This window comes from Meles meles, chromosome 14, assembly GCF_922984935.1.
Source record: "Meles meles chromosome 14, mMelMel3.1 paternal haplotype, whole genome shotgun sequence".
Classification (NCBI taxonomy): Eukaryota; Metazoa; Chordata; class Mammalia; order Carnivora; family Mustelidae; genus Meles; species Meles meles.
Window position 1 is genome coordinate 53,930,351 of NC_060079.1, and position 288,358 is coordinate 54,218,708.

The 288,358-nt window shown below is 40.2% G+C and overlaps 1 protein-coding gene, 1 non-coding gene and 1 pseudogene across 6 annotated transcripts; 2 read left to right on the plus strand and 1 right to left on the minus strand.

Moving 5' to 3' along the window:
• Nucleotides 1–9,331: 9,331 nt before the first annotated feature.
• On the plus strand, nucleotides 9,332–216,365 carry LMO7 (LIM domain 7). 5 transcript variants are annotated; one of them, XM_046028238.1, is made up of 32 exons: nucleotides 9,332–9,644; nucleotides 9,785–9,855; nucleotides 85,745–85,815; nucleotides 99,114–99,183; nucleotides 119,459–119,565; nucleotides 156,477–156,507; nucleotides 157,293–157,406; nucleotides 161,139–161,337; nucleotides 165,128–165,380; nucleotides 166,311–166,589; nucleotides 167,948–168,667; nucleotides 169,667–169,696; nucleotides 177,045–177,162; nucleotides 179,235–179,377; nucleotides 180,675–181,107; nucleotides 182,794–183,102; nucleotides 192,707–192,821; nucleotides 193,880–194,041; nucleotides 194,822–195,009; nucleotides 195,990–196,050; nucleotides 197,736–197,792; nucleotides 199,882–199,907; nucleotides 200,190–200,294; nucleotides 200,898–200,990; nucleotides 201,360–201,697; nucleotides 202,532–202,597; nucleotides 204,828–204,880; nucleotides 207,116–207,329; nucleotides 210,766–211,047; nucleotides 212,889–212,997; nucleotides 214,105–214,207; nucleotides 215,574–216,365. In XM_046028238.1, the coding sequence occupies exons 2-32, from the start codon at nucleotides 9,796–9,798 to the stop codon at nucleotides 215,594–215,596; spliced, it is 4,932 nt and encodes a 1,643-aa protein (XP_045884194.1). In that variant the 5' UTR covers nucleotides 9,332–9,644; nucleotides 9,785–9,795; the 3' UTR covers nucleotides 215,597–216,365. The 5 variants fall into 5 exon arrangements, with proteins under 5 accessions (XP_045884194.1, XP_045884195.1, XP_045884196.1 ...); XM_046028239.1 differs by having other exon boundaries at nucleotides 9,335–9,644; nucleotides 194,903–195,009; XM_046028240.1 differs by lacking the exons at nucleotides 166,311–166,589; nucleotides 167,948–168,667 and having other exon boundaries at nucleotides 9,343–9,644.
• Nucleotides 142,363–142,469, plus strand: LOC123925349. Its single transcript, XR_006814956.1, has one exon. It is a non-coding gene; the product is annotated as a U6 spliceosomal RNA (small nuclear RNA).
• Nucleotides 216,366–280,641: 64,276 nt separating the features above from the next.
• Nucleotides 280,642–280,807, minus strand: LOC123925412 (annotated as a pseudogene).
• Between the last annotated feature and the right edge of the window lie 7,551 nt (nucleotides 280,808–288,358).

The window sequence follows — 288,358 nt, forward strand, 5'->3', positions numbered from 1 at the left end:
TGCTCAGTGGGGAGCCTGCTTCTCCATCTGCTCCTCTCCCCCACCACCTCCGTATGTGCTTTTCTAATAAATAAATAAAATCTTAAAGAAGAGAGAAAAGGAAAGAAAAGAAAAGAAATCTGTCATCTTACCACTAGTAGTGGTAAACCCAGGAGTACAACCTTGTCTCTTGTTTCTCGGGCCCGTCTATTTTGTAGTTTTTGAATCCTTTCCTTTTTGAAGGTAATATATTATCAATACCTAGCCAGTAAGAAAGGCTTATTAAAAGGATTGTTAAGGTCCTTATTTTCTATAATTCTATAATGATTTCTATAATCAAGGTCCTTATTTTCTATAATTATATAAAAATAAGTTTCCTATAACGGATGAGCTGTTTCCTCTGTCGGTCCATTTCAAAATGTAAACAACAATGGTTATTATAAAGTGTTAATAATACAATAAACACTGTGCTTATTTTTTTCCCCCTGCCTTTTTAGCAGAACAATTTGAACAGATAGTATGGTTGTTGCTCTATTTTAGTAAACTCAATGAGAAGTCAGGTAGAATTTCTCTTCCAAACCGTTAAAAACAAAAAGAAAAAAAGAAATATGTTTTAGAGAAGTCTGGACTTGACTATTTTTGTCTGTGATTTTTATTACTAAAGACATCCTTTTAGGGAAAAATACAGAGTTTATTTTATTCATTTCACTGAGCTTCAGAAAGAGAAATTTAGTAAACACACATTCTCTCCTTCTTTCCCAGAAGCCCCAATAGTTTATTTTAGAGCTAATTCTAGGGTAAGTCCTTTTGATCTCACTGCTATCACTTAGAGAATTATAGTGCGGTTTTGCAATTCTGGCTAGAACGCAAATGCAGGATCTTAATGGCAACAGCAACAAAAAAAGTCCTACATTTAATGTTAAATAATTTGAGTTTAATGATAAGAAACTGTTCCACATGTTAAAAAAAAAAAAAAGCCAAACTCTAAACTCTTAAGATCTTTACCGTAGGAAGAAAATAACTAACCGTTCTTCTTATTATGGGTTGGTCCCATGTTTTGAAAGTTATAATCTCAGTTGATCTCTTAATGGGATGTCTGTGAACACAAGAGGAAGATTGATAAGAACCAACGGCTTCTCATCTATTCCTTCTCAGTTAACCATCCAGCAGGTTCAGAAGACAAATTTAGGACCCTTGTCTTCATCCCCTGGGCAAAGTACTCATCACTATCCTAAGGCAGTTCTAAAAGCCTCCAAGGTTTGTCTGTGTTTTAGGGAAGTGATAAAATATGGATTCACCTAGATTTTTCCACTTCAATATCCCTCTCTCTTATCTTCATTTCTGAATCTGTAACATGTTAGCTTCTATTGAGTTGAATCTGCTTGCCTGAATGTCATTATGTTAGTACTGGCAATATCATAATCCTTTAATTACTAACACTATTAGATACATTTTTGTGGGTAAAGATGGGATAATTATGACTTTATCATTATAAAAGTATGTATTTTTTGTTTACCTGAATTTTATTTTTTCCAGCTTTATTGAGATATATTTGCCATACATTATGTAAGTTTAAAGTGTACAACATGATGATTTAATACACATAGGGTTGTGAAATGATTGCCACAATAAGATTAGTTAACACCTCCATCACCTCACATTTTTTCTTTTTATTCTGGGTGATAACACTTAAGATTTACTCTCTTAGTAACTTTCAAGTGTATAATATAATATTGTTAACTAGAGTCACAATACTGTACATTAAAACCCTAGAACTTATTCATCTTACACCTGGGAGTTTGTACCTTTTAACCAACATCTGCTAATTTTATGCTTTACTTCCCACCCGTCCCTACCCCCAGCCCTTGGCAACCACCATTCTATTCTCTGAGTTTGGCTTTTTTAGATTCCACATATAGGTAAGAATATACAGTATCTGTCTTTCTCTGTCTGACTTATTTCACTTAGCATAAAGCCTTCAAGTTCCATCCATGTCGTCCCAAAAGGCAGGATTTCCTTTTTTTTTTAAATGGCTGAATATTCCATCTTGTATGTACGTGTATGTGTGTGTACGCATGTGTGTATGTGTGTGTATAATTTCTTCATCTGTCAATGGATACTTAGGTTGTTTCCATGTTTTGGCCACTGTGGAATAATGCTGATATCTCTGAATGAACATGGGGTTGCAGATATCTCTGAGATAGTGATTTTGTTTCCTTTGGATGTACACCCAGAAGTGGAATTGCTGGAGCATATGATAGTTTTATTTTTAATTTTCTGAGGAAACTCCATACTAATTTTCACAATGGATGCATCAACTTGCCTGCCCCCCCCCCCCCCCCCCGCCGTGTATAAGTATCCTCCTTTCCCCACATCCTTGCAAATACTTGTTACTTTTGGTCTTTTTATTTTCTAGCCATTCTTACAGGTATGAGATGAAATCTCACCGTGCTTTTGATCTGCATTTTCCCGACAGTGTTGAGCATCTTTTCACGTACCTGTTGGCCATTTGTATGTCTTTTTTGGAAAAGTATCTTTTCAGGTCCTATGCTCATTTTCAAATCAGATTTTTTTTCTTTTTTGCTATTGAGTTATATGGATTCCTTATATACATTGGATATTAACCCCTTATCATATAGATGGTTGCAAATATTTTCTCCTTTATGTAGTTTGCCTTCTCATTTTGTTGATTCTTTTGTAGTACAGAGCTTTTTAATTTGATGTAGTTCCACATCTTTATTTCTGTTTTTGTTGCTTGTGCTTTTTTGGTGTCATATCCAAAAAATTATTGCCAAGACTAATGTCAAGGAGTTTTCCCCCTCTGTTTTCATTTAGTAGTTTTACAGTTCAGGTATTATAATTAATCAATTTCTGCTTAACTTTTATAAATGATGAAAAATAGGGGTCCAATTTCATTCTTTTGTACATGCCTATCCAGTTTTTCTAACACCAATTATTGAAGAGAATATCCTTTCCCAATGTATAGTCTTGATAGGGACTGCACTGAACCCACAGATGGCTTTGAGTACTATGGACATTTTAACAATATTAAGTCTTCCAATCTACGAACATGAATATCTTTCCACTTACTTGTGTCTTTGATTTCTTTCATCAGTCTTGTAATTTTCAGAGTACAGATCTTTCACCTTCTTGGTTAAATTTATTATTTAGATATCTTATTTTTTGAAGATATAAATGGTATTGTACTTTCTTTTTTCAGATAGCTTGTTGTTAGTGTACAGAAAAGCAACTATTTCTGTATTCTGGGGCAATTTTACTGAAGTCATTTATTAATTTTTTGGTGGAGTCTTTAGACTTTTCTCTATATAAGATCATATCATCTGCAAACAATTTTTATTATATTTAATATCTATTTTTTATCTACCCTCCAGGAGTGAATCTTCCCATTAATAAAAGTATTATAGAAGCATGAGAAATATATATACAATCCAGATGTTGGCTATCTTTGAACTCATAAGGATTGGTACATTTTGAACCATAACCAGCCACAGTTTAAATTCAGTTCTTTTATTAGAAGAATTTCCATGTGCCTGTCTCTTCTTGCAGATGTTTTCAGTCATCAGATCCTTTTCCTCTTATAATCTTTGCCCAGACCTCATTGAGTCCAGTTTTTCCTTGCCCCTTCCCCTTTATGACTCAGAATAGCCTTTGTCTTCTAATTCACCCCAACTCTTCTCTACGCCACCCATGTGTTGCAAGAAACTTGGGCTTGGGTTATGCTTCTAGGGTGCCAAAGCATTAACCGACAAAGCCAATCTCTTCCTGAAGAGCAGTGGTTCTCAACTAGGGTGATTTGCCCCTCTCCCCAGGAGACATTTGGCAATACCTGGAGACATTTTTGGTGGCTGAATTTTCAGGGATGCTGCTAGTACCTAGTGGTACTACTTCTCATGCTAGGATAGGTTAGGTATCTCTTCTTTATGTCATCATAGCCCCTTTCATGAGGTATTGTATTTATTTTTCTCATTCGCGAAATGAGGCAACACCTCACACAATGCACAGGACAATTCCCCTAATAAAGAATTATCTAGCCTGGGCTATTAATTTTACTTCTGTTTAGGTACTCTGATGTAAAGAAATTTTTGTATTAGCTGCAGTAATCAACAGTATTTTCTACTCTGCTACTATCAATGTTTTACTAGTTCTGTGCATTAAGAGTTATTATATGTGTGTGTACGTATACACACACACACACACACACACACACACACACACATATATATATTTATGACCACATACTCCCATCAATAAACAGTTGTTAAATACCAGATATTCCTAAATTGCTCATGGCCGAATGAGAAAAATAAATACAATACCTCATGAAAGGTGCTATGATGACATGAAGAAGAGATATCTAACCTATCCTAGCATGATCAGCAAAGATGTTTTGAAGGATACTGAGAAGCAAGAGACCTGAAATGAGCCTGGAAGAATAAGTAGGAGAAAGCCAGGCAAGGAGAGAGGGAAGCACATTTCTCACAAAGGGAGAAACACGGGTAAGGCATGTGGTTAGTGGTGTGGGCAGGAGCAAATCCTGGAAACCATTAAGTGACCCTTAAAAACAACTGACAAGTGTCTGGGTGGCGTAGTCAGTTGAGCGTTGAACTCTTGGTTTCAGTTCAGGTTGTGATCTTAGAGACCTGAGACTGAGCCCCATGTTGGGCTCCTAGCTCAGTGTGGAGTCTGCTTAAGAGTCTTTCTCCTTCTCTTCTGGCCCTCCTCCCTCAAAATAAATAAATCTTCAAAAAAAAAAAAAAAAGGCAATTGGGAGTCACTGAGGAGTAATGGAAGGTAGGATATTTTGGCTTCATGATAAGATTTACATTTTAGAAAGGTCATATGATTTCTGAAGTCTAGCTGAGAGCAGATGAAGGCCTGACCTAAGATAATAGAAATGGAGATGGAGAAGAGGGCCAACTGGAGAGTTACTAAAGAAATAGATGGACAGGACTGGGAATGGGGTAGACACGAGTGAAAGACAAGACGAAATTTTAGTCACAGTACCATTTCTCAAGTCAGGGAGGACTGGAGGAGGTTGAAGTTTGTGGGATGAGATAGCCAAGAAAGATATTTGGCCATATCTTTGTGCCATACATATTTTCTCATTTATGAAAGTAATATATCTTTTGTAAAAAACTTGTAAAAGAGAAGCACAATATCTCCATTTGGAAATAGTTGACATTAAAATTTGGGAAATTTTTTCTAATTTGTTTTATGTGGCAAAATACACATTTTAAAAATGCAATCACATATTAGGGTGCTTTATACATTGTTTTTTATCCATTCCAGTATATATTTTTAAACATCTCCCTAGGTCTTGAGTTGCCTTTTACTTTTTTAATGACTGAGTGATAACCACTCTATGGAAGAAATGTAATTTACTCCACTGTACCTGTTGTCACTTTAGATTGCTTTGGGGTTTTCATTTTTTTAAAGATTGTATTTATTTATTTGAGAGAGAGAAAGAGAGAGAGAGAGGGAGAAACAGGCTCCCTGCTGGCAGGGAGCCCAATTCAGGGCTCAATCCGAGGACCCCAAGATCATGACCTGAGCTGAAGGCAGATGCTTAATGGACTTTGACACACAGAGTTCACAAGTAGGCAGAGAGGCAAGCAGACAGAGAGGGGTAAGCAACCTCCCTGAGCAGAGAACCTGATGCGGGACTCGAGTCCAGGACCCTGAGATCATGACCTGAGCCGAAGGCAGAGGCTTAACCCACTGAGCCACCCAGGCGCCCCTGGAATTTTCATTTTTAACAATGCTTCATGTCATCACAAGTTTAGTCCTCCAGAAGCTGAAAGAAATGGAGTTTGATGAGCAAGATATTATTAAGGATTGAACCCCTGTGAAGCAAAGAGGGAAGAAGCAGGAAAGAGCAAGGGAGAGGGGTGCCCAGGTGGCTCAGTCATTGGGCCTCTGCCTTAGGCTCCGGTCGTGATCCCAGGGTGCTGAGATCGAGTCCCACATCGGGCTCCCTGCTCGACAGGAAGCCAGCTTCTCTCTCTCCCACTCCCCCTGCTTGTGTTCCCTCTCTCGTTCTCTCTCTGTCAAGTAAATAAATAAAATTTAAAAAAAAAGAGAGCAAGGGAGAAGTTGAACTGTGACCCAGGCTTCATGTTTATGGAAAGGACCCATCAACTGTACTCTGCTTTGGATAGAAAAGACTGGACTTTTCTAACGTACAGTCACTCAGTCACCGGATGAGAGCAGCTCTGGGAGGACCATGCGCTCAGAGGAGGCTGCACTCAGCAGCTCAGGCAGACCTCAAAAGCGCTGGCAGCTGGCGGCTGTCTGCTGACCACACTCTTTCTCCAAAGGAGGGTTTGGCTAGCGTATCTGTGTCCACCACAGCGGCTCATTTCGTGCACAGATCTTTCTTCATGTTCTTAGGATGAATGCCCAGAAGTGGAATTGCTGCAACAGAGTATGAGTGGTTAAAATTTTTAAAATATTTGTCAAATTACCTTCAAGAAAGATTGTACCACTTTCTCCCACCAACAGTTCATCACTAATGTATAAACACATGACAATTGTACTGTTTTTAAATATTGGAAGGTACTTAAAATTCTTTGGGAAAATGAACGATATTCTTTTTTTTTTTTTTAAAGATTTTATTTATTTATTTGACAGATAGAAATCACCAGTAGTCAGAGAGGGAGGCAGAGAGAGAGGAGGAAGCAGGCTCGCCGCTGAGCTGAGAGCCCGATGCGGGGCTCAATCCCAGGACCCTGAGACCACGACCTGAGCCGAAGGCAGAGGCTTTAACCCACTGAACCACCCAGGCACCCCGAAAATGAACAATATTCTTGATGATTTACTGTTGTGAATTTAACTTTAAACTCTTGTGGTAGGTTACCTTTCTCTATAGAGCTGCATAAATCTTTCCAGAAGGATAAAACACTCTAATGACTGATAGTAGAAGGCAACAATTTGGATTTGGGCTTTTGAGTTGCAAACTGCATCATTAAAGAGGCCGAAATGGCTGATGCCTGAGCCGGCTTGAAGCAGAGTTCACAATCCCCTATAGCTCTTTCCATGTGAGAATTTGAGCAAATAAACGAAATTCCCAATTATAAGGAAAAATTCATATTTGACACACTGCTGTTAGAGAGAGACTAATGAGAAATAACCATCATTCACTAAGTGCCTACTCTGTCAAGCGATGCCCTAGGCTTTCACATACACCATCCTACTTAATTCTCACGACTTCCCTCTGAAGTAGTTATTATCATCACATTTTTCAGATGAGGAAATTAAAGGTCAGTGTGTCTGGTTACCTGGTAACCTTAGTCATTCAGATTTCCATCTTTGTGCTTGTTACCATCCTGGGCTGTTACCCCCTAAGCTATTAGCCCAGTTACATAGCAGCCGGCTTTGAACAGTATAGTATATGTACATAGCAACTTGTAATAACAGTAACCCTCATGAAGCTTGGGGAATGTCTGTCCTTCTCCTGGACTAGAAGTATATGGGAGCCAGTGTCTAACAAGACAATGCTAGCCTAAAAAAAAGCAGGAATTCAGGAAACAAAACAAACAAGAGAGAAAAAAATAAGAGAGAGGCAAATCAAGAAACAGACTCTTAGCTATAGTTCTCTACTTGGTTATGAGAGGGGTGGGGAGAGAATGGGTGAAATAGGTGATGGGAATTAAGGAGAGAGCAGTTGTCCTGATGAACACAGGGTGATGTATAGAAGTGTCGAATTCTCTATACTGTACACCTGAAACTAATATAACACTGTATGTTAACTCTACTGATACTAAAATAAAAACTTAAAAAATATATTTTTAAGAGATTTTACTTATTTGTTTGACAGAGAGAGATCACAAGCAGGCAGAGAGGCAGGCAGAGAGAGAGGAGGAAGCAGGCTCCCTGCCAAGCAGAGAGCCCGATGTGGGGCTTGATCCCAGGACCCTGAGATCATGACCTGAGCTGAAGGCAGCGGCTTAATCCACTGAGCCACCCAGGCAACCCCCAAAATATTTTAGTAATAAAAAAAATACGATTAAAAAAGCAGTGTGTGGGGGTGGGGGTTGGGGAACGGTTGAAGGAGAAGGCTATTGGAGGCTAAAAAAAGACCTAACCAAATGCAATTGTGTGGTCATTGTTTGGATTCTGGTCTGAGTAAGACAGCTGTAAAAGACATTTTGGTATCAGTTGAGGAATTTGAGTCTGGATGGGATATAAACTGATACTAGATAATTCCTTAGCTTCAGTTAGCTTTAGCTAGGTGCGAAATGGAAATATTATGTAGAAAAGTGTCCCTTAAAAACCGAGATGTGTATTGTAATATCGAGGGGTGAAATGTAATATCTGTCTTTAAGGAGGAAATGAAGGGGATGAAGTAAATAGGGCAAAATGCAAATGACTGTTAAATACAGACGCTAGGTTTTAGGTATTCTTTTACTAGTCTCCTGCTCTATGCTTGTTTACTCTTATAATGAAAAACGACGTCAATCAACCGGAAAAAAGAAAATAAGAGTTTCTTTCCTTTAGGAGAGTAAGAACCGATCTTTACCTTCCTCCAAAGGTGACGCCATCAACATGTGGCCTGAATAGGACTTCAGGAGCATCACTCTAGGTCCAAGGGAGACCGAACCAAGGAACACGTTCCTTTCCGAACATTTAATTTTTGAGTGAAAAAGCCAAACCAGGAGCCCCGACCCTCCAGCCTCCTGCGCACCTGCCCAGGACCGCTGGGGACACTGAATAACCTGTCACCTTACTGTCCGACGCTCAGGGTGAGGGCGAGAGAAATGCCAGGCTCCCCGCCACTCCCACGCTTCGCCGAGAGACGGGGCTGGAGTGGCAGGTACTTTCCAGCTCACCCACCTGGAGGCGGGGTGGAGAGGGCCCGGCCTGGAGTGGGGGGAAATGAGCGGCACACGCTCAGGCCACTTCCCTCACCTGCCGCCAGGAGGGCTCGGCGGCTGCGGGGGGCGGAGAGCTTGGGGTGGGGGAAGGCCACGCACCTGGCGGCGGGGCCGCGCGCAGCCGGACAGCGGGACAGCGGGCTCCGCGGAGCCGCGCGCGCCGGGCTCAGGCCGCAGGTGAGGGCGGCGGGCCGGGCGGCTGCGCGTCACGGCGGGCCGCGCTCCTCCAAGCGGGAAGTTTCTTGGCCCGGAAAGGTGCAATTGTGTGCAGCTATTCCTGGTATGTCAGGCGGGTCCGGCGGCCGCAAGCCGAGGGGGTGCCTCTTGCCCGGGTCCCCGGGAGAGGGAAGGCGGCCAGGAGGGCAGAGACGGGAAGGATGCGGGCGCTGGGGCGCAGTCCCTCGGGGCGGAGCCGCGGTCTGGGCGGGCAGCGCGGGAGCGTGGCCTTGGCCACGGTCTCCTGGCGGTCGGTGGCATCTCCTGGCCCAGACAGTCTGCCCACAAAGGCGACTGCGGCCGGGAGACCCCGGGAGCCGCAGGGGGGCGGACGGAAGCGGCGGCTCTGCGGCCCGGGGTGGGCGGCGGCGGGGTGGGCTGGGGCGGGGCCATTCCGGGGAGGGCGGCGGCCGCAGCGCAGAGACTTTTGAAGTCCTAACAGTGGCGGGGCGGGTGCGACGCACCGCCTCTCGTCTCCGGTCCACCTCCTGCCCCTGCCCGGCCGCCTTGGGCCCAGGGCTCGTTTCGAGAGTTGAGAGGAAGCCACGTCTTCAGGTACTTGGAGGTTCGAAACTTCCCAAACTGCAGAGTGCAACAAAAGGAAAGAGAGCTCGGGCGGCAGGGCCAGACGCGCGCCGGCCCCCCCGCCCCTCCGCGCACTCATCGCGTCCTTCTCTCTCTCCCTCTTACCCTAGTCTTGGAAAGGATGGAGGAGGCCGGCGCCGACTGCGCCGTAGCTTTCGCGGAGGCCCAGAGATGGGTGGAGGTGAGTGCCTTTACTTTTTTTTCCGCACGAGTTTGCGGCCTCGAGGCCGCACCCACCGCTGGGCGCTTCACCTCCTCCCGGGACCCGCAACGGCGCGTGGCAGCCGGTTGCTTTGTAGTTTGGGGGACTTTGCAAGTCCTGCTTCTCCTATCTTTTAACGTCCAGCTGAGCCGAGTGCTGCCGTCCCTACGACGGGCTCGCTGCTTCCCCAGAGCTCCTCCGCCAGGGCAGAGGCCGGCGCTCGCCCACTTGGGTTTGGGGACCACACGTCCTCGTGCGCCAGACCACGTCAGCACCGGGTCCGAGGCGGCCCTGTGCCTAGCGAGCTGGTGCTTGGGGGGTGGTTACAGTGGGAACGCCCGACTCTTACCTGCACGGGCAGTGGATGAAGCGTGCGTTGAGTGGGAGGGCAGGTGGAGTTTAGGCACTTGAGGCGCACCCGGAGAGATGTTTTCTCCCGCGCAGCCTTTGGAGCCCGGGGAGTGGGGGTGGGGGGATGCGAGGCAGGGTTTTTACTTCTTCAGAGTCGGCACTGATGAGACTAAGATCTCCTGGGATCACTGAAGGGTTGTTGCTTTCCCAGCTGTGCCTTAGAGAGGCGATCTTCCATTTCCACCGAAATGGAGATGGTCTCTTGGCCGTTTCTTCCTCTACGCTGTAAGGTTAATTTATCTGTAAAAAGTTAACACCGGGACTTCTTTCCGTTATTCTACTGGATGGAAAAGATGACTTTTTAAATGATGCTAGGGGAGTTCTTCAGAGCAGATGTGAATCAGGAACGACGCCTTGTTAGAAAATTGTTGCCTCCACCGGCAAGGCCGTTACTTAGGGGTTATTGATGCCGCGTGCTGACTTGTTCGGGGCACTTAAAAATGCAAATTAGGTTTAAAGATTATTCCATCGGAAAAACAATATATTTAAGAATCCCAAAGCACCCAGTGTTTAAACATAATTCATTTGTCCTTAAGTGTATATATGTGGGGAAAAGGAGAATAAGATTTCAGTGTTGCATTTCTAACAGTAAATAAAGGAATGTGAAATGCGAGTCGCGTTACCCACTAGACAGTGGGAGGGGGGCGGTCAAGAAGTTCGCTATTGGTGACCTTTCTGGACTGAACTTTGAACTAGTCTGAAGGTGATTTAGAAAGGTATGGGGGGTGGGGGGAGAGATGTGAGGGGAGGGCATGGGGACTCCAGAGAAGAATAAACACTGTATTTTGAATTGAAATGAGAGTGGAAAAATTCCAGCAATGCAGTTAAGAGAAATGACTTCCCTCATTCATAAACTTTGAAAAGCCAAGGCGTCCAAAGGTAATTTTCCATTTGTAGTCTTTGTTCTGCATAATTTTAGAAAAGAGATTAAACTTGTCTTTTGCTTTTGAGTGTTGGGGACAGAGAGAGGAAGAGAAGGAAAGAAATAGGACATTTTTGGGTCACACATGTCTCCTTTGTGGAGTTTCTATCTGCATGCTGTGTATTTGCTTCAGGAAATCTATAAATATGGATGATTTCACACTTTTCTTTTTTAGTATACAGATTTTTGAAATCTAAAAATTCCTTGTTTGTTGTAGCTTGCTCGTGATTGTGCGGACTTTCTGGGAGAAGTTTGCATCTAATAAACTCGAGGGAAGTGTGTTGCAATAAAAGATACCATAATGCATGTACACGTGCTCATCTTCCCACTCTCATCCATCCCATCGAAACATGTTTTGCTCCTCTTTCGCAGATAGACGAGTTTTCTAAAGACTTTGTCATGTCATTGTAATATAGTTAATGAGATTACAATTCAAACCATTTTTTCCCTACTGCCACTGGGACCAAGGCAGTGAGTTCACTGGAGATATGTAATTAATTTACATATTCAGGTACACTTTCCACATGCTCTGGACATCCAAAGTGACAGCAGTGTTAGGTTTGTTTTATCTCCCCAGTAGCGTCCAGATTGACTTGTCTCCTTTGCCTTTACAACTAAAGCACATATTTAAAAATATTGTTCTTGCCAAAAGTAGCAGAATGGATGACCCCCTAGTTGCCACAATTGCCTCTTAACTCTGAGAACCCCTAATTTAGAGATACAATATTGATTCTGAAGTGTATTTTATAACATATTTTGGAAAGTGGGGAAGATTACGGTATAAGTCTTTCTTCTACTTGCTAATATTCTTGCTCCATTTTCCCTATCATAGTTTTCTCTACATATATTGAGGCATAAACAGGTCATTCATATTAAACATATATAACATACTATACTTTGCTGTTTTTATTCTTAGCTGCAGCTTCGACTATCCCAAGGTCAATAAACACCAATAACCTTGTAAAATTTTGAATGATGGCCAGTATCCTTGTTAGTATGTCATTTCCATTCTCTATGATTTTAAATAGCTAATGTATTATTCCCACAACCAAAGTTAAAGTTTTATTTATTTTATTTCGGGAGAAGGAGAAAGGACGAGGCAAGGGCTAGTGGTTGTTGTTCTACCAGTTAAAATTTTATGACTATTTTAAATTTTGCATAAATGGTTAGTAGTGTATGTATACTTCATGGTAGTTTAATATTTCAATTTAAAGCAAATGTAGGAATGTCACCCTTTAATGTAATTCAGTAAAATGCTATTGGATTATTATCTGGTTGGAAATCCTGTTTGGAACATTAATAATGTAGCAGAGCTGGTTTATGATTAAACACTGTTTTAAAACCAAATAATGTAATAGTTTAAAGGGAGAAGTGGAAAGGAAGCCCGATTTCAGCAAGGTCACGGAGTGAGTGATGGAGCAGAAATTGCCAGCAGGTCCCTCTAATTTTAGAATTTCTGCAGCACCTTCTAATTTTCTACACCTAACAGTTGCCTCTGTCTCTGTTTTGGGGCACTAAAAAACCTTTGTAGTGAACAGACAAAATACCAATGAGATGGAAAACCGGATCTATCACTCATTGCATTGGCTGGTCAACAGTTTCCAATCTGTGGGTTAATGTTGCTGTCTGGATTGAAGTTTAAATATAGTCGTAAATACAGTATGGTTGGAGCAGAACAGGCTAACTTCATTCCCCACCCCCTTGCTCACCTGTGCTTCCTGTTATCTCTGAGTTTGATTCTTTCCATATCACTGTCATCCTGGGGAAAGACCTAAGGATGCCAAGTTGAGCTCATTGCCAAAACTGACACCCGAATATAACTCCTTACTCAGTTACTTCCAATTAATCTGTTTCTCCACCCATCCCTAAATCTTTCTAAGTGGTTTCCCTCTTTCTCTGTAAACTCCACCCTTTCTGCTAGTGGTTTCCAACCTGTGTTCTGGTTTGAAAGGGTTTGCCTGGGAAATAGGAGTCCTCAAGGCCCACAAGCATTATCTGTGGACTAAATGAAGGTTTTATGGACTTGTGCTGTTGCTTTTCAAATGTATGTAGAATGATGAAACATTTAATTCATAAATGCATTTTTGGTAATTACGTATAATTTCAGTGAACAGATATTAAACTGGGGAATACTATGATGGTAAAAATTTATTTAAAAATTTAAATGTTAGGAAGCGATTCTTATACTAGCTGTTGTAGCTGAAATTATTTTTGCAAAATAAAATCCTGATTTTGTTAGTTCCTTCTTTTCTGAGAGTCATGAAAAGATTTTAAAGTCCACAGTCTTTGGGGCACCTGGGTGGCTTGGTGGGTTAGGCCTCTGCCTTTGGCTTGGGTCATGATCTCAGGGTCCTGGGATCGAGCCCCGCATCGGGCTCTCTGCTCAGCGGGGAGCCTGCTTCCCTCTCTCTCTCTGCCTGCCTCTCTGCCTACTTGTGATCTCTGTCTGTCAAATAAATAAAATCTTAAAAAAAATAATAAAAATAAAGTCCACAGTTTTTGCCTTCTCCTGGGTGCCGACGTGTACTTGCCTCTTTACCTAGCATTTTCTCTTCTGCTCCAGCCCTGCTCCGGAGCCCTGCCACTCTCCTCCTGCCTTCTGATTAGGGCTTGCCCTCATGGGGTCTTGCATTCAGTCATTTTGTTATCCAGAAAATGCCTATTATGTACTTACCCTGTCCCAGCCACTTGCCAGGCTTATTGATCCAAATGCCACATTCTCAGCAGCTTTGCTGGACCTTCAAAAAGAGGCATGCCCCACAAGGAGCAGACACGCAAACACACTCAGCAGCTCTGTCCAATGAGTGTTGTCAGGGAAATTTGCACAGGGCAGAGTGACAGCATTTAGGAGGCAACCCCAGTCTGCTGGGGGAGTCGACTGAGCTCAGGGTGAGGCAGCATTACCATCAAGGCTGCAGTGGGGCTAACACATTTGCCCACCTTGGGTTTATCCCTTGTTGTAAGAGCTTGAAGTTGTATACAGCACAACTCTTGGGAGTTGCTGGGAGTAGTTTATTTTTACTCAGGTAATGTTTACAGGCTGAGAAATGCACAGATTTGAAGTGTACAGTTGTAGGAATTCTGTCAAATGTTTATACCCATGTAACCAGCAACCGAATCAACATGTAGAATATTTTTATCTCTCAGCAAACTTCCCTTCCAGAAGGTCACATGAGACTCTACCTCTCGTAGGCAACCAGCCTTTTTGCTTTCCAGCATCGTAGATTTCTTAGTGCAGTTTTGAACAGCCAAGAAGTATCTTGACTGTCAGTTCATTCATTTTGACTTTATGTAGCATTTTACTATTACTTGAACACAATGTCTTTATTTGGAAAACAGGACAGGAAGCCTGGCAAGAGATGATTGTGCTCACAAAGTCCTCTTGAGAAGGAACTGATTCACACAAATAGGAATCAGGGCGGGAAGGCCATTAGAATAGCCTGACTCCAGGAGGTATAAGCACACATGTCAGGATACTTCCTGGGCTGCTGGGAGGATTCCAGGACAGTGTTCTTCTGGATCTTTCAGTGTACTCAGGCACTGAAAGCTAGAAATGGGCCTCTTCTTAAAATGGGGGGAAATACAAAACCTGTGCCTTCAATAAAATGGAGTGTCCTTGAACCAGTTAGAGAAGTAGACTCACTGGGTCAGAGGGATCAAATGGTTTATTTGGTCCTTGATATTACCAAGTTACTCTCTGAAAGTGTTGTGCTGGTTTGCAACCATTACGTAGAGGTTGAGGGCCCCAGCTTCTCCATGTTCTGGCCAGAATTGGAAATTGTCATTTGTGTTTTTTCTCTAAGTAAACAGGTGAATGATGCATGTTGTTCTCCCTCTTCTCAGATCCCTAATGATGTTAAACAATTTATCTAACAGATGATTCATTGGGCTTCTTTCCAGTGAGAAAGGATGAAGCTGAAACAAGGAGGTTCTCTCTCCTCACTATGAGGTCATGAAAATGCTCAGAGGGCCCCTGGCCTGGTAAAGTGCATCCCCAAGGGGCGCCTGGGTGGCTCAGTGGATTAAGCCGCTGCCTTCGGCTCAGGTCATGATCTCAGGGTCCTGGGATCGAGCCCCGCGTCGGGCTCTCTGCTCCGCGGGGAGCCTGCTTCCTCCTCTCTCTCTGCCTGCCTATCTGCCTACTTGTGATCTCTCTGTCAAATAAATAAATAAAAAAATCTTTAAAAAAAAAAAAAGTGCATCCCCAAGGTCATGGGCGTGGTAGGACCATTAAGGAAGTGTCTCCTGAGTTGTCTTGTTTTTCTTCTGGGCTGTTTGGAGATAGACACTCTCAACAGAATTATGAGATGAGGAGTAGAATACTTGGCCATTCTGAGGATGTTTCTTCAGCCATTTATAAAGCACAGAAGTCCTTAAAGCTTTGCTTAGCTCTAGGAAGAGCATGCTGAATGTGTGGCTGGGAGAGTGTTGCTTCATTCAATTCATTTGGTTCGTGGCCTTCTAGGCAGTGCTTTAGCATGCTTGCCGTCTGGATGTCTAGGAAGGGACTCCTTTTAAGACTAACTTTCTCGGGCGCCTGGCTGGCTCAGTGGGTTAAGCCTCTGCCTTCCGGGTCAGGTCAGGATCCCAGGGTCCTGGGTCCAAGCCCCACATTGGGCTCTCTGCTCAGCGGGGAGCCTGCTTCCCTTCCTCTCTCTCTGCCTGCCTCTCTACCTACTTGTGATCTCTGTCTGTCAAGTAAATAAATAAAATCTTAAAAAAAAAAAGACTTTCTCCTTTTACATTCTCCTTTGTTTTTAAACTGCTTGTCAACATAATAGCATTTGAGTCAAAGACAAATACTAGTTTTGAGAATGTTAGTTAAAAAAACAAGGCATCGGAGTGCCTGGGTGGCTCAGTTGGTTAGGTGTCTGCCTTCTGCTCAGGTCATGATCTCAAGGTCCTGAGATGGAGTCCCCCATCGGGCTCCTTGCGGGGCAGGGAGTCTGCTTCTCTCTCTGCCTCTGCCTCTCCCTCCTGCTCATTCTCTCTCTCTCAGATAATAAATAAAATCTTAAAAAAAGAAAAAACACCATTAATAAATTTGTCCAACCCTTTTAGTTTAGAGAAAATAGATGTTGTAGGAAAATGATTTCATCCCTTAGCATCTACAGACTGAGTTGCTTCTGTTGTTCTGTATCCTCTAGTTCCTGGCAGAAAGTTCTCAAATGCTTGTTGAAGTGGTGAATGTTTTGTATCCTGTCAAGAGATTGGCTTCTTTAGTTAACGCTTGCCCATCTCCGTAAGCCTGTTAGCTGTCAAAAGTGTATTAGAGCCTGAGGAAATGATAAATATGTGCTCTCGTGCTTACTCTTCAGTTTCTGGAGATAATTACTGGGTGTGCTTTTTTGAAAAGCACGTTCGATGTACTCAAAGCTCTTCATAAGGACAAGAGCTGTCATCTGTGCACAACTTTGCGAACCCAGGTTTAACATGCTCAGTCTGCCACTTTGCTCGAAGTAGGTAGGCATCAGCGCATTCTGTAGGTGACTCGCAACACAGAAACCGTCCCGTAAACAGCCTTTCCAAAAACTGCAAAATCTGCCCTGACGAGGTGCTTGAGGACTGGTTCTCATTTCTGTGTATACGATGATCAGTGTGGTGTTTGAGTGCATCGAGACGATGGTGCACAGCACTAGACATTATGTCTGTCCTTTGGTACAGTGGGCATTGTCATAGGAGAGAGAGAAATTTTATGTAGGTTCAAAGGGCAACACTAGTAATAACTGATCAGGCACAGTGAGACTTTGGCATCAAGTATTTTGTTTTAATCTATTTTTATTATTTCTTTATGTGTGTGTGTGTTTTTGTTTTTGTTTTTTTTACTTCTGGAATCCTTTTATTTAAGACAAATAAAAGCATTACAGCATTTACAGGGCGATGTGTGTTTTCTAGGCAATAGTTTCTTTAATATTTAAGCATTTTCCTTCCATACATATCATTAACCTTAAAAATAAAACTGCCAGTTATTTCACCAGCAAAAGATGGGTTTATTCGGGAATAAAAGGGAATTGCAATCTGGGATAAGCAAACTGCGGCCACACCATAGTGAGTCCAGAGAATAAAGGACAGGTAGCTCTTTTATAGAGGAGAGGGGAAAGCTAGAAAGGCCCTTAGAAACAAAAAGTCCATTGGAGTCCACTGGGAGTTAAAGGTATGGTGACTTTTCATTGACTGTGTTGTGGCACTCCCTTACTGGCTGGGCTCTTGCTGGGACAGGAGGCAATAAGCCTTTCCTTCTTCTAGGATAGTAAGGTAGTGTCCAGGTTCAAGGCCCATCTCTTCCTGTTGATCTGCTGTTCACCATGAGTCGTAGGGAGTAAGAGTTCTCCCTGCTGAGACTCCTGACTCCATTTTAGTGCACTTCCCTTTTATTAATTTTTGCAAAATCATTTCCATTTTAGCTAACTTTAACTCACCCCCATAGTCTCTCTCTCCTTCTCTTTCTCTTTCTCTCTTTTTTCTCCCCCCTCTCCCTCCTCTGCTCATGTATATTCCAGTCCCTAACTAAGTCTTTGAATATTTTGAAATATAGTAAAGACAGTCTTGTCCATATTCAAATATTGGAATATTTAGTTAAGATGTGGGCATATTTTCTTTCTTTCTCTTTTTTAAATTTCTTCTCAGTGTAACAGAATTCATTGTTTATGCACCGCAGCCAGTGTTCCATGCAATACGTGCTCTCCTTAATACCCACCACCAGGCTCTCCCAACCTCCCACCCCCTGCCCCTTCAGAACCCTCAGGTTGTTTTTCAGAGTCCGTAGACTCTATAAAGTCCCATGAGAGAATTTATTATTTTTTTTATTATTATGTTCAGTTAGCTACTGTATGGTACATCATTAGCTCTTGCCATAGTGTTCAACCATCATTAGTTGTGTAAAACACCCAGTGCTCATCCCAACACGTATGCTCCTCAATACCCATCACCCGGTTACCCCTGCCCCCACCTTCCTCTGCTCTGAAACCCTCAGTTTGTTTCCCAGAGTCCATAGTCTCTCATGGTTCATCTCCCTCTTGGATTTCTCCCCCTTCAGTTTTCCCTCCCTTCCCCTGTGGTCCTCCATGCTATTCCTTATGTTCCACATATGAGTGAAACCGTATGAAAATTGTCTTTCTCTGCTCGCATCAATTTTTTTAAGGTGTTGCTATAAACAAAGTTCTGCCCTATGCCAGAATAGACCGACACGGAGAGTGAGTTACCTGCTATGAAGGTTCTGCAAGAGAAGGTGAGTAACTGACAATTAGGGGGGCTAGTACTTTGTTCTACCAGTGCAAGATATGCTGCAAGTGTATTGCCTTTATAATGAAGGACTGTTCTTACCCAAGGGTGTCTTCTTTGAGGGAAAAGAGCAGTGAGAGGTCAAATCATTTGCTCAGGGAAACCCTAAAACTGGTAAGTGGTGGTGGGGCTTTGAACCCAGGTGATTTGACTCCATAGCCTGCCCTCTGAATCACTACACTCTACTGTCTCAGAGCGACACTGGTCAGTAAATTGTGGTAAAGGATTTGTAAATCAGAAGAGAAGGAATGGGCTCTCAGTCCTCATTCCATCTGACACACTAAGATTTGCTCTTTTCTGTTTATGACAAGTCCTGCACACTAGAACAGCCTCTATCATGTGATGTCAGTGCCTGGAAAGCACTTGATAACCGAAAACATTCTATAAACTGTAGAATTGCTGATAGACATTCTTGACCAATTGCAGACTTTAGATTTCTATGTTCTGCTACATCCAAGTGAATATATTGACGCTCAGCAAACCATTTAAAGTGATATAAAAGGGAAGCATCTTTATATGATGACACTGAGATGTACTTTGAGCTAGAAGAGGAGATAAATGATATCCAATTAGTTTCTTCTATATGACTAGTTGCAGAAGTATCAATTTCTTACTGACCTACATTTCAGTAGCCCAGGACATACCAGAACTTGTACAGACTGTTATTGTGCAGTGCTTTGGAATACATGTGATGTTTTCAATGAGAACACATTCTAGTTAGTGTTTCATATGTGTAAGTATGGCTGAAGCCAAGACCACAACCAAAGATTTCCTCTTCTTGACTAGGTTGAAATTTGATCTAGATGTCTGAGCTGGGAAGGAAGTATCTTCTTCTGTTACACCACCATTTCATAATATTCAAGAAAGGGCACTCATTGCCAACCTTATTATAAACTTGGATTCTGGAATTCTATCTCACTAGGGTTTAAAAATCTTCCATTCTACCTGAGGAAGAAAATAGTAAACGTTTTGCCTTTATTTCTTGAGTAGTATGTAATCAATTTGGAACTTACCATATTGTCCAAAGAAAATATTGTCAGTCCATCAAAAGCATCAGACACAGTAATACCTTTCTTCTTGAAATACTTCCCTTCAACCATCCTTTGGACTTTTCTCCAATTTTACTTGATATTTCTGATTTTTCTTTGCTGAATCTTCCCAATTATTTGATCAGTAAATATTAGAGTATCCCTGGATTCATCTTGCCCTGTCTTCCCTCATTTGTCTATAATCTCTCCCTTGTAGACATTATCAACTCCGTAGTTTATATGCCATCTGTATGCTGATAACTTCCTTATTTATATTCTTGGTCCTGATGATGTTTTTAATCTCCCTTCCCTCCCTCCCTCCCTTCCCCTGAACCCTGTGTGTGTGTGTTCCCATACACACATATGTAGACACACACACACTCAAGATTTCCAACTGTAGGTCAAATAGGCACATTCCACTTAGTTCAAAACAAAACTCTGCATTCCTCCCCCTCCCTATCACCTACCTACTCATCCCTCCAGTGTTTCCCATCTTTGTAAATGGCACCACTGTTAACCCACTTGCTCAGGTCTCCACCTTAGAAGTCATTGTTGACTCTTGTTTTTATCACACCACATCTAGTCTGTCAAGAAATTCAGTTGGCCATATCTTCAGATATATCTGGAATCTGACCACTTCGTGCCATTTCCACCATCCTTCCTGGTTCCAATGTAACAGCCAGACTCCCCTTTAAAAGTGTGAACCAGAAAGAAGACATAGGAATGGCCAACTGACTCATGAAAAGATGCTCAATGTCAGTAGTCATTAGGGACATGCAAATCAAAACCACAATGAGATATCACCTTATACAAGTCAAAATGGCTAGAATCAAAAGGAAGAAATAACTTGTTGCTGAGGATGTGGAGAAAAAGGAACATTGCTGGGAATGCACTATTGCTGGACACTGTGAAAAACAATAGGGATTCAAAATTTATTTAATTTTGTTTTAATTAAATAATTAAATTTAATAATTAATTAATTATTAATTTATTAATATTTAAATTTATTTATTTAAATTATTTTTATTATTTAAGTAAATAATTTATTAAAATAATCTAAATTTATTTAAATTAAAATTAATAATTAATTTTGTTTTAATTAAATAATTAAATTTATTTAATTAATTTAAAATTCAAAAAATTAAAAATAGAATTACCATATGGTCCAGTAATTCCACTACTATTTACCCAGAGAAAAACACTAATTGGAAAAGATGTATGCACCCCTGCATATATTGTAGCATTATTTACAATACCCAAACTATGGAGGCAGCCCAAGTGTCCATCAGTAGATGAATGGATAAAGAAGATGTGGCATGTAGACAATGGAATGTTATACAGCCATAAAAAGAATGAGATCTTGTCATTTGCAACAACATGGACGAACCTAGAAGGTATAATTCTAAGTGAAATAAACCAGAGAAAGACAAATACTATATGATTTCACTCATATGGAATTTAATAAACAAAAAATTAATAAACAAAAAAATTAATAAACAACCCCCCAAAATTAATAAACAAAAAAATTTAATTAAAAAATGAACAAAAAAAAAATAGACAAAAACCCCTCAGAGAACACACAGGCAGTGGCCAGAGGGGAGGTAGGTAGCAGATGGGTGAAACAGGTGAAGGGAGTCGAGAGTACACTTACTGTGATGAGTACTGAGTGATGCATAGAGTTGTTGAAACATTACATTGTACCCCTGAAACTAAAAAACACTGTTAATTATAATTCAGTTAAAAAAAAAGTAAATTAGAGATTGTATTTCAAACTCTGCTCCCCACCTCCCCCATGACTATTCATTACATTTTGAGTAAAATCTGAGTTTTTAAGCTATGGTCCATAGAGTCATACATGGGCGATTTCCCCCTTGCTGTCTTATCTGCTCTCACTCTCTTACCATGCTCTAGTCATACTGGCTTCCTGCTGTTCCCTGGATGTGCAAAGATTTGTATTTTAGGGGCCTGGTGTGCTGTTCCTTCTGCATGGGTATCTTCCTCTCACTTATTCAGATCTCAGTTCAAATGATACTCCCTCTTCCCTTCCTGTAAAATAATATTTGTTGTCACTCCATGCTCTCATATTTCATAGCATGTAACAGTTTTATAGGATATAGGTTTTGGTTTGGCTCTTACTCTCACCATAATAGATAAGTGTCTTATGTGTAAGCACTTACTTTGTTTTTAAGCCTCAAATAATGCCAGGTAGTTAGTAGACACTCAATAAATATTTGTTGGACAAATGAACGGATGAATGAACTAATGTCTTTGAATTCTTTATACCTGATACCTTGTTAACCCTGTGATTTGACTGCCTCTCTGGCTGTGCTTCCCCAAACAAGACAAGCTGGTTTTGTTATACCAGGTTTTTTACTTTGTCTGCTTTTCTTCAATTCAGTTCTGTATTGAGCAAGTTCAAAGGAAGTTTTTAAAAAAACAAGTTTGAAGCATGAGAAATTGACTTTGTCCAACCAATTGTAAAGATGCCTAAAGGTAAGCAAGTATCATGAGATAATAAACATCACAGAGCGTTTGAGGATGAGCTGACTTAGCTGAATATCCTGCACGGGGGACAGTATTTCGTCAGGCAACTTAGGGGCGTTGAAAAAGGTCTTGCCGCTCACTGCTCAGTGTCCTCCAGTTTGAGTGGGGACCCTGGTACTAACTGGAGACAAAGAAGCAGGATACAACTTTACCCTGTTTGGAAATAAATGAAAATAATTCAAAAAATTTGAGAACAGTAACATTTCTTTCTCTGCCCCACTCAAACATCAGAGACCTCCTTCATAGTTTCAAAGTGCTGTACTTTTTCTTTTTTGGAATTATTCTGAAATGGCACATAAAACTGAGAAGTGGAAACTTTCCAAAAAGCTTTTTTGAAGAAATGAGGGGAAAGGGGGAAGCTGAAATTCACTGTCTGTTTTGATGCAAACTTTGTCTAAATGTACTTTTAAAAAAAATCACTCCTCCAAAAAAAAAAAAAAAGAAAAAATCCTCACCAAGATGATGTCCTATGAATTAATGGATAGTATTCTTTTTATAAACATAATTTTTTTTTTAACAGATGAGAAAAGAGTGGCTCAGAGAAGTTATGTTTCTTTCCCAAGACCACACAGCCAATATTGGTAGAACCAATATTTGAAGTTAAATTTTTCTAACGGAAAAAGTCAAACTCACTTTGTTCACCTTTTCTGTTTCTCTCCTTCTGTTATGGTTGTGCCTGTGGTTTTTCCACATACACACCCTTTTGTGCTATAGCTGTTCCATGTGTCTGCTCTGTCTCTCTGTTGGACTCTTTCTCTCCCTCACTTTTTAATTTTAAGATCGGAGTTAAGTTAAAAAGCATAGGGAAGTTTTCAGACTTAATATGAAATGTGTAAATTCACACAAAGATGTGCACAACTTCCTGCTATTGGAATGTGATGGGTCTAGAGTCAGGGTATGGAGAGCAGGGGATGGGGAGAGCACTTGCGACAGTGGTTCTTTCTGGGCTTGTCCTGACAGAGAGGATACAATCACAAGACAGTGTGGGAACTAATGTGACCATGTTAGACACCAAATCTGTAGGGACTTTGGGGATCGGAAAAGTACTTGGAAACTAATAGACAAGGTCCTTCCTGAGTTTGGCCGCAAAGATGGTGGTGGAAATTAATGGGGAGGACAGTCGAGTCAGGTGGAGTGGTGCTGGCACAAGCATGGGTCCATTGGGCATTCTTATGGATAAGACAAAGAAGCTAGTAGTCTACTCGTGGAATGTACTTATTTGAAGGTAGGGAGAGTTACAAGACTAAATTGTGGCTACGGAATTAGAATTTTTCCTTGAAATGACATGTCAAGTGATGCTGGAACTCCAGGGACAGAATGGGTCAGTGGAGGGGAAAGACCACATCACACCAAGGATCACAGACTGAGCCTTGGGGTAGGTCTTCTATGAAGAAGACCGGAAGAGGAAAGGGAGGTCAGGTTCAAAAAGTGAGGCAGAAAACCCGGCATGTGTTAGAAGTCTTAAGGAAGCATTGGTTTCGTGAAAGATGGAAAGGAAGGAGTACCAACTGTGTTCAGGATTAGAAGTGAACATGGGAAAAGAAAGTGGGAGCAAGGCCAGTGAATCTGACAGGACAGTAATTTCCCACTTGTTGAAAGTATAGCCACAGAGTGGTAGTGTGGGAGCCAAATTAAGCTTCAGAAAATCCTAAAGGCTTAGCATAGTCTTAGTTTAGGGGCAGGCAGGCCATGAGAGAAGAGGTAGGAAGAGCTACAAAGAAACCAATATTCTTTCAAAAAAGCAATTTATTTGTGTTAGCAAAACCATCTCCTAACTCCAGTTTATGTTGTTGGATGTGTTAGTGATACAAACCCTTCGTGGTTAGGGGAGGTGTGCTCTAGGACTGCGGCTCTGAAGGAATCCTTGCAGTCTGCTGTGTAAAGTTGTCTTAGTATATTAAACATCATCTCAGAGTTTAATCTTCTGATTTTAATTTCCTTTAATCTTCTGGATTTAATTTCCTCTCTCCTAAACTGGGAAAATGCCTCTCCTATCCTGAGGCTTTTTAGCTGACAATAATTTGATGAAGATATTTTGTTTTTAACATTCAGAAAAAGATATCTTAATAGTTTTGACTTAATGACTCTAAGAAAATTAAAGTCATGTTAAGGGCACCCTGGGTGGTTCAAAGGGTTAAGCCTCTGCCTTTGGCTCCAGTCATGATCTCAGGGTCCTGGGATCAAGTCCTGCATCAGGCTCTCTGCTCAGCAAGGAGCCTGCTTCCTCCTCTCTCTCTCTCTCTCTGCCTACCTCTCCGCCTACTTGTGATCTCTCTCTGTCAAATAAATAAATAAAATCTCTAAAAAAATAAAAAAATCATGTTAACATGAAAACAGTAATGAGAAAGGAAAACACTTTTCTCTTTTTTTTTTAAGATTTCATTTATTTATTTTTTTGACAGACAGAGATCACAAGTAGGCGGAGAGACAGGCACAGAGAAAGAGAGGAGGAAGCAGGCTCCCCGCTCAGCAGAGAGCCTGAGGTGGGGTTCAATCCCAGGACCCTGAGATCATGACCCAAGCCAAAGGCAGAGGCTTTAGCCCACTGAGCCACCCAGGTGCCCCAACACTTCTAACTCTTAAATAGAGGTACAAAATAGTTACCATGAAAAAGTACATTTTCAAAATGCTGTGTCTTTGTTTCTTTTTTGTGTTCCAGCACAGTGTAGTGGTGAGAGTGGCGAGGTTTGGGGTAACACTGGATAGGTGTAGCTAGCACAGGGCAGATGCTGGAGAAAATGTGTCACCGTGGACAAAAGCTAAGCTTCTCTAAGCCTACATTCCCATAACCATAAAATGAGGACTGTACGGTGGTGATAGGTTTAGAAAAAAAGAAGGACCTCTGTTCTAACCTCTGATTTGTGAATATGGGTGTTTATTGAGTCCTTTTTATATTGTTCTTAAACTGTGATAAAAATCCCTTATGAGACCTTGAGGTTGGAATGAACAACCAATCAATTACCTTAAGAGTAATGAATTCTGTTTCTTTATGGTACTTCTGTCATTGTCTTCTCTCTAGGGATCCCCGGGTGCATTTTAACACTTCTTTCCTATTGACTCTGTCAGTGGATTTTTATAAATCTCAGGCTAGTCAACTTGCCTGAGACTTTGCAAGTTGAAGAATCCCACATGTATTGCATTGTTGAAAACCCTGCCATATGTTCTTGTACTCATTGCTCCTCTCCACTTAGCTTCTATTTGAAGTTCCAGATTAGAGAGTGGGGTGTATACTTTCCGTGCATTAAGTTTCTTCTTCTCATATAAATTTTTTCAAGTTCCTTGATGTTTCTGTTATCTCAATTATTCTTTATCCTTTTACTTTTCATGTTTTGTGTGTCTTTGATTCATCTTACTTAGTTTTTCTGCTGTATTCAATTTGGAAGAAGCAACTGTAAGATCTTTCCAAGAAGGACATTTTGGGATGTCTTATTAAAAATGAACCTAATGAGCTATTTTAGAAAGAGAAGCTTTTATGGCTTCCATGAATAAAGGAAATACATTCTTAGGTGTTTTATTCAAAGGATAAAGTTTATATGCCTGGTTTTAAGCCAATTTGCAAGCATTTTTAGACTCGGAAAATATAAGTCCTAAAAGGTTTAACTTGCCAAATAGCTGATACTTTTGACATTTGGCCCAAGTTCTGGTAAAAAGAACGTGGTTGACAGCCACACTGCAATTTACAGTCATCCTTTTTGTGTAAGGAAATGAATCTGCTTGGCTTCATAAATTCCAGATGAGTTTCTGGCTCCTTGATTATTACCAAGTCATTTAAAATTCAGGTTTCATTATTCAGTTAACAGCAGCCCTCTCTGTGCTTGTAATGGCCAATGTGATGTTAAAATCCTTTGCAAAACTGAAATACTATGGGGGGGGCATTGCTTTTTGGGGTGAGTCATTTTGGGGCACAAGCTTATGATGTAACCAGTGACTCAGTATTTGGCATGATCTGGGACTAAAAAGCGTCAAGCATCTCTGCTTATGGTTAGCAAATCCAGGCCATAAGGAGATCAAGGTGAGGCCCCATAAGGAAGTTCTGCTAGTTGCATGGCAAGGAGAAGTTTTTTGGAATCCCAGCTAAATATTTCTGCTGACTTTTCATTGGTCACCATTATTTGCAAGAGAGTCTGGAAAATATTTTTAGCTGGATACATTACTGCCTCTACCAATATGGGGTTTCTGTTACTAAGGGAGAACAGGCTGACAATGTTGGGCTGACAGTGAATTCTCTCCTGAATGTATTCGCTTTTCTACAGGACTTTGCTTTGTTATGATGCCAATCAAATGGCTTACTTTTGGAAGATACCATATTACAGTTTTTTCCCTCTAACTTCCTGTATTGTCTCCGTCTCTTCAAAGTTCCTTTTATGTTTTCATTTTTTTGGCTTTGGTCTCTTTTAAGCTGTAATTTTCTTTAAGCTTCTGATGATCATTGTCTACCAGTTTCTGTATATCAAGTGGCGTTACTCTCTGCCCCTCCCTACCTGAAGATCTGTTTGCCTCCAGGTCCTGATTCTTTCCTGGGGGAACTGGACTATTCTGCTGTCTATGGCATCTCTTCACATTTCCTGAAGTTGAAATTTCCTCTGTTCTGCTCAGTCAGCTACCTGTCCTGCATCTACTTTCTTTCTTCCAAAAGTTTATTCAAACTTTTCTTCTACTTTTCAGATCCCTTTTGTCCTTCTGAGTTAATACCTCAAATTTCTTGCTGTGGGAGGCAACAAAAAGAAATGTGTTACCAGTTCATTGATTGTGTTTAACCAGACAGAAGTGTGTGTGTGTGTGTGTGTGTATTTCAGCTGAATCATAGAAAAAGAGAGTGGAAAGACATAAAGAAGGAACTCCTTGCTTCATAACTGAGTTGAAAGGAGGCACCTGGAAAAATTGGGCATGGTAAGAACGAGCATCAGGGTGTTTCAGGTCACATGATCTGGGATGACATTCCCTACATTCAGACTTTTGTGTCGCTCCATCATCAAGATGCCTCAAGGGAAGGGACCCAGTGGATGGTCCAGAGCGAGAAGGACAGACGAAAATGGAGCGCACCTGGGGCGCCTGGATGGCTCGGTGGATTAAGCCGCTGCCTTCGGCTCAGGTCATGATCTCGGGGTCCTGGGATCGAGTCCCGCATCGGGCTCTCTGCTCCGCAGGGAGCCTGCTTCCTCCTCTCTCTCTGCCTGCCTCTCTGCCTACTTGTGATCTCTCTGTCAGATAAATAAATAAAATCTTTAAAAAAAAAAAAGATTACAATTATTGCCGAGACAAATTTCATACAATTAAAATAAATGCTACCCTATTTAAATTAGAAAAATCCTACCTTAGGGTAAATTTGAAGTGAGAGGGCTCACACACTGTAATGAGGCAAAATTTAAATCACAAAGGAATAGTGAATGCACTACAAGTAAAAAATGAGCAAAAGAAAGATAAGCTAAAGCCATAGAGGAGTTAGAATTTCTGTCTGTGTGGTAATGTCTGCACTAGCAGAGTCAGCTCAGGGACAGAACCCTGGCCTCACCCCAGCCTTTCACAGCCTGGCTGCTGGGCCTCGCATTTACCTGGAGCTCAGAGTGTGGTGGGGGGAGGTGCGGAGAAGGAATGGGGACTAGCATGTAATAGCTATTCAATAAATAAGAGTTTCTTTCTTAAACCTCTGAAAAATTTGTCTTTCAAAGAAAAAAAGGAAGTTAACATATATTGAGTACCTATGTGCTGGTCACTTCAAACAACTACATTCGACAGAAAAGAAAAGTGAAGATCAGATAACATGAATAACCTGCTCCAGGAAAGATAAGCTACACAGCGCGACCCTGACTTTGGTCCTCGTGTCATTTCTCCCACATCAGAATTGCTTCCAGGGATGCTCCTGCTGTGAATGTTTCCCTAAATGAGAAGAGCGCTTCACTTGTTATAACTAGTTGTCTGTCTTTGCTACAAGCTTCTTTTTTACTTTTTCCTTAGTTAATAAAACTTTAATATTTTACTTTTTCCCAGTTTTGAGATATAATTGACATATAACTTTATTAGCTGACAGTGTATAATACAATATGCATACGTACTGTGAAATGGTGATCACAGTGTCTGGTTAACATCCGCCACCACACGTAGTTAAACACACCTTTTCTTTTTCTTGGGATGAGAACTTTTAAGATCTATTCTCTTTGCTGTCAAACACACAATATGTTGTGTCAACTATAGTTATCATGAACTCTATCCTCATGCTACACCTCATGCTGCAGGCTTCTTGAGAAGACCGGCTAACCACCCAGACCATGCCTGAAGCTTGTGATGATGACTCAGGAGAAATTTCTTGAAAGAAAAAATGTGCAATGAACTCAGGGCTTTGCATGCACTGTAAGTCCTTGTGGAACGAGAACTGAGCCTTAGTGACTTAGATGTGTCACTTCTGGAGCGAGGAGATGCTGAGCAAGACAAGCCGTCAGGACGACTGGGAGCAGTCTGTAATGGCTCTGGAATTTTTTGTCTGCAGGGATCATAGTCCACATCTCTGATGACAGATACCAATAAATCGTTATCTGTTATTCTCGTGACTGTAGACCTGTAATTCTGGCATTGTTAGTCAATGGATAATTCACCACCTGACACTAGGAATATGAGGTGTTTGTTACTCAACTATAACCTTAGGTGAGATTGCGCTAATCACTTAATGTACAGCGATCTTAATTCCGTTGAATGATCATCTCGCATCTTCTTTTTTAACTCCTTTTGTTTGCATTTAGGTTTCCCACAGCTCTTCCCGAAATCTTTTCGTGTTTTCTGTCCCTTTGTAGTTTTGCTCTGTGGTTATTTTTTTGAGGCCTCAAAACTTGGTAGTGCTGATGCCTCAGTTCATTTGCTGATTTTTTTAAGTTCGTGGAATATATATATATCTCCCATATATTTTCCAAAAAATATTATATATATATTCCACATATATAACATATTCCATATATATAATATATATTCCATATATATAACATACATTCCATGTATATAATACATATTCTATATGTAACGTATAGTATTTATATTTCCATATATTATATGTATTATATATATACACCCCCACACACATATATATATAGTTACATGAAGGATTTTTTAATATGGACTCAATTTCCTGAAGTGCTCATCTTTGCTCAGGTTGTCACTTGTGTCCTCCAGTAGGTCTAATTCAGGAAAAGTTGGGAAGATTTCGTTTGTTTATTCTCTCTTTGGCTGCTGGACGCCTGCAGGCATGTGGTTATTTTTCCTTATCTCCTTGTTGCAGCTCAGGTCCAGCTTCTGGGCTGCCTCATGTGGGGGAGGCCCCGTGGTTTCTGTCCATGTGGCAGGCAGGTTCTTTTTTTTTTTTTTTTTTAAAGATTTTATTCATTTATTTGAAAGACAGAAATTACAAGTAGGCAGAGAGAGAGAGGAGGAAGCAGGCTCCCTGCTGAGCAGAGAGCCCGATGCGGGGCTCGATCCCAGGACCCTGGGATCATGACCTGAGCCGAAGGCAGAGGCTTTAACCCACTGAGCCACCCAGGCGCCCTTTTTTTTTTTTTTTTTTAAAGATTTTATTTATTAATTTTGACAGAGAGAGATCACAAGTAGGCAGAGAGGCAGGCAGAGAGAGTGAGAGGGAAGCAGGCTCCCTTCAGTGCAGAGAGCCCGACGTGGGACTCGATCCCAGGACCCTGAGATCATGACCTGAGCCGAAGGCAGCGGCTTAAACCACTGAGCCACCCAGGTGCCCTGGCAGGCAGGTTCTTGTTCTATCCTGAGACACCAGCAGGACACTTCTTTGCTCCTAGGTTTCTTCAGGCTCTTAGACCCTGGTATAGAGGGCATACACCCCAACTTGCTCTAATTCTGGGGCCATGGAAGCTGATAATTCTTGTTCCAGTAGGGATCCGGGTCTGTTTCTGTGTCACTCCTCCCTCGAAGTCACGGTGGTCACAGGCTTACCTGGGGCTCTTCTGCTGTTGGTCCTGTCGTTCACTTGTGCTGAAGGAAGATAATCCTACAACAGCTCTTTTGTTGCCCTCTGGGGCTAGATGCCTTGCATGGAACTGAATTCATGGGGGACATATGACTTGGATGTGAAGTTGGGAGAGAAGGGAAGGCAGTATTTAATATACTACCACCTCCTGGTGTACGTAAAAATGTGGTAGGCTTCCTCTCAGTGCACTATGAATATTTATTTTATTTTTTTTAAAGATTTTATTTATTGAGAGAGAGAGAGAGATCACAAGCAGACAGAGAGGCAGGCAGAGAGAGAGGGAAGCAGGCTCGCAGCTGAGCGGAGAGCCCGATGCGGGACTCGATCCCAGGACCCTGAGATCATGACCTGAGCCGAAGGCAGAGGCTTAACCCACTGAGCCACCCAGGCGCCCTGAATATTTATGTTTCAACCATCTATCCAATTCAGAATGGTTCTTCCCCTTTGAAATATGTTTATTTTTTTTTAATTTGGGGGTTTTTTAATGCCTGAAGATGTTTTTATATTTCAAAACCTAGACTGTAACATTTTATCTTAAATTATGACTTTGGAATAAATGTAGGCATTTTTTGTATATGAAGGGATTGTCCCAGTTATGGTTTCTGAAATGCCATGTTTAGCCTGTGGTTGGCAGACTATAGAATATTTAGAATTGGAGCCAGTGAGGAGAAACCCTAGCCAATAAGTTTTATTAGGTTGTAAAGTATGGATTCTTGGAAAGGTTGTAGCAGTTGTGTTGGCTATGAAAAACTTAGTTCAGTATGGGCAAACTGGCCGTGGGAGGACCTGGCTGTGAAGAATAGACTTGGGGATCCTCCTTTCTCTTCCCTTCTTGAGTCAACAGCCTACCTGTGAGCCCAACATCACTCTTTAATGTTATATTATGTGAATTTATACTATATAATTACATATAATTAATGTCCATTAATTTTATTAATAATTATTAATACTAAATAAATAATAATTCTTAGAATTAATTTAATTATATATAATAATCCATATAAGGTAGTATTACAGTATATGAATTTTGGGCCAAAATGATTGTCTTATTCTTCTGGAGTGTTGGTTCTCATCTGGGGGGTGGGTGATTTTGTCCCCCACGTGTTGTTTGGGAATATTTAGAGACATTTTTGATGGTCACAGCTGCGGTAGGGGGCGCTACTGAGTCCTAGTGGGCAGCAATCAGGGATTCTGTGAACCATCCTACAGGCCACACAGGTCGGCCCATGTATCAGAGATTTATCTGGCCCAAATGCCAGCAGTGGAGAAATTGAGCAATCCTGTTCTTGAGTCTAGACTTTTCCCCCCAATATTTTTTGGCATAATGTAATTTTAAAAAATAGAATTACACTTAGTACTTGAAAAGTTATACTTGACTGTTGTTTTGCTTATTTCTTTTCCTGTGGAGCGCCGTACGTCTGGACATTATAGAAAACCGGGCAGCACCTACGGGTGACTGAGCAGCATGATTTTCCGGATGCTGCTGGGGGAACATAATGAAGAGAGTACAGACCGCTTTCAAGGACTGATTAATGAAATGAGGCCATGCCGTGAATCTGAAAGATAAAATACAGTTTAAAACAGTAAACCATCTCTAAATAGTCTCCAGGAGTCAAAGAGTGACACTGTGTCACGTTTGGAATCCTCCTTGATTCCTTAGCTGCATCCTCCTGAATAAGCCCATGTTATTATTGATCACCCAGCAGTTCTCCTGGGCAGGTTAGTACACGTTATTAGGACAGGGAAACTCATGAATTGATGGTATACATATTATACCAAATAGGGAGATTTGATGTGATTGTGATTTGATTTGATGTGATTTGATGTGATTAATATACTACCACCTCCTGGTGTACGTAAAAATGTGGTATCACTCCACTATTCCCTTTATTTGAGAAAAACAAACCTGTTAAGACTCGTGTCTGGGGGCACCTGGTTGGTTCAGTGGGTTAAAGCCTCTGTCTTCTGCTCAGGTCATGATCCCAGGGTCCTGGAATTGAGCCCCGCATCAGGCTCTCTGCTTGGCAGGGAGCCTGCTACCCTTCCTCTCTCTCTGACTGCCTTTCTGCCTATTTGTGATCTCTGTCTGTTAAATAAATAAATAAAATCTTAAAAAAAAAAAAAAGAAAGATTCGTGTCCTGATCATTTCAATAGTTCTGGTAGGTAAATATAATTTTATATAGCAAAAAAGTAAAAATGATATCCATTCACAGAAGCTCATCCCTGGGGATGGAAATTATTACAAAGTTTTTTTGTTATTCACCAGTAAACTTGACTATTAAATATCACTTAAAAATAAGCTTTAGTGGGGGCACCTGGGTGGCTCAGTGGGTTAAAGCCTCTGCCTTCGGCTCAGATCATGATCCCAGGGTCCTGGGATCGAGCCCCACATTGGGCTCTCTGCTCTGCGGGGAGCCTGCTTCCTTCTCTCTCTGTGCCTGCCTCTCTGCCTCGTTGTGATTTCTCTCTGTCAAATAAATAAAATATTTAAAAAAAAAAAGCTTTAGTGAGCCTCAGCTTTGTCTTAATCTTTTCATTATAATTTTTATTTTGCTCTTTTAGTGCATTTTCTTTTCCTTCTATTTCACACTTCAGGTCTAGAGAGTTAAATGAATGAAACTTTGTAGCTTAGTTCAGGGTTTGTGATCAGGGTACACTAGAATCATTTTTATTCCTAGTCTTTTTCCCACATAGACAACCATTCACAGGCAAACAATATGTTGGTTTGGTCTGTAGAGTTTTGTGTTTTTACAAAGTAGGTACTGTTTTCTGTGTGCCTGTGTATGACTGTCTTATAAATTTACATATTTTAGATCCCATTTTATGTGTGTATGTATGTATTTATTTACCAAGCTTTGTGAAGACTGAACCGTGTTCACAAGTGGTGTTGAGATAAACATCCTCAAACTCGTCAACCTGTCCCACGCTACATACTTGGGAGTGAGACTGCTGTACCGTAAGATAGACACACCTTTGTTTTCACCATTAACTACTTGCCAGATTGCCTTCCAGGAAGCTTCCACAGCTACACATTCGCAGCACTGAACAAGTGTTTCTCTTCTTGTCTCCCATCATCACTGTTGAGGGTGATTTGTGTCCCTCCAAAAAAGATATGTTGAGGAGCACCTGGGTGGCTCAGTGGGTTAAAGCTTCTGCCTTTGGCTCAGGTCATGATCCCAGGGTTCTGGGATAGAGCCCCACATCAGGCTCCCTGCTCAGCGGGGAGCCTGCTTCCCCCGCCCTCTGCCTGTCTCTGCCTACATGTGATCTCTCTCTCTCTCTGTCAAATAAATAAATAAAATCTTAAAAAAAAATACGTTGTATTTGTCAGAGAGAGCGAGCGTGAGCGAGCACAAGCAGGAAGAGCCCCAGATAGAGGGAGAAGCAGGCTCCCCTCTGAGCAGGGAGCTGGATGCGATCTCAGGACCCTGGGATCTTGACCTGAGCCAAAGGCAGATGCTTAACCCACTGAGCCACTTAGGCATCTCTAGAAATTGAGTCTTTACAGTGGTAAACAAGTTAAAATGTGGTCTTCGGTTGAGCCCTAATCCAGTATGATTGCTGTCTTTACAAGAATGGTAAGTTTGAACGTGTAAGAGACAGGAGAGGGCAGATGTGAAGATGGAAGATGGAATGACGTGCCTACGAGCTGAGGACACCAAAGATTGCCAGCAAACGACCAGAAACAGGAAGAGGCAAGAAAGAATCATTCCCCCATAGGTTGCAGTAGGAGCATGGCCCTGCTTGCACCTTGATTTCTGACTTTCACACTTTAGAAGTGTGAAACAATAAATTTCTGTTTTCTTATTTGTGGTAGTTTGGTATAACAGCCCTAGTGGATGAAGACACTCCTCATCACTGATATTATCCAATTTTGTAATTTTTGCCAGTCTCACTGGTGTAAAGTGGTGTCTTAGACACGTGTGCGTGTGTGTGTTTTGGTGACACCAGCAGTCAAGATGATGATCCAGTAAAGAAACACCTGAAACATAATTCTGAGAAGTCCTTGACTGCAGTCCTTAAAGAAAATGAGATCTCTCAGATTTCGTGATCTAGACCCTTACTGAGTAGAAGAGAGGGAGAATACTAACCCACGCAGTGAATCATATTCTCTTCCAAAGCTGTCATAGTAACCCTCAAAAACTCTCTTGGGTTGTTTTAATATGCATTTCTAGAATTAAAAGTAAGATTGAGCATCTCTTCATATACCTGTTTGGGTTTCAAATATCTTCTCAAGGACCTTTACCTGTCTATTACTTCTGTTCTATGATGTCTTTTCTTGAAAAGACAGTTTTTACTTTGATGTCATATTCATCCATTCTTATTTTATGTTTAAGTATTTTGTAATTCCTTAAACCATAAAGATACTCTTCTGATACCTTTATGATTTTACATTCACACTTGGGTAGTTAAACCATGTGGATTTTATGCTTGAGGACATAGTATGGTATGAGGTAGTAGTCAAACTTTCCCAGCGCTGGTTTGTTTCTTCCAGTTTTCCCAGTAACATATGTGGGATCATCTAGTCCTTTGTTTTTGCTGCTTGCTTGAACAGGGATCAAGGTCCATATATACACAAGTTGCCTATTGTGTCTGTCTGTTGTTGTATCAATATCACTGTGTGGTTTTTTTTTTAGTTGACTTTGAGCTCTGTCAGTTATTAGGTAGTGTGAATCTCTCCTTTCTGCAGTATTTAAAAATTGATTTAGCTTATTTGTCAACTTACATTTTTTTCATACAAACTTTGGAATTAGAGAGTCCTGCAAGTAATCCAGGTAAGATTTAATTGTAATTTTCCTTATTTCTAGATCAATGTGGGGGAGAATTGGCAACTAAATAGTTTTATTGCATCTGTGAATGGGGTTCTTTATTTTTCAAGTTTTTTTAAAATAGTTTTTTAAAATAGTTTTTAAAAAAATAGTCCTTTAATATGTCTTAAAATTATTATAAATTAGTTTTATTATAATAAATAATAACATATTATAATTTATAGTTTTTAATAATTTACATATAAATTATGAATTACAGTTCTTACATATCAGGTTAAATTTAGTTTGTTGCTTCCTGGCGTGATATTTGATTCAATGACGTCTTCTAATTTAGTGTTGACATTAAATTAGTGTTGACAGATGTGACTGAGAAGTTTATCTTCAACCTGGGAACTCAATTCTCTCATTAGTTTTTTAGAGTTGATTGATTTTTCTCTGCAGATAATCAGATCATCTCCAAATAATGACAACTTTCTCTCTTTCTCTCCAGTCTTCCAGATACATGTATATTATAGAATATATCATTATATTTAAAATAGTTTATTATATTTAGTCAATAACTTAATTATATTTATTTGATAATATATTATATTTATTTAATATTTAACATATATTTATATTATTAAATATGTAGCATTGTATTTATATATATATATTTACATTGTCAGGACGCACAGCATGAGGTGGGTGGTATCTTTGACTTGTTCCTATCTTCATAGAAATGCATAAAGGATTCCTCTTTTCTACTATCCTTCATGCTCCAGTTTGGGGTATGTAGCCTTGAAAATCAGTTGAGCATCGGGCTCTCTGCTCGGCGGAGAGCCTGCTTCCCGCTCTCTGCCTGCCTCTCTGCCTATTTGTGATCTCTCTCTCTGTCAAATAAATTAAAAAAAAAAAAAATCTAAAAAAAAAAAAAAAAGAAAATCAGTTGAGCACTTTCTTCTATTTCTGGCTTTGAGAGTGTTTATCATAATCCAACATGGAACTTCATCACATTCATTTTTGGCATCTTTTAGACTTATGTGGGTTTTTTTCCCCCTCTAATTCATTTATGTGGTGAAATATACTGACAGATATTCTAATCTTAAGCTACCCTTGCTTTTTTGGAGTAAACCCTTTGTGACGATGATTTAAAAAATACTCTCTTAACTTTTTTACTTGCTATTTTTCTAAGGTCTTTCGCATTTACGTTCCTAAGGAATCAGCTCTGTATTTTTCTTTTTTGGGCTTAAGATTTGGAATCAAGATTTCATTAGCCTCATAAAAATGAATTGTGTGGCTGCTTCTCTTATTCTGTCATGTGTAAAAAACATTGAGTGCGGCTTAATTCAGGGAAGGACAGATTAAAAATCCATTTCTTCTTGCATTTGTTTCGGTATTTCATGAGATTTCAGAAATCTACCCATTCCTTTTTAGATTCTCAAATTGTGGTCGATAGTTTATAATATTCTTTTAAAAAGAACTTTATGTATTCCCTGAAAAAATGTTTATTTTATTTTATTTTTTTTAAAAGATTTTATTTATTTATTTGTCAGAGAGAGAGAGACAGAGAGAGAAAGATCACAAGTAGGCAGAGAGGTAGGCAGAGGCAGAGGGAGAAGCAGGCTCCCTGCCGAGCAAGGAGCCCGATATGGGACTCGATCCCAGGATTCTAGGATCATGACCTGAGCCGAAGGCAGCCGCTTAACCAACTGAGCCACCAGGCGTCCCTGAAAAAAATGTTTATTGAGTGTTATGGAGCACTTACTATAACTAGACAGTACAGTTGGTGGGGACACTGCAACAAACAAGTAGAAGTCCCTAGCCTCATGGGACTTAAACTTGCAAACGAGATGACATTATTAGATCTTTGTTTATTGTCCAATTTCAATCTGTCTGTTACTCATTGTAGTCCTTCCTTCAAAATCTCACCACATTATGCAGGGGCATGTGGATGTTATCGATCATTTCAGGAACGAGTTTTGGTTTTGTTCACTTCTTTTTGTCGTGTGCATATAGTCACTTCATTGTTTCTGCCCTTCCTTTAATATCAATCTTACCTTTTGATTCTTGGTCTTGACTCTTATTTTCCAACCACTTAGTTAGTTAGCTGATGGGTACAGTGTTTAAGTTACTGCCCGGGGAGACTCACTGCATCTTGCCCTTTCTCTTCTCTCAGTGTGTTTTCTTTAGCTATGTTTGGTTTCTTCAGATCCCTGCTCCGCAGTGAGGTTAGGAGCACCCTGGCCTGCGGAGACTGGAGAGTAGGTATGTGCTGTGCCATGAGTAGAAGGTACCTTCCTTCCTAAATATCACTTCCTGAGCTTGTCATGGCTTCTGCCTTTAGAAACGCATTTGGGGGAGTTTTTGAGATTTTATTTCTGAGTCTTCCTCCTGAGTAGTAGACGAGAGATGCCTTATCCCTGTCAGGGGTTTCATGTGGGGTGTAGGGCTGGCTGATCGCAGGCACTTTGACAGTAGAATTTAGAATGTCAGAAGTATGGAGTCCCCATGAGGAGAGTTAGTTAATGAAAGACTATGGCCATTTTTACAGACTTGTGTTCTCACATTTAGTCTTCTCACTGTGTGCTCTAAATCCCTTATTCTAAGAAGATTTGATTATTCTCTCCAGCAGCAATTCTTCTATGTATTATTCTGCTATTATTTTTCCTAAAGATTTTATTTATTTGAAGGAGAGAGAGACACAGGGAGAGAGGGAACACAAGCAAGGGAGTGGTAGAGGGAGAAGCAGGCTTTCCACCAAGCAAGGAGCCTGATGTGGGGCTTGATCCCAGGACCCCGGGATCATGACCTGAGCCAAAGGCAGACACTTAATGACTAAGCCATCCAGGCACCCCTTTTCTGCTTTATTTTTACCTCTAGTGTGTAAACCCATCTCTTTTAAAATAGTGATTTTTGGGGCGCCTGGGTGGCTCAGTGGATTAAGCCACTGCCTTCGGCTCAGGTCATGATCTCAGGGTCCTGGGATCGAGCCCCGCATCGGGCTCTCTGCTCCGCAGGGAGCCTGCTTCCTCCTCTCTCTCTCTGCCTGCCTCTCTGCCTGCTTGTGATCTCTCTCTGTCAAATAAATAAATAAAATCTTTAAAAAAAAAAAAAAAAAAAAAAGATTAAAATAGTGATTTTTGCTTAGCTGTTTCCTATCCACATATAGAAATATTTAAAGGGCCGAGACCTTGGGTTTTTTGTCTTTGTGTTTCCCATAGTACTGTATATACATAGTAGGTGTAAAAAAAAAAAAGTTGAGTTTATTAAACTAAATATTATCAAATGTTAATTGGAGAAAAGGTGGCTTCTAGACATTGGACAGCCAAGAATAAAATTCATATATATATATGAAAGTGCTTTGTAAACTACCAAATATGACCATGAGCAAGTTACTGAAGTTCTCTGTATTTTAGTTTTATCGTAAAATGCTTGTACAACCTTTTTATGGTGTTCAGAGGATGAGATGAAATACGTAAGATGCCATTTCAATTGGAGCAACAGAGGAATACAGAAGTTGTGGATACCAGAGCACGGGAAAGGGTGAGGTTCCAGAAAAGGTAACACAGACACCATGGGAGTGCCCAAAGGGTGCCAAACGACCAGACCCACCCTCCAGCCACTGCCACCTCCTCCGCTGGCCAATCCAGGAGGCACGGAAACTTCCCTCTGCCTGGACTGTCACATTCGGAATGTACCTGCACTCAAGCCCATGATTCCTCCCTCCCTCCCTCCCTTCCTTCTTTCCATTTGAGAGAGAGAAAGAGACTAAAAGCATGAGGTCACCTGGGGGCACAAGGGCTGGGGGAGGATTGGAGAGGGAGGGAGAAGGAGAGGGAAGGAATTTCAAGCAGACTCCCTGCTGACCTCAGAGCCAATGAGGGGGTGGATCTCAGGACCCAGAGATCATGACCTGAGCTGAAACCAAGAGTGGGACATTTAACCAACTGAGCCACCTGGGGCCCCAATTCCGGTCTCTTTCCATGGTTCAGTTTTATTTTATGTTTTAACAACTTTGTTGAGTATAATTTATATCCCATAAAATCCTGTGCTTTATTGAAGATTCTTAAGTACCTCCCCTGAAAATACTCTTGTAATAACATAGGGTTACTTTTTTTTTTTTTTAAGATTTTTAAAATTTATTTGACAGACAGAGATCACAGGTAGGCAGAGAGGCAGGCAAAGAGAGAGGGGGAAGCAGACTCCCTGCCGAGCAGAGAGCCCGATGAGATGCAGGCTCCATCCCAGGACCCCAAGATCATGACCCAAGCTGAAGGCAGAGGCATTAACCCACTGAGCCACCCAGGCGTCCCGACTAGGGTTACTTTTAGAGGTGAATAGTCTTACCTTCTTTTAAGTGGGTGTGCTCTTCTGCCTCTGGAAATTATGAATTATAAATATTTTTTATATGGAATTTATAACTTCAGATTCTTATTCTCCTACCATTTTAAATTTTCTTTTGTTTTTAAAATTCTTTTCTACTTGCCATTTTAATGTTAAGTAAAAGGTAGCAGTTTTTTTGTTTGTTTTGTTTTGCTTTTTTAGGTTTTAAAGTTACATTTATTTCAGGTGTCCAACATAGTGATTTGACAAGTCTATATGTTATGCTGGGCTCACCATCTGTCATCATACAATGCTGTTACAGTACCATTGGCTATATTCTTTATGGGGTACCTTTCATTCCCACAACTGATTCGTTTCATAACTGGAAGCCTCTGTCTCCCACTCCCTTTCACCCATTTCTCCCATTTCCACTCACCCACTCCCCTCTGCTAACCACCAGTTTGTAAGTGACACAGTTTAGCTGAATGGTTACTCATGACTCACCTTACTCACTCTTAACCGTGTGTTAAACTAAATTTTTCAAAGTTCCAGAAGTTCTTTTGTGTGGCACTCATGGAATTCTTTAGAAACTGATCATTTAACAAGCACTATATAATTTTCAGCTGTTTCCTTGCATTCTTATTTACCTTTACATTCTTGAAGTAGTAGATCATTTTCACAGTTACCTGTGAAGGCCAGCGACGAGATGATTAACGCATGGAAGAGGACTGGGTGAACAAAGTTGATTTAAGCGTCCCAAGTTCACATCTCTTACGTTGCTGTTCATACTTTTAGGCTTATTACTGTCCTGTGTGTTCTCATCTGGTCCTTTCAGAGCTCCTCTCCCCTGCGAATGGCAGATAAAATTCCATTTTACAGATAAGAAAACTGAAACCCACTTAGGGGACTTCTATATAGCTCCCAAATGGTGGATTCGAGGGGCTCTGATTTTAATCCTAATGTAATTTATCGATTGAGTATATTTTCTTATGTTGTTGTTCTAGTTCTTAATTAAAAGAAGAAATAAAGTTTGTTTTTGTTTTTATCAGAAAATAGCTTTAATTAGATTTTTTGGTTTCTATTGGTTTAATGTCTTTTTTTTTTTTTTTAAAGATTCCATTTATTTGACACAGAGAGAGAGATCACAAGTAGGCAGAGAGGCAGGCAGAGAGAGAGGGGGAGGGAAGCAGGCTCCCCGCCAAGCAGAGAGCCCCATGCGGGGCTTGATCCCAGGACCCTGGGATCACGACCTGAGCCAAAGGCAGAGGCTTTAACCCACTGAGCCACCCAGGCGTCCCAGTTTAATGTCTTTTTAAATTTTATAAAAACTAGGTACAGTTGAGAAATATCCAGTTTATCAACACATTTGGAATAAAAGCTATATGGCAAATTTAAAGTTTATATTAGATATTTAAACTCTTAAACAATCCTTGAATTACTTTTGATGATCTAACAATTCAATACAAGACAAATAAGCCCCTTGTATAATGTTCTTAAAAAAACTGCAAGTTAAAATGAGATGTAAAGTTTTTTAATTGTCAAATTTAACTCCCTAAGTATTTACTGATTTTCTGGTATGTGCCTAGAAAAAAGAAATTATCGTTGTGAGGAAACCAGCTGGTTTTTGGGAATAAAAACAAGTCCTGACCCTGCTGGTAAAGGAGTAGAACCTCTTATTAATTCTCTTTAATTACCCCCAACTCTTTTTCCCCCCCTTCTGGAAGTTGTCTGATTTTGATTAATGCTGAGAGTTTAAAGGAGTATTGGTAGCATCCTCTAGTCAAACAGTGCCTTTAAAGTGACCGGTGTGCCAAGTTTCCCATTTGCTGTCGATGCTGACAGTAACAGATAGATGACCTACATTATGGAGGGCACAAGTATATTGATTATTACTAAGGAGCTTTTGAGATAATCCTTCATGACTGTGTGTATGGTTTACTTGATCCTAGGGAATGTAATACTTTTGTTCTCGTTGCGAAATATAAGATTTAGCTATTGAAGATTTTCTCTCTGATATCTGTATTTTACTTTATCTGTTTATTTGATTTTTTGGGAAATAGCTATATATATTTTTAAAAAAAATTTTTTTTTTTTTTAATTTATTTGACAGAGAGAGAGATCACAAGTAGACAGAGAGGCAGGCAGAGAGAGAGAGAGGGAAGCAGGCTTGCCGCTGAGCAGAAAGCCCGATGCGGGACTCGATCCCAGGACCCTGAGATCATGACCTGAGCCGAAGGCAGCGGCTTAACCCACTGAGCCACCCAGGCGCCCGGGAAATAGCTATATTTTAAACTCAGATTTGTAAAATGTTTAGTCAGGCATAATTTTGATTGATTTTTATGTTACATGCTTCTTGAATATAACTTAAAGTACAGTTTTGGAATTAAATTTTGGAGCTTTAATATGTTTTGAATATCAGCCAAATGCTAATTGTAAGATTAAATGGATTTAGATTTACCTTTAATTGTCTTTATGCCAATCATTTATAAAATATCACACAGAGGGAAACAAGATAAGACACTGCATACTGTTAAAAAGTAAAAACAGCAACAGATTTAACTGCAGCAATAACAAAAATTCTTCCTGAGGTGTGATGAAAAAAAATGACAAAATTTATTGTATTACAAATTTAATTACTTCTTGATTTATCTTGAAGAAACAAAAGAGGATTGGGCACCTGGATGGCTCATTTGGTTAAGCCTCTGCCTTCCGCTCAGGAGTCCCAGGATGCAGTCTTACACTGGACTCCCCACTCAAGGGAGAGTCTGCTTCTCCCTCTGGCCCTGCTCCTTCTTGTGCTTTCTCTCTCTCTCAAAAAAATAAATAATAAGATCTTAACAGAAACAAAACAAAACAAAACAGGACTTCTAAATATTTATGTAGAAAAGCCTTTAATGCTTTAAAATCTTGTGAAGCATCAGCACTAATGATGAATAGTGGTATATTTTAGTTTGGGAGCCATTTCTGGTCTTTATGTCAAATTTTTAAAGTCTAAAACATGTCTGTATCACTTGTTACCCAAATTAGAAAAATTTGCATGCCTTTCTTAGTACAAACTAAGTCAAGTTACACAATGACTAAAGATTTTTTTTTATGTAAACTAAGTAAGTAACGTAATGACTAAGGAAAAATGAGTATCTTTGTCCCAGCGTATTCACATCTAGAAGTTAATATATGCCAAGTGATTTTTTTTTTTTTAACTAACTCGGCCTGATACATTTAGAATCCAATAACAAAATTGATTTTAATTTAGATAACTCCTGGTCCTTGAAAGGATCTTTCTAAATATCTTCATAAGGCAACAATAGGCATATTATATGTGTTTCTGCTCCTAGGTTTTTGGGAAAAATTTGTTTCGTGGTTGAAGTTGATAGCTGAAAATATTTCCAACTAGAAAAAAAAAGCTTACATGTCTCATTGATGTTTAGTGACTATGAAAATTTAAAAGTGTTTATGACTTTTAATTCTTATTGAATTCAGTATGATGTCTAAAATAAATACTCTAAATTAGATGCAGTAAAATAAGTTTATTCACTTTGAAAATATGTCTTTCAGGATTGACTATATCCTAGACTTTTTTTTAGCTAGTTTCTTTCCAGAAACTCCCAATACTCGTCCCTCTACCAAGATTCTTATTCTAGCGCTGTTTTCTGTGGTACTTGCTCTTTCCAGTGGTACCTCAGATTACTTGTTGATTTTTCTGTTTGGTAAATGGGATTTGGGAGTGGGAAAGATGAATGTAAGGAGTCTGTCAGTGAATTCTTAAATGTTTCTTAATCTAAAATGTTGCCTTGATTTTATTTTTACTATCCAGGCTGGCTAAGAGAACATAAGAATGTGACCTCTCATCACATTGGGCTTCTTGCTTGCTAAAGAATTACAAAGAAATGTTTTCTACTCCTTCAAATGCACCTTAATATAGTTTAACATTTAGAGTGGATTATATACTTATTGATACCATAACCCCCATCTTTTATACATTATGTGTTCATAGTACAAAATTAGTATAGGATTTTTTTGTAGCCAACTTGGCAAGCCTTATTTATTTATTTTTTTAAAGATCTATATATTTATTTCAGAGAGAGAACAAGAGAAGCACATGCGTGTGTGAGTGGGGAGAGGGGCACAGAGAGACGGAGAGAGAGAATCCTCAAGCAGACTCCCTGCTGAGCATGGAGCCCATGGCGGAGCTTGATTCCAAGACCTTGAGATCAAGGCCTGAGCTGAAATCGAGAGCTGGTGGCTTACTCAAGTGAGCCACCCAGGCACCCCAAGTCTTACTGATATCATACCTGAGGGGCCCCAGAGCTGGTATTACCCCCATTTAAATTAGCATAATGATATGAAGGGTCAGATATGTGAAAATGTTAAAATGTTGTTGTTTTTGAGGAAATAGGCTATTATGAATTATAATAAATGCTTCATAGTTTTAGCTTTGTTTTCATGCTCTTGTTCTTGGGCAGAATATACTGGTAGGTTTTTTGGTAATTTCTTTAGAAATTTAAAACTTTTTGAAAATTCTCAAAAAAAATTTTTTTTAAGATTTTATTTCTTTTGAGAGAAAGAGAAAGAGAGTGGGAGGGAGGGACAAAGGCAGAGGGAGAGAGAGAATATCAAGCAGACCCTGTGCTTAGCAGAGAGCCCCATGTGGGGCTTGATCTGACAACCCCGAGATGGTAACTTGAGCCCAAATCAAGAGGTGGATGCTTAACCGACTGAGCCACCCAGATGCCCTTCAAATTTTTTAGTATAAATTTTAGAACTAGTTAAAGTTCCAAAACAAATCTGTTCTGAGAGTTTCTTTTCCTCTTTAAAGACTATGATTTCTTTTCCATAGTTTTGTAATTTTTCCTTATATATTTTGGGTATTTGTGGGATGCCCGCATGGCTTGGTTAGTTAAGCATCTTCCGTCAGCTCAGGTCATGACACCAGAGTCCTGGGATTGACCCCTGCATCTGGCTCCCTGCTCAGTGGGGCGTTTGCTTCTCCCTCTCCCTTTGGCTTTTCCTGCCTTACTTGTGTTCTCTCCCTCTCAAATAAATACATAAAATCTTTTTTAATTAAAAAATTTATATTTTGGATATTTGCAAGTAATCATTTAGATGTTTGTAAACTCCATGATCAGATTTACTTTTTGATTGTTATTTTATAAATTAGTTTTATTTACTTTATATTTATTTTTATTACTTGATTAAAAAAAGTTTTATTCTGAATGTATTAAATGACCTAAATAACATTTATTCTGAATGTATTAAATGACCGGTATTTTATATGTACTATAGCTGTTCAGTGTTGGAAGCTAGAAACCAGAAATCCGTATGGTAAAGATTTCTACAAGTGTTGATCGTTACTCAACTAAATATATAATTTTGATTTAAGATTCTATTTTCTAGGTAATGAAAAGTGTTAGAGGATATTTAGATAAAAAAAAATAAAGTCTTAGGATTTTTTCCTCCAATGTTTGTTATAAGTATATTCTAATGTATTTCTGTCTTAATTTGGAGTCAAAATTTAAGACATTTTTTTGAAGTTGGTAATTTTTTGGTTATTGATGTAGAGAATGATTAACAATTTGCAATGAAATACATTTTAAAACCTGATAACAGACTGGTTTCTATTTGGAAGTTGGATAATACTACGGATAACTTGTAATTTTTATTTTTCAAAATGATATTTCTTCAATGTCTAAATTTTTTTATATGTCAGGATTCATAAACTTCAAAAAGTAGAAACCTTCCTGAAGTTTCTCATTTCTGCTCTTAATTCTAGAATAAGGTAGTTGATATTCTTGATGACGTAAGCTGGTGTTGTTAAAGGTTTAGATGTTGCCCCTGGCCTTATTGTATCGCTATGGCCTTTCCAACATTCCTGCAGTGACAGAAAGGAAGTTCGCTTGGTTTATTCTCCCTTCTTCCTATTCACTCATTGAACAGTCTGAAGTTGTTAAGAGAGGACACACATGTAGCATATTTTACTTCCCACACCTGGGGACTGTACCTTTCTGTAGCTGTCCTCCTCACGATCAAGTGTATGACATTTATCAGGCTGCTGTAGATTTCTTTTTTCTTTTTTTTTTTTTAAGATTTTATTTTATTTATTTGACACAGAGAGAGAGATTACAAGTAGGCAGAGAGGGAGGGAGAAGCAGACTCCCCGCCGAGCAAAGAGCAAAATGCGGGGCTTGATCCCAGGACCCTGAGATCATGACCCGAGCCAAAGGCAGAGGATTAACACACTGAGCCACCCAGGCACCCCACTGCTGCAGATTTCTTGAATTTTCTTCCCACTTCGGTATTTTTTGTTATTTTGTACCTTACGTGAAAAACAGCTAATTGGAGCACTCCTTAACTGTTTTGTGGCAATTAGGCCATCTTAGTTCCTCACATATCATCCTAGAATCTGTTCCTGGTGACCCAACATGGTTAGTAGGTATTTTGGTAGCTGTTTCTTTTTTTTTTTTTTTTTTAAAGATTTTATTTATTTATTTGACAGAGATCACAAGTAGGCAGAGAGGCAGGCAGAGAGAGAGGAGGAAGCAGGCTCCCTGCTGAGCAGAGAGCCCAATGCGGGGATCGATCCCAGGACCCTGGGATCATGACCCGAGCCGAAGGCAGAGGCTTAACCCACTGAGCCACTCAGGCGCCCCGGTAGCTGTTTCTTCACCATCAGAAATGATTTGTCACTCAGCACTTTCATCTTCAAATTCCTTTTCTTTTCTTCTTTTTTTTTAAAGATTTTATTTATTTACTTGACAGACAGAGATCACAAGCAGGCAGAGAGGCAGGCAGAGAAAGAGGGGGAAGCAGGCTCCCTGCGGAGCAGAGAGTCCGATGTGGGGCTCGATCCCAGGACCCTGAGATCATGACCTGAGCCGAAGGCAGAGGCTTAAACCACTGAGCCACCCAGGCACCCCTCAAATTCCTTTTCTCTACTTTATGTGAACCTCAAGAGGTCCAAAGTATTCATTCTTAAGGAACTGAAATTCTATTTTAAAGGTGGCCCTCCTGGATGCCTGGGTGGCTCAGGCGGTTGGGCATTTGCCTTTGGCTCAGGACATGATCCCAAGGTACTGAGATCAAGCCCCGCATCAGGCTTCCTGCTCAGTGAGGAGCCTGCTTCTCCCTCTCCCTCTGCCTACCATTCCCCCTGCCTGTGTTTGTCCTCTCTGTCAAATAAACAAATAAAGTCTTTAGGAAAAATAAAATAAAATAAAATAAAGGAGACCCAAATAATTTGATGTGGAGAAGTAAGTTGAATACCTTGCTCGTAGCCTAAGAGACCAGGTTGTTAACTTCTGTATTTACAATTTGGGGGGGAATGACTGACTTTATTTCTTCATTAGATCCGTGTCCAATAAGGATTATGTGTGTGTGTGTGTGTGTGTGTGTGTTTAATGAATGAATGGAATTCTGGGTCTTATTTTGGGGATCAGAGATGAATAACCCACATTGTATTTCTTGGTTCAGTTGTCTGACAAATGCCATGAGGCAGAGAGGCAGAGGGAATTATGGGAAAGGAGATAAGGGAGAGCAAAATCAGACTGTAACAGGAAGAGTAGGAAATGCTTTCTGAGGAAGCAATACTCAGATTCTTGGGGATGAGTAGGTGTTAGCTGGGAAATCTGGAACTAAAAAGGCTTTTCTTCTAAGGAGAGGTTCAGAGCACAGAGAGAGTGGTGTGCTCAGGAAATTCCCCCAAGTTTGGAATAGCTAAACCTTACAGGGGCAGCTGGGCACTAGAGGGAATCATGTAAAGAAGATGTGGGCTCTGAGACCCCTTTTTGGGGGGTCTACAAAGTTCAAAACCATTTTTAAAACAATACCAAGATTTTGCTTGCCTTTTCCTCTTCACTCTTTCAAGTGTATGTGGAGAATTTTCTGAGGCTACATGATCTGTGATGACATCATTGCTCTCATGTTTAATGGGATATGCACTTATGTCTCACTTTATTATTATTTTTTAATTTAATTTTTTCAGTGTTCCAAGATTCATTGTTTATGTACCACACTCAGTGCTCCATGTAATATGTGTCCTCCTTAATACCCACCACCAAAAGGTTTTTTAAGACTTTATTATTTTTTAATTAAAATATTTTTAAATTAACATATAATGTATTATTTGCCCCAGGGGTACAGGTCTGTGAATCGTCAGGCTTACACACTTCACAGCACTCACCATAGCACATATCCTCCCCAATGTCCATAACCCAACCACCCTCTCCCTACCAACCTCCCCTGGCAACCCTCAGTTTGCTTTGTGAGATTAAGAGTCTCTTATGGTTTGTCTCCCTCCCGATCCCATCTTGTTTAATTTTTTCCTTCTCTACCCCCCAAACTCCCTACTTTGCCTCTCAAATTCCTCATATCAGGGAGAGCATATGATAGTTGTCTTTCTCCGATTGACTTATTTCACTAAACCTGATACCCTCTAGTTCCATCCACGTTGTCGCAAATGGCAAGATTTCGTTTCTTTTGATGACTGCATAGTATTCCATTGTGTATATATACCACATCTTCTTTATCCATTCATCTGTTGATGGACATTTAGGTTCTTTCCATAGTTTGGCTATTGTAGACATTGCTGCTATAAACATTCGGGTGCACGTGCCCCTTTGGATCACTACATTTGTGTCTTTAGGGGAAATACCCAGTAGTGCAATTGCTAGGTCATAGGGTAGCTCTATTTTCAACTTTCTGAGGAACCTCCATGCTGTTTTCCAGAGTGGCTGCCCCAGCTTGCATTCCCACCAACAGTGTTGGGGGGTTCCCCTTTCTCCACATCCTTGCCAGCATCTGTCATTTCCTGACTTGTTAATTTTAGCCATTCTGACTGGTGTGGGTGGTATCTTATTGTGGTTTTGATTTGTATTTCTCTGATGCCAAGTGATGTGGAGCACTTTTTCATGTGTTTGTTGACCATCTGGATGTCTTTGCAGAAATGTCTGTTCATGTCTTCTGCCCATTTCTTGACTGGATTATTTGTTCTTTGGGTGTTGAGTTTGATAAGTTCTTTATAGATTTTGGATACTAACCCTTTATCTGATATGTTGTTTGCAAATATCTTCTCCCATTCTTTCATTTGTCTTTTGGTTTTGTTAACTGTTTCCTTTGCTGTGCAAAAGCTTTTGATCTTGATGAAGTCCCAATAGTTCATTTTTGCCCTTGCTTCCCTTGCCTTTGGCAATGTTCCTAGGAAGAAGTTGCTGCGGCTGAGGTCGAAGAGGTTGCTGCCTGTGTTCTCCTCAAGGATTTTGATGGATTCCTGTCTCACACTGAGGTCTTTCATCCATTTTGAGTCTATTTTTGTGTGTGGTGTAAGGAAATGGTCCAGTTTCATTTTTCTGCATGTGGCTGTCCAATTTTCCCAACACCATTTGTTGAAGAGACTGTCTTTTTACCATTGGACCTTCTTTCCTGCTTTTTCGAAGATTAGTTGACCCATAGTGTTGAGGGTCTATTTCTGGGCTCTCTATTCTGTTCCATTGATCTATGTGTCTGTTTTTGTGCCAGTACCATACTGTCTTGATGATGACAGCTTTGTAATAGAGCTTGAAGTCTGGAATTGTGATGCCACCAACTTTGGCTTTCTTTTTTAACATTCCTCTGGCTGTTCAAGGTCTTTTCTGGTTCCATATAAATTTTAGGATTGTTTGTTCCATTTCTTTGAAAAAAAAATTGATGTTATTTTGATAGGGATTGCTTTAAACATGTAGATTGCTTTAGGTAGCATAGACATATTCGTAATATTTGTTCTTCCAGTCCATGAGCATGGAACATTTTCCCATTTCTTTGTGTCTTCCTCAATTTCTTTCATGAGTACTTTATAGTTTTCTGAGTACAGATTCTTTGCCTCTTTGGTTTGGTTACCTAGGTTTATTCCTAGGTATCTTATAGTTTTGGGTGCAATTGTAAATGGGATTGACTCCTTAATTTCTCTTTCTTCTGTCTTATTGTTGGTGTATAGAAATGAAATTGATTTCTGCGCATTGATTTTATATCCTGACACTTTACTGAATTCCTGTAGAACTTTCTAGCAGATTTGGAGTGGAGTCTTTTGGGTTTTCCACATAAAGTATTATATCATCTGCAAAGAGTGAGAATTTGACTTCTTTGCGAATTTGGATGCCTTTAATTTCTTTTTGTTGTCTGATTGCTGAGGCTAGGACTTCTAGTACTGTGTTGAATAGCAGTGGTGTTAATGGACATCCCTGCCATGTTCCTGACCTTAGTGGAAAAGCTTTCAGTTTTTCTCCATTGAGAATGATATTCGCTGTAGGTTTTTCATAGATGGCTTTGATGATATTGAGGTATGTACCCTCTCTCCCTACATTTTGAAGAGTTTTGACCAAGAAAGGATGCTGTACTTTGTCAAAGCTTTTCTAGCATCCATTGAGAGTATTATATGGTTCTTGTTCTGTCTTTTATTAATGTGTTCTATCACATTGATTGATTTGTGGCTGTTGAACCAACCCTGCAGCCCTGGAATAAATCCCACTTGGTCGTGGTGAATAATCATTTTAATGTACTGTTAGATCCTATTGGTTTGTATTTTGGTGAGAATTTTCGCATCTGTGTTCATCAAGGATATTGGTCTGTAATTCTCTTTTTTGATGTGGTCTTTGTCTGTTTTGGGGATCAAGATAATGCTGGCCTCATAAAATGAAAAGACTTTATTTTTTAAGCAATCTCAACATGCAGCTTGACCTCATAACCCCAAGATCAAGAGTCACACACTTCACTGACTGAGCCAGCCAGGGGTTCCTCACTTTAAATTTCTAAAATGGCAAATACTGAAAGGCAACCCATATAAACAAGAGCTTTTGGGGGTCTTTGATAATTAAGAGTAGAAAAGGGTCCTGAGACCCAAAACTCTAAGAATGGTTTTCTAAATAGTTTGGATTGGGGCGCCTGGGTGACTCAGTCGGTTAAAGCCTCTGCTTTCAGCTCAGGTTATGATCCCAGGGTCCTGGGATCGAGCCCCACATCATGTTCTCTGCTCAGCAGGGAGCCTGCTTCTCTGCCTACTTGTGATCTCTGTCTGTCAAATAAATAAATAAAATCTTAAAAAAAAATAAAGAGTATGGATTTTATCTTGAGTGAGGTAGGGGGTCATGGGATGACTTTTGCAAGAGGTTGACATAATTAGTATTCCTAGCATGGCTTGTGATGTGAGACACAAAGTGTATGGGGGCAGAGAGACCAGTTAAACAGCTATTTCTGTAATTCAGAAGAGATGTGAGGACTCAAGCTGCTTTTTGTTGGAGCTTATAGAGCTAAAGGAGGCAGATTCACTTGTCCTGGGTGGGCTTGAATGGAGGAAGATGTCCAGCTTACTCCCAGGTTTCTGATGTGGGATTCTGGAGGCCAGTGCTATTATAAGCTGAGTAGACTGTTATTTTCTTTCAGCATTTTAAACATAATGTATGTGTGTCTGTCCACCCCTCCCACCCAGCAAAGATGGATAAATGAATGAATGAATGAATGTTCCACTGTTTTGTGGCTTTCATTGCCCTGATGAGAAGTGACTTGTAATTCAAATCAGTGCACACCTCCATGTAACGTGTCATTTTTGTTTCCTTTCAAGATTTTCTGCTTCTAGTTAGTTTTTCTCTAATGTGCTCATGCGTCATGGTCTTTGTATGTACCTGCTTAGTACGATTTGCTTCTCTTCTTGACTCCTTCCTGGTTTGTAACCCTCCTTGAAGCTTAATATGACCTGAATTTGGCCCCTGTACTCAGAGGGCAAGGAGAGACCAAAAGGCAGGCCACTGCAGCTGGGCAGGTGGCAGCTTTAATAAGCAAAGGGAACTTACATGCGAGTCTTGTATTGGGCGGCAGCAAGACGAGTAGGTCCCTGTACCCACCTGCCAAATCTTAAAAGTTTATAAAGAGGCCTTAAGTGGGATCAGTCATGTATCCTGTTCAGTCACATCACAGTCTCAAGGCTGCGTCCTTGGAACAGTCTCTGGAGCAAAAAAGACAAAGCAGAGGCAGAATTGCAAGGACAGGAAGGGGGTGAGGAGCCTCTCAGTGCCCAGGTCCATCTTATGGGGCACTTGGCAGTCAGGTCTCTTTGATGACGCTCTTCAACAATCACCAAAACACCTTTCCCAATTTTTGAGGAATTTTGGCCAGTATTTGGCTAAGTGTTTTTTCTGCACCATTCTCCCTCTCCTTTTTTCTGGGATGTCTGTGGCGATCGTTACCCAATTATGTTAGACATTTTAGTATTCCCCAGGTGCCTAAAATTCACTTTGCAATCTTTCATTTTTCTGTTCTTTAGACTGAATGATTGACATTGATCCATCTTTAATGCACCTTCAACATCTTCAGCGAGTTCAGACTTGTCTTTGTCATCTCCATTCTGCTGTGAATCCCCCCCAGTGAAATTTTTACTTCCGATACCTTATTTTTCAGTTCCTGCATTTTCATTGGCTCATTTAATGCCAGTGTTATTCAGGTTTATAGTTTATATTTCTCTGCTGAGATTTTCTTTCAGTCTTTTTTTTGATTTTTTTAAAAAGATTTTATTTATTTATTTGACAGAGAGAGATTATAAGTAGGCAGAGAGGCAGGCAGAGAGAGAGAGAGAGGGAAGCAGGCTCCCCACCGAGCAGAGACCCTGATGCCAGACTCAATTCCAGGACCCTGAGATCATGACCTGAGCCCAAGGCAGTGGCTTAATCCACTGAGCCACCCAGGCGCCCCTTTCTTTCAGTCTTATGAGCGTTTTTGCTTTCGATACCGGAGTATTAGAATGAGAGCTACTTCAGAATGCTTGCTAATTACAACATCTGGAACATCCAGGAGTCTCCCTTCGTTGTCTTTTCCCTTGTGAGTAAGGCCCTGTTTCATGGCTCTTTTATGTCAAGTAATTTGGATCGTATCCTGGACATTATAAATAAGTTGTGGGAACTCGCAATTCTGTTACGTTTTGCCAAAAATTTGCTTGTTTGTTTGTTTTTTTGTTAAGCCAGACAGTTAATTTGGCTACAAATTCTGTTTTGCCTGCAGTAAAGGCAGCTTGGGTCTCACCTCACCTGGTCTTTCCTTGGCCGCGGTGCTTGGAGCCTGCGTGTACACCTGTGGTTCAGGGCCATGTAGAGATGTGGGAGGAGTTTCCAATCTTTCCTCTCTCTTGCCTGGCATTCTGCTTTCATTTCCCAGTTACTCTGGTTGGCCTGGACCCTGTTCTCTAGTTCTGAAACCCGATGAGACTATGGGCTTTGTACCAGAATTTTCCTCATGTGCCTGATACAGATGGGGGCCTTTCATCAGGCTATGAGTGCTACAAACTGAAAACTCACCTAGCGCAGTTCCTTCTCCCACAAATCAACTCCCCTCCAGTGACTGCCCGCTTTCTTCTGCTCTCCAGTGCCCTCAGAATACTGTGTTTTTGTTTTTTTTTTAAATGTTAATCCAGAGTTTATAGTTGTTTTTTTTTTAAATGATTTAACTTATGTATTTGAGAGAGCAAGAGAGCATGGGGGAAAGTGAGAGGGAGAAGCAGACTCCCTGCTGAGTGGAGAGCCCAACAGAGGGCTCCATCCCAGGACCCTGAGATCATGACCTGAGCTGAAGGCAGACGTTTAACTGAGCCAGTCAGGAACCCCTGAATTTATAGTTCTTATCTGTGGGAGAGTTGGTCCGATAGGAGCTACTTGGCTATCCCTGAAGTGGAGTCATATTGTGTTAACATTATTAACTGAGACAGAGAGAAAGATTCTGGAAAGACAACGTAATTCACTGGATTTAATTTTGGTCATGTTGGATCTGGGGTTCGCCAATGTGGAGTTCTCCACCAAGTGGTGGTTATGGAAGTGGACCCCTAGAGGTGAGGTTTGGGCTGCAGATACAGATTTCGACCTTGTAAGCATGCCGATGCCAACTGAGGTCATGAGAAAGGATGAGCAAGGGAAGAATGTTTTGAATGAGAGGATTGACCTGAAGTCCTAACCCTGAATTCATAACCATGCTTAAGAGGTAGGCTAGGAAGAGGAGCCCAGGAGGGAGATTAAAAATGGAAGTGGGATAATTTGTAAAGAAAAGTTGTTGCAGAAACTAAGCAAGTGTTCAGCAGTTCTTAACCTGGGAGCTGATGACCCAGTGGGTTTAGGATTCATTTGCAGGAGGTTTCTGGTTTCTCTACAGGGTATGTGTGTATGAGTTTTCTGGGGAGCGGGTTCATAGCATTCATCAACTTTCCAAAAAAGTCTGTGACCCACAAAGAGTTAAATGTTGAACAGGATCAAATTTCAGAAAAATGAATGAGAGCCACTAGTGGCTTCGTTAGAGCAACTTCAGAGTGAAAGTGGAAAACCAGTTGGGAGTTCCCTGCAAAGTCAATCCGAGATGCAGAGGTAGTGATAGGGAGTGTAGAGTTGCTTTCAGAAGTCTGGATGATAAGGCGAGGAGAGATTGCTCGATAGAGGGGAGTAAGATTAAGAAAAGCATAGCCTTGCCCTGCCTGGCCTCATCTGTCACAGGCCATACTAGCCCTTTTGTGCGTACACACTGAGTCTTCTAGTTTGTGAAAGCTGCTGTGTTGTGCAAAGCCAGGGGCTGCTTGTGTGGGCCGGCAGGAATGCATTCACTCCTTCGGATCCATGAGCTCCATGACAACAAGGACATCTTTTTTTTCCCCCTGTATTTTCCATGTTTATTCCCTATAGCACTTTCTACTATACTCTGCTGACCGTGGCTCACTGGCAGAGGTCTCCGGCTATGGGATAGGGCCACGAGCTGGTGGAAACAGGCATCTGTGCCAAGGGTGAAGAAAACGTCTCTGGTGCAGGGTTTCTCTTGCAGCTGGGCCTGGATGTTCCTGGGTCCCTGGAGAGACTGCAGGCTGCTCTACACGGTGTCGGCTTGGCTTCCGAAGGTTGACCCTTCCGAGGCCCTCAGGACAGGGAAAGGCCTTAGACCTTTGAGCAGGAGAAGTAGGGAGATAGGGAATATCAACAACCTCCACCCCTTTTTAGGCCTCATTTCTTAATAGGAGAGAAGTGTGATTAGATGGGGAGACACTTGGCTGAACTAATATGGAAATTGGAAAGGTAGCCTGTAGTAGGGCAATGGAGATTTTGTAGCTTTCTGAACTCACCCTGATGTCCTTAAGTTAAAAGACAGTTTGTAAAGGAGCTGTGGAGCTCATTTCTATTGCTTCTTTCATTTTCTGCCACGATGCTGCTTCCCAGTGTCCCATCCTCACTCAGTGCATGACGAGTTCTTGTTCCTTCTAGCTCTAGTGACGTTCTCAGGTGTCTTTGTGTTTCTGTCAAATAAGGATGAACATATTTCATCAAAGATTAAGTGAAGGTGAATCCCCCACCGCCCTTCAATTATAGTAGAAAATTGTTGAAGAAATAAATCTGCAGGGGCTCCTGGGTGGCTCAGTGGGTTGAGCGTCTGCCTTTAGTTCAGGTCATGATCCCAGCCAGGGTCCTGGGATCAAGCCCCACATCAAGCTCCCTGCTCAGTGGGGAGTCTGCTTCTCTCTCCTCCCTCTGTTTGCCCCCCACCTTAAATAAATAAATAAAATCTTTTTAAAAAATCTGCAGTTGGCTCCATTTGTAGTAAAGACATTTTAGACCTCTCACTTTTTAGGTGCATTGCTAAGGAGTAAAATGTATCAAATCAGATTTGGCGTTCCAGTTCCATAGCCAGCCTCCCCTCTCCTCACCTCTGTGAAGGCCCTGTGTCACCTTCAGTTGCCACTGTTTGGTGGGGGAAATGCAGTTCAGGGGTGGGGAGTGAGTGTGCTAGTGGGGAAAAAACCTTAATCTGACAATGGCAAGGTCTCTGGTATCTTGTAGGTCCTCTTCAGCATGTGAAAGTTCTTTCAAACCCTCCCTTTTCCCTACCTCCCCCAACCCCATAGTATATAATCAGCCATGCCCCCCTGCAATACCCCACAGGAGCAGCTATTTCTGCTCAGTGGTCCCGTCCCCATGCTTTAATAAACCACCATTTTGCACCCCCCCGCAAAAAAAAGTGCTTTAGGAAGCTTCTCTATTTCATATATTACTTAACTTTGAAGAGTATGAATGGAAACGTGATGTAGATGCTGTTCTATTCATTGGTTTTGCTACTTAACAGTATGGCTTGACTACACTTATGCATTGAAACATAAAAAGGTTAAAAAATTCTTTATAGTTGCAAAACCCTAGTATGTGTAATTACTGTATTTCACTCAGCAGATAAACTAGAACTTATTTAGCCTGTCCTCTTTTGATATTTTTTAAAAATTTTTATGTTTGTAGTAATAAGCAATGCTTCAGTGAATAAAATTGGCCATAGATCATTTTGCATAATTGTAGGATTGTTCCCAGCTGTTGAATATATATGGGTTTCCTTTCTGGAGGGTCTGCTGGTTTATGCTGTGTCTAACTATGAAGGAGAGGGTCTGTACACTATTGTTACTCTTTGCTAGAAAGATAAAGATGGTATCTTTCAGTTTTGATTTTGTCTTTATCTGATAAGAAAGATGTTTATCTGATAAGAAAGATGAAGATGGTATCTTTTAGTTTTGATTTTGTATTTATCTGATAACTGAGGCTGATCATCTCTTAATGCGTTTAAGAGCAATTTGTATCTTTTCTACTAACTCCTGATATCCCCTTCCTCCTTTTTGTTGGAGCTCTTTTGCTTATTAAGAAATGTGGCTCTTTGTCTAGTGTGTGAGCTGCAAATTGTGTGTGTGTGTGTGTGTGTGTGTGTGTGTGTGTGTGTGTTGATGGTGGTGGTGGTGGTTGTGTTTTGATTGTATTTTGGTTTCCTATGAAAAAACTTATTTACATGTAATTGAATTTATTAATCATTTCTTTTATGGTTTCTGGGTTTTTATCATAGAGATCTTTGTTATTTCTGGAGTATAAAAATTCTCCCAGTTCTATTTAGGTTATTTTGTGTGTTCATTTTGTATGCTTTAAAATCACTGATTTACCTGGAATTAACTTCCATGAAAGACAGGAGCTACGTATCTAACTTTATTTTTCCCTCTAATGGCTTCCCAGGTGATTTCACTTTTTTAAAAACCTCTACCCAAGGCAGACATTTCCATTATCTACTGATATCCATTCCTCTCTCTTCACAGTCGGAACGGTTTGTGAAATGGCAGTAAACCCTGATGAAAAGATTTGCTCCTGTTGGATATCTTTGTGCTGAGGGTGGCCCTGTGTCCCCGAGGACGATGTGGCAGAGCTTCCAGGAGAGCTATTTCCTTGTTGGCAAAGAGGGACAGACTGCCGGCCTCACCCTCTGGTCTCACCCTTTCCTTCTTTGCCTGTTTGAATGAAGGTATAAAGGGCAGATGCCCAGCATTTGTGGGCCATGAGGGAAATCCCTGCGAATTATACTTTGAGAAACAATCCCATGGATGCTGTGAACATCACAGAAAAAAGCAATGGAAGTAAAAGCCCTTGTGGAGAAAGTTCCTGTCCCTGGCAGCAGAGGTCAGAGTGATTCTGTGAATATACATGTTGGCAAGCTCAAAGCAGAGGGCCTAGAGCCAGGGCTGAGAGCCGTGGGAGAAAGGGACTACACGGAAGGAAGGGCTGCATTCTTAGTTTTTATTCCTTAGTATGCTGGCCTTCCCCAAAGTCAACCTGAGAATTGGGGCATACAAAAAACTACTCTGAGATATGATGACATCTCAGACCAAGAATGTTGGTTTTCTCACTGGGTTTTAGCCTAGGTTTTTGAAAGACAGAGAAAATCTGTTCAAAGAAAATAACCCACTTGGTTTCAGCCTAAGGGTGCTATCTTTATTTGTTTATTCATTTATTTAGGGTTTTGGGTTTTTTTTTTTTTTTGGCCAATATCTTGATTAGTGGACTAAAATAGTATGTGATCTTTAAAGAATAGAGATTTTATTGTGAAGAAAATATAAGTAATAATTCATTGACACTACCGATTAAATCTGCCAGCTTCAGTAAAGCTCATAGTGATTAGATGGTTTCTGAGTTGATTTCAACTCCTTTTCCTTGTTACTTATAATTTTATCTTCATGTTAAATGGTAATGGAAGTATGTTCAAACATATTTGTAACCTGTATTTCCTTGCAGTGTAAAATGTTTTGCAAGCCAAATTGAAGTTAGGTCCATGATTGTAAAATAGATACTTTTATGAAACAACTCATTTAGGAAATTGGGCTTAATTTTTCAGATTGACACACCTTTTCTAACTGCCCCCCACCTTCTCACCCAGCCTACTGTTAGCATTTTATCTTCATTCCAAAAATAAGCTAAACAGTCTCTTTTGGAGGATATTCTCTCTTCTGGCTTTTGGAGCCTGAACCAGCAAGATGAATCTGGAGACATCTTTGTAGTTAGAGGCTCTCTCTGAGGTGGCGGGTGAGCTCCCTGAGAGAGACTGTATGGAAATGTTACCCTGCCATTCATTGCTGGAATGCTATTCTTTCAACAGACAAAGAATGATTAACTGAGTGGAAGAAGGTGATTCAATGAGACAGGGTGCTTGTAGCACACAAAACTGAAGAACGTTTTATAAGTTGCCTTCCCTGCTTGTAAATGTCTCCCTGTAAAAACATGCACACGTGCACACACATAGACACGCACACAGAAGGTATAATTTACAGTGTTTCTTGGAAGAAACAAAGTCATAATTAAAATACATGGGAAAATTTACAAAATTTTCCCTGAAACTGCACACCTTGGTGAAAGATTGCATATACGGAATCAGGCTACTGATAGATGGGCACTGATCGATAAAGTCACATTCCTGTTAAAGTGTCCTTGGCAACCTGCCAAGGTAAATGATTAGTAAATGGTGGAATGGATGAATCAAATTTTGCTGTCAAGTATAGCATTTTTAAGTATGGGACTTTCTCCAGATTGAATATTTGACTGACTTCATGAAATAGTGACTATTGCTACTCTTTAATCTTTGTTACTATGATGATAGTTACAAAAAAAAAAAAGATTTTTTTCAAATCTTGTTCTTTTGTATCTAAATTATACACAAAGAGACCAAGCATTCCAGGCTTGGCTGAAGCTTTGCATTCATATGAATACCTTCTAAGTGTTTTTGACTACAGAGGGAAATGAAGCTGGAGGAAATGTAGCAGGTAATGCAACACCCAGGTTGGGGAGCAAGAATTTGTTAGGTGTTGATTCTCTTTGGAGTTTTGTGAATGTTCCTCTCTTTGTATCAATCCACACCTGAAGATTAGGTTTGTCTTGCTCTGGATAAAACATTCCTTATTTAATGCATTCCACAGAGCTACCCACTGAATGTGAAACTCAAACCTTGTTTCATTAGCTAACAAAGATGAGAAAGCTTTGCATTATTAAAGCTTTTAGTCACTTAGAGGGGTGCTAGGTAAATAAGCTGAGGATACCCCCCCTGCCCGCCCATTGTTTTTCAAAGAAAACAACTATTCAGCGGTAGTACCTTCCTGTAATGTGGCAGTTCTTTGATGGTTACGTAGAAGTCTTTCTTAAAAGGCTTTTTACTTACTACACTTTTAAAATTGTAGCTTAGGCATATAACTTTAAGTCTGTAATTGAAGCTTTCAATATAAAAGTGGTGAAGTTTGGCTTCTGGATCAAATTCTGGTAGTATAACTTTTTATTTTCTACCTGAGATAAGAATAACTTACTTTCTTTCTTAGAAAAAAACCTTGTAAGACCTTATTTACGGTATAGAATGAGCCCAAGTATATTTTTTTCCTGGATTTGTTTTTCAAGATATTGTTTAATTTAGAAGAAGCATAGCTAAGAATATATATACACCAAACAGTAATGAAGACACAGTCGGAGTGACGACATGGCCACAGGTGGGAGATGCAGACCATGGAAAGTCCTCTCTACAAAAATCTACTGTAATACCTTTGACTAATTAGAGATTCACTCACTTAATGGTTTTTAAAAATTGCAATTATTCTAATCTGGGAGATTAAATCATTGTCATTCAATTCTTACCAGTATATGTGATTGTATTTTGAATGTATGGGGGATATGTTTTATTGATGTTAAAGAGCTAACTTTATGCTTAGATATTCATTCAAAATAATTTGAGTACCTACTATGAGTCAGGGACTTTTCTAGATGTCTCGGGTATATTAGTGAAGAAACCGGACAAACATATAGAATAATAAGTGTTAAGTTTATTCCATTGTTCAGCCAAGTTTACTCAGTTTGCTGAAAATCTTTTGGTGGAAATTAGCTAGATTTCTTCTGTGTCCTAATGAAAAGACTGTGCATTTATTCCTGCAACCTTACTTTTTGAGGATGTTGTCTAATGTGGTTCCACAGAGCAGAGCTCTGTGTGGTGACTTTTGGGACATGATGTGTGGGGATGGGATTTACTGTGTATATGGCTTTTCAGTGATGCTCAGAATCGTCTACCAAGCAGTACCCCTACACTCCCCTCCCCGCTTTATGAGACCAGCTCTACTCCTATCAGTTTACACAGGGGAATTCAGCATGCTATTTCTCTAAAAATAAATGCTCCACTTTAGATTATGAATGAAGTAAATGAATGTTAGAAAATGGAGAAATATTTTCTCCATTTGAAGTTTGCCTTAAACAGACAAATTGATGGTTTAGATGTTCTTTGATTAACCTTTGTGGTCATATTCCATGTTTGCATGTGAATTTCATTTCTTTCTTGTCTTTCCAACTGGTAAAACTATTCAAGGACACTAAACAGGTGATTATCTGAAATCCATAGCTCTTTGAGAATTGGAAGTTTGGAAAAGACCTTATACAGCATCTGGTATTTAATCATGTTTATTGTGCCCACTCCCTCCAGTGAGAAAGCCCTTGTTCCCTCTATTTATAGCTGTTCTGTCTTTGTAACATACTGAGTCATGCGGAACAGCTGGAGTTGATGAGCTTTGGCAGCAACAAGGCTTGTTCAGATCAAGAAATGATGGAAGGGTATTTGAATCAACTTTTGGCATGATAATGCTTTGTCAGCACCTCAGAGTGTACTCTTTGGACTACCTGCATCAAAGTAATCTGGAATGTTTGTTAATGCTGCAGATTTCCATTTTCTACCCACCCACTCAAGAACAGAGGCAGAGGTGGGAATCTGAAGTATTAGGCAGCAGTCCTGGTCATTCCTAATTCTCAGGACAAGTTAGGAATCATTGTATATCCACTTGGATAATAGCAACATTTCTAATTGCTGTTTCACATTGTTGTCTCTCCCTGTCTCTCTTTTTTTACTGAGGTATAATTGACAATGAAATCCACCCTTTTTAGGTACTGCATTCTGATAAATGCATTTAGTTGTGTGACTGCCTCGTCAGTCAATATTCAGCATTTCATCACCCCCCAAATTTCCTTGTGTACCTCTTACAGTCCCTTCCCTCCTCATCCCCTGGCCCTGGCAACTGCTAATCTGGTTTCTGTCCTTGTTGGTTGTTGTGGTTTTGTCATTTCAACAATGTCCTACAAATGGAATTATCCTATTTGTAGTCTTTTGAGCCTATTTTTTTCCTACTTAACACATTCAAGACTCATCAATATTGTTTGTATCAGTACTTGATTCCTTTTTATAGCTGAGTAGTATTCCTGGAATACCGCAGTTTATTGATTTCCCTTTAAAGGACATTTGGGTTGTTTCTGATTTTTGGTAATTATCAAGTCACTATGAATATTCATGACAGGCCTTTTATTTCACTTGGGTAATGCTGAGAAGTGGGATTGATGGGTCTTATCATAAGTAGATGTTTAACTTTATCAGACATTAACAAACCATTTTCCACTAGGCTGTACCATTTTTGCAATCCCACCAGCACTGTGGGAGAGTTCCATTTCTTTCACACCCTTATCAATCCCTGTTAATGTGAGCTCTTAATATTTTAGCCATTCTACAATGTAATAGTGGTATGTTTGTAGGCATGCATCATACCTTATATTAGTTTTAATCTGCATTTTCCTAGTGACCGATAGTTTTATTTGAGCACCTCGCATGCTATATTGGACACTGGGAAGTAACTCCCTTCTCCCCCAGGAATTTACAGGTGTCAGGACAAAGGACACACAGCTACCAATGGATATAAAATCAAGCTTATCACTCATATAGTAAATAGCAAGAGGCTTTACTAAGGAGAAGAGCTTAAGTTTTGTTGAGAGTGAAACACGGTAAGGAAGGGATGGTTGGTTAGGGATTTTTACTATGTTTAAGGGGTGGAGCCTGGATGAGCCCTTTTTTTTCAGGCAGGCTCCTATTTTCTCAGCAAGGTTTGAAATTTCCATTGGTGCCAATGGACAGATGGTGCATGGGGGTTTTCTTATCACATTTTTGAGATGTGGGGTGAAGAGAAAGAGGAGGGCTGGGGAGCTGAAAGCTGCAGAAATCAAACACCAAAACTTCAGTCTTTCTCTTTACTGTCTGACGATGTTGAGCACGCTTGTCACCCATATATCTTCTCTGGTGAACTTTTGAGATTTTGCCCATCTTTTAAATTGGATTGTTTGTTTTCTAGAGTTGTATTTCTAGAAGTAAGTCCTTTATCAGTTATGTTTTGCAAAAAATTTCAGTGGATTGATTTTTTTTTTTTTAAACTCTCTTAACAGGGTCTTTCAAAAAGTAGAAGTCGTGTCCCAGTACTGTCATTTAATGCAATCATATAAATTTATATTTCTTAACAGATTCCTTTTCAGTTATTCTTTCCCAGTACTTTCAAACCCATGGGCAATATCTTGAGTATATCCAGTGGCAGTATGGAGTAGTGAAGAAGAATACTTTTCATGTATCCCAACTTTATCACTTTGAAATTCTTAGTCATTTTTTTTTTTCCTTAAAAAATTTTTTTGCATGGAGGTTGCACCTGGCGGGCTCAGTTGGGTAAGTGTCTGCCTTTGGCTCCGTTAGGCTGCCTGCTCAGTGGGGAGCCTGCCTCTCCCTCTGCCTCTGCCTCTCTCCCTGCTCTGGCTTGCTCTCTCTTTCAAATAAATTAATAAAATCTTAAAAAAAAATAAAAAGTAAAATTTTTACTATCAAAGGCAGGAAGTCTCGTGGGAAGGGCATAAAATTAGCTAATCTTCTTATGAAAAGGTGGTTCAAGACAGAGAAAAGTAGAGGATTAGAAATTCTCTAACGTAGCTAGAGGGTGTCAGAGCCTGAGGCGGACCACAGGTGAGTCGAACCTGAGGCTTATGCTCGCTACCATGTGCTGTCTTTTCTTCACTAACCTGTCTCTTTCAGTGAAAAGCCTTCAATTTCTCATCTTATGTAGAGTCATTTACAGTTTACAAAGAGCTTTGGATGTCAGCTATTAGGTAATCTTCAAGGGTTGATCTTCTGTGATGTTGGGACTTATTAGATTAACTCTGGTAAATTCCACCTATCTTCAGCTATTTGTAAATTATTGTGTAACAGCAGCAATAGCGGAAATTTTAAGCATGTTTTCCATAACTTTCCAGTCCTTTATCCTGCAGGTAATTTCCCCAGAATTTGTTAGATAAGGAGAGAATGTTTTGCCTCTGAGGATCCTTGGGTGTAGATTTCCATGGAATTTGCCTTTATTTTCATTTTGCGTAGACTTAGTAAACATCCTGTAAAAGGCGGATATGATCTTGGAGTAACCTGGGTTTGCAGTTTCTGTGAGCCCTGCTGGCCCCTGGGGATGAGGCCACCGCACCACATATTTGAGTGTCTTTCCCCCTTCTGGCTAGAGTTGACTCATGTTTGTGCAAAGTGGGAGGAAACTGAAGCCTCATCCCACACTACCGTCTTCCGAAAGAATGCCGTAGAGAAACCAATTAAAAGATGAAAGCCTGTATCAGACACATGAAAAAAATGTTCATCATCACTAGCCATCAGGGAGATTCAAATTAAAACCACATTGAGATACCACCTGACACCAGTTAGGATGGCCAAAATTAGCGAGACAGGAAACAACGTGTGTTGGAGAGGATGTGGAGAAAGGGGAACCCTCTTACACTGTTGGTGGGAATGCAAGTTAGTGCAGCCACTTTGGAGAACAGTGTGGAGATTCCTGAAGAAATTAAGAATAGAGCTTCCCTATGACCCTGCAATTGCACTGCTGGGTATTTCCCCCAAAGATACAGATGTAGTGAAAAGAAGGGCCATCTGTACCCCAATGTTTATTGCAGCAATGGCCACGGTCGCCAAACTGTGGAAAGAACCAAGATGCCCTTCAACGGATGAATGGATAAGGAAGATGTGGTCCATATACACGATGGAGTATTATGCCTCCATCAGAAAGGATGAATACCCAACTTTTGTAGCAACATGGACGGGACTGGAAGAGATTATGCTGAGCGAAATAAGTCAAGCAGAGAGAGTCAAGTATCATATGTTCTCTCTTATTTGTGGAGCATAACAAATAACATGGAGGACATGGGGAGATGGAGAGGAGAGGGAGTTGAGGGAAACTGGAAGGGGAGATGAACCATGAGAGACTATGGACTCTGAAAAACCACCAGAGGGTTTTGAAGGGGTGGGGGGGGGGTGGGGGGGGCGGGAGGTTGAGGAACAAGGTGGTGGGTAATAGGGAGGGCGCGTACTGCATGGAGCACTGGGTGTGATGCCAAAACAATGTTATGCTGTAAATAAACAAACAAACAAACAAAAAGATGAAAGCCTGGCAATGCATTTTAATCTTCTCATCTGCCTGCCCCGGGGTAGCCTCCAGGCCCTGTCAAGAAGAGGAAGCAGAAGAGCTTGTGGAATATTTACTTGGACTTGTCTTATGGAAACTCAGTACTCAGCTGTTCATGGTTTGTACCAAAAGGACTCATGAAGAACATGTTGAAATGAAAGCCATGTTTTCGGACTTACCTTCGAATGTGTAGCTCTGCGAGGCCTGCAACGGTGGCTGACAGATCCAAACGTTTAAGAAACAGAAAAGATGGAGGAAGCTCTTTAACAGCCTGGATGTAGAGGAAATATTGGTGGGTCATGTCAACTGACCAGAAAAAAAAAAACAAAATCAAAAACAAAAAAAACACCCCAAAAAACAAAACAAAACAAAAGATTTAGTAATGAGTTCGTCTTTTATTCAAAGGAAAACAATTCATGGATTGGGAAGATACAGTGCCTAACCAGCGGTGGGGAGCACCGTTCCTGAGGGATTTGTGGCAGAAGTGAGTTTTATAGGGCATTAGAAGCAGCAACATGGAAAGAGGGTGTGATTGGCTTGGGGGGCAAGGATTTCCTGGTAAGACTAGCAGGGCTTTGTTTTCTAGGGTAAAGTGAACTAGCTAGAACTGAGTTAGAGGATTGTGACTGGTGTATGTTAGGTTTCCGTGACCAGTGTTTCCTCAAAGTGCAGGTTATCTTAGGCTTAGATTTGTGACAGGGCAGGGCCACTCGGGTGGCCTCCATTTTGTGGGTCCCGATGCAGCAGCTAACTTAGCCCTATTTTTTTTTTTTTTTTAAGAGCACACGCCCAGGGGTGGGATGGGAAAGAGTCAAAGGGTGAGGCAGAGGGAGAGAGAGAATCTCAAGCAGGCTCCAGGCTCATCACAGACCCCCAAAATCAACAGTTGGATGTTTAACCGCCTGAGCCACCCAGGTTCCCCTATCAGCCATAATTACGTATAGGATATGAGGGGTGAAAAATAGAATGAGAAATGGCTATGCAGTTCTGTTAATTCACTGGGAAATGAGCCTTCATCAAACCAAGATTTCTCTCTTATGTCTCAGTTTCTCCTGACCCCTACCCCAAGGGATAAAATATATTGAAATTGGCTTTGTGTGAGAGGGTTTTAGATATGACAGACTAATAGCAGGTGTACAGAAGGGTCTAAGCAAAATCTGTGGAAACAATATCAAAAAACAAATCTTTAGAACTGGAAGAACATTTAGGAGAAGGCAGTACATGTGCAATTTGTTACCTATGGGGGAATGAGGGACGCACTAGAGGTTCTGCCAGCATGAAAGGTACTATACCCATTCTGGATTTATTATTAGTGACTCTTTATATATATATATATATATATATATTTGTATAAAGTTACTGCCGGTTTTATGGAGGGCTAAAACTTGACTGTGTTAGGATCTTTTTTTTCAGAAATATTCGGTGATATTGTCATTATCAGTCTTAAGTGACTGGAATAAAGAAGGGGTAAGTTTTGAAGGAAAAAGACTTGGGAAAATTCTAGAACAGTTTGATTTGGGAGAAAGCCCTAGTTGGGGGACAGTGCTTCTCAGCCACCAGAGGGCGGTATTCATTTAACAAATATTTGTTGAAGGTCATGTTTCGTTATACCACAGAGAACTGTGGGAAAGGAGCATTGCCTCCTGAGTGAAGACATCTTTGTATTGGTTTTATACTCTTTCCCCCCTTTCTCTACCTGACTAACTCCAACAAAATTTCATTTTTTTCTCTCAAACTTTTTCTTTCTCCCCAAGCAGAGTTATTCCCCAGTTTTCAGTACTATGTGTCTGTGGCACTTATTATATTTTCTTTTCTTTTTTTATTGTAATATATTTGAAGGAACGTAAAGCTTAATTGCTTTTACCATGTGACTGTGAAATATTAACTTCACTGCCTCCCAATAAAGATTTAATAGTTACTTTTGTAACATTAAAATAATTACGGTATTTGTTAAAAAAGTATCAATTGAGACCCTCTTGGCACTTATGGCTGATGCATTGTGAAACAAATAGCAATCTTAAAAACAAAATTCCAGATTAGTACTGTTAGGCTGAATTAAAGTATTGGAAACTCATTGGCTATGCTCTACCAAGTGGATGAAAATGGAAATGGATTTTATACTATGTAAGTTTAAAAATCCCAATATATACTTGTGCAAATAACAGAAAGCTCTATTTCATTCATTTCACTAGGATAAACTCCTTAGAAAAGGATTGAAAAGTTTCCTAATTAACTCCCAAATTTTATGCTTTTTTTCCCCCTACTTCTGTCCATTTCCCGACACACTTAATATAAGCAGGAAAATCTCTTCAGTAAATCAAGCACTTAGAGCCCTCAGATGGATTGAAGAATATCACTATTCGATATTGTTTTGGTTTCCTATCTATTCTTTGCTTCAAATCCCCAGAGACATTTATTCTCTTCTCAAACAACCCTTTTAGCATCCTTTTTGGCTTTTACACAGTTGTGGAGCTAGCAACAGCTCAGACAGTTTTTACACCAAGCTCTCTGGTAACTAGCTGGTTGCTGAGTTCCTCAGTCTTCTCCATGTTCTACTCATCCACAGCCTGGTCTATGCTCTTGAAGGCCTGACTTACCAGTTGTTGTTTTTTTTTTTTCTTTTTCTTCAAACCTATCACTGATTCCAAAATATCAAGTATGTTTCTCCCACTGGCTTAGAGGTTGTTTCCTATGAGGATTCCCTTTCATTCTTCAACTTGTCTTTTCTGCCCGCCATCTTGAGATTGGGGTTTTACATTTGGAAAGTTTTTTAATGCAATTCTTGAAATAGATTCCACATATTTAAGGAAATTCCAGAAAAGCATGTTTCCGATGCATTTACGTTGTCCTCCGTTTCAGTTTTTGGTCTGCCTGTAAAGAAATCTGAGGTTTGTTTTTCTAATTATCTCGTCTTTCTTGTCCTGTGAGTTCTGGCTTCATTTTCAGAGTTCAGTGCAACATCACTTTACCCGGGCCAAGAGGAAGCAGCCCATTCCACATCTTCTCTTCAAGTTAAGTCTTCAGGAGGATAGCTTTAGAAAGGCACACTTTCCCTGCCTGGCTCTATACCCAGAAGTCTGTGACTGTTAGAGCAGAGCTTCCCATCAGTTCTGCTGTGGGAAGAGTTTCCTCCAGGGACAGGACAAAATGCTCAGGTCGCAGATAGGATTTCTAGTCTATTGACATTTCTCTGAGTTGTAGGTGTTTCTCAGAATACAATGATTGTAAACATGTCCATTTTCCTAATGGGGAGCATCCTTACCCTTCTCACTTGGGTTGGGCTGGGACAGAGAAACCCTTTCCCACCAGAGACCTGGGAAGTTGCTGAGTTGCCCTTTCTGAGGACAGTGTGGGCCTGCCTGGGGTCTTTGCTGGCCCACTCTGCCCACACAGGGCCTCTGGGCAGGCCCTCTGGAACTGTCACATGTAGCCCAAGCCCATGTTGTATTGTTTATTTTGTCTTTGAAAGATCCTCTGGGGGCATGCTGTGTTTTATGTACATTTATATCTTCTCAACATTTGGAACTAATGTATTTGAATGAATAAATGAAAAACCTTGATAATTTGTCAGTAATGATGGTTGGCAAACCTTTTCTGCAAGGGGCCAGATAATAAATATTTTAGGTTTTATGGGCCAAATGTCTCTGTTAGGATTACTCCATTCTTTCTGCCCGTTGTAATGAGAAACCTTATTACAGTTGGTTGAAATCTGTGATTCAGTAAAACTTTAAAAAACAGAATGGCAGGTCTGTGTTTGGCTCCAAGGCTGTAGTTTGCCCATCTCTCATTTAAGATGTATTTTTCCATAAAATTAGGTTTATAAGTTATTTTTCTCCTATATTGCTTTAACATAGGACTAAGAAAATACATATAAAGTACATTGATTTTGTTGAATGGATGGCTAAACAATAATAATAATGGCTAAACTGAATAATAATTATAATTTTTCTGATAATATTTCATGGAAGTTTTCATAGACTATATAAGGGATCATTTGTATGTTGTATTTGTAAGTATTTAAAATTATTTCTGGTTAAAGGAATTAAATTTAATTTAAATTTAAGTTAAAACTGGAGGTTTAGCTTTAGTAAATGAAAAATTTTGGGAAGTCCATTTGAAGTGTACTCTTTAAGCAAAACTAGAAGGTTTTTCTTTTCTTTTTTTAAGTTTTTATTGGTTTATTAGAGTGAGAGAGCACGAGCTGAGCCAAGTGCAGGGGCAGAGGGAGAGGGAGAAGCAGACTCCTCCTCACTGAGCAGGAAGCCTGACACTGGACTTGATCCCAGGATCCCGGGATCATGACCTGAGCTGAAGGCAGATCCTTAACAGATTGAGCCACTCAGGTACCCCCAAACAGGAAGGTTTTTCTAAGCTAAACTGTGACTGAGAAGAATGTTTTCAGAGAGCTTTGAAAAATTAGGTTTGCTTCAGGTAATGTGAATATAGCCAAAATATCTCACTGTTTCTAGACCATTGACCTAATGTTTGAGGTATTATTCATCCCAGCAATCTCCTGGGTGTGTGTTGGGTAGATGATATTTGTTTGGTTTAGTTTGAAAATGCAAAATGTTTTATCATAAGAAAAAATGCAGGATTTGTATGGTCTTGTCCTGACTTACTGCTAAATGTAATGGAAATCTTTAATATCATGGAGAGGTCATCTTTGCTACCAGCTGACCTCTGTGTCCTTCCTGTAAGCCTTTGTAACTACCCAAGATGAGGGGGGGGGGTTGGTCATAGCGCTCAAAATGTGGCCTCCTGGCCTGGTGCCCATACTTCCTCCCAGATCTTTCCACTCTGTCCTTTGGAATGATTCTGTGGTTTCAACTTCTACCCCCTTCCTATGCCTTCCCTTTGTCTCTTTCCCACATGAGAAACCTAGTCCTCTTTTTCTCCTATGGCCTTCCCCGGTGGAGTTTGCCCATTCCCACACTCTTCAAGACACACTGGGACGTTTACACAGAAATAACAAGCTACTAACCACTTATACCGTGGGGCTTACCCATGGTCCTCCTCAGTTCTGTGCTGAGCTCCCTGTTGTTCCTCTTTGTTCAGAGCAGCCTGGTGCACCTGCCTCCCTGTTTCCCTCACCCCCTAACTAACCCTGCCGCCGTCTGGGAGACTATGGTGAGCGGGAGGGGCCATCAAGTCCTCTCGGCAGGAAGCCATGACTCCTCTGCTGCTCCAGCCGCTTTCTTGGACGTCCTGATCCTGGATGTCGTCAGTTCACGGGGGGACTTCAGTTTTGCATTGTTAAATCCCATCGTCTCCCGTTGCTGCCTGCTCAGCATCTTACCTCGCAGCTTCAGCCAAAAACTTCTTCACTTTCTTCCATCTTACCAGCCTCGGGTCTTTCCCTCCCTCCCCGGCTTAGCATGGTCTGTGCAGTCTAATACGTCACTTTCTTGATGCTGACTTCAAACATGCTCTCTGGTCCTCGCCCATCTCTCGGCGAATACCCGGCCTTTGACAGTCTGCTCAGGTTGCTTGGTCAGCATTACCTGTAGACCTCCTGGACCCTTGTTCTGTCCAGTGGGTCATGAGCCAACAGACACCAGCTAATTTCGGGGCCATTAGTCCACTTAGTGTCTCTTATTTAAGAGACCAGACGCCTTTTTGTCAGGGTTTTATAGAAGGCAGATAGCACTGATGACCTTCAGTCTCATTTTGACTTTAGACTTTGATTAGATGACAAAAGATATGGGAAGTAGTTCAGAGCGTTTCTCCTAGATAAGCTAGCGTTAATGAGGCACTTCGCACACTCTTGAGCAATCTGGTCTGCTCCTCCTAAGGGCTAAGGGTATGAGGTTATAGAAGCTGTAAGTTTGCTTGATGTCTCATGTTGAGACACTGGGAAGTGGTGTGTACGGGTCTCCCTCACAACCAGAGCTATGTGAGTAGCTGAATCACCTAGCCCTCTGTGGTAACTAGCCCTCTGTGGTAGTACCGTGAATCCAGGGGCCTGGAGTGTCCGCTTAGGCTTCAGAAAAGTAACGGCAGTTTTCATGACGTAGACTGTGATCCTTCTCACCAATAAAAGCACTTATTAAACAACCACATTTTGAAAAACGTACAAATACAGCTGAGTAAATAATGAAGGCAGTTTTAAGTCTTTTTGTGTAGTACTGACATTTGTTCCATTATTAGCCTGTTTATGGAATATAGGCTTTCATTGTGGGGCCATTAAGGAATTCATCAAAATTTCATATCACCTGTGCAGGTCCCCATTGTCCACGGCTGCCATCTGGCTCTGCTTTTGACGGAGGTGATCATTCTTTCATGGGGCACTGCCAGTCCCCCTCCCTCCCTTACCTGAATCTGTTTTCCTTCTCCTCCAACTTTTCCATCTCCTGACTCTGTTCTCTGTTCCAGCATATAGGGCCACTGTCCTCCGCTGTTAGGGAATAATGTTCATTGATGCTGGTTTTGGGCTTCTTTCGTTCCCCTCAAGACATTGTTTAGGTTTCTCATGTGCTGCCAGAAGTACTGAGAGTGTTTTTCCACATCGTAGGTAACATTTTATCTGATCTGGGAGTCTTGTCTCTGAATTGTGGCCTGAGAGACAGTGAGACTGGTTTGCTTGCCCAGCTTCTCAACATGGCTGCCTTCTGTGGATGGTAGGCGGTAACCTGTCTCATCACACCTATGTTTGTTTGTTTTCAGAAAGTCAAAGTGTTTTTCCTGAGCCGTGTTCTTCCTTTTCTATAATGCCTCAAGCAGCAGTTTCTCATTTCTTTCAGCCTTTTGTCTTTAGAGGAGGTTAATAATTTCTTACTACTTTCAAGTTCTTGTGCATGTTACTCCGTGGGGAGGGAGGGGGAAGATGTGTAGAACCTTGGTGGAGGTTCCTGACTTCAATAAATTTTCTGTCTGGTACAGAAGAGAAGATGACTAAATCATGGTGACAAAAGGCAGAACAGTCCAACTACTGAATTAGTGGCTCAAAATCAGAGTCACAAAGATTTGAGGGAGAAGGAATCTCTTTGGAGCAGTAGTGTTTGGAGAAGACATTTGAGTTGTTAAGATGGATGAAGGTATTGGAGGACATTGAGTTCTTGTGTTTAGGGAGAATCTGGGATTTATGTGTGAGAATCCAGGGAAGAAAGGCCTGAGGGCAGGTAGGAAGGCCTTCCTCTACAGACCAAATGGACCTTTGGAAGATTTTGAGCAGTGGTATTTTTTGTGACAAAAGCTTTTTTGATTTTTAAGGAGCAATAGGCAGGCATTCAAGTAGAGGAGATATGGAGGAGATGAAGGCAGAGCACTCAGGAGGTGGTACTAGAATGTTACATTTGCCGGAAGAGAAGGCTAGACGGTGCACATAAAGTACGTGGACTTGGAGTGACAAGGAAGGTGCAGTCTGTTGTTTTGGGTCTGGTCATCCTGGAGAATGTTGGCATTGTGATTTCGGTGGTGAAGTGAGGTGTGGCAGTTCCATTTTTGGTGAGAGGGTGAGGTTGATTTTACATGCTGGTTTTCTGGTGCTATAAGGCTCAAGAGGAAATGCTCCACTGGGAGCCGTGAAAGGAACGTCCCAGGGAAGGACTAGAGTTGTCAGTGTAGGATGACCTGCTTGGAGTTTATCCTGGAATGACTAAGGTTTAGAAGGTGGAGAAAGAGCTCTGAGCAGGTGAGCTGACGAAGAATTTGAAGGAGGGAGTGGTTGGCAGGTCAGGCTTCACAGTTTCGAGGAGGGTGAAGTAATCATGAGAAAGCTTCCAGATTAACCCATGCTTGCCTGCCTCCCACTCATCCTGTCATACCCAACTGCTCTCTGCTGTGGGTCCTTATGGTTTTTGCCTGAAGATCTAGGCAGAGATCTTCAGTTCATTACGATTGGCTGTCAGCCCATATTATCTCCCTTCCCGGTTATAGTTCTATTCTTGGAGAGCAGACTCCATCTATGAACTAAATCCAGAAACTTCATAGGACCCAGATTCATGAGCTCCCTGGTGGTCTATCAGATGAGAGAGAAGCTATCCCGACCATTGAAAGGAATCTTAGAAATCTCACCCAATCAAGATGAATTACATACGTTTGGCCTAGAACATTTTCTGTATCAGAGGTTTGCTTTTTCCTAAAATGCAGGTCATTCCAATCTGGAAATTGTATTATGGTAGAAAGTTGTTACATATGGTAGGTCCCAAATCTACATTACATAGGTTGTATACTTTAATGTGAAGATTTTTCCACTAAAAGTCTCAATATCTATTTGTGTGTTCTGAAGTCAGTTTTCTAGAAACACATTCAGAAGCTCTTGTAGAGAGACAGACTTGTGGTATTAACATAAAAAAAAAATCAGCTTTATTGAGGTATAATTGACACAAAAAATTATAAGATATTTATTTTTCTTTTTCATCAAATGTAGCTTGATTTTGTGTTTTTAAACTTGATTTTGTGTTTTTAAACTTGTATTTTTTTTTCTTTAAAGATTTTTATTATTTATTTATTTGACACAGAGAGATCACAAGTAGATAGAGAGGCAGGCAGAGAGAGAGAGAGAGGGAAGCAGGCTCCCTGCTGAGCAGAGAGCCCGATGTGGGACTCGATCCCAGGACCCCGAGATCATGACCTGAGCCGAAGGCAGCGGCTTAACCCACTGAGCCACCCAGGCGCCCCTAAACTTGTATTTTTTTATGTACTTGGATTTAGCTGTTAAAAATAGATGTATATCCAGGGCTGAAGTTTATACCTTTGCAGTACCAAGAACATGTCAGCAGGGGGTAGCAGAGAACAGGAACTAATTTCCTGCTTACTTTCCTTAGACTTCCAATAAAGAGCCGAAGCATTTAGAGCTGGGAGGAGATGTGGTGATTTAGTCCCAATTCTTTTTCTTGTAAGGAAATCAAGACTCATGAGAACCCTATATACCTAACACTAAAACCGTGTTTATTAGAGACCATTCTTTTTTTTTTTTAGTTTTTAAACTAACATATAATGTATTATAAGCCCCAGGGGTACAGGTCTGTGAATCTCCAGGTTTACACACTTCAAAGCACTCACCATAGCACATACCCTCCCCAATGTCCATAACCCAACCACCCTCTCCCTACCCTTCTCCCCGGCAACCCTCAGTTTGTTTTGTGAGATTAAGAGTCTCTTATGGTTTGTCTGCTTCCCGATCCCATCTTGTTTCATTTATTCTTATCCTACCCTCATTAGAGACCATTCTTAGCAAGACTCAGTAAGGGTGCTTCTGAAAAAGGTGGACCTCCTGGTGTCATTCCAAGCTCTTTGAGTCAGGACCTCTTACAGAAAGCCCTGGATTAGTCTGCAAGCACCACTAGGGATTCTTCTACACATTAAATTCTGAGTCCATATGCAAGAGCCCTTCCTACAGGGCAGGAGTTGTGTTAGGCCTTGAGGATAAAATGAAAAAAAAAAAAAAAAAATCCCACATGGTTTCAAAGGGACATGCCTGTGGGGACCAGCCAGGTGGTGTTCATGAATGAGGAAGGTTGGGTGTTGGCCAGTATGGGAGCATAGGGTTGTCACTGTCTGGAGAGTGTGTTCTCTCCAGAGTGGCCTGTCACTGACTCAGGGGCATCGTGTTGGGGCTGTGAGGTAATGCATGCCCAGTGTGGTCAGATGGTTTCTTTTTAAAAGAGAAGTTAGCATTCTAGAACTTTGGTTCTACTTCAACATGTTATGTGGACCAAACAAAACATGTCTGCAGATTGGAGTCAGCCTGTGGGCTGCAATACCTCCTTTATTAACTTAGGCCAGTAGGGGAGCCATGAATGTGAATACACATTTGCCATACAGTGCTGAGAACAGCAGGCGGGGTAGACATGAGTGAAAGGTGCAGGGTCAGGGGGCAGAGGGAGCCATCAACTCTCTTTGAGGAAGGTCAAGACGCTTTCCTGAAGTGGAGTTCTTAAGGTCACCAGTATTTTCTTTCTTTCTTTCTTTCTTTTTTTTTTTTTTTGAGTAAAACAATCTCATTTATTTTTTTGGACGGGGTCTTCCCTTTGTGTCCCTAAGAGGGAACACACATACCAATCTTTTAATGTCTCAGTGTGCCAGAATAGTGTTAAAAAAATATTCTCAGTGCTTCCATTCTTATAGCCTTGAAACAAATGATGCAAATACAGAGAAATAAAATTATTACTCAAGCAAGGATGTTTTAAAGTGGGGCACCTGGGTGGCTTAGTCAGTTAGGCATTTGACCTCAGCTCAGGTCATTTTCTCAGGGTCCTGGGATTGAGCCCCAGGTCAGGTTTTATGCTCAGTAGGGAGTCTGCTTGTCTCTCTCCCTCTGCCCCTCCCCCCACTCATGCTCATGCTCTCTCTCAAATAAATAAAATCTTAAAGGTGTTTTAAACTAATAATTGGTATGTTGTGGAGCCATCAGCGTATCTACTTCTGAGATGAATAAACTGGAAACTTTGTTGAGATCTGTTAAAGCCTTGGAGAGAATGTAAGGGAAACTTTGCCCCTACAAGTTGAGGAAAACTGATTTTCTAACCATTCTGTTGTTGGGATTGTAATTAACTCACAGCAGGAGTTAATGAGGCAGTGTGTAAGTCCAGATGCTGTGGTCCTCCTTCTTACGCCCTTAGTGTGTTTTCCGCTTTGAATCCATATAAGTAAAATGAATTATCAAAAAAGGCTATAAATGCATGTAAGAAAACATAAGGTTGTGGAATTGTTTAGATACAATGCAGAGGTGACACATTAAAAAATGGAAAGATAGACACAAAAATATGAAAGGAAATCTCATAATTTAATATTCAAACATTTCTGTGTGTAAGGTAGAGGGGCTGGACATTCCACTTTGGAAACTTAGTCCTATTCCTATGAAATTATGTACGACTTTTTCAGTTGAGTAGAGTAAAGAAATTACTTTTTTGGCTTAGTGCTTATTGAACATCTTTTGGGTTTGGGGTATAGATACCATCTAAGGTTTTTGGGAAGTCTCTTGAAAATATCATCTTTATTAGATTTCAGCAAAACACAAATTTCTAGGTGTACAATTTGAGTTTTTTAAGAACACATTTATTGAGATAGAATCTGTATACCATACAATGCACACTTTTAAAGTATACAACTCAGTGATTTTTGGCGTATTCACAGAGTTGTGCAACCCTCACTGCTGTTTCATTTCAGAACATTTTCGTCATTCTAAAAGAAACCTTATACCCATTAGCAGTCACTCCCCATTCTTCTCTTCCCCTAATCCCTGGCAACCACTACTCTACTTTCTGTCTCTATGGATTTGCCTATTCCGGACTTTTCACATAACTGGAATCACACAATATGTGATTTTTTGTGTATCTGGCTCTCTTCCCTTAGCTATATATTTTCAGGGTTCATCCATGTTGTATCATGTATTAGTACTTCATTCCGTTTTATGGCTGAATGATACTCCCTTTTATGGCTCTACCATATTCTCTTTATTCATTCATCAGTTGATGGATATTTGGGTTGTCTTCATGCTTTGGCTAATCTGAGTCATACTGCTGTGAACATTCAGATACAAGTTTTTGTGTGGGCATGTTTTTATTTTTCTTGGGTATGTGATTAGGAATATATCGTAACTCTCTCTTGGCTTCCTAGAAATTCATTGTTGAATGGAAGGACTGCTGGCGAATGGGTACCAGAAGGACTGTGTTGTTAGCTTGCAACTGGAATCCATTAAGAATTCTTTAGGCAACTCTTGCATTAGTGGTCACCTCAGCTGCATTCCTTAATACCAAACATATACCGGAGACAAAGCCTATCATTGGTGCTGGGGGTGTAACCATCAATTTGAAGTTCGTATAAAATAAGTAGTGATTCTCACCTGTAATATAGACACACTGTTTCCCCAAATGAATGTTTCCCACAGTGATGACTCTCCTAGTAATTCACAGGGAGATAAGCAGATAATTGTTGAGACTTGCTAATGTGTGTGAGACATTTCTGCAAAAAAGGGTGTCTCTTGATTCTTGAGAACCCATGATTATATTAAGCATTTGAACTATACTTAAAATATCCTGATAATGGATGTTCACATCCATTTGTGTGTCATGTGCTAGTTATTTAAAAACTCCTTGATCTAGAAAAAACTAATAATTTATCCAGTAGACTAGTTAGTCTTTTGGTAGATTTTTTCCCCCCTTGGAACATTTTTTCCTATTGTTGCCAACAGCCTAAATTGGAGTATGAACCTGTATTTACAAAATGTATCTTATACTTTACCCTGTAGAAGTAGTTTTTGTGATTGTTAACAAAACACAAAGTCAGTCTGTAAAATCTGAGCACATTTGTGTGTGTGGTGTTTTCGGGTTCTTGGATTTCGTATCTAGATGAAACATGCCACAGACATTGTCAGCCCTGGAGCGAATCTTCCTTTTTCCTTGGTTTTGTTTAGTTCTTTCCAGTTGCTGTTCAGTTTTGGCTTATAAATGAGTGTGTTTTAGCCAAAGTAATTTGGGATTGTACACTAAACGTTTGTAACTGTGTAGGGAAGTGACCACTTCTAGAGCAGAAGTTATGTTTAAACTCTTTTTTTTTTGGGCTCCCCTAAATCTGAGTGTTGCTGACATTTGGCTTAATGATGATTGAGTGAGAATTTTGAGTGTTTGTAAAGACAGTTGGCTTTTAATTTTCTGGGGATTCAGCTGGGAGCTTCACATTTTGCTCCTTTCCCTTCCCAGCTTTGTGAGGACCTGGGAGTCTTCCCCAAGAGGAGGCAAAGTAGGAGGTGAATTTAAGAGAGCAGAAAAAAATGTTTAGATTTTTGACCATCATGAGACTTTTGGATTCTATGTAGAATTCAGGGATCTGGGCAATTCTGATTGCCACTATTATTGGGAGATGGAGAGTTGGCTTTGAATTTTCTATCAAGTGATATTAACATTGGCAAAAACAGTCTTAGTTTACTCCAGGATATTATGTTGTTTGATGCCAAATCTTCAGAGAGACCAATGACTTGAGAATTATGTTGCTTAGAGCAATGTTATTTGCTGACTATACAGTATAACTTAACCAAGAACATGCTGTAATTCAGAGGGTTAACCACATTTTAAAGACATACCCAGCCTTAAAATACCATTTTGACTACACATTGCAAAACAGGGTTAGAGTTTTAAAGAAGAATTTCCAAGAATTGCTTCACCTTACTTTTTAAATTCCTAGTGCCAAGCACCATGTCAGGTACGTGCATAGAAATTGTCATTACATGAGTGTTGAATGAATGAATAACTGGGTAACTTCTTAGTATCTTAGATAAAATTAAGAAAGGTCATTTAAATGGGGAAGCTAAATTCTAAGATATTGTTTAGCCTGGAAAAATTTCAGGTAGCAAATCCGTAGTGGTAACAAGCTCTCAACTTTGAACATTTTGTCCAAGAATATTTCCTTTTGAAAGGGTATATCATTAGAGTGCTATGCTTCCAAGGACACTTGTGTTTGTTCTTAAACTATTGACCAAACTACAATGGGTTCATTCTTAAGCAGTAGAAGGCGACTTGAATAAAGAGATTTTAGGAACTGAGTCAGTTTCTTCTTCTAAAACACCCCCCCAACCCCCCCTGCCCCATATTCCTGAAATAAAACCATCAGGTTTTTTTGGTTTGTTTGTTTTGGTCTTGTTCTTCTTTGCTTAAAATATTCGTAGTATAAATATTCATGGGAGAGTAATAAATTTAGCATAAGCGAATAGTATGTGTAAGCAGTATTTCAACCACTGAGAAGTTGGGCAAGACCATTTTGTCCCTGAGAGTATGCAGTGTAGACTGGGATGGCCAGGACATAGGTTCCTGATGACATTCTAGAGTTCACTCCATGCTATGATAGACCCTCTCACTTGATACTCACTGCCTGTTAGATAGGGAGCTACGTACTGATCTACATCTCATCTCAAGCAACTATACTCTAACTCAGGTTCCTTATGTAAAAATGGGGTAAGAGACCCTACCACATATGGTCGCTGTAGGATTAAGGGAGACTGTGTTCAAAGTAAGCAGAATAAATGCTGGCAGTCATAATCTGGGTTCCTGATTCATAAGTGGAGGAGATGAGGCCTGGAGAAAATTAGGGACTTCCTCTTAGTTACACAAGGAAGGAGTGTGAGCTGCCCAGCTTAGCTTCTCTGTCTCCAAGTTCCTTTTTATTTGGGACACAGTACTAGGGTAGTTTAAAGAGAACAGAGCCCATCCTTTTGGGGGGAACCTGCTTCTCTAGCATTGTGAATAAGCTTTTAAATAATTTTACTCAAGGAAAGGAACTAGGAAGTAGACGTTTGTTCTATTTAAATTACGTTTAGTTTTCACCTAATGTTTTTGACTGTGTGCCTTATCCTTGTGTTTATGTTTTTGGCATGTGTGACCAATAAGATCTGTCAAAGTTACTGTATCACAAATAATAATAGAGACAACTCATGGAGTAAAAAATTGGACCTGTATCGTGGAGTTGCAGGGATCATAAAGTGGTTACTTCAAAAATGAAAAAAAGAAAATTGGGGGGAGGGCAGGGGAGAGAAAAAAGTGGGGGAGGGGCAGAGGGAGAGGGAAAAAGAATCCCAGGTAGGCTCCACACCCAGCATGGAGCCTGATGTGGGTCTCAGTCAGGTTTGAATCTTAATTCAGTCCCTGAAATCATGACCTGAGCCAAAGTCAATTGAATAACCCACCCAGGCACCCCCAAAATGTATTTAAATGGAAGAAAGGGGAGAGAGATATTTTTAAATTCTTTGACAGCTTTAGAGATTAACTGAAAAGCATGGAAGCTCCTTGATGTGTGCTGCGTAGGGCTTCCAGCTATGGAAACAGCGCCCTATATGGACCCTGTCATTCAAAGGTGAACACTCCATCATCTCCTGGAATGGAAAAATTAAGGCAGAACCATCTTTTGTGAATTGTTTTGTGATGTGGGTCCTGTGTTCCACAGCGGCTTCTGGTGGTAAATATTCCTTGGGTTTTGTTGGGTTTTCTTGTATTACTTAGGTTGAAATGATTGGCATGATGGTGATCATATGTATGTATTTTAAATATGACCTAGTAGTTGATCAGTTTGAATGTAACTTAATTTGGAATCCGTTGTGAGACCAATTGAAGCTCACAGCCTAGTTTTTGTTGGAAACTTCGCTTTCTGTCTTTTAAAACAAGCTCAAATGGGCATTGTGTTTTTATACTGTGATTCACACAAAAATATGATTGAGAGTGCTTTTTGGATTCTAAATATCTTTTACATGGCTGCTTAAAAGGACTTGAAAATTTTAAACAAGATGAGTGTCTGCTGACTTGCAGTAGTTGGTGTTTTGCTGATAACCAGTCTGGTATGAAGTGGTCTTTGGGGAGTTCCCAGAATGTTTGGGATTTAAGTCATGTGGATTATGTGGTCAGAATTGGAATGGAGAGATGCAGCGTTAAGGAAACATGTTGCTTATATTGGTGGGAAATCTCATCCAGCCAGAGGATTAAAATAAAACCATAAAGAAAGCAATAGAGGGTATGAAGGTAACTCCCATTTATTTATTAAAATAATACACTTCATAGCAAAAGAAATGGCTTTTTGGAATTTTTGAACTTGCATTTATTGCATGTATACTTGGCTGATAATTTTCCTCCTCACAGTATGCTCTTGGAAAACTTCCTATCACGGGCTTCTCTGGAGGCTGCAGGTGGAAAGACAGGTTTGGCAGCACTTTAATGGGGAGTATGCTGTTGGCCTGCTGCCCCACCCTTTATATGCTCGGAGAGAGTCATTAACTCCAGGGGGAGCTTCTCACCCAAGAGCCTCACGTTGGGTTCTGTCTCTTGCTGGCTTCTTTCCAGTAGCAGAGCAAGTCAGCACCCAGGACACGGGGCTGGAAGAAGCACTAGCCTTGCCTTTAGCGTGCAGTTGATTTTTGTTTGTTTTTTTAGAGGAGTCAAATATTTATACATATCATTTGTGTACTGTGAAGTAGAAATGGCAAATACCTGTTTTTTGTTTGTTTTGTTTTTAGTTAGGGTACAGAGCAGCGGTTTGTCAAAAGTGTGTCGAGTGAGATGGGTCCAGGATTCAACCCCAGGTTTTTTTTGTCTGATGTCCCTCTGAGGTTAGTTCAGGTAATGGTTTTCTTAAACTGCATTAAGGAAATATGGAAAGAGGCACGAAAGAGGGAAAAACCAAGTTTTTATAGAAGGCAAGGTGTGGCTGTTTGACTACACTGTGATTATGGCTCTTGTTTGTGTTGACTTCTGATAACTTAAGAGGGTAACACGTAGTCTTTATGTATTTAGTTCCTATGAATCACACCTCGTTACGTAAAATGTATCACACCTCAAATAACTTGCTGATGAGTAAGGTTCAGAATTATTGAACGCAATAGTAATTGTTAGAACTCCTAGGCAGTTTGTTCTTTCAAGATTCTGGAATTTCAGCACACTGAATTCTTCTTACATTAAGGATGGGTTTATATTTTAAAGTATGATTTGGGGTGCCTGCGTGGCTCAGTCGGTTAAGCAGCTGCCTTCGGCTCAGGTAGTGATCCCAGGGTCCTGGGGTTAAGCCCCATGTTGGGCTCCCTGCTCAGTGGAGAGCTGCTTCTCCCTCTCCCTCTGCCTGCCACTCTGCCTACTTGTGCTCTCTCTCTCTTTGTTTCTGTCAAATAAACAAATAAAATCTTTATTTAAAAAAAAAAGTATGATTTAATTTTTTTATTTCCCCACAAACTGCCTTCACTCTATTTGGAGGTCCTTTATAGATCTCTATAATTTTTACACTTTCCAGGATACAGAAAGTAGTCTCGTGGATTTTTTATAATGTAGTAAATCAGTTTCTTCCTTTTTTTTTTTTTTAAAGATTTTATTTATTTATTTGACAGACAGAGATCACAAGTAGGCAGAGAGGCACGCAGAGAGAGAGAGAGAGGAGGAAGCAGGCTCCTTGCTGAGCAGAGAGCCAGATGCAGGGCTCGATCCCAGGACCCTGGGATCATGACCTGAGCCGAAGGCAGAGGCTTTAACCCACTGAGCCACCCGGGCGCCCCTAGTTTCTTCCTTTAATTAAAGGATGTTATGTCTGGTAAAACAGATTTTTCTTTGATAAGATGAAACTTTTTATCTACATTCTGCAGATGGATAGTAACAACTGCTTATGCTAGCTGACACTTGTCACTTCCCCTCCTGAGTCAGGCAAATGTTGAGTGCCTCATGTACTTTGTCTCATTTAGTTCTCAGAAACCCTGTGAGGTAGGGACTTTGTGTCTCTGTGCACAGATCAGAACACTGAAACGTTAACCTGGCTTTTCCAGAGTTACAGAGAGGAACTAGCAGGGGCCAGGGAACCTGACCTAGCCTCGCTTGGCAATAGTAGATGCCTATTGTAGGTTTCTTTTTTTTTTTTTTTTTAAAGATTTTATTTATTTATTTGACAGAGAGAGAGATCACAAGTAGGTAGAGAGGCAGGCAGAGAGAGAGAGGAGGAAGCAGGTTCGCTGCGGAGCAGAGAACCCGATGCGGGGCTCGATCCCAGGACCCTGAGATCATGACCTGAGCCGAAGGCAGCGGCCTAATCCACTGAGCCACCCAGGCGCCCCTATTGTAGGTTTCTTGATGAACATGGCCCAGGTAGCCACTGTAGACCCAAAATCCCTGCTATTAATTTATGCTTTCTAGGGGGCACCTGGGTAGCTCTTGGTTTAGTTCAGGTCCGACCCTGATCTCAGGGTCGTGAGATGGAGCCCTGATTTGGGCTCTGTGTTCAATGTGGGCTCTGCTTGAGATTCTCTCTTTACCCCCCGCCCCCGCCCACTTGCTCTTCCTCTCTCTCTCAAATAAATAAATAAAATATTTAAAAATAAATTAATTTGTGCTTCCTTTTTTTGATTTAAAACTCTAGGAAAAACTTTTTTGTTTTAGTTCCTTAGGATGGGTCTTAGTTGAGTTTACTGTCACATGGATATATAATTTGCTAATTAAAAATTTTTACTTTATGATAATCAGATATTTTGAGTTACTGAGATTGAGTTAGCTGGCATATACAGTATGAGTATTTTGTATATGAAAATATTCAGGGAAAATGTCCAGTTAATTTTTCATTTTATTAATGTTTAGAGTGCCATACTCGCGCGCGCTCTCTCTCTCTCTCACACACACACAATCACTATGTATTAAGACACAGATTTTTTTTTTTATCCAGGAACATTGTAAAAAAGTTAATGGAACATTTTTAATTTACCAAGTTACTTTTTATACCCAGAACAGTGGACGATTATTTTGGAAGACACATTGCATGGTCTAATATACTAATTTAGATTTTAAAAAGTCTACATACAGATCGAAGACAGCTTAACTTTTTTAGTTTAGGAACATTTAGTGTGTGATGCAGTTAGGACCCTCTCTTACTAGGTACTTGTAAAATGCTGTAGGTTTTTGGTGTCGGTTGCATATGGGTGGTTCTGTAATTTTCTGGAAAGTTAAACCTTCTGAGCCTTAATTCTCTCACTAGCAAAAGGGGACAATTAAGGATTATAAAATTCAAGGGTTATGTGGATTTCATAGATAATGAGAAAAATTATGAGCATGAAAGTTTCCTTTATCCTTTAAATGTGGGAGATACTGGAAATATAATGGTTTCTGGCCTTTTTTAATTTTTTAAGATGTTAATTAATTTGTATATCTATTGCACAAGAAACACCTGTGGTTGTTACAGAGTATAAGCAAAAATATATTTAGGTAATGTATAATTCCAGCACTTAGAAACAATTACTGGTAATATATTCCATATTTATTTATATAACACCTACTATAGTTATAATAATTGGTATACTTCATGTATTCCATAAATTAATTTATAATTCATTAAGTATTCTTTTTTTAAAAAAAGATTTTATTTATTTATTGGAGAGAGCAAAAGAGTGAGAGAGCACAAGCAGGGGGAGCGGCAGGGGAGAGTGGAAGAGGGAAAGGGAGAAGCAGGCTTCCCGCTGAGCAGGGATCCTGAAGCAGGGCTTGATCCCAGGACCCTGGGATCATGACCTGAACCAGAAACAGACACTTAACTGACTGAGCCACCCAGGCACCCCGCATTAAATACTCTTTACAAGTAAACACTTTGATGACCTAAGTTTAAATTTCATGTAGTTTTCTGTTTTATGGTTATATCATAATTTAACCAGGGCATTCTTGTTGGGCATTCAGGATGTTTATAATTGTTGCTATTCCACATAATGCTGTGAAACGATTCTGGCATCATGTCTTTTTGCGTTCTTGTCCTATTGTCTTAGTATAAATTCCTGGATCTGCATTGGTGTGCTTTAGAGTATGCAAATTTGAGACTTTAAATACATATCACAAATTGTATTCTAGAAAATGTTATCGTTTTGTAATACCTTCAGTATTGTACAGTTTTTACAGTTTGCCAGATTCCCATGTCCTTAAAATATGTACTATTATTTAAAAATCTTTGTTTAACTTGTATATTCTGTCTTCTTTATAAATACAGTATAGATGGAGTCTGGTTTTATATCATTATTTATATTTATTTCGATTTTGTATCATTTTAATTTTATCATTATTTAGGGGAATATATATGTATTATATACAAGAGTGTGTGTATATATATATAATACATACACAGGAACATGTTAATAGTTTGACATATGGATGGGGGTGGTCCAAAATCCATGGATTATGATTTTTGCCTTTCTATAGCCTTTTTGGGGAAATAAACCATTCTGGACACTTGGGTTTTCTGAGTATCTCTGTATATATCATTATTTCTATTTAATATTTGGAATGTAACTTGGCTTTATCTATGGTGCAGAAGTGTTCCTTTGAGGGTTATTAGAGTGTGTTGTCAGAGTGCTAACCTGAAGGTCAGTGCCTGTAATGAGGTTAAACTTTACAGCTGTTAGCTACCCTCAGGTATTTGATTGCATAGCATCTTGGCAATTGCAAGCTAATAATAGGTGATACTTCCTTGTTTCAGATGAGTAGACAGGTTCAGAGAGATTATTTCACTTGCTTAAGATCACACAGCTCTTAGGTAATGAAAGTAGGATATGAATATACTTGGTCTGACGTGAACCCTTTCTCTTTCTGTTTTGCCATTTGCTGCCCTGCCCTCTTGATTAGCCCCATCTAGGGCCATTGATTGTCACTCTTCACTGCTATCCATGTGTCAGTAGGTACAACCCTTCTTTCTTCTAACTCGCTGCTTCTAATCAAGGTTTATGTGGGAACTTAAATCACCAGATTGTGTCAGTGGTGGATAATTAAGTATTGGAAGCTTTGAGGGGGCTGTCCTATGACTAGAGAGAATGGACTTTGACATCTGTTTTGGATGTTCTTGGGAATTTTTCATGCCTTTTTGGCTTTGGATAGGAGTTCCTAGACGAATGAGAAGTTACTGTGTTTTCACTTGAGATCAGTGCTTTTTTTTTTTTTTAAACATTTATTTATTTTTGAGAGAGACCATGTGAATGGGGGTGGGCAGGCGGAAGGAGAGAGGGAATCCCCAAGCAGACTCCCCACTTAGCATAGAGCCTGACATGGGGCTCAGTCTCAGGACTCTGAGATCATGACCTGAGCTGAAATCAAGAGTCGGACGCTTAACCGACTGAGCCACCCAGGCGCCGCACAATGCTTATCTTGAGTTTATTTTGGATCCGTTTGGGGGAAAATTCAAGAGAGTTTGTGCTGCATAAACCATGAGCATCTGGTTATGTGAGATAATCCATGAGCCACTCAAGGTTTTCCCCAAAGGAATGTACCACTCTGTTTGGATATATTTTATTGCATTTTTAGTCTTACTTATGTGGCTATGAGGTCCTTGAGGAAAGAGCTTCCTGCATTTTTTTTCTTCAGTTCTCCACCCAATATCCAGGTAAGTGCCTGTAACAGAGACACTCAGCCTATGTTTAATTCATGGGGCAATGTAGCCTTTCTTTGGATTAATGCTGTATGGAGGAAGGGATATCCTACTTTTTGTGTTTGAATTTGTTGCCTCCTGGCCCAGACTTCTGTCCACATTTACACAAACATCTAATGAGAAACTAACTTCTGTTCTACAAAATAACTGCTGTTTTGTTAGTTAACAGACAATATGCCGAACTATGGCGATATTGGGCACCATGGAAAAGATGCGGAAGGCACAACTAGGGATTGTAGGTGGGCTGAAAACCTAGCCGTGGTGAGTTATGACAACAGGAGACTTGTAGCTACTTAGGGTTAAGATCAGAGACTTCCCCCCAAACCCCAGATTTCCAACATGGTGTTTCTTCCCAAAGTGGCATATGGAGCAAGTGGCTGGAGTTGTTCTTGCAACAGCTTTTTCCTACTGAGGCTTCCATTTTCTCTGGTAATCCGTCCTCTCTAAGATCTTCTTTCCTCCCAGCAACTCCACTCTTGAGAGACAGGATCCGTACATATGTTTCCAGGGGCTTCGCTAAGGAACATCGGTTGTGGTAACAACTATAGGTTGTCTGTTCATATGTCATAGCCTTAAGTGGGGATTTGTCTGTTTGAAGTACACAGGGTCTTCTGTGTCTGTCTTTTGTCTCTCTGTGTCAGGATGTCATAGCTCCCTCTCTAGGATGTTTCAATAAATATGGCTCATTACGCAAATCAGGGCCATTTTATGAATCCATTTAAGGAGAGTCATGCCCTCTTATTTTTAGCTTTGTCATGAAACTTGAGGAATTGAAGGATGGAATTGAAATTAATGATGGGCGTGGATAATTGATATTTCAAGTTTTTATCTTAATGTGATTTTATTTACTGTTGGTAGGCTAGATTGCCCATAGGATTTTATGGAAAACATGTTGGAAATGGAGCTTCTAACTTTTGTTGATTACCCGTAAAATGGTTCCATTATAGAAAACTCTCATCGTGGTCTTTTTTTCCTGTTTATATGTGTTCATACTAAAATGGTTACTCTCTCTCTCTGTAACATAGAACCACATGTAATTTCCTAGATCAATTTCCTTAATCAACTTTTGATGATATATGCACATCCTTCAAGGATAACAGTTGCAATATTAATTAATCTAATGCTAAATTTGACTTGTGTATTAACCCCGGCTAAGAAAATTAACATCTAAATTTGTTTTTCAGGCAGTAACAGAGAAGAATTTTGAAACAAAGGATTTTCGAGCTTCTCTAGAGAATGGTGTTCTGTTGTGTGAGTAAGTATTTAAGGCAGTTAAAAAATAATTCCAAAGCAAAAGTGTGTATGTGTGTTCTGAGTTGTCTTCACTCCCCCCTCCATGGCCATTGTAGTCACTGATCTGTTTTCTTGGTAACAAGTGAGATTTGATCTCTGCAAATTGATACCCCTACAGTACCAGACAGTAGGGAGGGGTTATCAGTCTCTGCATCTAAAGATAGCATTGGTGAAATATATATTATTTTAAATTAGTAAACAAGAAAGATTCTGTTATTGCTTGATGGGCCAGTAGGGGTGGGTGGTTGAGGAGGAAACTTTATTACCTCGCACCAGCTCCCACTCTGAATCTTCTAACACATGGAATTTCCTGGTTTAGATATTAATATAAAACTTTTTCCTTCATCAGTAAATAGTGATGCTTATAAAACAAATTTAGGCAGTAGCAGATTTTTCTTTTAAGCTTTAAGTGGAGTCATTACACTACTACCATCAATTTGAGTCAATGGCCTATGGGCCATTCATTCAATTAATATATTATTGAAAATAATATCTCAGGGCTTGGTTATCATAAGTAAACAGGCTGGTGGCATGAGTGATATGGTATGAAGCCTACATCGTCTAGTCCCAATGTTTTGTCCCCCAGGGGAGGCAAAGTGTAGTTAGCCAGGTATGTGACCTTTGGGTGATGGGGAGGCTGGCCTGTGGGATGTAAAGATGAAATCCCGGTTGAAGGTGTAGGTTGCAGAAGTGAGCAAATAAATCATAAGAATGTCCATGAGTATGCACCCACAATTTTGAAGGGGCTTAAATGCTCTAATTTAGACACTTACCACATAGGTATTTATGGAATCTGTCCACAAGTAAGCGTTGGAAGTATATGTACTTGTATTTAGATGATTTTGATTATCCTTTTAAAGGAAGGTTGTTTTAGCAAAGATGTGGAGTCAAAGGGCTTAGGTTTGATTCTTTGCCCCATTACTTTTGGACATTTGAGAAACTGACTTAGCATCTGAGCCTTATTTTCTCAACCCTGAAGTGGAGATCAGCTATCTGGTCTGCCTAACTCACCGGGTTGCAAAATTCTATTATATATATATATATATATATAATCTTTGCATAAATGTAAGTTGTTGCTGGAAAGATGGCCATGTAGATAACAACCTCTATCTCACTAGCTCTGTTGGTCGATATTCAAACTTTTTTGTCTTAGAGCAATGTTAGTAAATGGAACCATATGAAGTTACTGATATTCAACCCTCCGTGACCTACAGAAATGTCAATCTCATGTGGTTCTACCTAGCACCTAGCAGAGCAGGCGTCTGAAGAAGCGCCAAAGTAAAATTTAAGAGGTGTTTCTGGTCCTTTTCTGATGTATATTTAGAAGTGCCATGGCCGAATATCTTTAAACTAATTCTAGGAGACCATGTGGTCAGTCTAACTGGTCAATGTTAGGAAGTTACTTTTTATAAATTTGAAAACTGTGGGATTTAAATGTGTTCTAATGCGTTCAGAAGATGGAGGGGGGAATGATGGTTAGAAAGGTGCATGTGATCAGAGAGCTACCTTAGCTATGAGTATGGACTGTGTAGATGTTTGCAGTGAAATCACTTTCTCCGCTGTAAGCTCCACAAGTCAGGATAAGCCTTAGCTAGGAAGTGTGCCTGTGAAGCACTGAGTTGTTGGTGGACGTGTGAGAGCATAGAGCCCAAACAGATTTTTTCAGAGAAGTCACTTTGTGGGTACATACTGCCAGTGATGAACTACCGCTTAAATCATTTTTAAGGACCCCTTTTTGAGTCATTGCCTCCATAACAAGATCATTAAACATATTTGTGTGACTACTTAGTTTTTTGTTTTTTTAAATGCAATTTTTGCACCAGCCTGGTCTCTGAGTGACTTGAGGTGATTTGTAAAAACCATACCCAGCCAGAGAGGAGGCACTTATTGTTACCAGGAAGGATGTTCAGAGTTGAGGAAAAACTGTTTTGATCACAAGCAATACTGTTAAATGAAGTACATAAGTTCTACCTTCACAGCTAAGATTTGGATGCCTGTTGAGAGATATATTGGTTAAAAAAAAAAGTCACTTTAATTGACCACTTCCCAAAGCTCATTCATTCTTAAATTGTTTCCTAGCTTGAATAAGTGGGGGGTTTTGTGCATTATCAGATTAAGTCTAATCAATATGTTTGGTATCCAGTATTCTTTAAATGAATGTTTTCCCAAAGTAGCATAAGTAAGTATTAAGCTGTAGTAATCGGCAGTTGTAGTTTATTGAGGGGCATCAAAGCCCTCTGTGATGTTTGTATTAAAAAAAAAAATCTTTCTCTTAATTGTAAATCACATTGTGTACAGCCACCGGTTAATAAAGCATTTTTTTTTTTTTTTTAAGATTCTACCTGTTTATTTGACACAGAGAGAGAGAGAGAGATCACAGCAGGTAGGCAGAGAGAGAGAGGGAAGCAGGCTCCCTGGAGAGCAGGGAGCCCAATGGGCGTCTCAATCCCAGGACCCTGACATGACCTGAGCCAAAGGAAGAGGTTTAACCCTCTGAGCCACCCAGGTGCCCCATGGTTAATAAAGCATATTAATAAAAGGTGTAATGTTGAGGGAAAAAAGCCTAGGTAACTCTGTTCTGTATAAATCTGTAGTGAAGAAAGCCTAGCCGGGTGGCCTGTGAACGATGAATCAGGCGTCACTGTTTGGTCCCCTCCGCCTGAGTTCTAATGCCCCTGAGGAAAGCACAATCAGCCCTTCAGAAAGCACAATCTGCCCTTCAGAGTCTGGTAGTAAATCCTGACTCCTAAATTCATGGTAGATATAGTAGGCCGTCTGTCTTTGAGAATATTTTACCCATAAGAGGTCTCAAGTTTTAGCTGAAGCATGATTAGGATATTTTAAAACTCTGAATTCATTTTCTTACAGGAAAAAGCTGACTTCTGCTTGGTTCATGGCCAGGGAAATGGATTCTTATGAAATACAGGGTCTGCTGTTGCCTGTTAACAATCTCTAGGCATCCTGGTTCATTATTATCATTAAAGAGTTTTCTTATTATTTTATCTAATTTCAGCAGAGCCGTAGTTTATCCTTTATGAGCTGCCTCTCCGAAATATCAAAGTCAAGAGTTAGAGGAAGGGAGCTTATTATAGCTTCCACCCAGCTGGCAGAGTTCTGACATTTCAGATAGTCTAAATTGGGTATAAACTCCACGCTGAGGTTTTAGACAAGATACATACCCGCACAAGGAGGATAATGGGTCTTAATTGTCTTTTAATCTGACTGACTATTGAAGTTAGTATCTTCTGTTAATAATTTTAGTATTATTTAGTTTGACTGACTGTGAGATCTAATTGAGTTGAGGGCTTAAGATTACTCTGCTGGCTGAAGTCTGTTACTGTATACCTTAGGTAATCTCTCTTGGCTTTCCTAAACAGTAAAGATGGGAACAACATCTAATTTGTTTTTTTTTTTTTCCAATTAGTGAAAGGATTGACAAGAGTCTGTATAAGGTGACTTCAGCTCCTCGTTAATCATTGATAGTATTCATTAATCAGTCACCTGTCTACAGTGTTTGTTAGTGTTCGTGAGGACCTCACTATGTACTTTTTTAAAAAATGAGATTAGCCACACTACCTAAATATCCAAGCCTCTATCACTCTGTGGTTCTAGCAGATTTCTCGTCTCTAAACATACTTAGTTGAGGCATATCTATCTAGCTAGTGATAGGAGTTAGTAATTTCAGTTACTCATCTTATGATAGCAATCTTAGAAATACTAAAACAAAAACATTCTTTATTCACCTTATGAAGTAAGAAGATACATTTGAAGATTAAATTTATTGGGTGTGTCTCTGATTAGTCAGTCTATACTTCCCATCCCTGGAATGTTGCCAATCTTTGCTCTATCCCATGACAGCCAGCCATGCTACAGAAGTTTGCACGTGAGCCACGTCTCAGAAGTTTCTCTCTTTGAACTTGGCCCAAATTATTGAGAAAACTCTTCTCACGCTCTTACTTCTTCGCCCTGGCTCACAGCTTGGAAAGAGTGAATCAAGCGTGAACCACCTATTTGGTTTGAGAAATCCTATTTTAATTTATTATGCCAGTGACCACTACACGGTCCACATGAATGAAACATGTTTGGTTAAAGTTGCATTCAACAGAAGGAGAAAAATTACTAAAAAGAATTCCTGTTAATTTTCTATGGGATCCTCAGGTGAGTTTTTTAAGACATAGGACAAAGTAAAGAACTTTGTCATTTCTCAATTATGCAAGAGGTATCGGTCTTGTTAGAGTTGGAAACTTTCACACATTGAATGGCAGTGATACCAGTGGGCTCTTGGGCTTTTTTGCTTTGTTCCATGTGAAGCCCAGAGGGCCTTCTTCTTCTTCTTCTTTTTTTTTTTTTTTTAAGATTTTATTTATTTATTTGTCATAGAGAGAGAGAGAGTGCGCGTGTGAACACAAGCAGGGGGAGCAGCAGGCAGAGAGAGAAGCAGGATCCCCACTGAGCAGGGAGCCTGATACAGGGCTCAATCCCAGGACCCTGGGATTATGACCTGAGCTGAAGGCAGATACTTAAGCCACTGAGCCACCCAGGTGTCCCCCAGACATTAATGAAGACATTTTTCTTAGAGTTCTTTCTGGTTTAGAATTTCCTGAGGAGATCACTTCTTTCCATACGTCTGTCTAGCACACCAACACTATCCATTGCTCCCATTCGTATTATAGCCACTTGCAGTATAAGTAACAAGTATTTCTGGGGTGCCTGCGTGGCTCAGTCTGTTGAGCACTCTACTTTTGTTTTCAGCTCAGGTCATGATCTCATGGTTGTGAGACAGAGCCCTGTGGTGGGCACCAGGCTCAGCAGAGTCTGTCTGGGATTCTCTCCCTCCCTCTCTGTCCCTCCCCCTACTCTTACCCGTGCTTCCTCTCTCTCTCTCTCTCAAATAAAGAAAGAAAGAAAGAAAGAAAATCGTTTAAAAAAAGATTTTTCTTCACTTAAAGTAATATAAACTTTGAAGTTTCTATATTATTTGATAAGCCAGTAGTAGGCAAAGGAAGATAAGTGTTCAGGTTCATAAGGGCAATTTAAAAATTTTAAACTTCTTTCTCTTCATGTTAGCATTTTGTGGTTGTCAGTGTATGTTCTGTTTGAGATTCAAAGTCAGTTTTTTCCTGTAATTTGATAACTACATATAACAAAACATCATTTAAAAATAGTTAATTAACTTGAGGACTAGCTTAGGAAGTATTAATTTAAAAGTTCACTTCTGTTACAATAGTTGCATTGTACAGACTCATTGCAAATTTTGCATAAAGTTTTTTGTATTGTGGCTTCAGTCCTGTTTCATAAACCTGCGTGTACCATCTACAGGGATTTCCTGCCCTAAATATAAATCACTAAGAAGAGAACATATAGCATTTCAGTGATAGGACCTCTGAGACAGAAATGAGAATGATAGTCTTCTAAAAATAAAAGAAAGTAATGTGTATGCTAGATGTATGAGATATGAGCAATTTTATTAAAGTTGATCAGCAAGAAGTTATTACTGAAGTCAGTTTCCATGTAATGAAGGGGTTCAGGTAGGTACATGGAAAACATTGTGTTGGCTGTGAAAGTATGGTGATTCTAGTCAGTGTCTTGAGAAGTAAGTTAAATAAAGGAATATTGTAAAAAGAACAAATACATAATGGTATCACATTGGTTAAAAGTAGAGCAATTGCCTTATATGAGAGATTTAATCTCTAGAATTTTTTATATACTGACAATCACCAGTCAGAAAATTAGATGAGATCCAAGGGATTAAAAGCAATAGTGACAAGGTTTAAAACACTGTTTTCTTTAGAGAAATGTGTGAGACTTTTATTTTGTTTGTCAAAAATGTAATGGTAAGCTATAAAATTTAAGAAATGAAGTTATAAGCTATATTTCTACATAGGGTAATAGAGGTCAATTAATTTACAATTTTAACCCAATACTCATATTAAATCTAGACAGGCTTCTCTTTTTTTTTTTTTTTTAATTTATTTATTTGACAGACAGAGATTACAAGTAGGCAGAGAGGCAGGCAGAGAGAGAGAGGAGGAAGCAGGCTCCCTGTTGAGCAGAGAGCCCGATGCGGGGCTCGATCCCAGGACCCTGGGATCATGACCCAAGCCAAAGGCAGCGGCTTAATCCACTGAGCCACCCAGGCGCCCCTGACAGGCTTCTCTTTATAAGTATTATTTTAACATTCACATGGAAGAATAAGCAGGTTAGAATAGAAAAAATTCTAAAAATAAGAATTTCTATGAGATGAGCTTGTCCCAACATTAGAACATGTGACAAACATGACAAAGTACAGTAATTAAAAATTTGGGGCTGCTTTATTAATGTACATATAAATATAGGAACAAGGTCCAAAATACATTCTTAGGTGTAGGAATTTGTAATAAAGGAGATATGAAAACATGCAGAAGAGAGAAATCACTCAGTTCATTGTATTGGGATAAATAATTGGCTAAGAATGAATTTATATAGGCCCTCCAAATAGCCTAGGTTAAAATAATATAAAGCTAAAAAAAAAAAAACTGAAGAGTCAAAATCTTTGGAGGCAGTTTAAAATTCTAAGCTTTGAAGGAGAAGAAAAAAAAGAAAAAGATTTGAATCTATACATAAATAGATACTCTGACAACATTCTGAGAAAAATACATTAAGCCCAAATGACTTGAACGTTATCTAGTTTCAAATAAACTACTGAGATACATATTTGAAAACCTTAGGAGACAAATGAGCAAAGGATATGACCAAAGATTTGCAAATAAAGAAATACTGCTGGAAATAAGCATGTAATCTTCACCTTCCTTAGTAAGAAATAATTATGAGAAATCCAGATACTATTTTTTAATTGAAGGTGGTAAATAATTTGAAATTTTACCACATGATGGCATATTATGGCAAAATGGTATAGACTCAAAATGACCAATTGAATATAAGCTGGTATAGCTCTGAAAAACAGTGTGACAATACCTATCACGTAATTGTATGCTAGTTAATTAATTAATATAAACATATATTAACTTACCATAAACATTATAGGACTTTTCCCAATAATCTTCCCTTTTGGGAATCTATTTTTTTTAAAAAAAGGCTATTAAATGGGGAAATATGTATAAAGCTTCTTCACAGTGGAAAATATCAAAAACAACTTAAGTATCTCTAATGTGATAAAATCGGTGGGATCTTGTACATCCCCCGAGAGCCGCGCTTAGGGAGGTGGCCGCTCTGTGGAAGAGCTTGCAGTGCGGAGCGCAGGCGCAGAGGGACCGCGCGGTGGGTCTAGCCCACCGCGAGGCGGGCACAAGAATGCTGCCTGCTGGTGCAAAAGTAAATAGATTGGCATTGCCAAATTCCTTCCCAGACAAGGAGCAAGAGCTTGATGCTGATGATTTTATTTCTAGAAACAGAATATAGGAAACTGTAAGGAGCAGGGATGAAGATACGCATACAGACCCACCTCGGAAGCATTTTCACGTGGTGGAAAATTGGAGTGAAACCAAGTCCACCTATAAGAGAATAACATATCACTCTCATTTGCATGAAGGGGTGGAGAGGACTTTAGAGATGTTGCTTAGTAGTAAACAGCAAGGCAGGACAGCAAATGCTAGAGGCGTTTTGCTGCTGATGTGGTACTGGGAAATGTCTTGAGGCATCTGCCTTCAGACTGCTCAGACTTTGCTTGTTTCAGGATGCTTTAGGCCTAACAGTGAGGCTAAGTAAGAGGGTCCTATCATAATAAAACCATAATTATCAGGTATATTGATACTGACTTGTTGCTCTTGCACGCTTTCCCATCTTAGTGCTTATTATTAACTATTTGTGTTGTGTTCTAACTCAGCACAATTAAAAATAACCACAGGAATTCTAGAAATTCAGCTTAGGTCAATGTTCATGTTACTACCAGTATTTGAAAATATTAAGGTGACTATAGATGTTTATATTGAATGCTTTTAAACTTAAAAAAAAAAAAACAACCAACCATTTTTTAGGAAGGGGGAGGAGCAGAGGGAGAGGGAAAGAGAGAATGGTAAGCAGGCTCCACACCCTGCACAGAGCGGGATGGGGCTCCATCTCACGACCCTGAGATCATGACCTGAGCCGAAATCAAGAGTTGGATGCCTGACTCAGCCACCCAAGTGCCCCAAACTTTAAAATTTTAGATTATATATACTTACTACTTTACCCAAGGGACTGCGATCACTAACTACTCAGAGTGGTTTTTATTTTAGAGATATTGTAACCTAGGCGTTTAAATGGAGGTAATTAATGAAAAATCTTAGTAAGGAATTTCCTTAAGATAACTTGTCCAAATTAACATATTTCATAGGGAGTTATTCCCTTGGTCAACACTTGCCAATTAGGAGAGATGACATCAAGGTTTGACTTAACAGAAAACCTAACAGAAGGGAGATGTTCTTGTTGGGAACAGCCAAAAGTGATTTCTCACGTTTGAGCAAGACAAAAGCTAACGTTTTCCTAAATTTATTTCTATAAAGAAGATAGAGGTCTTGAATCACAGAAAAATTTCTGTATTACAAGTCAGATGGCGAGGTTTTGCAAATAATTTGAGGCACACAATCAATACCCGATACACTGCTAAGTGCTAGGAGATGTTTGGAATGAGAGAATTTCCTTGTACTTCGCAGTTTCACTGTGTGATTAGTGCAGTGCTCCATCTTCAGTAAGCATTCAAATAGTTATGGACAGTTTCATCTAGAAAAAAACCAGGCAGATGAAGATGTGCTAAATAACAGATAAAACCAAAGTCATTGTTTTTAATGTGAAAGGAAATATAAATTGTCTTCATTATGTCTTTAACGAATGTGGTTACCAATAGGAAAATTTGGCTAATGTGTATTAGAAAACATAGTCAGCAAAGATAATAGAAATATGTATGTGTGACTGACTGACCAAATTATTCAGAGGTTAGAAAGTTCACTCGCCATGTACTGATGTGCTCTTTGAAGCACAGGTCTCCAGGACATTTGGAAAAGATCTTTGGAAATAGGGAATTGAAAGGTGTCCCTGCTGAAGAGCTTTCCGATCAAGGGGAAATAAAGTGTGGTGTTTGGAACTAGTTTCTGGAGACGAAGCACCAAATTCTAATGCTGATTGAAACCATTTCTAACTGAGCTAGATGTTACACTGAACTTCATGTACAGTTTTCTTGGAGTGTCACCTCTGAGTTATATTTAAAGTGAGGACACATTCACTGGTGACAAGGTTTTGGAACAGAGGGAGCCTTCTAGCATGTTATGTAACTCAGCTCCGTTGGAGGAAGTGGGCAGGAGGTTTTGGAGAGAAGAAGAGAAGGAGGCAGACAACAATGCAGGAATGAGCTGAAGGAGACGGTTTACAGGCTTTTGCCCGTGTGGTCTACCACGGGGAGAGCAAATGATTAGGTGTGTTCTGTTCTGGTTTTTATCTTACCAAAAGAGCAAACCTCTGATGTGCTAACAAAGCACATAACTAGGTTTATGCCATGGCCTGAGGGAAGGCTTGGGGGAATCAAGGTATAATTATACATAGGATTAGAGGAATGGCGGGTTTGCAGGCAAATAAAATGGTCCCTTCACTGCCTCCACTTCCTTGTGCACAGAGGCTTCTGGAAGGTTATCATGTTATATGATTCTTGAATAGAGCCAGTGACCTCAAGTGAGTGTTCCCTTTACGAATTCCACATGTGTAATTGAAGAGCCCTTATTATGCAAAGAAGTTCTATTTATAAAAGAGAGTAATATCTCCCTTATGTCACACCAGTGTTTTATTCGGTGTAAGACTGTGCCCCTGTTTGTTTTTTAACATATCCTTAGATTTCACAGAAACTTGAATTTTATGAAATCATTTTCCTCTCTAGAAGAAATACCCTAAAAAGTTTTCCTTTAATTGTATGTGAAGATAATTATTCATGATTCATAATTTGATTGGATGTTCAGTATTTGCCAAAACCATATGGCATTTTCTCCCCACTCTAGTGCTTAGACCTGCTACCATTTAAACATTTGACAAAGTAAAACAACGTTTTCCTCTAGTGACACAACTTTTACAGGGTAGTTTCGTGTGTTATGCAGGGGGTTGTTTTTGCCCTGTGGTTATTTCTGTGTTTGTACACGGACTAGGAGGCACCAGAGTCGAGAAAGAAGCCAATCCACTGTGTGTATGTTGCTTCTAGGTAATAGTTGTGGAACGTTCTGATGAGGGAGGAGTCGAGTCATTTTTGGGGAAACATTACTTATCTGTGCTGGTTCCTTTACTTCCTTCAGTCCCTTCCTTTTGCTGACTCAATTGAGTGTACGCTGTGTTATTATTCATTCCCGAAAGTATGTGTTGTTGTTTTATTTAAATGCTCTTGGTATTACCATTACTGTAAGAGAAAAATGATAAGTGAAATAAACAGGTAAATTGAGTGATCTGGCCAAAGTCATCGGTGACTCAAATGGGTGGAGGAGGAATTTATGACATTCTTCCTCCCATAAAGACAACCGATGCCTCACTTTCCTGACATTTGATAAGTTGGCCCAGCACATTTTAGTCTCCAACTTTTTATGTCATTGAAAGATTACATTTTTTAAAAACATTTTATTTATTTATTTGAGAGAGTGAGAGCCAGAGAAAGAAGAGTGCATGCGTGAGCAGGGGGGCGGGGCAGAGGGAGAGGGAGAAGCAGGCTCCCCAAAGAGTAGGGAGCCTGGGATCATGACCTGAGCCAAAGGCAGGCACTTAACCCGCTTACTGCTTAACGCCATTCAGGTGCCCTGGAAGATTACATTTTAAGATCCAAGTTACAGGGGCGCCTGGGTGGCTCAGTGGGTTAAAGCCTCTGCCTTCGGCTCAGGTCGTGATCCCAGGGTCCTGGGATCGAGCCCCGCATCGGGCTCTCTGCTCTTCAGGGAGCCTGCTTCCTCCTCTCTCTCTGCCTGCCTCTCTGCCTAGTTGTAATTTCTCTCTGTCAAATAAATAAAATATTAAAAAAAAAAAAAAAAAAAAGATCCAAGTTACAGTAGGAAAGTCACTGCCAAGCTAGTGGTTAACAACTCTATGAATTTCTTGATTTATGCTGTGCTAGAATAATGTTGCTATTAAGTAGTGTTCCAGTTATTAGTGTTTCTAATTAGTGCTTCTAATTATTTAGAAGCATTGCATACGTGTTAAATAGGGAACGACTAGAATTAATTTGCAACTGTCATATTTTAGAAACCTGCTCAAATTTTTTCTAGCTCCTCAGCGAGCCATTAAAGAAAAATAGTTCAGCTATTAAGGGAGAAACGCTTCCTTCTCACCTGGCTTTCAGTGCACAAATAAGAAATTAGGAATCAGAGAGTAATGGTTCTAGGAAATGCTTGGTTGAGGGGGCAATTTTATTATTTATGTTAAGTTGTCTAAAGATCTTTGTGTGAAAAACCTATGAAAACAGAAAAAACATCTTTTGTTCACCAGACTAAATCTTTGTAAGCCATCATTTTGTAATTTTGAAATCCTGCTGAACAACATTCTGAAGGCTATTAAATTGAGACTTTTGTCTTCTTTATTTTTAGCACATTCAAGTGTGTATATAAATCTCTGGAATGTTGAAGGAGTGACATTCCACAAGTGTCAGATATTTTTTGTTTTCTGTTGCCCATTGTGAAGAGGAGACCAGTAAATTAAAAATGTTTGGTTCTCTCTCCTATATTTGCTTTCTTTTTGGAGCTCTGTCTACAGAATAAAGAATTGCTTTTCGTAGCTAGTTTACTGAATAGGAAAATCACTGTTTTAAATTACTGTTTTCTGACAGGGACTAATAATTAATTAACCAAGCTAGCATTAGTATAAAAGCATTACTATAGTATTAAATGTCTCCAAGGCTTAGCACTGTTTCAGTGAACAACTACAAAAAACAAAAAAATCAATAACTAGATTTAGAGCTAAGAATTGTACTCTAAGGTACAGTCTTGAAAGGTGGCTTCTTTTCTCGTGTTCTGGAATGTAGGAACTTACAGATGTCTTTGCAGATCTGTCAGCAACTTAAATGTGTTCAGTGCCCCTGTGGGGGGAGTTTTGGTACATTTAATTTTTAGGCAGTCGTTCTGTTATGGTAACAAAGTGATCAGTCACGTATTTGTATGAGTTACCCGTAGGAACTAGTGGGCTGTGGGATGAGTTCTACTGCATCCTTTCTATCTGGCAAATTACAGTTGTCTTTTGTACCCATGGATGGATCTACGGAATATTATGCTAATTGAAATAAGTCAGACGGAGAAAGGTAAATACCGTATGATTTCATTTACATGTAGGATCTAAAAACCAAAACAAACAGAAATAGACTCATAAATACAGAGAACAAACTGGTAGTCGCCAGAGGGGAGTGGGTAGGCAGAATGGGTCAAGGGGGATTAAGAGGTACAATCTCTGGTAATAGAATAAGTAAGTCATGGAGATATAAAGGGAATACAGGGGATATAGTCACATATATTATACAGTCATAGGGAATATAGCCAATAATATTAAACTTTGTATGATGACAGATGGTAACTAGATTTATAATGATCATTTCATAATGTATATAAATGTCCAACCACTATGCTATACACCTGGAACTAATCTAATATTATATGTCAACTATACTTCAGTAAACAAGTCTGGAAAAATAATGTGGTTTGAAGTTACCTTTTTAAAATACAGATCAGTATGAGAAAAAAAATTAATGAAAATGATTAATAGAAAAAATTATTCTTAGGCCCACGAGATCTAGATTATAATGAAAGAGATTCTTAAACTGTCTCTTGGAACAGAATCAAATTCTACCTTTAACAAATGTGAAACTATTTTTAGGGACATGGCTTTGAGTATAGCAGTTTCTATAAGATCTGAGAGGACACTCACCATTGTTTGCAGTGATGTTCCTTTTTTTTTGTTTTAAGATTTTATTTATTTATTTGACAGAGAGAGAGAGATCACAAGTAGGTGGAGAGGCAGGCAGAGAGAAAAGGGGGAAGCAGGCTCCCTGCTGAGCAGAGAGCCTGATTTGGGGTTCAATCCCAGGACCCTGAGATCATGACCTGAGCCGAAGGCAGATGCTTAACGACTGAGCCACCCAAGGCACCCCCAGTGATGTTCTTTTTACTCTGTTACTTAACTTGTTTTCTTGGTCGTTTGCCTTTTATTGGGCTCTTGGCTCTGAATCATATATGGGGGATGGACTAGTGGAATACATGATTTTTGAAAATGTTAAAAAGAATACTAAAGTGATACTAGCATTCTTGTAATTGCATATGTTATTTCTTTATTTACTTTCAGTTTGGTTAATAAACTTAAACCTGGTGTCATTAAGAAGATCAATAGATTATCCACACCAATAGCAGGTTTGGTAAGTAAAAAATTATCTTCAAAACTGGATTTCTTTGTTTTCAAAATGTAAGAAGATGGGCACAAACTGGTCCTCTTATCTGGAATTACCATAGACATTGGGTTTGGGTTTCTTGCTCAGAAGTGTTTTTAGTGATGTCCTCCTATATCTTCAGTTCCTTCTGTTTCCCTTCTGCTGGGAGACTTTTATTTTGTTGTTGTTGTTGTTTGTTTTGTTTTTGTGCCCTCAAACTTTTTATATCCCCTTTCTTAGCTAATTTCTTCTGCAAATTGCGTTTGTTTATGATCACTTTCTCTCTGAAGTTCAGCCCTGCCTACTTTGTTTGCTAGGTGACCACACTTTAGGGAAACCATAGATATTTCCCAGTTGTTACATTTCTATTGCTTATGCATGACCCTCACTTAGCCTGCAGATCTTGGAGTGTATTTGCAACATGTTTACTTTGTATCATAGATTTCCTACCAGAGTTCTAGGTGGTATTGGGTAAGTCACTATCTTCCCTTGCCTCACTGTAATACTACCTATCAGATGACTATGGGATAAATCTCTAGATTCATTATCGCTTTAAATTTGGATTTTGTGTGTGAAAAATACTTCACACTGTCATGTTATACTCTAGTGGATCAATAATAATTGAAAGACCAATAACAAGGTGGGGCTGTATCTTTGAAAAAAAGCAGTTTATAATTAAGTATAAATGATGGGTTATTTTCAAAATGTTAGCAATCCCTAAGAATCAAGGCTGATGACAGGAGTCAGTCAAAAAAATTAATTTTGTAAAACACTGAAGTTTAACACAGCTACTACCTGGAATTTAATATATATATGTGTGTGTGTGTGTATACATATACATATGTATGTGTATAGTATGTATATTTGTATATATATAATATGTATACATACATACATACATACATATGTAATATGTAATATCTTTGGAATAGTCTAGCTGGTAATATTTGAGAACCTTCTGTTTTGCCAACCATGTGTTTGCATATATCAAAGGCATGAAGGATAGCAGTAGAAAGGTAGCAGTATCAAGATTTCTGGATTTGCAGCTGGTATAAAAATCTTATTAAAATTTTGACAGAAGTAAGTTGGTCACAGGTTGTGTATTATTGGAAAATATCTGTTTAGGAGAAAGGGGTAGAAGAGTTTTAGGGATTTCTTTTTTCTTTGGAAGATCAATTACAATTTTCTTTTGAAATACAGAATATGTCTATAGTTTGCAGAGCAGTTGGGCTCAAATGTTAATTCCTTCTTTCTACCAGGTTATTTCTGTTCCATTTCTGTCATGACATGATATTTTTATAGGTCTCAAATTTAGTTAGGTAAAAAACCCATCATGTATGCATATATTGTTATATGAAGAGATATACATACATATATATATATAACTCATTGAAATGATTAACTTAACTTGATTTTTTTAAAATGCAAAGTCCTATGTTTTTAAAACAGTGCTTCTGTTCCTGTCACTGCCAGTCAGAAACATTCAACTCAGAATGTCAGCCTTGTTCCTGAAGTTGGATTCTATGTGTTTTGATTTTGTGGGAATTTTTTTTCTTATCTCATTAAACCTCTGTGTAGATGAAAAGTTTTGATCTCGTCCAGGGGAAAACACCGGAGAATCTTTATTGTTGCCAACGATTACATTTTAAAAGTCTTGCTTTCTAACCCTGGTTCCCTGATGTAATATATAAATCTTGTTAACCTTATAAATATGATTTTTCAAGAGCAAATATATATATATTATATTATAATATATATATTATATTATAATATATATATTATATATTAAGAGAATATATATATTCATATATATATATGAATGTATAGCAATATACATATATGTATGATTTACTTCCAGTAATATAGTGAGTCAGAAGGTATTATTTCAAGAATAACATAAAGAAATTTGGTTTTTGAGTCTTTCTAGGATGAAACATTCGGTTTAATAAAAATAAAGCCTTATATGAAAATTATTTTTATGAAATAACTTCTGTGAAAATTAAAAGTTTGAATCATATTGAAAGTCTTTTCAAGTGACTCAAGTTATTCTTACTTTAATGCTTAGATTTTGAATTGCCATTTCTTGGATCAATTACACATATTCAAAATGAAATTAGCCTTTGATTTCAAACACCCCACATATTTGGAATGCTTGAACTGTGGTGGTTTGTTGTTACTGGCCACTAGAGGTTTTATTCAATCTTCTGATTCTATGATTAGATGAAAGCCAAATATATTTTATATTTAAATCCAAACATCTCTCCAATGATTTCTATTTCAAGCATGGAGATTCTATCTGGTTTGGATTTTATCTCTAGACACTAAAATGAAATGTATTTCCGGAATATTAAATGGGATGATTTCCCAAGTACAAGACACTGAGCATTTTCAATGGGATGTAGGAGCATAAGAATAACCACAGTTGCAGAATTGGGCTATAATTGGTTTGAAGTTGTCATCATGCCTCATTTGACTCCTTCTTCCCATACTTGTGTGTCAGGATGTTTATGTCAAAATTTCTTGAAGCCTAGCGGTGCCTGGATGGCTCAGTGGGTTAAAGCCTCTGCCTTTGGCTCAGGTCATGATCTCAGGGTCCTGGGATAGAGCACAGCATCGGGCTCTCTGCTCAGCATGGAGCCTGCTTCCCTTTCTCTGTCTCTGTCTGCCTCTCTGCCTTCTTGTGATCTCTGTCTGTTAAATAAATAAATAAAAACTTAAAAAAAAAATTCTTGAAGCCTCAATTTGAAGTGTGCATTAGAGCTCCAGGATTTACCTGGTAGGGTTGTCATATGTGGATAGAAAGGGATTATATAGATAGTCTGACATACAGATGCTCAATGAATGTTCTTTTGTTGCACATTAATTTTTAAACAATTAATTGAGTGTCTTCTAGGTCAAGAACTTTTCTAGCTTATTGGGATATATTGGAGGAAGAAAGACTGATAAAGGCCTTATCCTCAAAAAGCTTACATTTTTAGTGGTGGAGCAGGATCTAACAAATAAATTAGCAAATGAGCAAGAAAGCACCAGGTATAAATGTGCTGCCGGGAATTATAATAGACTGACATTTGGTGAACACACCTGAGCAGTTGTAGTTGGACTATGAAGACTGACCTCTAAGAATTCCTCAAGGAGTATGTCAGAAGCCTTTGTTTATGTGTGTAGAAGAAAGATAAAAAACCCCGAGCTGGACTCTTTATACGAGTAATTTCTGTGTTCACAGCAGCTAACACAATGACTGATATATTTGGAGGTCAAAGATTTTTTTTTTAAAAGACATTATTTATTTACTTGAGAGAGAGAGAGAGAGAAAGAGTGTACTCCTAGAAAGAGAGGGAGAGATAGACTCCCCATTAGGCAGAGAGACTGATGCTGGGCTCCATCCCAGGACCCTGAGATCATGACCCTAGCCTAAGGCAGACATTTTACAGACCTAGCCACCCAGATGCCCCTCAAAGATTTTTTTAATGAATAAATGAAAAGTTTTTAATTGTGAACAGTAGTAAGCTCCAGAATTAAATCTTTGAAGGGATAGTGTTAGAGGTTGGATTGTACCTTCCCCCAAACATAATATTTTGAAGTCCTAACGCCCAATACCTCAGTTTGTGACCTTATTTGTGAATAAGGTTGTTGCAGATGATGTACTTAGGAAGGATGAGGTCATAATGGAGTAGGGTGGGCCCCTAATCTAGTATGACATCCTTAGAAGAAGATGGCTCTGTGAAGACAGATACACCCAGGAAGAATGCCACGAGACAACAGAGGGCTGGGGTGATGCCTGTATACGCAAAGAGAACCAGAGATTGCTGGCAAGCCACCAGACGCTGGAAGAAACAAGGAAGTTTGCTTACAGCTTTCATAGAATCGTGGCTTTGTGGACACCTTGATTTTGGACTTTTAGCCTCCAGAACTGTGAGACAATAAATGTCTGTTGTTTTAAGCTACCTGGTTTGTGAGACTTTGTCATAGTAGTGCTAGGAAACTAATACAAATTGGTAAGTGTTTTTATTTGTTTTTAATTTAATACTTGCTTTTTAAAAAACACTTTATTTTGAAACAAATAGAGATTCACAGGAAGTGGGGGAAAAACAGTACAGAGAGGTCCTCTGTGCCTTTCACCCAGTCTCCCCCATGATAACATTTTGCATAACTGTGATACAATATTAAAACCAGGAAATTGACATTGGTACATCCAGAGACCTTAATCTGATTCACCAGTTTTATATGCAGTTAATGCTTTTTTAGTAACAAAGAGCAGAGATGCTTTCAGACTAAGTGAGATGAAGTGTCTTATTTTAAGGATTTTCAGAGGACTCTGTCATTAATTTGGTGTGCAGCCGTAGATATGACAGTCACAGTCCACATGATTACTTCTTTCTGCCCCAATGCAAACAGGAAATGGTGTCTCTCAGTTGAGGTTCCCAGGAGAAGAATCTGAATGGATCAAATTACCTTGTCTTTCCAGGCTACAGATATCACAGGTCACTGGCCAGCTGGTGGATGCGTTCCTTGAGAAGAGTGTCATCTTGGCAAAACGGGCTGTGGTTAGGAGTGTAGGTAGCCTTGGGGTCACTGAGTTCAGGTGTGTAGTTTATTCAATATTTTATTTTTTTTTAAGATTTTTACTTATTTATTTGACAGACAGAGATTACAAGGAGGCAGAGAGGCAGGCAGAGTCAAAGGGAGGAAGCAGACTCCCTGCTGAGCAGAGAGCCTGATGCTGGGCTTGGTCCCAGGACTTTGAGATCATGACCTGAGCCGAATTCAGAGGCTTTAACCCACTGATCCACCCAGGTGCCCTCAGGTGTGTAGTTTAAAGAGGGTTCAGTGGATGAGGTTTCTCTGGTGTTGATAGCATTAAGTTAAATGTAGTAAGAATTATACAATTTCTATGCTCCAAGCCCTGTTTTCCGTCACTCCCTTCTTACTCTCTTTCCTTCTACTATAACTTTTATCCATTTCATGTCAGTTACTGTATTTAGCTTTGAAGTCAGGGCACTGGATTTACTGTTTGGAGATGGACCTATGTGAAGCACATGGGATATCCTCTGAGCAATGACAATACGGAGAGAGGTGTTTAGCTGATTTAGAATACTGAATACATTGTTTGGAACATTCATATTATTTTATGAATGTTTTGTCTTGGGGAGATATTAACCATGTTTTCATAAATAGAGATACAGTTTTTCTCACTGGACTAAGTTTTAATTTTTAAAGAAATACATTTTTCTCTCTTTTTCATTCTTTATATTTTTTACAAAGCCATGCTAAAAAAAAATCTCATGCAGGAGTTCAAGTTTTACAAAAAATTAGCCAGTGTTAAGTGTGGGTATGTTCAGTTTATTGCAACTCAAAACTAAAAGTTGATTTGGGAATTCAAAAACTCAACCTCAGAACAAAGCCCTGAGAAATAAGCAAGATATCCTAATGGTGAAAAGAGCCATTGAACCAGAATAATGTTTACCATCAGATGTGTTAACGTGCATGAAATATAATATGTGCAGAGAACGTCAAGGAAGTTATTAACCCTAAGACTTATAGTTGTCTTGGACCCTGGATGATTTAATTGTATTTACTAAAGCAAGATTACTCAACTGTGGCACCGCTGACTATTGACATTTTGGGCCCAATAATTCCTTGTTGGGGGGGGTCTTTCCTGTGCATTGTAAAATGTTTAGTAGCTTCCCTGGACTCTGCTCACTAGATGCCAGTAACACCATGTTCCCTGCCCTGAAATTATGACAGTTAAAAATGTCTTCTGATGTTGCCAAGGACCCTGATGGGGTAAAATCATCCCTAGCTAGGAGCCATGGAGCTAAAGTGTTTAAAAAGTGAACACTGCCCCTCTACATGGGCTGGTTTGCTTACTGAGTATAGCTCTCTCAAATCTATACTCTCAAATCTATACTACCATTTCCATTGCAGTTTCTCTTAGAAAAGCAACGGTGTTCTAGAAAATTTGGTTTGAATCATTTGTTTGTTTGAAAGTTTGTGTCTCTTAGTGGGCTTAATAGAAAAATCTTCTTGGTGCGCCTGGGTGGCTCAGTCAGTTGAGCATCTGACTCTTGATTTTGGCTCATGTCATGATCTCAGGGTCGTGAGATGAGATCGAGCCCTGCATCGGCTCTGTGCTGCATGTGGAGTCTGCTTAAGATTCTCTCTCCCTCTCCCTCTGCCTCCCTGCCTGCCCCTCTCTGTCAATCTCCTCAGCATATCCACACTTTCTTCAAAAATATGAGCTGAATTTGAACATCTTTCCTCTAAAGGGTTACTCTTTCAGACTATTTTTGAGATTGGAATGCATAAGGCATGACTGTAGAGACTGGGAAGGTTGTCTCCTCATTCAGGAACGCTGTAGAATGCAGGAAATGGGCAAAGATGCCAGCTAGCTTAAGCTGTTGGATGCGTCAGTTTCTCTTGTGTTCATAGTGGTTACTTCAAGAATTACTTGAAGAAATAATGCTAGTCTATGGGTCCATTCTTACTGCCACTTTCAAAAGGTTGTTAGTGGTTGATGTTCTTGTGCCTGTGTAAAATTAATCCCGATTCGTCTTTACTCTCCTGTGCACTTGGATGTCAGCAAAGTAGTGTGACCTAGTCTGTGCCAATGTCACGGTTGAAACATCTAGTTGTTCCCTTCCAGCAGTAATAGGAAGTGCACTAGGAATCCAGGTCTTATCATGTACTTTTAAAAACCCACTTTCAGGCAGTGACTATATGTAACCTACTCTTTTTCCCAGGACAAGGGGAACAAGGGGGTTGGGAAAAGGGAGGTTTGTGGGACACTGAGCTTGTGAGCTCTTTTATAAGTAAGACCAAAATGTGAGACCTCAAGACAAGAGTGTTTTCAGGGAAAAAGAATTCAGGGGAAAAGCCCATTTCTTTTTCCTCTTCTTTCCTATCCAAGTTGAAATATATAGGAAAAATGAGTATAATTATTATTTTCATTCAAGGGTGGCACTTTTCTGGTTAGGAGGCAGGAATAAATTTTGTACGGTTGAAACAAAAATATTCAGGGAACATTAGAATGTGACTTGGATGGGCAACCAACACATGCTTTGCTTAAAAGAATAGTGACAGAGGATCGTTCTGTACTGGATTAAACTCAGTGTGTGTTTCAGAGGGAATATCTCTCTAGCTGGTAATAAACAAGATACATTTGTGAATGTATTTTGATGTTGATATATATATAACCTGGTAAAAAGCAACACCGTGGAGAGAGATGGGAAGATGGTATCATAGAGCGCATTTACAATAACCATTTAATGCTAAGATCAACAGTATCTATTTTCTGTTCTTGAATTTTATTGCTGATTTGTTTGAGATCTCCACCAAGCACATGTGGGAGAGGCTTCCACCAAGTGAAATCTTTCTGATTCACTCATTGTTGCTGTTTGATTGCATAGCCAGTGAGAACAGCGTTCATGCTGAGCTGACTCTGGCTGCCAGGCTCCCCATCTCCAAATCGAGGTCCCCTCCCATAACACTACTTCTGCCTTAATTCTTACTTAATCTTCATGTTCTCATTTTCCTCACAGTTGATAACTAATGAAGGCTGGGTAGTTTATAAATGATCATGTTTTTCAATGATTGTTCATTTCTCCCCTATCACTGTATTGGAATAGTTTTGTAGATGTGAAATCAGACCTTAGTGTTTTATTGAGTTAAATGATTTTTTTTTTCTTTTTCTTCTACTTCCTAATAGAGACGGGAGAGGTTAAATGATATCAGTAAACTTGATGAAAATTGGTCAGTTGTGATTTCAGGATAAAAACTGCACTAAAGAAATCTTTTTATTTCAAAGGGAGGGTAGACCACTATTATAAGTTGTATAATTATGCCTCAAACAAAAAAATTTAAACTTTTTATTTTTTAGTTTGTCAATCTGAGTATTTTCTTTAAAAACAACACCAATAACAAAAATGTGGAGTGCTTTTTCTTCTTAATGAAGTAACAGGAGAGTACTTTAGTGTTGCCATTATTTAATGTATTCTTACACTTATGAAGAGATTATAGCATAAAAGCTAGCCATTTACTAAAAATAAGGCCACTTTATGCATTGAAAAGTGATATTTTCTGTGGTTGTACTTTAACTGTTTTCCAGTATATATTGCATTGGAATTTCCGTGGATCACCATCAGTATTTTGAAATACTTTGGGGTTATCCAATAAGTAAGTCAAGAAAACAGATTGAGGGGCGCCTGGGTGGCTCAGCGGGTTAAAGCCTCTGCCTTCGGCTCAGGTCATGATCCCGGGGTGCTGGGATCGAGCCCCGCATCGGGCTCTCTGCTTAGCTGGGAGCCTGCTTCCTCCTCTCTCTCTGCCTGCCTCTCTGCCTACTTGTGATCTCTATCTGTCAAATAAATAAATCTTAAAAAAAAAAAAAAAAAAAAAAAAGAAAACAGATTGAATGGGGATTATGCATTGGCTGTTTTCAAGGTAACAAATAGTAGATATTAAATATCCAAATGCCTTAATACCTCCATATAAATGACAGATAAATAAGTCAATGATGACTGAGTTATTTACAAAGAAATTTTAGGTGATTTTCTCAAGAGTCTGCTTATCTCCTTACTTCTCTCTAACTCGCAGTAAAGATATATATCACTAAGAATGGAAACCCAAAATCTTGGTGTCAGTGTTTAAAGTTGTTTCCAGTACCCTCATAATGATGCAGCACTGTACATCAGGAAACTCCTGTTTTATTTTGAGCCATAATTTCTTAGTCATGGCATTGGCACAAGTTTAAGAGCACTTCCCTAAAGTTCCAAAACTTGTTTTTAAATCTAAGCTGAACACATGCCAACTGTCAGCCTTGAGGGCAACCTTTTAAAAACACATTAATGAATTAGAATTCCTAATGCAACAACATGATTAACTTGTAGAGTCAAAGAAAAATTGATTCAGAGTAGGATTATATCTTACATGATAGTTTTATGAAGATACTAAAATGCTTAGAACATCTCTCTTTTGTTAATATAGACATTGGAAACATCAAATGAGGTTAAATAAGAAATAGACCCCAGGTGTCAGTCTGGTATGAGCACATTGGTCATTTGAAGGTCTTTGGCCCACAACTTTCTCTCCCTCCCTAAAAGTATTTATTAAACACCTACTATGTACGAGGTACTATTCTAGGAACTTGGAACACAGCCACAAATAAGGCACAGAAAGTTCCTCCCTAATGGAACATAATCAGTAGGTCAATAATAACCTGTAAGGTACTAACAGTTGTCATGCAGAATATATAATACCTTGTCAGTTGCCAATAATTACACTGAAAAAATAAAGTGAATGGGTAGAGAGTGATTGAGTGAGTGTATGAGAAGTGTTTCAGAAAAGGCTCAGTGATATCTTGTTCCTAGAGTTGACATTTGATGAGGGACCTGAATGAAGTGTGAAGGAGGGGGAAAATATGGGGATCATGGGACTTTTATTTTATTTTATTTTATTTATTTATTTGACAGAGAGAGATCACAAGTAGGCAGAGAGGCAGGCATAGAGAGAGAGGAGGAAGCAGGCTTCCTGCTGAGCAGAGAGCCCGATGCAGGGCTCGATCCCAGGACCCTGAGATCATGACCTGAGCCGAAGGCAGCGGCTTAACCCACTGAGCCACCCAGGCGCCCCCGGGATCATGGGACTTTTTGAGACAGAAGGAAAAGAGGGAAGATCAAGGCAGGATCGGTCTGGTTCAAGAAAAGACTGTGGGTCTGGATCTAAGTGAGGCAGGTAGGGGTGGGCCAGGAAGGCTGTATAGGCTTCATAGGCTTTGGTGAGTGGATCACATTTTACTCCCAGCATGATGAGAAGCCACTGGGGGCTTTTGAGAGCGGTTTAATTTGTTGTTAGGATCACTGGATGCCTGTGGTAAAGGATTTACATATCTGTGAATATTCTAAATATCATTGAATTGTACCCTTTAACTTATGATTTCTATGTGAATTATACCCCAATAAAATGTAAAAATAAAAAATCACAAGTTGCTGTGTGAACAATGGACTGAAGGAAATCAAGAAGAGAAGCAGGAAGGCCAGTTAAAGAACAGTTTTGGTAGTTGTAATGACTAATTTTTGTCAGCTTGACTGACTGTGGAGTGTCAGATATTGGTTAGACATTCTTACATTATTCTGCATCTGTCTGTGAGGGTGACTTTGGATGAGATGAACATTTGAATCTGTAGCATGGGGAAAGCAGATTGTTCTCCCTAATGTGGGTGGGCCTCATATAATCAGTCAAAGAGCTGACTAAATCAAAAAGTCTAATGCTTCTCTGAGTCAGAGGAAACTGCCCGACTGCATGAACTGGAACATTGGTCTTTCCCTGCCTTTGGACTTGGACTAAAACATTGGCTTTTCTTTGGTCTTGAGCTTGCCAGCTTTGAAACTGGTACTTACTTTCAAATGGAACATTTCGTTGACTCTGCTGGTTCTCAGAATTCTGGACATGGACTGAAGGTACACCATTGGTTCTTCTGAGTATCCAGCTTTGTAGATGGGCAGATCATGGGACTTCTTAGCCTCCAAACCATATGAGTCAGTTCCTGCAAATAAAATAAACTCTTTCTATAGATATATGTATCTTGTTCTGTTGTCTAGAGAACGCTGACTAATTTACAGTAGTTCAGGCGAGAGGTGATGGTGACAATATTGGGAATGGAGGAAGTTGTCAGAAGTTTGTTTTGATGGAAGACCATATAGCTTTTGCTAATGGGTTGACAGAGAAGCCAGGGCCTTTGCATCAGTAGTTTTTTGAGATAATAAATAAGGAACGAGAGGGTCAATGAAGGGAAGGGAAGAATCAAGGGAGAAACTGGAAATTGAGGCAGTTTACATAAGATTACAGATTTATAAATGTCAAAGTGATCAGTGTCAATCTTAGATATTGTTCCCTGACAGCATCATGAAAAATATGATTAAAGTGACAGTTTGTGATTATTTTTAAGAAAGAAAATAAACATTAGAAACTAGCCTTGTCCCCTGCAAACAAATGTTTACAGCGACATATTCCTGGGCTGGTCCCATGGAGAGACCAGGCGACAAGCTAAAGGTCATAAAATGGCTCATGATGGATTTTGTTTGACTTCACTATGTTTGTTTATTTCTAAAACTTGAGCCGAAATTTGCATACCCTTAGATTTCAGATAAAATCCTCATCTCTGGCTTCTCAGTGAATGTGGCAACAGCAGGCCTGCGTTCCCGCAAAGCAAGCATTAGATGGGGTGTCTGGTGGACAGAATGGGAGTCTCTGCATTGCTTGTTCTCTGGTCATTTCCTCAACGTGATGCCCATTTTTTTTCATTTATGGTTTATTCAGTCATTTTACCAGCCTTTCCCTTTTAGAGATGTTTCCTTTCCTGCAAAATGTCTGTTGGGGCCTTAGTAAGAATCAACATGGAGAAAAATAGACCAGGTAATATCTGTAGGTGAAATCTTAAGTAGTTGAATAAAAATGCTCAATTTTAAGGAGCTAAATGGAAATCCATGTAAACATGGAGAGAAGTTTCTGCATTTGCCTTAGGACTTTGTACTTGTACTATTTTCGTTTAAAACAAAAAGGATGGACTAAAAACATGGAAAAAGTAGTTCTCATTGTGGACATTGGAACAATAATGTATAGTTAATGGACTGCATATAAAAATCTGCAATTTAAAGTGATCTAGACTCACCAGGGTCCAGACGTTTTATATTATCTGCAAACTCAATCATGCATTTTATGCTTTCATCCATGAAACTTCCTTTAATAGAATCACATGACTTTCAGATTCTTCACATCCACCTTATTTTATTCCAAATTTCACTAGCCTCCTGGCCCATTAAAACTCACCGTTCATCTTGCTGTGAACTGTGATGTCATTGTGAACTGGTTGTTGCTATTGTATGTCTCAGTTAGCCAATGGTGTGATGGATGCCGCAGTGTGAAGGACCTGTGGCCTATAACAAGAGAAGGTCCACTTACTGACCACTTGCTATATAGCCTAGAAACCGCCAATCACATGTCTATTTCCTCGGTAAACGTTCAAAATCGCTGTTACTGTCATTTGCCAAGAGGGCCGTCGTTGGTGACCCAAGTCATTGTTTGTGACTTGGACAGTTAGCCACATCTGGAGTCCTGTTTTGAATTACAGGTGTTTCATCTTGAGAAGGGAGGACTTAACGAACAGGAAACTGTCTTCAAGGAAGTGTGGTAGTTGTCCTAGGAGGAATAGCTCCCAATAATGTCCACGCTCTAATCCGCGAACCAGCCAGTGTGTTGTGGTGGTGGCACATTGGGTTCCGAGAACAGAGGTGTAAATCCGTTGACTTTGAGATGAGGAGTGGATCAGGATTATCCAGGTGGGCCCATTATAATCCCGGTGGTCCTCATAAGTGGAAGAGAGCGAGAATTAGTTGGGTGGTGGTGTGACAGACTCAGGCTGATGCTGCTGGCTTTGAGGGTGGAGGAAGGGGCCTCTAGCAGATGGAAAAGATGAAAGAAATGGATTTTCTCCTAGAGCCTCCAGAGGAAATGGAGCCCTGCCAACACCTTGATTTTAACCTGAGGAGACTGATTTTGGACTTCCGACCTCCAGAACTGTAAGACAATAAACTGGTCTTGTTTTCAGCCACCGACTAGTGGGGATTTGTTTCCCTCGTGGTGAAAATGAACATTGGGGTTAAGAGCACAGACGCAGGGATTGAACTGCTTGGTTTGAATGACCTCAGGTTCGTCACATACCTCTTAGGCCTCAGATCCTTCATGTGAAAAATGGGAACAAAAAGGCTTTGCATGCTGCCTGGCATACAGTAAGAACTCGGTGAATGTGAACTTGAGAAAAACAGCTATTCAGCGGAGGGCCAGTTGGGACAAGAGAAGAACTGAAAAGTGTCACAGAGGGTCAAGGGTTGTCGAGAAGCCGGGGCTCTCTGAAGAGAAGATGTGAGGCTGAGGCAGCGTGTGGCGCGTCTGAGGCAGGAGAGCTGTCCAAGTAGCTAAGGGCTCCCGTGGGAGAAAGACATTTAGTTCGCATTAAGTAGGCAGACTTAGGATCAGTGTTTTACAATTACAGCGATGGAGTCTTTGGACTTTTTTTTGACATAGAAGTGATGAAAAGTGAGTCAGCCTCATAAAGCAAGGAGTCCCTGGGGCTGGAGAAGCTAAAAGAAGGGCTGATGATCCAGACACGTCACCTGCAGAAGTGACTCTCAGAAAGCGGGAGGGAGCAGCCGTGCTGAACGGAGTGCAGATTCCCAGCCCGCTCTAGGCTAATACTCCATGTTGTTCTCCTTCATTAAATGTACTTCACTGCTTCGTATAATGTGTTTTGGCATCATCATGACATGTTTCTTTAAGCAGTTATGTATTTGTTTTACTTTGGAACAGAGAGCATGGATAATTTGAGGACAGAACTTTTTTTTTTCTTTTATTCCCATTTTGTCCACCCACTTTTGGCAACCACCAGTCTGGTCTCAGACAGAACTTCTTAAGCCTCTATTTCAGCATTTTGTGTCCCTTCCCTTCCCTTTCCCCTCCCTCCCTTCCTCTTCCTTCCTTCCTTCCAACAGAGTAGATAGGTTTTAGAACTCCTTCATTTTTGATGTATAAGTTTAATTCGAACACCATGGAAGACCATACTTAATCCATGCTGCAGTTCGACAAAGCTTGTTACTGCTTCTGTGAAGTTAATTGTAACCCCCGTTGATTAGCATTTCAGTAACTAGCCCTTCAGCGGAACACGGCCCTCATGCCTTTGACCTTCCGCTGCCCTAACTTGCCAGGGCTCGGTTCTGCCTCTCCATATGGTTCCTGCTCCTCCTCTGCCAAGCAGTGCTGGAGAAAAGCATGCCGTGATTTATCATGTATAATCCCCTGGGCCCTCAGTGTCACTTGGCAATTGCTTTTAAGCATTCCTAGTTGGTTCTTACTGATATCGTCACATGTGACAAAACTTGACTGCTCTCCTTGTCCTCAAATCCTTTGCTCTCAGCACACGACTGAGGCTCTTTGCAGAGAAGCAGCAAAGGAAAACGTGCAATGTACTTATCTCACAAATAACCTACTGAAGTTGGGTCTGTGTGTTTTCCTACAAACTGTAATTATCCCATGCAGAGGGGTTAGTAACAGCTTCCATTTATTCACTAAGCCATACATAAGGAGATGACGTCTCTAATAATAAACTCGTGCCACTGATCAAAATTGAAACCACACCACTTCCTTCATAGAAACTACATAATTGAAATGCACATTTGGGTGTATCGTAGTCACTCCGTGCTTGGCAATTGCTTTAAAATAATTCTGAATGGTCCCAATTAGTATATTACAGGAATGGAATTTGGGTACTTTTGGTGATAACCTAATGATGAGCTCCGTAATCCCTAAGTGACTGCTGCTCTTCCTAAGGAGAAACACTGCTATCCTCGTTGGAAATATATTCCTTATTTTGTTATTTGCCACAAAACAATGTCTATGAAGATTCGAATCCCCTGGGATTTTCCTAGCATGTGGATTCTGATTGAGTCAGTCCGGGGCGGGAGCTCGAATCTGCATTTCTAACTGGCTCCCAGGTGATGCTGATGGTATGTGGATCCCACATCAAGGACCAAGAGGCTGGGCCAGCTATTCCTAGTTGTGTTGTGAGCATCACCTGCAGGGTGACCGTGTGCTCCCTCTGCTGATTCCGATGTGACTCACTGGGGACTGCTACTCTAACATAGAGATTTAGGTTTGGTTTCTCTGCCTCAAACTGTGGTTAGTTTTGGTTGTTGGCATATACTTCCTAACTTATAGTCACTGTTAACTCTAGGGACAGGAGACAGGGGCTTTGGTGCTGTACTGTAAATAGAAAAGGAATTGAGGTCGCCAAGCCTCTTGACCTTCAACTTAATTAATCTGTACCCCATGTGTGCCCAGGGTCAGAGGAATTGGATGATGTGCTCCCTTTTTTAATCAAAACTCTTGCTTGAATAGGCATAGAGACTTACTGGGAGTAACAGGCCAGAGTGAGCACCTGAGGAATGTTTGGTTCATCGATGGGTCCACTTCCAGGTGATGTCATTCCAGCGCCGTTGGTTTAAGGTGGTGACTGTGTGGCCCTTGTTGCCTCTATGGTTATAGCCCTGAGCACCGTTTTACTCTTTTTCAGAATCGGTTAGGATTTTGGTCTTATTCAGGGCTTCTGTAATAGGTCTGAAGGTGAAACTGAGGGTCAGGCTGTGAAATCCTTTATGATCTTGGAAAGATCTGAAGTAGTACCTTGGAAGTCTGTCCTGGCAAGCTGTGGGGCTTCTAAGAGCAGAAAGCGGCTGTCCCTCTGTCATCTCTGCAGACCAGGACAGAGACGGCTCGAGAAGGTGGGAACTTATGGGTGTGGCTTTTCTCTAAAGAGTTTAAGTGCAGTAGGATTCATCACAGTATTGGGGGAATTGGATTTGCAGAAAAAACTACTGTAAAAGTAGAGAAAAAAAGGGCAGAAGATTACCAAATGAAAGACCTTTAGTTCCCCCAACCTTCACAGGGAGGAAGCAGACTGGAAGAGCTCCATACCTGCAAACACAAGCTACTTCGCAAGGAAGTAAAAGGTGATTGTGAGGTGGAATCACCAGTCCAGAGAGGGAAGTGGAAATCTATGGGGGTGTTTGATGGCCTTGGATCCTATGAAGGACCTTCCAGTCTATGCCTTGCAGAGTTTCTATGGATCAGCGACTCCTGTGTACCTTAATTCCTCCACACTTTGAACTAGAATATGTCTAGAGGTTACCTTACACCACTGTATCTGGGTGTGTGGGGGAGGGTAACTTGTCACTTTAGTTCACTTCTTTTCACCTTGAGAGGAACTGTGTTCAAGGACTATCCTCAAAGATCTGCACTTGAGGAGCCGCGTGTAAACCTGGATCTGGTTCAGATGAGATTCCTACCTTTGAGCTCACCTTGCAAAGGGGTAGCACTTCCAGGAGTTTGGGAAAGGGTTCATGTATTTTGCATGTGGGAGGGACATAAATCATTGGGGCTAGAGAGTGAACCAGAGTACCTGGTCCTCAGAGATCCCACTCCTGCTTTTTCTGTTCTTGTGTGGTCCTCCCTACATTGAATAGGGCTGCCCTATGTCACCGGCAGGAGACTCAGGAAATAATGATGTAGGACTTGGAAAGATAGGCCATCAGATACTACAGCTGCCATCTTACTTGCTTTCGGATCATTCATTCTGTCCAGCAGCCTCATATGGAAGTTTGTTTGGTAAAGAACACAGGCTTCCTGCCAATAATCAGCCCAGCTTGCCGGCTCTGAGTGCACCACCGTGGACATGGCTCCTTCAAGCTCCAGGAAAGTCCTAGGTGATTGCAGTCTGGCCCAACATCTATGGCTGCTTGGTGACCTCCACACCAGAGCCATCCAACTTGGGTTACTCCCAAATTCCTGATCTTCAGAGACTGTGAAATCATAAATGTCTATGGTTTTAAGCTGCAAGTTTTGGGATAACCTGTTCTGTGGTGGTAGATAATCAATAGAGGTACCCTAGGGGACTAATAGAATCCTGGGAATATTGGTAAATTTTGTGGATTCCTCATCTTTCCTCAGTTGTGAGCAAATAGTGTTCCTGACTCACTCATCTCTAATTCACCCTCATTGCTCCACCTGTCATGATTACTTTGTAAGTGATTCAAGGCCAAGGGCTGGAGAGGGTTTGGGGGAGACTATGAAAATCTTAAGTCATCCTGCCTTGTCGGTTTAACTAGTGTCTGCTTTTATTCATGTCGTAGAAAAACGACTCTGAAAGGAGCTATTGCAGATCTTCCGGGACCCTCATTTTGTTTCGTTTTTGTGAAGCCACTTGTGGTTCTTACTGAGTAGGAAGTGCAGAAGTTGGGTGCAGGCTTTTGACATGAAGTCTTGAGGGTTGGGTCAAGGGGGGCCGGCTTCCCTCCTCTTGCACAGAGCTGTGTGCCCTAGGGAATGGGGTGCAGATCCAGAAACTACTCATTTCACAGATGAGGAAAATGGGGCCAGAAAGGCTGATGAATGTTTCCAAAGCCACACAGCTGGTTAGTGGCAGAGCTAAGTTCGGGTCCTGGCAGACAGTCCAATGAGAAGATGTTTCATGTTTGCCCTTTGTTTTTACTTTATCTTGGCTAGTTTCAAGTGAAAATGATCCCATTAATGAAACTAAGTGCTTCCCTTTTAATATGTTGAGTGGGGTGTGGCTTTATGATGTTCCAACAGACATTAAAATTTTATAATTTTGTATCTCCCTTTAGGCGACTCTCTGCCTAGGTCTTTTGAAATTGCAAAAAATAAATTACCAATAGGCTCAAGTCCAGAAAGCAGGATTTATGTGACAATTCTGATCTTAATACAACTTGTTCTTGCTGCATAGGCCACGTGAGGCCGTGTTTGTAAAGCTTGTCTGTTTTAAACCTGAGCATCGTTGAGCTCTTTTTTTTATTTTTTTGCCTTTTTTCCCCCTCTTTTCTTTTTTTTTCTCTTTTCCCCTTTTTTTTCCCCCTTCTTTTCCCCCCTTCCTTTTCATCATCATGGAGCTCTTTAAGAGAAATTGCTTTTTAATGTAGTGGCTTTATTTAATACTAGAAATTAATCATAATCTATTTTTATTGTCTCCAATTAATTATAATCACTTCAGATTTGAAGTGGTTTCTTTCTAAATAGGTGGATGGGTTTTGAGGCATTTGTGGCTTTATTCTTATCAATAGGTACATACTTGTCAACCAGATACATGCTATTATGTCTTTAGAAAACACATGTAGAACCATTCTGGCTGTTCATTCAATAGGTTTACTTTCAGTTTAACTTTGTCATAATGTTTTATAACATTTTAAACATTCAGACCAAATTGAATTTGTGGGAAGACTTCTTTTTTCCTTTTTTTTTAAATTTTTTTTGTGGGACGATTTCTAATGGTTTATTCTTCCTCTTTAGAAATGTGCTTTTCTTCCTGTAGGATTTGGGGTACTAGGACACCAAGCCGTTTGTTCTTGTCTGCTTCTTTGAAGGCCAGTTTTAGAACTGTTAACTTGAATGATTGAGTAATGCGATAGTATAGGTTTTAAAAATTATGTGAGCTTAACAAAATGATCACTTTTGCTGATTCTGGAATTTTGCCAATATGTTATTCCCCCATTTTTCTACTAAGATTGAATACCTTCCAGGGGCGCCTGGGTGGCTCAGTGGGTTAAAGCCTCTGCCTTTCACTCGGGTCATGATCCCAGGGTCCTGGGATCGAGCCCCACATCGGGCTCTCTGCTTCACGGGGAGCCTGCTTCCTCCTCTCTCTTTGCCTGCCTCTCTGCCTAGTTGTGATTTCTCTCTGTCAAAAAAAAAAAAAAAAAAAAAAAAAAAGATTGAATGCCTTCCATTGAATTGTTCAACTTTGACTTATAAATTCTTTTAATCTTCAACCTCTTACTTAAAATGATCATGGATTCCACAATGGACAAATTACAGGAAGAGCCCCAATGTCCATCAACTGATGGGTAAAAAAGATGAGGTAGACACAATGGAATATTACTTGGCCTTCAAAAGAATGAAATCTTGCCATTTGCAATGACAGGGGTGGAACTAGAGTGTATTATGCTAAGTCAAATGAGTCTGAGAAGGACAAATATCATATAATTTCATTCGTGTGGAACTGAAGAAAACAAACAGGAAGGGAAAGAAGAATAAGATAAAAACAGACACGGAGGCAAACTGTAAGAGACTCTTAGCTCTACAGAACAAACTGAGGGTTGCTGGAGGGAAGGTGTGTGGGGGGATGGGCTAAATGGCTGGTGAGCATTAGGGAGGACACTTGGGATGAGCACTGGGTATTGTCTATAAGTGATGAATCACTAAATTCTACTCGTGAAACCAATTCTACACTGTATGCTAAGAAATGTGAATTTAAATAAAATCTTGGGGGGGGACAGACAATTGTGGATTTCAGCTTTCAGCTGGGTAGTTCATGTTGCCTTTAACTGATAGTACACTAGGATAACCTCTCATCTCGACAAGCACTTTGTTTTGAAGGTCCCTTAGTGTCTTGTAGTCAGTATGGCTTTTCTCTGGCCATACATTTGCTTACCCTTTCCCTAACCCCCCTCACTCTCTCCAGAATCTGTGCTGTTGAATTTAGCCTCTTCATCCTTGCTCCTCTATCATTCCCTCCCACTTTGCTGGGCCACCCTGCCTCTTCTCATGGGGATGAGCTTCTCCTGGTGGGATAAGAGTCATTGTCTTTCCCCAAGGGAAGCCGTCTTCTGGCTCCTCACGGCCAGGCGCTAAGGAGGTGAGGTCTCAGGGAGGCCCTCTCTCACGACGGATGTGGGGGTGCCAGCGTGCCAGTGCATGGACGCGTGCTGGCACGCTAGCAGGCCTTCACTTCCCCGAGAGTCCTCACAAGGAGAAGGTCAATGGTCCCCATGCAACCTTCACAAGCTCAGCCTCCTACAGGAGAAGAGGGCCGCTCAAGCGGAGTCTGTTCACCAAATGTGTGTCTGAGGTAGCCGGTGTCCGGGCAGCCGTTGGCAGGAAGGGAAAGCACTGGTTTGTATATGTGCTGCCGAAGCGAGCACGAAAGCACTGGTTTGTGAAAGGGGAATTTGTGTTTTTGAAATTAGCTAGGAGGACAGCCTAGATTTTCATTCTTTCTGGAGGCCGTTCCTGAGGCAGGTGCAGGGCGTGAATAATGTACCACACCTAAACTATGTGACTCGGCCAATGAACGTTTGGCTCCTCCTGGGTCCTATAGTGTGGTTTCCCTGTCTGTCAAGAGCCGGCTCGGCAGCCGAACCCAGATTCCAGGTGTGGTATTCCACAGTCGTTCTGCAATTTGTAATCATAGAAACAGAATGTTCCTCCTCTTATTTCTTCCCTGCCAACAGTTTCTGGGTGGGTGAATGTCAGTAGCTGGAGTTATTTTTAAAGAGGAGAGGTGAGGCTTGTCGTGCAAAGCTGGGAAGAGGGCGTTTGTTTGCAGAGCAGAGCTGACATCAAAGTGTAGATTACTGCTCAGTGGCTAGGCACTTGTCCTGTAACAGGTAATGTTTAACGTGCCGGTCACAAAGATCACAGAACAGCGTATGCCCGGGCATAAGCTAGCACTACCGTTTATGCTCTGCAAGACTGAAAGGCTACACATGCCCGTGTAATTAAAAAAAAATGTATGCATTGGTCTTGCTGCCTCCTTTTTTGCTGGCTGTAATTGGACTTTGAAGCCTAGAAGTTCTATCATAAAAATTTGTACCCTTTGTTTGAGAGAGAGCTCGGCTAAGCAATCACTTTCCACTTCTTTTCACAGGATAATATAAACGTTTTTTTGAAAGCTTGTGAACAGATTGGATTGAAAGAAGCCCAGCTTTTCCATCCTGGGGATCTCCAGGATTTATCAAACCGAGTCACTGTCAGGTAAGTTTCACTGGTTTGTTACATATTTTTTTCAGCTTAAGGCTTGTGGCCGAAGTGCAAAGAATTTCTGAGATTTTATGATTACTAAAAAGTCGTTCCTCCGTCTTCCTCTGTTCTCATTCCAAAACCGATTATTTAAAATATAGCTTAGGGATTGTGAATGTGAAGCTGTCTGTAATTGAGACCGTGGCATGTTGTTATTTTAAATCTCTATACTAACTAAAATGGTAGTTTATATTTTAATGCTTCTCCAGCATGGTAGTGTTTGGTGGCTAATGGTGAGGGTACACGTTATAGAGTGACTATACAGGTTATATTACAGTTTACAGAGTAAAAATGTGGTCTTTATATATTTGGAATTAAGACTAACAAAAATGAGACTGGGACAGTGGTTATAGAGACTTTCTTTTATAATTTGGAAGGCAGTGGTGCCTGGCACCAACGTGAAGCGCTAATGACCTTGTCAATTGTGGATGATTTCTAAAAATAAGCTGTTTTTCACTATTTTAATAGTATAGATGAGAAAGTGAAAGTGGGGTGTGAAAGCATGCACAGGTGTTTCTGTTGTGTTTTAGATGGAAAATGGTGTCATGTAGGAGTATATGGTTTCAGGAAATCTGGTTTTAAGCTCCTGTGAGATTGTTTTCCCCCTATAAATCTAATTTGCTTTCAGTGAATGAGAATAAACTTGTGTTACCAGATAATCGTGACAGGAAAATGATTTAATTTTTTAGGAATGACTACCTCTTTATCATGGCCCTTAAAGCTAATTAACATTTTTTTTTTTTTAGAATTTTAAAAAAATTTTTAATAAACATATAATGTAATATTAGCCCCAGGGGTACAGGTCTGTGAATCACCACTTAAAGCTAATTAACATTTTTTTAAGAGAAGAGAATATAAACACCTTATTCTAGCCGTAGAAATAATAGAAATGGAAAAATTAGTTTCTACCATTTTAGACAAAGATTTAGTTTATATGGTTCATATCCTGTTGTGATAGATTTAAAGGCTATTTAAGAATTGATGATAAAATCTTAAAAATGGCCAATGATTTTTGTTAAAGAAAAATAACCCTGTGTATAAGTATCATAGTACGCATGGTCTTTTAGTAGTAAAAGTTAAAATTCCAGATAAAATTCATATTTTCAAAGCCTAACAGTACATATTTTTAAACAAGCCATTTTGATCTTACATGCTTCTAGTTCTGTTGAATTAGCATTTCTAAATTACACAGCCTTGGTAAGTGCATAGCAGGGATGGGTCTGTCTGCATTTCTGATTAATTGGAAGATAGTTTGTTCCTAAGTTTCATCACCAAAATGGCATGTTTACTTATGCAGTATTGTGAGATCATGCTTGATATCCATGAAAATAACCGCATGGATGACTTTGATTTATTTTTTCCTGATCAGCCTTCTCTAGAGACTTATCTGATGGGCAAATAAAGTTTTCACTTAGAAAGTGCTTTATTCTTAATGAACAGGGACAACTTAAGGAAAACATCCCCCCCACTCCCCCCCCCATCCCAAATCACAGAAGGTTTTGAAACTCTGTAGCAGATGTTTGAGTAGGCTACTGATTAGGCAAAACATGTTTGTTGGCTTCTAATTCCAAAAATGCTCTGAACAAAACCTGCCTGGAGCTGGCTTCATGAGCTGTTGGGTCTAAAGTGTTTAGGAAAAAAAAATCAGTACCTGGGTTCAGTCTCGAAGGAAATTAAATCACTGACAAACTGAAACTGGGAGGTCACATAGTTAGAGCTGTAGTAGGAAGTATGCAGAACAACTTGTTTCAGTGGAAACCACAAGTGCATAAAGGTGTGCCTAGGTAGTACTAGCAGGAATGCCTGAGAGCCTGGGCTCTGCTTAGGAACATTTCCCCTGACAATTCCGACTTGTTGGACCAAGGAGCACAGAGCTTGACCCTGGGTCTACGGCAGCAGAAGCTGGGAGCACCCCCCCTCCCCCCCCCGCCGCCCCACTCCGTTCATGAGACCCGTGCAAGCTGACAAGTGGCTTATTCAAAAATGTTGGCCACAGCTCTTCTGCTCGGAGATAGCAGTTTTATAAAAGGAAGCAATTTTATGGGAAAACAAAGTATTGTTTACAAAATATCCATGTATTTCTCAGTTTTTAGTTTTCTCAGTATAATGCAGGGAGTTCTGTAGGTCAGATCCCGTCCAATCATTATTGTAGATTAAAGGACTTGGTGTTGGTTAGACCAATGGTTTTCAACTGGGAATAGTTTTGTTCCCACAGTGGACATTTGGGAAGGTTGAGAGAGAGTTTTGTCACTGCAGTTGGACTGGGAGTGCTGTCGGCATCTCGTGGGGCAAGAATGCTGCTAACTACCCGTCAGTGGACAGGATAGTCCCCCAAACAAAGAATTTTCTAGCCCCAAATACCGGTGATGCTGAGGTTGAGAAACCCTGAGTTAGACTTTAAATTCCTTATTTCCACTCTGCCTGCAAGTTAATCGTGTGGAAATGAAGGCTACAGACTGACATTATATTCTGCTAAAATGTAACTTTTTGCTTATATTGTTATAATAATTTATGTATTTCCGTGTTAGTATGTTTGCCCATTTAAAAAGGAAAGCTCATTATCTCTTGAGTGTGAGTAATGTGTTTTTTTGCTCATTTGTATACATTAAAACTAGCAAAAATGGGGCAAAGTACTCTATTATTTTAAATGCTCTATCAGAGCTCATCTGGTAAGGCTTCCTGAACAGTTCATAGACGTGCTGTGAGTGTGATCTAACATGCGTGTTTGCATGACACACTGAAAGCAAATAGGAGAGGTCAGTCGATAAGCCTCCGTGCTGGCAAATGTGAAGTATTTCTTGCAAGAGGGCAGTGACTAAACAAAAAAAAAAAAAAAAAACAAAAACAAAAACAAAAACAAAACCAACCACCATGGCACACAGAACCCAGGAGAGTTTTGTGAGGTAGGAATGAATGGCAGGAGCAGCGGCAACCAATTCAGAGAGCTGTTTCTATTCACTATTGTAAAAAATCCAGACCCTAACTATAAAATCTTATTTTCCAGCAGCTACAGATTTTTTTTTAAAGATTTTATTTTTATTTATTTGACACAGAGAGAGATCACAAGTAGGCAGAGAGGCAGGCAGAGATAGAGGTGGGGAAGCAGGCTCCCCGCTGAGCAGAGAGTCCAACGCGGGGCTCGATCCCAGGACCCTGAGACCATGACCTGAGCTGAAGGCAGAGGCTTAACCCTCTGAGCTACCCAGGCACCCCTCCAGCAGCTACAGATTTCCAATTTAATTTGCAGTAAAAACTTTCCCACTGGTCAAACAGAACTAGGGTACTCCTTATATTTAAAAATTATACATATTAATATGTGATCTAAATGTTCTAACTATTACTTCTTGAAGGAAGTAGTTTGAACATTTCTAAGCGTGTTTGAATTATTCATTTATTTTGGGACTGCATGTACTCAAGTATCAGTTAATACTTAAATTTTGACATTCCTGACTTTAATGAGTAGGATCCATCTTGACCTATTCTTTCCCCCAATAGGAAAAGCAAGTCTATGAGTTTGCCTTCATGGGTTACGGTAGATTGAGGTTGAACTTGCCCTGGTCGAGACACTTAACCAAGGCCGTGAAATTTAGCTTCTGCACCAGTGAATAACGGCATCATTATTATTAACCTTTCCCTAAATATCCATACTGAACTCAGAAACACAATCCACAGAGAAGAGGCAGTGAGACTCCTACAGAGCTGTCTTTGCACACTTTCTACAGAAGGCTTTAGCAGAGGAAGCACCGTGACCCCAACATCATGCCACAGCACACTGGAGAGTCCCATAGCAAATGTCATGCTCTTTGAGGTGGCATCTGGTCACTCAGTGGCATCGAGCAATTGCTTGTTGTAGAAGTTCACTTGACAGAGTGATTCAGAGGTTGTCCTGTATTAGAGGAATCAAAGTTGGCAGAAAGGCGGAGTTGACTACTGTAGGTTTTAATTATATTTTTAGTAACTTGGCTCTAAAACTAAGTCCCATATTTAAACCATTGCTCTAACGAATTATATATTGAAATTTTTAAGCTGAGAATTTGAACAGATTGTAAACATGTTTCTTCTTTCTACCCCCTTATCATTCCAAGCCAGTTTTTAGCACTTCCTCGGATGCATTCTGTTCATAATACAATTGCAGGATGGCCATGGTCTTGAGCACGCGAGTGCAGTTATGCGAAGAAAAATTATTTTCAAGTATAGAATTATGCTTCCCTTTAGGCTATTGATATTTTAGGTGTAAATGGTAACTTCATATGTTTTGGTTTTAAAAGATGTCTCTCAAAGGGAGGGTACAAAAATTGATTTTTTTTTACGCATACTAGTTGACGAAGGAACAGTAGTTGGAAACAATTAGTGTTAACATATTTCCCTCATGAAAATAAAGGAGGTGCAAAGTGATATTTTAAGGATTTAACTGTTCTCTGGAGCTTCAAAAGGATGCTTGATTTTGCGGCAATACTGTAAAGTCATTTCTCAGGAATCTGGTTCCCAGATGGCAACTTGAATCGCCTGCCAAACTAAGTTTGGGATATGAATGTGTATGTGAGTATTTATTTAAGATTTTAATTCATGTAAGTAAAAATATACCTACTCTGAAGTAATTTTCATCATATTCTGACTTAAACCTGCTTTTACGTTTTTTTTCATGCCCTTCAAATGAGTTTCTCAACATCTTAATCCTTTTTTTAAAATAATGACATCTAAACTTGGATCAGTAACTTGATCCCAGTGACTTCCACCTGTCAATTCATGTTACCATTTTAAAATGTTCTCTTCCTACCAAGCAATTAGAAGGGAATGAAACAGAAAGGAAGTCTGCACTGCACACATCTCTAACCCGTTCAGTGATTCTCTGGTGTTAGCGAGTTCCTGAAAGGGTGCATTCGTTCTTTTGGGTTGCCAAGACTCTGTTTAAGGCCAGCAGCAAAAATGTGTGGACATGTTTTCAAATGTTCTTTAATTGCAGGGTAAGATTATCGAAGAGTCTGCGTAGTTGCAGAGAAAGGTTGTGGAATAGGAGGCAGGTCTGATGCTGAGACAAGCTATAAAATAACTGAAGTTTTATGTAGGATTAGTTTCTCTCCATTTCCAGTTCTTAGCTACCTTCTTGGATAGAGAAATAAGTTTCTGAATGCCAACTCTCTATCCTCAGCGCTACACCCACTTCCGTCCGTAAGGCTATGGGGGCCTGATTGGGTCTCGGCATGCTGGATGAGGCTTGATGATGTAGGCTTTTCTGGCCCAGGGTCTTTATAGTCTAAAGGAACCTGTTCTGTGTTCGTTGCTCCAGAGTCTTCCTGGGCAGCTCGTCTGTATAGAGGTTGACATGAGTTTGTTCATGAGAGAATAATAGAATTTGCTTCCCTTGACCGGCTGGTATTTGTTTTGTAACAAGGTCCTTCAAAGGGTGAAACCAAAGAGACAAACTTTTGTTGAAGAGATTCTTCTGTCTTTCAGATTATGACCTGTAGGGCTGCCTATGTTGAATCCATCAAACTTTTAACATGACACACATTATAATATCGGTAGCCCCTGTCAGTCACTTTTGAAACTGAAAGCTTCACCAGTAACTAGAGGTGTTAAGCATTGCTTTGCTCTGAGTTTCTTACCATAGACTGGTAGGATTTACCTGAGCATTTGTGTGCAGTGTGTGTTTGCTTCCGTGTATTTCTGGAGCTTCAGAGGAGAAAATGGCACTTAATTCAGTAAGGGGAAGTTTTGGTGTCAGAAGTCATTGGCTTGTATGTCACACAAACAAGCACCGATTGGGCATTTTCTCTGTAACAACTAAATGTGCGGTTCCCGGGAGCCACTCTTACCAGTCAAAATACTGGGGAGACTGCCCTTAGTGGGGTTCCCATGAGAATTAAGGAAATGTCCCCGTAAGTTCACAGAGTACTTTGTTTTGAGATAAATGCACAGACTTCTCTGGGTTTATAGAGATGAACAATCCTTTCAACTTTTTAATAAGGAAAACATTTCCAATGGGGGGTGACATTGATTTCTCAAGTGGGCTTTGAAAGCACTTCTGTTTTCATCAACATCTAATTTTGGCCTAGACTTGAGACCATTTGAGAACAGGGACAATTACATTATCTCCTTTTTTCCTTAGTTCCTGACACCTCTAAGTGTTAAGTATTTATTTGAAAATTAATTATTTAATTGTTCGGTTAGCCAGCATATAGTGCATCCTAAGTTTTTGTTATAGTGTTCAGTGACTCATCAGTTGCATGTAACACCCAGTGCTCATCCTAACACGTGCTCTCCTTAATACCTCTGATTATTTTGACTTCCTGGACATTTTAAAGCCAGGTTTTGAAAATGGAAACTTACTTTTTTTTCCTTTGTCAAGTTTTCTTCTCTTTCCAAAATTGCAAGGCAGATCTGGCAAAGCAGCTGTTGATCTCCTGGTTTTTAATTGCCTTTCACTTATCATTCCAGAACAGTATGTGGCATATTTGAACATACTGTAAAACGGATACAATTTAAAAGAAGAATGTGTGTTTACCTCAGTGTGTAGTACACTAAGGTGGAAACTTTGGACCTTGTGCCTTTCAAAGTAGTTGATGGAAGTCCTAATTTTTATGCTAATATGCAAATGATAATCACTAATGTTTAATGGACATTTGAAGGATGTTCTGAGCATGCTTATATGAAATTTTAGAAGAATTTTAATGTTTTCATATCATGATCACAAGTCACTTCATTTTGTGAAATAGATCTAAATATATGCTTAAGACTTTTGGGTGGAAAATAAGTTGGTTCTATAGGTAGTTAGAATAGCTTGTAGAAGTTCAAGGGCAAGAAATAAAAAATTTTAAAAGCAGGGATCAATATTGGAGGTACTTCTTAGAGAGTCCTAAAAGTACTTCATGAAATGTTATCAACAAGTTCATAGAAAGCCTCATTCCTTCCAAAGTCAAGCTACCTGCTTTGGTACCTCTTCCCTTTGCCTAACATTAAACACGAAAGCCAGTAAGAAAGAAGTCATAGATTACCTATGACTTTGACATCGCTTTGACTGATGGCAAGACAACCATGTGAAGAATATGTGCACACAGAGACTGGAAAAGTTCTTAACATTTCATTTGAGCTATTTCTACTATACTTCAGGCTGCATTTCTCTCATTTTCCCTCAGGTTGGAACAAAAAGTTCAGTCAGTGTGCATCAGTTGTCATGAACAGATAAGCATCTAGGATGAGAGTAAGGATTTAGGTGTCCCCTGACATGGGTTTAATCCCATCCCATTCTGTCTCTGGGTAGCTGAATGACCTTAGGTTATTTTGCCTTGCTGGGATAACTTTGCTTCTTGCTGAACAAGATGGATGTCATGGCTGCTATCTTGGAGCTTAGCAAGTAACCCCATTTGGGGGCTACCCCTACCTCACAAAGATGTAATGATTACAAAATCAGGCATGTAATGTGCTAAGTGTTTGGCATACAGTAGTGCTCAATAAATGGTGTCGAATTATAATTGTGATCATTTTCATAATTTGGCTCTCCCTTCTTGACCTTATGAAGATACATGTCCTCAGCAGAAGAACATGGATGAAAAAAGTGTGGTCCCTAGATCCTTAAATTGTGACAATTAATTATAGGTTTTAGTTTTTAAGTGAGAACTTAGGCCTTTTTAGACTTAATCCTTCCTTTCTTTTGATTAGGAACCAATATTAAAGCAGGTATTTTTCTGACCTTTATGTGTAGTCAACTTTTTACAATTTATTTTGTTAGACTAGCAAAGCTGGAAACCAGAGAAACAGATAGCTAAGTCATTTGCTCTTGCTCCCGTGTATGTGGAGCCAAAACAATTCTTTCCTTTTTTTTTTTTTTTTTTTCTCCTTTGGGGGAGAGAGAGCATGAGTGGGTTGGTGTGGGGCATGGGGTGGGGGGGGGGTGGAGAGAGACAATCTTAAGCAGACTCTATAACCCTCATGGGGCTCAGTCTCATGACTCTGAGATCATCACCTGAGCTGAAATCAAGAGTCAGACACTTAACTGACTGAGTCACCCAGGCACCCTGGGATGGAAAACAACTCTATTACTTTTTATGAGAACTCAGCTTTTTGTACATTTTCTGAATTGTAAATGTTAGTTTGATTTGCATCTTTTAAAAGAGTTTTGCTCCCATATTTTCAAAATAAAAACTGACATAAAACCAAAATTAGTCTATACACAAATCCAAATCTAAACCTTTTTGTTTAACTTTTATCATCCCACTTTTCCCCCCTTCATTTCCATGAAAAGTCTGTCCTTTTGGCCATGAGGAGAGGAAGTTATCCTTTGGGTAGGCAAGATCAGACACTGTTCTCTGAAATGCTTTTGTAGGGCTTATAAATTTTTTCCGAAAGGTGTTCATAAACTTTAGGGAACTCTAATGCACGCTCCAGCCATGTTAACCACCAGACAGAAAACTTAGCTGCTTCTCTTGGGCATCTCCCATCTGTTTTGTCCATCAAAAGTCTACTGTACTAACAGCATAAAGTCTTGTTTTTATTATCTAAAATATTTTTGGTTTTTACCCTGGACACTAAAAAAAATATATCATAAATAGCAATAGTCACTATTTGGAAGGTCAAAAATCTTGCTGCTTACTTCAAGATGTACTTGTACATAAGGGGAGAAAAGTGAAGAAACCTGGAAGCATACTTTTATGTTAATACTCTGCCATAACATAACTTGATTTTTTTTTTGTTTTTAAAAAGAGCCTTGCTATCAAAAATGTTAAATTGATTGTGTATTAAGTGACATATTGACCATGTATTGGTTTATTTTTTAAGAGTTTATGTTAATGGGGGCACCTGGGTGGCTCAGTGGGTTAAAGCCTCTGCCTTTCGCTCGGGTCATGATCCCAGGGTCCTAGGATCGAGCCCCGCGTCGGGCTCTCTGCTTGGCAGGGAGCCTGCTTCCTCCTCTCTCTCTCTCTCTGCCTGCCTCTCTCCCTACTTATGATCTCTATCTGTCAAATAAATAAAATCTTTAAAAAAAAAAAAAGAGTTTATGTTAATGGAGTAGAAATGTTTTAGGGATATTGCCCAGGTATAATTTGTCATGTTGAGCAGCCTTGCTTGGTGAGTGGCTGCTGGTCAACTTAGACACGATTTTGAGTATCCCTACTGAACTGACCAACCATCCCAACTAAACTGTGAGGCAGGGTGATGTGTTCTGACTTTTCCTTAAGAGCTTAGTACTGTTGCTCCAGATACCATTGGCCAAGTATGTCCAGTAAACCTAAAAAAACATGGTTCAAAAAGGGTCACCGAAAAGCCTTTAATTTCAGAGAAACAGCATATACTTGCCATATAAATTTAAGTAAATCACATCAAATGTAAAGGCAGTGTAATACAATTCCATTAAAAAAAACAGATTAGGGACGCCTGGGTGGCTCAGTGGATTAAGCCGCTGCCTTCGGCTCAGGTCATGGTCTCGGGGTTCTGGGATCGAGTCCCGCATCGGGCTCTCTGCTCTGCAGGGAGCCTGCTTCCTCCTCTCTCTCTGCCTGCCTCTCTGCCTACTTGTGATCTCTCTCTCTGTCAAATAAATAAAAATAAAAAATCTTTAAAAAAACAGATTAAAAACATGATTGGAACACACTTCAGGTAAACCAGTTTTTCTTAAGCTGAGAAGGGGGAAAAGTAGAGGATCTCGGTGGCCTGGGAGAGGCGGCTGTTGTGAATTAACTGTATTAGCCACTAGCAATTTAACAAGGATTTTGTCTGTGTGCTTTGAGCAATTTGGGGGAGAAATCTTTAAATAAATACCAAGTATCACTGTTATTACATCTTGCTTTTTAATTACATTACAATAATATTGACTGGTAGATTTTTTTTTTAATATTTTATTTATTTATTTGACAGAGAGAGATCACAAGTAGATAGAGAGGCAGGCAGAGAGAGAGGGAAGCAGGCTCCCTGCTGAGCGGAGAGCCCGATGCGGGACTTGATCCCAGGACCCTGAGATCATGACCCGAGCCGAAGGCAGCGGCCTAACCCACTGAGCCACCCAGGCGCCCCTAGATTTTTTTTTTTTGAAAATGCTTCTGTTCTGTATCTTTTTAGTTGACTGAGATATGGAAATAATCTTCAAAAGAATCAATGTATCTGGGTAAACAGTTTGGCTGAGATGTTACTCAGCTACTTTTGGCTTAATATCAAAAAGGAAAAATGTCTACGAGATGGTTATCACATGCTCTATTTTGTACGTAATGATGTGTATTCACCTATAGCATGTGAAGTAGTGCATACACACACACACACTAAGTAAGAACATACGTGAGAATTTGTATAAGGCTTCAGAGAGTGAGGCTTCAGATCCTGAGGGGCTCCAGATCATTTTTTTTTAAATTTTTAAATTTTTTTATAAACATATAATGTATTTTTATCCCCAGGGGTACGGGTCTGTGAATCACCAGGTTTACATACTTCACAGCACTCACCATAGCACATACCCTCCCCAATGTCCATAACCCCACCCCTTTCTCCGCCTCTCCAGACCCCCCTCCCCCCCCCCCCCCCCCCCCCCCCGGCAACCCTCAGTTTGTTTTGTGAGATTAAGAGTCACTTATGAGGGGCACCTGGGTGGCTTAGCAGATTAAGCCTCTGCCTTCAGCTCAGGTCATGATCTCAGGGTCCTGGGATCGAGCCCCGCATCGGGCTCTCTGCTCAGCAGGGAGCCTGCTTCCTCCTGTCTCTCTCTGCCTGCCTCTCTGCCTACTTGTGATCTCTCTCTCTCTGTCAAATAAATAAATAAAATCTTTAAAAAAAAAAAAAAAGAGTCACTTATGATTTTTCTCCCTCCCAATCCCATCTTGTTTCATTTATTCTTTTCCTACTCCCCAAACCCCCCATGTTGCATCTCCACTTCCTCATATTAGGGAGATCATATGATATTTGTCTTTCTCTGATTGACTTATTTCACTAAGCATAGTACCCTCTAGTTCCATCCATGTCGTCACAATGGCAAGATTTCATTTCTTTCGATGGCTGAATAGTATTCCATTGTATATATATACCACATCTTCTTTATCCATTCATCTGTTGACAGACAGCTAGTTCTTTCCATAGTTTGGCTCTTGTGGACATTGCTGCTATAAACATTCGGGTGCACGTGCCCCTTCGGAGCACCACGTTTGTATCTTTAGGATATATACCCCGTAGTGCAATCGCTGGGTCATAGAGTAGCTGTATTTTTAGTTTTTTGAGGAACCTCCACACTGTTTTCTGGAGTGGTTGCACCAGCTTGCAATCCCACCAACAGTGTAGGAGGGTTCCCCTCTCTCCTCATCCTTGCCAGCATCTGTCATTTCCTGGCTTGTTAATTTTAGCCACTCTGACTGGTGTGAGGTGGTATCTCATTGTGGTTTTGATTTGTATTTCCCTGATGCCGAGTGATGTGGAGCACTTTTTCATGTGTCTGTTGGCCATCTGGTTGTCTTCTTTGCAAAAGTGTCTGTTCATGTCCTCTGCCCATTTCTTGATTGGATTATTTGTTCTTTGGGTGTTGAGTTTGCAAAGTTCTTTATAGATTTTGGATACTGGGGCTCCAGATCTTTGTTCATTTTGGTGATGAATTCATTCTACAAAGGGTCTTGGTCCCTCTCTGTCTTAGAGGAGGAACAGCAATGGTAGGACCACTACATATGAGTGTTTCTGGAGCATGCTGATCCCAGATGATTAAGAATTAGAACTGCCCCTTTTCTCATACTTTCCATTCTTCTTTTAATTCTACTTGCAAGAAAGAGGCAGGGAAAAAAGTCCTTTATTGCAGACTTTGACTTCCATGGATGTAAGCCTTGGGCTGTTGGAGCCAGAGATGCCTGCTCTAGGGGAGCTGGAAGCCTTTCTGACCTGATGGACTGATGAGGGTGGATGAGTCATAGCCTGGGGGCACTGAGTCCTCTCATCTGTAGACCTCCTGTAGCATGGCTCTTCAAACGCATCCATCACATACTTAATGTTCGCTGTGTACAGATCCTGAATCCTGAGTGGGTACAAGTAAAACACGTCCTCCTCCTCTTCTACCTCGATCTTCAGACCCAAAGTGGAGAAGATGAAATGCATTCTGAAGTCTTAATGTTTGCTTTTGTGTCTCAAGGAATCCTGGCATGATTTATAGTTGGCGACTCTAAGGGAATGCTGAGTTTGGAGGGATGAACTAGGTAAGGAAATCATGGTGCTAGAGGATCCAGAGTATCTCAAATACTCAATTAGCTATAGACAAACTGGATGAGAGCTCTCAGGCACAGCCATTATATGAATTATCTCAAACCTAGGAACAGCCCAGCCAGGTATTACCATTTTGCTTCTGTTTTGCTTCCAATGGGTGAAATGAATTGAGTTAGAACAGTAACTTGTTTTGCCATTTGACCTTGGGCAAAAAACAGAGCTAGAATTTAAATTCAGGGGCTGTCTTAGACTACGTAGCTTGGACTCCTTCCACTATATTGTCAAAACAGACTTAAACAACCTTTAAAAAAAACAACTTGCTGCTGTTATTTCTAGTGCTGTATGATTGAAGTGGTCTTGAGTTGTTTTTTAACCAGGCCAGCTAGATCCAAGTGGATTTGAGTTTGTCATTGGTACATGGCAAGTGTCTTTTTATTATGATTTGAAGTTTCCTTCCTAGTTTGTGAGCCATGTGACTTCAAATGGATCTAATATTACAACATGCTATCAAATTTCAGATCAGTAATAAGACCTTCTGATTTTAGGAGTGCTAAATGAACCATGTGTTTGTTTTAGAATAGAAGAAATATGCTACATGTATGTTCTTAACACTGGTTAGTTGAAAAACTGGAGTCTTTGGATTTTACTGATATGTGTACATAAGTTTATAAGGTTTATGACGTTCACAAAGACATTTATGAGTGTTCAGTTGTATTTGCCATGATAATGGAACGTTCCTGTTAAAGCTGCGGATTGTAAAACCTTACTAATCTAAATTGCTCAGGATCATGCTACCACATGCTACCTTTATAACACTGTCATGGAAGGTATCTTCTAAAAATAGAACTGGTAAATAATTTATTTAGAATAATATCTTACCAATTTTTGATGCTCTATTTTACTTGTTAAAACCAAACTAAATTCTGACTCCCTCCTCCAAATATTCTTGGCTGGGAATGAATGCTTATTAAAAATATATAAGATAGGGGTGCCTGGGTGGCTTAGAAGGTTAAGCTTCTGTCTTCGGGTCAGGCCCTGGGATTACGGAGCTAGGGCTCCATAATCCTGGGGCTCCCAACTCAATGGGGAGACTGCTTCTCCCTCTCCCTGTGCCTCTCCCCCTGCTTGTGCTCTCTCTTTCGATCTCTGTCTCTGTATCTCTCTCAAATGAATGAATGAATAAATAAATAAATGATGAAAAAAAAATATATATATATAAGGCGGGATATTTTTAGTATGGTTTAGGTCATTGTATAGTAAATCTCACTAAAAAAGTCCTAATTATAAATAACTCAAAGTCTCGTTTGGAGGTCCAAATTATAAGCAAAAGATGAATTATAGTCCTGTTAACCTAGAATAATGGATTAATGAAAGATTACTTGAGTACATTGCCCGAAGTCCTGCTATCAGTGTAGCCATTGGAGGGTTAGAAACAGGTGGTGAGCACAGAGCATCAAGTGTAACAATAAATAGCACAGTCTAATTCCAGTAAGATGAAACCCCTCTCTCATTGCAGAGAAGAGTAGGGGATCAGATAGTGACTCAGAAAAGCAAAGTCCAAGAAATGACTCAAGCACAGAAACACTTTAAAAATTCCATTACAAGACTTAAGATAAATGGAGTGATCACTTCTTTTTCTACCAAGTCATTAGAAGTTATTTTTTGCTAGTTGTTAAACATAAAGCATCAGGAGTAATTGCCTTTCATTAGTAGGAAGACATATTTATTAAACTGCTTTTCTGTGCGTGTGATGTTTTAGACTACCAAACACAGATGAAACACCTAGTAGCCCAAGATATGGTTATAGGAGAAGAAGACAAGGAAATTTTTCCTTTTAAATAACTGGTGAGGTGGGTCTGAGGCAATAATAAGAAACATTTGATTTTTAAGGCCAGTAATATGTAAAAAGGAAAAGTACTATTTGTGAGAGAGGAGGTGGAGAGTAGAAAGAAAATAGCATTTGAATGTTTTAGTTAATGCCTTGTGTAATCGTATAACCATTTTGTAAGATAGGGTGGTTGCCTGATTTTACAGATATGGAAACCGAGAAGTTCAGTGGCTTGCTCAAGGTCACATGCTTAGTTCAAGTGGGAACGCTCATTAGGACTCCTAAGCCAGTGTTCTTTCCATTATAACATTCAGCCTTTAACGTACACCCTAATGAAGCATAATAAAGATTGAAAAATGGACTTTTTAAAGAAAAAATGTGTTAATATGTATTTTGTCAGAGATGACCTCCATGAAGTTGGTTGGATAGGAAGGAAGTTTTGAAGATAGGGAAGAATTTGTAATTTTTAGATCCTGTGGGTAAGAAATTACTCAGACTTTTTTAGAGGCACAGTGCTGTAAACAAGTGCTTCTCAAACTTCAATGTGTATATAAAACACCTTAGGATCTGGTTCAAATGCGGATTCTGGTTCATTAGGTCCAAGTAAGGCTGGGATTCTGTATCTCCAGCAAGCTCTCAGGTCATGACCATGAGGACCACATTCTGAGTGACAAGGATTTCGGCCTCAAGTGTTGGTGGTCACCCTGGAGTGAAGATTTCACAGGGATGCTGAGGGAGATGTAAGGCTCGAGTGTGGATTGAAGAGATGAGAAGGTTTTGAGTGAGAGGTGGGAGCGAATGTAAGGAGATTGCCACACTGGTACAGAATTCTAATCAAACATTTTTCAGAGCCTTTGGGATGTAAAGCAATGAGTGAAGTTAAACTATATCTCTCATTTTTTTTTGGAAGCTGAGAGTGGGAAGCACAGGAATGCATTTCCAGGCCAGCAGATTGGAGGCAGGATGAAGGATGAGTTGGGCCCAGTTTGAGTGGTACCTTGAGTATCCTGGCTAGGGAATTTAAGTGTTATCTCCTGGGTAGTGGGATTATTTCCAAAAGCTTTCAGTCAGAAGGTTCTAATGTTAAAAGCAGAGATTGAGGAAGCTGGGGTGATGAAATAGTGAATGAAGTAGACTGGCTGGAGGCTTGGAGAAGGATTAGGAAATTGCTGGGTGTTTTGATAAGGATGGTGTTTCGATAAGGATGACAACTGCTGAAAGCGGTGAATATGTAAATGAGAAATGCCGAAGATGTTTCTAATAAGACATGATGGGGTTGATTAGTATGAAGGAGCTAGAAGAATCTGCTCTTGAGCTTGTACAACCGTTAGCAGAAACAGGAATAGAAGATGGAAGTGAAGTTTGAACACATGGCATCGGACGGGACCGTAGAGCATCCACACGGAGATGGGGAGGGCAGGGCATCGTTCAGAAATGATGGCTGGCTATGTCGGTTTGAGAGTCCTTTGTGAAGAGCAAAGAGGCACTGGGAGGGAAAAGCCCAGCTCTGAGGAAGTGAGGGTGAAGAGGAAAACAGCTGGCTAAGGACTCCTCCTCCTCTCCTTCTCTGCCCCCCCAGTCAGGTGTAAGTGCATCTATTTCCGACTTGCCTGTTCCATTGGCCAATTACCTCACTTTCTGCCCGCACTGCACATGGTCTGGAGAAGTGTAGCTTTAACCATTCTTTCCCTGTTTATTTTTTTTTTTTAAAGATTTTATTTATTTGACAGAGATCACAAGTAGGCAGAGAGGCAGGCAGAGAGAGAGAGAGGAAGGGAAGCAGGCTCCCTGCTGAGAGGAGAGCCTGATGCGGGGCTCCATCCCAGGACCCTGAGATCACGACCCGAGCCGAAGGCAGAGGCCTTAACCCACTGAGCCACCCAGGCGCCCCCATTCTTTCCTTGTTTGAAGTCAAATAAAAATTCCCTCATTTTGTTAAAGTTCAACTTTGTTTCCTGAACTGCCTTCTGGAAATGTGAGGCCTCATTTCCTATCCTGGAAATTACTTTGCTTCAGAAAAACTGGGAAGTAGGTGTATCATTCCTTCCAGAGAAGCACCGTGGGCTTTTCCTTTTGACCCAGCTGGGTGTTCCGACTGGTTTAGAGAATCCAGCATCACTGTATGTCCTGCCCTTGGGGTCCTTAAACTGTGATTCTCACTCTTTGTGTGGACTCCTGTCAGCTGTACTTAGCCCTACGCATTTACTCTGTGGATTCTTCTACACGAAGAGCAAAAATTGTTGCCTACTTGCTTTCCTTTCCCATCCTCCTCTTTTAAATCCAAACTCTGTATTTCCCACACACGACTATTCAAAAAAGAATACATATAACTCCCAACAGAACCATTTCAGGCACGTTGCATTTAAATTCGTACAACAAAATGTATTTATCTTCCTGTTCCCCCTCCTTGGAAACCCTACTCCCAAACAACAGCACTGAAAATAAGCCCACAAAGTTGACAAAACGATATCCAATTTAGCCTGACAATTTTATAACCAAAAACTACTTCCACTTCTATCTACCAAGGTTGGAAAACAAAAAAATACAAAACTACTTTAAGGCATGTGTGCCACTAGAATATTTGTATAATAAATGTATGTACTGATGAATGAATGAGTTCAACAAACATTTACTGAGCTCCTACTGTGTGTCCAGCACTGTTCTAGGTATTGGGGATTCAGTTTCATGGTGAAAAGGACAAGGTCCTGCCATTCTTAGGCTTATATTCTCATAGAAAGGGCAGATAATGAACAAAGAAGATAATGTGAGATGGTGATAGGACTATGAAAGAACAGAGAGGAGAGGGCATGTCTAGAAGGTTCTTTTGGATATTTTAAGCATATGTTGAAAGAAAATTTTACATGCGGTAGATTTAGAAGTACCAATATGACTGGAATTAATGTTTTATTTGAACAGTATAATAAATAGTTTTGGTATAATTACCTCTTAAGAAAAGTTCACTGAACTGAAGCTTTATTGTGTTTTAGAATCAGAAAGTAGTACGCTTAAAACTAGAGTGATATCTTGTGTCAACTGAACTTGAATACATTTTTTTTTTAAATCAGAAAGGCATACTAATTTCTGAAAGCTGGGGTCCATTTGTGTGTATACATAAGTCCTTTCCTCCTCAGCACCTGTACTCCCAACTTGGTGAGCTGCTGACTAGCTCTGACCAGATGATTAGATGCTTATGATATGGATTATGCTCATGGATTTTCATAAAGAGATTTGGTATTGTCCATTTGGTATTGTCCGTGGTCTCACATCTTGTGTGTATACTTGAACTGTGCATTCACTTATGAACTCACCATGGCTGCTAGTCTACCATGTCACTTGTAAGCACACCCACAGACTTTTAAGGCATTCTACCTTCTGGCCACTTTTTGGTTACCCACCTGCATTTATTTCCCTTCCATATAAGCTGTGTCAGTCAGCCCAGCTCCCTCTTTTGCTTCCTCTAGACAGCCATTCTTGGAGTCCAGGCTCCATCTTGCCTCATCCACGAAGCCCACCCTCACTAGGAGAAGAAGCCAGATGGTTACCAGTTCCAGTTTGGCCAATATGGCCTATGCGGACATTGGCCAGTTACTGTACCTCTTTGTCCTTTTATTTCTTTATGGGTAAAATGGAAAAAAACACTAAAACTTGCTGCATAGGGACCATTGTGAGGATTCAGTGAGTTATTATGGGTAAAGAACTTAGATGCCTGACATGTAATAAATATTCACTTTATGTTAACTATCTAATTATTAATGACTCCTGGTACTTTTTTATGGTAAAATCTTGGACTTCTCTTTGTTCTCTGGACTCCCATGGTTTGTACAATCTATATGATGACATTTTTCTTTCATTTTTTTTTTTTTTTTTACTTGTATGGTAGGTACTACTCTAGTGTATCTAGAGCTAGGTGGAATTAAAAAACACTTGGTGAATGATGATGGAGTAGGTAGGATTGTGAACACTGGCAGTCACAAAGAATACTTAAGGATGGATCTTATCCAGCTGCATGAAAGGCTGAGAGGAGGGGATGGACCCAAGGTGCCAAGAGAAAGTGCCACTGAGTTGCTGCTCTGTTTTGACTCTTAGATATGGCTTAATTTATGAATTTACTCATAGCAGTATTCTTTATTGCGGTACGAATACTTAGCATGCGATCTGCCTAATTTTTCAGTGCACAGTACCGTGTTAACTATAGATGCAATGTTGTGCACCAGCTCTCCAGAACTTATCTTGCATAAGTGAAACTGTATTAACAATACATAGCAACATCCCTGAACAGCAGTACACCATTTTCCCCCTCGCCCAGTCTGTGGCAACTACCATTACATTACCTATTTCTATGAGTTTGACTATTTTAGAGACTTCATAAGGGGGAATCATGCAGTGTTTGTCCTTTTGTGACTGGCTTATTTCACCTAGTAGAGTGGCCTCCATTTCATCCATGTTGTTGAATATGGCAGGATTTCCACCAGTGGGTATATACCCCAGAGAACTGGAATCAGAATCTTAAAGAACTAACTATACTCCCCAAGTTCATGGCAGCATTATTCCCAAGAGTCAAAATATGGAAACAACCCCCAATGTCTATTGATGGAGGAGTAGATAAAGAAATTGTGGTATAATATCTGCAATGGAATAGTATTCAGTCTCACAGTTGTCTTAATTTTGTATGTTTACCTCAGTTTAAATTCTCAGTCTTTGGTTCCCTTTAGTTTCTTAATAAAGATGCAGATCAGAAATACTTTGTGGTTAATAGTTGGCTGAGTCTTAAGAAAAGATGGAAAGGATGCATTTCTTAAATGAACTAAGCAACTTGATTTTATCCTACGAAGAATAAGTGTGAGAGGAAAATAAGGCGTCTGTCTGTATGAGGAGAAAGGGGAGGGAGAAACCCTTCCAGGAGAGAGACCTTGGCATGTGTGGAGGAGGGAGAGGTGTAGTAGAGGGACTCGAGTGGTTCCCTTTGTTTGGAGAGAATGGTATGACCCAGGAGATATTCCTACAGACTCAGTCTATGCAACATGCTGTAATGGGAGAGGAAGGAACTCTAAATACTCTTGCCCTTATTCACAAAAAGTGTCTTTTAAAAATTGATATTTAGAGTAAACTAAGAACTATAAGCCAATTAAATCTAAATCTTAAGGGACGGAAGGCTATAGATGTAGGAATATCTCAGATCACTCAATATCCCTTGGATATTTGGATTGCTGGGACAACAGTTGTAAACCCAGGCTTCATTTTAACCAATAACATTCAACAGTGTTCTAAGAAAGAAAAAGATAAAAGCAAAAATGTTTGTTTCTGCATCCTAAATATAAAGTACTTAAAACTGTTGAATAGTCCACTAATAATTTACTCTTGTTTTAACCTAGTGTATTATTAGGATGAGTATTTTTACTATTTCTTTAAAGACTTGCTTGTATGTAGATACTTTGTCCTCTTAATTTTAGTGACAGTTGTATTAAAGTATAGAAATAGGAAGAGCATTATTTTATCAAGAAGTTAGTAGTAAATCATGTTGTCTAAGGGTCTAAAGTCTTGTTTGTAAATCAATTCATTCATAAAATGATGAGAATTATGAAATCAGGAAGGATCTATCTAGGTACACTTTTGAACTTTTAAATATTCAGTCTCCACTCCCAAAAATATTGGTCACGATTCTCTTTCTCTTCCCCTCCCAAGCAAATAATTTGACAGTCTGGTGTTTGATCTTTTTCTTATGGTCTATTGAAACGTTAAGAAGAAATTTGGGGGCACATCATTTGAAAGCTTATTTTTATGTCAGAATATTGCTTTTCTGGAATGACTTTGATAACTTACTAATTATCAGTTACTTTGTGATTTCAAAGGCATTTTTAATTTCATAAGACTTAAGAACTGAGATAGATTTTCAAGGAGATAAATATTCAGAGTTGTCAGCCTTCAAATCTGGAGCATGTTATCCCACAAATACAATCAAAGTAATGTAGGAGGACATCTGTTTATATTAATTTGGAATGCTTAGTCATGTCATCCAGTTGACAAGTGTTCATTGTCTTATTTGGACTTACCAGAAAGGCCCTTCTGAACAGCAGTACACCAGACCAGTAAGTCTCTATTTTACCTTTCATATAAGTTTTAGCAGGCAGAATTGTTAATTTCAGAAGTGCTATTAATGAGTATTCCTTTGTAAGAGGCAAAAATCCGATTTTCTTAGCTGGAAGGTACAAAAGAGAATCTCATTTGATGCACTTCTTTCACAGAGGAGAAAGTGTCTCAAAAGAAGTCAGGTGACTTTTGCAGGGGGCCACCCAGTGAGGTAAGACAGGTGTTCTGATTTACCCCTCACTCTTGGTCTGGGTGTAGTTCTTTCCATGGGCCTCACTTCCTACTTAACCAGAGCAACAAATGACTTGAAGGAGGGTAATACTTCATTTTATGTGGTGTTAACCTTATTTATTTCAATGACTGGCTGTTCATATTGGCACTAAATCTACATTTTCATTTATTACTCTATTTTAGATTTAGTTAACTGAATACAATAAGAGCTAGAATGAAGTTTCAAAGGAAACTATCTGCTTGCATCAGCAGACCAGAATATGTTCACATGGTTGCACATTTTACCATGTAAAGAAGGACATTTACCAATGGCAATTTAATTTTTTGGTGCAGGCACCATACATTTTTCTTCATCCATGTTGTGCATCTCTTCTCAACGAGTCCTGTTTTTGTGTTTTAAATCTGATGCCTTTATAACTCTTTTTACTCATGATGATTTTTACAGAAACTATTTTGATATTATAACTTTTGGTGTAGGATTTTCTATTACGGTGGCCTCGGATTCATACTTAATCTTTTACCACATTCAGACAAATTAGTCCAGCATTATTTAATTCAGACTTCCTTAACTGGGGTAAACAAATTAGAGATTAGGCAATAGGAAATATGTCTAGACTTAAAAAAAAATTTTTTTTAACCGCTCACTCTTCTTTACAGATATAAAATAGGAATGCATGCCATGAGGAAATTATAAGGAATGCAACAAAGAGTAACTCACTAGAATCTCCTGAATTGTGTTCCTTTAAAACCAGAAGTGATTGACTTTTCAGAAAATTTCTTCTGTGCTTCTTGCTTCTTGAAGCATTCTATTCTGTGGACCTGAAACGTGTTTTTATGCTTAGGTGTTCTCTTCTGGATTCCTTGGAGTGTTGGTGCTTATGGAGTGTTAAGTAATAAACTCAATGACTTTCCCCGTCCTTTAGATCCCTGGACCAAGACTCCTGAGAGCCAGCTTAGTGTGCTGTGGAAGCACCATATCTAGTGCATTTTATGGTGCCCTCTAAAGCAAGCCCAAGCACAGGGAAGTATGTGAGGTTTATTCAGAGCACACTTGAAAATCGTTGGCAGGAGTTCCAGGCTTTTCTCTTAATTTTGAGTTTCTCTGTGCTTTTTGTTTTAAATTCTACTTGGGTGAGTCTAGAGGAATTAGGTTTCATTTTAACTTCCTCTTTCAGAGAAGTAGCTAAACTAGTTGAAGCTGTAGTTTCAGTTAAAGATGTCATTTTCAGTTTTGTATATTTATAAGGCAGTGGCTCTTAGTCATTGGCATGCACCGGGATCACTGGGAGGGCTCAGTGAGCCACCTTACTGGACCCCAACCCCAGTTACTGATTCCATAGGTATGGAGTAGGACTTGAGATGATTTTTTTTTTTTCCCAACAAGTTCTAAGGTGCTGTAGATGCTGCTGGTCTGGAGACTTCTGTTGTAGGGAATAAATCAATGAGAACTACTCCAAAGAGAAAGTATGTGAAATTGTCATCCTAAGATTTTTTTTTTTATTTAAGTTTGTACTTAACAAAACTGCTATTATATAAATAATGTTTATCATAAGAAAAAGATTAGTCTTCAGAGTTCCTTTGGAGATGGTGATACAAGTATACAAGTATATTAACATTAGCAATGTACGCAAGTGGATGAATAATGGTATGGCTTCATATTCTTGTAGCTATTATCCATATACACATATGAGCTATTCAGTCTCCAGAGTGATGGTGTTTTCAGGTAATGACATTGTCCTGTAGGACTTCACTGGAAATTGACATTGAGAAATACGTGATTGATTCTGGGCATTTTAGGCTGAAGTAATGGCATATTTGGCTCTTTGTAAGAATTAAAATGTTCTGACTTTCTTGATTGAAGTCAGAGTATGGGATACAACAAGAAATGGCTGAAAGATGGAGATGGGGCATGTAACTAAAATTAAGTTCAAGATTAAAGCCTGGAGAGCCCTGTATTTTAATGGGGATGAAAGGAAGTAAATGACATAGTCAAATGTTGCCTTAGAAATAATTCTGGGTACTTGGATAGATTATTAGAGAGAAGCTGGAGTGTCTGTTTTAATACTGAACATCATTCTATCTCTGAATTCATTCTATCTCTGAATTCACAGTCTAGTGCAAGAAACTGCAGGGGAGGCATCCATGGTACATTATAGTATTATGGAATGTTCTAAAAGCAGTCTGCATTGGGTATACATGGGATCACATGGGAGGCGGCCTCTAGGAGAATATAGGAAGTCTTCAGAGGTAGGTGAAATGTGAGCGTAAGCTGAGAGAATGAGTAGCTCAAAAAAAGAGAAGAAGAGTCAGGAAACTTCTAGAAAGAAAAAACCTATTGTCTCCCATGTAGAGATGGGAGAGATCAGGAATGTTGAGAGAATTCTAAGGATGTTTCATGGAAAGAATGTTGGGTTTGTGCTGGGGCAGGTCAAGAAACAAGGTGACTAGTGCTCACTTCGGCAGCACATATACTAAAATTGGAACGATACAGAGAAGATTAGCATGGCCCCTGCGCAAGGATGACACGTCATGGTTAGTGAAATAAGTCAATCGGAGAAAGACAACTAGCATTATGATCTTTCTGATATGAGGAAGTGGAGATGCAACATGGGGGGGTTAGGGAGATAGGAGAAGAATAAATGAAACAAGATGGGATTGGGAGGGAGACAAACCATAAGTGACTCTTAATCTCACAAAACAAACTGAGGGTTGCTGGGGGGAGGGAGGGTTGGGAGAGGGGGAGGGGGGTTATGGACATTGGGGAGGGAATGTGCTATGGTGAGTGCTGTGAAGTGTATAAACCTGGAGATTCACAGACCTGTACCCCTGGGATAAAAATACATTATATGTTTATAAAAAAATAAGAAATAAATAAAAAATTAAAAAAGAAAAAAGAAATGAGATGACTAAAAGCAGCTAGAGCTGAATGCAAATGCCACATTTGGATTTTACTCAAGGGGAAATAAGCCATTAAAAAATAAGAATGTTAAGGAAGGACACATAGAGAGCATTCCATTTTAGGAAGATTCTTGAGTCACCTCCGTGAAGAAGGAGGGAGAAAAGACCAAAGACAGGAAATAGGTCTGAGAAACAAGCGATGAATACAAGAGATATTTAGGAGCTAGAATTGATAGGATTTGGTTAGTAGGGAAGTGAGTTTGGAGGAGAGGAAGTTGTTTGGGTTAATTAGGGCTTAGCTTTCTGGCTCTGAAACTTAGCCCTTCACTGGATGGGAAAACACAGAAGCATGAACAGGACTGGGGATTAGATGATACATGCATTGGAGAACTTATTAGATTTTACATTCTGAGCTGGGATAATGTTAGTGGGAATATAAAGGGCACATTTGAGAAAAGTTGTCTGGGAAGTACTAGTTGGATTTAGTTTGGACTAAATACGGTGATGGTGGGGAGGGGAAAGAAGAGCTGGTTAGGTTCCTAAGTCTCAGAAATTTCAGAAAGGTATTTGCAAATAAAATGGGAAAATCGAAGTTGATTGCAATAAATGCCAAGTAGTCTGAAGGATATTGGATTGAATGTATATTGACCTTGAAAGTTAATTGAAAGGCAGGGTTATATTAATCTGAATTTGAAAGCCAATTATGTTATTCCTCTGAAGCGTGTCTTTTCTTTCTCAGTGGTTTATATAAGGATGATTGGTGATACTTTGATAATATTCTGAAATTTCAAGTGTTATGTAGAAGGCTAAATAAGAAATAGAAAAGCTGTCACAGGTGGTATGTGTACATGGAAAAGTTTTAAATAATGCATGATGTTGGCTTTCTAATAAAAGACAGGTGGCTTTATACAAATTGCAAGAAGATAAATCATAAAATATTAAATTAAAAATAATTTTTTGGGGGGCACCTGGGTGGCATAGTTGGTTAAGTGTCTGATTCTTAGTTTCAGCTCAGGTCAGGATCTCAGGATCTTGGGAAGGAGCCCTCCACTGGGCTCCAGGCTCAGTGTGGAGGCTGACTCTTTCTCCCTCTCCCCCACTTGCTCATGCTGTTTCTCTCTGTAAAATAAATAAACTCTTTAAAAAAAAAACATTTTTTTTTAACAACCAATTCCTCAGACTACATTTATTTCCACTCAGGAGGTAGGTTGGTTTTGGTTTTATTTGTCTTGGGAGATTTGGAAGATATATTCATGAAGAAAGAGACATTCTCCATTATCTTCTTCCCTTTTCTAATGTTACCTGTACTACTTCTGTATTTGTAGTTTTGCCGTGGGACAGATGTCTGTGGATTTTCATATATGAATGTCGTGACAGCTCAGCTGTGAATGGAGTTGTGTTGACACAGATTAGGTGCGGGTAGCACTGTTGGCAGTCTTGCTGTGGATGAAGTTTAAGATGGACAATCAGGAGTCCATGCCTTTTTTTTTTTTTTTTTTAAGATTTTTTTTTTTAATTTATTTATTTGACAGAGAGAGATCACAAGTAGGCAGAGAGGCAAGCAGAGAGAGTGAGAGGGAAGCAGGCTCCCTGCCGAGCAGAGAGCCCGATGAGGGACTCGATCCCAGGACCCCGAGATCATGACCCGAGCCGAAGGCAGTGGCCTAAACCACTGAGCCACCCAGGTGCCCCCCATGCCTTTGAGTTGGCTTTTAGGTGAGATAGATTTGGGCTTGAATTATAGCTATACAGGAAAACTTCTAGAAAGTCACTTCTCATTAAGCTTTGGTCTCCTATCTGGCAAATGGGGATAGCACTGGGGACAGCACAATATAGAGCTCTACTGAAGGAAATGCATGGAGAGATGCTGATGTAGAACTTGTGTTAGTGTCCTATGGCCACTGCTTATAGTGACTTAAAGCAACACAAATATATTCTTTTATGGTTCTGGAGGTCACATGTTTAAAATTAGTCTTCAGGGGCTAAAATCAAGGTGCCAGCTCGTCTGGTTCCTTCTTGAGACTCTAGAGGGAGGATCTGTTCACTTCTTGACTTCTAGAGACATCAGGCATTCCTTGGCTGCTGGCTGCCTCATTGCAGTCTCTGCCTCTGTGGTCCCATCCCCTTCTCCTGTAGTCATCAAGCCTTCCTCTCATCAGGATACTTGACCCTTAGGGGCCAACTTGACAATCCAGGATATCTCCTCATCTCAAAATCCTTAACCTGCAAAATCCTTCTTGCCATGTAAGGTAACATTTGCAGATTCAAGGGATTAGGATGTGAACATTTTGGGGAAGGGGATATTGGTAATTCAGTCTGTGGTAGTACTCAAATTATCAATATTGTGAACAAAAAATAAAGAATTAGAGATGGAATATTTGTGCTTAAACTAGGAAAATCTATAATTGTACACTATGAAATAGCAATACACAATATATTTTATATACAGATGTATTTTAAAGAATGTACCTAACCATTCTGGATTGTATGAAAAATGGGACCTCACTTATTACTCAACAATGGCTTTAATAAGGTTTAATTGGAGGGCTGTCTAAATTGATCAGACTTAATAGGACATGGTTTAATATGACTGTGATAGAGAACGTGAAGATCTGATGCATTATTTACCACTTTAAATATGAAGGATAAGCAAGCTTGAATGCATTTTTCCAGGGTAATGAGAACTCTGAGCTCCTAACTTAAACTAATTTGTAATTCTTTGAGTATTTGGTATATATTTGCTAAGTGTCTGTTATGATGCAGGCACCGAGTTAGGTCTTGCCCTTGGATCTCATAGTATGTTTTTAATGAACTTCTCAGGTGTTTAGTCATTGCTTGGCTGTTTGCATCGATCACACTTGATATCTTTTTCTAGATAGCAGTCATTAGATGACACTTTCCACTAATTTTCAACCCATGGGAACCTTGAGTGTGCTTTTTTCGAAATCTTAGATCCTCCAAAACAGTGGTTCTCACTCAACCATGGGTGATTTTGCACCCCCCCCAGGGGACATTTAGCAATGTCTGGAGACATTTTTGATTGTCATGGCGGGTGTGAGTGGAGTGCTGCTGGTATCAAGTGGGTAAGGCCAGGAATGCTGTTTAACACCCTACAATGCACAGTATAATTCCCCCACAATAAGGAACTATCCAGTTCAAAATGGTAATGCTGCCAAGGTTGAGACACCCTCCCTGCTCTAAATTTATATTGCTTCCATGAACCTTTGGATTAAATAAAATTGTGAAAAATTAAGGCTTTTTTTCTATCTTGGAATTGCTCCAGTAAATATTAGATAAAGAAGAGCTTATCTAAAACAGGCAAAATTTAGGACTAAAATGATAAAATTGGGATAGGGATTTTTTTGGAGGGGAAATAGTGCTAATTTTTCCCATAGTGGAAATGGAAATTAAAAATTTTGAAACAAGTGTTAGAGGCAGGGGAGAATAATTTACTTCTAAACAATACGGAGACTTTTGAATGTGTAGGTTGAATAAGTAGTATGTATTACTTTGATAATATGAAATTGTACTATATGCACACATAGCACATTTAGCATAAATTACAGCTGAGAAATTAGCAGTGTGATAGCTTACTAATAATTTATATGCTCTTATGCTTTGCTGCCAGGAATGTTCATGTGTATCAGAAAGGAAATAAGTTTTTACACGCTAGGCACTTTAAATATATCTCAGTTGGAGCACCTGGGTGGCTCAGGCATCCAACTCTTGATTTTGGCTCAGGTCATGGTTTTAGGGTCGTGAGATTAAGTCCTCGGAGTGGGGCTCCATGCTCATTGGAGATACAGCTTCTATCTCTCTCTCGAATAAATAAATCTTTATATATAGGTCAAAAAGTCAAAAAAATACTATATACTTAAAAAATACTGTATACTTTTGACCTATAAAGGTCAAAAATTACTATATTTTATATATATATATATATGACCAAAAAAGTAAAAAAATACTATATATACTTTTTGTCCCCTCTACCTTCTTTCCTTACACCTGGCATATACATATATCTTAATTTTCACAAACCTAAAAGTAGATCCAGCTTTTTTTAACATAGGAAAAGTTGCCTTTAGGAGACCAAAAGATTTTCTCATTTCATCTCATTTGTGCTTAATTTATAATCTTATTTATAGTTGATGAGTACTTGTCTTACAAAAAACTATTCATGAAGGCTTAGCCGTGGTAAAGTACAGGAAATCTATATTTGGCAGTTACTCTCTTGCTCTGAGAATTATTGTGATATATTTCATTTACTTAGAAGTCTTCTATAAAGTGCTCTGGCAGTTTTCCATGTGTGGAATCCCATAATGGGTTTTATGTTCAAGGCAGTGAACACATAGCTAAACTCTTACCGAAAAGTTGGTAATGGGGAGCTTCTGATGTTGTCTCTGGGAGGCAGATTTACTCAGGATATAGTTATTGCCATAGGTGGGTTTTGAGCCAACACTTTGAGAGAATATCGAGAAACCTATTTCAGGATAATATAGAGACAATTATTTTTTCAGAATTAGGAAAGAAATGAATTATTTAAAAAATACATAATGGAGGAAAGTATTATTACATTAATACTAAAACATGGTCTTGGTCTATGGATTTTAATTTATGAAAAGTATGCCTCACATCAAGTCTTACTAGTTTTATGACTCTGGGAAGCCTTTGGAGTCCCAATTTTCTACTTACTAATCATTAGATGGTTCTAGGGATTAAAAGAGATAATGTATAATAATCAATATAATGAATAATATGAAGGACTTAATAAAGGCAATTATTTTAATATACATTATGTAATTGAGTGTAAAGTGAGCTTAAAACAGAACACAATTGCAAAATACTTCATAATACCAGTGTCTCTTAATATTTCAATAACAGTAGTGCCAAAAAATATGAAAAAAACTTTCAAACTTTAAGTGAAACAGCTCTCTTGTTGCAGGACTTCTCAGAACTTTAATTGGTTATTGTGTATACTTGAGAAGAAAATACACAATACTTTGCAAAATTTTCCACTTTAAATCCTATTAAATTTTACCATCTTCTCATGGTACACAGTTTGAGAGACACTGACTTTGAAAGTACCTCACCTAGCACATTCCAGTATCATGATACTAGAAGATTTATGCTTAGAGTTGATTTTCATATTGACGTTGAGCATGGGTTTGAGCATCTGGAAGGACACCTGAGATATGTAGTTTGGTATTCTCCTAAATTGTATCTTTGGGACATCAGTGGTTTTGACAAGATTTTTGTTGACAGTTCGTTCTCTTCCCTCCTTTGAGGAGAAGCAAACCAATAATTTAGTCATTGTGTGTATGTGTTTTAGATACTGGGTGGCTCAGTGGGTTAAAGCCTCTGCCTTTCGCTCAGGTCATGATCCCAGAGTCCTGGGATCGAGCCCCGCATCGGGCTCTCTGCTTGGCAGGGAGCCTGCTTCCTCCTCTCTCTCTCTCTGCCTGCCTCTCTCCCTACTTGTGATCTCTATCTGTCAAATAAATAAATAAAATCTTTAAAAAAAAAAAAAAGAATAATCCAACAGCAATTCCTCAGCTTTTCTCTCAACAGTATTTTTTGGCCTTTTGTCCCCTCTACCTTCTTCCCTTACCCCTGGCATGCCTCTGTCTCTATCACATGGGATGGGCCTCTGTCTGCTTTGCTGGTTTCTCCTCTACTTCTTAACCCTTATGTGTTGGGTTTTCCAGAATCAGTCCCTAGACATCTTCTCATCTACCTTTATTTTCTAGGTGATATTATTTTAGCATTATGACCTTACATTTCTCCTCGTGGTGACAGTTCCCCAGATTATATCTCCAATCGAGATACCTAGTTTGAACCTCTTACTTCTGTGTCTAATTACCAATTAATTACCATTTCTACTTTGTTAAGTGTCTCAAACTTGATGTCTGAAACCAAAACTCACTATTTTCATTGTTGCTGCTACCTAGTATTGTTACCTACAGACGTAAAACGATGGGTCAGTCTGTAGTTGACATCCTCTCTAGCCTCTCCCCAATACATTTGATATAGTCAAATGTGTAATTCCATTTAGTACACAGCATGCATGATGGGTACTCAGTCCCACATTGAGAATTGCCTGTTTTGGGGTTGCAGGAGAACAGGGAATGTACATGTGTGAGTTTCCAGTGTGAAATCAGTTGTATGTGATAGCAAACATTCCTCCAAGGAGAAGAGAATTACAAAGAATTTGCAGTTTTGAGAGTTAGAGAGAAGGCTCAGGTTTCAGCTTCAGTGTCATTTTTGAAGCCATGTCCGTGTCTTTGGAGGCATGCAGTTTTCTTCCTTTCCCTTTAAGTGAAACTTAGCTATTCTTAGTGGCGTGTGGGAGTGTGTGAAATTTAATAAATTATTTTTAACGAGAGGTACTTACTTGATTGTCATGTTTGGGGGAAAAAAGCATTTTATATTGCTAGGGCGAAAACTGTTGAATTTCCAAGATTTTTTTCTCACATAGGTAAGTTCAGAAAGCACGAGTTTATCTCCTTGTGCTCACTAATTACCTCCAGGTTTCATGCTGTTTTCCCAAGAATCATTTGTACAGTTTCCACATTCAGGTAGACCTGCATTTTGCAACTATGGGAGATGAAAATCTATGAGTCACATAGATTGTCTAACATTGCTGGAAGATTGTCCAGTGGAATGCAGTTTCATTTTTAGGGATGAAGGTGGGAGGAAAGGAAGAATTTCATTTTTTTTAATGCAGTTTACTTGGAGAAAAGGAAAGAATAAGTGCAGTATTCCAAGAATTCTTCTTGAACTTGTTATTCACAGGTCTCTTCCCCCTGCTTGGCGCGGCCATTCGAGAAACATGGTGGTATTTACTCTATATTAAGTAATGCAGGGGGTAAGCTTCCGTTAATAGAAAAATAGAGCTTCTGTTAGTAGAAAAAAACCATTATTTGATCGGTTCCTACATTGCATCTTTGATTCCTGCATTTGGAATAAAAACAAGCCATTTCCTCAGACAGTAGTGTTAGAAGTTATTTGTTTGTTACATTTCTGAACACTTTCACTTAGTACCCTTTAGGATTGCTCAGAGTTCCCTCTTTGCTACCTTGTAGAGGCAACCGTCTGGTTGCAGATGTAAAAATGATGCCACCGCTGTCATGAGAAGACATCTGCTGCGACTCGTCTCCGCCGTCCCCCACTGCCACTCATGTGCCTCCCCCCTTTCAATCTGACAGATTGAAAGCAGTTGCGGTCCACACATTTCTGCTTGTGACCGTTGATGAAATCATGACTCGGGGCCTCATTTCTTGAAATATTTTTAAAGTTGTGAACAGGTGGCCAGACTTCATTAGCAACAACTGGAGGGCAGAGATCACTTAGTGGCTTGGAGAGCCACCAAGTATCTTGTGAGTCCAGTTTCTCTAACACCAGCCGGGTTTCCAAAGAGGCAACATCCAGGTCACCTGTGCCGTGGAGGGCAGGGCCAGACTAACTCTAGAAGGGTTGGGTCCCTAGCAGGAACCCCCGTCTTACTCATTCTGGGAAGTCGCCTCAGGAAGTGGATGCCTGGGGACAAAAATCACCCAGTGAGTTGCAGTTGTTCTGAGGCACAAGGGTGGAAGTTTATTCTGAACCAAGAAAGGAGGACTAGGGGGCCTTCGGATTAGGGCCCGAAAGAATATGTGTGGCAGGGAAAAGATGGGTGGGGTAGGAAGCTGTACTTGAGCCCCATATAGAATTCCAGATTCCTTGTTAACCAGAGAAGCTTGAGGGAATGGCAGGTGGGACCACACTTCTCATTCTTCCTATCAGGATGTGGGGAGGTCTCCCCCTGTGGTACCTGAGGCAAAAATATTGCCAGTCTAGAAGACATTCCAGCATGAATTTTTAATCATGTTCCCTGATGATTCAGTAAGGCAACTGTATTTTAACTTTACCAGTTGGTGAACGCTTGGAGAGGATGGGGGTTGAGATTTGGGTTGGAAAGATGATTTTGGAGCATGGAATCTTCTGTTCTTTGGGGATTATGATATTGTGGGAGAGCCGAGGAGATTGGACCTTTCACTGTTGTAAATGAGGAAGTTGGTAGCTTGAAGAAAAGGTATGTCGAGATATGGAAGAGGAAGATAGAAAAGTGGGTAGGTGTTTAAAACTACGAAATTTTACCTAATTTGGTGGAAAATTCCCTCTGTCTCTTGGTCCTTCATCTGCTGGACTGGCTCTGTGAGTGGCTTTAAGTAACTTCTATATAAACTCATTGAGTGCAGGCCTGTGGCTGACTCCACAGATAAGACAATGAGTCAGGCACGCTCCAGTGCTCTGTAGCCTAGCAGAAGGGATGATGGGGAGGGCTGCGGTGGGTGGGCCCATGCCTGTGGGTGGGGGCAGGGGGTGGTGGTTAGCTCTTCCGATAAACAGAAGGTATTTGGAAATACTTTTGATGAAGCCCTAGAACACAACTGGCTACCCCAAGCTATAATAAAACTATAATCTTATCCTTTGTTTCCAAACTAAGCTATCGGATATTAGGGGAAGAGATTTTGGCTATGTAGGCACCTTTTCCCCCCTGTGATTTTTAGCATTTGGAGAATTTGAGGGTTGGCCCAGGCAGTTTCCGTTAGAAAAAGGATGGATGAAGAGGGCTGGCTTGATGCCAATATGGATGTTTGGCCAGTGATAATAATACCACAGCAGTTTGTCTTGACCTTTGTTTGACCTTATTCTAGAAATACTTTCTTGTTCAAAGCTTTCCATGGCAAGAGGGCAAAGAAAGCATAACATGAGAGTGTCTTGGATTGTGCTTCACAGAAATGTCTCTTCCAGGGAAAGATATTACATGTGGACTGTCCTCTGGCCATTTCTCTTTCCCCACTCTGTTTGGCTGAGATGGATAATTGGAGGATAGTTTTGAAATGTCTCCATTACATGATCTATTTCAGTTAAGCACCTCTTTTTTTTTAAGATTTTATTTTATTTATTTGACACAGAGAGAGATCACAAGTAGGCAGAGAGGCAGGCAGAGAGAGAGGGGGAAGCAGACTCCCTGCTGAGCAGAGAGCCCGATGCGGGGCTCTATCCCAGGACCCGAGACCATGACCCGAGCCGAAGGCAGAGGTTTAACCCTCTGAGCCAACAGGCGCCCCTCAGTTAAGCACCTCTTAAATTTCTCATTTAAGCCCAGCAAGACTGGTATGTTGTTCCTAGGTGAGACTAGGAGACTTCAGTACATGACTGAGTTCTCAGGAGTAGTCATAGTGGAGTCAGAATTTGCGCCCAGAAGTGAGACCCCAGAACATGGCCACTTAGTCAAGCTGGCTCTTTGTGGAAGGACCCAGCCCTGGGGATCTCTGGAAGAGAGCTAGAACATCGACATGGATTTTATTTCCCTTTGCTTAAAGGTGGTCCTCTTGATTGATGATTTGTACTAGTATTTTAAAATAGCTTCCAATAAGGAAAGGTAGAATGAGACCTAGAGCGTCCTGGTGTGAGGTATACCAGAACCTATTAGGATAAGGTAATTACAGATGAATGTGTTCACTGATGGGCTCACTTGAAAGTTTGTGCCTCTTTTCCTCCTGACCTCTGGCAAAAGGTTCAGAGGTCTGTATGGGTGTATGTTTTCTGGCTCTTTGTCAGGTTGCAAAGAAATGATCAGAACTATCAAGAGTGGAAGATTATACCTATGTTATACTTGTGATTTTTCTGAATATTATAAATGCAGTATTAAAAATTAGTGTATGAGAAGGCTGGCAACATATTCAATGTAGTCATTTTTGGAAACTATTAATGTTTTATCTCTATCTCTTTTTATGGTAAATTTGGGTTTCAATGAAGGTTTAGATTCCTTGGTTCTTGTCTTTCAGAGCTCTGCTGGGAAGCTTTTCATTGCAGAGACTAGCCCTTCATCTTTGTCCTTAGCACTCTGAAGTTGGTCTTTTTGTTTTTGAATCTCTGCCTTTTTTTTTTTTTTTTGACTTATTGATGTACAGTTGTAAAGAAGTCCCCTTCATTGCAATTTTAAAGGTAGTCTTTTAAGAAAGAAGCCCATTATGGGTACCAATACAATTTGAATCCATTGGGTATGTTTTAAGCAAGCTAGTGCTATTTAACTGTTTTGTGACATCATGCATATTTATGAGGAATCACCTGAGCTTTTATGATTTTAGGCTTTCTCTTGCTTGCTTACATTTCTGCAAGCTAAATAAATGTATTCAGTCAATATTTGAGAGCATTTGTGTACCATGCACTGTGCTAAGCATTGTTAATAAAATATTATGTGGTTGCCAGGTGGTAGACCTGTCTTAGGACACCCGGGAGATGGCAGGACACAAAAGCACATTCTGGTGGAGGAGAGTCCTAAGGAATGCATGCAGTAGACAGAAGTGCAAAAATAGGGCAGAGATGAGAGACAGGGAGTATCCGAGAGCCTGGTTGCAATTTTAAATATTTGGGTTCAGCATGGCTTCACAAGGAAGCATTTGTGCATGTGTGCAGCGTGATAAGTGGGCCCTACCCTCATAGGGCTTCTGGTCTAGCGATGACTACTTCTTCATGAGCCCTTACCATGAGGCTGGGGATTCTCTTAAGTACCGTGGACATTTCCTCCTAGTCTACTAAACTGGGGAGCATTCTCCCCAGTATCATCAGAAGGAAATGGAAGTTTTTGAGAGTCAAATTGCTCAGATGAACATGGTTAGCAGGATCCAGATCTGACCTGAAGCCCATTCTCTTAAACACGGCCTGACAGCATGTTCACTCTTAAAAAGTTTATGGAGGAATCAGCCAGCTCTCTAGATTGGGCTGCCTTACTTTTGGTTCTCTTGTGTTGGGCAGTAACTTGGTTGGCTCATGGAAAGTCTGTGTTAGCATGAGCTTCCCCACAAGCCTGTTCTATTTAAAAGGCTTTGGGGTTTGGGGTTGTGCCCAGTGGCCACAGAAGGTAAAGAAGCCACATGGTTACTGACTTCCATCCAGTGGGATGTGTTTGTTCTGTGTGGGAGAGTGGCCTCTGTTGACTCCCGCAAATCATTGACAACTTGAATTCCTGGCATTGCATTTCAGTGATAGGATACTAATTTGGCTGGCTTATGTGTCATTGTGTTCAAGAACACATTAAAAGTGCTCATACTTAGAAGGGAATGTAAAGTGCGTGAAAGGTTGTAGTGCCCAGGTTACTGCTTATTTTGTTTATTACAGACTAGACCCTATATGTTTATAGTGATTGCTTTATTGTAATAAAAAGTAAGTGGTAAAGGAGTGTGTTGGAATAGAAACCTTTATGGGGGGATGTGGAAGGAGGTCAGGGGTTCAAGAGCACTCTGTTACTCTTTTGCCCTTGACTCAAATCATCCCACTTTCAATGGGATGGCAATTTTCAGTGTAGTCTGTCCTTTGAATTGAGTATTAATGGTTCTTATGTGCTTTGGCTAGTTTAATTTCTGAGGAGTGTATGTTGATCATTCTTCTAAAAAGAAGCTATCTATTTTGCAACTCTATGTGCTATTTTTTATGGTCAGTTTTTAGTGATTCCCCCTCCATTAACTACTTCCAAAATTAAATGTTGATTTTTACAAGGTGATTTTCTTTTACTTAGGAGATAAGCTATGATTTGAGCACTTAAGCTCAAAAGAATTAAAATTCTTTTAATTTACTTTTTTGGGAGTATAATATACACATATAAAAGTTATACATTACAAGTGTAAAATTCAAAGACTTCAGAGATCAGGGCGCCTGGGTGGCTCCGTGGGTTAAAGCCTCTGCCTTCGCGGCTCAGGTCATGGTCTCAGGGTCCTGGGATCGAGCCCCGCATTGGACTCCCTGCTCCCCCTCTGACTGCCTCTCTGCCAACTTGTGATCTCTCTCTCTCTGTTAAATAAATAAATAAATAAATCTTCAAAGACTTCAGAGACAGAACACAGGTGGGTAGTCAGCTTCCAGATCAAAATGAAGAGAAGTATCAGTGTCCTCTTATTTGTTCTAATCCTTCCACCATCCTTCCCCTCAAGGGTAACCACTCTTCTAATACCATATCTTTGGTTTTTTACTTCCTGTGAATGAAAATTACAGTCTGTATTGTGTCTGGCCGCTTTTGCTTCTCATTGCTAGACTGAATCGTATGGTCACGTATAGTTGCAGATTGTTCATTCTTATGGCCACGTAATGTTTCATTGTGGGTATTCCCTGATTTAGCCATTCTGTTTTTTTTTTTTTTTTAAGATTTTATCTATTTGTTTGACGGACATCAGAAGTAGGCAGAGAGGCAGTCAGAGAGAGGGAGGGAAGCAGGCTTCCTGCTGAGCAGAGAGCCTGATGTGGGGATTGATTCCAGGACCCTGAGATCATGACCCGAGCCGAAGGCAGAGGCTTAACCCACTGAGCCACCCTGGCGCCCCAGCCATTCTATTGTTAATGACCTATGTGCAGTTTCCAGTTTATTTTATTATGAAGGGTGCTTCCATCAAACTTCTCGTATATGACTTTTGGTGAATATATGTGAATATTTCTGCTGAATCCCAGGTACAGCCATGCATTCCAGCATTTCTGCTGTATCTGGGTTCTAGAATACGCATATACTCAGCTTTTGTAATTATTACCGGATGGATTAAAGGTTAAAGTCATTGCATAAATTTACATTTCCACAGTAGGGTAAGAACCCATAGATTTTACTTTTGTCCTGTTTTGGGGTAGATAGGAGGTGCATGTTGTTCTGAGATCCATTTTACTTCATGTTTGTTTTTTGGAAAGGAATGGCCATAGCCGTCTCATTGATTTTTGAAAGTTAAGTTAAACGTTTGTGTGCTCATTCTCTCCCCTTTTACTTTTCTGTGTTCAGGTCTTATATGTTAGATATGTATTTTATATCTCTCCTATGTACATATGACATATATGTATATACATTTTATGTGGAAAATATAATACGTACAGACTTTTAGGGCAGAAAGTTTATCTAGTTCTGGCTTCTCCAGTCTCTGAATTAGCAATGATCCTGATTCAGTCTGTCTCATGACAGGAAGCACATTAGTTTAGGGTGACCTCTTGTTAGTTAACTGATGTTGCTTCTTCAACACTGAGGTGACATCTGCCTCCTTTTACCTTCTCGTATAAATATCATGCCCTTTCATAAGTGCGGGAGAAAACTCATGATTCTTGTGACAGAGTGAAATCTCTTCAGGCAGAGATTCATGGCCATTTTTAAAACTGTAATTCTCAACATCTGCACGACCTTGATTTCTGAGCATTTTGCTTTGAGGAATTTGGGTGAAAAACCCATGGACGATGGAAAAGAAAACTCATGAGAAACTCCGCATACCACCCCACCCCCGCCTCGCTCTTTAAGGTTTTTGTCTTTTCTCCATTTTTGTGCCATGAGGCACACTGACCTGCCCCACTTTGGGATGGGTTTAAAACACTGCTTAAAATGAAAATACAAAAAATGCAAATAGTGCATTAAAAAAAATCAGACTGATGAAAAATATGAGAATAACCTTGCTTTTTATAGAAAATGCACCATTCTATTTCATGAAATCAGTGAACATGGAAAAACTCTGATGGATAATATGCAGCTGAAGGTTTTTGAATGTCCAGGTGGTAATAATATTCATAGACCATTAGAATAAAAAGGAGCTTTTTCTACTTAATAATTTAAAGCTCATAGATATTACTTAATAGGCATTTTCTTTTTTTTTCTTTACAGGCAAGAAGAGACTGATAGGAGAGTGAAAAATGTAAGCTATATTTAAGGGAACATTATTAATGGTTTTTTACTTATGTATTTTGTAATAAGGCAGTGGGATCTAAAAATATATGATATGCTATGAATCCTTTTTCTGGTGGAATTGTTCCCAGTAGCCAAGCAGTCAGGAACTCGAAGTATGTTTCATATTAAACTGTATATTCTCTGATGTCAGGGAGTAAGAGGGGAGGTGGGACCTAGGAGTGGGTCCTTATACGTGAGTAAGGTGGGAAAAACAAATGAACGTACTTCAGGATATTTAGAGGAGTATGTCAAATCACCAGATCAGACTTCAAGGAAAAGGACTGAATGTTTAAGAACTGTGGGTAATTGCTCAGTGCAGTTATATGTCTAGCATTCTTCATAGTAGAAGAATTTCTAAAGGTGTGAATGCTTTATTTAAAAAAATACAAGAGCACCCTATTAAGGAAGCTGAGAATTACTGATTTTAAGGGTTCAGTCTTAAAGTGTGTCAGAAAAATAGATTGCTTTTAAAGTTTCATTCGGTTTCTTCATAAATGTTCTCCCTTTATGTACTGCTAGAGTATACATATAGCTGTTGGGATCTGAGCTTTTGGTCTGAGAACATGCTCAGAGACAGAAATCTAAGAATAAACAACATTTTCAATGATCCTTCTCCTTCACATAATTTAGAAGAAACTCTACTTTTCAGCCTCCGTAGATATGCTGTCTTCCATCTAGAGCGCTAACCAGCACCTGGACTTACAGTTAGTTACTAATTAGACTGATCTTGTTGTTTTCGTGGACTTTTTCAAGGTTTTGATAACATTGTACTGGTTGGGAAGAAAAGCACAGAGTAACCCGTACTATAATGGACCCTATCTTAATTTGAAAGCCTTTGAGAATCTTCTAGGACAAGCTCTGACTAAGGTAAGGAAACCACATCTGGATGAGATGACTACTGTTCCCAATACTACTACTTTCTCCTCCTTCCCCCACCTCCCTATATTCCTTTCCTTCCACTTCTCCTCTTCCTTCTTCCCCTCTTCTAACAAATACGGCAGCTCCTATTATCTTTGTTCCACTCTAGATTGTGCTGGGTAGAAAGGGTTGTTACCAGCTTTATACGCTACCACCAAGGAGTGAGTGAGTCTAGCTATTTCTTTCTTAGTTTTAGGTAATTCAATGACCTACTCATTTGCTTCCTTTCGAAGGCCCTTGATATAACTTAACTCTCTCTATTTTAGGAACTCAACCTGTAGTAGAGAGGTGCTTTAGGACTATTATAGGTGTGGAATTTACTCAGTCTCTCTGTCTTAATATCTTGTCATGAGTCATTATACCTTCAGTGCCCATGCTCCAGTTTCCCCACGATTCTGCCATATTGCTGCTTTTACCTGGAGGGCAGTAAATGCTGTTACATGGAATGTGATAAGGGATTTAAATTAGAATCTTTTGTTCTAGACACATTTCTAGTCCTTTATATCTTGGAGTTCATCTTGCAGCTTTTGAATGTTTAAGTGTTCTTTGAGGAAGAGTCCAGTGCTAGGGCTGACCACAGTTGTAGCAAATTTTCTTTTGTAAGATCCAAATGGGAAAATTAACTTTTCTAGGGGAATATTGATCTGGGAGAATTTGCAGTGCTCAGAAGAAAAGAGGTAGCTAAATTAATATGCTACCATCTAATTAGCAGTAGTTGCTCCATGGATTTTTATGATGATTAAATGGCATTGTACTGAGAAGGTATTTAACATTAGTCTGTGGCACATTGTAAGGATGTAATGTTAGTTACCATGATTGGAAGATAGAAATGTTAAGTTATGATGAAGATGAGCCCCTTGCCTTACATTGACTCTGATCTTCAAATACTTTTGCCCAAGCCCAGCCATATACATTGTAGAAAGATGAGATTATAGGTATTCCTTCCTGATTTTTATTTTTTTTGAATTGGAGAGAGTTGATAGTATTTCACTCAAATTTCTTGAAAGAATTAATTCAGGTATTAGAGTTATCCCACACAAGCGTTGTTCTAGATGTTGGGAGAACACTCACAAAAGGCCATCCTCCTAGAGCACCACTGTCTGAGGGAGACAGATGAAGAGGCAGGTCACTGCAGTGGGCGAGGATCAGGCTGTGACGGATAACGGTGGAGGTAGGTTGGGACAGGAGCAGAGCCTCGCCTCACAGTTATGTCAGCCAAGAAAACTTCCCGTTAAGAATAGTATGGGACTTTGGCTTCTGTATTAGTGCTCTCTTCCAGCCTTTGGTTCTTTTTATGGCAGTCTGACTCAGCTTGAATAATCCTAGTACAGCGTTTGTGCTGGGGAATTCTTTATTCAAAGCTGTTTCCTGTCACTAGTGTCAAAACCAGAGTCGGTAAAACATTTTCATAGATAAAACTATAGCTGTTTCCAGTCCATTATTATGGAATGGGGATGGCCATAAGAAGTGTCTCAATATATCTATCTGGTCACTGTTTCGCATCTGTTCTGTTAACAGTCACTGTGTTCAAGTGTTTCACACTGAAATAGATAATGCTTAATGGCCAAACCGGAGTGTCAGTTAAAAACCACAGTTGGTAAGCTGTCATACCTGAGTCATCTTATAAACTGGAGGTGACTCATTTTAGGTGACTGGTCAGAGGGAAGTTCTTGTAAAAACCAGGCACCAGAGCCAGACTCAGGTTCTTTTATCACTGAAGTGGCCCCTCATCAATAACTTGAACATTTTATGAGATCAAAAATCATCTCTCTTTGTGTCAAGGACTCTGAGATTCAACAAGTACGTATCTGAGAAAACTGATGGATCTAAAAATTTACTCAGAAATGTTACAATCTTTTTATATTTTGAGAAGTATTTTGGTGGTGTCAGCACTAGGCCCAGCTTCCCCATCTCCTTGGAAATGAGATGCAAGTTGTAGGTGCTCACGTTTTCATGGCACGTTGCCAACTCTAATGCCGGGGTACCTGGTGTCTAATGTATATGAAATCTCACATAAATCCACTAGACCTTAGGGGTGCTTCGTATATTGGTCAGAGAGTTCAGCCAAGAATGGACAGATCTAGTCTCAGCCAAAAGTGTGCCCAGGACAGCTGCTAGTTATGCATTGTGCACATTCTTTTTTCAACTTTATCCATATGTTGAAAATGTTCACAATTGAAAGTTGAAAGAATCGTACACCAAATACCCAGAAATGTGCCATCCGGCTCAACTATTAAAATCTTCCCATATGGGCTTTACTTGTCTAACCATTCATTTGTTTCTACTTAATCATTTCAAGGTAAATTACAGATCTCTCACCTCTAAAAACTTAGCAAGCATCTCTTAGGAGTAAAAGTATTCCTCCATATAGCCGCAATGTCTGTTATACTGAAGGAAATTAGTAAATGTTCCCTTCCATCTAATAGCAAGTCCATATTCAAAATTAGCCAACTGTCTCCCAACTTTTGTTGATGGCTTATTTTATCTGAATTCTGATTTAATCAAGATTCAGATATTACGTCTAGGTGTTAGGAATTCCTGCATTCTTCAAACTCTCTGTAGTTAGCTCATCTGATTTGTCCGCTAATGACAAATTCACCTTCACTGTAGGAAAAAGTTAGCCATAGATATTCTTTGATTACTATATATTGGGACAGTGCTAAGGACTTTATAATTTTATTGAAATTCTAATTTTAAAAAGTCTAGCTTTATTTTGCTGTTAACATTTTCATAGAGAAATGTTATTCAAAATAATGCTATATATATATATACACACATATATATATCTTCTAAATATGTCTCACATATCTAAAATATCTAAATACCAGATCTTCTAAAGATTTTACTTTTAAATAATCTCTGCACCCAACATAGGGATCAAACTTATAACTCCAAAATCAAGAGTCACACGCTTTCCTCCTGAGTGAGCCAGGTTCCCCCCAAATTATGCTTTTAAATGAAGTTCTGTATAATTTACAAACCTATGGCTAATCATGTTTGTTACATGTCTATATATATGTCTTACACGAGCCGAACAAATACTTATTTGGGTTCAGAGAAAGTAAATTTTGAATACCCACAAACAAGTCTGCTTTCTTGGCGGATCTAGGTTTTTTGTAATCAATGAAGATGAGTGAATTCTGTGGTGTGTGCTTGCTGCCCTTGCCCTTCTTTCTGTTTTTAAAGGTTTTTGTTAAGAAACCATGATAATTACAGTGACTTCATTATAAAACCTCCAAATATTACCTGGAGGTAGGCTGACTATAATCTTATGAACTCACTTCCTTTTGGATATCAAAATTAAGGTTGGCTTTTTGCTTTGACTCCTTTCATGTTTATTGCCAGATAAATAATCACTGATTTTAGCACTTCAATGTATTATTAGCTTTTCTTCTCTTAAAATGTTCCCCCATTATTTTTAAATAAATGATAGTCTTTTATTAAATAATATTGAATGCCTCCTTTTTTTTTAATACCTCCTTATTGTTACAAAGGTGTCAAGTATTGTGTGGAAACATTTACAGATTTACACTGATTTTTGCCAGATTTTCTTTTTATGGTTCACAGAGAAATCTCATTGCCTCCCCTATCAAAAATAGCACAACTTGAGCTCTGCAAACAAGTAAAGACTGATTGCATTTTTGGAAGTTTATAATAACTTCTTTAAAAATTTTCCTTTAGGCTCTTGAAGACTCCAGCTGCCTGAAAAGGAGCGGCAGGGACAGCGGTTACGGGGATATCTGGTGTGCTGAACGTGGAGAATTTCCTACTTCTCCAGGCAACCATAAGCGAGAAGATTCCTTCGAAAGCTTGGACTCCCTGGGGTCTAGGTCATTCACAAGCTGCTCTTCTGATATCACACTGAGAGGTGGACGTGAGGGTGAGTTGCATTTTTGACTGTTTACTTTTAATGTGTTTGTGTGTTACGAGAAATTTGGGAATGGTAGGAGAAAAGTGGAGAAAAATCTATTGGGGCAAAAACATTTTACCAAAATGTGGATTTTCACAGAGACTAGAATATTGAGGGTTGTTTTTTTTTCCTTTTCTTTCTCCTTTTCTTTTCCTTTGTCTTTCTCATTCCTTCCTCACTGTATCACCACTAGAATGGTGATAGTTTTCACTTTTTTTTTTTTTTAAATCCTTCCATGTTTAGAGGAAAGCAGGGAGACTATTAACCAAGACCTGTTCAATCAGTGATAATCTATCCTCATTCTCTTTTCTCCAGATTCAAGTTTAATAATCTGTGCTCTGAGACCTATTCACTGATACATTTACACATAAAAAAGAAAGATTCTATAAAAGTCTGTTCTAGATCCCGAGTAATTTTCTCCCCAAAAGGGAAAAAAAAAAAAACTTCTCTTAAGGAAAAGCAAGAAGAATATTTCCGTAATTCTCTCCCTCAAAAAGATTGATACCTATCACGATGGAGTATTATGCTAAACCTTGATAAATTAAATAGCCATACTAGCATGGTATTAGAAAACCTCTTTTGCTTCTATTAGTCCAGAGTAAATCCAGGGCGGTGTGAGGAAAGAACATGCAAATGAAAGTTACTCTGTTATGAGAGGACCCTTCTTTCAAAATCCTAATCAGTTATTTAAGTGTATGTCTTCTTCCAGTGGCCATTGGGTGGTGTCAGAAATTTCTGACTGTGTACCTCTAACAATTCAAATTTGCGTAGATTGAAACCACCAGTAAAATTTCTGTGCTTCTACCATCAACATGAAAACACTGAGAGTTCTGGTCATGAATTTGTGCTAGATTGTTAGGGATTTTATTTTGCTAGTTATATTGATAATCACATTTAAATTTTTAGTTGTTTTTCCTAAGGTTCTTATAACAAAATGTTTAAAACCTCAGCAAAGTTGAAAGAATTTTACAGTTGAAGACCCATGTTCTGGCCACCTAGTTCTACCATGACATTGTACTGTGTTCGCTTTACACATATTTACCCCTTTCTCTGTACATTACTTATACATCTTGTTTTTCCGAGGTACCTCAGAGTACCTTATACTTGTCCTAAATACTCAGCACACAGTCATCAACAACAACATCTGTTGTTGTTCTGATGTAAATTTACATAAAAGTGATGTATGATGGATTTGGTTTTGCAAAAGAAAATTAATCAACAAATTAAGTATCACCAACCCCTGCATTCTTAGGTTTTAGAGCAGTAGTGACATTTGAAATTTAAAAAGTAGGGGCGCCTGGGTGGCTCAGTGGGTTAAAGCCTCTGCCTTCAGCTCAGGTCATGATCTCAGGGTCCTGGGATCAAGCCCCGCATTGGGCGCTCTGCTCAGCGGGGAGCCTGCTTCCTCCTCTCTCTCTGCTTGCCTCTCTGCCTACTTGTGATCTCTCTCTGTCAAATAAATAAATAAAATCTTTAAAAAAAAAGAAATTAAAAAAGTAAATAGCTATCTAAGAGTTAACCTTTTATATTTACTGCTGTGTTTGTTGGTTGTCTCCTGTCTGTCGTCTTCTCTCTAACATTTCCATAGCCCAGATGACTAGCACAGTTTTAAGGAAATGAATCTGAGCTTATAATTCATCTGAGTGATTAAAGCTGTAAAAGCAGAGGCTGAAATTCTCAATGTACTATATTGCTTAGTGCTGACTGGGTAACCTAACACATGCACTGTTTACATGTATCCAGCCCCCAAAGACTGAGGGCATGTGGGAATAGACTTCCGGTGCTTCCCATTTAGTGGGCCTATGGTGTGGAATGAAAGTCCTCTCCTCAGATACTTGCTGGAGTGGATGCCTGGTACATGTGACGGAAAGCAGAAGGCCACTGTCCCCCTGCTTCCTGATAGTGGGGAGGGAGTCGCAGAGCTTGTTTGAAGAGGGCAAAGGGAAGGCTAAGTCCTTACAACTGAGGAAGAGAAGAAAAGCCTACTGGCCGCACAGATAATCGAACTTTTGTGATCATTGTGCTGAAATTCTGCTACCTACTGGTTGTAATCCCAAACTGATCTCCACTGTTAGGGTAATATTTTTCGGTTAACAGCATTGCAGAGTCAAGGTGCTTGGTTTTACATAAAACCCCTTATTCTATCGAGAATATTTGCCTACTCTGTAGGAAACTCCACTGGACTCAAAAATAAAGAGATTTTAAGTTTAAATATTCCAATGTAGAATAATCTCCCTGTGTCTTTAAAAGTTCACAAGTACACATTTTGGCAAAACTCTTTTTTTTTTTTTAATTTTTAAAAGATTTTATTTATTTATTTGACAGACAGAGATCACAAGCAGGCAGAGAGGCAGGCAGAGAGAGGGGGTTGGGAAGCAGGCCCCTTGCCGAGCAGAGAGCCCGATGCAGGACTCGATCCCAGGACCCCAAGAAAATGACCTGAGCCGAAAGCAGAGGCTTTAACCCACTGAGCCACCCAGGCGCCCCTGGCAAAACTCTTTAAGATCTTTCTTATTTGCCAAAGATGTCATATTTAGGAGGTGGTAAAAATGAAGCATCAGATTGACTCTTACCCCTCCTGGTCATAGCTGCTGCTGTTTCCTCCCTTTCTGCCTTTTCTCCCTTACTCTGTTCCGGCCTCCTGGTCTCACAGGGATGTGCTCAACCATTTCCTGTAGGCTATTCTCAGTGTTACTGACTGTAGATTTCTGGTGAGCAGGAGAGAGGAGGCCAGACTGGCTCCAGCACAGGTTAACCTTACAGGGGTTCTTAGTGCTGAGAGGCTACGGTTCTCAGGTCCTCAGGTCCGTGGGTATGGAGCATGGCCATGCTCTCAGGGAGCCCTGGTGGGAAGCAAGAAACATCTGCAAACTTTCTTTACAGATACACAGAGGCAGGAAGAAAAGGGCAGATAAGGGGTACAACTCAGCTTGGATCTCTAGTAGTATTTTGTAGCCTCTTTTCCTCCTTTTCCTTTAAAAAGAGAAGACTTATTTATTTTATAAAAACAGATCAGTATTTGTATCTGTCTGACCTTGAGGTGTGTCCAAGTACATTGTTTTGAATTTGTGTTTGAATGATTTGGGATCAAAACACAAGTTTCCCAATATTTCCACGGCCACCCTCAAAAAAACCTTGAGTTGTGTGTGTTTGTTTAGGAGTGAGACTTGATATTCCTTTGGACCAAATCATTTCTAAAGTCCCAGCCTCCTCTCTGATGTGTGACTCTTGCTTCTAGAGGTCTCACAAGGATCTGGCTAACCCCTTTGTGATATTGTGCTTTCTGCTTCTCTTTCCATGTACTCCCTTATCTCTCACCTCACAGAAATTTGAGACAACGGCGTGCTTTATTTTAAATTACGGACTTTCCCTTGAATGACTCTTTGATCTCATTTTAGGCGTCTTTGACTCAATCGCTACGTGTTACTCATTACAGATTTATTGCATCCCACCAATAAATTTGATGTAAAGTCACAGGGGCAAGGAATATTGGGAAGAGAACGAATTCAGTGGTTAATGGGGACGTTTTCTGCTTAGATGATAAAACAGTAAAAGAATGTAGCGCGTGCGCCTACAGTATGCAAAGCAAGTTCCTCCTAATGGATCTTATCACAACTTCATGACAAATTTCTAAAAATATTCCCCAGAGTTAGCAGAAGAGCCCCGGGTTTCCAAGGGAAGGACAAAGCAGGCTTGCTGTGTGGGTTCAGTTAGACAAATGATCTGGAGACTAAAGCAAATTCTCTTGCCTTTTTTATAGGTTGTGAAAGTGACACAGATTCTGAATTTACATCCAAAATGCAGGATTACAATAAAGATGATATGTCCTATCGAAGGATTTCAGCCATTGAACCAAAATCTGCTTTACCGTTCAACCGTTTTTTGCCCAATAAAAGTAGACAGCCGTCCTATGTGCCGGCGCCACTGAGGAAGAAAAAGCCGGACAAAAATGAGGATAACAGAAGAAGTTGGGCCAGCCCGGTGTATCCAGAAGCAGATGGAACGTTTCCAAGGTACTGGGATGCAAGCAGATGATGGTGTTTTAAAATTCAGTATGCTTTGTGAATTTGCTGGGATTTTAAATATGGGAAAAGGAATGGTTCTTAAGATGTATTTCATGGATAATAAATTTCAATAATGAAAAAATTTTTTTCTTACCTATATCTCTAGTCATGCATATCCTGATGATATTTCTTCCATTTAAAGTGTCAGCTTAGGAAGAGCCGGTTCTTTTTTTAGATGCATGCCTCTAGCCTAATGACATCCTTCAGCTGATTAGATGACTTTTGTTGTTCATTTTGAGCAGTTATTTTCTTCCATTTTTTCCCCTGTCTTGATCGATCTCAGTGGACACAGAGACAGTCCTTTAATTTCCCATCAAATTAGCAGAGCAGAGTGGGATTTGTCAAATGCAACTTGCTGTCAGAAGGAAGTGTATGGTTCTGAAAGTGGTTCGGACTCCGAGGATGAACGAAGGTTGCCTGATATAGTTTTGGATGACTTAGCCAACCGTAGATTCCGAGTGAAAAAGAGGCCCGAGTGTTTCACATCGAAAACCACCTCTGCTAGCTCTTACTCACCAAGGTTTCCTCCTGCTGACACATTAGTCCCTGGGCCGTACGCACTGACGAGGTCAGAAAAATTCTCCCAGATCAGAGTGTCTGTGATGTTGGTTTTAATACATAACACTCCAGGTTGTTTGCAGTTTGTCTCTTTTTAACACATCTTATAATTATCTTTGGTCCTTGTGTATTAAGTTATTCTCTAATTAAAATGAGAGGCCATTATAATGCCTTAACTTTGTTCTAGGAACTATAATGCTGAGAATGGCTACTAATTTGTCCCATCCAGTGGCATAAACTCTGTGAGCCAAAAAGCATGACTTTTTGTTCTGTGTCACAAATTGTCATTCGGTATCTTAACCGGTTGGATGTTTTGAACAGTAACGAGAGGAGAACTTGGGGCAGAAATGTGGAGAACTGGCCAAGAGTACAAGAAGCTTCAAAGTCCTCTTGTTACTTGGAAGTGGAAGAAGAAAAGACAAGCTTGCCCAACACCATCAAGGATGATCTTTATGTGCGAAAGCTAAGTCCAGTCATGCCAAACCCAGGGAATGCTTTTGATCAGTTTCTTCCCAAATGCTGGATCCCAGAAGATGTGAACTGGAAAAGAATAAAAAGAGAGACTTACAGACCATGGTATAAAGAATTTCAGGGATTCAGGTTTGTCTCTGTGCACGTTTCTGTTGTCCTAGTGTTCCTTCGGCACCCTGGCTAGGTGCATTCTATGTGTGCTGCTTAGGAGAGAGAGAGAGAAAAGTTACTTTTCTCTTCAATACCAGAGAACCTCTATAACTGCAAAAAAAAAAAAAAAAAGCTTTTAAATTTAAACCTTAGGACCTGGATCTTAGAAAGCCTTCTGCATGACAGGATTTTCAGTAGTTGTAGTTTTCTCCAACTCTTTCTCCTCCCCTCCCTCCTTTCTCTGCATCGCTCTACAGTAGGAGGAATTCAGATTCTGAGGATGAGGATTTGGGCTCGGACAGAAGCTCCTCCATTTTTAGTAGAATCCAAAAAGCAAAACATAGGCTAGACAGCAGCTGCCAAAGACGTTCACTTCTGCTGGAATTGGCTACCAAAGGGGCCAGGAACTCCCGGGACACCCATGCAGCCAGGAGAAGCAGCAGTGCCTCCGAGGAGCCCAGGTGTATCTGTGTGCATGAGCCTGCCCGCCTTGAGTCTGGCCTGGGACCCCTGTGCCAGCTGCTGCTGCTCCATTAATCTCTGACCGTGACGCGCTGGATCCTGACACCTCGTTCATAATATTTAGCACAAAATTCTAATATATGATGCATTGCTTTCTGTGGGAGCACATAAGCTTGGAAATCTATAAAGTTAAATATTCCTCAGCGCAGTGATGTACAGGATAGTACATAGTTATATGGGGCATAGTCAAATCTTTTGGAAAACTATTTCTAAAAATCTTTTGTGAAAGTTGAACTTAGTATATGGTTGTGTTCTGTGTGGAGATGTGGAGAAAGGAAATAACTTTTATATAAACACCAGGGCCTGCCAGTCTGGTGGGAAAAGGCAATGAAAAGACTCAACAGGGTCTTTTTGAAAGGTTCACGCATTTTCTTTTCTTTTCTTTTTTAAATTATGCTGACTACCTGATTGCATAAAGTGCTTGATGACCAACTCTTTGATCTCATCAAGATTATTGCTGCTTTTCTGGGATGGGGACTACATCACTGTGGCTAACAGAATAAGGGAAGGGAGAAAGCAAATGTATGTAAGACAGAGAGGCAGGTGCGCTCTGTCCACGTTCTAGCCCCATCAGTTGACCTGGCTGGTGCCCACCTTTGCTGAGAAGTACCCTCTGCATTTGCTTCTTTAAATGGTATCCAAGAAGGTCAAGTGTGATGGCATTAAAGGCTAGTCTTTCTTCCAAGCAGGAATCTCTCCCAAGGTACCCTAAAATAATTCACCCATGGTAACGGGCTAGTTGCTCTGCTGCCTAATTACCTTTTCAACCTAAACTTATTAAGACTCTCCCTTCCTTTTTCTTTTCTGTGCTTCAGTCAGTTTTTATTACTTCAGGCACTCCAAACATACTCTGATGACATCTTGTCTTCTGAAACAAATATCAAAATTGATCCCACTGCTGGCCCAAGACTCATAACACGCAGAAAGAATCTCTCTTCTGCACCGGGGTATAAAAGAGATGACCTTGAGATGTCAACCCTCGATCCTGACTTAGAGAATGATGATTTCTTTGTCAGAAAGACTGGAGCTTTCCATGCAAATCCGTATGTTCTCCGGGCTTTTGAAGACTTTAGAAGGTTTTCCGAGCAAGATGATCCTGTAGAGCGAGATATAATTCTGCAGTGTAGAGAAGGTGAACTTGTACTTCCAGATCTAGAAAAAGATGATATGATTGTTCGCCGAATTCCAGCACAGAAAAAAGAGGTGCCTCTGTCAGGGGCCCCAGATAGATACCAACCGGTCCCATTCCCGGAACCCTGGACTCTTCCTCCAGAAATTCAAGCAAAATTCCTCTGTGTACTTGAAAGGACACGCCCACCCACAGAAAAAAGAAAGAGCTGTAGAGTATTAGTGCCTTCCTACAGGCAGAAGAAAGATGACATGTTGACTCGCAAGATCCAGTCTTGGCAACTGGGGACGACTGTGCCTCCTGTCAGTTTCACCCCTGGTCCCTGCAGTGAGGCGGACCTCCGGAAATGGGAGGCCATCCGGGAGGCCAGCAGACTTAGGCACAGGAAACGGCTGATGGTCGAGAGGTCAGAGTGTGTTTCTGAAAGGATTTTGCTTGTCATGGATGGTCTTGTGTAACTTTTCCTGTGTGAGAAAGTGGCATTGTATCGCCCAACTCTGCATGTCATGAGCCATTTTGAAGCATCCTGTAAAAATTTATATTGTTGTGAGAAACCTGTAGTGATTTCTTGGAAAAAGTGCAATTCCATATTTGCACAACTATAATTCAGCTATTTGAGGCCTGTTTTAAAATGTGTAGACACAAACCTTGCCTTTGGCCTTAAGGAAGACTATGATACTATCTGCAACATGATGTTTCCGGAAAATGTTTTCCAGCCATGTTTACAGACTTTATATTCTCATGTCCAGGCTTTTCTGAACCAGTCTGGTTGTAGTTTAGTTTTCTGTGTTTCTCATATTTTGGAATGTATAACTTATGTGTAAACATTTCCCTTAAAATATGGCATTGCAAATTTCATTTAACTTAATTATGATTTTTGGTTTTGACCTAGGTTCCTTGGACTATCAATACATGACTTTTTTTTTTTAAATATATGACTTTTTAAATTTATAGTTTAAGATTCAGTGCAAACCTTATTAAAATGCATGAATGTTATTTGCTGTCTACTACATTTTACCTGTATGCAATTATGGCCATTTTGATGATGATGTGTCTGCATTTATGTGTTGTGCAACTTGCCATTTTGATGTTCAGCTTGTTGAACTTTGGGATGGACAAATACAAGGTTGATTAAAATCAGTAGATCCACATCTAACTTCTATTCCTGGCAACAGGAAGCTCCTTGATATGGATTTGTTTGTTCAGGGTAAATTAAGAAACTATTTATCTTGCTTAATTTGATTCCTTGAAATATGAGATCAATTAGAAATTGAGACATTATCAAGAAGGGGATAAAACCTTTTGAGATTTGTCCATCTCTAGTTAGGACTGTAAACATATTGAACACTTAGAGAGTAACAAAACTGAAAAGTGACTTTTAATTTTTGGTTTTCTGATTTCTTAGACTCTTTCAAAAGATTTATGGTGAGAATGGGTAAGTTTTTTAGTTCACAGTTAAAAAAAAATCTGTGTATTGTTTGTCCTTTGTGTAAAATGTCACTGCACTTCTATTCTGGCATGTCACTAAATGGGGACGCTGTGTGCTGTGCATGTAATTTTAAAAAATGGGAAATTTTTTCTTAATTTTGCAACCTAACGGTGATATTTCTGTGCCCAAGTGTACAGTGCATGCAGTGCTATGTGACTGTGTTAGGTTTTTTTATTAGAAGTTTAAAATTCAAGTTTTTTTTTCCCCATTCTTTTCCTTTTTTTTTTTTTTTTTAAATTTAAGGAGTTGAATAAAAGTAACACAATTACTTGCCTAAGATTGGGTATATTTAATTTAGTATTTGATTGCTACAAAGACCACAATTCTCACTTCTGCCTGTTGAAGCCCAAATAAAGCTCTTTTATTCTATTTTATCTTATTTTTCCAAATAAAGTTATTTTAGAAAATTTTAGAAAATCTATGATAGAAAAGGAATGCTAGCATTCACTTTGAAGTTGGAATTCATACAGTTGGCATTATCTATGTACTCCTATTTTGGGGGGAGCTTTATTAACTGGGATGAGGAATGACATTAATTTTTCCTTAGTAGAGTTTGGAAACATTTTCACGATTCCTGATTAGGATAAAAAGTTATAATATGGCTGTGTCACAAAGCCAAAATCAGCTTCCCAAAACTGCAAAAATTAAAATCTTTTAAAATCTTCTGGAAATGTTTTCCATTTCTAGAGTAACAGGGAGTTAAAAGCAAATGCTACCATACTTTTACTTTTTACTGCACACTGTAGAATCATTCATTCTTAGTGCAGAATAACCAGGTGAATGCATCTTAATATTCTCCATCAGACTTTCTGTGACTTTGTGAATCTAATTGTTAATAGTTTTTGAACAAGAAGAAAATTTAAGTATGTCAAATATTTAAATCTGCGTAAGCCTTTGCAACTAAGTCTCTTCCCCCACTGGGATTTATGTCATCTCTAAGAATCTTTGGTTTTGATAGGATTGGATAATTTTTAAAGTGTAGAAGTCTTGGAACCTACTAAAATTACTATTTGAAGCCATATGACCATTCTAGGTGTCAAAGGTGTAACTGAGTCACAGGCAGCTAATTGCAAGTGCTTCTCAGCCACTGATTTTAAAAAATCAGTCTCCCAGCATGCTTTCAATGTGCCATGCAAAGGCATATTATTCCCTCTCCAGCTCCTCAGGGCTTAAAGCTTTCTCTTTGGTGAGGGTGAATGCTTGACAGCATGACGCTTAAGCATCTGCTCATTTCAATTCATCACGGGAAAGCTGTTTTAACGAATGAAAAGTCTTTGCAGCTTTGAGCATTTTGAATGAAAACTTCCAGAATTTTCTTTGCTAATAAGACCTGATAATGGCAGCAGTTTGTTTTTCTTAAAGAGGATGGAAGTACACTGAGTACAGGCATGGGAACTGGGAACGTGAGCACGCACAGCTATTTTCGTGACTCCCTGTGTTCCTCCGGAGGGATGTGCCCTGTCTGACTGGGCTAAGAAGACAGAAGAGGAACCCAAATGCCAAGTTCAGAAAGCTAGGGATCTTTCTGGCTCTAGCTGGCAGCAGCAAATACCTTCTGTAGACTGTTTCCAGATTTTTGGTTGCTTAGTACAGTATTTGTTTTAAAGCCTGGTCTCCCTTGTAGTTTAGCGCCAAGGTAACACAAATAAAGCAAGGTTGTCTGTAAATTGAGACTGATGAATAATGCATGACTTGTCAGATAATGGAGAGTAAAGCAAATATGTCTTCAGAAAACTAAAGTGTGTTTTATACCACTTGTCCTCAATACCTTTTATGTGGAATTTTTTTTTTTTTCGGTGTTCTATCATTTACCAATGTTTTTCTTAAACCGATTGCTGCAATGAAAACAAAAAGTTGGATTGAGTATAGGCATTTCATCTAGAACTTATTTCCTATTTCTAGACATGTTCATATAACAGGAAATAAGTGATATCTCTTAATGATATTTCTTGGACATCCTGTCCACTTTTAAGCTTAGAATACTTACCTGGAAAATCTTTATTGCTTAACATCCTGTGATTGAAAAATGACTGCCTGTAACGTGAATGTTTTCTTTTTGGTTAAGGACCAGGCGAAAGAGGAGCGCATATTACCTCTTGAAGTCTTAGCTTGTTCATTTTGGGCTTGCTTTTTACTGGCATTTAACATCTGTCACTCTGTTTATTTTTAATATGATGCTTTATATGTGGTATTTTGTCATATATGCTTTTTGTGTTGCATGGATTTGTCTGTATGGGTCTGTGACAGTTGAAAACATGGTTATGATGCCTCTTGGCAGAAACTGTGAATGACCAAGTTGTTGGAGGGGTATGTCGTTATAATTTAGTCCTTGTAATAGGACTAAGCCATTCAATCTATTGCCAGGATCAACAGGAAATGAAAACTGATTGAAGGTGAAGTTGTAACCAGAGACAACTAAGAGATGTACATTTCATGTGTGGGTTTTGGCCAAAAAAAATTCTGTAGAACTGTGAGGACACTTAAAATAACAAAAAGGAGGGGCGCCTGGGTGGCTCAGGGGGTTAAGCCTCTGCCTTCAGCTCAGGTCATGATCTCAGAGTCCTGGGATCGAGTCCCGCATCGGGATCTCTGCTCAGCAGGGAGCTTGCTTCCCCCTCTCTCTGCCTGCCTCTCTGCCTACTTGTGATGGCTCTCTCTCTCTTTAAAAAAAAAAAAAAAAAAAACAAAAAGGAGGGGACAAATAAATTAGATGTGAGTTTCTGGGGGTCTTGTCCCTAGCGGACATTCAGCAATGTCCATAGACATTTCTGATTGTTACACTGGGTGGGTTGGGGACTTTGCTACTAGTGATCTGGTGCTTTTGTATCCTGGGATACCACTAAATTGTCCTGCAAGACACAGGACAGCCCCCTACGATAAATAATTTTCTACCCCCAAAATATCTATAGTGCTGCTATAGGGAAAACCTGATTTAGACCGTAAACCTATAAATGAAATGTTTCTTGTGTTACATTATCATAGTAGTTTGTAGTCACTCTAGAGCCTGTTATCCAGGTTTTAATACTGATTATGCTTTAGAGAATTCCTACAGCACCTAATGAAAATATATTCAAAAATGCATAAATAAGTATATCCTATCTTCCCCTGAAAGTTCAGGACTCCAGGGATCCCAAACTTAGTATCATGGAATTTCTACCTGCTGTTTAAAGCAATCAGTGATTTTATATTTAGGACATTTTCTACATGTTGGTCCCTTATGATCCCTTACTTCTTAGATTATCTCTAGTCTGTGAGGCAGACAGTAGGTATTAGATGTGTTGCAGGTACACAAAGGAAAAGACACAGATTTTGTAGCTTTCCCAAGGACGTAGAGCTAGTGAGTGGGAGACCCGGACAAGGTCATCGTTTAATGAACTAACCCAGGTAGACCAGTTGGCAGTGTGACTGGCACATAGTAAGCCCTCAGGAGTTTAATGTTATACTGGTAATTCTGATAAGGAAGGAAAGAATTCTTCATGATCTGGCTGAAAGACTTCTGTACTCAGAAAGTTCTAGATTTTATCAGTGTGGCCTGGGGTGGCCTCGCTAGTCTGAAGCTGTGTTGGGAGTTTTGTTCAAGAGATCCCATGCAGTTATGTTTGCCTTCACAAGAATAGTTGGTGTATAGCACTGATGGTTATTAAAATACAAGCGGTGTAACCTTCCCCCTTTTCTTAGAACAATCCCTTCCTTGCTTCGAAGATGAGGACTTGAGGCTCAGAGAAGCTAAATGATGTTAAGTTGGGATACAGATTGGTGCCACTACCAGGCTTGGAACCCTTAGCAGGTCCTCAGTGCTCGGTTCAGCCTGAATGGAATGTGCCCAGGCTTTCTTTGGGTAACTTTACACCCTTAGGAACAAAGGGAACTCCCATTTCTGCCTCACGCAGGGATTAGTCTGCTCTGGATGGTGTTGGACTCCCTTAGTTCACACTGGGGATCTCCTCCTGGGTGCTAGGCTCTGTGCTCTGAGCTCTCAGGAGGACAATGTAGCCTCTGTTCATGGTGAACATGTTCTCTGAAAAGAACTGTGTTAAGGTTTTATAGTGCAGGAGGGTGAGAACTAATAGAGCATGCATGGATGTGTCTGGGTCAGCCGAGACTATCAGCCTTCCCTCCTACCAAAAGATTATTAAAATATTAGCATTTCCGTGTTCTGGAACTTATGGAATCTTATGTGTTGGGTATCCAGATTATTCTCAATCCTTGGTCCTGAAAAATTTTTTCCTCCCTCTTTTTAGGATGTCTGTTAAAATCTGAGCACAAAAAGTCTTATTCTTTGCAGTTATAGCTGAATTTATATTTTCAAAATCACATAAGTCAGGTTTATATATAGTCATACCTAGTTAGGTATATATTTTTAAAGATCCAGTATATAATTTGATATATATTTTATGTATAAGTCCTTAATACTCTTCAATAAATCCTACAAAGCTTTTCTTACAAAACTTTGGGGAGGAAATCCTGATTTATCCTACACACACAAAAAGAAACACTTTGAGTTTATTTTGCTTGATTAAGTATGATAAAAACATACCTCATTCTTGCCGCAGGTGTTAAATGCATGTATCCTACATGCCTTGTTATGTGTTAATGTGTTTTTCTCCAAACGACATGTGGACTTGTGAGGGAGCTAAACTAAGTGCGTGCGTGTGCGCGTGCGCCACACACACACACACACACACACACACACACACACACACACACACACACACTCTACCCTGTAATGCTGAATGATAATGCCAGGAGAAAGGTATAGCTAAAGCATTAGAGGAGTGGAGAGATAGGCCAGACCACTTTTGGCATAGAAGAGGTAGGAATTATTATCAAAGTAGTAGAAAATTCTCTAGATCAACATGTTTATCAACACCTACCATGAGCTGGGCACTCTTCTTGGCCGAGGTGACACAGGAGACAAAATTCCTGCTTTGTACTCTTATAGGATGAGGCAGGTGATGTGTCAATAAACATTTCAAATGGCAATAAAAGCTATGGAGAGAAAGGGTGAGGGATAAGGTGGCCAAAGGAGAGGGGCATATGCTCTTTTGTGTCGGGTGACCAGGGAGGGAAACACTGAGGTGATATCCAAGCTGATGACTGGAAGAGATAAGCCATATGATTGGTTGAAGAGTCAGTAGAAGAGCAGGAGGTTGGGATGCAAGGAAACCAGTTGGCTGGAGCAGTGTGAGTGAAGGGGAGCATGATGGGAGGTGAGCCGAGAGAGGTGGGCAGGATCCAGGTAATGTCCTAGGTCTTGGAAGAATCTACTTTTAACTTGTGTGAAATGGAAAGAAACTGGTGGGTGCACGATACGGAGATGTCACGATCTGAGTGCAGTTCTGAGAAGATCCCTCTGGCTGTGCTTTAAGCATACACTGTTGAGCAGGAAGGGGTAGAAGCAGGAAGACTGGTTATTGTATTAATCCACGTGGGAGATACGATGGCTTGGATCAGGGTGGTAATGGTAGACGTGGTGAGAAGTGGTTGTATCCTAGTTATAATTAGATGGTAGACTGACAGTATTTACTGATGGGATCAGTTATGATGTATAAGAAAAAGGCGTCTAGGATGACTCCAAGATTTTTGGTCTGAAATCTGGAGGATGGAGTTGAATTTCATTGATGAGTATGTTGTGGGTGAATAATCATGTTTTTGGTCTATGACAAGTCAAGTTCGAGTGGTCTGTTAGACTTTCAAGTGGAGAATGAATAGAAAGTTATACATACCCATCCAGTGTGTAGTGTATTTGGGATCCTGAGGAATGAGTGGCATTTAAAAAGGCATACATACTGACGAAGGGCTTTCATGTTGGAACAGTTGAAGACAGGTTCACTAGACCTGGAGCCTGGGTGATAATTTAAGCTACTTTAAAGGTCTAGGTAAGAGTTGACTGTGTTCTGATCTAGGGTATTGGCAAAAGAAGTGGAAAGAAAAAGACACTGAATAAGAGGACTTGATAACTAATTGAAAGTAGGGAGAAGGGAGAGGCAAAGGTGAAAAATGGCTCTTAGGTTTCAAATGTGGATGATTGGAAGCAGGTTACACCATTTACAGCCACAGGCAGAAAAGCAGGTTTGGGGACAAGATTGAGTTTGGCTACATCAACAATAACCATGTGTTTAGTGAGTTATAGTTTACAAAACCCTTCTTAGATATTATTTCAATTGGTCCTTTCACAACTGAGGTGCCTAGGGGATATCCATGCAGATTTATTCAACAAGTAATTGGAATTGAGTCAAGGTAGGGCCTGGCCCCGGGCTGTGGATTGGGAATTATTTGCATAGAGGCCCATTGAATTTCTGAGCTAGCTAAGGGCAAGTGTATCATAAAAGAAATGTGGTGATAGCAAACTCTTGGGAGGGTGAAGTTTAAAGGCCCAAGAAGGAAATGTAAAGTTACTTAAATAACTTACTTAAATAAAAGTGGAGTCTGTTACAATGAAATAAAATCCACAGTGCATTATGAAAGCACATTTGGAGTACTCCACTTTGAAAAGCTCTCTCTCATTCCTGCCTGCTCTCTAGTATTCATAATGGACTACCCCATGCCTACTACTCTAATCTCCAGTGCAATTGACCATCCCTTCTGGGTGCCTCTTGCCTAACGCTGCACTCTCCTCATTGGCTCTACTCTAGATTGAACTCTCTGAGAGCTAATCCTCAGTACATACTCATAACAGGATCACACATCAGGAGACGTGCACTCTGCCTTAATAAAACAGAGGTCTGTGGAGGTCATTCCATTTTAACTGGCTGTTAGAAACTACCCATGGTGCTTTGAGAATACATCTAGTGCGGTGGTGGGTGGATTTTAGAGAATCCTTGAGAAGAAGTAACACGTTTATTCATGGTAATGAACTTGAGGAGAAAATATCAGGTAGTCATTAAATTATTTAATAAGTGTCCAGAAAAGGCAGCCAGACCTTAAAAGATTATCTTTGGGGGAGATAGAAACATACAGATGATTCTAGTAAACATTTCTTTCTAAAGTAAGCCTTTCATGCATGGACCACTCCAAATATGAGCATTGAATTATTTTTTTCAGACTCATGGAGGGCTCATTTAGCCATTTTGTGAAAGAATTCACACTTGAGTTGAGTGCTAGGCTCTTGTTTCTGCGTTTTGGAAAAACACCATTTATCTCTGTAGTGCTTTTTCTGTGATAATATCATGAAAACGTCTAGGTATAGTACAGCAGAAATTTAGATGGAATTTCCAAACAAAAGCCCAGCCTTCCAGTTTAACCCTAAATCCGGTCATGTGACCCTTGGTTACCATGGGTATTTTTGTCGTAGGAGTAAGTCCATGAGTGATGTCAGCGCGGAGGATATTCAGAACTTGCGTCAGCTGCGTTACGAGGAGATGCAGAAAATAAAATCACAATTAAAAGAACAAGATCAGAAGTGGCAAGATGTGAGTACTTTTTATATTGGGAGAAGGGAAGGCTGGGGAAGAGTCTTCTTGTTGGACTCCTCCTTGCTTCTCTTACAAGAAGATCAGTGTACTTGAGATGATTTTCCTTCCTACAGAATGCAGTTCTACAGAAAAGGAGATCAGCTTCCTTGGAAAAGGCTCGTACCCCTTTCTGGCCCATCACTATTTTAAAGGCCACTGTGAAAAATATAGTAGGATATTTATTTTCTTATATTCCCTGAGTTCTCAAAAATGTGAATCTGCTTCCTTACAGTGCGATTAATCTGTTCCCGTGCTGTGGTTGGTTGAATTTGGGGGTATGACTGTTAGTGAAGCTTGTGAAGGGAAAAGACTTAACTCAGAGTTTAGAGGAGCAGGGTTCCAGAACAGTCTGGGCATTAGCAGGGAGAGATGAAGGGGGTTCTTAGAGTTAATAGAGATTTGGGGAGAAATAAGAAATACAACTAGGAGTCATATTTTGCTGGAAAAGTAATTGTCTGATATGAATCAAAATGAGATGTTTTCACAGGGCTGACTTATATCCAGATGTTTATATGGACACAGACTTAATATTTAGCTTTGTCCCTGCAGGGAAAACGCTTGGCCTTTTTTGAAAGGGGTAATTGTTAGGAACCAAAGGACTGTCTAGAAACACAATAGATAAATTATACAGAGCAAACCCAAAGGAGTTCGAGGATAACTTTATGGGAAGAGTAGAGCGTTAGGATGAACAAAGGGCCAAGGATGGTAAATTTTCGGAGAGATTAAAGTCTATGAAATGAAGTATCTTCTGCCTTGGCTGCATTTCTCAATTTCGGTGTCTCTTTTAGTTGGGAACTTGAGTTAATGATCAAGAAACAGTAATTCAATGTCACTTTGCCCAGATACATGGGGACAGTTTGGGTGGGAAAATAAATATTGAGGCGTTATCTGTTAATGAAGTTGAAAATACATGCTGATTGTCCCGTAGGACTAAACACACACTGCTCTTGTTCTTTTGGGAACAAAAGGAAGTGCTTCTTACTGCCTTCAGGCTGTTCTTAAGCAGGAATGGCCCTGTCAACTCTTAAGGGTATAAAATCGGACTAGTTTAGTCTGAGATCCTGGATGTGCCTCTCTTTGCGTTGGAATCCCATTAGCAGTTCTTAGCATGGCATTTCTCCATTTTGGAGACCTAGAAAAGTCTGTACCATCCAAAATGTCTTAAACCCTTGAGTGTCACAACCAGCTTAGGCTGCGAGGGCTCATTTAAAAGCAAAATCAGGTTGCTTGTCCTGGGGTCACCCAGCTAGGTTAGACTGTTCCTGGGAATATGGGAAACAGGTCCACTTTTCCTATGGGATCTTCCTTATTGCCCTGTTGTTAGGTGGAGTATACCTGCTTGAAAATCTTATCCTCAAGCCTCATCTCCCCAGGAAAGCCTTTTCAAACTCTGCCCTCCCTGCCCGAGGTAGAGTTGTCCACTCTCTCTCCTTCAGACCCCGACCACCCTGTGCTGTACCATCACACTCATTGTTGAACCTTGATTTACAAGTCCCTTTCCTTTCCAGACCAGTTCCTTGAGGGAGCCCACATTGTACGCGTCTGCGTGTTTGTGGTCCTCTGCCTTAAAGTAGGGATCCAGTGCGGCGTATGTTAAATGAAAGATAGAGAGTGCATTTACGCTTCACCATTACAACCCTAACTCTGTTCCACTTGTACTAGTGAAATATGACATTTCACACAGCAGCCAAATTATTGGAGTAAGGTAAAAATGAATTCGAAACACTTCCTGATCTTTCTGACAGGACACCCTATCACAGGCATTTATTTAGCACGCATTGTGAAATGGGCAGGGAGGCAGGAAAACTATAATGGGGTCTATCTTATTAGGTCAGGTTTTTTTGACAGACACATGAGATAAAGGTTGGTACAGAAACGCCAGCTATAAAAAGCAAAATTAGGCCACCTTGGCATCAAGTTGGAGTGAACAGTTTCAGCGATGTAATGGGACACTCTGACGCACTCTCCCTGCTGGAGAGGGTGTGTAGAAATTCAGGTGTGCCTGCGTTGATGTGATTTTCTTCTGCTAGGACCTTGCAAAATGGAAAGATCGTCGAAAAAGCTACACTTCAGATCTGCAGAAGAAAAAGGAAGAGAGGGAAGAAATTGAAAAGCAGGCACTCGAGAAGTCCGAGAGGAGCTCTAAGACGTTTAAGGAAATGCTACAGGACAGGTAATAAAGCTGAGGACATCTCACGGTGGGAGCTCCTAGTGTTAGAAATCCATATTTTATGTAAGGGTAGGATACCAGTATTAAACCATAAGCAAATAGGATTTTCTGTGCAATGAGAAAGCGAAGTATTGCTGTAATAAATAGTTACTTGGATTCACCAAAGAAATGGGTGCTTGATAAAGGTGTGCATTCTTGATTTTTACGTTGTATATTCAAGTGCAGTATTGGGTGGTGTTGGCCATCTTTGGTGCAAAAAATAAACTACCTTTTCTCCTCTTAAGATGAATTTGGGAATGGAATGGCCACATAAAACCAGCTCCCACTCATCTAAATTGTGTAAAATATCAAGTTCCTTTTCATGTTTTAGTGGTGCGATTAAAATTCTGTTTTAAAGGAAGACGATATAAACACAAACGTAAGGGGTTTATTTTTGGCATTCCGACATAACAGGATAAAGGTCCAATTTAAACTTTCCTGTAGAGCAGTTCCTATGAGAAACCTTGGAATATTTATAGGTCAGGGGGAAAGCAAATATGCTTTAAGGATAATGTCAAAGAGGAAATGTGCTGTCAGGTGAAGTTAAACAAAGCTGCTTTGTGCCTTAGAAGCAAATGGTAAGCACAGTTTCATTCATGTAGGATGTATTCCCTGGTGAAAGGTAGCAGTGAGGTTGGATGTGTCATGGGCTTCTCTATAAATATGAGTGGTGTCTTTAATTTGTAATAATTGGCCATGCAAGTCCTATCAAGCTGTATGAAATCATCTACTAACCTGATCTTAACTGCAGTCTAAGTCTTTTGTGGTCTTTTGTTTTTATTAAATTATTTAAAATCATATACAGGAAAAAAAAAAGCATCCAGCCGTATAAAGGAATCCACATCTTTGGAAGGTTCAAACTGGTTGTCGGACAATCAGTTATATTTATAGTATGCTAATTTGGGAAGATCGATAAACTTGTAGGTAAAATTTTGTGAATGTTCCCTTATTCAAATATCCTCATTTTCTCATTAACATCTCTTTACAATTAAAAAATCCCGCCGAGGTATTTGAGACCCAGTTTAAAAAAAAAAAAAAAAAAAAGAATCTAGTTCCTACAATCTTTTAGTGTGGCACTAAAAAAAACAAACAAACCTGTATTTATACTCCTATTCTGTTACTATCATGTTGGTTATTGTGTGATGTCAGTAGCCTTTTTATTCTTAATCCGTTATATGTTACTGCCCAAATGAGCTCTGTCTCTCCACCTCGGTGTGTCACATGCGTAACTTGGTGTCATGGTGTGCTTCTTCTTGCTAAGGGAATCCCGGAATCAAACGTCCACAGTTACCTTGAGGAGGAGGTTGCATTCTTCTGATGACATATTGCATGAAGAGATGCTTTCCCCTGCACTGACCATGTCAGAAGCGAGTTACCAGAGTGAGACAGTAGAAGAGAAGGGAACAGCATATTCTATAGAAATTCCTAAACAAGATTTCACGACTTCTGCAAAAAGAGAGGATGCTGAGGTGGCTGACTTTCACCTTCCTTCTAAAAGCCCCATCGAAGAACAACTCCCAGACTCTTTGTCCTCTCAGCCTTCACCGACGACACAAAGAGAGTCGACTCGAGTTTCAGCCTCTCTCCCCAGAAGTTACCAGAAAACTGATACAGCCAGGTTAACATCTGTGGTCACACCGAGACCTTTTGGCTTTCAGGCAAGGGGAATCTCATCACTCCCGAGATCCTACACGGTAAAAAACATGTTCCCAGGTTATTCAGTCTGTTCTCAAGAGCAAAATGTTGGGGAGCTTGTGTAGAAGTTTGATTTACCTCTACTTGATATAGAAAATATGCATAGCTTATGTATAGGGCCATTTTGTGTCAGCTGGTCTAGAGTCAATAAGTGTTTAATGCTTAAAGGAGAACGAGTCTGTGGAACTGGTTAAACTTGACATTCAGTGAAAGTAAGGCCTGATGTATTTTAAAGAATGAATAAGCTTCTCCCTAAGGCAGAGCACATTTCAGTGTTGTATTTTCTCAAATAAAGCTTTTGTATTAGGCTAAACCATATGAAGATGCTAGTAGCCCTTTTTGACCTACAAAACCGCAATTTCACGTGGTTTAACCTAAATATTTTCAGGTGCCTTAGGTACAACTTTCTATTTTTCTCTGATTACCTGCTTTATTAGAACTTGATATGCTTGAATGCAGTTATTAAAATGTATCTCATGGTTCTATTTATATTGGGATTTTTAAGAATAGAGAAAATGGAAACATTTGCCCTGAGAATGAAACAGGATTATGTAGCAGAAGGTGAGTGCATTGCAGGAGAATGTTAAGATCAATGTTCAGATTCGTTTTTACCCCTGCTAGTATAGTATCCTAAAATTTTAAGAAAACACTTGAAAAAAATATCAAGGTAAGGAAAACCTCCCTAAACTAGCCAGGAAAGTCCTAATCGTTATAGTAAATAAAATAGAGATATATTTGGCTGCATAAAAAAAAATCAAATATATATGGCTCATTAGTAACAGTCAAAAGACAACTTACAGACTCAGAAAAATATAGTAAAATAAATTCTGGATGTAAGTTGAATATCACTAGGATTTCACATGTTCCTACAGATTGATAGGAAAAAGATAAGGAGTAGAATAATGGATATAGAAATGAGTGGCCAATTTAAGGAAGAGAGAGTTCAAAAGTTTGATAACATAGCACACACTAAAAAAAAAATAAAAAAACATAGCACAGACTGAAGCATGTTCAGCCTCATGAGAGCAAGAATGAGGTGTATAGTTTTTTACACATCAGATTGACAAACACTCAAAATATTGAAAATGTCTAGTGTTGGCAAGGATGCTGAGAAATAGCCATTCTTCTCCATTCCTTTGGGAGTGCATTTCTACAGTTTTTTTGGGAAGATAAATATATATACAATTTATATATTACTTTTTAAAATACTACATGTATTACATCTGAAATATCCTTTGGTCCAGCGAGTTTACTTTTGGGAATCTATAAAAATAAATATTGCAGTTATAAAAGTATGTGGGTACTTGTTGCAGTGTTTTTGGAGGTTACAGAACACTTGAAACAACACTGAATGCTTATCAAATGAATAAATTGCAGAAATCTGTACCATGGAGCGTTCAGCAATTAAAAGGCTAGTCGAGAGATCTGTCTATTGACCTATCGGGGTGATTTAAATGAGCAAAGCAAGTTTCAGCAGTATGTTCATAATATCATCACTGTAAAAATCGATTCCTCTTCCCACTACGCGCGTGCCTGTCTGTGAGCAGGAACAAATGTGCTCCGAGCTTTTAGGCATAGATGCTGTGGGAGATAGGTTACTTTTATAGTTTTAAAGTATTTAATGTACATGTTTTTTAAACAGAAATCTAATGACACCAACCTTGAAATGGTGTTTTCCTTTTTAGATGGACGACTCTTGGAAGTATAACGGAAATGTAGAAGAAGCTAAGAGAACTCAGAACAGTCTGGTCAGCACCTCTGTGCAGAGACCGGACCTAAGCCAGCTTGTTTCCGGCAAGTCCAGCGAGAGTGAGAGAGCCGAGGTGGGAGAAGGTGTGACGGAGCTGCCGTCCCCTACACCCTCCTTCTCATCCCTTTCCCAGGACCAGGCTGGCACTTCCAGAGCCACACTTTCTTCCACATCTGGCCCCGATTTAACGTCTGAGTTTGGAGAAGGGGGAAGCTCACCACAGATGGAGGACTCAAGATCGCAGGTGCGTTTGGGAAGGCTGCCTGTCCCCCAAGCTCGGAAACTTAAATATTGAAACCTGGAAATGGTGCTTCTGACCTCTGGGCATTATTATCTGGGTTGATTGTGTCCAAAATGATGTGGCCGTTGGTTTTTAGCATATCTTAGAAGAAGTAGGCCTTTTCCACCTTTCCGTTTGTAGGTCCAGACAACCCTTGTATTGTGTGTGTATTGAGGCTTTTGGGACCAATCTCTTTAGGGTTTGGCTGGTTTTTTTCCTCTCTATTCCTCAGTCTAGCAACTGTTGTCTTATACCCCTAGTGGTCAGTGGTCCCTGGTTCAGGTGTTGGGGTCACCTGGGAGGTTACAGATTCAGGTCTAACAGGTAAGTGAGGTTAACTGACCACAAGGGGAAACGGGTACACATGATAGGTTCTGGCCTCTAGGGACGTGGCCTTTCTTTCCTATCATATCAACCTTCTCATGACTTTTATTTGTTTATTTGAGAGAGAGAGACCTTGAGCCTGTGAGCAAGCAAGTGGGGGGAGGGGCAGAGGGGAGGGGAGAGAGAGAATCTTTCAAGTAAACTATCCCCCCCAGCAGGGAGCCCTCTACCAGATTGGATCCCATGACCCGTGAGATCATGACCTGAGCCGAAACCAAAAAGTTAAATGCTTAACCTACTGAGCCACCTGGGCACCCCAACCTTTCCATGACTTTTAATACTAATTTACACAGTCTACAATTTTGTGGCTTTTCTTGTATCTTAATGGGAATATTGAGGCCTTGTTACAGTATGACAGTTATATTCCTTCATGTTTGGAGTCTAAACAAAATGTACTATCAGAAGAAGAATGATGGGGATGGGACGGGGGCATTTGTAGTTTTTCCTACTTAAAATCACCATAGATGGCTTTTAGGAGAATTACTAGGTGATGAATGTAGTATGTTTTGTACATAAGCTAAAAGTCATTGCTTGTCTAGAGAAAAGAAAGCTTTTCTTAAACCCCAAAACCAAAGCCCCACCCCCAAACCCCCAAACACCTTTGTTAAACAGTTTGATAGCTGAACCCAGTAGCGTGGAGGAGCTCCTTTGGTTCTCTGGCTTAGTCAGGCATTCTCTGCTGCCTTACCATCATGGTGTGTGTGTCTTCCAAGGCACAGTACCAAGTATATAACTTGGCCTAAATTATATTCATGAAAGAACTATGTCACTAAGTTGATATGGCATATTTGCTACAGAAAAGCTTTACAAGCTTAAGAATTCTTTCTGATTGTGAAGTACTTTGTGCTTGAGAAAATTTGGGAATGCAGGAAAGGGTGTATGGCAGAAAGGACGGGTGATTCCATCTTTTAGAGATGACCTTTGTTAACATGGAGGTATATTTCTTCGTTGTTCCCATGCATATTTACAAACATGTATCCAAAAGTGATCTCTTCAGCTTGCTAAAATCAGTAGGCATAAATTTTTTTGCTTCGTTTTTAAAGAATTGGAAATCTGTAATTAGCATCCTGAATTTTAGGGGATGAAACAGTAGCCTCTGGTATACTTGGAGAGCATAAGGGACCAGTGGGTGAGTAATAAAAGCAGAAGCGAGGTGTCTTTTGTTTTTATGGACTTGCGTGTTTGCCTTCACATTTTCAAATAGCAAACCCAACAAAACAGCCTTACAGCCTGTTGTGCACTCGGTGGTAGGACGCCCTCAGGCTGGCAGCTGCCACCCACATCCACAGCTTAAGAAAAAGAGGCAAGTGTGGTGCTGGGTGTGTTCCAGGTTGCTGGAGTTCAGGAGAAGCTGAATTAACGTGGCGTGGTTTCAGGTTTCATCATTAATGGATTTATGCTCCTTTGTCTCCAAACCTGGCATGGCATCCTACCAAGCAAAATTAGGCTTCGCTGAGTCCAGCGGTTGGAATTCTTGCACATACATACAGCTCACACCATGACTTGCCCAACTCTGTGGGGCTTGGCCTGTCCCCTCCTCCCCTGTGGCCAGAGCTGCTGCTCAGGTCCCATCACCTGCTCTTACCACTGAGAAGGAGCTTGCTGCCTCAGGAACAGGGCTGCGAGCGTGCAGACAGCCCGTCACCAATAAGTCAAGCGTGTCTGTGACGCTCTTCCAAGTGTTTGGCCACACTCTGTCGTTCTAGGTGTTCAGAGAACAGAAGAATAAAAAGTAGTATGTGGGCAAGCATCTAGATGTGTGGGAGCTTGGTAAGTGTTCTTCGGGTCTTCCTTCTTCATCCCTTTGCCAGTCACATCCTTTCATTTCGTCCTCCAGAGTCTCCCCAGCGGTCTTCTTTTCTGTCCCTGCTTCCACCAGCCTCATTCTCAGGGCCCTTCCCCAGCAGTGCGAACGCTTTGTACGTTGTCACCTATGTCTGTGCGATCCCTGCAAGCCCGTGTTAGGTTGACTTGCATGATGTCAGGCTGCACTTGGTCATGTCTGGGCTCCACGGCCTCTGGTGGCACTGTGGTCTGTTCAGTGAGGTTCACAGCCCTCAGGGGAGCACTCTGGCCCCTCCGCACTGGCCCTGAGCTCCCTTTGGAGCGCTGTAACCACTGCTCACTGAGCTCTGGCCATGGGCCATCCAGGCTTCTCGGGCCGTTTTTAGTCCTCAGGGACCCTTGTGTCCCTGTCTTGCTGTTGTGGAAATTGAAGCATGAGCCGTCATGTCACTTGTCCAAGACCATACAGGGTCCTGAGTGGTGGAGTCAGGATTTGTAACCAGGTACTCTGACTCAAGGTCGCCTGTACCACACTATGTCATGGAAAAAAGAATGCAAAGTAGGTGAACGAGCCGCACGACATTGCTTGCTTTTTCTTAAACACCTCGTCCATGTTCTTAACACATCACAGAGACTTGTTCTTATGTTCCCAGATTCGAAAATGCTCATTTCACCCATGTTTGTCTTGTGAAGTTCTCCTGCTCTCTCAAAGCCCAGGAGGGTCACTTCCTTCGTGACTCAAGACCTCTTCTTTTCCTAGTTGGAATTGAACTTTTCACCCTTTGTGAAAGTTTCATTTGCTGGATTCCTTGTTCCAAATGTTCGTTGTTCCTCCGTCACTGGTCATCTTTGTACCCTCCATAGCCTTTCACATAGTTGGCACTTTTGTATTTACTGACTCGAATTGCATTCAAGGCCTTGATCACCAAACTGAAGTATGAACTTTGCTGGCAGGTAATTTAGGTCCTCATAGGCTCATTAATGTGGGAGTGTTAAGATCAAGGTGTGTTTTACGACTTAAGGGCTGTGCTGTTATGTAGAATTATTTTAAGGAAACAAAGTCTGGGGGGCAGAAACTGGATAGGAGCCTCTTACAGAATTTTGGTCATGAGGTGGTTCATGCCGTTAAGAAGGGAAGGCTTAATGAAGGAAGGAACTTAATATAACCTCATTTAAAATCTGCCCACAGAAATTTCTTTCCCATCTCCATTGCCCAGGTGGGGTTTCAGTCCTTCCCATTCCCTTTTCTCCCCTGCTTCTCTTGTGATACTGCTTCTTTTCCTCCCTCCTCTTCTGATCCAGGCTGCCAGGGCACTCGTGAACGTGACCCCAAGGCAATGGAAGAGAGTGACCCCAGAGCTCTTCATCTTCCTCTATCTGCCTCACAGCTGTGGCTTTGATGATTAATTCCCTGACTGGTCTCATCGACAGGGTTTTGTTTCCTTTTCTGTGTTGTTCCAGCCCTCTTCTCTCAGACTTCATCCAAATCCCCATTGCAGAACCTCTGCCCCAGATTTTTTTTAAAGTGTTCCCCAGAAGCTAGATGAGAGAAATGGAAGGAAGGAAGCTTTTTACATGTTTACGTCTCAATCGCCAAGCCTGCCCTGGTCTGGTGCCCCTTTTGAGTAGCACCCAGGGCTAACTGTGTCACAGCAAACCCTCCCCCCCCACCCGACTTGTCTAGACTCCCCTCTCCAGGAGGGCAGGAAGCAAGCCTGTCCCCATCACTGTTAGAACACTACCATCTGAGCGTGTTTGTTGAATGCTGTGTTCTCAGGGCTGCAGAGTTAGGTACGTGTGTGTTAAATAGGACTTTCTTGAGTTGACCTGGAAACTGCTTAACCAGCGTCTATGTCATGTGTAGCATTGTTTCCACGCGGAACAGAAAGTAATTACATGATGGCTGGGCGTACCTTGGCACTTCTTAAGTGTTTCACTTAATCCTCCCAGTAACCTTTCACAGTAGGTGGTATTATCCCCACATTTTCGAATGAAATACTTGAGATTTGAAAGTTACATAACTTGCCCTGGGCTGGTTAAGTGCTTAGGCCACAACTGTAATTTCTCTGACCTTATTTTTTTGGAAATGTGACAAACTCCAATTTGAGAACTGCCTTATGTGTAGTTAAGTCTCCAAATGTTGACTTAACTTTGCTGTATCTCTAGAATCTTAGAGCCAACAGGGACCAAAATATCCTCTGTTTCATAAAGATAAAATCATTCTGAAGATTGTTTTTGAGGAAAGCTATATAGTTTTTGAATCTTACCAGCACCGAATCAGAAATGTGGGATTTCTGAAATGCAGAGTTGGAAATCTACCCAATAGGCAGTAAGGAGCTACCAGCAATGTTAAAACGGGGTACAGTAATGATAATTGGCATCTTCTGTGACTACAAATCTGGCAGCTGTGTAGAAGATGGAGGGAAAGAAGGATGGGGGCAGCAGCACCAATTAGGAGGTGGCCACAACAGTTTGGGCCATGGTCTCCCCTCTAAACTAACATGGTAACCTGAAGACCAGTGAAAGGATGGGATACCTCAGAATAGATTCATGGTTGGAGGCCTTGAGAGCACGTTATTAAATCCATGGTTGCAGCAGGGATGGGGTGCGAAAGGAAGGAAGAGGCAGCCCCGGTGTTGCTGACTTGGGCATCTGGTCAGGTAATGATGTAACTATCCAGTACTTGAGAAACAAGAGGTAGAAAAGAGTAGGTTTGGGAGGAAGATCCTAAATTTAATTTTTGATACATTGGGCTGAGCCAGTAACTGAAGATACAATAGGGAAGGTTATTCAGGAAAGCTTGTAGTCAAAACAATGGGAGACTGGCTCAGGAATGACAAAAAAATGAGAATAGGAGAGCAAGCGGAGAAGCACATTCGTGAAACTGAGAGGTGGCCAGACAGATGGAGAAAAAGACAAGAGAAAGTAGCATAATGGATGATGTAGATGACGGTTTCTGAAAGCAATAATAGTTGGGGTAGTGCCTGGTAGGAGGAGGACTGAAGATGGATTTGGTAGGAAAGAGATCAACTTGGAATGGGCTAAGTGGTGAGACTGGAAATACCACCTGCTCTAGGAATGGAGAAGTGGAGGAAGTAGGTTCAGACATGGATTTTGTGAGGGAGGGTGGCTCCAGGGCCAGAACAGCACCATGATTTGGGGGTCATTCCCTTCTGATCATACCCCACTTGCATCCTGAAGAGATGATGCAAAAGAACCGTGTGTACAAAAATCAAAGTTGATCTAGCTCCTGTTACTTATGACTGTAGAGCCCAAGTCTGTGTTTAATGTTTTGTTTAATTTTATCAACTTCAGTAGGCTTCCCTTAAGTCAACAACATTTATCTAAATGGAAGAGTTTGGAGAAAATAGCTTTCTGACCTGTCAGTGTGTAAGACTGACCCTGTTTTTCATCAATTCTCATCTTTGGTGATAGGAAAGTCTTAAGTCATCAGATGTCCTAAAATTAAATCTTGTCATTGCTACTCTAAGTAGATCATCTCATTTTTGTCTAAAAGGCTCATCTTTTGGTGTATACTTCTGCATAAATTGGATCTAATTTGAGGGAAATTATTTTTAAATGTTGATATGGTGATAACCGTACTTTTTCTTTTCTGGCATAGACAACTGGAACCGCTTTATCAGTCATCAAGAATCTAGATTTCCCCCAAGAACTTAAATTCCTGGTTCTATCCAGTTTAAGCAGAAATTCCTCCATCATTGTCTTCTGAGGCATGGATCTTTTGTAGAATACTCACATGGCATGTATCTTGGAGAGATAAATTAGGAAGTAGAAATCCTAACTGAAATCACTGTTGAACAGTTTGTGCTTGACTATAATTATAGATCTGTTCCCTTGCAGAGTCTATGGGCTGATCTAATTCCAGGACCTAGGATTCCAGAGAGATGCCTGAGGGCCTGCCACCATGGGCAGGCCACGCCATTGAAATTATAGTTTGTAATTGAAATTATAGCTGTTCACTCTAATCCCTTTTATGTATTGGTTTGGGAGGGAGGTGGTCTGCATAAGACTTTCATTTGAAGATAGGATTTTGCAAAACAGAAAGTTTGCAAAGTCATTATGAGAGAAGACCCTGGGAGACTCAGCAACATGCCTGAGGTCCCCTGGTTATTGATAGAAATGGACCTGTAATTGCTCCTGTAATTTCTCCTTGGCCTGTCTACAGTTCTAAAGACCCCCACACCTACAGTCTGCTAGGCTGTAGCCACACTGAGGCTGTGGCTGTACATCACAGTGTAACCCCTTGTTAACTGTTTCAGAGAGTTGGTTATCTGTGCTTTTTTTTTTTTTTAAAGATTTTATTTATTTATTTGACAGACAGAGATCACAAGTAGGCAGAGAGGCAGACAGAGAGAAGGAGAAGCAGACTCCCCACTGAGCAGGGAGCCCAATGCGGGGCTCGATCCCAGGACGCTGAGATCATGACCTGAGCCGAAGGCAGAGGCTTAACCCACTGAGCCACCGAGGTGCCCCAGTTATCTGTTCTTTTATTTGGTATGGTCAAGTGGAGGTTCATCTCCAAGGCAAGAATATCCTTTTGTGGGGCGCCTGGGTGGCTCAGTGGGTTAAAGCCTCTGCCTTCGGCTCAGGTCATGGTCCTGGGGTCCTGGGATTGAGCCCCGCATCGGGCTCTCTGCTCAGCAGGGAGCCTGCTTCCTCCTCTCTTTCTACCTGCCTCTCTGCCTACTTAAGATCTCTGTCAAATAAATAAATAAATAATCTTAAAAAAAAAGAATATCCTTTTGTGAGACAATTCTTTTGGTCTAATAAAACTGTGAGACTCTTTCATCTATAGCTTAAGCTCATTCTCTTTTATCCTGTATTTGGTAGAAAAGGATAATGTTGCTGTCTGCTACAAAGTATACTTTATGTAGTTGGAGACTGTTTATTAAAACTCCATCCTGTCTTTTATTCTTCAAGATAAAAAACATCAATTAGTATCTTGTGTATCTAACCCATCATTTGTCCTCTGCCCTCATATAGCAGTAGATTCTGCTCTTTACTTGGCTTTTTTTTTTTTAATTTTTTTTTTTTTTTGTGGAGGGTAAGTGTAGCGAAGATGACCACTTATTTTCATTGAGTCATGTCTAATTTAAGCGTGTGGTAGTTTCGGTTAAGGAGAGGAATGAACCACTAATTTTTTCTATTCATAGCAGAGTTTTATTCTGAAGATTGGTGTTCATCAGGCTGATTATTAACGTGTTTTCGCTACCTACATCAAGGTTTCTGTATTTAAACTGCTTTACAAGCTTTCTGATGAAAACTTTCCTATATTATTAGCTACAGATTTTTCTTAAAATAATTCCATACTCAACTCTGGAAGAGTCAGTGATTATTTTTTGAGTACAAAGACCGTGCCTAACCCACATTTATTTCCCAAGTATTAAGCCCTATTGTCTTATGCAAAATAGATGCACAGTAAGTGTATGTTGACCAGATGAACACGTGCATATTGTTTTATTTTATTTTTTTAAAGATTTATTTATTTGACAGATAGAGATTACAAGTAGGCAGAGAGAGAGAGAGAGAGAGAGACACGGAAGCAGGCTCCCAGCTAAGCAGAGAGCCCAATGTGGGGCTCGATCCCAGGACCCTGGGATCATGACCTGAGCTGAAGGCAGAGGCTTTAACCCACTAAGCCATCCAGGCGCCCCATTGTTTTAGTACTTCTGTGTCCACAGAATATAGTAAGTTCTTGGTTCGGTGCCTTCTTTGCCTTGTTTCTAATTCTTTTTTTTTTTTAAGATTTTATTTATTTATTTGACAGACAGAGATCACAAGTAGGCAGAAAGGCAGGCAGAGAGAGAGAGGAGGAGCAGACTTGCTGCTGAGCTGAGAGCCTGATGCGGGGCTCGATCCCAGGACCCTGAGATCATGACCTGAGCCGAAGGCAGAGGCTTTAACCCACTGAGCCATCCAGGCGCCCCCCCTTGTTTCTAATTCTTACATAATACCAGGTTTTCGTAGAATAGAGTCACTTGGATTTTAAACTTGTTTTAGAGGTGGAAAAACTTCAGCATAAAGCTTTATGAATTGCCCAGTTAGCCCTAGGTTCAGTTTTAACTGCCACACTGACCTGGAGAATTTATAGGTCTTTTTTTTTTTTTTTTTTTTTTTTTCTGGAAAATAAAATGGCTTTAGGAAGAACTTCTGCTTTCAAAACAGTCTCTGTTCTTAATTATTCTGAATCAAAGACTGAAACTAGGCTGGGAATTTCGAGTTAAAATTCATGTCTGCTTGTTTACCCAAAACAAAACACATATATTATGAAAGGGAATTGAAATTTTCACAGACGTCGTGTATTTTACAACTTAAAACATTTGTTTAGGAAAATGGCTGCCCGTCTGTGAAACTGAGCATTTGTTGCTGTGTGGTGTTGTGACGGAGGTGGAAACAGAGGTCTGTCTGTTGTCCAAGGGACTGTTGTTTCTTGGGCTTGTTGGCTGATGTCACTTGGAGGAAGTTGTGACTCGTTGCTTAGGATGTCTCAGTAGGGGCCCTCTTGGCATCTGGCCTACCCTGGTTCCCCAGAGATGACGTAGCTCTGCATTGTACAGCTCGTGTGGTGGCTCTGGCCTCACCCCTCGATCTTCATGAGACAACAGGGCAAGACTTCAGGTGCCCAATAGGGGGTGGTCCCTGTCTTAGCTGAGCTCTACGTGTAGTTGCGTCGTGTGTCAATGAACCCATTGACATTGTTCAGCTAAATATGTTAAATGTCGGAGTTGCCCTTTTAATAAGTATGGTGGCATTTAGAAAAGCATTTAAATATTTTTTTTGCATTTCCAAAAATGCTATTGTGTTGAAATAAATGATATATGACATTGTATAAATTTAAGGTGTACCGTATGTTAATTTGACACATTTATATATTGTAATAGGATTGCCATTGTAGTGATAATTAGCACCTTGATCACCTTACGTAATCATCCTTTCTCTTTAGTGGTCGGAATAATTAAGTTATGGTCTGTTAGCAAGTTGGATTAGAATACCGCGCTGTGTATATTCACTGTACCGTGCTTTAGATCTCTAGGGCCTATTTATTAATAGCAAGTTTGTACCACTAAACAGTATGCACAACATGCCTTCTCACTCCTTTCCTGGGTAATAACAAATGGTCTATAAATTAAACCCAATTGTAAACAGGGCAAATGCCCAAGCTTTATTTATGCCCAGCTGATTAAAAATATTAATGTGAAGAAAAACATCTGTTGATGTGAAGGTTTTACCAAACCCAGGTTAAAAAGATTGCTGCTTCTGGTTTATCATGAAATAACTCAAGTGCACCTGGCATATAGCCTCCGTTCTTTCATGGATAGACTTTCCTCCATGTGGGTGCCAGGGACACCTGATCCCACCGTTTCGTGTTTGTTTTCAGGATCAGTTCAGTGATATGAGAATCAGCATAAACCAGACGCCCGGGAGCAGTCTTGACTTTGGGTTTACAGTAAAATGGGCATTGTCTGGGATCTTCGTTGGATCCGTCGAAGCAGGTAATTCATAGATTTAGCTCTACTCAACTTTCTTCCCCTTGTTGTCCTATGCTGTTCAAAAAACCCTCCAGAAATTAGTTTATGTGAAACGGGAGGAGACAGCACATGCCAAAAAGGCAGTAGTAAAGTGAGGAGATGCAGCCTCTTCTTAGAGACTAATAGCATTTCTTCTGCTTGCCTCATTAATTTTAGTTTTGTAGATTCTTATCTTTTGACCTTTACAGAATTCATTTGTCAAAATTTTAGACTTAATATTTGGAAATGCTTCCAATCAACAATTGACCGGAAATTCCAAAAGAACTGTCCATGATTGGCTGTGTTTGGGATGGCTGTGTATGTGCTGTGTAATAAATTGGTGTTTTCTGAGCATCCTAATGTATCTGTTGCTCGTGGAGTCCTCAGGATGCTTTGGGACTTGTACAAAAGCAGCCTCTTCCCCATCCAGGGTTCTACCAAGTCCCTCCCAGGAACTCTGAGCAAAATATTACCACAGAGCCTAAAATTAAGCTACTGTAGTTAAAAGGAGCTCCTCATTTACATATTTTAGCTATATCAAATTGCATGCTAACTCTGGTTATTTTTTTTTGAAAATTCAAAAAGACTGTTTAATTAGATAACGGGAAGTGGTAATTATAAGTGGTTTTAAATGGCCTTGCTTTTTTTTTTTTTTTTAATCCATTCCAGAGTGCATTTGGATTTGGAAGCTCAATTAAAGTATAATATATTTCACATTTTGAATTTAAAAATAATTTAAAATTTTCTTTGTTCTTACGAAGGTAATAAAGTTTATGGAACAGATGAGCTTATTCTTTTATATGTTAATGAAGATACATGCTCTAGCATAAAAAATGCATTTGATGCTTTGTATGTTGTAGATACTCAAATATTTGGTAACTTAAAAAAAAATTCCTGACTCTGCTCTACCTGAAAAATCTAAGAATGGTTAGTTGAGATTAAGAAGTCATTTTTTCTCTAAGTAAGCAATGACTAGCTGAACGTAGATTTTTTTGTTTGGAATTTTTTGTTATTGGTTGTGTAACTTATTTTGCTTTCTATAGGTAGCCCAGCAGAATTTTCCCAGCTACAGGTAGATGATGAAATTATTGCCATTAACAACACCAAGTTTTCATATAAGGACACAAAAGAGTGGGAGGCAACCATGGCTAATGCTAAAGAAACTGGAAACCTAGTAATGGATATCAGGCGCTATGGAAAGTCTGGTGAGTTGGGTTTTACCACTCTCTGCTTTTCTCAATGGGGAACTGGTCTTTAGCAAGTGGTTTTAACAGCTGGCTTCAATAACTTTTTTCTCATTTTTTATTTACTTTTTATTTTTTGGCTTCAAGATGTTCTGTGGTTATGCCGAAACAAATCTTGAACAATCCCTCCTTGACTATTCTATCTGAAAACTTTTCTCTAGCAAATTTACTGGATTCTACATTATTGATTGATTGATTAATATGCTATACTGACTCTGAATGCAGATAGTAACTGAAAGCTACTGTAATTGTATCTGCATTTGGGAGTCTCATAACAATTCTGAGGATTAAGAATCACACTATGACTTTACTTTCTCGACAGCACCGTAACTAACTGGTGTTAGAGAGAACATGGTAGGTCATATTACTGCTGTTCATGATCAAGGAACTGTCAGTATAATTCTATTACTGTGTTTCTTCATTGTTGAGGTTAGATGGGGAAGGCCATTAAACCCCCGGCCACCTCCCAAATTATGATCTCAAAATGGGATATTCAGTTCTGGTTTACAGAAAGAGTCAGTAAACTTGCTAGTCTTTTCCTTATTAATATGATCTAACCCTTGTGTTTTCAGAAGGTGATCTGTTGGTCAAAACCCCTGCACTCTTTACTTCTTTCACACACTACCTGATTTGTTTGTGTGTCTTCTGTATGTATATTTTATGTATGTGCATTCACTAACTTTGTTCTTTCCACGTCACCATTTATGTGTATTCATTTCTTGATCATCATGTGCCAATCAGACTGGGGCAAAGACCAACCTTCCCTGCCATTTACACGGCATAAAACTCTCAATCTCACCAGTATGGCTACCAAAATTATAGGTTCACCCGAAACAAAGTGGATTGATACAACTTCTGGAATTTACAACTCAGACAAATCTTCAAGTCTGTCAATAACAACTGATTTCTCAGAAAGCCTCCAGCATTCTGTAAGTATTTTGAGAAGTAGGAGTATTTGTGTAGAGCAAAGTGTCTGTAGGAAGTGTGTGTGGGGGGAAAGAATTTGAACAATTTTGATCCTACTTCAAAAACATTTAGTTGAATAAGGTAATTTATAGTAATGAGAGTAAAATGTGATTTTGATAATCCTAAGGCAGTACTCATAGATAAGTAATAGTTATAATCATTGTAAAATCAAAAGATCCTGTAGTAGTGTTCTATAGGTATTTCCTACCAATCTTCAACATTATACCCATTTCTCAGATCTTTGTGGATGTGAAGTGGTAATGTAATATACTGTAATTTTACATGTAATGTAAAATTATGTACTGTAACTTTTCTATGCTTTCTTTAATCTTTGTGGGTAAATTACACACAATTGCTTTACTTATTTTAAAACATGAAACATTTTTAGATCTTGTGTAGATGATTTTGATGGGTAGACTTCAATGTGTGGTTAAGAGATACTCAACTACATTAACTGATTAAAAATAATTACAATGTAGAAATTTTTCCAAGTATGACCAAGCAATAGTTAAATTTCAAATAAATATTTGTCTTGACTCCCTAGAGATAGTTGTTATTATCCTAAGATATTCTTTTATCTAATAAGGAGATCCTGTACCTTGTGTAAGAAAAGCTTAAATGCTGAAGAATTGTCTATGCTTGTGTTGCTTACTCATAAATATAAGCTAAGTGAACTAATTATTTGGCGCATAGGATTTCTTAGAAAAATAACGACTGATTAAACTTAAAGTTGTCCATGCTTATAGATAGATGGTCATTAATCCTTTCACAAATACTAAAAAATAATTTAAAAAATTTTCTATCTGTGTAAAAAGCTGTAAGAAATACACTAATAGCCTGTAAAACTCATCTTACTAAAATATTTTCACTAATGGGAAATGCATTATTTGAACCCAAAGTCCGACAGGACAGAATGTTGTTAACTGGCCTTTTATCCTTCCAGAATACTGAATCCAAGGAAATGAATGGAATTCATGATGAAAGTACTACTTTTGAATCAAAAGGTAAATATCACCATTTTAACTACATTTATAATATAGAAGTCACAGCATTCAAGTTCTTCTATTATAAGAATTAATAACAAGTGAGTCTAAGAAAAACCGATCCCACTGCAAGCTGAAACTAAAAGGTTAGCACAGAGATCCTGTTGCAGCCAGGTGGAAGGGCGGTCAGTTCCAGGATTTGAATAGTTCAGGAACTGCAAACAAAGCTTTGGCAACCTGTCCAGGAGCTCTGAGGGCCTGTGCGTCTAAGTCAAATAAGAAAGACTGGTTTTCCTGAGGCCGTTAGCCTTCTTGCTGTGGTATGTTGGCAAAGGGAATCTTAGTTAAATCTGAAACAATGAGTGAGGTTTCCTTTCCCCCTTTATTGTGATATGGACAAGTTTGCAGGCAGCTAATATCAAGTAGAGAAATGGCAATAATCATTGTTAGGCAAAGGACCCAGTTGTAATGAAAAAGCAGGTGTGGTATTTGGGGAGATGTTGTATCATGGAGTTACCACTCTCTTCCTCCTTCTGTTTGTCCATAAATCATTGTTGCCTCATGCTATTACTACTCCTTAGGCATACAAAATAAATAAGAAAGATCTGGTCCACAAAGTCAGGGAAAGAGACTCAAAAAGACCAGACTCCTCCTACCAGGAAACTAGACTCCCATCCAGCTGGGTCAGTTTTATGGCTTTGCATCTGCCTTTACCAGTTCATAATACATTAGGTCACAGCCAAACCAAGTTTCTAAATTCCCCTTTATTGATGATTTATTTTGGTATTTAATTTCTGCTAGGTAGAAGTGACTGCGTCTTAACAGTGCATTCTTTACCAAGGAGTTTTTAAAGCAAACATCATTTATTTTGGATTCCCCATGTTAAATCCAAGACACCCAGGTCCCACTCTGCCAGTGACTCAGGCAAAGCAAACTGCTAAGACACGAAACTCGTCATTAGTGACTCTGTATGCACGCTTGTCATTGGAGGGTTTTCTTTAGACAAGTAAGCACCAACTAATATCAAGTAATAATTGCATTTACAACTTATGGATAAACTGAAGTATATGAATCATTTGTCATAAACTTGCAACAGATCTGTAGAGGTCAGAATGTTTCTTTTCTTTTTTTCTTAATTAGACTGAACTCCATTTGCTTAAAGTTAGTGGCTATAAGATGTTAAATTAAGGCAAAATTCTTTAGCTAGAAGAATATTTTAATTTGGACATTTGTTCTTATTTTATCTTTCCCTGGGTATTAATTTATTTTCTTGTCTAACTCCCCACTATTTCTCAGTTCATTTTTTACTTAGTACTGCAGAAACTCTTAGTTACAAACAATTCTCCTTGGACTTGTAGATTTTGGGTTGATAAACCTAAGCAAAACATTTTAGTTTCCATTTCCCTAAAACTGTGTGATCTAGCACGGAAGTGTTTTGGCTTCTATGAAACTATGATGCTATCTGCTAGAATTTATTAATAAAATAATTAGTTCCATTACTAATTTAGATGTAGTATAGACTACTAAAAATATGTGTCTTTGTATATTGAAATAATCCATATCTTCTATGGCTATCAGTTTTGTCATTTTTCAACTAATGCTGCGGATTAGAAAGGTGTGTCAGATACCATTTAGTTTTCCAGTGGTGAGAGATTACAATGAATGATGTGGTATTGATATATTTTTTTTTTGTATTTTTCAACTAGCATCTGAACCTATTTCTTTGAAAAACTTAAAAAGGCGATCACAATTTTTTGAACAAGGTAAACTACCAAGATAACAATTCATGTACTTTCATGGAATTGTTCCCATTCTCCACTCTGTCCTTGCAGTCTTTGGTGCTGGGCACTAAGCCTTTTCAATTTGGCTGCCATTGTGACCAAGCGACGTAACCCATTTCCATTCTTTTCCTAGGGTCATCAGGCTTTTCTTACAGTTCATGGGTCTACCTCTGTGGTAATGGGTCTTTGCGTGTCTTTTGTATACCTCTGGATTTTTTTTTTTCCTAATTAAAAAAAGATTGAGATGCTGTTAAACACGCTTCTTTCCACTGGGTGACAGTAAGAAATGAGGAACTTCACTTAAGGCCTTACTGCTTCCTACCAATTGCGTAATATTAGATTACACCAACACCCGATTGTTGAACTTTTGAAAACTCTAACTTCTGGGGAAAATGCTCTTTAAGAAGAGCAGAGTTGTTTCTTGCTATTGGAATGATGGCTTGGCAGTGTTCATAGGACCGCCCTGTTGACCCTGAAGAAAATTAAATGTAAATTTCGGTTGCGCTTCTGAACACATGCGTTTTGAGCCTCCCCGTGTTGGTGTAGTTGGGCTGTGCTGGCTTCTGTGCTGTGCATGTGGCATTTCTTCCCCCTCTCACGGCTGTCTGATGCCCTGTCTCATGAGTGCAGTCTGAGCTGTGCTGTGCTGTCAGAACTTAAAAGTAATAGCCAACATTTGAGATGCAATGGCACAGAGAGGAGTGTGCTGTAGGCGTCTAAATGTTACTGTTTCTTACTTTTAAGATGATCAAAAACCTTTACACGCTTGCTGGACTCATAGGTTAAAAAAACAAACAAACAAACAAACAACAAACCGAGGAGTATTTTTTTGGGGAATTAAGGTTTCTTTTTGACCATAAATAGGAGTAGCTCACCAGCTGTGCATGTACGAGGTCTATTTGTGTCAGTATCCATAGTGTTTTTGATATTTTTGTTAAATTCCTATTTTTTTAAAAGATTTTATTATTTGACACAGAGAGATCACAAGTAGGCAGAGAGGCAGGCAGAGAGAGAGAGAGAGAGAGAAGAAAGCAGGCAGGCTCCCCGCTGAGCAGAGAGCCTGATGTGGGACTCAATCCCAGGACCCTGAGATCATGACCCAAGCCAAAGGCAGCGGCTTAACCCACTGAGCCACCCAGGCGCCCCTTAAATTCCTATTTTTCTATGGTAATTTAGTTGAAGCACTATGATACTTCTAGCTCACACTGGCTAACAGAAGATAATTCCTTTCTTTCTCTAGTCTAATTTTCACTCACTTCTCTTCAACAGGCTATTTTAGGGAAGAATATTTTCCCAAGTCTCACAGTAGTTTTCTTTTTAAAAAAATGTGTAAGTGAACAATTTATTTGACAGCTGAGGTTTCGGGAAAATTAAAAATACTGTATGATAGCATCTTTTGTGAAATTTGCTTAGTTGGTTTTTTGGGTTTTTTTTTTTTTTGTACTACATACAGACACACATTCCTGTAGTACCCCCTAAGAATAAAGAGAAGAATATTAGGCCCATAGGTGTACACGTGAAGTTTGAATATTTGTGCTGCGAGTAACAGGAGAAGAAGGGGAAGGATTTCCTGAACATGTTTTTGTGGTGTCTTATTTAAGAAAAGTAGCTTATTAGCAAGGAGACCTGGAAAATCTGATACGGAGCTGGCGCGTTAGCTTTAAAGAGTGGCAAGTAAAAATTTGGATTTGGCAGGTAACATACCATTTGAAAACCTTTTTTCTCTCCCTGTTGGGCTCAGCTGTGACATACTACCTGGTGTATTCATAAAAGAAGCCTGAGACCTCTTCAGGAGACACCAGCCATCCAGCTCGAGTACCAAGGGCTAAGGGATATCTTTGGCAACCATACTTTCTCTCTCTTTGTTTTAAATGACTTTGACTTTGGAGGATGAGTAACAAGCAGATGGAATTGAAGAGAAAAACTGAGATTCTGCTGTGGTTTAAAAAAAAAATCACTGATCTCAGTATCCTGGCATAGAAACAGCTAATATGACTCTGTAAAAAATTATTTCATAGAAATGAAAAGACTTATATATTTTTTTCTTCCTTTCCAACACGCTGCAACACAGGAAGCTCGGATTCTGTGGTTCCTGATGTGAGTAGCATTCATTTGTTTTTAGAACAAGTAAGGTGACTTTGGGGGGACTGAATCAGCACGTACTAGCGTTGCTTATTTTCGGTTGCATAAGAATTTATCAAGGGGTAGTCTTTCCAGGTTGAAAAGACCCACTTTGAAACAGAAAGCCAAACCTCCTCTGGTACCGCTTAGGCAAAGGGTAGGATAAATCATTCATGAAAGTGGAAGTGCTTCAGTAGATGACTGAATGAAATAATATGTTCTTCCTTTGTTTGCTCATCTTCTCTTATAACTGGCTAGTTTCCAGTCCCGACCCTCAGTGCCCCGAGCCGCTGGGCGTGGGATCAGGAGGAGGAGCGGAAGCGGCAGGAGAGGTGGCAGAAGGAGCAGGACCGCCTGCTGCAGGTAGAGCGGAGTGCTGTGGGCCCACAGGAGTTCCGCTGGCTTTCCCTGCTCAGTGTCAACCGGCACCAGGAAGCAAACTAAAAAATCAGGAGCTAATAACCTCATAATTAACAAATCTTTTGCGAGGCGGCACATTTTGCATTCATTACATTTCTATTTTAGCTTTCCAAGTCCTCCTTTTAAAATAATTATTTACCGTGTGTATTTTTTAGAATGTGGCACTATGGTTTTCTGGACTTTCTTATGTGTGACAGGTGTATGGATCATAAGGACTTGCACCCACTAAGCTCTGTGTGCTCACTCCACTGCAGGGAAATCCAGTCCCCCTTGCAGGTAGCCAGGGGCTTCACTCAATTACAACTGTGGTAAAGAGTGGCTACAGGTTCAGTTCTGAGTGTCTACCCTTTCCTGAGACCGCCATTTAATTCGATATAAGCTCTTTCGTACTTTAGGGATGGAAGTCCAATGGGTGAAAATAATATCACCATCTTTAAAGATTGAGGTGAAGGGTAGAGCTAGCAAAAAAGCTGGTGAAAACGATGCCATATAACATCATTAATCTGTTAATTAACTAATTAACTAATATGCTATCTCTCCTTATAGGAAAAATATCAACGTGAGCAGGAGAAACTCAGGGAAGAGTGGCAAAGGGCTAAGCAGGAAGCTGAGAGAGAGAATTACAAGTACTTGAATGAGGTAGTGTTGGAACGTGCTGTGTTCTTCTCTGTCTCAGTGAAATTCTCCGGGAAATGGAAGATCCTCTGTTTCACCTGCTTTTGCCACATATTTACTTACATAAGCTCTTAGAAAAACACAACGAGCTCTGATTTGTCGGAATTCTGCTCTGATGTTTCAGCCCTTCTCTTAGTTTCTCTACTGTATCATCAAATGGTTCTATTAACGAGCCCTGACTGCGTCTTTCTCCTTCGCACTTGTATTTCCCCCACGGGTGGCTTTGGTAGCGGTAAAAGGAAGCCCTGGCCAACTCTCAAATAGAACACGAGTAAATGAAATTGTAACGATGCCCAGATTCGGACGGGCTTCTCTTTCCCCCTGGTCACACAGGAGCTGATGGTCCTGAGCTCAAACAGCATTTCTCTGCCCACGCGGGAGCCCGCGGCGGCCGCCTGGGAAGCCTCCTGGGGTGAGGGGTCCAAGTCGTCCGACCAGGAAGGAACCCGAGCAGGGGAAGAGGAGACGAGAGAGCCCCCCAAGGACGACGCGGAGGAGGACCAAAGGAAGAAGCTGCAGGAGCGCCTGGCTCTTGAGGAAGAGAGGAAACTGAGGGAGCAACAGTGTCAGCGAGAGCAGGAGCAGAAGCGGTGGCAGGAGGCCGCCCAGCAGCAGACCCGCCCGGCAGAGAGAGAGAGGGAGACTTCAGTCAAGATATACCAGTACAGAAGGTTTGTGCTGCCGCCGGAGCACACTGCGATGTGTTCACGTTGGCGCTGCTTCGCTCCGCCCATTCCCCACTTGAGAGGCTCCTGGTGGGTCTCTACCATCCATTTGCTACGCAAAGCGTTACATTGTAGAGCGGGTCCTATCGCCTTACAGCTGTTCAGACGGCTTCCTGACACGTTAGAGTACCGCCCGCGTCCTCGCGGTGACCTAGAAGGTGCACAGAGCTGGATCTGGACCCTGTGGTCTACTTGGCTTCCCACCGCTCTTCCCCTCCCTCCGTCCGTTCCAGCCACACGGGTCTCCCTTTTCCTGCTTGAACATGTCTAATGCATTCTGCCCCTGAACGCTGGCATTTTTTAGTCCCTGTGCTTGCAGAGGCCTTCCCTCACCTCTTTCCTCCTCTTCTCCTTTGCTTTGAGTCTCTCTTCATACGTCACCTTCTCAGACTTTCCAGCCTACCTCGTCTAAAACATGTGCCTTTTCCCCACACGGTGTCCCACATGCCTTACCATGTTTTATGTTCCACATTTGTCTGGAACCCTGAAATGTAAGAATGGCATTTAATCCTCTTTTTGTTTTGTTTGCTTCCGTAGCCCAGCCCTAGAGCAGTGGCAGGCACTCCCTCTGCATTTGTAGGATGAGTGAATTGCAAATGTCTGTTAGTGGGGCTTCTTTCTGCAGTGATTGATCAAAATGCTTCTGTATGTTTAGTTTTCAACCCAGAGACCATCTCATGAAGAGACTAGAATAATCTTGTTCTGATGTCAATTTCTCTAGTTCAGGAAGAGTGTTAAAGTCCAATATGTTGACCATAAACTCTTCTTTCTGTCTTTTAGACCTGTTGATTCCTATGACATACCAAAGAGAGAGGAAAAATCTTCAGGGTTGCTTCCTAGTGATAGGTATGTGGGACATTTTGTTGTAATTTCATTGGAATAATAGATGAACATTTGAGGGCTTGCCTAGATGTATTTTAGAACTACTTTGGCTCTTGATCTTTTGTGGGATATAAAGAGATCTTGCTGGTTGACCTTCGTATGGACTAGCTTTTGCTGTATAACCAGCTACCCCTCAACTTAGTGATTTCACATGATTTTGTGGGTAAGTATTTTGGGCTGATCCTAATTGTCAGTTCTTCTAGTTGATTGGGCCCCTCACACATCTCCTACTAGTTTACTAGGCAGCTCTGCTTTGGGGAGTTGGCTGTAAGCTGCAACAGTGAGAACAATTAGGCCATGTTCTTTCAAGATCCAGCAAGCCAGTGCAGTCTCATGTACATGTACATGAGTCTCATGTACATGGGAGCTGAGCCGAGAAGACAGAACTAAAGGGAGGAAGTCTACATTCTTGCAGTGTACGTTCTGAACTGGCCCACTGATGCTTCTGTTGCATTCTGTACCTAGAGTAAAATCACAGACCAGCCCAAGTTCACAGAACAGAGAAAAATTTACCTCTTTATGGGAGGAGCCACAATGCAAGGGGAATGGACAGAGGGTAGAATTGTGTTCATGTTGTACAACTGCCTTAATTTTTATTTTAAAGAGGTTGTAAGCAATAGCATCAGCTTGCCCCAAATGAAGTTACATGTGGACCTCTGAAATGAGAATTGTGGCCTTCTCTTAGTCTGTTGAGATGTAAGATGTTACATGTTAGCTATATCTTAAAATTTCCTGAGACATAAATTTAATGTTTTAAAGTAATTTTTAAAATACTTTGCTGTTTTGAAATCACTAAGGACTTCTGAACAGACTCTCTCTATAAATATCCAGTGTATGACCATGAATTTGTGTTTTCAGAGCTGACATTTCTTCCTCAGGAAGTTTACCTTAGAGATATGGAAAGACTCATCTCTATGGGCAATCAGGCTGACTGAGTGGGACTCCTAGTAGGGAAAATTAATATATAGATAGTAATGGGCTGACATTAAGTTAGAAAAAATTTTAGTGATGGATGCTCTTATTTATATTAAAGATTTCTGGGTAACTGTGGATCATTAAAATTGTGTATCTGCCTTGTTAAAAATATGCATTTATATATATATATTTAAATAGTCTTTGTTTATGTAGCTTATAACCTGGAGAAAATAATTACACTGCAGTGGAAAATGTAACAAATCCTGGAAAATTTAGAATGCTGCTAGGCAGTTGTGGTAGACCAGGCCTTCGAGGTGTTAAGGGGTATGACTGGACATTTTGTAATAAAAATCATTTTCTGTGTTAGTACAAGTGAAACCATTCATGAAAGTTGCCCCCAATTGTGATTACTTTAGTACGGATTATACTTTGTTGTATGTTGCATGTATGTACATATGTGTTGTATGCATGTAGCTGTGTGATGTATTGATATGACAATGTACATTATTCATTATCACCACGATTGTTTGAAGTTATGGTGCTTAGTAGAGTGAGGATGAGACCTGCCTAGACTGATACCGAAACTTCAATGTTGTCATTACAAAACCCAGCATCTCTAGAGGTTGCCCATGCCTCTTGGCATAGCCAGGGTAGCATTTGGTCAGTGGCTGTATTGGAAGAAGTTCCCAAAAAGTTGAGTTCTCGGCCTTTGGGCACCATGAAGGAAGAGATAGTATGATATTAGGTGATCTGATGACAGATGCTTGGTACAGCCTATGTGATTGAGATCTGGAAGGGAATCAAAGTGTACAAATTGGTTAAAAATCATAGGCTTAATCATCCTACAAACTGGAGAAGGTCTTCACATGTTCTTCCCATACTCTTATTTAGAGACATCTACCTTGTACAACATGAAAAATTCCTTATTAAGAACGTAAATATAGCTTTCCACAGATACAGGAAATAAATTAACATTTTTAAAGCAATATCTTTGGTGTTCTTACATCATACATGTAAAAAATATGTTCTTGGGGCACCCGGGTGGCTCAGTCATTAAGTGTTTGCCTTCGGCTCAGGTCATGATGCCAGGATTCTGGGATGGAGCCCTGCATCAGGCTCCCTGCTCAGTGGGAAGCCTTTTTCTCCCTCTCCCACACCCCCTGCTTGTGTTCCCTCTCTCACTGTGTCTCTCTGTTGTCAAATAAATAAATACATAAAATCTTAAAAAAAAAGATGTTTTTAAGGAGATGTCTATAATATGTCGTGTTTTGTGTTGTAGGAACAAATCCAGATCCACAACTGAGCTGGATGATTCCCCTACAAATAAAAATGGTAAATGTGAATTTTTTTTTCCAAATTCTTCAGCACAGTTGTTTGCTTATGCTATCGCAGGCTATGATCAGTATTTTTAAAGTCAATATAGTTCAGATTCATTAAGATTACATAATTAAAATACCAGGTCTTTTTAACATTTGTGTATAAAAGCAAAGCTGTCTTATGCTTATTTTGGCTTTACTTTATAATGGAGGGAGTACTGGGAGAGTAAAATGGTTTTAAATAGCTAATGAAACATTTGGAAAATTTTCAGTGTTATTGACAGTTTTGTATAGATCTTATCTTGCAGCCAAGGAAATGGGACAGAAAAGTTTTCTGCAGAATACCACAGGACTTAAAAATTGCTTATAAACTTGAAATTATACATTTAAGTGTCAAGATGTCCAAAAGTCCAAAATGATAATGATTTTGCTAACCTAGCAAAAATGATTTGGAACCTGATATTGTTAGTATAAAGTGTATTTTTAGGAATGCATGTAACTGAAATTATGTGACTAAGGAGGAAAAAACCACGAAGCAAAAAGCATCATTTTAAGCAGGGTTTGCATATGAGGTTTTGGGCAAAGCAGAGTGCTTGCTGGTCAGTTATATAAATGAATGAAGGTCCAGGTGAGGATTGGGGTGAATTGGGTAGATATGCCCACAGAGCGGAGAACCACATGGGAGAATGCAAGCTTGCCCCTGCCATGTGGAGAATGCAAGTCCAGTGTTTCTGGGGTCAAAGAGAAGTTAAAAACAATGTGGATTTTCGTGTTATCCTTTAAGTGCTGACAAGGATAAATAAAATTTAAAGCCCTCTGTGAGCCAAACCACACATCTGCAGGCCTAAATGGTCAGGTGGCAGCTAGTGTGTAACCTCTGGTTAAAGCTTGTAGAATTTAGTTTCTAGTAGGTTCTATGATCACTCTTCTTTAACTCTTAGAAGCTTCCATTACCTGGTCCTAGTTTAAATTTCCAGCTCTTCTGCTCTTTTTCCTTTTAGGGACCCTTAACTAAAACCAGAACTTTCTCTTTTGCAGTTGGCAATTGAGATGCTTTCAGATCTGGTTGCTCTCGTCTTACTTGTTTGAATTTCTGGGTTTCTTTTCCCTGTGAATTTGCCTCTAGCCACCATTAAAAGCAAACTTTTAAGTTCTACAATCCTCTGTATGTGTTTTCTTCCCTCTACTAACCCTAATCTCTTGAATAGAAGGCAGCGAATTTAAGAAATAATGTTATTGAAAAACTTGGTTATGGCAATGTTACTTTTAAAGTAGAAAGTGTTTCATTTAAAATATGACCAAATTGATAAGCTGTGGGCACCCACACAGGTAAATATAGGTGGGCGTGAGAAAACGCTGGCCTTGTTCACTGCTTGCTGGAAGATGAACTAAGGCAGAGATGCACCATGAATTTTGAAAAATGAACAATAGCGGTAAATCTAGAGAGTGAAAGGAAACAAATCCTTAGGTGGAATTCTCTAATCCAAATTGAAGGGGGAAGAGACTTCAACATTATGGAAGTCTTATCCAAATCAGAAATTAATCGCAAATCCAATGGGACAAAGCCTTCAGGACAAAACCTAACTGAATTGTCATGCATGTATTCAACATCTGAATTATAGCTTTGTCAGTTTCTGACAGGACAAACAAGCCTGATAATAGTCCTTGGTTAACATGTGGGTTACTTGGATATTTTTCTGTTTCACAAAAGCTATTTCAGTGATTGAGTGTGATCTCATTCCTACAATTTGGTCATCACTTATTCTAGAACTTACACCATGAAGACTCGAGTTCAGTTGGCAGGAGATGCAGGCATCGATGTCTTGCTCTCCCCAAGGGGAGTGTCAGTTTTTGAACACATTGTCACAGCAAGTTTTCGATGAGTGTGTGTCTGATTGATTTAATTTCAGAAGGAAGGGACAAGTGGAAGAGAAATGATATCTAGACGAGCACTTTGTAACTTGATAGCGCTGAAGTCAGTGCTGGTTGTTTCCTTTTTGGGCGGCCTCCTTAAGTCTTCTGGAGCATGCTCTGTGGCGTGCCTCTGGGTGTGGTACTGGCATTTCCAGGAATAGCAGACTTTACTTTTATGTTCCCATGCAGCAGTCTCATTGAGAACTGATGTTAGCATATGTGTGCAATGTCACATCTTTTGCTACATTGTATTGGGAGATTTAACCACATTCCCTCCCCCCCAACCCGCCTTTAATAATGTGCTAATCCTACAGCTTCTGATGTGTTTTTAATTTAGGAGGCAATAAATATTTAGACCAAACTGGGAGCACTAGCTCCTCACAGAGGAGTTCCAAGAAGGAACAAGTCCCATCGGAAGCAGAGTTAGAGAGACAACAAATTCTTCAAGAAATGAGGAAAAGAACATCTCTTCTCAATGACAGCAGCTGGATCCGACAGCGCAGTTCCAGCGTAAATAAAGAGCCGATTTGTCTGCCTGGGATTATGAGAAGGTGAGGGACTTTTTAGGAGTTATTTCCTCTTCTGTGCTCTGAAGCAGATGTTTAATTTCTAGACACACTGGTTACCCTGGACAGGAGAGATGTCATAATTTCTTGTCTTATCTGAGATTGAGCGGAGAGGGGAAAGTACAGTGAATGTCGTCAGGCATATGTTATCCAGTGTGTATCAAGTGCCCCACAATTGCCTGTTACTTGTCTTCGTCATCTGACTTGCTCTGGGGACAGTGTTTGGAGGCAGGGGTAGTGATGCTCTCAGGTTGGGAATACACTTGGACAAAACCACATGGCCATAGGTTGCAGAGTGGGATGTGGAACTCTGACGTATGGATCAAGCACTTGAATGTCCTTCCTTGAAAAATAAAATTAAGCCTCTTTTTATTTATAATGAGATAATGGTTTGATTGGAATCAAGATAATAGTGTTCATAAGTGGTAACTTCAAGAAAAATATATAGATATAAATTAATTAGAGATGAGAAGACGAATATTCTAAAAGATGTATCTTGGGTAAATGAATACTGAAGCTACTTTTATTTAGTATTTTCAGAAGTGACAAACTGAGGAAAATCTATAACATGTTCAAAAGGGCTAGTGTACAAGTAACTTTTGTAAATCAGTAAATAAAACGTGATGACTTTATAGATAGGCGATATGAGCAGAAGAGTATACAGAAAAAGAAACTAAGTCAGTAAACATTTAAAAGTTCAGCACTTCTGGGGCGCCTGGGTGGCTCAGTGGGTTAAAGTCTCTGCCTTCAACTCAGGTCATGATCCCAGGGTCCTGGGATCGAGCCCCGAATCAGACTCTCTGCTCCGCGGAAAACCTGCTTCTTCTTCTCTCTGCCTGCCTCCCTGCCTACTTGTGATCTCTCTCTCTGTCAAATAAATAAATAAAATCATAAAATCTTAAAAAAAAAAGATCAGCACTTCTCCTAAAACAATAATCCCATGCCTCATTATGAGATTTATAGATTTAAGTGATTGACTAACTCAATCCAGTGTTGACAGTGGTATAAGGAAACAGGAGTTCTTGTCCCCAGTTGAATGGAAAGTTCTTCAATGTTTACTAAGCAAAAGTTTTTATGTCCATATCCTGTGAGCAGTTTAGTTCCTGACACTTTATATTCTGAATGGATTTGGATAAGTATGCAGAGATATGTCAAAGGATATGTGCCTAAATATTATCGGCAGTAGCAAAAAAGAAAAGAAGCAGAGTATCTAGCAATAAGAGTACTTAGCACTTGCTGAATAAAGAGTGGTACATGATCAACCCACTAAGTTTTGAGGTGGTGGACGATACAGCAAAGCCTCTTTCTTTTATCATTGTATTTGTATTCTGCCTTATCACAATTTGTATCAAAATTGACTAGGCAGCTCTTTGGATGATGTTGGTGGGGTCCCTCGGACAGTTATAGTCCTTTTGAACTGGGGTTGACAAAATTTTTTTTGGTATGAAGGACCAGATAGTAAATAATTTTGGCATCGTAGGCCACATCAGTCTCTATCACATATTCTTTGTTGTTGTTGTTTTTATGACCGTTTGAAAATTTAAAATGCCCTTAGCTCACAATGTGTATACTTCCTGACGGTGAGCCATAAATTGCTGAACCCCTGATGTTGACGCTGTCCTGAGGGCTCATCGGGGGCTGTTGGTCGAGAGCTTCTGCTTCCTCATGGCCTCTCCACGCCGCTGCTTGGGCTGCCTCATGACATGGCACCTGGATCCAAAGAGGAAACCTTGCAGGCGAATAAGCCCTAGTGGACAAGTATTTATCAAACCTCCATCTGTATCATGTTTGCTATGTCCCATTGGCCTAACATGTCACATGGCCAAGAGAGAATCAGTGGGAGGGGACTGCACAGTGGCAGGGATGCCAGGAGGACGATTCTCTGGGGGCCTCTAAAGTACCATCCATCGCATGAACTGACATGAAGATAGCTCTAGGATAACATCGTACCTGGAAGAAAGAGAGTTATGAAGAGTATGCATTGTAGAGTAATCCCATGTGTTTCAGAGTGTTAAACTCATGAACACATTACAGATGTATATAGACGTCGCTCTACTCATGTCAGTTCATCTCTGTATGAAAATCCCTGTGTAAACAGAAAAAGGCCAGAAGTGAACCGTGGTCACCTCTGGGATTTAGGGCAGGTAAATTGTGATAAGTGAGGGTGGAGGGAAATTTTATTCTTCCCTCAGATACCCTTCTCTATTGTTTGGGTTTTCTCATCAAGATGGGGTAGTTAGTATTTCTGTAATTTTAAAAGGAAAAAAATACACATTTTGAACTTGGGATAAAAGATCAAGTTTTAAATGTAATAACAAAATTGACCTGTTAGAAATAAACCATTTATAATTTGGAGTCAATCTCTGTAGATCAGAATTGATGTAAGCACTTGACTTCGATTTTCTGATAGTTGTATTTAAATCTGAAATTGTCCCCAATTAAATATAACTTTCTGAAAGTTATATTTAAATCAGTTTGTGAGCTGAAATCTATTTTATTTTTCAATGATTTTTGGGAAACTTTTTCATTTGTTTATTTGAGAGAGAGCGAGAAAGACAGCGAAAGAAAGCAGGGAGAGAGAATAGAGGGAGAGGGAGAGAGAATCCCAAGCAGATTCTGCACTGAGCAGAGAGCCCAATGCGGGGCTCGATCCCAGGACCCTGAGATCACAACCTAAGCAGAAACCCAGAGTCATCCACTTGACTGAGCCACCCAGGTGTCCCAGTTCTATTTTAAATGCATATTCAGTTCAAGGGGAGTGGTTGATGAATGCTTCTATGAGATGTACATTAGACAGTTGATTAAATTCAGGGTTTGGGGTGAGAGTGAGGACTGCACAGTAGGAATGGTCTGGATTATTCTGAAATCAGGGAGACACTGGTTTGAAAGCCAGTTCTGCCACTAACTAGCTCTTTCTCGTATGGACAAGTTAACTTCTGTGAGATAGCCAAAAAAAAAAAAAAAAAAAAAAAATTGCATATAGTGAAGATTAAATGAGTCAGAAATTTTGTGACCATGTTTAGTCTAATACCTGACATATGTAAGTGTCTAAAGTGATTTTTTTTTTTTTGGTTGGGTTTTAAAAATCAAGATTGATGTATCTGATCTGTTGAAGATTTAAAGAAGGAATGTATGTCTTTATAGTAATTTATTTTAAAAAGTTTTTTTTTAGTATTGTCTTTTTCACTTTGGTGTTTTTTCTTTAAGCACCAAGTGAAAAAAGTAAAAATAAATGAAGATTAATTGAAGAATCATGATTCTGATGAAAAGAAACTTTAGTTATTGAAGGTAATTTTATGTGTAACTGTTAGATTAATACCTACTTAACAAAACATAAAATGGATGTTTTAGGGACTATAATGATATATGGATTCTAGCTCAATGTATTATATAATCTTAATTAACTCTTTCCATGTTTCAGAGGTGAATCTCTAGATAACCTGGATTCCCCAAGGTCCAGTTCTTGGAAACCATCTCCTTGGCTCAATCAGTCTTCAGGAGTCCGTGCTTCTTCCTCTGTTCAAGACTTCAGTCGCCCCCCGCCTCAGCTGGTGTCCACCTCTAACCGGGCCTACATGCGCAATCCGTCCTCCAGCATCCCCCCTCCTTCAGCGGGGTCTGTGAAGACCACCACGGCGCCTTCCCCCACACCACGCAGCCATTCTCCTTCAGCATCGCAACCGAGCTCCCAGCTACGCAACAGGTGAGCACCTTAGTCTCAGGGAGATTTTTTCATTAAAATTTCCCCCAAAGTCTTGTCCAAATTTTCTAGTGAAAACCAAAAACAAGCCTCTTGGAATCTATGAAATTCAGTGCTCCTTTACCAAAATCTATTAAAGTCTTCATAATGGTTTTCTGTGCTACCTCAAGAGCATTTATAGGTGTCTCGTGAAGCCACGGGAGACCTTTAAAACATGTACCTCGTTGCCACTGTCTTGTTTGCTTTTGCTTGTGGTCAGTGCAGACATACTTGTATAATTCTCAGTGTGGAAGCTTGAAAATACACAGTAGCTTGTGAATGTATTTGCAATTTATGAATAAAAGCAGCATTGTAAAATGTTTGATTTTTATTGAGACTGTAATATAAACTCGTTTTATAGGAACTGAGTCGAAGGAAAACATTATAATCAAGCTCCATTGTCTGTGGAACTTTTAACAGGCTGGGTAGAAAATCTTAAGTAGTTAGATAGTGCTCTTTTTGTTTGTTTGTTTTGTTTTGTTTCTGATTTTCAAAACCGTTGCTGGCTTCTTATCTAGTTTGCCAACATTCTGTTCAGACTACGTCTGCTGAATTCTATAGGTTACATGCTGCAGGAACAGGGGAAGAGTTATAGCTCTAGGTTTTGACTCAGCTTGTCTTTTGATGTGGAGTAAAGCCCAGATATCAACACGTGTTGGGGTTTGAAGTTTGGGTAGCTTCTCTGCAGACTGTCAGTGCTTCGTGAAGCCATATTCAGCAGTGTTTCTGCTCTCGTCTGAAGGGAGTGCTATTGGCTTATGGGATTTTGCAAGTGAAATACTAAAAAGTAAAAACACAATGATAAGTACTGGAATTTTTTTTAGCTGTCAAGGGATTTTGTTAGGAAAACATATCCATCTAAAACAATGTTGCTTGTACCAGGATCTCTAAAATGCGTATCATGGAATTTGAACTAAGAAAGGGCGCAAATGTGTGGTAAATGTTGGGCAGAGATGAAGGCTTCCGAGTAGGAGGGAGGCCGAGGAGAGAGTGTGCATTTGCTTACTGAGCTCCACTGTAGAAGGACAGATGGGACACAGGCTGTTGGCTTTTCTGCCCTGGGAAGGTCTCTGTCTTGGAGGTTGCCCTCTTGTGTGAGGCACTTGTCAGTTCTGCACTTTCACTCTCACTAACCTGTGCCAATACTGGGGGATGCAGTGGTACTAAGTGACCTTTACCCTCCCACCTGGGAAGACTTGCAGGAGAGACTTGCATCCAACGGAGAGTAAACACCTTCCATACTTGTGTCCATGAGAGCTGTCAGCCTTTTGTCAGCTTCTCCCAGAGGCCTTCTGGGAAGCCAGAGACACCTCCAGGAAAGCACTGGTCCTGCTGTGTCACTAGAAGAGCGGGTGAATGAGGAGGAGGATGGGAAGATAAGGTTAAGATGGTAGAAGAAGCACGTAGTGCCTTTTGGGTGGAGCTGGGGCTGCTCTCCTAGTGTCCTGACCGGTGTGACAGGAGTGGGGCCGGCGCTGGCTGGCGAACTGGCTGGGTTAGAGGCGGGAAAGACTCGTGCTGAATACAGATGTGATCTCAGGAGAGTAACATCAGGAGTTAGAGAATGCACTAATTACGCTGAAATTGTTAATTTACGTGACTAGGTGGCAAGGGTTTCTAAACCACCACGGAGCTCTTTCGAGGTACAACATAGCATGCTTTGATTGGTTGGTGATATAGTTTTCCTCCCACAGATCTATACTTTCCTACGTAATTATTAATTAATGTCAATGCCAGAGTGTGATTTTAAGTAACCTTGATTCGCGCCGATGAAAGCCTCCCTTCCATTCTCGTTCCGCGTCTAGGTCAGTCAGTGGGAAGCGCGTGTGCTCCTACTGTAATAACATTCTGGGCAAAGGAGCTGCCATGATCATCGAGTCCCTGGGTCTTTGTTATCATTTGCATTGTTTTAAGGTGAGACCAAGATGAACAGCCTGCAGGTCCGCAAAGCTTTGCTTGGAGAGCGCATGGCTTCTTGGCGCGCTGGGTGTGAATGTCCCACTAACAAACTCGGTGCTACATTTTGTCAGTCTGTGCTGCACTTTGAATCGCAAATTGCCTGTTCTCAAATCTTGAACCTAGTCACAAAAATTAAATCCAGAAACACTATGCACTCCTGGTCTTCAGTCTGTTAAGATTCTGTGTGTAAAATTTACAGCTTATAAATCCTTTCTTTAACATGCTGTCATAGGCCTGCTTCAAATATAATTTACCAGCATTATTAACGGCATGGGGACATGCAATTGGGAGTGTCTGGAACTGTAGCTTTGATAGGGAGAGTATGTAATGAAGAGCATTATCAAACATTTTTACGATAGCAAAGCCTGCCACACCTTATGGGATTTGCACAAAAGAACTAAGCCTGTAATTATTTTGTCTTTAGAGACATCTCTCTATGTGATTCTAGAACTTGCATTGGGCTAGAAAGAGACCCTGGTTCTTATCTTGGGAGCCCTGCAGAGCACAGCTTGTTTAAGCTAGCATATCGCTGCCTTGAGCAGCTCCCGGGCAGAACAGAACCAGTCCAGATAACCAGGGTTTGAGCATGTGGAACCAAAATACACAGCCTCGAAGTGCAGGTGCCGTGTGCAAACACTCGCCAGGCGGGGGCCGCAGGCCACCGGGCATTGCCCACCTCAACAGACAGTGCCAGATCCCCATTCCTCATTCATTCTCTAGTTCTTCCCCGTGATGCCTTATCTTCTCACATTCTGTGGCAAGAAATGAAGACTCAATTCTTTCAAGCCAATCAGCAGATCAGTTTTACTCTTTCGATATATTTAGAATGATCATTTCGGCTCTTAAAATTAGACTTATGAATTCTTTAATGTCTCCTCTGGCAGGCTTGATTTTAATCTACTAATTACCTTTGGGGCTTTTCTTTTCTTTTTTTTTTTTTTCCTTTGCTGAAACATATCTAAGAGCTTAGAAGCTGCATTCTGCTCAATTTCTCCCCCCTGCTGGGAGTGCCACCGGAGTTCCTGAACTGACTGACTGTGGTGGTTCTTTCTTGTCCCTCAGTGTGTGGCCTGTTCGTGTGACCTCGGAGGCTCCTCTTCAGGAGCCGAAGTCAGAATCAGAAACCACCAGCTCTACTGCAACGACTGCTATCTCAGATTCAAATGTAAGAGAGCAAATCAGGGAGAAAATTTCTTGTCTTTTAAGGAGGCCCCGGGTTCCCATACATTTCCCTGAACCTGCAGCCTTGTCCCCCTCCGGCTCCCTGCCTTAGAATTCCAGGCTTTAGGAAGCTTCGCGTGTCCCCACACCCCCGCCCCTTCAAGGTGGGTACGGTGAGTGGGTCAGGGCTCCAGACTCCAGCCACTCTCGGGAGGCTTGAGGGGCCGAGGGGCTGGAGAGGGACGCCTGCCTGAGTCAGGACGGCCTCCTCTGCGGTCTGCTCTGTGTGTGGAAAAACTTCTAATGACATGAGGCAATCAACAAACCCAGACAGACAGTTTAAAATGACCCTTCTGTGTTGACTGTACTCTGGTTCGTGGCTAGGAATCAGTCCCTCATTATCAGCTGATTTCTGTCGCTTCACAGTGGGCTTTGCTCCTGTGATTTAGAACGTGACCAGCTTGAAGCACCGTGGCACCGTGGTCTGACAGAGGGAGAGGAGAACAGCTTGTGCTTTGCTACTCTATAAGCCTGTGTTAGAATGATTAATATTTTTAAAAGGAGAACACGAATTCTGATTATATGGTGTTTCGGTGTCACTTTTGGGAAAACTGAGTTTTTCAAACACTTGACATGCTCATCTGTGTCTAAGCATGTTTTCGTTTGTGTGTTGTAAAACCTAGGATAGCTCCAATGTGTTGCATATCGTTTCTAGCCCCGTAAAGACAACCATTACTGCTGTTGATACTTTGAAACTTGATGGTGGTAACATGTGTTTCTTCCTTATTGTGAAAGGGTGTTACAAGTGGTATCAGCAAACCATTTGCTTTTGAACTCTGAGGTATTTATATGGCCCTTTATGTGAAGAGTGCTTTGAAAACGGTTTCAGCCCAGTCAACTCTCTCTTATCTGTCAGCGGGATGGGAACCTTCGCTCCCCGGCATCCGGTTCTTTTCTGGATGCGACCACTGAGGTTGGAGAGCGGCAAGGCTGGGCATCCAACGGTGGGAGTGTGTGTATGTGTGTGCACTTTTCTCTCTTGAATCAAATTCCCAGGCCAAATAGAACTGATTTTTGGAATATTCAGGGGGAAATTGCCCATGCCTTTGCTCTCCTCCAATACAAATAACAGAGAGTTGAGTGTAACTTATTTCTATGTCAGCAGTTTATTTTGACTTAATTTTTACAAAGAAAGGATTTTAGAACCGAGGCTATGATTTGTTTGCCTAGCTTTATCCTATGTGAGTACAAGGTCACTCTTTCTACCTCCCGGGGCCATTCTCTGAGTGATGACTGCTATACCCCGGGTGACGAAATCCAACTATTTCTCTATCCTAAGTATTTTTCTTTTTTTCTCCTTGCCTGATCAGCTGGACGGCCAACCGCCATGTGATGTAAGCGTCCATACGAAAGCACTGTTGCAGATAGAAGAAGAGGTGTTCGTTGCTGATGTAGATCTATAAATATGTGTTGGATGTCTTTTTTGCTCTTTTTTTAAAAAAGGATAACACTTTTTTTTTTAAATTTTTTGCCTCTTTAGATTACATCAGAGCATTATAGTCTAGTAGCACCTGTATTTTTGTTGTTGTTTATTTATAAGAAGGTGATTCTGTGTGTTGGGGGGATGGAAAGTGCAGTATTTACTTCTTGAATTCAGCATCTTAAAAGCACAAGGGAAAAATAAAAATGAAATATTTTTGACACTGATGATGATCAGGTTTGACGTTCTAGTGGTGTTTCGAAGAGGGTTATTTTATTGTTTTTTTTTTTAAAGTTCTGAAACTTTATTTGAAATAGTTAATATAAATATATAATTGCGTTTGCTCTGTTTATTTTAATGTATACTAAATTAATGCAGAACCGTATAGAAATTTCACTAAAATCTACCCACAAATTTGCTTTCTGTGTCCTTCTTTTCATCTATGTAATATTGTGCTTTTGAAAAAAAAAATTTTTTTTTTTTAGCATATGTGACATTTTATTTACTTGGTGAGGGGATCTCTATTTTCTTCACCAGAATGATCACTAAGCAATGCCCAATAGAAAGCTGCTTCTTTTCATTAATACAGAATCATCATGGTTTGTATACCAGAAATTTTCTCCAGGAACTAGTAAGCCTTTCTGTTCCACTGCGTTTGTAAATAAACTTGCTGAACCATTAAGGACTGGTTCTCTTTTTTTCTTCTGTGTGTGTGTATGTGTTTGTCTACCTCCCAGACCTTTTAATCCCATTTCAGTATTAAACTTTTATTGATATTTTTTATTTAGCATCTTCACTGAGATAAAAAGTGACATATAACTAAATTCATATATTTAAACCATACAATATGACAAGTTGGAAATGTGTGATTACCTATGAAATTACCACCATAATCTTTGTATTGTTTTTACTGGAAAACTTTCACTAAGAACTTTATTTTTGATGGAAGGTTGTTTCTGAATGCCGTACCTTTCTATGGTAAGAGGAGAATAAATAGTGAATTGTTGGATCTTTTTGATGAATTTTTTATTCTTCTGCTTCCCTAGTGATAAAGGAAAATAGCAATGAGTTTAGAAAATCTATAGAGGAAAAAAAACCCAAATGTACGTTGTCTTAGAAATCTGGAATGGTGAGGCAAGAATATAAAACTTGAGCATGTTTTGAGCAAAAATATCAACTCGCATGAATCCTTTATTATAGTCAGAGTAGGAAGGGTAATTCTAGGGTATGAGAACGGTATTTGGAATCAGTTAGAAATAAGCTCTAATATGGGAAAATATTAAAAATTTAGTTTGCTTTTGTTTTGTAGTACTTATTACTTTAATAATCTGAAATAAAGAATGTCCTTATTGGGGCACCTGGCTGGCTCAGAAATAGGAGCATATAACTCCTGATCTTAGGGTTATAGCTTTAAGCCCCATGCTGGGTGTAGAGATTATTTAAAAATAAAATCTTTAAAAAAAAAAAAAGATTGTGCTTATTGAAGAAAATTGATCAAATGACCCAAAGCATAAATATAACTCCCAATTCCCAAACTCCAAAGACAAGAGCTCTATTTGAACTCATTCTGTATATATTTACCCTGCATTCTTGGCATTGGATTGTGAATTTTTCTGTGTTCTTAAAATTGTTTCTATTTATTTATTAATGGTTGCATAGCGCTCCATTGTTTGGTGCTTTTAATGTTCAGTTGATAATTCTGGGTATATTTCATTTGTTTCTAATGAACATTTTAATATATATAATATGATTAGCTATATCCATATAAATATATTTCTAATTGAAATCCTGTGATGAACTCGTCATATTTCTTTATATTGTCATAGATATGAGATTATTGCCTCAGACCATAAGCTGAGGTTAAAATATGCATTTTTAAGGCTGTCATGATGCATATTGCCGAAGTGGCTTCCAGAAAGATGCCACCAGCTTAGATCCCACAAGCAGTACGTGGGATTGTCCATTTCCATGCAGGCCTGCCAAAATCAATTTCTTTTTCTTTTTTTTTCCTAAAGATTTTATTTATTTATTTGACAGAGATCACAAGTAGGCAGAGAGGCAGGCAGAGAGAGAGAGAAGGAAGCAGACTCTCCACTGAGCAGAGAACCCGATGTGGGGCTCCATCCCAGGACCCTGGGATCATGACCTGAGCTGAAGGCAGAGGCTTTTACCCATTGAGCCACCCAGGTGCCCCCCCCAAATCAATTTCTGTTGCCTCGTTTTCTCCCTGACATTCAGTAGCCCTCAGTGTGTAGTAGCTGTGAAAATTAATAAATAAAGCCCTGCTTCAATTTCAGTCCTGTTAATTCTGCTTGTTCGGGCCTCTAGCGCAAGCTTTAGTTCATACGTGGTGATTTTAGCTTTCTGATCCAACATCTTTTATTTTCATCCTTCTCATCTAAGTCTCTTGACTTTTATTATTTATTTATTTATTTATTTTTTAAGATTTTATTTATTTATTTGACAGAGAGAGACCACAAGTAGGCAGAGAGGCAGTCGGGGGGGGGGGGGGAGCAGGCTCCCCGCTGAGCAGAGAGCCTGATGCGGGGCTCGACCCTGGGACCATGACCTGAGCCGAAGGCAGAGGCTTTAACCCACTGAGCCACCCAGGCGCCCTATAAGTCTCTTGACTTTTAATCTGTTCTGTTGACTTTAGGCCCTTTTTTCTCACGTTTCTCACATTATCTTGCTCAGTGAAAACAGTTTTATAGTGCAAATTGTTAGGACGTTTTCCAGAGGTTTTCTTCCAAGACGCTGGTTCTCCAGGACCTTCGTGTACCCCGTGAGCATGTGTCACTTCATCTAGGAATAAGGAAAGACGCTGTCATTCAGCACTTTTTATTCATACTTTACATCCCAGCCAGTTTTCAGCACGGTAGACAGAGCAACACATAAATTCAGTCTTGCTTCTAACGCTGCTTAGATTTCTAGTTGGGAGAGAGAAAGACCAAAAAAAAAAAAAAAAAGGCACAACAAGGTAACCTCCAGTATGGATCATGAAGAACAGGTGATGGTGTGAGGAGGACTCTCGCATGCTGGCAGTGGGAGCTTGGGCAGGCTTTTTTATAAGTGTTGTCAGAGGCTGCCTGTGTGACATCTGAGCCAAAGCCTGAGGCGACGAGGGAGCAAACCTTACAGATTGTTGAGGGAAAGCATTGCAGGCGTAGACAACTGCACGTGCCAGAGTCTTAGGGTAGAATATTTGAGGTGTTTAAGAACCAACCATGGGGTTGGAATGGAATGAGAGAGGGAATGGGAGGAGATGTGGGGAGGGAGGGCACAGGTCAGCAGACTATTCTGGGATATTGGCTCTTATTTTGAATGAGATCGGGAGACATTGGACGGTTGAGCAGAGGAGGGAAATGATTTACACTTTACAAGGACTACAGACCACTGTGTGAGTAACAGATAGCAGAAGGGCAGAGGTAAAAGCAGGGAGACAAGTCAGGACTCTATTGAATTTGTGCGGGCAGAAGTTGTTTTCTTCAGCAGGGGAGGTAACGAGGAATGGGCAGATTGGATAGTGTGTTTACGTGTCTTGAAGGTGAAGCTGACAAATTTGATGACGCATTGGAGGACTTGTGAGAGAAAGGGAACGGTCAAAGTCTAAAGAGTTGGGGCACCTGGGTGGCTCAGTGGGTTAAGCCGCTGCCTTCGGCTCAGGTCATGATCCCAGGGTCCTGGGATCGAGCCCCACATCGGGCTCTCTGCTCAGCGGGAAGCCTGTTTCCTCCTCTCTCTCTCTCTCTGCCTGCTTGTGATCTCTATCTGTCAAATAAATAAATAAAATCTTAAAAAAAAAAAAGTCTAAAGAGTTGTCTTGAGGAGCTGAACATTAGAATCTTCATTTTCTGAAATGGATAATATGGTTGTGGGTAGAACGCATTTGGGGTGGTGGGGCAGGGAGGTCAGAAGTTTGGTCTTCAAACATGGTCAGGTTGAACAATCTATAGATGATTAATGACTGTGTCAAGGAGGCAGCTGGCTATGCGAGTCTGGAGTTCATGGGGGTCAGGCTGGAGAGACAAATATAGGGCCGCCAGTCTATAGAGAAAACTTCAGCTGGAAATCGGGAGGACCTGCCCTGGGTTCTGACTAACTAGAGAGGATGTCCAAGGACAGATTCCTGAGAAGCCTGGAACTGGTGCAGTGCTGGATGCAGAAAGAAAGTAACATGAAAGTTTGTTCTATTCAGGAATGTACTCGTGGCTCTTTACCTAATGTTCACTTATATCACAGGGTGAACACGACCCCAAAGGAAAAGAAAAAAAAGATATGATCTGTATTCCAATAACTACACATGGACTAGTCAGCACTGCCTATTAGAATTGAGGGATCTGTTTCTTTCTTAGGATATGGCAAGCCTGGGATTCTTCTTTAACATCCATCCCTGCAATCTGGAAGAGGGATTAAATGCATGTTAGTACAGGTCCCAGGTCATATCAGTAAAAATGGCCTTAAAAAACCCTAATTTGTCTTTAAAATCCATAAGTATGGGACAGGAAAAAAACGAAAAAAACCAGCTTTGAGATTCTTGTCCTAAAACACATAGATGCTGGGAGTATATTTGAGGAATACAAAGCAAGCCTTATTCTCCTGCGGAGAAGAGGAGCACATACCCTCGATACTCTAGTCCCTGGGGGTGCCTGGGTGGCTCAGTGGGTTAAAGCCTCTGCCTTCAGCTCAGGTCATGATCTCATTGACATTGATCTCGTTGACAGGCTTCATGCTTCCTCATTCATATGCACTGGAAGAGAGACTGACTCCTCATTGCTCTTAAGTGCGGAGGGGAACTTTTCCAGAAGCCTTTAGAAAAACCTCTCTCTCCTTGGCTGGACTTAGGTTACTTACCTGTATCTGAAACAAGGGTAATCCCATCTTCTCGTAATCAGGACCCCCTTAAGTAGGGTCCAACTTCTAAATTATGCGATTGCCGATTGGAGTGTGATTGAGTAAAGTCGGGGAGCTAACCACAACATGTACCATAGTTAGCTTTTAAGAATTCTCTAGAAGATTGAGTATTTGCATGGTGTAAGACCCTGTCTTGCATTCAAAATTAAAACCTTGTCAGTGAGTTTCTTAACAATACAGAAGAGACAGGGGAAGGGATGAGAGTATTTCCTTTCATCATCTCCAACAAGGAACATTTGAGGGAGTGGTTGATAGAAAACTTAAACTGTTCAAGCAAATATAAAAGATCAGCTCATGGTGATGAGGTGAAAAATTGGGAAACTGGATAATTTGTTTATATAAAAGTGTGCAAAATAGTCTCTTTTTCAGGTTTCTTAGATAAAAATTCATGAAAGAAAATCATGGGTTAAATACTCATCTTTTATGAGTAAATTTTAAGGTTTTTAAGATTATGGATTTTATATGCTATAATCCCATGATATCATTTAACACATTCAGTTGACTCCATAACTCTCTTGAAGATTCTGTTTGACAACTGTGTGTGAAGCTCCTTAGAGTTTTCACTATTCAAGATCCTCGAAGCTCTTCCTGGACAGTAAGTATTTTCAACACCCATTTCATAACACAATCCCGTGGAAGATTATTAAAGCATCTTGCTATTAAAATTAGATTACAGAAAAAAATAGGATTTATTTACCATTCCATAGGAGAGACCTGGCAGAAATCAGGAAAATGATGCAGTAGTAATTTCTAGGTTAATTCAGTCTTTTAGCTTACGTATTTTGTGTGGTACTTGTTGCTAGGTTTTTTTGTGTGTGTTTTTGTTTGTTTGTTTGTTTCCAGCTAAAATGCCTTATTAGATCCGTAATGACTTCAGTGCCACAGAACTACGTGGGAGGCATTGATCTGACTGTTGTCACTTCAGGCTAAATAGAGCGTTCCTCTTACATTTGTCAAAAGCTCATTCACCTTTCTGACCTGTTCTATGGCAGCAGGAAAACATCAGTCAAAGATGGCCAGAGGAAGTCTGTGCCCTTAAATCCATTTCTTGCCTCCAAATCAGACAAGCTCCCTACAATTCCTTAGTCATAAAATGCCAAGTTTGTGGCAGTTTCAAGTTCAGACGTATAATGAGGTTTTAGACAGCCACGATGCCTCTATTCTGATTATGTATAAGTTCTCGTCTGAGGAATTCAGCTCCTAGCTGTGGAGGAGACCAGATGGGAGCAGACAGGAGAGAAGACAGGAAAGAACCTCTCCCACTACCTGAGTTCACCTTAACAAGTGTTTACTGAGTGCTCACTACCTGCCAGGTTTATTAGGGACATGAGAGCAAACGCAGTGTTTTCACAGGTTGAAGTTTAGCTATGAAAATTAAGATTTTTGTCATTGAAATTAATATTTACTTACAGCCCCAGTCCATCTAAAGGCAGAAAAATCTCGTCTGTTTCTTCTCTGCAGCTTTTTCAGGTGTAAATCCAGTCAAATCAGGATTTTCTGTGTCCCCTCTTCTCCATGGGTAGCATCTGATCTTTGGTCTTGTTTACCTGGGGGCAGAGTCATGGCCCTGGGGTGGGCCCATGGAATCACTTTGTTCCCCCGGTTTCTAGACCAAAGTTCACTGCAGCCCTCTTGTCCTCTCTGGTCTTCCCAGCTGGTTAACCCTACATGGTGGCCTCTCCTGGGGTGTCCCCTTCCCCATCTGATCAATGGTGTGGAGGTCCATGCAGTACAACCTATCCGGGATTCTGCTTGAGCATCCATCCCTTCTCTTCAAATATGTCACTCCCTTCGTCAGCCTGTCTGCTCTTTTAGCAGAAGGTCATCTCTATGTCCTTGGTCCTCAATCACAAGTTCCAGAGATTAGGATTGGGCGTCATTCAGCATTCCCAGCCACTTTGCTACTTACCTGCTACACATAGGAGTTAATATCCTCCCCTCATGCCTCTTTAAAGGGAGTATACTAGGATGATTCTGACAAAATATTTTCTCAAATTGTATTTATACATGTGTGCCCATCACTAAAAGACTAATAAAATGGCATTTGTAGTCTCAGTAGATTTAATTTTCAGTGGAGTGGTGATGGTGGTTCCAGTGACTTTGACATTGCCTGCTTTTCTAGATCTCGAAGCATTTCTTGTGGGAGTGGTTTCCACAGTGAGGAGCAAGCAAGATGATCCACTGTGTTGTAGGAAGCATATATCACATTCATTTACGTTTTACACTTCAAAAGAAAAAGTTCAAGCTTCTCTAATAGTTGAAAGAAGGGTCGGCACATCCATGCCTGTCTTGATGTGTGTTAGTCACGTATGGCACAAAAACCATGGAGTATCCGAGGGCTGACTGGGAATTCCACACTGTGCAGGGGTTGACGATGGTGCCCCCAGCTGGCATGTCCTGGTGTACTACAACTTACTCGTGGCATCACTTTGCAAGATCTGAAAAACACGAAGCATGAAGAGCATGAAGAACCTCTACGAATTTGTCAGTGATGTTTAAAGTCAAGATTTAATCTGTCCTTTACATACCACATAAACAGACCACAATGGTACATGTTTACAGGTGTCTTTTGCAGACAGTGGAGAGACTAATCCTGTTCTTCCTGCAGAGGTTGAAATAACAGCAAGGCTGGCAAGAGTATAGAAACTGACACACCTGTGTGTTCCTTTAGCAACAAGTGGAGAGGCAGAGGAAACATTGCTGAAGTCAAGAAGACACAAGCATGAAAACGAACAATTCATTGTAGGTTTGCTACAGTTTGCAAAGGTATCTGCGCCATAGCTCAGTGTGTGGTACTTGTTCAAGTCTGTCTCGTGTTCAAGTGTGTCTCGGTGATGGACTACAAGAAGAACTATTTCTTTATGAGCCATCAAAAGGGAAATAACCCAGCAGACCTAAGCAGCAGTAAATTATTTCTGTATTACAGATTATTTATGGTAAAACTGCATGTTTACACATTGGTGAAACAATTTTGGAATAAAAAGGAGATTATAGGACATAGGTATAGAAAGTTTTCTATAATTATTATTTAGCTATTTTTATATTATTTTCCCCCAAGTTTTAGCTTGAAATTGTGCCCAGAAATTCACAAACATTAATCTTATAAAGATCCTTTTTTTTTTTTTAAAGATTGTATTTATTTATTTATTTGACAGACAGAGATCACAAGTAGACAGAGGCAGGCAGAGAGAGGAGGAAGCAGGCTCCCTGCTGAGCAGAGAGTCTGATGTGGGGCTTGATCCCAGGGCCCTGGGATCATGACCTGAGCTGAAGGCAGAGGCTTTAACCCACTGAGCCACCCAGGCGCCCCAATCTTATAAAGATCCTTTTCCAGTGATTTGATACACATACATATTGTGAAAGGAGGCCCCCAGTTGAGTCAATTAACCTATCCATCACCCCACATAGAGTGGTGCCCCCTTATCCTGGTTTTTGCATTCTGAGGTTTCGGTTAACAACCCCTTCCCCGCCCTAGGATCCGGAAGCAGATGATCCTCCTTTCGACTTGTGATGTATGGTCAGGAAATGATAGTGGCCTAATGCTCCCTCATGGTGCCCCCGTCGCTCACCTCTTCATCTCATTACCTAGGCATTTTATCACTTCCCATCAATGCAAGAAAAAGGGTAGGATATTTGAGAGACTGCATTCAAATAGCTTTTATTACAGTACATTATTATAATTCTATTTTATTATTAGTCACTGTTAATCTCTTACTGTGCCTAATTCATAAAGGAAGCATTATCTTAGGTGTGTGTGCTAGGAAAAAACATAGTATATGTTGGATTCGATAGTATCCATGGTTTCAGGCATCCACTGGAGGTCTTGGAAAGTATTCCCTGAGGATAAGGGGGAGACTATTGTATTTGTTCCTTTTTTTTTGGGTGAAAACATTTAAGTTCTCCCCTCAGCAGATTTCAGTTATACCATACTGTGTTATCGACTGTGGTCACCATTTTATACATGAGATCCTCAGACCTAATTCGTCTTGTAACTGAGAGTTAATACTCTTTTATGAAGCTCACCCTATTCCTCCCACTGCCCAGACCCTTGGCAACTGCTTTTCCACTCTTTAAAAACAAGATCTTTACTAGACTAGAATAACACTTTGTAATAAGGTAGAGAATAACCATGAAAATCTTGTGGGTTTTTAAAAAATTTTTTATTTTTGCTATCCTTGATGGCAATAACATTCGATGTTTTTGTTTTCTTTACTCCATTTGGCAGTAGTTGAACTTGAAGATGTTACACATTTTTTCCTTTGCAAGAAAAGTGTTCCAAATTTGTTGACCTGTTCCTTTTCCTTGGCTCTCTGTGGTTTTCCTAGCAGATATTTAAAGTACAAAAACATAATAATCTTATTGTACAATAAAGCTGCTAATTTAAAAATAAATAAAAAATAACTCCTTTGAAAAAAGCATAGGCCATAGAATACCTTGAAAATTCATGTTTAGACAGTTCCTGTTGTTATAGGGTTTTGTTGCCAAAAAAAAAAGGTAAATATTTCATGCATAACAGTTCTCACTGGAAACTAATATGCTTAAAAATATTTTCAAATTACACACTTTAGAGTTCGAAGTAATTTGATTAAATATACCCAAACAAGATTTAATGAGTGATTATAATGGGAAGAAAATTTATCAACTCATTTTTTTTAAAGCTTTTATTTTAATTCCAGTTTACCAGCTCATTTTTTTTTTCAAAGATTTTATTTATTTATTTGACAGACAGAGATCACAGGTAGGCAGAGAGGCAGGCAGAGAAGAGAGAGAGGGGGAAGCAGGCTCCCCGCTGAGCAGAGAGCCCGATGCAGGGCTCCATCCCAGCACCCTGGGACCATGACCTGAGCCGAAGGCAGAGGCTTTAACCCACTGAGCCATGCAGGTGCCCCTACCAGCTCATTTTTAACAAAACTTCTGCTTAAATGGTAGAATTGAGCAATGCATGTCAGCATTTAGGAGCAGCCAAGGACAAACTCTTTCCACGTGCCTATTTGTAACACCTGTGCAGACCGAGAATGCCCATATGCTATCTCACATCCAAATCTTCCAATTTTTTTCTTCTAATCTTTTCTTTAATCAACAAACCAAGGTATTTTATAAAATTAGGAATTAGTCATTCATCCTTGTGTTCACAAAAACATCTAAAAATATTAAAATGTTGAGGGAAGAAAGTTGAATACCAGTAAATGGTTTAAAATAACTGCTTTTTATATCGATCTCTTTACATTCATTTTAAGCATATTTTAATATACAAAACCTATTCTAATACTTGTATATGATTTACACATAAATATTAATATTGGGGGGGCATATGTTTCTTTAAAATTTTTTTTCTTCTAAACTGTGGCGGTGCATGATTTTCAAAGTTGGGATTAAAAAGGTTTACAGTCCTGGCAACTGAAACCCAAAGAAGCAAATTGAATTGAATTAAGGTGTCTCAGACCAGAACTGGAATTGAGGTCTGCCTTTTCCTGTGTGCATTTTCCCATCTTACATCCTTTTAATGTGTTTTTATTACCCTAGATGAAGAGGATTTACACCTGCTGGAGAATTGGAGCATTAGCAGTAGGACTCACTCTATTGTTTGGTTATAACACAGTTGGGGGTAAGAACTTGAACTTCCAGAGACCTACATCTCCATGGGAAAAGCCATGGGTGAGCAGATACAGCACAAGGTCTTACCAGGATTTTTGCTCTTTTTGTTTTGTCCCTCAACTCCTCGAGGGTTGGATCCAAGTTCTCTAATTATTTTGTATCACCTTAATGGCAATTAGCATCACGCATGAGGTCCGGACGGTGCAAGGGTTAGACAACAGTGAATATTGAAAGTCACAGATCTGTTGTGGGGGGTCTACTAGATGTATGACCTTGACCCACTGACTTCCTCCGTGCTGCACTCTTCTCATGTGTGGAAAAAAAAAAAACCCACTAGGCGGGTTACTAATAGCCTATATCTCAGGAGCTTCTTGGGATCAAGAACCAAGTCAAGTCCTGTAAAGCTCTTAGAGAAGTGGCCGGCAAACAGAAACAAGCCATGGGTAACTCTGGGCTGAATAGTGATGGCTGAGTTTTGGAAGAAAGAATAAAGAAGCTATTTTCTAAAACCTTTCCGTCGGCTTTTGAGATGAAAATGGATTGACACAATCTTAGAAAATTGACAAAGAGCATAGAGTGCAGCTGTGTTGCTAATTTTGGACTTCTTTGTGAGGGTATTTACTGCACAGAATTCCTTTTCTGTATTTCTAACACTAGGTGGCAGTATTGGCACAAGATGGGAAAACCCAGAGTGTGGGTTTTGTTTTTTGTTTTCTTTTCTTTCCCCTTCCAGATTTGTAACTTTCTAGCCAGCTTCTGAATCTCCGATCAGTCCAGTATTAGTAGTCTGAGCACAGCCCAGAGCTGAATCCTACAGGAGACTGGCTAAAGGATTAACAGGAAATTTAAGTGATCATTGTCTCCTATGGACTTGTTGAGTCCTGGAGAAGCTTGAGGCCTTATTTCTCTTTCTGGCTTTGGCCTTTTTTTTCTGCGCAGGAATGGATTAGGGAAGGCTTCCATGCTCTAAGGGCTCTAAGTGGTGGACTGGAGAGACCTTGCCCCTCCCAGAGCACGCCCCGGCTTTGAGAGGCTGTGGTGTTCAGGAATTGTCATGCTTCCTCTGCTAAGGAGCCAACCACACTTTGCCGTGGGGATTTGGCCGCAGACATTTCCTGCTGACTCTCTTTGTTGCGCAGGCAGATATTTACCAGGACACTTGGGTCTTGACTTTTAAAACTGTCAGTTTTTCAAAATACAATTTCGATTCACTTTAGATTGTTTTATCTGGGAATCCTCCAAGAAAGGTAAGAGTAGATTGCTGGAATTATCACCCGTTAAAATGAAAAATGCAACTGACTCAAGTGGGCAAAGGCATAGGGACCAAAAGAATATGGGGGCTGTTCCTGCTCCTTCTTTGAAATGCATGTTCACGGTGTTAATTGAACCCAACAAGTTCTCATTATATCACCTCTTTGATGGAGTTGGCCATCTCTTTCCCTCCCACATTTTTATTCATTCAAACCACAAATACTTTTTTAAAAAAGATTTTATTTATTTGACACACACACACACACACACACAATCACAAGTAGGCAGAGAGGCAAACAGAGAGAGGGGGAAGCAGACTCCCCACTGAGCAGAGAGCCCGATGCAGGGCTCCATCCCAGGACCCTGAGATCATGACCTGAACCCGAGGCAGAGGCTAAACCGACTGAGCCACCCAGGTGTCCCCAAACCACAAATAATTTTTTGAGTGCCCACTATGAGCCAGTCACTGACCTCAATAGTGCTATAATAGATAAAGCAGTGAACAAAACAGGCTATGTCATCCCTCTTACAGAGCTTATATTGTGGTGGGAGACGCACAACTATGGCAGGTGGTAATTGCAGAAGCAAAGTGGTATAAAGGGGTAGTAATTGGAAAGGAAGGATATTCTATTTGAGACGGAGTGACCAAGGAAGGATTCTTGAGAATGGTGATGTCTGAGCAGACCCCTGAAATTGCTAAAGTCTGAATGTTGTCACCCCTCCCCATTTATGTGTTAAATCCTAAATGCCTATTGTGATGGTAGTTGGGAGGTGGGATTTTGGGGAGGTGATTAGGTCATGGGAGGGGATTAATGTTCTTAGAATAGAGGTGTTAGATCCCTTGTCTTTTCCACCATGGAAGGATACAGTGAAAAGACAGCCATCTAATAACTAGGAAGGGGGACCTTACCAGACGCTGATTCAGTGCCTTTCTCTTGGATTTCCCGGCCTCCAGAACTATGAGCAATAGATTTCTGTATATAAGCTACCAACCTATGGCATTTCCTTATAGCACCCTGAGAGGACTAAGACGTGAATGAAGTGAGGTAGTAAAGGTGCAACTTTCTAAGGGGAGAATATTCCAGAAGGAGGTACATACACGTGGTCTGAGGAAATTGGGAGGGGGGTGGTGAGGTGTGGAGGCAGGAGGGGTAGATACAAATTGATGGGACCAGAAGCTTATGAAAATTAGTCACCCTCCTTAAAAGAGAATACAAATAAAAAAGAGAATACAAGAATAAATATAAGCAAATATTTACAAACGAGAACCCCAAGAAATTACAAAACTGAAAAAGCCAACAAGTTGTACACGCATAAAAATCTAGTCCGGGCATTTTACTCATTAACTGCCTGACACATCTAGAAAATAATTTTTTCCTATAGTTTTGGCTATATACTCTTCAATTACTTCTTCATTCAACTTTGACGGTGTGATACATTTTTATAGCAACAGTAGAAAGATAATTTAGTCTTTCCTTGAGCATGGCTGAGCAAAATAGTATTGACCGTTTATACATTTCTTTCAGCTTCACACCTCTTTTTGTTTCTGCCCTATGAATTTCCAGGGTTCCTGAAATTGGGAAATCTCAAAGATTTCTTTCAAATATGAGCTCTAAGATTTGGAACAATTTTCCACGGAGTTGCTTTTGGTTTTCTTCATTTCTATCCTTTCTTTTTTAACCCACAACCAAACATCTCTAAAGGTGGCTGTTGTGGAACCACATCCATATCTCATTTGGTTTTGCGCTCATTGTCCCATCATGACGTTGCAGGGTGGGTCAGCATGGAGGAGGACAGGCAAACCCCCGGAGTCCTTCCTGGGCCGGGATTGCAAACAACATGCACGTGTCCTTATCTCACTTACACAGATCGCATCCTGGAATCAAATGCTCTTCAGGCAGATCCTCAAAATGCCCGGGGCCACTCCACTGTTTTCTGACCCGAACAAGAGGAGGGCCAGTAACAGAAGTGAAACAGGACTGGAAAGAGAGGTCTGAGCTGATTTAACATATTTTCCTTTTTCAAACTTTACAGAATCTTAAGACTACGAAAACACATTACTGTATGAGTAAGGGGCCTGAATCTTAACACTTTATTAACTTCATGATAACTCTCCCTCTTCCACAATGAGACGATACCCCTGCCCCCACTGTTAGGTCAGTATAGGGAAAGTAGGTCCAGGAGTGTGGGATTTGTTTGGGAGAGCAATAGAGCATAATTCCAAAATGTACCCAACAGGCCTGGCGGACAGGTTTCCTAACTTGTACAGTTATGCTTCACCGAGAGGGCATGACATCGTGGGATAAACACGGGAAGGTCATTTTACTGGGTATGGTGGTGCCGAGGTAATTTCACTGATTAGTTAACCATTTTAATATTGAAACAGTTTAAAAATATGAATCCCATTTATAAAGTATAGCGATTACATGTGAATTTTTAGGTCAGAATAATCTAGAAGAATTTTCCCCTTGTAGCGGCCCATGTGAGGGACATCGCTGTAGCCTCTGCCCAGTTAGGGCTTCCTCGGGAGGAGATTTGGAGAAGCGTGTTTTGACTAGAGGTTCCGGCCTGTCATGGCCTATGATCTCACGTCCACCGGTGCGACGCTCCTCACAACACTGGAGCTGATTGTTTTCCTCGTTGTTACGGTTCTTCACACGGCCCATTTGTATGGACAAGCGACACAGCGTAGAGGCTGACGGGCAGATTTTGGTGCCAAAATGGGGCTTTGCCTTGGATTCTACCCCTCACTTTCCGGTACCTTACCCATTCCTTGTCTGTTTCCTCTGTAAAATGGGGATCACGAAGGCATATACATCATGCAGTTATTATGAGCATTAACTGAATTAATCCTTGCCATGAGTCAGCGCTTGGCACAAAGGAAGTATGCGATTTGCCATGTCAGCTGCTTGAAAGATCTCTCCCTGTGACTCCTACTCAGCCTCTTGCCTTATGATCAGTCGTCACTGAGAGACAAGTTTTTGGCATTCATGGTGCCACTTCTGTAACATGTCAGAAGGCCCAGCTAATCAGGGTGGGACTTAACCACCAGGCCTCAGTAGGGCCAAGCTCTATTCCCATCATTTTGTTAACAAGTGTCTTAGAGTGTCTTAGACACTCTAAGTGTCTAAGTGTCTTAGAGCGGAAACTTTTTGCTGCTCAGGTTGAACCAGAGATGGGGGGGGGGGGTTCCAGAAGCCCACCTATTTGTCCCCCTTCTACATTATACCCTTCTCTTCCAGGGTGCTGGGAATGCTCCCAAATCTGGTTTCATAGAAGACAGTCCGGTAACCCTAAAAATCAGCAAACTCCCTTTCCTAAATTTCAAAAGACAGATATTTTCCTAAATTGAGCCAAATCATCCTGTCGTGTTAATGGAGCCGGGTTTACTGAAGAGCAATTTATCCTTCCAGAAACCCACAGAGTCATAATCTTGCGTGCCAACCAAACTTCTAACCAAACTGTTAGATGGACTGACCTGAGTTTCTTCTCTGGTTCCTGCCCGGTGCCTTTGACAGTTTTAGTGTGGACAATGACAAGAAGAAAATTGAGGGTTGGCTCTTTTCATCTTAAATTCAACTACCATTTATCAAACATCTAGACATCATTCTACAAACTCTCATTATTAACCAGTAAAGTGCATATTTATGTTTTCAGATGAATCCAGTGGGGCTCAGAGTCGTTAAGAGCCTTGGTCACAGCAGAACCATCATGACTTGGAAGCTGTCTTTAAAACACTGTAGACATTATCCCCAGTTCCTTGTGCAATGGGCACAAGTTGCATTTATATAAAACTCTGCTGGGCACAAAATACTTTGACTTTTGAAAATTTTGATATTTGGGACTCAAGTAGAAACTTTTTCTTTTGTTTTCCTAAGTATGTGTTCTCAGACTTGGCTTTTAAAGATGAGAAAATGGAGTCCCTGAAGATTAGTTTAAGTTCACAGCAAGTGAAAGACATAACTGGGATTCCAACCAGTTTATATAGCCACAAACCCAGGGCTCCATCCCCACCACGACCCTGGGTGAGAGGGCTTTTATCCCTTCCATCTTACCTGGCCCACTTTCCTGGTAGAAAATGTTCTTTGTGACTCCTAAATCAGGATTTTCTTAACATGGTTTGACTTGGCTTTTTCCACCTGCGGGGGAGTCCAGGCCTGTCTAGTCACACACATCTAGAGACTTCCTTTTGTTTTGCCACAACCATTAGTATCTGGTGCCATGGAAGGTTAGCCAGGTGGTGGAGGGCCTAGCAATGTAAACCCCCTTCATTCCCAAAGGAAAATGGTTTTATTGCTTAAGAGAGGTGAAGTAAATGGATATCTGTACTTTGTTATCCGTTAAATGTCCTGTTTAAACTTTCCTCAGCTCTCTCAAGCTGGTTAGAACAAAACATGAAAAGGAGTGATAAAGTTTGGACTGCCTTTTAAAACACTGTGACCTTGGGGAAGTCGTTTTACCTTCCGGGGCCTCTGGTTTCTCATCAAGAAAATGAGGTTATTTCTCTCATGCCTGAAGTGGGTGTGTGTTACCACCAGGGGGCAGGCCAACACAACCCCTGAGGGGCTTTGTAGCTATCACAGGCATAAACCATGCAAAGTTTTAATACAAATAATAGAAATATAAATAAATTAAACACGTTTTAATAAAATATGGGGCTTCTGAGAGGGTCTTTGAGGACTCTCAATTCTGGGTTATACACAGGGTTGTTTGGGTTGAGTTGCCTACATTGTAGGTCACAATAGTGTCTAGCATTTTTTGAGTGCTTACCATATGCAAGACACGTGTTGTAATGTTGCCTTTCATCTGCACAACAAACTGTCCTTTCCCCAGAAGGACCCTGAAACTCAATGAGGTTAGGAAACTTGCCCAAGGTCACTCAGCTGGCAGCTGGCAAAGCTAGGATTCAATGTAGCTTTGATTGTCCCAAACCAGACCCTGTTTTTATTCCCAGAGTTCTCTCTTCTCCCAGGCTCCTGAGTGTGCACATGGCCCCCTCTATTGCTGTGGTCACCCCGAGGCCCGATGACACCGTGGAAACACTTCCCTTTTTGTGGGAATGATTCCGATTTCAGAAAACCATAGAAATTGCTAGTATGTAAAAGATTAAGTCATGACAGTGTTTCTGGAACATTATTGGATTCACCTGTTCTGTCTCCATTCAGCCCCCACAGCTCCAAGGCCCACCCCCTACATTCCCACGCAGGCTGCTGCTGCTCAGAGACCCTCCTTCTGCTGTTGGGTGTCCACATGGTGCACAAAGGAGAGGGGAATGTAAGCTGCAAGTACCCCTAGGATTCATCACAAAAGCTTCTTTCTGGCCCTTCCTCATCTCCATCCTCCCCTCCCCCATCCCACCTTAGCTAGGGTTTTGCATGTACCTGCTAATTTGCATGATTCCCAACCATGTAAGTCAATGTATGTTTCCTAACACTATCTAGCCTTTAAAACATCCTTCTCCCTTACCCTTCACTTGTTAATTCTCCTTTTCACTTGTTACTTCTCCTTTGTCTCCTCTACGATGCCTTCCTTAAATATTACTACTCAACTCAGAATGAGGCTTTGCTTGGATTTTATTTTTTATTTTATCAATTTTGTTACTGTGTGTATTGTTTCTCAGGTCCCCTGTTTCATATGTTTATAATATATTCCTAACTGGACTGCAAGTTCCTTGAAATCACTGGTATTTGATTTCTCTAAGTATTCAATGGAGTATTAATAATAATACATTCTCACTGACCTGGATTCCATGAGGAGGGATCAGATCTGAAGCATCATTTCAGTAGCTCAGTGGACATCAGTTTGCCCCCTGGGGGGCATTCATGAGCACCTGTAAGGTTCCCAGTTCTGTGTTTTGTGCTTTACAACATGCTCTGGAGTCATTCTCTCGGGAACGGTGTGAGGTAGATACCGCTACGATTCCCATGTATGTCATGATGGATGTAATGGTCAGCAGTCTTGTCCAGAGGTGGTGCGCTGCCTTAGAGTGGAATTTGAATTGGGCACAAGTCTGACTCCAGAGCTCTACCTTATGTCCGGATGTTGGTACTGCTTGGTCTGGAGGGTTGAGAGTTGGGGTGTGGGAAAGGGGACGTGAGTAATGACGGCAAGAACGGGAAAAGTGGAGGAGCTGGTGCAAGTCTTCTTACTCCACATGCTGAGTCTTCCTATAACCCCAACATCTTGAGTAATTCTGCTAAAGTCAGGAAAGGTCTGAGACTCGAGTTCTTACAGAAACTCTGCGAAGTGGCTAAGTAGCTCCAGAAGATGCAGAAATCTTGGTAGAGTGCATATCTCTTTTTATTTATGTATTTATTGGACAGACAGAGATCACAAGTAGGCAGAGAGGCAGGCAGAGAGAGAGGAGGAAGCAGGCTCCCCGCGGAGCAGAGAGCCCGATGCGGGGCTCGATCCCAGGACCCTGGGATCGTGACCTGAGCCGAAGGCAGAGGCTTTAACCCACTGAGCCATCCAGGCGCCCCAAGAGTGCATATCTCTTTTAAAAAGAGTAGCTTTCCCAGCTGATTCTGAACAAAAGCTACTATTTTGGACACTAATCACTAAAACAAAAAAAACCCACCACCAACAACAATATTACTTTGAACTTAAATGACTCAGCTCAATGTCAAATAAAAGTAAGGCCCCATTTGAGGTTCACTAGGCTTTTATGATCTTCCCAAGCCTTCCCTCTCTTACTGCTGCAATGGTCACTGTGGGGACAGCTCTTAGCACGGGAGTGCAGTCAAGAGGGGGAAAAGCAAAGGTTGGTGGTCTCTCCCTGACCCTTCCATCAGCTTCTTTGAATTTGTTGTAGCTGCTACAGAATAGGAGGCCTAGCTCTCAAAATATCCCCCAGTCCCTTATTCATTGACTAGTACTGGTGTAAATATTGAACCATTGGACTGGTCTAGATACTGATCATCTGATAATAATCATCAAATTATTTAGCAGAGAGTATCAATTAAATATTGGATATAGTTGGTCCAAGCATGTGCTCTCCTGTTTCTCTGCTAGCAAAGAAGGAAAAGGTGGTAAAATCAGCTCTTGGCCGGATTTCAGGTGCACAGAAGACTGGGATTCGTTGCCGCATTGGCGATTCTGGTGGGTGCTGAGGGAAATATGGGGGTGATAAAATTATATGTGGTATTCCAAGAACAGAGGGGCAAGTAGGTGGTACCCAAACCTGGCTGATTATTGGAGGTATCCCATGGTTAAAAACATACAAATGCTAGACCCTGCCCACGGCCTGCTGGATTTTTTTTTTTTAGCTCTGGGGGAGGAGAAGCTGTCTTCAAAAAATAAAAATTCCCCAGGTGATTTTGATAATCAGTTTGAGGAATAACATAGTTGAGGGAACATTCCATCATTGTTCTTTACTTTTCTTGAGATTTCTCATTTCCTGGTAGAGATCCAGGATGGTTTTCCTGATTGCAAAGGTCAATTATCTGAGCAAAGGGAAAAGTGGATAGAACATTCAGAAAGATTTATGCCATCCTTGTGTGAGTGTGTGTGTGTGTGTGTGTGTGTGTGTGCATATGAAATGACTTCCTAATTAAGCCTAAGAAGAATGTGATATTTTAAGCCTTTGTTTCATTATGTGTAAAATGGTAATGTTATAATAAAAATGATGATACATGTAAACCATCCCAATGGTGTCAACTGTGCATCTCTGCCAAGATCATGGCTGCCGTTGGTCAACTTAATCCCACAATCAGCCTCAGTTTTTTTTTCCTTTGAGGTTAAGAGAGTTATGATTTATTCTCTTCCAAACTTTAAGCTCTCATAGATCTTCCAACCATAGAAAAAGACCAGCACAATTCCCTTAATGAGAGCAGCCCTTTTCTCAGGCTTTCTATTGTAAGATAGCCATCTTTGACTCAATAGATTGGCCAGGGGGAAGTCTCTACTAAAATCAGAATTATGCCCATGAGTTTGCTTGGGGATTACCTCAATAAACTCTGGGAAATAGAACTCTTTCTGCAGAAGAATCAATAATACTTACCTGGGTTGGAGCCAGTTCTGAAACAAAGGACTGTGTTACTGTTTGTAGTACTATTTCTCAACCAAGTGATGCAGAGTGTTCTCAGTTGTCAGAAACTGACAAAGACAAATAAGACGATTAGATACCCATTGTGTTTATCAGAGACTCTAAAGCAGAAAACCAGTGTTGGAGATTCTGTGATCACTGTAAAAATAAACTCAAAAAATTAAAAAATCAGATCAAAGCTGCAATTCCCAATCAGTTTTCTCTAAAATAAATAATGGGGAAAAGAGATTGTTAATTAAAAAATTTTAAATTCTAATTAAAAAAGCGTATGTCTATTATGAAAAGACCAACTAGTAAATTATTTAACAGATGTTTCTCAGGAAAAAAAAAACTTTTTTTTTTTTTTTTTTTTTTTTTTTTAAAGAGGGAGAGAGAAGTGGGAGAGGGGCAGAGGCAGAGGGAGAGAGAACATCTGAAGCAGGCTCTGCTCCCAGCACAGAGCCTGATGCAGGGCTCGGTTTCATGACCCTGAGATTGTGACCTGAGCTGAAATCAAGAGTCTGATGCTCAACTGACTGAGCCACCCAGGCACCCCAAGAAACAAAACTTTTTATTATTATTATTATTTTTTAAAAAGATTTTATTTATTTGACAGAGAGAGAGATCACAAGTAGGCAGAGAGGCAGGCAGAGAGAGAGGGAGAAGCAGGCCACCTGCCGAGCAGAGAGCCCGATGTAGGGCTCGATCCCAGAACCCCAAGACCATGACCTGAGCCGAATGCAGAGGCTTAACCCACTGAGCCAACCAGGCGCCCCAATAAAACTTTTTAAAGAGTGGGCATGGGAAGGCATAAAAGGAAATAATAAACTGTAGAAAGGATGAAATCTTGCTTCAGGGTATTCATTACTCAAAAATAAACTGAGTTCCTTGTCTCTACTTGTATTTTGTGACATAAGCTTGAGCATATTGTTTAGGATAGTGTATCCGACTGTTCAGTTGCTTACAACTTCATTTCTTCCCAATACACTCTGCATAATAGTATTTGTACTTTTATAACAATTGGGGTGATGCATATTTACAAGGCCACGATTAATTTAATAGTATTTCAAATCATGTATAATAACATATATGTATATGTATAACATATAATATATAATAGGTATAATTACATATACATATATGTATGTACACACACACACACACACACACACACATACACATTGGTATTTTATAACCCAGAACAGTACATATAAGCTATACATGATTAAAAATAGTTTTGGTGCTGGGGCACCTGGGGGCCTCAGTGGGTTAAGTCTCTGCCTTCTCCTCAGGTCATGTTCTCAGGGTCCTGGGATCGAGCCCCACATCGGTATCTCTGCTCAGCAGGGAGCCTGCTTCCCTCTCTCTCTCTGTCAAATAAATTTTTTTTTTTTAAAGTCTTTAAAAAAATAGTTTTGGTGCTTACTCACTCTTCTTATATCTGAGTCATCATCCAAGGGCTCCTTCTCTGATTCTGACTGCCACCTTCCCCATATTTTCATACAGCATGAAAGACCATGGTGTGTGTGCATCATACCCTGTAGTTAACGTGCTTCTGACATGTCAGAGGTCTCGGAGTCGCTCCCTTTTATGCCTAAAAATAGTAGCTGCTTTATGTGCAAGAAAATCCGTGCGACCTGCAGACAATGTTTGAGGATGTGTGCTTTGAAAATACGGATTCTTTCACCCTCTTTATACTAACTCTCCAAATTTCCGGGTGATTCATGGCCCGCATATCTGGCATCACTATTTCACAGAGTGGAAAGACGAATAGTGGATGATTTATGAAGCTTTTCCTGAGACACACTGTCAGAAGTTTCTCGGCTGAAGTGCGTTCTCTCCTGCTTGTGTCTGTGCTGACCACCACCTACATCTGGAAAGCCCACCTTGCTGACTGCAGTCCTTAGCGATTCTAGTATGTGACTCAGCAGTGCGATGCGGGACTAGAACAAGAGAACCAGGGGAGGGTGTCCAGTGGCTAGTACTGGATTGGGACCTGGGGTTAATCACTTAGTCTCCCTTTTTATGTACAACATAAAGATTCTATTGCCCCTGTTATTAACCCAGATCACCGGGGACCAAGAGGAATAAAGTTAATAAGAAGCAAAAATCTGAAAGCTTTGGCTGAAAGGTATTATTTAAACCACTGGAGAAAACTGTCCAATTATGGATAAGGATGTAGAGCTGATGTAAACTCGTGAGTTTTTTCCGTTTATGTAAATTAATGGTAAGAGGTCTAGAACATACAATTTTCTTGCTTACATTTTATTCTTTTGCTAGTAGATAGAAATAAAGGCACACAGCTGCAAAAGAAAGTTGGAAATAGTAGGATGAAAGAGCTATTCTTCTTGTTTTCCTTGTCCCGTAGCTAGCCTGGTCTATAATTTCGGCTGCACGTCTGACCGAACCTTGGCCCCGGGCACCCACCCGCCTCCTGTGCCATGCACACCCAGTACTCAGTGCAGTGTAGACAATTCTTTGGAAGTTGTTAAGATGAATACATAATAATTTTTTATACATTCAGAATACTGTTTATTCCTTGAACTCACAAGAGAGAGACTCTAATCATGGCAATATTAAGTACTATAATGAACCACAGGGTAGCAGATGGGCCCTGGGGTAAACTGTTTCTGTACTATTGATTTACTTACTTGGTTTCCTTGTAAAACGTTCATGACCTGAACCATGGCTGCAGCATACAAATACAAGTTTCCAATCTAAGCCAAACATTAAGATTCTTTTTTCAAAACAGTCTGAGTGTTTTCTGGAAAGCACAGGGAAGGCTGGTTAGTGTCTTGGGCCCTGGAAATCAGGGTTTTGCAGTTTGATCAGGTTTGCGAGGATGAACTCTCCTCTTAACTTCTATCACGACACCACCCGTATGATTCCATTTCCAGAAACTTCTGTTTAGAGCTCCATATCTGTTTGGCATTCTGTTGTAAACTATCATGACATAAGACATAAGGATTTTTGTCCTTAAAGAAATACATGCTATTTATAGTATTTTTATAATTTCTTACAGTTCACAGAATACATATAAACATATCAGATACAAACAAATGCCTCGGACAGGTAGACCGTGTCAGTGTGTGGAACTGGTTGTTATAAGACCTTCGGGAGTGGTGGGGACCGTGGTCAGCTGGGTCATGCATTACCTTCTTAAGTTCAAATTCACATTAAAAAAATTCTGCTCTGTTGTTCAAATGAAATATATATATGGGCTAGATTTACCCTGTTGACCTCTTTTCAGATACACACACTTTCATTTGAGCTTCTAACAACTATTGGAAGTTGACTTTATTGACAGTAGTTTGCAAAAAAAGAGACAGAAGCTCTGTGAGGTAAAAAAAAAAAAAAAAAAGGTAACTTAGCTACTAGTAACTGGGAGGGCACATATAGGAACTTGAAGTTCTGTGGACCCATGACCAGTTATTTTCATAAAGTGGGGCAGAAAGAGGCAGAAATTGCTCATAGTTTTGGTGTTACTCACTCTTCTTATATCCAAGTCGTCATCCAGGAGCTCCCTCTCTGATTCTGACTGCCAGCTTCCCCATATTTTCACCCAACATGAAAGAACGTGGTGTGTGTGCATCATACCGTACGGTTAACGTGCTTCTGTTATGTCAGAGGTCTCGGAGTCGCTCCCAATATATCGATTTGCTCTCGGAAGACAAGACATTGCTGAGGAACATAGCTTGACGCAAAGGAGGGGAGCTCCTGCCTTCTGAGCAGGCTGGTCTGTCCGGAGTGGACCCAACACAGAGCTTCAGACCTTACTAGGACTGTCTGGGAAGGGATGCTTCAGAGGATGAGTACAAATGAGAGACTTGAGGTACTACCTTTAGGCCAAATTCAAGTGCCAAAATATGGGCTTTAGAGTCAGAAAGAGTTGGATACAAAGTACCTTGTCTTGAATGACCTCGAACAAAGGAATTAAATCCTCAGTGTCCACTTTGTTGTTTGAAAATGGAGAAAAAATTCTTGTGGGGACTAAGTAAATATCTTTAAAGCAGGTGCTAGGAGCCAGTTACTGAATAATAGGTCCTTGGTAAATGCTGGTTCTCTCTCCCTCTTTTTTCCCCTCTGTGCCCCATGGAGGAGTCTTGTGGCCATGCTGATAGGAGTTAGGAGAGGATGTGTTGTTGTTGTTTTTTTTTTAAGATTTATTTGACAGTCAGAGATCACGAGTAGGCAGAGGGGCAGGCAGAGAGAGGAGGTAGCAGGCTCCCTGCTGAGCAGAGAGCCTGATGCAAGGCTCTATCCCAGGACCCTGAGATCATGACCGGAGCCGAAGGCAGAGGCTTTAACCCACTGAGCCACCCAGGAGCCCCAGGAGAGGATGTGTTTTGATCACTCAAAGACCACAGTTGTCATCGTCACAACCGGTATAGTGTCAACAGGGACAATATCTGCCTTGGGATGCACCAAATATTTTGTCACCCTTAAGGGACAGCGAATAGGAAATAAGTTACGACAAACAAAGTACAATTTCTGCAAACTGCTGGCACGAGAGCTCTGAAGGGGTCACATGCAGATTAGCATAATTTTTATTACATGTTCTATTTTTGTCCTGTGAGATACTTATTTGGACTTCTTTGTGCCCATTGTGAGGCTTTTGTTCTGAGGCTGTGAGTTTAATTATTTTGTTATTTATGAGTGCATCTGGGCATAAGTGCCACAGTTTTATTTCAGTGACAAATTTATGGTCAGTGAGTTTTAGTAATTAATGAATAAATTCTTTCTCCTTCATAAATGCCTCTGCAATTTGTGATTTCCATAACAATTCATAATACTTAAGAAAGGGTCTTTATTAGTTGAAAAATCCAGTGCTAATGGAATCAGGAAGGGGAGATTTTAAATTGCTTTAATTAGCTGTGTTAATTAATATCCAACATGTGTAAGATATTGGGTTGGCTTTGGTTGGCTTGCTTAGCATTTAGTTGCCTAAAATCCGCCTAATACGTGAATGCACTTTGTTAAAAGAAATTCCAATTCCTTTGTGAAATAAATGGCAGGAATAAAAGGATTTCCTCTGTTATAATCTTTGATTCCTGGCATATCCCTGAAACTCACCAAAAGAAAAATAAAATCAGCACATGCAAACAAATGCACATATTGACTTTCCAAAAAAGAAAACCTTAAAGCCACTTTGTGATGTGATTTCAAGGAATTGGGGCAGCTTATGAGAGTTTGTAGGTTTCAAATCTTTTTCAAGAAAATCAACACAAAAATTTTTAAATAAATCCCATTCTCCACAAAGTCACTGCACTAAGTGGACTGGGGCAAAAAAAGATAAATAAGAATCCCTACTTCCATGCAGCTCATAGTTGAGTGAAGATGGAAGACACGATGATTTAAATGGAGAGTTGGGAAGAATTTGGAGAGGGAGGAAATGTTGAGTGTGGGGCATGTGCAGAAGAAAGGCACATAGCCCAACAGACTGTTTCCTTGAGGATGGTAAGGCTATATTTTTAGATCCTCCCAGGGTTAACATATGGTTTCTCAGTGGAAAACACCAAGAATTATTGTTGATTTCTTTTTTTCCTCACACCCATATCCATTTAATCAACAGTTCATATCATCTCTACTTTCAAAATACGTATTGAATCTAGTCATTTAGCATTTCCACAAATATCCCCTGCGCAGACTCCCTGTTTCTACCTTGATACTCTCCAGTCAATTCTTCACCAGAGTGGAGAGGAGCCAGAGTGTTTCCTTCTGTGATCTAGTCACACTGGGCTTCTTGTTTCCCCAACATGTTGACTTATTCCTGACCCCAGGACCTTTGCACTTGCTATCCCTCTGTTGGAATAATTTCCTTCCTAGTACTCTGAAGCCTCTTTTATTGGCTCATTTAGGTGTCTGCTCGAATCTTACCTCCTCAGAGACATATGTGACCACCCTATTTAACCTCCTATGTCTCACTGACCTGACATCTAATTTTTTAAAAAAAAATCATTGTACCTATATCAATCAGGGTTCAAGAAGAGAAATACAAATTATACCTGCATCTCTTACTGGAGTTTGATGTCCACATGTGATATCCACATGTCCATGACGTCCACATGGAGTTGGGTGTGGACATCTGTGCACATCTGCATTTGTGCATGCAGAGTGGACAAATCAAGGGCTGGCTGGACAGACTGAGACCTGGGTCCATTTTTTGGCCTCCAACCTTGAAGAAAAGTTTATCCTGTAGAGACAAAGACTTTCATCAGAGAGCTACACACACACACCTGTCCAGGAGTCAGCCTGGCCCAGGTATCAAAGAAGCAGGAGGGGGATTGGGGAAGGTGGTCCCAGCTACTGCTTCAAGCCAAGGTAATTCAGCAGAACATCAACAACATGTTTGAGCTACACAGGGAAGGGATGCTGCTCCCCTTCAGCTCTCCACACCTCCCAAGAAGCCATCCTCCTCTGGTCTAATAGGAAAGACGTGAGAAGTGGAACTCTGGGAAATGTAGTTCAGTACAGCTAAATAGACACATGACAAACCCACCATGGTATTTATAGTACCTAACATTGTGCTATATATTTATTTGTTCTGTGACAGCCGCTATTTTTCCCTTGTTCCCATCAGAGCAGTATTTGGCACATAGTTGATACTCAGTAAATGTTTATCAAATTGTATAGCAAATATTTAAAGTGAATTTACAGGTGAATATTTGGTCGCAATGTCCTGGGCCTGAAGGCAGGAGTAAGGGTCAAATGAAGAGGTCAGGAGAGCAGGCTAAGTGAATTTGTACGTTATTGAGCAAGCTTGACCATATCTGGAGACCTTGAGCAGGAAGCAACTCCGTCTTTCTCCCACTACCCCTTTAAACACACTCTGGACTCAGACTTCCTGGATAAAACTTCAGGCTACGCTCATAGCATTTTGATATTCTTTATTCATAAAAGCAGTTTTATTTCAGTGGGGCTAACATTAAACCATTAAATTTTAAATCAGGCCATAGCATTTCCTCACCCCAGGTTGCTTCTGCTTCAGTCTTGGAAAGCTATAGTAAGGGAGGAGGACATTGTCAACTTCTCCCTTCTGGCTTTCATCCTCTACCTGCCACCACTTCCTAATGGCTGTTGCTTTGGCTCAGTGTTGGGTCACACAGATGAAGGGATTAGGGAGTAAGGGAATTAAGTCTTCTGGGCCATTGATGTTCTGTTGTAGTGCGAATGTCCTCCATTTCTAGTTCTTTCCATCATGGGAGCTTTTGAGGCTCTCTAGCTATTTCCCCTGCCTGGAACCCCCAAACTACTGCTTCTTGCTCCTCACTCTCCCCCCTGCCACACTGATTTGTGTTTGACTGTGGCATGAGAGAGAAATAAAGCCTTGTGTTAAATCACTGAGAATGTGGGCTTTTGGTGGTATAAGCCAGCGTCATGTATCTTGTCACAAAACCATGCGCAGTGACTCATGCTAAACTCTGCACTGGGTCATTGTTGCTGCTGGTAGTGCCCCCTGTCCTCTCCTTTTGTTTTCAATACCAGAACTCAAAGGGATCCAACTGGCTAATGATAATCAGAACTTGGACACCAGAGCCAAGAGCTGAGGTGAAATGTCCCTGAGTCTTGGTCGATGCACAGCTCCTGTTCAGTGTGTGTGTGGGTGTGTGTGTGTCTCCTTGGGTCCTTGAGGAAAGAGCAAGATGGGGGAGGGAGAACCGTAAACCCCGAGAAGCTGGTAATGACTAGATAAAAGAGGAGAGAACTGAGTCGGCAAATCACATCACATAAGCTTTCCGATTTTGTATAGACTGCGCAGAAGGGTGAAGAGTTATTGAGGTAGAAGATAGAGACTGTTTATGGTTTTTTTTTTTTTTTAAAGATTTTATTTATTTATTTGAGAGAGAGAGAGAGAGAGAGAGGGAAAGAGGATGAGAGGAGAGAGGTCAGCAGGAGAAGCAGACTCCCTGATGAGCAGGGAGTCAGATGTGGGACTCAATCCTAGGACTCCAGGATCATGACCTGAGCCAAATGCAGTCGCTTAACCAACTGAGCCACCCAGGTGGGCCCCCTGAGACTGTTTATGGTTTTGAAAAAGAGCCGCCTCCAGAGATGTGGTATAGAAATGAGTGGATCCTGGGGTACATGGGCAGCTCTGTCGGTTAAGTGTTTGACTCTCGATGTCAGTTCAGGCCTTGAGCTGAGGGTTGTGTGTACCAGTTCCACGTTGGGCTCCATGCTGGTTGTGGGACCTACTTAAATAAAAAAAAAAAAAAAAAAAAAGTGGATCCTGAGAGGTGAGCATAGAGGACATGGGAGTTAAATTGTGAGGTGAAAGATTTTGTTTAAAAAGAAGTAGCTATCTGGACTAGATAAGATTATGCTGAGTGAAATAAGTCAAGCAGAGAGAGAGTCAATTATCATATGGTTTCACTTATTGTGGAGCATAAGGAATAACATGGAGGACATTGGAAGATGGAGAGGTGAAGGGAGTTGGGGGAAATCGGAGGGGGGGACAAACCATGAGAGAATGTGGACTCTGAGAAACAAACTGAGGATTTGGGAGGGGAGGGGGGTTGGGTGAGCCTGGTGGTAGGTATTAAGGAGGGCACGTTTTGCATGGAGCACTGGGTATGGTGCATAAACAGTGAATTTTAGAACACTGAAACAAAAAAGAAGTGGATACAGAGAAAGAGATCAAGAGATGTTTTGAAGGAAGTAAAAAAAGGAAAGCTGGTGTTGACAATAAACATTTAAGGGTGGGAGGGAGATGTATCAAAGCATCAAAAATTTCAAGGTTCCAAGATTTGGGAAAATGAGTAGTAGCATCATTGGCTGTGACAGGAAATATTTGGGAAGAGAGATAGTTTTTGATGGAAATCAGATGAATTTGTTTTGGATAGGTCGAGTTGTAGTGACATGGAGACATCCAGAAATGCCCAGTAAACTGTTGATAAAAGTACCACTCAATCAGACTGACTTTCCTTTTACTTCCAACTACCCAATAATTAGACTTCTGATCATTAGAGTCTTTAAAATTTTGCGGGGGGGGTGTTCAAAACTGAAGTTAAAATAATACTTTTCAAGCACTGGATATATATCTTAGGAGGATGGAGATATTTAATACCCCGACCATTTTGCTATCTCTTATTCTATTTCCCTTGCCACAACAATAATTAAAGAGCCTACACTTTGTTCACACTGCTAATATATTTATAAAGCATGGCCCCACTGATCTTTCATGCCCTTACTAGTTGCAATTTATTTTCTGACTTGACCTTTCTGACTTGGCCTCTGCATGTGTCAAATTGTCTTATACATGTCCTTGATCTTTTGCCCTGCTAACATTTTGCATGTGATTACATTTCAGAGTTTGGAATCTTCAATCATGCAGTAAACAGAGATGCTGCATTAATTTTAAATTCAGGAGATTGCAAAAGAGGTCAACTTGGAGCTCGACACAAACTGAATTTCTGTAGGAGGCAGCGTGCCGTAAAAGCCTATATTTTAGCCTGATGATTGGTGAGTGACCCTGGTGGCTGATATGCAGGGACAGAAAGAAATGATGTGGAGGGGACAGCTGAGTTAGTGCATCACTACTGGTCGGTTCCCATTGCCCTTGGAGACCTAACACTAGAAGATATGGAGGACTGTTACAGGAAAATGTGGTGGTTTAGATCCCCATCGGATCCCCAGGTTGTGCCAGGAGAACGTCTGCCCTGATGAGTCAGTCAGTGCCTTTTTATTTTCCTCCCCATGGCAGAAATACCTGGAAACAGCTCCCTTCTCTCTCTGAAGCTGTCATACAGCCAACCTCATGGGCCAGTTCTTTCTTCCCTTCAGTGGCTTTCGCACACACAGTGCAGATCCCACTGTACTACCCGACCCCGAGTGTGGTCATTGTCAGGCAGGTGGGGGACATGTCTCTTTGGCAGATGTATTTGACATGCTTGTTCAGACATGCCCAGGGTCCACCAATGCTTGTGAAATGACCTCTTGCCATTGCCACGGCTGGCCTCTGCTTCTGCACAGGAGGCAGAAGTGTGTTCTTCCATCACATCCCCATTTCTAATCTTGTCAGAGCAGACAGAGAGATGAATGTTTTCCCTTTTCTCACTTCTCAGGCCAACATGTCTGCAGTGTGAGCTGAGCTGTGCACACACAAATGTGCAATAAGGTTGTTCAGATTATCTCTATGGACAGAGGTTGCATCAGAGTAAGCAGGGGGACTCTCCTTCAAAAATACATAGGTGACATTTCACCACCTGCATGACAAGCAATAACAGGTGATATAGCTAGAAATTCACTGTGAATTTCACCAGCGTGGAGGAGAAAAAAAGTTGAGCACCAAGTCTTGAGTGATTGATTGGAATAAGGTGAGAGAATCATTGTTCAGATTGAAGTTTTACTGATAGCAGATCAGAAGCTGAATATGAAAACCAGAACAAACATACTCCTAGAATTCAACATTTCCAAGTTAAGTAGACTTAGAATTAGATTAGGCTTCTTTATGCCTGAGGTTTAATAAGATTAGAAAATCATGTTGCAATTATGCATATTTTGATGAAAAAAGGATAGGAATACTTAGCACATGATTCAAGTCATGGAGCAGAGCCCTGAAGCATAGAGAAGTGATGATTGCCCATGGTCCATATAGTGTAATGAGAAAACTCAGGCTTTGTAGACATGAGAGTCTGAGTTTTGATTTCTTGATTTGCCATTTGACCTTGAGCAAGTTTCTTAACTTTGTTTAGCCTTGGTTCCCTCCTTTGCAAAATCAGGATGTTAATACCTCTCATTCATGTTTATGGTAGCCAGTAAATAAATTAAATCTGCAAAACAATGTCAGGCGTATGGTAAACACTGAACGAATGGGGGTACTAGTATTATTATACATGCTTAGAAAATAAAGATGAGGAATAGAATCTGTATCCACATTCTAGAATACAGCTTGTTTCTTTCTTCCCTCTTTTCTTTTCTCCTTCCTTCCTTCCTTCATTTCCTTTTTCTCTCTCTCCCTCCCCTCCCTCCCTCCCTCTCCCTCTCTTTCTTTCCTTCTTTCTTTCATCTTCTCCTCATAAAGCTCCTAAATCAAGTGCCCATTAATAACGACTAGTATTTGTAGAGAGTTTGCACGTATTTCACATCTGCTATTCATGACAAAAAGAGGGGACCAGTATTTTAATCCAGCTGGAATGATAGGGGACATTGACTTTGAGAGGTTAAATGACTTTGCTCAATAATGCTAATAAGAAATAGAGCTGGGATTGAATCCAAACTCAAGGTTCTCTTCCTCCAGCTCACTCCAGCTTTATGTCTTTACAATCAAGGTTTTATGGGTCACCATTTCCTCCATTCCCTAATTAAAGGGGCAGTATTAGTGCTCCTTAAACATATTCCCTTTCTTATTCCACATACATACATATATTTCTGATATGGTAATGTAACTTTGAATCAATTGAACTTTATAGGGTACAAGTGGAAAACCAATTTATTATTTCTCATTATTGTCCTTTCAAACATTGTGGATATTTTATTTAACTGGAGTGAAATAACACCAGATTCTGATGTCTCCAGGCAATCTTAGAAAATAAAATATCAACTGACTTCCAGCCATGGTAATAACTGGTATTTGACTAACTCTTATAACATAAACAACTATAAAGCTAGGCAAATGTATATAGAGCAACTGTTTTCAGATGATGGACAACAGACAGTCCTACTAGACTGTAATTTCTGTGCAAAGGGAAAGACCTGAGCTTGTGATTACCCCAGATTTCTGACTGGAGGCACTTTTAGACCATGGCAAGGAATTTGAAATCCAAGCAAAGCACCACAATCTCACTGTGCTGAGGTGGCAGAATTTGGAATTGCTATGGCTGAAACTGGCAGGGATGGATACCTGAAAGGAGGCAGCTGGGTAGAAAAAGAGCTTCATAAATCTTCATAGGGGTCCCTTGATCTTTGGCCAAATACTAAGCTGCATGTGTAGAGAGACTGCAAGGCCTGACAGCAAACATCTACTTAGGGAACTATAACCTGACCTGCAATTTTGGAGATCACAGAGTTCAGGGTTGCATTAAAATTCAAATCAATCAGAATAGAGAGATCTTGCTAAAACTTCAGGCATTTAATTGGAATTCCAGGAAGGCCACAACTCAGATACTGGGCTTCTTTAGCTTATGAAAAGAAGCAGGAAAATGTGCTCTATAATCATTAGATAAAACAATCAATGGAAACAGACCCAGAGATGACAGAGATACTGAAATCAGCAGAAAAGAACTAAAACAGCTATTATAAATATATTCAATAATTTAAAGAAAATGTCATAATTAGTGAACAGATGGGTAATCTCAGCAGAGAAATTGGAATTATAAAACAAGAACTAAACAGAAACACTGGAACTGAAAAAAAAATAACATATATGAAATGGAAAATTCCTGGATGTGTTTAACAGAAGATTGAACACTGTAGAAGAAAAGATCAGCAAACTATTCAAATTGAATCATAGGAAAAGAGCCTAAAAAAAGAAATGGCCACAGAGATTTGTGGGGCAACATCAATCAGTATAACTTGTGTGTAACTGAAGCTCCTAAAATAAGGAAGAGCGAGATTGAAGCCCAAAACACAAGGAAAAAACAATTGCCAAAAAATTTCAGATTTGATCCCAAAATTTGAAAACAAGACTGAAACTATTTTTCAGCATTATATTGGAGGTGTATAGTATAATAAGCTATAACAAGTAAATTTGACAAGGTTTCAGGATTCAATATCACTGTACAAAAATATTTGCCTTTCCATATACAATATAACAAGAAAGAATTGAAAGATGAAATTAAATGTCAATTCCATTGTCAAGAGCATCAAAAATTATAAAATACATAGAAATAAGTTAAATGAAAGATGTGTAAATTCTCTATATGAAACACCACAGAACAAGACCTAAATACATGGAGAAATATACCATTTATGGATTGCAAGATTTAGTAGTACTAAGAAATCAACTCTTCCCAAATTATTTCATAGATTCAATACAGTGCCAGTTAAAATCTAAGCAGGTTTTTTTTTTTAAATACAAACTGATAAGCTGCTTTATGTGGAAATGTGGACATAGAATAGCCAAAACAATTTTAAAAAATTACTTACACTAATCAGTTTCAAGACTTATTTTAAATTATAATAATCATGATATTATTATTGATGTAAAGATAGATGAATAGATCAACAAAATAGAAAAAAGAGTCTGTGACTAGAACCCCATATATATGATGTTACGGTTTTAAAGATGAATACAAATTCTTATATACACCTCTGATGAGGATGTGGGGTTCTCTTGAATCTGGATAGTCCTATGACTGCTTTGATCAAAAGAATATGACAGAAGTGACACTAATTTCTGAGAGTAGGTCATGAAAGGTGATGTGCCTTTTGCAGGTTTCCTTGGGACATTTCTTTTTTTGGGGAAGCCAGTCATTGAGTAAGATTGACTACCCTATGAATGCCATACTGGAGAGGTCATGTATAGATATTTTCATTGGCACTCTCAGCTGAGCTCCCAGTAGAGAGTCAGCATGCCAGTCATGTGAGTGTCCTCCATCTAATGTCCGACCTGATCAAAACTTCAGATTGCTGCACTCGCATGCAACACCTGAGTGTATCCACATGAGAAGCTCCAAGTTAAGAACTGCCCTGCAGAGCTTTTCTCAAATTCCTGACCTGCAAAATAGTCACAAAAATAAAAGACATGTTCTAAACCTTTCATGTCTGTGGGAGTTTGTTATGCAACAAGAGTAATTGGATAATTTAATGAGCAAATGAGACTTTTCAAGAAATGGTGGAAGAACAACTGGATATCTGTATGGAAAAAAAAAAGAACTTCAATCCATACTTCCCATCATACATAAAGCATTAGTTTAAATTGGAGGACAAAATCAAATGGAAAGGGGTGCTTGGGTGGCTCAGTCAGTAAGCAGCTGACTCTTGGTTTTTGCTCAGGTCATGATCTCAGGGTTGTGAGAGGAAGCCTGGCTTTGCGCTCCATGCTCAGCATGGAGTCTGCTTGAGATTCTCTCTCTCCCTCTCCTCTCTCTGCCCCTCCCCCTGTCCTCTAAATAAATAAATAAATAAATCTTAAAAGAAGATCAAATGTAAAGATAAAAGGTACAGAGCTTTTAGATAAACACATTGAACTAAATTTATTCGGTTAGCCAACATATAATACATCATTAGTTTTGATGTAGTGTTCAACAATTCATTAGTTGAGTATATTATATGTTGGCTAATTGAACATAATAAAAATAAATAAATAAATAAATAAATAAATAAATGTATTCAGTGGCATATATGCGGTAATAAGAAAGAAAAATAACCTTCTGATATATGTAAAATCATGGATGTACCTCAAAAACATTATCTGAGGAAAGTAAGCCAGACACAAAAGAGTACATACTATGATCGTACTTACATAAAGTCCTAGGATTGATAAAATGAATCTATGATGGTATTGAACAGTAGTTGCCTCTACACAGGGGATGAAATCCTAGCACTGGTGCCTTCTATCAATATCTGGTCCCTCACACTGATTATTTTCTTTTGGGAGTTTTCATAGATTCCACAGAAATACTCATGGGGGGCTCTCTAATTGTAATTCGCATAATTTGAGTCTCAGCCTCTGTGTGTCTAGCAGCTCATCCTATGTTAACTGCCTCTTTTTGGGTTCTATCGTATCCTTGGGGGATCTCCTGAGCAAAGTTCACCTTAAGGCAACTCTGAATCAGCTTTCCTCCCAATGTGGCCCACATGCTGCCACTAAAAATACTCACAAATCCTTGTCCCACCGTGAATTGTAGCTTGTTCCCTGTGCAGGGTTTTACTCTGTAGACATGGGCTTCAGGTTCTTGCCTTGGATTTTCTCCAGCATGGTCTGATATCAGTCTTTGGACCCCACATATGCCAGACAATCAAGGTCAAATGCTCTTAGCTGTTCACGAGGTGTTTCTGTTCCTTGCCCTCCCCAACCCCACCCTCTAGGAGGGGAAGAAAAAAATTCTAGCCCTCCAGAATTTGCTGCACTAATACTGCTCTGCAATCCATCTAACTTCCATCTTTTTATACCTCAAGAGAGTTGATAAGGAATGATGGATGCCCTGAGTTCTTACCACTCACTTTGCAAGTTCTGCAGAGGTGATATTGCCCTGCACTTTGTCATGTAGGGGTACTTAGTGCCTATTGTTTGCTTTCCCCAGCTTTAGAGTAAGGCAGAAAGACTCCAATTTTAACATCTTGTTATGTGAAGGGGTCATTTCAATGCCCTGGAAGCTGACCTTTAGCTGACATTCTTGGTGTTCCAAAGCAGAGCACTTTTACTAAATCATTGGCTGCAGAAAATCTGTCAGAAGATTCAGTTTGTCCATAATTAACATTAATGTCAAGTGTGACAGCTAATTCTATGATGCTTTCAGCAGTGAAAATTCTCTTGTCTCACCAGTCTTTCTGCCATCCACAAATAAAAAAAGCTGACTGTCAGTGGATATAACCAGTTCTTCTCCATTAAAAAATTCTGTGTTCTTGCTTTAAAATTTTATTTCTACAAAAAAAGTCAATGTATTCAATACTATCATGAGATAAATCGTAGTCTCATTGCTATTAAAAGAAAGTTTTAGTTTATTTTTTGTATTTTTTTAGTTGTATTGAGGTATAAATGATACACAAAAAATGCACATCTTTAATGTGTACATCTTGAGGATTTGGACATATGCCAATACCTGTGATGCCGTCACTTCAAACAACATACCACGTATATCCTTCACTTCCAAAAATGTTCTTGTATCTGAGTGCGTGTGTGCACATGTGTGTGTGATGGTAAGAACACTTGACATGAAATCCATTCTATTTTATAGAGCACAACACCATATTGTTAACTATAGGTACTATGTTTTCCAGCACATATCTGGAACTTATTCATTTTGCCTAACTGAACTTGTACACATGGGTAAATCATTCCCCATTTCCCCATGCTCCCAACCCCTGGCAACTACTATTCTATTCTCTGCTTCTATGAGTTAAAACTTACGTCAATTGCTATTGGAATCTGCAGGATCTGTTGCAATGACAAATACCTGGGACTGAAGTCACATGACCTCCATGTGAACAAGTCATGCCAAACAGGATGATTTAGTCATGGACTTTCTGATAAAAATAGTAACTAGTGTGAAAAGTCAACCAGAACCCAAGAGTGTGTACTGACTACTGTGGCTTTCTTTGTGAAGAGCAGATTTTCTGCTGGAAAGTTAAATTTCTTTCCCCTCCTTCTCCCCTTCCCCCTCCCTCCTCTTCTTCCTTTTTTTGTATTGCTCTCTATATGTCATTTTTAGTTAAAAAATTGATTCTCTTTTAAGAAGATCTAGTGGTTTCCATTCTGAAGATGGTGACATAAAATTGGCATTTCTCTCTTCTCCTTTCAGCTTATCCGAAAGCAACAAGAAAAGAATGAGAGATGGAAACATAATACCTGTCTCCAATGAAAGTGAGAGATAATAAAATTTTGGAAAAACAACATAGATGAAGTAATATGACAATGGTGGTGAGCAAACCACTCAGGGTCAGGTGAAATTAAATATGGGGCGCCTGGGTGGCTCAGTGGGTTAAAGCCTCTGCCTTCGGCTTAGGTCATGATCCCAGAGTACTGGAATCGAGCCCTGCATCGGGCTCTCTGCTCTGCAGGGAGCCTGCTTCCTCCTCTCTCTACCTGCCTTCCTGCCTACTTGTGATCTCTGTCTGTCAAATAAATAAATAAAATCTTTAAAAAAAAATGATGTCCATGTGAGTAGATCCTAGAAACCAATGTGATTTTTCTAAGGTAGAGTCTCATGTAGAGGCACAGAACTAAAACCCCTGCCGGGAAATTGGGAGAAAGGTTCACTGGCTGGCATGGAAGTTTTCCCTTTGCTTGGTATTGTTCTGAGAAATGAGGAACAACACAGACAAAGGAGGAATTACATGGGTAAATAATTTGCAAGAAGCAGTCTTGTGGTGATGGGTGGAACTACAAGGTCTTCACATGATGAATCTCCCCACAACTGATGAACTCCACAGCTAGGGAAAAGTAAGTTCCCAAAGAGCTCATAATTACTACCATGTCCTGGCTCTTTCTCCACATGATCCTCATATAATTACATACAGTTGCATACATACAATTTGTTTGTGAAAAACTTACCTCATTCAAATGATGGGGGAAAAAAGAAATCAGCATATATACATACAGTTATTACTAGACAGAAGGAGAAAAGGAAAACAGAGACAAATTGCCGATAAGGAATGCTTGCAGATAAATATTGCAGATAAATATTGTACCCAGATATCTCTCCAGTCATGAAAAAAATTAAAGAGGTCGGGCACTTAGGTGGCTTAGTTGGTTAAGCATGTGTTTTTGGCTCAGGTCATGATTCCAGGGTTCTGGGATGGAGTCCCACATCCAGCTCCCTGCTCAGTGGGGAGTCTGCTTCTCCCTTTTTGTGCACATGTCTCTCTCAAGTAAATAAGTGAATCTTTAAAAGAATTAGAGGCAATTGCTCTGATACAGAAAAGAGACAAAGCAGAAATATAAGGTGTCAAGGAGAGCTGGTTAGAGAATACGAAGAGATGAACAGTGAGTTGGCGGAGTTCAGGAAAAAGTCAAAGCAAAATAGAAATAAAAAAGAAATAAAAACTGCTATAAAACTAAAGACAAAATGATTAGCAGCATAACAGAAACTTGCCACTGATGAAAACACAGTAAGGGGCATGATAAAAATGAGCACACTGAAATAGAAGCAAAAAGTTAAAAAGATTAGAGAAAAAATCATAAATAGTTGAAGGTGATATGCCTAATTGGTGTCGTAAAGACGAAAAATGGAGATAATGATTCAGAAAAATATTTAGACAGTTTTACAGATAAAAGAAGACTCTATAGTTTGAAAAGGTATGATATTTCCTGGGAAAATTTTACTCAGAATCATGCATGGAAGATTCAAGTAAAAGAGAAATTCCAGTCAAAAACAGTTTAGTCTCAGACTTCACAGAAAATAGTGCGTAGCACTTAAGAATTTCATACCCAGCCGAAATATTAGCTCTGTATTAACATAATAGATATTTTTCAATATGTTAGAATGCAGGGAATGTCGACCTCTTCTTTAAAAAACTACTAAAGGATAGGGGCACCTGGGTGGAGCAGTTGGTTAAATATCCAACTCTTGGTTTAGGCTCAGGTCCTGCTCTCTGGGTCCTGAGATCGAGGCCTGCATCTGGCTTGGCCCTCAGTGCAGAGTCGGCTTGGGAGTCTCTCTCCCACCACCCCTCCCCCCATGTATTCTCGCTCTCAAATAAAGAATCTTAAAAAATTTTTTTTTAAACTACTAAAGGATAAATCACTGCGAATCAGGAAAGGAATGATAAGTATAGGAAAATGGTGGTGGGACTAAATCTACTTCATTGAACAAAAACAAATATTGCTATAAACAACACAAATGCTATAAACCCTGATAAATATGGGCAAGAGGCAAAGAGAAAAATGTATTATCATTTTGTTGTTTTTCTCATCTCTTACAGTGAAACATTCAAAGATCCTACGTAAAGCTGATGAAACAAGTGAGGGACACGCTAAGGGGCACGTAGCAGCGGGAGTGGTGTCTCCTTATGAGGAAGAGTATTAACCATGGGTCTGTATTATTGCTGCTGGATCATTGTCTTTATGACCTGACTTGGAGTCGGTTTTACTTTTATTTTAAATTTTCTAAGGAACAGTGTGCAGTCTTACTGCTAGCACCTGACTGGGACTGTCCCCACATCCTTGCCCTTGCAGAGCCTCTGGATAAAAGCACAAGTATATTTACCATTACAAAGCGAACACTAAAATGATACTATATCATCAGCTAAATGGGGCAACAGAGTAGAGGGAGGCAAAGGGAAAGGAAAAATATATGGGCTAATTTCATCTTTGGTCAAAGCATAGAGTTAATTGGCACTGCAGAAACACGCCCCTGTGACTTGGAGCAGGCAAGAATTTATTAAACAAGGATGCCTGTGGCTCAAACCATAAAGGATGTTTAACCCATAACAATTCTAGAAAACTTCTATTCCTTAAAAGAAATAGTCAAGTATGCATGTATGTATGTAAAGTCATACATAGACATGTAATCACTAGAAAAAGATTCTTCTACATTTTCAGAAAAAAATCAAATACAAAACTAAGGTAAAAAAAAAAAAAAGAAGCCCACATAGGGAAAGATTTTAAAAAAAGGAAAATAAAGAAGATATACTTTTCTTCTGAAGAAAATGAGAAGTTTCCCTCCTGACTCACTTTTTAAAAAAAAAAGATTTTATTTATTTATTTGACAAAGGGAGACATAGCGAGAGAGGGAACACAAGCAGGCGGAGTGGGAGATGGAGAAGCAGGTTTTTTGCTGAGCAAGGAGCCTGATGCGGGTCTAGGTCCTAGGATACTGGGATCATGACCTGAGCTGAAGGCAGATGCTTAATGACTGAGCCACTCAGGTGCCCCTGATTTACTTTTCTTACTTTTCTCTCTTTCCCCTCATCTCTTGCATGCAGAAGCCATGAGAAATAAAATCACTTCGCTCTTTTGCAAAGGTTTATGGTAAGGGGTGAATGCTGGCCCTCGAACAGAGAAACATGGGCTTTTATAATCATAACTGTTATCAGCAGTTGTTGCCATCACTTTGCCTCCCTTTAATTATGCCTGAGAGTTGATAAGGCTTAGAACCAATGCCACGCTGTGTGCGTCACATCATGTGAGATAAGAACATAGGTTGTGGAGAATGATACTTCTGAATTAAAATGTAGCTTTGCCATTCCCTCTCTGTGCAGCTCTTTACTTCTCCAGGCTCAGCTTCCTCATTTAGAATATTGGAATAAGATACACTGTGCAGAGTTGTCATGTAGGTAATGAAAGGTAACATTTATTGAGCATTTACTGTGCACCAGGCTATTTAAAGCACATTATGTTGTGTTAATTCACTAAATTCTCTCACAGATCTGATGAGGCAGGTACTGGTATCATTCCCATTTTACACATAAATATACTGAGGCACGGAAACAGGAAGCTACTCATTCAAATCCACACAACTGGCTCATGGAGTAACTGGGATTATGACCCTTGGCAAACTGACTCTAAAGCCTGCGTTCTTAACCTCCTTGCTCTACTGTCTGTTGAGTTCGAAGGATGAGAGGAAACACGTGTCATATGTCCTATAGCAGTAAGTAAGTGTCAAAGAAGAAAGTGGATCCCAAGAAGAGTTGACTTCACTAATGTTTCAGGTCAAAGCATAGAGAGGTCAGGTGAACTGTTGATTTTCAAACCACCATGAAAAGGAGCTGAAAATTCAGGAAAAAATGAAGAGACAGAGGGTAGTGGACATTCTGGATAAGTAGGAGTTCACCTTGGGAAGCTGGAACAGTGAGCAGAAGGTTTGGAGCAGATGTCCCTGGCCACCCGCACTGTCATTCCTCGTGAAGCTAAGTTGCCTGTCTTGAAAAAGATAGGGAGGAGCCTGGAATAACCTGGGGAATGGCTTTGAGCCATTTTGTGGGTACAGGGCAGACCGAAAGGCTTCTGTTACTTTTGGTTCTGAAACCCGGGATGTTCAAGTCAGTTTATCTATAATGAGTGGAGTTAACAGTCATTGATCTCAACAGGGAAATTTCAATACTTCATCAGTGAGCTGAATGGATAAGCTTCTCCTTCACTTCAATGAAAAGAGTCACAGTTTACACACGTACTCACCCTTACCCACATAGACACACATTCACATGCCCACATACCTACACACGCATGCACACACACATGGGTGCATCTCACCTGCACACACCCCCATGACCTTTTCAGGTTGCAAGTCCCAAAGTCCTCCAATCTGTTTAATTGGCTTCCGTCTGAGGTGAAAACGCCATTGATCTGCCCGTGAGGAAGCCTCCTTCTGTCTGTGTGAATTCTGCCTTTCCAAGTGAGATTGCAAAGTTCTGCAGGGACACGGGAGCTGACTTGAAATGCAAAACAAGTGTTCGGAAGGAAGGAAGTTGCTAAGTGCTTTGCACCTTGAATGCAAAGGCCTGTTTTTGAGTCTGGAGAAGGAGACCTTTGGTCCCCTCCCTGTGCCTCTGCCCAGAGCCGAGGTGCTCGCTGGCCGCACAGCCCACCCCATTGCGGGCCGTGAGCAAAGACCTGGGCTTCCCAGCTTCCCAGAAGGAAGAGAAACTTATCCAGTCGGGCAAAGGACTGGCCTTCCAGTCCACCTCATTCTCTGCTGCCCTCTGTCGCCTCCTGACGTTATGACTCTTGATTTCCAAAGTCCAGGTAACTTACTTGTGCTGCTCAGACCCTCCTGTGTCCCCTACACGGTAAGAGCAGCCGCTCTACTCTTGTCCAGAAACATTTATCTCCAGTCATGCTGCTGTGCCGAGCTGGCGAAACAGATGTCGGCTTTGTGCTGGAGAGGCTCTTTGCTCTTTGGCTCCCACAGAGACCAACCTGGCAGGGGTGCAAGGCCAGAGCAGCCAAAGGGAAAGCCTCACGGTTCATTCCCCACCTGGATCCCAAATGTGCAGAACCCCTCCTGGGCACCGAAGGGATGCAGGTGCACGGCCACCCTCACTGGCCGCTGGTCCTCGGTCTTGCCTAAGATGGTGGTTTGAGGATGAACTGTTAGAAACCATCCTGCTCATCCAGGGCCCAAGGGAGGCACAGCCTTTTGCTGCAAGTCTCGGTACACCACTGTGCTGCTTAGCAGGGGCGAATGGCTATTTGGATGAAATTAGATTCTAAAGTTAAAGCCACATGGGCATGAATTATGTCCGAAGTGGGCCATGGGATGACAGATAGACCCTGCCACCTCTGCCCTCGGGCTGTACAAGGAAGGTGCTATTGATCTTGCAGGGTTCTTTCTGGAGTCTGAATTTGAACAAGCTCTAAAAGCTAATTTCAGGGGCACCTGGATGGCTCAGTGGGTTAAAGCCTCTGCCTTTGGCAAAGGTCATGATCCCAGGATCCTGGGATCGAGCCCTGCAGCGGGCTCTCTGCTCGGTGGAGAGCCTGCTACGCCCTCTCTCTGCCTGCCTCTCTGCCTACTTGTCTGTCAAAGAAATAAATAAAATCTTAAAAAAAAAAGATAATTTTGTAGCGACACTAAAAACCTTGGTAAGAAGAGGACAGTGGGTACCTGTAGGGCTCAGACCCTTCCACATATCTCTCTCTGGCTGGCAACCTTTCTTTTTCAAGTGACAGGGAATGTATTTTAAGTGTGGCTGAAGCAGATGTGTCCTGTTTTCAAATAGTTGTAATTAAAACAATGTAGAGATAAAAAAGGAAATGAATTAAATCGAGGACATAAAATATCAATCAGATGGGATTGGATGTGTTCAGAATGCTATGGACTGCAGACTTCCCCATATATGTGGTATCTAAAATAGTCAGGTGCGGGCTTCTGGGTGGCTCAGTCAGTTGGGTGTCTGTCTTCAGCTTCGGTCATGGTCCCAGAGTCCTGGGATGGAGCCCTGAGTCAGGCTCCTTGCTTGGTGGGGAGTCTGCTGCTCCCTCTGCCCCTCCCCCTTGCTTGTGCTCACGCTCTCTCTCCCTCTGTCTCTCAAATAAAATTAAAAAAATTAAAATAGTCAGGTTCATAGCATCAGCATGAAATGGTGGTTGCAAGGGCAGGAGCGAGGGAGAAATGAGGAGATGCTAATCAAAGGTGTAAGGTTACAGTCTGGCGAGATGAGCACATTCCAGAGATCTGGTGTATGTCATTGTGTCTGTAGTCAACCATACTGGGTGGTGCATTGAAAAACTTGTCAAGGGGACACATTTCATATGCTTAAATAAAAATAACATAAAAGAAAATGTTATGTAATAAATCAAATAAATAAATGTTATGTAATAAATCAAATATAAAATAAAAATCAATCTAGGAAAAGGGCCGGAGGCACACTAGGAGAGGGGACATGAGATCAAAGACCTTTCTAGAAGTGCTGGCCCCACGGCTGTTTGGTGAGTGAGGTCTGAGCCTCAGGGCTGCAAGAACATGCTCGGCTTGTCTTCAGTGTGAGCGCAAGGAGGGTAAGGACGACGCTGTCCTTTTTCAGCACTGTGTCCGCCTTACCTGGACACACTCTATGAATATTTGCTGAGAGAACATGTCGGTGGAATTGCCCTCTACGGAAGATGCAGAGCGGTGGATTATCTTCTCTCAAAGATGCGCATGACCTCATGGATTTCTGAGTCAGTGTGGTCCCGGTACTCTCTTTGTGTCAGGGAGAAGCAATGGCAGGAGATGCCTGATTTTCGGGCTCTCTGCATAGGAGTGCGGGAGTTGGACTGACTCTTAACCTGGAGGCTGGCTATGTTTCTCAGTCTACTTAAGAGGAGGGGAGAGCCCCAAGAGGATTCCAGCTCCCCTAGTGGGAAGAGGCCCCAGCTGGCTTTGGTATGCACTATTCAATAACAGAGATGGACCAATATTTACATCCAAGTCCCCGCAGGACTGCACTCTATTCGCATGTAGATATCAATTCGTAAACTCTTTGAGTTAAGGTTTATACAAAGATGCTGACTTAGTAAGAAAGGCCTGGGATGAAGAAACAGTTTCCAGCACGGGTAGCGCAGGACAAGAACCATAGGAACACAGGTGAGAATCTAGCCCACAGCAGATTAAAAAATTTTTAATATTATCTTTTGGAATGAGGAGAAATTGTTAATATCATAATCTATTTCATTCTTTGTTAAATTATGAATTATGAATAGCATAATTTATAATTATAATTATGAATAGTAATTTTATAATTATGAATAGTAAAATACACATATCAAAGATGTGGACTTGATTATCCTCAGTCAACTTCTAAAAAGCTAACTTTAAGAAACCCTCCTGGTTTTGTCATAAACAGACACCTGGGTCTTAGGGCAGCCTGCAAGGTTCTGAGTGGGCCAAGTGAGACAAGCTGGTGTCCTTACAGAATTTTATCTTGAAGTCGCTTCTATCTGACTTGCTAAGGTGCCCATTGGTTTATGGATAGGGGAAGCAAAGGCAGTGATCTTATGCTCACACGGTATTTATCTGAAATTCTTTCTGACTGATAGCAGAGTAGCAAGTAGCTTGGGGTAGGTAGGTCTTCACTGTCTCTCAGGGGCTATGGTTTAGAAGAAGGTTCCCATGGCCCCTTTTACACTGTAATTTTCTCTGAGAGGAGTCACTTGATACTCAAAACAAAAACAACACTTGGTATTTATTGAGTATCTGCTATGTTTTAGGTTGGGGGCTCTGTTCCGTATTTTAGGCATACTGTTAGATTTTAAATTGTGAGTACAGCTCTCTGAAATCAATAGTACCTTATCCATTAAGTGGGTGGGAAAATTAAGAAGTAAAGAGATTTAGAAACTTGGCCTTAGCTAACCAGAGAGAGGTCCCTCTGTGATGGGATCACTGGGAGGGGTCGAGGACCCCAGCCTAGAGTAGAGGAAACCAGAGAGAAACCTTGCAGGCTGCATGGGCTCTGAACCTGCCGTGACTGTATGCCACAGGCTGGACTTTCCAGTAGCCCCTGTGTGTGTGTGTGTGTGTGTGTGTGTGTGTGTGTGTGTGTGTGTGTAATACCTGATTGTGGTTTAGGCCAACTAAGGATACATTACAGTGGCTAAGTGGAATGCTGCACAAATGGAAATAAAGGATTCAGGGGTCATTTCCTAGCTAGACGTCTAGCAAATAAAAGTGATGTGTGCTTTTGCCTGCGGGAATGCCAGAATAACAATTTGATAATAATACTGACACTTGCTTCGCCGAGTCCTACTCTTCCAAAATGATTTCCTGAAACAGCTCTTCTTCTAAGTCCATCTCCTTAAAATTAGACTCCTTCGGAGTCAGGATCAGCCACCGGAGTGGCTACCAGCTGCCCCAGCTCTTTAGCCGCACGGCCTAGGTTTATGCTGTGGTGGTTATTTCCCCAGGTTTCCTGAAATTTCACCCACTGGGAAGTGGAAGGCAGGAGAACAGTGAGGAATGTGCGAAACAGAAATAAATCTTCTTTTAGAGACATTATATTATAGTGGTTCAATTTCTTTTCAGCTTCGCTAAGGCAGATCAATGTACACCCACGATAGTTAAGGTTTACAAAAAAAAAAAAAAAAAAGAAAAGAAAGGGGGAAGAAAAGAATGTATAACAAAATAAAAGTTTATTTGGCAGGATTTCTTTCAGGGGAGGCAACATTTCGGTGTGTGTGGTGGAGAGCGTCAGTAAGTTGCTGGGGAGGGAGAGTTAAGACTCAAAGGGCTTGCCCAGGAGGGAAAGGAAAGTTCCCTGATCTCAAGACATCACAAGAAAGGCAATCCTATAAAACACATAGATGTAGAGGAAGGGGAGGCAGGCTTGATCCAGAGCTGAAAGCTCCAGGAGCCGCAGGGCTGGGGGAGGTTTTGGAAGAAGAAAATACGCTCCAAGAATTTGTAAGTTGGCTTTTGTCTGCCCTCCCATTGTTTCTCTTCTCAGGTTCTGCTCTTCTGCTCCCAATAGAATAATCTTCATCCCAGTAGACGTTTCTCACTCTTTTCAGGGGGATAGAAGTGGATTCTTTTGAGGAAATTTGAAGATGTTTTTCTGTGTTGGGGGCAAACAGAAGTAGCAGGTAGGGCTGCAGTGGGTGGCTGATGTCTGCCGTAGAGGGACAAGTGATAGTAGCCTGTATTAAATAGCAACCTTTCATTTTTGCCATTGAGAATGCTGCATTTTATATGTAGGATATTTCACTTAATTTTGCTTTGCTTATGATTCTATCTTTTCCTTTTTAAACAAGATTTATTTATGTATTTTAGAGAGAGAGAGAGAGCGAGCACAAGCAGGAGGGGCAGAGGGAGAAGGAGAGAGAATCTCTAGGGGGCTCCTTGCTGAGCTGTCACGGGGCTATAGCTCATGACCCTGAGATTGTGACCTGAGATCCTGACCTGAGATCATGACCTGAGCCGAACCCAAGAGTCAGATGTTTAACCAACTGCACCACCTAGGTGCCCCCCACCGTCTTTTCCGTTTTATTTTTTTATTTAGGATTTTATTTATTTATTTGACAGAGAGAGCACAAGCAGAAAGAGTGGCAGGCAGAGGGAGAGAGAGAAGCAGGCTCCCTGCCGAGCAAGGAGCCCAATGCGAGACTCGATCCCAGAATCCTGGGATCATGACCTGAGCTGAAGGCAGACGCTTAACGACTGAGCCACTCAGGAGTTCCCCATCTTTTCCTTTTTTTTGGTGATATTTCATACAACTCCCTCCAGGAAAGCTAAGGTACTCAGTAACGGGTTGGCAGATAATGCTGCTTGTGGGTAATCTGTTGCTTTCTCACATGAATTACGTATTTTATGACTTTTTCAAAGGACAGTCTATGGCTTGTCAAGCTGTCGGATTATAGTAGTTCCCGTTATCCATGGTTTTGCTTTTGGTTACTGATGGTCAGCCGTGGTCCCGAAGCACACCGAACTATTACAAGGTAGATAGCAGCCCAGTGCTACAGTGTCTGTGTCATTCCCCTCACGTCAGTCATCTCAGCAGGGAGGCTTTTTACCACCTCACCCATCACAGGAGGGGTGAATACAGCACAATAAGGTATTTTGGGAGACAGTGACGACATTCATGTGACTTTCACTGCAGTATCTTGTTAAAACTATTCTGTTTTATTATTGTTGTGGTTAATCTCTTACTGTGCTTAATTTGGAAATTAAACTTTATCATAGGTAGGTAGGTATGTACCCATAGTACAGATGGGACTAAGTACTATCTGTGGTTTCAGGCATATGTCTGGGGCTGGGACAAGGGAGGTCTACTGTCCTCTCCTATAGTCCAGAGATACCATACACTCTCCTGGAGAACTAGTTCTGAGTTGCAAAAATACGAAAATAAAACTAGGAGAGATAATGCATTGTTTATGGTGAGTGAAAGTAAACACAGAGGCAGATAGGAACGGAGGAGAGCTGTTTGCTCTGCCTGAAGGAAGGCACTAGAGATTTTGGAAAATAATATCTTTAACATTTATATGGCTCTTCATAGTTTTAAAGTGCTTCCTGGTAATTAAGTGTCATTAATCAGATATTAGCTGCAGGTCATTCAACGATTTAGACTGAGAGCTGTTCATAATTTTGCAGACTAAGGACAAACATGATTCCTTTTACATTTCACAGAAATTTTGACTTTCTTATGCTCATTGAGAGTTCTAATGTGTGTGGGTTTGGATTACGGATACCACTAGGTACTTATTATTACATGCATTTACATTTATATAGACTACTAATTTATAACCTATTAGTCTGCTATAGTGGTCCCCCTCTCTCTGTGGTCTCACTTCCTGCAGTTTCAGTTACCTGCAATCCAGAAGCAGAGAATTCTCCTTCTAATGAATCATCAGGTCGGTCGTAGTCTAACGCTACGTCACAATGCCTGCGTCATTCACCTCACGTCATCTTGTCATGTAGACATTTTATCATCTCACATCAGAACAAGAAGGGTGAGTATGGTACAATGAGATATTTTGAGAGAGAGAGAATATTCATATAACTTTTATGACAGTATATGGTTGTAATTGCTCTATTTTATTATTAGTTATTGTTGTTAATCCCTTACTGAGCCCAATGTGTAAACGAATCATTATCATAGGTATGTATATAGGAAAAAACAGTGCAGAGAGGGCCTGGGACTATCTGTGGTTTCAGGCATCCAGTGAAGGTCTGGGGACCTATCTTCCTTCGGCGGGGGCGGGGGGGGGGACAGCTGTCTTTACAACACCTGCGGAGGTAAGACTATGTAGGGAAACTCTAAAGTTCGAGAAGTGTCACCGTGAGAGTCATCACTGGACACCCTTCCCTAACACAGAGGGGCGTGCTGGCATGGAGTAGCCAGTGAAAACCCATAATGGAGTCTCCTTTCTTCTATCATTTGAATGTGGCCACTTGGAAACACCAAAAGATTGTAAGGGGATCTGGAAGAAATACCATTTTCACTGCAAGTGGATGCCTTATCTAGTTGGCTATTTCTATAAATCATAACTCAGTTTACCTTTAATCTAAGCTGAAATAAATTATACATACGAGACTAAGGTTTATTTGGCATATTTATGTCTAAATATCAAGACACACTTTTTTTTCCCACTAGTATTTCTGCACACCTGTTCTTCAACCAATTATCACAAGTAATTGAGGTCTGAGGGAAGCCATAGATTTTTGGAGTGGAGCTTTTTAGAAATGAATGGTGGACTCCTTTGGGTCTGATGCTTGAATTTACCAATAAGACTATGCTTCTCGTTCGTTTTCCTACAAAGGCTGTGAAGCTGTGGTCATTTGTCCCAGCAGAGCCTCCACATTTCCCCTTCTTCCTGTGATCATACACAGTCTCTGTAGCCACTTGGCCTGGTTTTGAATCTGGATTCTCTGACTTACTAGCTAGCAACTAGCTAGTAACTAGCTAGGTAACTAGCAAGTTACCTGCTTCTCTGATGCTTGGTTTACTTATCTGCAAAATAAAGAATGATTTCTCTCCTGTCTTCAGGTGTTAGGAGGGTTAAGTGAGTAAATAGTTATAAAATGCTTAGTACAGTGTCCAGCATGTTCTTACTACTCTGTAATTATCTGTTGAACCTACTAAAGGTTTCACATTTCACATTTCACATCACCTCGCTGAGTCAACTACAGAAGGTATTCTGTTAGTGCTCGCTAAGTCTCTTTAAAATTCACATTTTAAAATACTTTGCCAAAAAATGAGTTCAGGTTTCTTCTGTTAGCAGAAAAGAAATTATACTTTGCTACGGGTGAACTTTAAGAGACAGAAATTGGCTAACTTTGCACTACAAAAAACTGCTTTCCTTGAAAATACCAGGGGCCTGACGGCTGGGCAGAGGACATTTGGGAGTGGTTATTGAACACTGTGAACGAGATGGCAGGGAAGAGAAGGGCTGGATTAGCTTTAGCTTCTCACGAGCCACAGCTCACTGAGCTTGGTCACTGGTGAGTCCAAGGCAGGAAGCTTGGCCGGTCTCAGCAAATCTTGCTTGGAGTTTTTCAGTTTCATCCACACTATATTTCACTGCTTTATAGGTTAAGGAAACATCACAAAGCAAGTCAACAGCCAGAAAAAGGGGAATGATTTGTTTCAGGAATGTTTAAAAATTAAAAATTACCCCCATTCTCAGACAAAACAATTTCCATTCAGTAAAAATATTTTAATGTTATACAACAAACTTTTAGAAGGCCAAGTTTTGTCTACAATGAAATTCCTAAAAGATTGTATCGAATTTAGGACATTTTTCCTTGGAAGCCAAAATTGCAGGATCCTCGCAGGATCCTACAAATGAGGTCAGGAAACGGAAATGTGCCCGGCTGATGCTCCAGCCTGGGGCCCGCTGTAGAAAGAGTGGCCGTCATCCGCATCTCAAAAACTAGCACAGAGTTGATATTTCCTCCCAAGACTGGCTCTGTGTTCTCCTTTATTTCACAATGTTGATCCAGGTTAGGAGGATGATTAAGTTAGAGGAGGCTAATTTGTAGTTCAGGAACAAATGACCCCAGCTCTGACAGGTCCCAGACCTCTGTTTTGTGTCAGTGCAGAGTCCTGGATCCACGTGTCCTTCTCTCCCCTCCAGGCTAAAAGCTTTTGCCCCTTTTACTCTTCCTCACCCTGCTTGCCCTCTAGCTATAGAAGCCTGTTGCTCCTTAGTCCATGTGAGGCTCATAGTGAGGACTGGAAGCACCTCCTCCTTCCTCGGGGACAGATGACTTTTGCCTCAACCTCTCCCTGAGAAACAGATTTTACCTGAGCCCTGGGGGGTGGGAATGTTCCCTGTCCCTCCCTTGCCACCTCAAGTTTTGTTCTAAACTGGTTCCTGGTAGTTCATGTTTGGCCTTTGAGAACTCATTAAAATTGAAGCTGGGTTTTTTTTTTTTTTTTTTTTTCTTTCTTTTCTCCTTACCTGCTTTTGTGGTAGCTAACTCCTCCTCCCGGGCTCTGGCAACTGTGACAGTCATGTGCTCTTTCCTCCTCTGGGGAGCTTGGTCCCATTTGTACTTTGCTTGGTGCCGTGTAACCTTCCCTCTCTGATGGCCTCAAGAAAAGTTGTGATTTTGTAGACCGTCTTTTCTGGTTCTTAGAGTGGGATTGATGCTCTCCTGCAGCTTTTTGCATTTTAAGCAGAAGCTGAATTGATATCGAAGCCGTCCTCAGACTGTAATTGTCTATGCTTCTCTATCCCAGACAGGTGATGTAGAAAGGCAAGAGTTCCAGAAATTTTAGAGGAACAAGCTATATTTGACCCAGCTGAAGGAGCATACTCTTGTTCACCTTATTAATGATGCGGGGAGCATCATTACTATGTCCTGTCAGAAATTTCTACATAGCCAACTGTTTCATGTGGAATTAATCATAATCTTTCTGTTTTATAATCAAGACCACTTCAAATGGATCCCCAAATGCTATTCTCGACATCTCCCAGCACACTCAGCGGCACCCGTCCTTCACCTGTAGGAGTTGACAGACCTCCAGAGTGGGGTCAGACTTCCTTCCTGGGAATCCAGAGTGGGCCATTCACTCACTCTGTGGCCTGTGGATAGCTGCCTAACCTCTCCTCTGCTCAGCTTCTTCATTTGTAAAATGGAAAAAGTAGTTAATTCTTAATTATCTCATAGGTTTATTATGAAGGGCCCAACCTGCTCTAGACTAGTCCCATTTCTCTGAGAACCTCCTCTGTCAAAGTAGAACACATAAAACACTTATGTTCAGCTCAGGTTCCACCTGGTCTCACATTTCCCCCTTGCTGTTCTTAAGATCAGCCTCTGTGAGCAGGTAAGAAATATGAGCTACTTCATATGGGAAAGGGGGAGGTCCTTCTCATCGCCTTAGGACAACAGTGAAGCTGCCTGGTTTGATGAGTTCTACTGTGTATATCATCATTCCAAGCCTTTTCTCCTGTTATCCCGTTTAGCTTAAAATATTGTTATTCCAACTAAAAGAGTGTTTTGGTTAAATAATAATTGATTTGAAGTTCTAGCTATCTATGGAGTTATAAAAAGCATTAGCTCTCTTGGGGCGCCTGGGTGGCTCAGTGTGTTAAGTCGCTGCCTTCGGCTCAGGTCATAATCTTAGTGTCCTGGGATCGAGTCCCACTTGGGGCTCTCTGCTCAATGGGGAGCCTGCTTCCCCCCCCTCTGCTTGCCTGCTGCTCTGCCTACTTGTGATCTCTCTGTCAAATAAATAAATAAAATCTTAAAAAAAAAGGCATTAGTTCTTTGGAATGTAGCCCCTCCCACTGTTCTTGCCTGAGGAGCCACTTCGAGGAAGTAGCCAAAGAAGGAGAGAGCAGTGTGTTGTTGAGACCACCTGGAGGGTACATGCAACTGAAGGCTGTTAGGGTCCCTGTATAAACTTTTAAGGTTTTGCTGGTGGGTGTGGAGATCTACTCCTCTTGTAGCTGCCATAGACAAGCCTCATAGGTTCCCTACCTTCCTGGGGTGACTGGCCTCTGTGTCCAGGGACTGCTTTCAGATTTCAGTCAGAGAGCTCCCCAGGTTTTGAACCAGCAGAGGGAGGGTGTACCCTCTCTCAAATTTAATTTCTGGGTTCTTTCCCAGACATCATATTCATGTGTATATATTTAGTGACCACAGAAAGATCAGCCTCTGGAGATATTCTGAGTGGTAGACCATTAGTTGGCCTTGCTCTGGTAAGTTCAGACCCTTTAGATATACTTAGTGGAGCTTACTGAGTGAGAAAGATGGATTACAAAAGGTTCCTGACACTGTTTTGTTTACTGAGATGAAGTGAGTAATGTGCCCCCCCCCACCACCAAAAAAAGAAACTCCAAGGTTATGTTGCAACATGTGTAAAAGCCATAAAAATAACCTCTAATGTCTGGAATTGCAGCCAGGTACAGGGTGGGGGTAGAAAATTTTCTGAGATAGAGAATGTTCATTATGCTCATTTAAAATCCCTTATCCAGTCCATCCCTGTGCTGGGTGCATAGTAGGTCTGTTGATGGACACAGCATGTACTGAACAAATATGTTTGACTTATTTTGTCACAAGAAAAAAAATGCACTGTAGGCTCTGAAAATTAAGATCAGTCTAAGCAGGTGGCTGTTGTTTAAGGAGAATCCATGTGCCCGTCTGTGTGCTAAGGATCTGATGTAGGATGAATCACTTATTCTCAGAAGAACATGCAAAGGTAGACATTACTATTATTACCTCTGTCTTTAGGATGAGGTATCAGTGTTTGGAACCTGGATTTGGAACTGGTGTCCTGATGAGGTCTAGAAGATAGATAGGGAACTGAAAGAGAGGTGGAGGGTTCTTACCCCCCTTTTTGTTATATCACTCCTGCTCTCCTCTCCATCCTGTGATGGGATAAGGGCTTCTGTACCCTGATCACAGGGCATAGAAGACTCATTTACACATCATTTGGATTTCACTTTATAGACTGGTATATGTAAAATCAAGGAATTGATAAACACCTCCAGCTTGCTGAGCCATAATTAATTCCTATGCCATATTCCCCATTTTTAATGATTAATAAAATCATACTTTCACTACTTCCTCTGTCTCACCAGCACTCATTAGAACTATTGTTAGCCTAACAAATCCCCTGGTACTCCTCTTAAATCATCTTCTCATTTAATTTCTTCCTCTTTGTTACTCTTAATCCTTTCTGAATAATGTCTCATTCTACTGATTTCTGGTCTGATTTGAACTTCTCACTCTTTTCCTGTGGATTTTGTTTGTCCAGCATACTTATTTCACACTTGTTCAATTTCCTTATTAGTCAGCTCTTCTACTTTCTAAATTGTTTTGTGTTTCATTCTGAATGATTTCTGACATTTAAATTATTTATGGTTAGGAACTTTGCAGAACCAAATGTAATATCTTTTGGAATTGCACAGCATGTGCCTAGGGGAAAAGCCTAAGTGTGCATCCATCATTTCCATCTTCTTCTTTAGGGACTGTTGTGAATGATTTGTGTCCCACGAAAAGCTATGTTGAGGTCCTAACACTTGGTGCCTGTAAATGTGAGCTTATTTGGCAATATGGCATTTCCAGATGTAATTAAGATGATGTCACAGTGGAGTAGGACAGGCCTTTACCCTTAATCCAATATAATTGGTGTTCTTTTTTTTAATATTTTATTAATTTATTTGAGTGAGAGAGATCACAAGTAGGCAGAGAGGAAGGCAGAGAGAGAGAGAGGGAAGCAGGCTCCCTGCTGAGCAGAGAGCCTGATGTGAAGCTCGATCCCAGGACCCTGAGATATGACCTGAGCCGGAGACAGAGGCTTAACCCACTGAGCCACCCAGGTGCCCCTAAAATTGGTGTTCTTATCTGAAGAGCAGAGATATAGAGAAAAACACGTGAGGGAATGCCTCCTGATGACAGAGGCAGAGATTGGAATGAGACATATACAAGTCAAGGGGCAGCAAGGATTGCGGGCACCTCTAGATGTTAAGAGAAAGGCATGAAATAAATTCTCTCATCTAGAGACTTCAGAAAGAGCACAGCCCTACTAACTCCTCAGTTTCAGACTTCTAGTCTCCAGAACTGTGAGACAAGTTTCTGTTATTTTATGGCAGCCTAAAAAACTAATACAGGGACTAGATCACTTCCTGATTTATCATCCTCCTCACCTTAGTTGTCATGGCATCAATATACTGGACACTTGGTGTGTTGCTGGCACTGGGCCAATTGTAAGCATGTCATATCTGATTGAATCCTCATAGCCCCTTGATTTATTTTTCCTGATAAAATAAAGAGACTAAGCCCTGGTGTGGCTGAATCCATTCTAGTTAGAGGTGGACCTTGAAATGAATCCAAATGGATCGACTCCAAAACCACTATGTTTTTTGGAGTACTTTGAACCACTATGTTTTTCTGCCATACAATGAAGCAGTATGGTCATTTGCTTTTACTGATTTAACATTTTGAAGATTATATTCTGTGTATAGTATTCTGGCTTCATTCTTTTTTTAACAGGATGAAGTCATTATTACTTCTCCCCACAATACTCCGTTCCACTTCCAATGTTTCTAGCAACCTCTGTTCCCTTTATTGCTACTTAATTCCCTTCCTTAGATACATTTTAGTCACTAGTAAATTATAGAATCAGGTCAGGAGAAAATTATTATTTGTTTATGTCTCTGAGGAAGAGTATAGGTCAAAACAACTTCTCTGTACCTTGTGATTCAAGGAGATGTGTATCTATCTATTAGGACACAAATGTGCCATGTCTGCCTTTTCTTCCAGTTATAATTTGGTTAAAAAACTATTCTTGGGGGTGCCTGGGTGGGTCAGGGGTTTAAAGCCCCTGCCTTTGGCTCAGGTCATGATCCTAAGGTCCTGGGATCAAGACCCACATCCCGATCTCTGCTTAGCAGGGAACATACTTCCCCCTCTCTCTCTGCCTGCCTCTCTGCCTACTTGTGATCTCTGTCAAATAAATAAGTAAAATCTTAAAAAAAAAAACACCCCACAACAAACCCACAACTATTCTTGGCTGAAACAAGGAGCAATAATCAAAAATTCCTTGGCTTCATGCTCTGAGACAGTGTTTTGAAAAGCTTCTAAAGTAACCCAAACCTTTTGGCATGGTTGAGAGCAAAGTCTGGAAAGGAGAAGCCCCTCTACCTTTCTCCCTTTCATTTGGTTACTTGATTTATATTTTAAACCTTTATTTTTAGGTTATGTGTTAATAAAAAATATTTTAAAGTTTTATTTTATTATCCAAAAAGCACTTTCATACATATTATTTCATTTGATTCACACAACACTCCTGAGATATAGGCAGGGTAGGTACTATTATTTTTATTTTAGGAATGAGAAAATAAACCTGTAGAGGTGACATGGTTTGCTTAGGGTCATACAGGGAGTAAATAGACGTGGGATTAGGCCCAGAGTATTGTGGTTTCTAGCATCCAGTTAAATTTTCACAGATCAATGCAACTTAATAATAAAAATTAACATTTACATTGTATATTTAATCTCATAATCCTCACAACGACATTATAAAGTAGGTTTCTAAAACTGCTATTTCACAAACCCATGGCCAGAGAGTTCAAAAAGCAGCTTAGGAAGGTTGAGTAAATCGCCCAGGTCTCACGGGTTGTAACGGGACAGAGGGTTTGAACCTACCACGGAACACATACTCTTTGCCGTTCTAACTGCACATCTTTCCCGAAGGAAACATTTGTTAACGGGAAGGTAAAACCAAGGAATGGTTTAGGGGGTGATGATGCAGGAAGGTCAATCTCAGTCTAGAGTCAAAACCAGGATTCCCCTCAAACAGGCCACAGGGACGGGTAGTGTAATGGGAATGAAAAGGCATAGCGTAGTCCTCCCTCATCTGCAGTTCCGCTTTCCGCAGTTTCGTTAAGGCATCGGCCCAGGTCTGGGAGCCGATGATCCTTTTGGCGAATCATCAGAAGGTCCGCCGTAGCCTAACTCTACGTCACAGCGCCTGCGTCATTCTCTTCTCTTTCTCTCTTGGCGCAGGCATTTTCTCATCTTACATCATCAGGAGAGGGGTGAGTACAGTGCAATAAGATGTTTAGAGAGAGAGACGACATTCATGTTAACTAACTTTTAGTAAGCGTATTGTTGGTTGCTTCTCAGGCTTTTGGCTAAGGTCAGTTGTGATTACAGGATATTGTTATAATTGTTCTATTTTATTAGTTATTATGGTTAATCTCTTACTGTACCTAATTTATTAGTTAAACCTTATCATAGGTATGTCCGTATGTATCGGAAAAAAGCATAGTCTATATGTATAGGGTTCAGTACTATTGGCGATTCCAAGCGTCTGTGCTGGGAGTGGGAGTGGGAGTGGGTCTGGGGACACAGCCTGTGTGCATAGGGAGGGACTGCTGTGTATTTCTTTTACATTGGAATTTTAGTTGGGTTCAGATTCTCTTGGTTCCTAACTCACATCACTTAAATAATCCCTATTCTAACAGCATTTAAATAATTTACTCGACTTTGAAACGCATATTCCTAGGCCTTCTTCCCTGTTAGGGTTAGTTCAGGTAACCTCCTGAGACACGCAGAGCTGAAATCCTTGAGTGATGACGTTCTCTGTGCTGTTAGGTGACAGGTTTCAGGACCTGATAGACAACTTAATTGGTTTAACAATGATCAGACTCTTGAGAAGTTAAAACCACCTTCACATCACAATGACATGTAATGGGGGAATTTGGGAGGGAGTTAAAAACACCATTTCCCCCCCCTGCATTTTACTGTTACATGTACTGACCACATTTTTTTTTTTTTAACAATTAAGTCTTAGGGACAAAGGATTTTTTTCTTTTCAGAAAGCAAGCTGGCTTAGGAACTTTGTCTGAATGTTTTCTATTGAGCAAATTTCTCTGGACTCATTTAAAAAAATAAATAGAAATCTCTTACTTAAGAGATGCTTGACAGAAAATCTTTGCGTACTCACCATCACTGGTTTATTGACTTCTCTGTCTAATACTTAGATTGGAAGATATTGGAATATTTTCTTTAAATCATTCATTGAAAACCTTTAAAATGAATTTAATCTTCAGGGATATTCAGAGCCCTTATTTCCAATGAGGAAAACAACCAATTCACTTGGAATTGTTTGTGTCCAAATATCAATGTATGTGAATTATGTTTACTTTCACATGTGCCTTCTAATCAAAATATTCAGAGTAGCTTTTCATTTTTCAACTAATCTTAAGTAATTTATTCATCTATAGAATCAGGCAAGCTTTAATCACTTCCTAGGATATTGACAAAAACCTGTTTTCTTCTCAATTTCAGCATATATTAAAACCCAAAATAATTTAACATTGGAATAAGTGATTAATTTATGCTACATGTAATTAAAAAGCCTAATGTTGAGGGGATATATATACACACACACACATATATGTATATATAATCTTATATATATACACACACACATATACATATATATAAATTTTTTCTTTAAAATTTAAATGACTTATTTTAGGATGTTTGATGATTTTATTGGTTGTCTTACCACATTGATCTCCATATGTGCTGGATTGATTGAACACATCTAATATGTTGGTTCTAACAGTCCACTTCAATACAATAAGATGCATTATTACTGCTCCTCTTAATACTAAAGAATTTATTGGCCATCACTCCATAGTGAAGGCTTTTCTTTTTATTTATATTTATTTATTTTTTATTATGTTTATTATATTATTATGTATAGTACATTATTAGTTTTTGATATAGTGTTCAATGATTCATTAATTGTGTATAACACCCAGTGCTCATCACCACATGTGCCTTTCTACATATGCATCACCTGGTTACCCCATCCCCCCAACCCCCTCTCTAGTGAAGGGTTTTCTATGTCTCTGCTTTGATTCAGGCTATTTGTAGAGGGCCAATTTAAAGGAGAGACACACTTTTCTATTTTATCAGTGATATTCTACAGTTGAAGAATAACAAAAAACAAATCAAAGTGTTCTCAAGATGTCAAGAAAACTGGAATATATTCTGACATTTTCTCAGTGTGCCTTTTTTGGTGTGTAATTTTCCTAGTTTTTTCCTATTATGTAATATTTTCTAGATCTGTCTTACAGAAAGCTAACTCAATGTCACATTTCAGAGTTTAGTTTCCTTACTTAACATGGGAATCTTTGGTTTTCCAGGATTATTCTTTAGGATTCCATTGATATGGGGGGGGGGAGGGCTAAGTATTCTTTAGTAAAAATTAAGAGAAAAGAAATTTGGGACTTTTGCCAAGGCTTTGGTTGCCTGAGTTTGGACACTTCTGTGTAGTATATGAAATACTGAGGGCACTTTGTAGGGACTACAAATGCATACTCTAAACTGACTTCCGCCCATGCAAGCAATACTGACTAGTGATTTTAGGCATAGAGTTTATCCTGGTATTGATCTGAGTCTGTGTGTTGTATGACCTTGGGCAAGGTGATTGCTTTACCCTGTAAGCCTCAGCCTCCTCATCTATAAAATAACAACAATAATAAAACAATATTTGCCTCCCAACAATGACTTGAGAATAAAATTACCTAGCAATATGCTTTAATATAGTAGGTGCTCAAGAAAAGTACTGTTGTTGTTCCTCTATCAGTTAAAGGGGCAGAGGGGATGGTAGGAAGACTGAGGAGATCAGCTAAAATTTTATTCATTCTTACCTGAGGTTCCACTGCTCCGGGGACTGAATTAGGCGTTTGAGCATACGTTAATAGGACAAGGACAGTAAGGAAATACAGCCAAAGGGTAATTCACAGGTGGTAGAATTCAAAGTGATATTTTATTTCTTCTCTATACTTTCCTATGCTTCCCACATTTTATACCATAAAGATGTGTTACTTTTTTAATCCTGAAATTTTTTAAGAAATAATATAAAACTATATTGACCTTTGTAATTTTTCTTCCTGTTAAATCAGCTCCAGGAAACTTTGAATTGAGTCCCTTGGAGAGATTTTACAGCATATTTGCCACTGGTATTGTCATAGGGTCTGAGATAAGGCCTTGTCATAGGGTCTGAGATAAGGGCAACACAGGTTGGGGATCAGACGAAGCTGGGCTTGAGTCCAAGCTCTACCAGTAACAAGCTGTGCCATCTTGAGAATGTTACTTCATGTCTCTGAGTCTGTTTCCCAGTCTGTATCTGTAAAATGAGAGTGACATTCTCCTTTGCAGGGTTGTTGTTAGTATTAAATCGAGTGAGAGTTCCTTTGTAGAGCATTGAACACAGCCTGACCTGTAAAAGTATTCATAAATGGTGGCTGTTATTATTCGCTGAAAGATAGTTGAAGGTCAACTTCCTCTTTTTCCTGATGAAGCAACTGAAACACATGGAAGTTACATTTTTCTGATGTCTTCTAGATAGAAATGATAGAGCCTTGACTAGAAATCAGGTTTATGCACATCTGTATGGCATTCTTTCCAACAGACAGGTGTTCCAAAGTGTGTATTCTTGAACAGTCTTCATAATTTTTCCATATTGACACAAAACCCTGCTATTATTTACTTACTATTTTTTCTGTATGTTTACTTAAGAAATTTTTTTCACTTCAGTAAATTTGTTTAGAAATTGTGTGCCATTACTTTAAATATAAATTCAGTATCACTTTCGGTATCATAAACAAAAAGTAATTATGAAATACATTCAATAACACAGAACAAATCTATTATATTTTAGGTAGATAGTATGAGAGGCAAGTTCAATGGGAGAACACTTCATGACATTAAGGAACTAGCACCTTAATAGTAAGAAATGAAAAAGCAGAAAGAAGTTAAGTTATGGTAACTTGATATAAGAGACTGGCCATTTGCACTTGGTTTCAGAATGGGTCAGAATGGGTGATGACAATGGGACAAAGACTGGTCATAGAATGAGTAAAATTCATTTCTGTTTTGGAAAGGTCTGAAAATATCCCACATTTCTCAAAAGGATCTTACTTGTTTAAGAACCTACCTAGTTTATTCTAACTGACTCCTCAGCCATCCATCCCACTTTCATTCAGTCCCTGACTTTCCACATTGGTTTTATATCAGCCGTTGCTGTTACTCTTACGGTAATGCTTGAAACAGGAGTTTTATAGCAATGAGGCAACCCATTTTCAGTGACAGGTTGTAATGAACTGAACAGGGTTACACTGTCAAATGCATTGTGGTGGGAGTGATAGTAGAGCAACGTATACATCAGTCCCATTGTCAAAAAATGTCCTTCTGCATGCCAGTTGGGAATATAATAATGTGAGCACATGCCACACAGATGGGGTGAAGCAGGTTGGCAAGAAACCTTCTCACCAGAGGTTAAACCTCCAGAGTTTTCATCAGCAATGTGTGAGTAATTTCTCCCTGTCTTGACAACATTTTAGGAAGGTAATTACTGAAGTGCACACATGAGAACAATGCTACAGTTCTAGAAATGAGGAAGTCAAGGAAGTCACACATATGACTAAGAACCTAGGAGGGAAGCCCCTCTCCTTCAATTAAAAAATCTTTAGTTCTAATTCTGTCACTTCAGTTCTCTTCCTCACTTTCCTTTGTTTATCTCTTTATATTTTTCTCTCTGAAAGATTATCATTCAATTTTTCAAGTAACTTAACTTGGACTCCTTCTAACTTCAACTATTTTTTTTTTTTGAGAAGATCTACAAAGGAGAAATGTCCAGTTTGGGAAACTAAAGTCTTGAGGAGATTGTAATCAAAGCCCATGAAATACATGAAGAAGGTAAAGATAAAATGGATCATCCCAAATCCTCACATAAGATTTTTCTGTGAAGCTTAGAAATGATAGATATCAGATGCAGAAAAAAAACCCCAGGTAACTGACATTTAAGTTATCTATCCCGCAATTTTTCAAGAGTTTTTCAAATTATAAATATCAATGAAGTATAAAATATTTCATTTCATAAAATTGAAGAAAAGAAAAGAAAATATACTGAACTGTATGTGTATTTCCTCTAGACTCTTAATGAGTCCTTACATTATAACTTAATGCCAATTTATGACAGTGGCTTATTGGTTGACTGATGATATGAGGATGAGCAGTTTGGTAAATAAGCAGTTTCGTGGGTGGGGTCAACAACAAAACATTGGTGATGTATTTGGTGGTAAATGCATTGGTGAAGCTACTCAGACAATATTTAATTTTATCTGTCATTTGATGGTAATTTTCCCACTGGTTAGAATACTAGCCAAAACATTGTCATGAATTGCTTTCTTTCCATTTCTTTATAAGATATATTATGGATTTATTCACTTTTATAGCTATGGGCACTGCTGAAATAGACATTCTTTAATTTATCCCAGAATCTCTGTGAAGCTATATTGAATATATGAACCATCACTATCTTAACCTTAACATTCTATTAACAGCACTATCATTTGCCTTTTTTAAAAGAATTAATTTTTCCCAAGGAAATAATTGTGTATATGTGTTTTTTAAGATTTTATTTATTTTTTAGAGAAAGAGAGAGAGAGAGAGAACGAGCCTAGGGGAAGAGAGGCAGACAGAGAAGCAGACACCCTGCTGGGCATTGAGCTTGACATTGGGCTGGATCCCTGGACCTTGGGATCATGACCTGAGCCGAAGGCAGATACTTAACCAACTGAGCCACCCAGAATCCTCTTGTGTATGTTTTAAATAACATTCAGAGTACTGCTCTGTTGCTTCTAGTAAATTGTCCAAACCACATACATTTGTATCTTCTGGGCCTGGAACATATTGTTGCCCAGTGAATTTTAATTTCTCCACATATCTATATATATATATATATAGATGACATAATAACATACTTGAAAAATTCTAAAGAATTAAGGTAAAGCTAACTTAAACAATAAAAAATTCAGCATAGTAACAAGGTATAAGATTAGTATGGAAAAATTAATAGCAGATATGTACACAAGTAACAAGTAGTTACACAAGTAGTTACAAGTTATAATGGAATAAATATCCCATTTACATTAGTCATAGGAAGTAATACATGTAAGAATAAATTTAATAATAAATCATTCTGTTTTGAGAATCAAAGGAGAAAAACTTGTGAAATAATATAATGTACTGTCAGTATAGTATTAGTGTACCTGGCATTATGTTGGTTATTAGCAGTACATGGTGAGTAACTTGAAGACGAGAGTCCTATGGAGCTCCACTCTGTCTTCTGCAGTGATAACCAACACACTAGTCTACTTCGGTTCACTGTGTGTTTGTTCCATCCAGTGGGAAGCATGCAATTGATGGCCATTGGAAATTCCCAAAGAAGAGATACAAATGTTCCTTCCTGGATTTATGTGGTGACTAAGTGTTCCTGGGACGGAGCTCTCCTTATTTTGTGCATGATCCTTGCAGAAAAGTTCCATCATAGTCTCTGGTAAAAAGAATAGTGGTAGCGGGACTGAAAACCCCAATATCTGTGGAGCTTTGCATGCTGATCGTGATGCTATATTGGAATCTGCCAAGTTTGTCAATTTGGGCTCGTGGAAGGAAAGTATATGTACATTTACAAAGCAAATATACTTAAGGAACAAATTATTTATATGAAAAATTTAAAATGACCTTCCACTCTGTAAATACGTAGGATGATTAGTATTCAGTATCTTTCTGGCAGTTCTAGTCAACATAAAATGGGAGGAAAGAGCAATAAGCTATACATATTTTAGAAAAGAAGAGATAACTTTTTTTTATTACATATGACATGAAAATTAACTATTTTTATGAGTTAATAAAATAGCTATTTTGTTACAGATGGCATGAAAAACCATTAGAAATAAAAAGATTTTAGTAAATATAAGATCAACATATAAAACCCAACAGCATTCTCTTATACTAGAAATAACTTGTTAAAAGACATAATAAAAGAATTTCTAACCTATGATAGAAAATGCTTGGGAATAATAAATAAATAAAAATAAATAATAAAACCCAGTAGGCTGTGAATTTGATGTCATCTGCCACCTTTACTTTTAAACCATATAAAGGTCCCTTGCTGCAGAAGGTTGCTCATTGGTACCAAGCCTCAGTAGCTCTCAAAATCCCACTTCAGAGTGCACCCTTGGAGAGGCAGCAAACTGGTGGTGAGAACATGGTCCAAAGGGAGGCTGCCTGGATTTGAAACCCAGCTTCAAGATATAATAGGTAAATCACCAGCAAGCACTGATCCCAATTGTCTCATCTGTTAAATGGGGCTAATAATTATATTTATGTAATAGAGCCGGCATATTCAGTGAGTTATTACATATAAAGCAGTGTCTGGCACATTGTAGTTAACCATACAAGTATGAGTTCCTCTCAGGATTATCACTGTGTATCCTGACATCATCCGCTTTGTGGTCCTACTTAATTCCTCCATAAGGCCCTCCCTTAACAGGTATAATAAAGTTAATTTCATCTCCAAAATGTAGTTCTCAGAGAAATGATAGACATGTGCACCACAAAGATGGGCCAGACTCTTAGGTTCAAAGGATTTAGGCATGTTCTCCAGAATGTGCACTCCGTCTTCCTACCTCACAAACCTCTATAAAACCTCCCTGATGGTTTTATAAAACTGTAAGACCTTTCTAATGGAGAGACATGCTATATTCCAGATGAGATTCAATATCATGGATGTGACAGTTCTTCCCAATCTAACTTAGATACTTAATTCCAGTGTAATAAACTCTCTCCGCACTTTTTTCCTAACTTAGCAAACTAATTTTAAATTTTGATTGGAAGACTAAACGTACCAGAAAAGCAAAAACAAATTAAAAATAAAAGAAGAGAGGCACCTGGATGGCTCAGTGGGTTAAGCCTCTGCCTTTGGCTCGGGTCATGATCCCAGGGTCCTAGAATCAAGCCCCACATCAGGCTCTTTGCTCAGTGGGGAGCCTGTGTCTCCCTCTCTCTCTCTCTGCCTGCCTCTCTGCCTATATGTGCATACTTGTGATTTCTCTCGCTGTCAAATAAATAAATAAAAATCTTTAAAAAAAAAAGGAAGAATAATGATGGTGTTTATTTATTTATTTTTAAAAATTTTATTTATTTATTTGACACAGAGAGAGAATGAGAGAGGGCACAAGCCGGGGGAGCAGCAGGCAGGTAGGCGAGGGAGAGGGAGAAGCAGGTTCCCCACTGAGTAAGGAGACCAATGTGGGGCTTGATCCCAGGACACTGAGATCATGACCTCAGCCAAAAGCAGCTGCTTAATCAACTCAGCCACCAAAGCACCCTTCGTGTTTGCTTTATTATAAATCTAATCAAACAATAGAGCTCTAGTGATGGAAGCAGTGTAGTGCTGGTCTCTAGTACATTGTGCATATGGTAGCCATTAACTACATATGACCATTTATATATAAATTAATTAAAACTAAATAAAACGAAAAGTTTAGTTTTTAGCCACAGTGCATTTTCAGTGTTCAAGAGCTACAGGTGGCTGTCACATTAGACAGCACAGATATAGAACATTTTCATTAGCACAGAAAGTTCTATTGAACAGTACAGTTCTAAAAACAGATATATGGGGGTGCCTGGGTGGCTCAGTGGGTTAAAGCCTCTGCCTTCGGCTCAGGTCATGATCCCAGGGTCTTGGGATTGAGTCCGGCATTGGGCTCTCTGCTCAGCGGGGATCCTGCTTCCTCCTGTCTCTTTCTCTCTGCCTGCCTCTCTGCCTACTTGTGATCTTCTCTCTGTCATATAAATAAATAAATAAATAAATAAATAAAATCTTAAAAAAAAAACCCCAAATAGATATATGATAATCCAGGATAGGATAAAGATGGCAATTCAAATAAATAGGTAAAAGTGGATTTTTTCAGGGCAACATTTAAATTTTTTTCTGGTTGGAAAAGTTTATTTAAAAAATAATAAAATAGGGGGGCCTGGGTGACTCAGTCGTTGAGCATCTGCCTTCAGTTCAGGTCATGATCCCAGGGTCCTGGGATTGAGCTCCGCATCAGGCTCCCTGCCCAGTGGGAAGCCTGCTTCTCCCTCTCCCACTCCCCCTGCTTGTGTTCCCTCTCTCTGTGTGTCTCTCTCTGTCAAATAAATAAAATAAAAAAAAAATACTCTGAAGCCGTAAAGAAAAACAAAACAAATAAGGGTACATCTAAACTTTTCTGTAAGAAGAATATAAAGAAAATAAAGGATAGATGACAACCAGCAGAATTTTGTAACCTAATTGACAAAAAGGGCTATTTAAAGAGCTCTTGAAGATTTATTTAAAAAAAAAAGGTAAATTGGGACATCTGGGTGGAGCAGCGGTTGGGTGTTCCTACTTTTGGTTTTGGCTGGGGTCATGATCTCAGGGTCTTATGATCGAGCCTGGTGTGGGGCTCCATGCACAATGCAGAGTCTGCTTGGGACTTTCTCTTCCTCCCTGTCCGCCCCTACTTTCTGCATGCTCACACTTGCACTCTCTCTCTCTCTCTAAAATAAATAAATAAATCTTAGAAGAAAATGGTAAATCTTCAGTAGGAAAATGAATATTTTCATTTAAATATTATTAAATATTAAATTAAATCTTATTTCAGAATATCATTTCAATATATCATTTCATTAAATATCATTTCAAAAAAGAAAGAATGCCATGAGCATTCGACTTATGAGTAGATGGTCAATTTCTCTGGTTAAAAAAACACAAAACAACATTGAGATATGCCTTTTTACCTGTCATACTGTCAAAGTTTAAGAAAGAATAAACACAAGACTTCCTTCATACTGTCAAAAGGAATAGAGATGGCTACCATGTGTTTGTTAAGAAATTTGGCAAGAATATAAAAATTTAAAACATGCTTACTTCTTGACTGAGCAATGTCACTTCACATAAAGATTAAGTTGTGTGTAAAAGATTAATTGCACTGATAAGAACAGATACTACACTTGATCTTAGCCAAAAGGCCGAGAAGCGCCGGGTGGCTCAGTGGGTTGAGCCTCTGCCTTCGGCTCAGGTCCTGATCTCAGGGTCCTGGGATGAAGCCCTGCATCGGGCTCTCTGCTCAGCAGGGAGCCTGCTTCCTCCTCTCTCTCCACCTGCTTCTCTGTCTACTTGTGATCTCTCTTTCTCTGTGTCAAATAAATAAAATCTTAAAAAAAAATAAAAGATTAATTGCAGAACTATTTATAATTCACTCCACATGGAAATAGTATGAATGCCTATTTGTAGGGGATTTGTTATGTTAATTATGACATATATGCACATACAAGGGTGCATCTCTGTGTACATACTTAAATCTGTGCATGCATAACAAAAAGACGGTAGCGCCATTAGTAGAATGAGGTAGCTTGGTATGTTCCAGTGTGGAGAAATACACTCAATGTACACTGAAGGAAAAACAAAGAATATTACTTCTAAGTAAATATTATACATTTTATAAATTTATAAAATAATTAAATAATTGACTTACAAAATTATTTATAAGCAAAACAAAGACTATGATGTAGAGTATTACCCAAATTTTGTTAAAATATGTTTTTCTATCTCAAACATGTGTATTTTTCATATGCTTAGAAATAAGCCTAGAAGACTTAAAACTATTTATATCACACTTTTAGAAATAAAAATATTCTTGTGGTGATATAAGAGAGTAGAGTTATAGATGTAAAGAAAAATTTGGGGGGCCCAAGAAAGAGGGGCTTAAAAGTTTTCAGAAAACAGGAATGCCTGGGTGGCTCGGTGGGTTAAGCCTTTGCCCTCAGCTCTGGTCATGATCTCAAGGTCCTGGGATCGAGCCCCACATCGGGCTCTCTGCTCAGTGGGGTGTTTACTTCTCCCTGCCTCTCTGCCTACTGTGATCTCTCTTCCTCTGTCAAATAAATAAATAAAATCTTTTAAAAAAAGTTTTTAGAAAATAATTTGTGCTGGTCAGGTTGAGATAAGTATTCTACAATGTGCAGAAAAAAATACTATGGAGGTCCCCATGGAGGTGAGATTAATTCTAACTTGGGGGAGGTAGAACAGGGGAAGGGGTCCCAGAGAATATCTGAGTTAGTTCTGAAAAGAATAGTATTTTATTGTTCCTCCTTTTTCACATCAAAGAAACAATGAGAGGATTTTCTGAAGCACTTAGCCCAATGCCTAGCACACTGAATGCTCAAGGAAAAAAGTGGGGCATTCTAGGTGGGTGGAGCAAAATCTGCAAGACAAGGTGTGAACATTATGGTTGTTTAGGGGAAATGTAACTGGGTGCCTGGCGCTAAGGATTGTTATGAATGGCTGGCAGCCAGGGAGGATGGAGAGGAGAGAGGACAGTGGGAGGGTTTTGAAAGATAGCGTGGGTCAGAGTATATAGGACACACTGTTGGCTAATGAGTTTAGACTATATCTTACCACCAAGCAATGGAGAGCTAGTCAAGGGTTTTGAAGAGTGATGAAGTAAGATCAGACATGTGTTCTAGAAGATAAGTTTGGTGGCAGGATGAAGGATGACTTAGAGAAGGAGGAGACTAGAAACTCTTCAGGGTGTCCTGTGTTTCCACTGGGCATGATATGATCCAGAACAAAGGTACAGATGACAATGGAGAACCTCTGAGGTAGTACCTGCAGAAGCTATAAATGCATTCCACCCACCTCACAGCATGTTTTGGCTACTTCCTGGACATTCATTTCACACCATCCTTCCCTGTCACGGGTTTTGTCTGTTGCGCTTCTGCCAGTTTTCTCTTTCAGGAGCTGCCTGCCAGCTATTAAGGCTAACATGGCTTTCTGAAATACCATAAAGTTTGGAAGCACTATTGAATTAAACATTAATTAATTAGTGAGGTTCCCCTCATAAGACAGATCCTTTTTAGCCAGAGAAAGCTAAATATCTAAATGTAGAGTATAAACATGACTATGGTTCACTGTAATTGTGAAGAGTATGAAACAATTTACTGTCCAACTTAGCATTGCCCTTCTCTTCTTAAATAAAGTAGAAGCGTACAGAAAGGGCACTGAAGGTTAAGTGACTCACCAGCTCCTTCTAGACAGCCCTGTTGGAGGAATCATTTGGAGACAGATTTCTCTTACTCCAAATTCCCTATGCTGTATTGTGGATTTTGTTGCTAAGGAATCCAGCTAGGATTGAATGTACCTTGGAGGAGAAATTGAAGATTTCCTGGGTGTTGGGTCATTTTCCTCTCTGGGAATCACCAGCTCTTTATCCCTTTACTAGGAAAGCACCATGGTATATGAGGGAAGCCAAGAGGTTTGAGACTCAGTCTGGGCCTTAAGAAGCTTACAGTTCAAATGACAAAACCAGACTTCAAATGGGGAACAGTTAACTCAGTGAGAAACTGTCAGAAGTGTCGCTATCCATATTGTTTGCATAGTACTAAAGGCATGCTATCATCAGAAAGAAGTCTCCAGTCTGCATTTGGTTCTCGGGCTACCTGAAAACGACTCTTGTCTCACAATGGATTGCTCAGTCAGTATGTCACGCTGACCCTGAGTTGCAACGGTTGAGTAAGAGAATTCCTTGTGTGATTCAAGTTGCATTAATCGTAAGGCATTTGGAAGATGGAAAGATTGACTCAGCCCGGAAGCCTCTGATGCGCAGGTGACACTGAAGGGTGGATGTGTCAGAGCAGGCAGGATCTGAGCAACTTTACATCTTCCTTTTTAGGTCCAGGAACTCAAATGCTGATACGCTATTCAGGTCCTTAACACAAAGCACAATTCTAAAGGGAGCAGGACATACCAACAGTATTTCTCAACACACGTATACAGCTGCTGAGCCACACAGAGGAGAAACAAGATGAGAAAGCCATGCCTCCCACCCTGGAAAAGCTTCTTGGATGGAAGTGGAGAAAGATTAGACTTAACACCTTTATATTTCCTGCATCTATTGGAAGATAACAACATCCTATCCATCTGGCCAAAGGTAGGCTGTTTTCTCCATCCGGGTGAAACAGGAGTGAAACTCATGGAATTTCAGTTAACCAGTCATTCAAGCCATGCTCTTGCTTACCCCTCTGAGTCTTCTTGAAAGGTCTTGAATCTAAGCCAACGGCATTGGGGCTCTTTACTTTGCTGACTTCAGTGACACTGGACTTCATGTCCTAAATTCTAAGAAGATTCATTTTTCTTCTTTTCAAAACTTAATCTTCCCCATATCCACCAAAGAGCTAGAATGTTACTTTACTGCAGTAATCGTTAAGTCTGAAGAATAATGGTTGAAATATTTATATATGTTTGAATGACTTACATTTTTTAAATGCACTCCAATGGGAAAAATACTTAAAAATTCATCTGCCTGCTTAATCTTTACATTTTAAAGAGATTCAGAATTACTATCATATTTCTACAGTTATGGTGATGAAGAAAACCATTATTATACTGATTTGTTTAATTTTTGTTCATAACGCAGCAGTACTACAATTCCGAGGTCATATTCATCGTCGTTCCTGCATGCCCTTCCCCTAGGCCATTTGTCCTTCCACTTTCTACCCTATCTCTGCTCAAGGCATTCAGTATCCTTCCTGTAATCAGCAAGAATCTGAACACTGGGAGCCTCTTTGGCTTCTCCCCTTCCTTTAGCTCTGTATCTAGTTACTGGTCAAATTATGTCTTGCCATGTTGCTTTTCCTGGGTCTGTTCTCTTCTATTACCTCAGTAATGAAATCTAGGTTTTAATTGCCTTTAATGGCTGTGCAAAATAAAGACTACATCTCCCAGTATTTCCTAATTGCTGGATGTGTTTCTGCATTTTTGACCTGACAAATGAGATACAAGCAGCAATGCTGCACAGCAACTTCTAGAAAGCTTTTTAAAAGATAATATGTGTGCTGTTTGTCATATTATTTTTGGTCTTTGTACTCCCTGGCTGGAACTCAAGCAGCCATTTTGAAACTTGAGGCATCATGTGATGTGATGAGCACTGGGTGTTGTACACAACTGATCAATTATTGAATACTACATCGGAAACTAATGATGAACTATATGGTGGCTAATTGAATTTAAATTAAAAAAAAATGAGGCAACGATGCTGAAGATAGTGGAGCAGCAAAGATAGCTGAGCAGTGGCCTGCCGGTGTGGAGCTCTCCTCCCAGCTCTGGACCAGGTAACTCTGAATTTCTTCATGTGAGAGAAAAATAAATTTCTATAAAGGCCACTCTTTTGGGTTCTCTCTTACATGGGTCAAATCTAAGCCTGATTAATACACGTATGCGGCTCTCTCTTTCTTGCCATTCTTGTTATCACTATCAATCTCAGAAGAGACTAAGAAACATAGCGTAAGCCATAGAGTGGAAGGCTTAGCAGCCCAGGCTCTGGAATAACTCTTGTCTGATTCTTTGCTCTCTATCTAGCTATCTCTCTGCCTCAGTGTCTTCATTGTTAAATGGGGACCACAGAAGTCTATTGACAGGAATGAATGAGATAATGCCTATGAAAAACTCATCTGGAGAGAGTCCAGGGACAAGTGCTCCATAAAGGATAGCCTCCCTTGGTATTATCATATTGTATAATTTGATCTAAGAGAGAGATCTTAGAACAAATGCCACTGGATGTGAGAGACTGATAAAATAATTTACTAAACAGTAACCTGCCAGTCATACTCTTCTCAGCTAAGTCATTTTTATATTTATACCAAAATTTTCTATTTGGCATATTTATTTTTACATTTAAACTCAAGGTGCCCAAATTTACAGGCCATATTAAATCACAGGCTTGCAGCAATTAGGCTGCACATATAAATGTGCCATATTTCTCGAAATATTTTTTTGGCATCATCTTTTATTCTGTCTTCTTTGGCACGGGTGTCCCTTGTGCCCAGGTTTTCTGGTTTCTTCTATAATATTTACCACACCTGGAAGATTATTCTGCTTTTTGCCCTAGGTTTTCTTTATACAAACAGAAGGCTGTGAAACAGAATGTTTTCCAGCCAATCTCAGCAACCCTTTATTTCTGGATTAAAATTCAGACATTCAGTTAAGCACATCTGCCAAATCATACTCCATTTTTTTTCTCTTCAAATATCCTTTAAAAATAAAATTTAAAAACATTGATTAAATACATTTATCCCAGTAGTGTTCATGACCTGGCTGAAATCTGCAACGTTCTTTAGTTATTCTTTACAACCTAATATGTTTTACTTTAAAATCAGCTTTCAGGGCACTTGAATGACTCAGTCAGTTAAGCATCCCACTCTTGATTTCAGCTCAGGTCACGATCTCAAGTCCTGGGGTCCAGCCCCACACTGGACTCCATGCTCAGTGGGGAGTCTGCTTGGGATTCTCTCTCTCCTTCTCCCTCTGTGGCTCCCCACCCCCTGCACTCTCTTTTACTCTCTCTAAAATAAATGTACTAAAAACAGCTTTTGCTCAGAATACAATTATTGATGTCCACTCTGCCACTGTAGTCCAACAACCATAGCAGATTTCCTGTTAACTCTAGTCCATGTGCTCTTCTCGCTGCCTTTCCTGGGTCACTTCCTAAATCCTCCTACAGATCACTGCCCAGAGCTCGATCAAGTTACTGTCTTGCTCAATAGCTTTGGTTCACATAACTGTTTTCTCCTTAGCTGTCTCTCTGTTATATTTTCTGTGCTTCCAGACAAATGCCACCAGCTCCATGAAACCTGACACCTCCAGCCAAATGTAATATTTCTATTCTTCTGCCTTCCCTTATCAAAAGGGAAAAATTCCTCCAAAGCATATGTTTTATAGAATTATTATGTTTCACCTCAAATTATCCAACTTTTTTTTTTTTTTTTAAATTTTATTCATTGATTTGACAGAGAGAGATCACAAGTAGGCAGAGAGGCAGGCAGAGAGAGGGGGGGAAGCAGGCTCCCTGCCAAGCAGAGAGCCCGATGCGGGACTCGATCCCAGGACCCCGAGATCATGACCTGAGCCAAAGGCAGCGGCCTAACCCACTGAGCCACCCAGGTGCCCCTCCAACTTTCTTATTCATGACTGACATAACTGGATATGAGCGAGCTAGACTCCCCTTGGCTTCTGCCATGTTGAGTGTTTCTTTTCCTAAATGTCATAAGGAGGGTGGTAGGGGAACAGGTTAGAAATCTATGACGCAAAAATGTGAGCAGAGGTGAATACGTGAATAGCAAAATTGGAGAAGTCAGAGAAAAAAATTAAAATTGGAGTTGAGCCAAAGTTTAAATCATGTTGGATTAATGACCAAGCGAGTCAGAAACAAGCAAAGCTGAAGGAAATTGATAATGGGTCTTGGGAAATCACTTTGATTTCTAGCCAAAGTTCATGGCTGTCAGGACCAGTGGAAGGTAGATGATGGATTGCTGGATAGGAGACGTGAGGGTAAAATCTAACAGGACCAATTAGCTCTGTATCTTGAAATGGCCTTAAAAAGTATTTTGCCATTTTTTTAAAGGCAGGGTGGGTGGTGGTGTGACATTATTAGAAGAAGAGGCAGATGGTGTCACTAATTTGGGTTGTCTCCCAAATGATGCCTCTTGGCTCTGTTCCTTGGATTGTGGATCACATTCTGTATTGTGTTGGGTGGCCAAAGCCTCTTCAGGCAACAGCAAGGTAGAAGTGGGCTTAGTGGTGAGCTAGAAGTGAAAACCCTTGTTGCTATGGAATTGTGGAAGTATGCAGATTTAGCAACACGAAGGTGGGATTTGAGCTAAGTCCATTGTTAGTACTTCTGCACACTGCAATTTCTGCATATCCCGGCAGAGTTAATGCTGTGTATTAAATTGGGGGATTTTCATGGGCCACTTGTGGGTTTGTACTGAAGGCAAGGCTGAAGGCCCTGTCATGATTTTTGTGAGTGAACACTTTACCTCCTGAGAGCTGTGTTTTTTTTGTAAGTGTTATAGTCTCCTAGTGCTCCCCTATTATAATGGTACTGTATATGTCTATGTGTGTATGTGTATAACTCTTTCAACAGAGAAGTCAAAGCAATTTGGACTCTTTCTTTCTTATCACTCACTGAAACTCTTCTGATAGTCTCCTTTCTTAGTTCTTTCTTATCACTCACTGAAACTCTTCTGATAGTCTCCAATTGATATGCTTCTAGCTCTAGCCTTATATCCTGTAGTGCTTCATTTGTACTTCTAGGAAATCTTTGTGAAACACAAAGCTAATGGTTTTTCATTGCCTAAAATAATTTGGCCACATATCTAAAGGTGACATTCACCTACATGCCCTAAAAAATGCAGTCTTTTATTGTGTAGACATGGCCCTTCACATCATGGCTTTTCAGTATATCTCCTGCTTTATACTACTGCTGTCCTTTGCTTTCCTCATGTCTCTGCATGCAGTTTACTCATACTCCAGATTGTTTCTTATCTGTGTGCCTTGCGTACAGTTCTGCCTCTATCTGAAAAGTCCTCCTGAATCTATCCTAATGAAAAATTGATCCTTTCAGACTCAATCCAAATGCAGCAGTTTTAATGATGACTTTCCAAGCCCCTTTAAATAAGTGACTTAGCCACTCTCTTCTGTCTGCTTTAATATTCCATGCATATGGTATTTATTTTTTTATCATAACACTTATTTTT

Excerpts from the sequence above, each read along its gene's own strand:
- LMO7 (XM_046028238.1), top strand. The coding sequence starts at position 9,796 with ATGGAGGAGGCCGGCGCCGACTGCGCCGTAGCTTTCGCGGAGGCCCAG. Across the intron at positions 119,566-156,476 it reads TCAAACCGAGTCACTGTCAG|GCAAGAAGAGACTGATAGGA; the intron begins GTAAGTTTCACT and ends TTTTCTTTACAG. Across the intron at positions 156,508-157,292 it reads CTGATAGGAGAGTGAAAAAT|GTTTTGATAACATTGTACTG; the intron begins GTAAGCTATATT and ends GACTTTTTCAAG.